This window comes from Xiphophorus couchianus, chromosome 19, assembly GCF_001444195.1.
Source record: "Xiphophorus couchianus chromosome 19, X_couchianus-1.0, whole genome shotgun sequence".
NCBI lineage: Eukaryota > Metazoa > Chordata > Actinopteri > Cyprinodontiformes > Poeciliidae > Xiphophorus > Xiphophorus couchianus.
In genome coordinates this window covers 3,878,250-4,108,900 of record NC_040246.1, presented here as the reverse complement: position 1 = coordinate 4,108,900, position 230,651 = coordinate 3,878,250, and the positions used below count along the sequence as shown (strand labels likewise).

The following is a 230,651-nucleotide window of genomic DNA, read 5'->3' as shown; positions in this document are numbered from 1 at the left end:
TATTTTTCCAAATCAGTTTCTTTCAATATAACATTTTAACAAAAACTACTGGTGTGTGTCTGTGGTGAATGTTTGGTTAAAACAAGTTGGTTCTCCATTGAGTGAAGTGTCTCAGTTTATAGAGTATCCAGAAATTTTACTCAAGTAAGAGTAGCAATAATTCAAAATAAATTACTCAAAAGTCAAAAGTACAGCATAAAAAAAACAAAATACCCCTAAAAGTACATATTTTCCAAAGAGTTACTCAAGGAATTAGTTACCACACAACAGGAAGTCATGACTCTCTCCAATAGGAGGCTAAGGCCCCGAGAGCCCGGCAGCTTTCAGAGCGCTGTATCCAAGCATTTCAATGGAAAGTGGAGGGGAAAAGTGTGATGACAAAATGTGCACAGGCAACAGGCGATTGTTAAGGACGGCCAAATTTAAGAGTTTGGAAGAGATTCACAAGGAGGTAAACTCACACTGACATGTCCAAGATATGGGCTACACCTGTCTCATTCCTGGTCAAACCAGTTCTGAACCAGAAACCTGAGCTAGAGAGAAAACTGACTGGGCTGCTGCTTAAATCCTCTTTTCAGATGAATGTACATTTTGCATGATACAGTCCTGCTCACCATTATTGGCACCCATGAAGTTTAAGTACATATAATGTAATATTTCCTGAAGGAAATTCATTAAGTGAAACAACATTTTACTGCTGATAGCTTGTGCTCGATGCAAAACAGCAAATGATAAAAAACATTTTAAAAGATAAACATTATGAGGAAAACAAAGAAAAACATAATAATTACCATGTCAATGGTATTGGCACCCTTTCCAGCAAATCAGTATGAAAACCCAATTCGGCTCACCTGTTGCAAATCACAAATAAAGATCACTTGTGATGAACTGCCTCCACACATGTGACATGAATTAACCAATGAATGATCATGTTGGTACTTTAAAAGCCACCTGTTATTCCATCTTCACATGTGACAATGGTAAAGACAAAGGAGCTGTCTGAGGACACCAGAAGTGCTATTATTTGTAAGCACAAGACCTCCAAAGGGTATAAAGCCATCTCCAAAGACCTCGGTATCCCTGTTTCAACGGTGCGTAATGTTATTAAGAAGTTTTCCAGGCATGGAACGGTCAAGAACCTCCCTGGACGTGGGGGGAAGAGAAAAATTGATGACAGAAGTCTTCGACGGTTGGTGCGAATGGTGGAAAAAACACCACGTCAAACATCTAAAGACCTAAAGACCAACCTGGAGCAGTCTGGTGTGATTGTTTCAGCAAGTACCATACGGCGCACACTAAACAAAGTGGGGCTTTATGGGCGGAGGCCAAGGAAGACCCCATTGCTGAAGAAAAGACATAAAAAAGAACGCTTACTCTTCGCAAAAGAGAACCTGGACAAACCTCAAGCCTTCTGGGACAACATTTTATGGACAGAGGAAACAAAAGTGGAGCTTTTCGGCAATTCACACAAACAGTACATTTACAGACGGCGCAATGAAGCCTGTAAAGAAAAGAACACCATACCAACAGTCAAGCATGGTGGAGGATCCATATTGCTGTGGGGCTGCTTTGCGGCATCTGGTACTGGAGGCCTTGACCGTATCACAGGCATCATGAAATCAGAAGACTATCAAGCAATTCTAGAGCGAAATGTCTTGCCCAGCGTAAGAAAACTTGGTTTGAGGCGAAGATCCTGGGTCTTCCAGCAAGATAATGACCCAAAGCACACCTCCAAAAGCACGCAGGCATGGTTGAAAGGGAAAAAATGGACTGTTTTAAAATGGCCAGCAATGAGTCCTGATCTCAATCCAATTGAAAATCTTTGGAGGGTGCTGAAATCTGCCATTGGAGAAAGGAACCCTGCAAATGTACAAGAGCATCAGCATATTGCAAAAGAATTCTGGGAGAAAATGCCACCCGAGAAGTGCAAGAAGCTTATAGATGAATATAAGAAACGTTTGGAGGCCGTCATTGCTGCCAAAGGCTGTGCAACCAAATATTAAGGAGGGGTGTCAATATTAGTGCACATGCTGGTTTTCTGTTTTGTCCTTTGCAATTAAAATATTTATGTTGAAATGGTAATTGTCTTTGTTAAATTACTTTGGACCTCAAATTGAAAGATACTGCTGATTTAAGTTTTGAACATTTCCATTTATTTCTGAAGATATTCACTCAGCTATGCAAAACATGAAGGGGTGCCAATAATGGTGAGCAGGACTGTATTTCGAAAACCCAGGTCAGAGCAGCAGAGAGGCTCAGAATCTAGATTACTTGAGGTCTATCTTGACGTTTCCACAGTTTGTGACGATTTAAGGAACAAACCTCCACTGGGCAATAGTATCAGTGTAGAAGAATTACTTCTGAACATATTAAACTTCCCATTTTCTCTTTTGGACCTCCAGAACTACTCCAAAAAAGTCAAATGATCGCAGATGTCTTGAGAGCCATTGGAGATTGGATGGAGTGCTTTTTAGCAAGGTGCGGGTACAATCACATCGTCTTAATGGTGAATTAGTCCAGAGTTGATCGTCAGCTTCAGAAGACCATGGCCTATAAACGTCAGAGTGCCTCCATGAACAACAGATCTGATGAACACAAAGCTGAAGCTGTTTACAACAGGAGGACAGAGCAGATTGTACTTGTAGAGGAAGGGTAGCTCCTTCAGTGCTTGTGGCAAGACGTTGCATAATCCTCTGTGGCGGAGAGTGTGTGTGTTTCTTCTTCAAAGCCGTCTGTTGAGGCAGCAGATTGGAGCAAAGTGAACAAAATGATAAAGAGAGCTGCCTCTTTTGTCAGGACTGCTGCAGGCCGGCAGAGGGGTTGGATGGGAAAAGACGATTGTTGCACAACATCCACCACACCTCACACTCCTTAAATAGTGTGATCAGAGATGGTCGTTTCTGTCCAATACAGCGGCCTTAAAATGAGCAAGAGGGGCTTTTCAAAGTGACTGTGATGAACATCTTTGAGTTTTAGTTATTTTACCCATTTTTAAAAATCTAAAGCAAAATGGGTTTTTTTTTATTTCTCACACTTAAAAGGACTCTCAGCGGTTTTTATGTATATTCTGAATAAACTGTAATTTCTAAACGTCAAAAGCTACGTCCCTTTATGCCACATGTGTCAAACTCGAGGCCCATGGGCCAAATCCGGCCCGCCGTAGCTTTTTATTAGGCCCTCTAGATTCTAAATATTATGTTTTCAATCAAATTAATGCAATTTTTATCTGTTTATTGCCAAATTATATCAATCAGTCCCTCCCGTTTCTTGAGAATTATTTTAATTAATTAATTATAAATCAACAAATCTCCGGACTTTTTTTGCGCAAATATTTGGGAGTTTATTGCAGATTTTTCTCAAAAATGGTCAAAAACCTTCTTACTTGTCATAAGCAGCTGCTTCAGCCTTAATTAATATCAGATTATAGTCCATGATCTACACCACGAGTAACAAAAAGTCACATTTACTGTCATAAATAGCACAAATATCACAAATATTTCCAAATTAATTCCACAAACACTTTGATTTTTATTGCAAAAAATCACAAAAAGAATCACAAAATCCTGGAAGGACTGAAAAGATGTTCAACAATATTTAACAATTTATTGATACTTCAACAGTTTGTGAAGAAGTTTTATCAATACATCCTGGCACAACCGGCCCTTTAAGAGGATTTATGAGTTTGATTTGGCCCAAAACAAAAATGAGTTTGACGCCTCTGCTTTATGCAATCTGAACAGAACTCTTAAAAATTCATATTTCTCCATACCTTGGTCTCACCAGTACAGAATCCTTCACCAGCTGCTCTTTGTCACCATGCAAGGTTCCTGAAATACCTCTGCCTCAATTAATTACGGTGTGCCTCAAGGTCTGTTTCTTGGACCCCTTTTGTTTGCTACTACCTACATGCTTCCCCACGTTCAGACCATCTGCATCAACGGTCTTGGGTTTTATTTCTGTGCTGACGATAGACATCTGTATCTCAATCACTTAACAAACCGTAACATAGATAAAATCTAACATGTAATTAATGTTTATGGTTGCCCCATCTCGCCAACCTAAGATGTTTGCAACATGGCTGCTACACGCATTACAATCTGACTTTATTCTCCACAAAAAAGAAAAACATTGCGGACTTTGAAAATCTCTGCAGAAGGGACGTCCATCCAAGCCTTTTGTTCCAAACCATCCGGATTACGTCAAAGTTATACAACAATAGCATGGCTTCAGTCAGAGGCTTCTTCAAAGTCACTGTAAGACATGCAGCTACAGGAGATCCTTCGTGTCCACATCCATCAGCATTTACGACAACTCTTTAAAGAAAATTGTCTAACATGAGCTACACGTTTAATTTCTTTCTGGGATTAATTATATTTTTGATTAATTGAATCTAGAACTCTGAGTTGTTCACACCGTCAGTGAAAAACAGTGATACTGCACTCCCACAGCATGATATTACCTCCACCATGCTTCAATGAGGAGCCCATCCTCCCACACACCACCCTCTTCTCTTGCCGGAGCTCCAGAACAAGTTACTGTTGGCTTCTTTCACACAAAAGAAGCCAATTCAGTTTGCAGAAGTTTTAAATTCTAGTGAAGTGCGGTCATGCCTCTCAGTTTCACTAAAGAATTTGATATTAAAACATGTTTCATCTTTCATGGTTTTCAGTTTTGCATCTTTAGAGATGACAACACAACACTTCACTTTAAGGAATCAACCCATGTGTTTGCACCAAACAAACGCAGCACAGGAACTTAAATTATGTAGCGTTTTCTCACTTTCACATCCCACACGCTGCAGCCTTTGTTTTCAGAAGCGCATATGCATCACTGCTAATGTTAACATGTCAAATGTCAATCAGTCGACATGTTGCCTTTGAGAAGAGGAACCATTTCCAGTAAAGCAGGTGTTTGTCTCAGTGCAGAGGATGAAACTCATGGAGGGATCTGAATGGTCAGGATATTATTTAAATAGAGATACATTTATGAGATAAATTTATAAATGGTATTAAATGGGATGGATGATGCAGATCAGGTTGCATTTGTCATAAAGCGAGATAAAAGTGATTCGTCGTGGAGTCTAGCTCTGTATTGGTAGTGGGCAGCTGCCTTGGAAAACGACTCACTGCCTCCTTCAAAGTGCAGAATAATCGTAAAGCAGAAAGGAAACGATACATAGTTTACAACTTTTAACGCATTTTGCATCCATTTTATTAATTTGAAAGCAAACTTAAAGACAAATCTATTCAGCCGCCGGCTTTTAATTGAAGGTTAAATCCATTTATAATCTCATAGTTTATTTTAATTCTCTTTTATTTTCTAACATTAGCGTTTTTATAAACTACCGTATTTTCCACACTATAAGGCGCACCTAAAAACCTTCAATTTTCTCAAAAGCCGACAGTGCGCCTTATAATCCGGTGCGCCTTATACACTGCCTGGCCAAAAAAAAAGTCACCACCAAAAAATGGTCACACTCTCTTAATATTTTGTTGACCCGCCTTTAGCTTTGATTACAGCCTGCATTCGCTGTGGCATTGTTTCAATAAGCTTCTGCAGTGTCACAAGATTTATTTCCGTCCAGTGTTGCATTAATCTTTCACCAAGATCTTGTATTGATGATGGGAGAGTCTGACCACTGCGCAAAGCCTTCTCCAGCACATCCCAACGATTCTCAATGGGGTTAAGGTCTGGACTCTGTGGTGGCCAATCCATGTGTGAAAAAGATGTCTCATGCTCCCTGAACCACTCTTTCACAATGTGAGCCCCATGAATCCTGGCATTGTCATCTTGGAATATGCCCGTTCCATTTGAGAAGACAAAATCCATTGATGGAATAACCTGGTCATTCAGTATATTCAGGTAGTCAGCTGACCTCATTCTTTGGGCACACAATGTTGCTGAACCTAGACCTGACCAACTGCAGCAACCCCAGATCATAGCACTGCCCCCACAGGCTTGTACAGTAGGCACTAGGCATGAAGGGTGCATCACTTCACCTGCCTCTCTTCTTACCCTGATGCGCCCATCACTCTGGAACAGGGTAAATCTGGACTCATCAGACCACATGACCCTCTTCCATTCCTCCAGAGTCCAATCTTTATGCTCCCTAGCAAACTGAAGCCTTTTTTTCTGGTTAGCCTTACTGATTAGAGGTTTTCTTACGGCTACACAGCTGTTCAATCCCAACCCCTTGAGTTCCCTTCGCATTGTGCGTGTGGAAATTCTTTTGCGTTCACAATTAAACATACTCCTGAGTTCTGCTGTTGTTTTTCTTCGATTTGATTTGACCAAACGTTTAAGTAATCGCCGATCACGATCGTTCAGGATTTTTTTCCGACCACATTTCTTCCTGGAAGACGATGGTTCCCCACCATCCTTCCAGTTTTTAATGATGCGTTGGACAGTTCTTAACCCAATTCTAGTAGTTTCTGCAATCTCCTTAGATGTTTTCTCTGCTTGATGCATGCCAATGATTTGACCCTTCTTAAACAGACTAACGTCTTTTCCACGACCACAGGATGTGTCTTTTGCCATGGTTGTTTAAGAAATGAGGAGTTACTCATTGCATCAGCTGTGGTTAAATAACTTGTTGCCAGCTGAAAGATAATCGCCTATGCAGTACTTATCCAATAGGAGGCTTGTACCTATTTGCTTAGTTAAATCCAGGTGGCTACTTTTTTTTTGGCCAGGCAGTGTATATGGACCAATACTGAGCCACAACAGGTCTCGCAACTACGGTAAGCAGCTGCAGACTTCATTTCCCCCGTAGAAGAAGAAGCGCGCGGTGCACACTGGGTTTTGTGTAAAGACCCCAAAATGGCTCCTATTAAGAGACACGCTTACGACGCAGAGTTTAAGCTCAAGGTGATCAGTGACGCAGTAGAACACGGGAACAGAGCAGCAGCGAGAGAATTTAACATGAACCAATCAATGGTGCGGAAGTGGATATATATTATGATTGCACTAATGTTTGATTTACCGTAACAGTATCAGACTGTTTTTTACGTGTTTATTGAATCGAGGAAAAGTTCCCCTCCACTATATGTTATACCTTGCTGCTGTTAAAAGATAAACTGTGTCACCAAAATACCACGTCACTGACTTTACCTCGGGGAAAATAATAAAACAGCTGTTTGTTCATTTTGGGAACGAACAGAGTTTTCAGAACGCTGGTTTGTAATCTATTAATAAAGTTTGACTGACCTATCTGACTGTTTTGTTGACATTCCCTTTATCACAGCTCCATCTAAAGGATGCATAACGTAACCCCAGCCTCTACTGTAGCGTCTATTCTATGCGCCTTATATATGAAAAAAGTTTTAAAATAGGCCATTCATTGAAGGTGTGCCTTATAATGTGGAAAATATGGTACTGTTAATATAAATAAAAGCTAACAATCGGATTGAGTTTCTGATTTAGTGCTAAAAATCAGAAGACAAAACTAAAACTTTTTATAAATTAAATGCTAACAATAAACAGTCGCAAATATTAGGAGCTGAAATACTTAATGGTTTTAATTGTGATTAATCAATTATTAAAGTGATTGTCAACTAATTTAGTAACTGATTAATCATTAACTGGAGTATACAGACTCAAAAGTTATTTGATAAAAGTACAACATCCTCAGAACAGTACTCAGGCAAAATGTACAAATATATATACATTTTGCATTTGAGGTAAGAAAAACTGTCTGTAAATACGTTCTGCCCAAAACTCATCAAGTGGCAGTTTTAGCTTCACCTGGTTCAAATTCAGTAAAAGAAATAATCTCACACTAAAACACATTTTCAACTCTACAGCGCATTAACGTTAAGTCAAGCACAAAGTACACAACTTTTAAAATGTTGATGTTAGAGATCATTTTCAGCTGCAGATGCATCCTTTGCTACCGCTGATCAAGCATGCTATTTAGGAAATAAAATTAATATTTTCTTATTTAAAAAGGACTTCTGTGACTCCTGACGTCAGAAGTTTTCAGCCTCTGTGACATCAGGAGTCACAGAAGTTTTCAGCCTCTGTGACTCATGACGTCAGAAGTCTTAAGCCTCTGTCACGTCAGGAGTCACTGAAGTTTTCAGCCTCTGTGAATCCGGACGTCGGAAATTTTCAGCCTCTGTGACATCAGGATTCACAGACGTTTTCAGCCTCTGTGACTCTTGACGTCAGACATTTTCAGCGTCTCTGACTCGTGACGTCAGAAGTTTTCAGCATCTGTGACTCATGACGTCAGAAGTTTTCAGCCTCTGTGACGTCAGGATTCACAGAAGTTGTCAGCCTCTGTGACTCATGACGTCAGAAGATTTTAGCCTCTGTGACTCATGACGTCAGAAGTCTTCAGCCTCTGTGAATCCGGACGTCGGAAATTTTCAGCCTCTGTGACATCAGGAGTCACAGAAGTTTTCAGCCTCTGTGACTCATGACGTCGGAAGGTTTCAGCCTCTGTGACATCAGGAGTCACAGAAATCTTCAGCCTCTGTGACTCATGACGTCAGAGGTTTTCAGCCTCTGTGACATCAGGAGTCACAGACGTTTTCAGCCTCTGTGACTCCTGACGTCGGAAGTTTTCAGCCTCTGTGACATCAGGAGTCACAGAAGTTTTCAGCCTCTGTGACGTCAGACGTTTTCAGCCTCTGTGACGTCAGAGGTCTTAAGCCTCTGTGACGTCAGGATTCACAGACGTTTTCAGCCTCTGTGACTCCTGACGTCGGAAGTTTTCAGCCTCTGTGACTCCTGACGTCGGAAAGTTTCAGCCTCTGTGACATCAGGAGTCACAGAAATCTTAAGCCTCTGTGACTCATGACGTCGGAAGTTTTCAGCCTCTGTGACGTCAGGAGTCACAGACGTTTTCAGCCTCTGTGACTCATGACGTCAGAAGTTTTCAGCCTCTGTGACGTCAGAAGTCACAGAAGCTTTCAGGCTCTGTGACTCATGACGTCGGAAGTTTTCAGCCTCTGTGACGTCAGGAGTCACAGAAGTTTTCAGCCTCTGTGACTCGTGACGTCAGAAGTTTTCAGCCTCTGTGACTCATGACGTCAGACGTTTTCAGCCTCTGTGACTCCTGACGTCACAGAAGTTTTCAGCCTCTGTGACATCAGGAGTCACAGAAATCTTCAGCCTCTGTGACTCATGACGTCAGAAGTTTTCAGCCTCTGTGACGTCAGGAGTCACAGACGTTTTCAGCCTCTGTGACTCCTGACGTCGGAAGGTTTCAGCCTCTGTGACATCAGGAGTCACAGAAATCTTCAGCCTCTGTGACTCATGACGTCAGAAGTTTTCAGCCTCTGTGACGTCAGGAGTCACAGAAGTTTTCAGCCTCTGTGACTCCTGACGTCAGAAGTTTTCAGCCTCTGTGACGTCAGGAGTCACAGAAGTTTTCAGCATCTGTGACTCCTGACGTCAGAAGTTTTCAGCCTCTGTGACATCAGGAGTCAGAAGTTTTCAGCCTCTGTGACGTCAGGATTCACAGAAGTTTTCAGCCTCTGTGAGTCATGACGTCAGAAGTTTTCAGCCTCTGTGACGTCAGGAGTCACAGAAGTTTTCAGCCTCTGTGACTCGTGACGTCAGAAGTTTTCAGCCTCTGTGACTAATGACGTCAGAAGTCTTCAGCCTCTGTGACATCAGCAGTCACAGAAGTTTTCAGCCTCTGTGACTCATGACGTCAGAAGTCTTCAGCCTCTGTGACATCAGCAGTCACAGAAGTTTTCAGCCTCTGTGACTCCTGACGTCGGAAGTTTTCAGCCTCTGTGACATCAGGAGTCACAGACGTTTTAAGCCTCTGTGACTCATGACGTCAGACGTTTTCAGCCTCTGTGACTCCTGACGTCGGAAGTTTTCAGCCTCTGTGACATCAGGAGTCACAGAAGCTTTCAGCCTCTGTGACTCTTGACGTCAGAAGTTTTCAGCCTCTGTGACTCGTTACGTCAGAAGTTTTCAGCCTCTGTGACGTCAGGATTCACAGAAGTTTTCAGCCTCTGTGACATCAGCAGTCACAGAAGTTTTCAGCCTCTGTGACTCATGACGTCAGAAGTCTTAAGCCTCTGTGACGTCAGGAGTCACAGAAGTTTTCAGCCTCTGTGAATCCGGACGTCGGAAATTTTCAGCCTCTGTGACGTCAGGATTCACAGAAGTTTTCAGCCTCTGTGACTCTTGACGTCAGACGTTTTCAGCCTCTGTGACGTCAGGAGTCACAGAAGTTTTCAGCATCTGTGACTCCTGACGTCAGAAGTTTTCAGCCTCTGTGACATCAGGAGTCAGAAGTTTTCAGCCTCTGTGACGTCAGGATTCACAGAAGTTTTCAGCCTCTGTGAGTCATGACGTCAGAAGTTTTCAGCCTCTGTGACGTCAGGAGTCACAGAAGTTTTCAGCCTCTGTGACTCGTGACGTCAGAAGTTTTCAGCCTCTGTGACTAATGACGTCAGAAGTCTTCAGCCTCTGTGACATCAGCAGTCACAGAAGTTTTCAGCCTCTGTGACTCATGACGTCAGAAGTCTTCAGCCTCTGTGACATCAGCAGTCACAGAAGTTTTCAGCCTCTGTGACTCCTGACGTCGGAAGTTTTCAGCCTCTGTGACATCAGGAGTCACAGACGTTTTAAGCCTCTGTGACTCATGACGTCAGACGTTTTCAGCCTCTGTGACTCCTGACGTCGGAAGTTTTCAGCCTCTGTGACATCAGGAGTCACAGAAGCTTTCAGCCTCTGTGACTCTTGACGTCAGAAGTTTTCAGCCTCTGTGACTCGTTACGTCAGAAGTTTTCAGCCTCTGTGACGTCAGGATTCACAGAAGTTTTCAGCCTCTGTGACATCAGCAGTCACAGAAGTTTTCAGCCTCTGTGACTCATGACGTCAGAAGTCTTAAGCCTCTGTGACGTCAGGAGTCACAGAAGTTTTCAGCCTCTGTGAATCCGGACGTCGGAAATTTTCAGCCTCTGTGACGTCAGGATTCACAGAAGTTTTCAGCCTCTGTGACTCTTGACGTCAGACGTTTTCAGCCTCTGTGACTCTTGACGTCAGACGTTTTCAGCCTCTGTGACGTCAGGAGTCACAGAAGTTTTCAGCCCCTGTGACTCATGACGTCAGACGTTTTCAGCATCTGTGACTCATGACGTCAGAAGTTTTAAGCCTCTGTCACTCATGACGTCAGATGTTTTCAGCCTCTGTGACTCATGACATCAGACGTTTTCAGCCTCTGTGACTCCTGACGTCAGAAGTCTTCAGCCTCTGTGACATCAGCAGTCACAGACGTTTTCAGCCTCTGTGACTCCTGACATCAGAAGTTTTCAGCCTCTGTGACTCCTGACGTCAGAAGTCTTCAGCCTCTGTGACATCAGCAGTCACAGATGTTTTCAGCCTCTGTGACATTAGCAGTCACAGACGTTTTCAGCCTCTGTGACGTCAGGATTCACAGAAGATTTCAGCCTCTGTGACTCATGACATCAGAAGTCTTAAACCTCTGTGACGTCAGGAGTCACAGAAGTCTTCAGCCTCTGTGACTCCTGACGTCGGAAGTTTTCAGCCTCTGTGACTCATGACGTCAGAAGTTTTCAGCGTCTGTGACGTCAGAAGTCTTAAGACTCTGTGACGTCAGGATTCACAGAAGTTTTCAGCCTCTGTGACTCATGACGTCAGAAGTCTTCAGCCTCTGTGACATCAGCAGTCACAGACGTTTTCAGCCTCTGTGACTCCTGACGTCAGAAGTTTTCAGCCTCTGTGACTCATGACGTCAGAAGTTTTAAGCCTCTGTGACATCAGGAGTCACAGAAGTTTTCAGCCTCTGTGACATCAGGAGTCACAGAAGTTTTCAGCCTCTGTGACGTCAGGATTCACAGAAGTTTTCAGCCTCTGTGACTCCTGACGTCAGAAGTTTTCAGCCTCTGTGACGTCAGGAGTCACAGAAGTTTTCAGCCTCTGTGACTCGTGACGTCAGAAGTTTTCAGCCTCTGTGACTAATGACGTCAGAAGTCTTCAGCCTCTGTGACATCAGCAGTCACAGAAGTTTTCAGCCTCTGTGACTCATGACGTCAGAAGTCTTCAGCCTCTGTGACATCAGCAGTCACTGAAGTTTTCAGCCTCTGTGACTCCTGACGTCAGAAGTTTTCAGCCTCTGTGACTCGTTACGTCAGACGTTTTCAGCCTCTGTGACATCAGCAGTCACAGAAGTTTTCAGCCTCTGTGACTCCTGACGTCAGAAGTTTTCAGCCTCTGTGACATCAGGAGTCACAGAAGTTTTCAGCCTCTGTGACTCATGACGTCAGAAGTCTTAAGCCTCTGTGACGTCAGGAGTCACTGAAGTCTTCAGCCTCTGTGAATCCGGACGTCGGAAATTTTCAGGCTCTGTTACATCAGGAGTCACAGAAGTTTTCAGCCTCTGTGACTCTTGACGTCAGAAGTTTTCAGCGTCTCTGACTCGTGACGTCAGAAGTTTTCAGCCTCTGTGACTCATGACGTCAGAAGTTTTCAGCCTCTGTGACTCCTGACGTCGGAAGTTTTCAGCCTCTGTGACATCAGGAGTCACAGACGTTTTAAGCCTCTGTGACTCATGACGTCAGACGTTTTCAGCCTCTGTGACTCCTGACGTCGGAAGTTTCAGCCTCTGTGACATCAGGAGTCACAGAAGCTTTCAGCCTCTGTGACTCTTGACGTCAGAAGTTTTCAGCCTCTGTGACTCGTTACGTCAGAAGTTTTCAGCCTCTGTGACGTCAGGATTCACAGAAGTTTTCAGCCTCTGTGACATCAGCAGTCACAGAAGTTTTCAGCCTCTGTGACTCATGACGTCAGAAGTCTTAAGCCTCTGTGACGTCAGGAGTCACAGAAGTTTTCAGCCTCTGTGAATCCGGACGTCGGAAATTTTCAGCCTCTGTGACGTCAGGATTCACAGAAGTTTTCAGCCTCTGTGACTCTTGACGTCAGACGTTTTCAGCCTCTGTGACTCTTGACGTCAGACGTTTTCAGCCTCTGTGACATCAGGAGTCACAGAAGTTTTCAGCCTCTGTGACTCTTGACGTCAGACATTTTCAGCGTCTCTGACTCATGAAGTCAGACGTTTTCAGCCTCTGTGACGTCAGGAGTCACAGAAGTTTTCAGCCCCTGTGACTCATGACGTCAGACGTTTTCAGCATCTGTGACTCATGACGTCAGAAGTTTTAAGCCTCTGTCACTCATGACGTCAGATGTTTTCAGCCTCTGTGACTCATGACATCAGACGTTTTCAGCCTCTGTGACTCCTGACGTCAGAAGTCTTCAGCCTCTGTGACATCAGCAGTCACAGACGTTTTCAGCCTCTGTGACTCCTGACATCAGAAGTTTTCAGCCTCTGTGACTCCTGACGTCAGAAGTCTTCAGCCTCTGTGACATCAGCAGTCACAGATGTTTTCAGCCTCTGTGACATTAGCAGTCACAGACGTTTTCAGCCTCTGTGACGTCAGGATTCACAGAAGATTTCAGCCTCTGTGACTCATGACATCAGAAGTCTTAAACCTCTGTGACGTCAGGAGTCACAGAAGTCTTCAGCCTCTGTGACTCCTGACGTCGGAAGTTTTCAGCCTCTGTGACTCATGACGTCAGAAGTTTTCAGCGTCTGTGACGTCAGAAGTCTTAAGACTCTGTGACGTCAGGATTCACAGAAGTTTTCAGCCTCTGTGACTCATGACGTCAGAAGTCTTCAGCCTCTGTGACATCAGCAGTCACAGACGTTTTCAGCCTCTGTGACTCCTGACGTCAGAAGTTTTCAGCCTCTGTGACTCATGACGTCAGAAGTTTTAAGCCTCTGTGACTCCTGACGTCAGAAGTTTTCAGCCTCTGTGACATCAGGAGTCACAGAAGTTTTCAGCCTCTGTGACGTCAGGATTCACAGAAGTTTTCAGCCTCTGTGACTCCTGACGTCAGAAGTTTTCAGCCTCTGTGACGTCAGGAGTCACAGAAGTTTTCAGCCTCTGTGACTCGTGACGTCAGAAGTTTTCAGCCTCTGTGACTAATGACGTCAGAAGTCTTCAGCCTCTGTGACATCAGCAGTCACAGAAGTTTTCAGCCTCTGTGACTCATGACGTCAGAAGTCTTCAGCCTCTGTGACATCAGCAGTCACTGAAGTTTTCAGCCTCTGTGACTCCTGACGTCAGAAGTTTTCAGCCTCTGTGACTCGTTACGTCAGACGTTTTCAGCCTCTGTGACATCAGCAGTCACAGAAGTTTTCAGCCTCTGTGACTCCTGACGTCAGAAGTTTTCAGCCTCTGTGACATCAGGAGTCACAGAAGTTTTCAGCCTCTGTGACTCATGACGTCAGAAGTCTTAAGCCTCTGTGACGTCAGGAGTCACTGAAGTCTTCAGCCTCTGTGAATCCGGACGTCGGAAATTTTCAGGCTCTGTTACATCAGGAGTCACAGAAGTTTTCAGCCTCTGTGACTCTTGACGTCAGAAGTTTTCAGCGTCTCTGACTCGTGACGTCAGAAGTTTTCAGCCTCTGTGACTCATGACGTCAGAAGTTTTCAGCCTCTGTGACGTCAGGAGTCACAGAAGTTTTCAGCCTCTGTGACTCGTGACGTCAGAAGTTTTCAGCCTCTGTGACTAATGACGTCAGAAGTCTTCAGCCTCTGTGACATCAGCAGTCACAGAAGTTTTCAGCCTCTGTGACTCATGACGTCAGAAGTCTTCAGCCTCTGTGACATCAGCAGTCACAGAAGTTTTCAGCCTCTGTGACTCCTGACGTCGGAAGTTTTCAGCCTCTGTGACATCAGGAGTCACAGACGTTTTAAGCCTCTGTGACTCATGACGTCAGACGTTTTCAGCCTCTGTGACTCCTGACGTCGGAAGTTTTCAGCCTCTGTGACATCAGGAGTCACAGAAGCTTTCAGCCTCTGTGACTCTTGACGTCAGAAGTTTTCAGCCTCTGTGACTCGTTACGTCAGAAGTTTTTAGCCTCTGTGACGTCAGGATTCACAGAAGTTTTCAGCCTCTGTGACATCAGCAGTCACAGAAGTTTTCAGCCTCTGTGACATTAGCAGTCACAGACGTTTTCAGCCTCTGTGACGTCAGGATTCACAGAAGTTTTCAGCCTCTGTGACTCATGACATCAGAAGTCTTAAACCTCTGTGACGTCAGGAGTCACAGAAGTCTTCAGCCTCTGTGACTCATGACGTCAGAAGTCTTAAGCCTCTGTGACGTCAGGAGTCACAGAAGTTTTCAGCCTCTGTGAATCCGGACGTCGGAAATTTTCAGCCTCTGTGACGTCAGGATTCACAGAAGTTTTCAGCCTCTGTGACTCTTGACGTCAGACGTTTTCAGCCTCTGTGACTCTTGACGTCAGACGTTTTCAGCCTCTGTGACATCAGGAGTCACAGAAGTTTTCAGCCTCTGTGACTCTTGACGTCAGACATTTTCAGCGTCTCTGACTCATGACGTCAGACGTTTTCAGCCTCTGTGACGTCAGGAGTCACAGAAGTTTTCAGCCCCTGTGACTCATGACGTCAGACGTTTTCAGCATCTGTGACTCATGACGTCAGAAGTTTTAAGCCTCTGTCACTCATGACGTCAGATGTTTTCAGCCTCTGTGACTCATGACATCAGAAGTTTTCAGCCTCTGTGACTCCTGACGTCAGAAGTCTTCAGCCTCTGTGACATCAGCAGTCACAGACGTTTTCAGCCTCTGTGACTCCTGACATCAGAAGTTTTCAGCCTCTGTGACTCCTGACGTCAGAAGTCTTCAGCCTCTGTGACATCAGCAGTCACAGACGTTTTCAGCCTCTGTGACATTAGCAGTCACAGACGTTTTCAGCCTCTGTGACGTCAGGATTCACAGAAGTTTTCAGCCTCTGTGACTCATGACATCAGAAGTCTTAAACCTCTGTGACGTCAGGAGTCACAGAAGTCTTCAGCCTCTGTGACTCCTGACGTCGGAAGTTTTCAGCCTCTGTGACTCATGACGTCAGAAGTTTTCAGCCTCTGTGACGTCAGAAGTCTTAAGACTCTGTGACGTCAGGATTCACAGAAGTTTTCAGCCTCTGTGACTCATGACGTCAGAAGTCTTCAGCCTCTGTGACATCAGCAGTCACAGACTTTTTCAGCCTCTGTGACTTCTGACGTCAGAAGTTTTCAGCCTCTGTGACTCATGACGTCAGAAGTTTTAAGCCTCTGTGACTCCTGACGTCAGAAGTTTTCAGCCTCTGTGACATCAGGAGTCACAGAAGTTTTCAGCCTCTGTGACGTCAGGATTCACAGAAGTTTTCAGCCTCTGTGACTCCTGACGTCAGAAGTTTTCAGCCTCTGTGACGTCAGGAGTCACAGAAGTTTTCAGCCTCTGTGACTCGTGACGTCAGAAGTTTTCAGCCTCTGTGACTAATGACGTCAGAAGTCTTCAGCCTCTGTGACATCAGCAGTCACAGAAGTTTTCAGCCTCTGTGACTCATGACGTCAGAAGTCTTAAGCCTCTGTGACGTCAGGAGTCACTGAAGTCTTCAGCCTCTGTGAATCCGGACGTCGGAAATTTTCAGGCTCTGTTACATCAGGAGTCACAGAAGTTTTCAGCCTCTGTGACTCTTGACGTCAGAAGTTTTCAGCGTCTCTGACTCGTGACGTCAGACGTTTTCAGCCTCTGTGACTCCTGACGTCGGAAATTTTCAGCCTCTGTGACATCAGCAGTCGCAGACGTTTTCAGCCTCTGTGACTCCTGACAGCAGAAGTCTTAAGCCTCTGTGACGTCAGGAGTCACAGAAGTTTTCAGCATCTGTGACTCATGACGTCAGAAGTTTTCAGCCTCTGTGACGTCAGGATTCACAGAAGTTGTCAGCCTCTGTGACTCATGACGTCAGAAGTTTTAAGCCTCTGTGACTCATGACGTCAGAAGATTTTAGCCTCTGTGACTCATGACGTCAGAAGTCTTCAGCCTCTGTGAATCCGGACGTTGGAAATTTTCAGCCTCTGTGACATCAGGAGTCACAGAAGGTTTCAGCCTCTGTGACTTATGACGTCGGAAGGTTTCAGCCTCTGTGACGTCAGGAGTCACAGAAGCTTTCAGCCTCTGTGACTCATGACGTCAGAAGTTTTCAGCCTCTGTGACGTCAGGAGTCACAGAAGCTTTCAGCCTCTGTGACTCATGACGTCAGAAGTTTTCAGCCTCTGTGACATCAGGATTCACAGAAGTTTTCAGCCTCTGTGACTCATGACATCAGAAGTTTTCAGCCTCTGTGACGTCAGGAGTCACAGAAGTTTTCAGCCTCTGTGACTCGTGACGTCAGAATTTTTCAGCCTCTGTGACTAATGACGTCAGAAGTCTTCAGCCTCTGTGACATCAGCAGTCACAGAAGTTTTCAGCCCCTGTGACTCCTGACGTCAGAAGTTTTCAGCCTCTGTGACATCAGGAGTCACAGAAGTTTTCAGCCTCTGTGACTCATGACGTCAGAAGTCTTAAGCCTCTGTCACGTCAGGAGTCACTGAAGTCTTCAGCCTCTGTGAATCCGGACGTCGGAAATTTTCAGCCTCTGTGACATCAGGATTCACAGACGTTTTCAGCCTCTGTGACTCTTGACGTCAGACGTTTTCAGCCTCTGTGACATCAGGAGTCAGAGAAGTTTTCAGCCTCTGTGACTCTTGACGTCAGACATTTTCAGCGTCTCTGACTCGTGACGTCAGAAGTTTTCAGCATCTGTGACTCATGACGTCAGAAGTTTTCAGCCTCTGTGACGTCAGGATTCACAGAAGTTGTCAGCCTCTGTGACTCATGACGTCAGAAGATTTTAGCCTCTGTGACTCATGACGTCAGAAGTCTTCAGCCTCTGTGAATCCGGACGTCGGAAATTTTCAGCCTCTGTGACATCAGGAGTCACAGAAGTTTTCAGCCTCTGTGACTCATGACGTCGGAAGGTTTCAGCCTCTGTGACATCAGGAGTCACAGAAATCTTCAGCCTCTGTGACTCATGACGTCAGAGGTTTTCAGCCTCTGTGACATCAGGAGTCACAGACGTTTTCAGCCTCTGTGACTCCTGACGTCGGAAGTTTTCAGCCTCTGTGACATCAGGAGTCACAGAAGTTTTCAGCCTCTGTGACGTCAGACGTTTTCAGCCTCTGTGACGTCAGAGGTCTTAAGCCTCTGTGACGTCAGGATTCACAGACGTTTTCAGCCTCTGTGACTCCTGACGTCGGAAGTTTTCAGCCTCTGTGACATCAGGAGTCACAGAAGTTTTCAGCCTCTGTGACTCATGACGTCAGAAGTTTTCAGCCTCTGTGACTCCTGACGTCAGAAAGTTTCAGCCTCTGTGACATCAGGAGTCACAGAAATCTTCAGCCTCTGTGACTCATGACGTCGGAAGTTTTCAGCCTCTGTGACGTCAGGAGTCACAGACGTTTTCAGCCTCTGTGACTCTTGACGTCAGAAGTTTTCAGCCTCTGTGACGTCAGGAGTCACAGAAGCTTTCAGGCTCTGTGACTCATGACGTCGGAAGTTTTCAGCCTCTGTGACATCAGGAGTCACAGAAGTTTTCAGCCTCTGTGACTCATGACGTCAGAAGTTTTCAGCCTCTGTGACTCCTGACGTCGGAAGGTTTCAGCCTCTGTGACATCAGGAGTCACAGAAATCTTCAGCCTCTGTGACTCATGATGTCAGAAGTTTTCAGCCTCTGTGACGTCAGGAGTCACAGAAGTTTTCAGCCTCTGTGACTCCTGACGTCAGAAGTTTTCAGCCTCTGTGACTCCTGACGTCAGAAGTTTTCAGCCTCTGTGACTCCTGACGTCAGACGTTTTCAGCCTCTGTGACATCAGGAGTCAGAAGTTTTCAGCCTCTGTGACGTCAGGATTCGCAGAAGTTTTCAGCCTCTGTGACGTCAGGATTCACAGAAGTTTTCAGCCTCTGTGAGTTATGACGTCAGAAGTTTTCAGCCTCTGTGACGTCAGGAGTCACAGAAGTTTTCAGCCTCTGTGACTCGTGACGTCAGAAGTTTTCAGCCTCTGTGACTAATGACGTCAGAAGTCTTCAGCCTCTGTGACATCAGCAGTCACAGAAGTTTTCAGCCTCTGTGACTAATGACGTCAGAAGTCTTCAGCCTCTGTGACATCAGCAGTCACAGAAGTTTTCAGCCTCTGTGACTAATGACGTCAGAAGTCTTCAGCCTCTGTGACATCAGCAGTCACAGAAGTTTTCAGCCTCTGTGACTCATGACGTCAGAAGTCTTCAGCCTCTGTGACATCAGCAGTCACTGAAGTTTTCAGCCTCTGTGACTCCTGACGTCAGAAGTTTTCAGCCTCTGTGACTCGTTACGTCAGACGTTTTCAGCCTCTGTGACATCAGCAGTCACAGAAGTTTTCAGCCTCTGTGACTCCTGACGTCAGAAGTTTTCAGCCTCTGTGACATCAGGAGTCACAGAAGTTTTCAGCCTCTGTGACTCATGACGTCAGAAGTCTTAAGCCTCTGTGACGTCAGGAGTCACTGAAGTCTTCAGCCTCTGTGAATCCGGACGTCGGAAATTTTCAGGCTCTGTTACATCAGGAGTCACAGAAGTTTTCAGCCTCTGTGACTCTTGACGTCAGAAGTTTTCAGCGTCTCTGACTCGTGACGTCAGAAGTTTTCAGCCTCTGTGACTCATGACGTCAGAAGTTTTCAGCCTCTGTGACTCCTGACGTCGGAAGTTTTCAGCCTCTGTGACATCAGGAGTCACAGACGTTTTAAGCCTCTGTGACTCATGACGTCAGACGTTTTCAGCCTCTGTGACTCCTGACGTCGGAAGTTTTCAGCCTCTGTGACATCAGGAGTCACAGAAGCTTTCAGCCTCTGTGACTCTTGACGTCAGAAGTTTTCAGCCTCTGTGACTCGTTACGTCAGAAGTTTTCAGCCTCTGTGACGTCAGGATTCACAGAAGTTTTCAGCCTCTGTGACATCAGCAGTCACAGAAGTTTTCAGCCTCTGTGACTCATGACGTCAGAAGTCTTAAGCCTCTGTGACGTCAGGAGTCACAGAAGTTTTCAGCCTCTGTGAATCCGGACGTCGGAAATTTTCAGCCTCTGTGACGTCAGGATTCACAGAAGTTTTCAGCCTCTGTGACTCTTGACGTCAGACGTTTTCAGCCTCTGTGACTCTTGACGTCAGACGTTTTCAGCCTCTGTGACATCAGGAGTCACAGAAGTTTTCAGCCTCTGTGACTCTTGACGTCAGACATTTTCAGCGTCTCTGACTCATGAAGTCAGACGTTTTCAGCCTCTGTGACGTCAGGAGTCACAGAAGTTTTCAGCCCCTGTGACTCATGACGTCAGACGTTTTCAGCATCTGTGACTCATGACGTCAGAAGTTTTAAGCCTCTGTCACTCATGACGTCAGATGTTTTCAGCCTCTGTGACTCATGACATCAGACGTTTTCAGCCTCTGTGACTCCTGACGTCAGAAGTCTTCAGCCTCTGTGACATCAGCAGTCACAGACGTTTTCAGCCTCTGTGACTCCTGACATCAGAAGTTTTCAGCCTCTGTGACTCCTGACGTCAGAAGTCTTCAGCCTCTGTGACATCAGCAGTCACAGATGTTTTCAGCCTCTGTGACATTAGCAGTCACAGACGTTTTCAGCCTCTGTGACGTCAGGATTCACAGAAGATTTCAGCCTCTGTGACTCATGACATCAGAAGTCTTAAACCTCTGTGACGTCAGGAGTCACAGAAGTCTTCAGCCTCTGTGACTCCTGACGTCGGAAGTTTTCAGCCTCTGTGACTCATGACGTCAGAAGTTTTCAGCGTCTGTGACGTCAGAAGTCTTAAGACTCTGTGACGTCAGGATTCACAGAAGTTTTCAGCCTCTGTGACTCATGACGTCAGAAGTCTTCAGCCTCTGTGACATCAGCAGTCACAGACGTTTTCAGCCTCTGTGACTCCTGACGTCAGAAGTTTTCAGCCTCTGTGACTCATGACGTCAGAAGTTTTAAGCCTCTGTGACATCAGGAGTCACAGAAGTTTTCAGCCTCTGTGACATCAGGAGTCACAGAAGTTTTCAGCCTCTGTGACGTCAGGATTCACAGAAGTTTTCAGCCTCTGTGACTCCTGACGTCAGAAGTTTTCAGCCTCTGTGACGTCAGGAGTCACAGAAGTTTTCAGCCTCTGTGACTCGTGACGTCAGAAGTTTTCAGCCTCTGTGACTAATGACGTCAGAAGTCTTCAGCCTCTGTGACATCAGCAGTCACAGAAGTTTTCAGCCTCTGTGACTCATGACGTCAGAAGTCTTCAGCCTCTGTGACATCAGCAGTCACTGAAGTTTTCAGCCTCTGTGACTCCTGACGTCAGAAGTTTTCAGCCTCTGTGATTCGTTACGTCAGACGTTTTCAGCCTCTGTGACATCAGCAGTCACAGAAGTTTTCAGCCTCTGTGACTCCTGACGTCAGAAGTTTTCAGCCTCTGTGACATCAGGAGTCACAGAAGTTTTCAGCCTCTGTGACTCATGACGTCAGAAGTCTTAAGCCTCTGTGACGTCAGGAGTCACTGAAGTCTTCAGCCTCTGTGAATCCGGACGTCGGAAATTTTCAGGCTCTGTTACATCAGGAGTCACAGAAGTTTTCAGCCTCTGTGACTCTTGACGTCAGAAGTTTTCAGCGTCTCTGACTCGTGACGTCAGAAGTTTTCAGCCTCTGTGACTCATGACGTCAGAAGTTTTCAGCCTCTGTGACTCCTGACGTCGGAAGTTTTCAGCCTCTGTGACATCAGGAGTCACAGACGTTTTAAGCCTCTGTGACTCATGACGTCAGACGTTTTCAGCCTCTGTGACTCCTGACGTCGGAAGTTTTCAGCCTCTGTGACATCAGGAGTCACAGAAGCTTTCAGCCTCTGTGACTCTTGACGTCAGAAGTTTTCAGCCTCTGTGACTCGTTACGTCAGAAGTTTTCAGCCTCTGTGACGTCAGGATTCACAGAAGTTTTCAGCCTCTGTGACATCAGCAGTCACAGAAGTTTTCAGCCTCTGTGACTCATGACGTCAGAAGTCTTAAGCCTCTGTGACGTCAGGAGTCACAGAAGTTTTCAGCCTCTGTGACTCATGACGTCAGACGTTTTCAGCATCTGTGACTCATGACGTCAGAAGTTTTAAGCCTCTGTCACTCATGACGTCAGATGTTTTCAGCCTCTGTGACTCATGACATCAGACGTTTTCAGCCTCTGTGACTCCTGACGTCAGAAGTCTTCAGCCTCTGTGACATCAGCAGTCACAGACGTTTTCAGCCTCTGTGACTCCTGACATCAGAAGTTTTCAGCCTCTGTGACTCCTGACGTCAGAAGTCTTCAGCCTCTGTGACATCAGCAGTCACAGATGTTTTCAGCCTCTGTGACATTAGCAGTCACAGACGTTTTCAGCCTCTGTGACGTCAGGATTCACAGAAGATTTCAGCCTCTGTGACTCATGACATCAGAAGTCTTAAACCTCTGTGACGTCAGGAGTCACAGAAGTCTTCAGCCTCTGTGACTCCTGACGTCGGAAGTTTTCAGCCTCTGTGACTCATGACGTCAGAAGTTTTCAGCGTCTGTGACGTCAGAAGTCTTAAGACTCTGTGACGTCAGGATTCACAGAAGTTTTCAGCCTCTGTGACTCATGACGTCAGAAGTCTTCAGCCTCTGTGACATCAGCAGTCACAGACGTTTTCAGCCTCTGTGACTCCTGACGTCAGAAGTTTTCAGCCTCTGTGACTCATGACGTCAGAAGTTTTAAGCCTCTGTGACTCCTGACGTCAGAAGTTTTCAGCCTCTGTGACATCAGGAGTCACAGAAGTTTTCAGCCTCTGTGACGTCAGGATTCACAGAAGTTTTCAGCCTCTGTGACTCCTGACGTCAGAAGTTTTCAGCCTCTGTGACGTCAGGAGTCACAGAAGTTTTCAGCCTCTGTGACTCGTGACGTCAGAAGTTTTCAGCCTCTGTGACTAATGACGTCAGAAGTCTTCAGCCTCTGTGACATCAGCAGTCACAGAAGTTTTCAGCCTCTGTGACTCATGACGTCAGAAGTCTTCAGCCTCTGTGACATCAGCAGTCACTGAAGTTTTCAGCCTCTGTGACTCCTGACGTCAGAAGTTTTCAGCCTCTGTGACTCGTTACGTCAGACGTTTTCAGCCTCTGTGACATCAGCAGTCACAGAAGTTTTCAGCCTCTGTGACTCCTGACGTCAGAAGTTTTCAGCCTCTGTGACATCAGGAGTCACAGAAGTTTTCAGCCTCTGTGACTCATGACGTCAGAAGTCTTAAGCCTCTGTGACGTCAGGAGTCACTGAAGTCTTCAGCCTCTGTGAATCCGGACGTCGGAAATTTTCAGGCTCTGTTACATCAGGAGTCACAGAAGTTTTCAGCCTCTGTGACTCTTGACGTCAGAAGTTTTCAGCGTCTCTGACTCGTGACGTCAGAAGTTTTCAGCCTCTGTGACTCATGACGTCAGAAGTTTTCAGCCTCTGTGACGTCAGGAGTCACAGAAGTTTTCAGCCTCTGTGACTCGTGACGTCAGAAGTTTTCAGCCTCTGTGACTAATGACGTCAGAAGTCTTCAGCCTCTGTGACATCAGCAGTCACAGAAGTTTTCAGCCTCTGTGACTCATGACGTCAGAAGTCTTCAGCCTCTGTGACATCAGCAGTCACAGAAGTTTTCAGCCTCTGTGACTCCTGACGTCGGAAGTTTTCAGCCTCTGTGACATCAGGAGTCACAGACGTTTTAAGCCTCTGTGACTCATGACGTCAGACGTTTTCAGCCTCTGTGACTCCTGACGTCGGAAGTTTTCAGCCTCTGTGACATCAGGAGTCACAGAAGCTTTCAGCCTCTGTGACTCTTGACGTCAGAAGTTTTCAGCCTCTGTGACTCGTTACGTCAGAAGTTTTTAGCCTCTGTGACGTCAGGATTCACAGAAGTTTTCAGCCTCTGTGACATCAGCAGTCACAGAAGTTTTCAGCCTCTGTGACTCATGACGTCAGAAGTCTTAAGCCTCTGTGACGTCAGGAGTCACAGAAGTTTTCAGCCTCTGTGAATCCGGACGTCGGAAATTTTCAGCCTCTGTGACGTCAGGATTCACAGAAGTTTTCAGCCTCTGTGACTCTTGACGTCAGACGTTTTCAGCCTCTGTGACTCTTGACGTCAGACGTTTTCAGCCTCTGTGACATCAGGAGTCACAGAAGTTTTCAGCCTCTGTGACTCTTGACGTCAGACATTTTCAGCGTCTCTGACTCATGACGTCAGACGTTTTCAGCCTCTGTGACGTCAGGAGTCACAGAAGTTTTCAGCCCCTGTGACTCATGACGTCAGACGTTTTCAGCATCTGTGACTCATGACGTCAGAAGTTTTAAGCCTCTGTCACTCATGACGTCAGATGTTTTCAGCCTCTGTGACTCCTGACGTCAGAAGTCTTCAGCCTCTGTGACATCAGCAGTCACAGACGTTTTCAGCCTCTGTGACTCCTGACATCAGAAGTTTTCAGCCTCTGTGACTCCTGACGTCAGAAGTCTTCAGCCTCTGTGACATCAGCAGTCACAGACGTTTTCAGCCTCTGTGACATTAGCAGTCACAGACGTTTTCAGCCTCTGTGACGTCAGGATTCACAGAAGTTTTCAGCCTCTGTGACTCATGACATCAGAAGTCTTAAACCTCTGTGACGTCAGGAGTCACAGAAGTCTTCAGCCTCTGTGACTCCTGACGTCGGAAGTTTTCAGCCTCTGTGACTCATGACGTCAGAAGTTTTCAGCCTCTGTGACGTCAGAAGTCTTAAGACTCTGTGACGTCAGGATTCACAGAAGTTTTCAGCCTCTGTGACTCATGACGTCAGAAGTCTTCAGCCTCTGTGACATCAGCAGTCACAGACTTTTTCAGCCTCTGTGACTTCTGACGTCAGAAGTTTTCAGCCTCTGTGACTCATGACGTCAGAAGTTTTAAGCCTCTGTGACTCCTGACGTCAGAAGTTTTCAGCCTCTGTGACATCAGGAGTCACAGAAGTTTTCAGCCTCTGTGACGTCAGGATTCACAGAAGTTTTCAGCCTCTGTGACTCCTGACGTCAGAAGTTTTCAGCCTCTGTGACGTCAGGAGTCACAGAAGTTTTCAGCCTCTGTGACTCGTGACGTCAGAAGTTTTCAGCCTCTGTGACTAATGACGTCAGAAGTCTTCAGCCTCTGTGACATCAGCAGTCACAGAAGTTTTCAGCCTCTGTGACTCATGACGTCAGAAGTCTTAAGCCTCTGTGACGTCAGGAGTCACTGAAGTCTTCAGCCTCTGTGAATCCGGACGTCGGAAATTTTCAGGCTCTGTTACATCAGGAGTCACAGAAGTTTTCAGCCTCTGTGACTCTTGACGTCAGAAGTTTTCAGCGTCTCTGACTCGTGACGTCAGACGTTTTCAGCCTCTGTGACTCCTGACGTCGGAAATTTTCAGCCTCTGTGACATCAGCAGTCGCAGACGTTTTCAGCCTCTGTGACTCCTGACAGCAGAAGTCTTAAGCCTCTGTGACGTCAGGAGTCACAGAAGTTTTCAGCATCTGTGACTCATGACGTCAGAAGTTTTCAGCCTCTGTGACGTCAGGATTCACAGAAGTTGTCAGCCTCTGTGACTCATGACGTCAGAAGTTTTAAGCCTCTGTGACTCATGACGTCAGAAGATTTTAGCCTCTGTGACTCATGACGTCAGAAGTCTTCAGCCTCTGTGAATCCGGACGTTGGAAATTTTCAGCCTCTGTGACATCAGGAGTCACAGAAGGTTTCAGCCTCTGTGACTTATGACGTCGGAAGGTTTCAGCCTCTGTGACGTCAGGAGTCACAGAAGCTTTCAGCCTCTGTGACTCATGACGTCAGAAGTTTTCAGCCTCTGTGACGTCAGGAGTCACAGAAGCTTTCAGCCTCTGTGACTCATGACGTCAGAAGTTTTCAGCCTCTGTGACATCAGGATTCACAGAAGTTTTCAGCCTCTGTGACTCATGACATCAGAAGTTTTCAGCCTCTGTGACGTCAGGAGTCACAGAAGTTTTCAGCCTCTGTGACTCGTGACGTCAGAATTTTTCAGCCTCTGTGACTAATGACGTCAGAAGTCTTCAGCCTCTGTGACATCAGCAGTCACAGAAGTTTTCAGCCCCTGTGACTCCTGACGTCAGAAGTTTTCAGCCTCTGTGACATCAGGAGTCACAGAAGTTTTCAGCCTCTGTGACTCATGACGTCAGAAGTCTTAAGCCTCTGTCACGTCAGGAGTCACTGAAGTCTTCAGCCTCTGTGAATCCGGACGTCGGAAATTTTCAGCCTCTGTGACATCAGGATTCACAGACGTTTTCAGCCTCTGTGACTCTTGACGTCAGACGTTTTCAGCCTCTGTGACATCAGGAGTCAGAGAAGTTTTCAGCCTCTGTGACTCTTGACGTCAGACATTTTCAGCGTCTCTGACTCGTGACGTCAGAAGTTTTCAGCATCTGTGACTCATGACGTCAGAAGTTTTCAGCCTCTGTGACGTCAGGATTCACAGAAGTTGTCAGCCTCTGTGACTCATGACGTCAGAAGATTTTAGCCTCTGTGACTCATGACGTCAGAAGTCTTCAGCCTCTGTGAATCCGGACGTCGGAAATTTTCAGCCTCTGTGACATCAGGAGTCACAGAAGTTTTCAGCCTCTGTGACTCATGACGTCGGAAGGTTTCAGCCTCTGTGACATCAGGAGTCACAGAAATCTTCAGCCTCTGTGACTCATGACGTCAGAGGTTTTCAGCCTCTGTGACATCAGGAGTCACAGACGTTTTCAGCCTCTGTGACTCCTGACGTCGGAAGTTTTCAGCCTCTGTGACATCAGGAGTCACAGAAGTTTTCAGCCTCTGTGACGTCAGACGTTTTCAGCCTCTGTGACGTCAGAGGTCTTAAGCCTCTGTGACGTCAGGATTCACAGACGTTTTCAGCCTCTGTGACTCCTGACGTCGGAAGTTTTCAGCCTCTGTGACATCAGGAGTCACAGAAGTTTTCAGCCTCTGTGACTCATGACGTCAGAAGTTTTCAGCCTCTGTGACTCCTGACGTCAGAAAGTTTCAGCCTCTGTGACATCAGGAGTCACAGAAATCTTCAGCCTCTGTGACTCATGACGTCGGAAGTTTTCAGCCTCTGTGACGTCAGGAGTCACAGACGTTTTCAGCCTCTGTGACTCTTGACGTCAGAAGTTTTCAGCCTCTGTGACGTCAGGAGTCACAGAAGCTTTCAGGCTCTGTGACTCATGACGTCGGAAGTTTTCAGCCTCTGTGACATCAGGAGTCACAGAAGTTTTCAGCCTCTGTGACTCATGACGTCAGAAGTTTTCAGCCTCTGTGACTCCTGACGTCGGAAGGTTTCAGCCTCTGTGACATCAGGAGTCACAGAAATCTTCAGCCTCTGTGACTCATGATGTCAGAAGTTTTCAGCCTCTGTGACGTCAGGAGTCACAGAAGTTTTCAGCCTCTGTGACTCCTGACGTCAGAAGTTTTCAGCCTCTGTGACTCCTGACGTCAGAAGTTTTCAGCCTCTGTGACTCCTGACGTCAGACGTTTTCAGCCTCTGTGACATCAGGAGTCAGAAGTTTTCAGCCTCTGTGACGTCAGGATTCGCAGAAGTTTTCAGCCTCTGTGACGTCAGGATTCACAGAAGTTTTCAGCCTCTGTGAGTTATGACGTCAGAAGTTTTCAGCCTCTGTGACGTCAGGAGTCACAGAAGTTTTCAGCCTCTGTGACTCGTGACGTCAGAAGTTTTCAGCCTCTGTGACTAATGACGTCAGAAGTCTTCAGCCTCTGTGACATCAGCAGTCACAGAAGTTTTCAGCCTCTGTGACTAATGACGTCAGAAGTCTTCAGCCTCTGTGACATCAGCAGTCACAGAAGTTTTCAGCCTCTGTGACTAATGACGTCAGAAGTCTTCAGCCTCTGTGACATCAGCAGTCACAGAAGTTTTCAGCCTCTGTGACTCATGACGTCAGAAGTCTTCAGCCTCTGTGACATCAGCAGTCACTGAAGTTTTCAGCCTCTGTGACTCCTGACGTCAGAAGTTTTCAGCCTCTGTGACTCGTTACGTCAGACGTTTTCAGCCTCTGTGACATCAGCAGTCACAGAAGTTTTCAGCCTCTGTGACTCCTGACGTCAGAAGTTTTCAGCCTCTGTGACATCAGGAGTCACAGAAGTTTTCAGCCTCTGTGACTCATGACGTCAGAAGTCTTAAGCCTCTGTGACGTCAGGAGTCACTGAAGTCTTCAGCCTCTGTGAATCCGGACGTCGGAAATTTTCAGGCTCTGTTACATCAGGAGTCACAGAAGTTTTCAGCCTCTGTGACTCTTGACGTCAGAAGTTTTCAGCGTCTCTGACTCGTGACGTCAGAAGTTTTCAGCCTCTGTGACTCATGACGTCAGAAGTTTTCAGCCTCTGTGACTCCTGACGTCGGAAGTTTTCAGCCTCTGTGACATCAGGAGTCACAGACGTTTTAAGCCTCTGTGACTCATGACGTCAGACGTTTTCAGCCTCTGTGACTCCTGACGTCGGAAGTTTTCAGCCTCTGTGACATCAGGAGTCACAGAAGCTTTCAGCCTCTGTGACTCTTGACGTCAGAAGTTTTCAGCCTCTGTGACTCGTTACGTCAGAAGTTTTCAGCCTCTGTGACGTCAGGATTCACAGAAGTTTTCAGCCTCTGTGACATCAGCAGTCACAGAAGTTTTCAGCCTCTGTGACTCATGACGTCAGAAGTCTTAAGCCTCTGTGACGTCAGGAGTCACAGAAGTTTTCAGCCTCTGTGAATCCGGACGTCGGAAATTTTCAGCCTCTGTGACGTCAGGATTCACAGAAGTTTTCAGCCTCTGTGACTCTTGACGTCAGACGTTTTCAGCCTCTGTGACTCTTGACGTCAGACGTTTTCAGCCTCTGTGACATCAGGAGTCACAGAAGTTTTCAGCCTCTGTGACTCTTGACGTCAGACATTTTCAGCGTCTCTGACTCATGAAGTCAGACGTTTTCAGCCTCTGTGACGTCAGGAGTCACAGAAGTTTTCAGCCCCTGTGACTCATGACGTCAGACGTTTTCAGCATCTGTGACTCATGACGTCAGAAGTTTTAAGCCTCTGTCACTCATGACGTCAGATGTTTTCAGCCTCTGTGACTCATGACATCAGACGTTTTCAGCCTCTGTGACTCCTGACGTCAGAAGTCTTCAGCCTCTGTGACATCAGCAGTCACAGACGTTTTCAGCCTCTGTGACTCCTGACATCAGAAGTTTTCAGCCTCTGTGACTCCTGACGTCAGAAGTCTTCAGCCTCTGTGACATCAGCAGTCACAGATGTTTTCAGCCTCTGTGACATTAGCAGTCACAGACGTTTTCAGCCTCTGTGACGTCAGGATTCACAGAAGATTTCAGCCTCTGTGACTCATGACATCAGAAGTCTTAAACCTCTGTGACGTCAGGAGTCACAGAAGTCTTCAGCCTCTGTGACTCCTGACGTCGGAAGTTTTCAGCCTCTGTGACTCATGACATCAGAAGTTTTCAGCCTCTGTGACTCCTGACGTCAGAAGTCTTCAGCCTCTGTGACATCAGCAGTCACAGACGTTTTCAGCCTCTGTGACATTAGCAGTCACAGACGTTTTCAGCCTCTGTGACGTCAGGATTCACAGAAGTTTTCAGCCTCTGTGACTCATGACATCAGAAGTCTTAAACCTCTGTGACGTCAGGAGTCACAGAAGTCTTCAGCCTCTGTGACTCCTGACGTCGGAAGTTTTCAGCCTCTGTGACTCATGACGTCAGAAGTTTTCAGCCTCTGTGACGTCAGAAGTCTTAAGACTCTGTGACGTCAGGATTCACAGAAGTTTTCAGCCTCTGTGACTCATGACGTCAGAAGTCTTCAGCCTCTGTGACATCAGCAGTCACAGACTTTTTCAGCCTCTGTGACTTCTGACGTCAGAAGTTTTCAGCCTCTGTGACTCATGACGTCAGAAGTTTTAAGCCTCTGTGACTCCTGACGTCAGAAGTTTTCAGCCTCTGTGACATCAGGAGTCACAGAAGTTTTCAGCCTCTGTGACGTCAGGATTCACAGAAGTTTTCAGCCTCTGTGACTCCTGACGTCAGAAGTTTTCAGCCTCTGTGACGTCAGGAGTCACAGAAGTTTTCAGCCTCTGTGACTCGTGACGTCAGAAGTTTTCAGCCTCTGTGACTAATGACGTCAGAAGTCTTCAGCCTCTGTGACATCAGCAGTCACAGAAGTTTTCAGCCTCTGTGACTCATGACGTCAGAAGTCTTAAGCCTCTGTGACGTCAGGAGTCACTGAAGTCTTCAGCCTCTGTGAATCCGGACGTCGGAAATTTTCAGGCTCTGTTACATCAGGAGTCACAGAAGTTTTCAGCCTCTGTGACTCTTGACGTCAGAAGTTTTCAGCGTCTCTGACTCGTGACGTCAGACGTTTTCAGCCTCTGTGACTCCTGACGTCGGAAATTTTCAGCCTCTGTGACATCAGCAGTCGCAGACGTTTTCAGCCTCTGTGACTCCTGACAGCAGAAGTCTTAAGCCTCTGTGACGTCAGGAGTCACAGAAGTTTTCAGCATCTGTGACTCATGACGTCAGAAGTTTTCAGCCTCTGTGACGTCAGGATTCACAGAAGTTGTCAGCCTCTGTGACTCATGACGTCAGAAGTTTTAAGCCTCTGTGACTCATGACGTCAGAAGATTTTAGCCTCTGTGACTCATGACGTCAGAAGTCTTCAGCCTCTGTGAATCCGGACGTTGGAAATTTTCAGCCTCTGTGACATCAGGAGTCACAGAAGGTTTCAGCCTCTGTGACTTATGACGTCGGAAGGTTTCAGCCTCTGTGACGTCAGGAGTCACAGAAGCTTTCAGCCTCTGTGACTCATGACGTCAGAAGTTTTCAGCCTCTGTGACGTCAGGAGTCACAGAAGCTTTCAGCCTCTGTGACTCATGACGTCAGAAGTTTTCAGCCTCTGTGACATCAGGATTCACAGAAGTTTTCAGCCTCTGTGACTCATGACATCAGAAGTTTTCAGCCTCTGTGACGTCAGGAGTCACAGAAGTTTTCAGCCTCTGTGACTCGTGACGTCAGAATTTTTCAGCCTCTGTGACTAATGACGTCAGAAGTCTTCAGCCTCTGTGACATCAGCAGTCACAGAAGTTTTCAGCCCCTGTGACTCCTGACGTCAGAAGTTTTCAGCCTCTGTGACATCAGGAGTCACAGAAGTTTTCAGCCTCTGTGACTCATGACGTCAGAAGTCTTAAGCCTCTGTCACGTCAGGAGTCACTGAAGTCTTCAGCCTCTGTGAATCCCGGACGTCGGAAATTTTCAGCCTCTGTGACATCAGGATTCACAGACGTTTTTCAGCCTCTGTGACTCTTGACGTCAGACGTTTTCAGCCTCTGTGACATCAGGAGTCAGAGAAGTTTTCAGCCTCTGTGACTCTTGACGTCAGACATTTTCAGCGTCTCTGACTCGTGACGTCAGAAGTTTTCAGCATCTGTGACTCATGACGTCAGAAGTTTTCAGCCTCTGTGACGTCAGGATTCACAGAAGTTGTCAGCCTCTGTGACTCATGACGTCAGAAGATTTTTAGCCTCTGTGACTCATGACGTCAGAAGTCTTCAAGCCTCTGTGAATCCGGACGTCGGAAATTTTCAGCCTCTGTGACATCAGGAGTCACAGAAGTTTTCAGCCTCTGTGACTCATGACGTCGGAAGGTTTCAGCCTCTGTGACATCAGGAGTCACAGAAATCTTCAGCCTCTGTGACTCATGACGTCAGAGGTTTTCAGCCTCTGTGACATCAGGAGTCACAGACGTTTTCAGCCTCTGTGACTCCTGACGTCGGAAGTTTTCAGCCTCTGTGACATCAGGAGTCACAGAAGTTTTCAGCCTCTGTGACGTCAGACGTTTTCAGCCTCTGTGACGTCAGAGGTCCTTAAGCCTCTGTGACGTCAGGATTCACAGACGTTTTCAGCCTCTGTGACTCCTGACGTCGGAAGTTTTCAGCCTCTGTGACATCAGGAGTCACAGAAGTTTTCAGCCTCTGTGACTCATGACGTCAGAAGTTTTCAGCCTCTGTGACTCCTGACGTCAGAAAGTTTCAGCCTCTGTGACATCAGGAGTCACAGAAATCTTCAGCCTCTGTGACTCATGACGTCGGAAGTTTTCAGCCTCTGTGACGTCAGGAGTCACAGACGTTTTCAGCCTCTGTGACTCTTGACGTCAGAAGTTTTCAGCCTCTGTGACGTCAGGAGTCACAGAAGCTTTCAGGCTCTGTGACTCATGACGTCGGAAGTTTTCAGCCTCTGTGACATCAGGAGTCACAGAAGTTTTCAGCCTCTGTGACTCATGACGTCAGAAGTTTTCAGCCTCTGTGACTCCTGACGTCGGAAGGTTTCAGCCTCTGTGACATCAGGAGTCACAGAAATCTTCAGCCTCTGTGACTCATGATGTCAGAAGTTTTCAGCCTCTGTGACGTCAGGAGTCACAGAAGTTTTCAGCCTCTGTGACTCCTGACGTCAGAAGTTTTCAGCCTCTGTGACTCCTGACGTCAGAAGTTTTCAGCCTCTGTGACTCCTGACGTCAGACGTTTTCAGCCTCTGTGACATCAGGAGTCAGAAGTTTTCAGCCTCTGTGACGTCAGGATTCGCAGAAGTTTTCAGCCTCTGTGACGTCAGGATTCACAGAAGTTTTCAGCCTCTGTGAGTTATGACGTCAGAAGTTTTCAGCCTCTGTGACGTCAGGAGTCACAGAAGTTTTCAGCCTCTGTGACTCGTGACGTCAGAAGTTTTCAGCCTCTGTGACTAATGACGTCAGAAGTCTTCAGCCTCTGTGACATCAGCAGTCACAGAAGTTTTCAGCCTCTGTGACTAATGACGTCAGAAGTCTTCAGCCTCTGTGACATCAGCAGTCACAGAAGTTTTCAGCCTCTGTGACTAATGACGTCAGAAGTCTTCAGCCTCTGTGACATCAGCAGTCACAGAAGTTTTCAGCCTCTGTGACTCATGACGTCAGAAGTCTTCAGCCTCTGTGACATCAGCAGTCACTGAAGTTTTCAGCCTCTGTGACTCCTGACGTCAGAAGTTTTCAGCCTCTGTGACTCGTTACGTCAGACGTTTTCAGCCTCTGTGACATCAGCAGTCACAGAAGTTTTCAGCCTCTGTGACTCCTGACGTCAGAAGTTTTCAGCCTCTGTGACATCAGGAGTCACAGAAGTTTTCAGCCTCTGTGACTCATGACGTCAGAAGTCTTAAGCCTCTGTGACGTCAGGAGTCACTGAAGTCTTCAGCCTCTGTGAATCCGGACGTCGGAAATTTTCAGGCTCTGTTACATCAGGAGTCACAGAAGTTTTCAGCCTCTGTGACTCTTGACGTCAGAAGTTTTTCAGCGTCTCTGACTCGTGACGTCAGAAGTTTTCAGCCTCTGTGACTCATGACGTCAGAAGTTTTCAGCCTCTGTGACTCCTGACGTCGGAAGTTTTCAGCCTCTGTGACATCAGGAGTCACAGACGTTTTAAGCCTCTGTGACTCATGACGTCAGACGTTTTCAGCCTCTGTGACTCCTGACGTCGGAAGTTTTCAGCCTCTGTGACATCAGGAGTCACAGAAGCTTTCAGCCTCTGTGACTCTTGACGTCAGAAGTTTTCAGCCTCTGTGACTCGTTACGTCAGAAGTTTTCAGCCTCTGTGACGTCAGGATTCACAGAAGTTTTCAGCCTCTGTGACATCAGCAGTCACAGAAGTTTTCAGCCTCTGTGACTCATGACGTCAGAAGTCTTAAGCCTCTGTGACGTCAGGAGTCACAGAAGTTTTCAGCCTCTGTGAATCCGGACGTCGGAAATTTTCAGCCTCTGTGACGTCAGGATTCACAGAAGTTTTCAGCCTCTGTGACTCTTGACGTCAGACGTTTTCAGCCTCTGTGACTCTTGACGTCAGACGTTTTCAGCCTCTGTGACATCAGGAGTCACAGAAGTTTTCAGCCTCTGTGACTCTTGACGTCAGACATTTTCAGCGTCTCTGACTCATGAAGTCAGACGTTTTCAGCCTCTGTGACGTCAGGAGTCACAGAAGTTTTCAGCCCCTGTGACTCATGACGTCAGACGTTTTTCAGCATCTGTGACTCATGACGTCAGAAGTTTTAAGCCTCTGTCACTCATGACGTCAGATGTTTTCAGCCTCTGTGACTCATGACATCAGACGTTTTCAGCCTCTGTGACTCCTGACGTCAGAAGTCTTCAGCCTCTGTGACATCAGCAGTCACAGACGTTTTCAGCCTCTGTGACTCCTGACATCAGAAGTTTTCAGCCTCTGTGACTCCTGACGTCAGAAGTCTTCAGCCTCTGTGACATCAGCAGTCACAGATGTTTTCAGCCTCTGTGACATTAGCAGTCACAGACGTTTTCAGCCTCTGTGACGTCAGGATTCACAGAAGATTTCAGCCTCTGTGACTCATGACATCAGAAGTCTTAAACCTCTGTGACGTCAGGAGTCACAGAAGTCTTCAGCCTCTGTGACTCCTGACGTCGGAAGTTTTCAGCCTCTGTGACTCATGACGTCAGAAGTTTTCAGCGTCTGTGACGTCAGAAGTCTTAAGACTCTGTGACGTCAGGATTCACAGAAGTTTTCAGCCTCTGTGACTCATGACGTCAGAAGTCTTCAGCCTCTGTGACATCAGCAGTCACAGACGTTTTCAGCCTCTGTGACTCCTGACGTCAGAAGTTTTCAGCCTCTGTGACTCATGACGTCAGAAGTTTTAAGCCTCTGTGACTCCTGACGTCAGAAGTTTTCAGCCTCTGTGACATCAGGAGTCACAGAAGTTTTCAGCCTCTGTGACGTCAGGATTCACAGAAGTTTTCAGCCTCTGTGACTCCTGACGTCAGAAGTTTTCAGCCTCTGTGACGTCAGGAGTCACAGAAGTTTTCAGCCTCTGTGACTCGTGACGTCAGAAGTTTTCAGCCTCTGTGACTAATGACGTCAGAAGTCTTCAGCCTCTGTGACATCAGCAGTCACAGAAGTTTTCAGCCTCTGTGACTCATGACGTCAGAAGTCTTCAGCCTCTGTGACATCAGCAGTCACTGAAGTTTTCAGCCTCTGTGACTCCTGACGTCAGAAGTTTTCAGCCTCTGTGACTCGTTACGTCAGACGTTTTCAGCCTCTGTGACATCAGCAGTCACAGAAGTTTTCAGCCTCTGTGACTCCTGACGTCAGAAGTTTTCAGCCTCTGTGACATCAGGAGTCACAGAAGTTTTCAGCCTCTGTGACTCATGACGTCAGAAGTCTTAAGCCTCTGTGACGTCAGGAGTCACTGAAGTCTTCAGCCTCTGTGAATCCGGACGTCGGAAATTTTCAGGCTCTGTTACATCAGGAGTCACAGAAGTTTTCAGCCTCTGTGACTCTTGACGTCAGAAGTTTTCAGCGTCTCTGACTCGTGACGTCAGAAGTTTTCAGCCTCTGTGACTCGTGACGTCAGAAGTTTTCAGCCTCTGTGACTAATGACGTCAGAAGTCTTCAGCCTCTGTGACATCAGCAGTCACAGAAGTTTTCAGCCTCTGTGACTCATGACGTCAGAAGTCTTCAGCCTCTGTGACATCAGCAGTCACAGAAGTTTTCAGCCTCTGTGACTCCTGACGTCGGAAGTTTTCAGCCTCTGTGACATCAGGAGTCACAGACGTTTTAAGCCTCTGTGACTCATGACGTCAGACGTTTTCAGCCTCTGTGACTCCTGACGTCGGAAGTTTTCAGCCTCTGTGACATCAGGAGTCACAGAAGCTTTCAGCCTCTGTGACTCTTGACGTCAGAAGTTTTCAGCCTCTGTGACTCGTTACGTCAGAAGTTTTTAGCCTCTGTGACGTCAGGATTCACAGAAGTTTTCAGCCTCTGTGACATCAGCAGTCACAGAAGTTTTCAGCCTCTGTGACTCATGACGTCAGAAGTCTTAAGCCTCTGTGACGTCAGGAGTCACAGAAGTTTTCAGCCTCTGTGAATCCGGACGTCGGAAATTTTCAGCCTCTGTGACGTCAGGATTCACAGAAGTTTTCAGCCTCTGTGACTCTTGACGTCAGACGTTTTCAGCCTCTGTGACTCTTGACGTCAGACGTTTTTCAGCCTCTGTGACATCAGGAGTCACAGAAGTTTTCAGCCTCTGTGACTCTTGACGTCAGACATTTTCAGCGTCTCTGACTCATGACGTCAGACGTTTTCAGCCTCTGTGACGTCAGGAGTCACAGAAGTTTTCAGCCCCTGTGACTCATGACGTCAGACGTTTTCAGCATCTGTGACTCATGACGTCAGAAGTTTTAAGCCTCTGTCACTCATGACGTCAGATGTTTTCAGCCTCTGTGACTCATGACATCAGAAGTTTTCAGCCTCTGTGACTCCTGACGTCAGAAGTCTTCAGCCTCTGTGACATCAGCAGTCACAGACGTTTTCAGCCTCTGTGACTCCTGACATCAGAAGTTTTCAGCCTCTGTGACTCCTGACGTCAGAAGTCTTCAGCCTCTGTGACATCAGCAGTCACAGACGTTTTCAGCCTCTGTGACATTAGCAGTCACAGACGTTTTCAGCCTCTGTGACGTCAGGATTCACAGAAGTTTTCAGCCTCTGTGACTCATGACATCAGAAGTCTTAAACCTCTGTGACGTCAGGAGTCACAGAAGTCTTCAGCCTCTGTGACTCCTGACGTCGGAAGTTTTCAGCCTCTGTGACTCATGACGTCAGAAGTTTTCAGCCTCTGTGACGTCAGAAGTCTTAAGACTCTGTGACGTCAGGATTCACAGAAGTTTTCAGCCTCTGTGACTCATGACGTCAGAAGTCTTCAGCCTCTGTGACATCAGCAGTCACAGACTTTTTCAGCCTCTGTGACTTCTGACGTCAGAAGTTTTCAGCCTCTGTGACTCATGACGTCAGAAGTTTTAAGCCTCTGTGACTCCTGACGTCAGAAGTTTTCAGCCTCTGTGACATCAGGAGTCACAGAAGTTTTCAGCCTCTGTGACGTCAGGATTCACAGAAGTTTTCAGCCTCTGTGACTCCTGACGTCAGAAGTTTTCAGCCTCTGTGACGTCAGGAGTCACAGAAGTTTTCAGCCTCTGTGACTCGTGACGTCAGAAGTTTTCAGCCTCTGTGACTAATGACGTCAGAAGTCTTCAGCCTCTGTGACATCAGCAGTCACAGAAGTTTTCAGCCTCTGTGACTCATGACGTCAGAAGTCTTAAGCCTCTGTGACGTCAGGAGTCACTGAAGTCTTCAGCCTCTGTGAATCCGGACGTCGGAAATTTTCAGGCTCTGTTACATCAGGAGTCACAGAAGTTTTCAGCCTCTGTGACTCTTGACGTCAGAAGTTTTCAGCGTCTCTGACTCGTGACGTCAGACGTTTTCAGCCTCTGTGACTCCTGACGTCGGAAATTTTCAGCCTCTGTGACATCAGCAGTCGCAGACGTTTTCAGCCTCTGTGACTCCTGACAGCAGAAGTCTTAAGCCTCTGTGACGTCAGGAGTCACAGAAGTTTTCAGCATCTGTGACTCATGACGTCAGAAGTTTTCAGCCTCTGTGACGTCAGGATTCACAGAAGTTGTCAGCCTCTGTGACTCATGACGTCAGAAGTTTTAAGCCTCTGTGACTCATGACGTCAGAAGATTTTAGCCTCTGTGACTCATGACGTCAGAAGTCTTCAGCCTCTGTGAATCCGGACGTTGGAAATTTTCAGCCTCTGTGACATCAGGAGTCACAGAAGGTTTCAGCCTCTGTGACTTATGACGTCGGAAGGTTTCAGCCTCTGTGACGTCAGGAGTCACAGAAGCTTTCAGCCTCTGTGACTCATGACGTCAGAAGTTTTCAGCCTCTGTGACGTCAGGAGTCACAGAAGCTTTCAGCCTCTGTGACTCATGACGTCAGAAGTTTTCAGCCTCTGTGACATCAGGATTCACAGAAGTTTTCAGCCTCTGTGACTCATGACATCAGAAGTTTTCAGCCTCTGTGACGTCAGGAGTCACAGAAGTTTTCAGCCTCTGTGACTCGTGACGTCAGAATTTTTTCAGCCTCTGTGACTAATGACGTCAGAAGTCTTCAGCCTCTGTGACATCAGCAGTCACAGAAGTTTTCAGCCCCTGTGACTCCTGACGTCAGAAGTTTTCAGCCTCTGTGACATCAGGAGTCACAGAAGTTTTCAGCCTCTGTGACTCATGACGTCAGAAGTCTTAAGCCTCTGTCACGTCAGGAGTCACTGAAGTCTTCAGCCTCTGTGAATCCGGACGTCGGAAATTTTCAGCCTCTGTGACATCAGGATTCACAGACGTTTTCAGCCTCTGTGACTCTTGACGTCAGACGTTTTCAGCCTCTGTGACATCAGGAGTCAGAGAAGTTTTCAGCCTCTGTGACTCTTGACGTCAGACATTTTCAGCGTCTCTGACTCGTGACGTCAGAAGGTTTCAGCATCTGTGACTCATGACGTCAGAAGTTTTCAGCCTCTGTGACGTCAGGATTCACAGAAGTTGTCAACCTCTGTGACTCATGACGTCAGAAGATTTTAGCCTCTGTGACTCATGACGTCAGAAGTCTTCAGCCTCTGTGAATCCGGACGTCGGAAATTTTCAGCCTCTGTGACATCAGGAGTCACAGAAGTTTTCAGCCTCTGTGACTCATGACGTCGGAAGGTTTCAGCCTCTGTGACATCAGGAGTCACAGAAATCTTCAGCCTCTGTGACTCATGACGTCAGAGGTTTTCAGCCTCTGTGACATCAGGAGTCACAGACGTTTTCAGCCTCTGTGACTCCTGACGTCGGAAGTTTTCAGCCTCTGTGACATCAGGAGTCACAGAAGTTTTCAGCCTCTGTGACGTCAGACGTTTTCAGCCTCTGTGACGTCAGAGGTCTTAAGCCTCTGTGACGTCAGGATTCACAGACGTTTTCAGCCTCTGTGACTCCTGACGTCGGAAGTTTTCAGCCTCTGTGACATCAGGAGTCACAGAAGTTTTCAGCCTCTGTGACTCATGACGTCAGAAGTTTTCAGCCTCTGTGACTCCTGACGTCAGAAAGTTTCAGCCTCTGTGACATCAGGAGTCACAGAAATCTTCAGCCTCTGTGACTCATGACGTCGGAAGTTTTCAGCCTCTGTGACGTCAGGAGTCACAGACGTTTTCAGCCTCTGTGACTCTTGACGTCAGAAGTTTTCAGCCTCTGTGACGTCAGGAGTCACAGAAGCTTTCAGGCTCTGTGACTCATGACGTCGGAAGTTTTCAGCCTCTGTGACATCAGGAGTCACAGAAGTTTTCAGCCTCTGTGACTCATGACGTCAGAAGTTTTCAGCCTCTGTGACTCCTGACGTCGGAAGGTTTCAGCCTCTGTGACATCAGGAGTCACAGAAATCTTCAGCCTCTGTGACTCATGATGTCAGAAGTTTTCAGCCTCTGTGACGTCAGGAGTCACAGAAGTTTTCAGCCTCTGTGACTCCTGACGTCAGAAGTTTTCAGCCTCTGTGACTCCTGACGTCAGAAGTTTTCAGCCTCTGTGACTCCTGACGTCAGACGTTTTCAGCCTCTGTGACATCAGGAGTCAGAAGTTTTCAGCCTCTGTGACGTCAGGATTCGCAGAAGTTTTCAGCCTCTGTGACGTCAGGATTCACAGAAGTTTTCAGCCTCTGTGAGTTATGACGTCAGAAGTTTTCAGCCTCTGTGACGTCAGGAGTCACAGAAGTTTTCAGCCTCTGTGACTCGTGACGTCAGAAGTTTTCAGCCTCTGTGACTAATGACGTCAGAAGTCTTCAGCCTCTGTGACATCAGCAGTCACAGAAGTTTTCAGCCTCTGTGACTCATGACGTCAGAAGTCTTCAGCCTCTGTGACATCAGCAGTCACAGAAGTTTTCAGCCTCTGTGACTCCTGACGTCGGAAGTTTTCAGCCTCTGTGACATCAGGAGTCACAGACGTTTTAAGCCTCTGTGACTCCTGACGTCAGACGTTTTCAGCCTCTGTGACTCCTGACGTCGGAAGTTTTCAGCCTCTGTGACATCAGGAGTCACAGAAGCTTTCAGCCTCTGTGACTCTTGACGTCAGAAGTTTTCAACCTCTGTGACTCGTTACGTCAGAAGTTTTTCAGCCTCTGTGACGTCAGGATTCACAGAAGTTTTCAGCCTCTGTGACATCAGCAGTCACAGAAGTTTTCAGCCTCTGTGACTCATGACGTCAGAAGTTTTCAGCCTCTGTGACTCGTTACGTCAGAAGTTTCCAGCCTCTGTGACGTCAGGATTCACAGAAGTTTTCAGCCTCTGTGACATCAGCAGTCACAGAAGTTTTCAGCCTGTGTGACTCATGACGTCAGAAGTCTTAAGCCTCTGTGACGTCAGGAGTCACAGAAGTTTTCAGCCTCTGTGAATCCGGACGTCGGAAATTTTCAGCCTCTGTGACGTCAGGATTCACAGGAGTTTTCAGCCTCTGTGACTCTTGACGTCAGACGTTTTCAGCCTCTGTGACTCTTGACGTCAGACGTTTTCAGCCTCTGTGACATCAGGAGTCACAGAAGTTTTCAGCCTCTGTGACTCTTGACGTCAGACATTTTCAGCGTCTCTGACTCATGAAGTCAGACGTTTTCAGCCTCTGTGACGTCAGGAGTCACAGAAGTTTTCAGCCCCTGTGACTCATGACGTCAGACGTTTTCAGCATCTGTGACTCCTGACGTCGGAAGTTTTCAGCCTCTGTGACATCAGGAGTCACAGAAGTTTTCAGCCTCTGTGACGTCAGGATTCACAGAAGTTGTCAGCCTCTGTGACTCATGACGTCAGAAGATTTTAGCCTCTGTGACTCATGACGTCAGAAGTCTTCAGCCTCTGTGAATCCGGACGTCGGAAATTTTCAGCCTCTGTGACATCAGGAGTCACAGAAGTTTTCAGCCTCTGTGACTCATGACGTCGGAAGGTTTCAGCCTCTGTGACATCAGGAGTCACAGAAATCTTCAGCCTCTGTGACTCATGACGTCAGAGGTTTTCAGCCTCTGTGACATCAGGAGTCACAGACGTTTTCAGCCTCTGTGACTCCTGACGTCGGAAGTTTTCAGCCTCTGTGACATCAGGAGTCACAGAAGTTTTCAGCCTCTGTGACGTCAGACGTTTTCAGCCTCTGTGACGTCAGAGGTCTTAAGCCTCTGTGACGTCAGGATTCACAGACGTTTTCAGCCTCTGTGACTCCTGACGTCGGAAGTTTTCAGCCTCTGTGACATCAGGAGTCACAGAAGTTTTCAGCCTCTGTGACTCATGACGTCAGAAGTTTTCAGCCTCTGTGACTCCTGACGTCAGAAAGTTTCAGCCTCTGTGACATCAGGAGTCACAGAAATCTTCAGCCTCTGTGACTCATGACGTCGGAAGTTTTCAGCCTCTGTGACGTCAGGAGTCACAGACGTTTTCAGCCTCTGTGACTCATGACGTCAGAAGTTTTCAGCCTCTGTGACGTCAGGAGTCACAGAAGCTTTCAGGCTCTGTGACTCATGACGTCGGAAGTTTTCAGCCTCTGTGACATCAGGAGTCACAGAAGTTTTCAGCCTCTGTGACTCATGACGTCAGAAGTTTTCAGCCTCTGTGACTCCTGACGTCGGAAGGTTTCAGCCTCTGTGACATCAGGAGTCACAGAAATCTTCAGCCTCTGTGACTCATGATGTCAGAAGTTTTCAGCCTCTGTGACGTCAGGAGTCACAGAAGTTTTCAGCCTCTGTGACTCCTGACGTCAGAAGTTTTCAGCCTCTGTGACTCCTGACGTCAGAAGTTTTCAGCCTCTGTGACTCCTGACGTCAGACGTTTTCAGCCTCTGTGACATCAGGAGTCAGAAGTTTTCAGCCTCTGTGACGTCAGGATTCGCAGAAGTTTTCAGCCTCTGTGACGTCAGGATTCACAGAAGTTTTCAGCCTCTGTGAGTTATGACGTCAGAAGTTTTCAGCCTCTGTGACGTCAGGAGTCACAGAAGTTTTCAGCCACTGTGACTCGTGACGTCAGAAGTTTTCAGCCTCTGTGACTAATGACGTCAGAAGTCTTCAGCCTCTGTGACATCAGCAGTCACAGAAGTTTTCAGCCTCTGTGACTCATGACGTCAGAAGTCTTCAGCCTCTGTGACATCAGCAGTCACAGAAGTTTTCAGCCTCTGTGACTCCTGACGTCGGAAGTTTTCAGCCTCTGTGACATCAGGAGTCACAGACGTTTTAAGCCTCTGTGACTGCTGACGTCAGACGTTTTCAGCCTCTGTGACTCCTGACGTCGGAAGTTTTCAGCCTCTGTGACATCAGGAGTCACAGAAGCTTTCAGCCTCTGTGACTCTTGACGTCAGAAGTTTTCAACCTCTGTGACTCGTTACGTCAGAAGTTTTCAGCCTCTGTGACGTCAGGATTCACAGAAGTTTTCAGCCTCTGTGACATCAGCAGTCACAGAAGTTTTCAGCCTTTGTGACTCATGACGTCAGAAGTTTTCAGCCTCTGTGACTCGTTACGTCAGAAGTTTCCAGCCTCTGTGACGTCAGGATTCACAGAAGTTTTCAGCCTCTGTGACGTCAGGAGTCACAGACGTTTTCAGCCTCTGTGACTCATGACGTCAGAAGTTTTCAGCCTCTGTGACGTCAGGAGTCACAGAAGCTTTCAGGCTCTGTGACTCATGACGTCAGAAGTTTTCAGCCTCTGTGACTCGTTACGTCAGAAGTTTCCAGCCTCTGTGACGTCAGGATTCACAGAAGTTTTCAGCCTCTGTGACATCAGCAGTCACAGAAGTTTTCAGCCTGTGTGACTCATGACGTCAGAAGTCTTAAGCCTCTGTGACGTCAGGAGTCACAGAAGTTTTCAGCCTCTGTGAATCCGGACGTCGGAAATTTTCAGCCTCTGTGACGTCAGGATTCACAGGAGTTTTCAGCCTCTGTGACTCTTGACGTCAGACGTTTTCAGCCTCTGTGACTCTTGACGTCAGACGTTTTCAGCCTCTGTGACATCAGGAGTCACAGAAGTTTTCAGCCTCTGTGACTCTTGACGTCAGACATTTTCAGCGTCTCTGACTCATGAAGTCAGACGTTTTCAGCCTCTGTGACGTCAGGAGTCACAGAAGTTTTCAGCCCCTGTGACTCATGACGTCAGACGTTTTCAGCATCTGTGACTCCTGACGTCGGAAGTTTTCAGCCTCTGTGACATCAGGAGTCACAGAAGTTTTCAGCCTCTGTGACGTCAGGATTCACAGAAGTTGTCAGCCTCTGTGACTCATGACGTCAGAAGATTTTAGCCTCTGTGACTCATGACGTCAGAAGTCTTCAGCCTCTGTGAATCCGGACGTCGGAAATTTTCAGCCTCTGTGACATCAGGAGTCACAGAAGTTTTCAGCCTCTGTGACTCATGACGTCGGAAGGTTTCAGCCTCTGTGACATCAGGAGTCACAGAAATCTTCAGCCTCTGTGACTCATGACGTCAGAGGTTTTCAGCCTCTGTGACATCAGGAGTCACAGACGTTTTCAGCCTCTGTGACTCCTGACGTCGGAAGTTTTCAGCCTCTGTGACATCAGGAGTCACAGAAGTTTTCAGCCTCTGTGACGTCAGACGTTTTCAGCCTCTGTGACGTCAGAGGTCTTAAGCCTCTGTGACGTCAGGATTCACAGACGTTTTCAGCCTCTGTGACTCCTGACGTCGGAAGTTTTCAGCCTCTGTGACATCAGGAGTCACAGAAGTTTTCAGCCTCTGTGACTCATGACGTCAGAAGTTTTCAGCCTCTGTGACTCCTGACGTCAGAAAGTTTCAGCCTCTGTGACATCAGGAGTCACAGAAATCTTCAGCCTCTGTGACTCATGACGTCGGAAGTTTTCAGCCTCTGTGACGTCAGGAGTCACAGACGTTTTCAGCCTCTGTGACTCATGACGTCAGAAGTTTTCAGCCTCTGTGACGTCAGGAGTCACAGAAGCTTTCAGGCTCTGTGACTCATGACGTCGGAAGTTTTCAGCCTCTGTGACATCAGGAGTCACAGAAGTTTTCAGCCTCTGTGACTCATGACGTCAGAAGTTTTCAGCCTCTGTGACTCCTGACGTCGGAAGGTTTCAGCCTCTGTGACATCAGGAGTCACAGAAATCTTCAGCCTCTGTGACTCATGATGTCAGAAGTTTTCAGCCTCTGTGACGTCAGGAGTCACAGAAGTTTTCAGCCTCTGTGACTCCTGACGTCAGAAGTTTTCAGCCTCTGTGACTCCTGACGTCAGAAGTTTTCAGCCTCTGTGACTCCTGACGTCAGACGTTTTCAGCCTCTGTGACATCAGGAGTCAGAAGTTTTCAGCCTCTGTGACGTCAGGATTCGCAGAAGTTTTCAGCCTCTGTGACGTCAGGATTCACAGAAGTTTTCAGCCTCTGTGAGTTATGACGTCAGAAGTTTTCAGTCTCTGTGACGTCAGGAGTCACAGAAGTTTTCAGCCACTGTGACTCGTGACGTCAGAAGTTTTCAGCCTCTGTGACTAATGACGTCAGAAGTCTTCAGCCTCTGTGACATCAGCAGTCACAGAAGTTTTCAGCCTCTGTGACTCATGACGTCAGAAGTCTTCAGCCTCTGTGACATCAGCAGTCACAGAAGTTTTCAGCCTCTGTGACTCCTGACGTCGGAAGTTTTCAGCCTCTGTGACATCAGGAGTCACAGACGTTTTAAGCCTCTGTGACTCCTGACGTCAGACGTTTTCAGCCTCTGTGACTCCTGACGTCGGAAGTTTTCAGCCTCTGTGACATCAGGAGTCACAGAAGCTTTCAGCCTCTGTGACTCTTGACGTCAGAAGTTTTCAACCTCTGTGACTCGTTACGTCAGAAGTTTTCAGCCTCTGTGACGTCAGGATTCACAGAAGTTTTCAGCCTCTGTGACATCAGCAGTCACAGAAGTTTTCAGCCTTTGTGACTCATGACGTCAGAAGTTTTCAGCCTCTGTGACTCGTTACGTCAGAAGTTTCCAGCCTCTGTGACGTCAGGATTCACAGAAGTTTTCAGCCTCTGTGACGTCAGGAGTCACAGACGTTTTCAGCCTCTGTGACTCATGACGTCAGAAGTTTTCAGCCTCTGTGACGTCAGGAGTCACAGAAGCTTTCAGGCTCTGTGACTCATGACGTCGGAAGTTTTCAGCCTCTGTGACATCAGGAGTCACAGAAGTTTTCAGCCTCTGTGACTCATGACGTCAGAAGTTTTCAGCCTCTGTGACTCCTGACGTCGGAAGGTTTCAGCCTCTGTGACATCAGGAGTCACAGAAATCTTCAGCCTCTGTGACTCATGATGTCAGAAGTTTTCAGCCTCTGTGACGTCAGGAGTCACAGAAGTTTTCAGCCTCTGTGACTCCTGACGTCAGAAGTTTTCAGCCTCTGTGACTCCTGACGTCAGAAGTTTTCAGCCTCTGTGACTCCTGACGTCAGACGTTTTCAGCCTCTGTGACATCAGGAGTCAGAAGTTTTCAGCCTCTGTGACGTCAGGATTCGCAGAAGTTTTCAGCCTCTGTGACGTCAGGATTCACAGAAGTTTTCAGCCTCTGTGAGTTATGACGTCAGAAGTTTTCAGCCTCTGTGACGTCAGGAGTCACAGAAGTTTTCAGCCACTGTGACTCGTGACGTCAGAAGTTTTCAGCCTCTGTGACTAATGACGTCAGAAGTCTTCAGCCTCTGTGACATCAGCAGTCACAGAAGTTTTCAGCCTCTGTGACTCATGACGTCAGAAGTCTTCAGCCTCTGTGACATCAGCAGTCACAGAAGTTTTCAGCCTCTGTGACTCCTGACGTCGGAAGTTTTCAGCCTCTGTGACATCAGGAGTCACAGACGTTTTAAGCCTCTGTGACTCCTGACGTCAGACGTTTTCAGCCTCTGTGACTCCTGACGTCGGAAGTTTTCAGCCTCTGTGACATCAGGAGTCACAGAAGCTTTCAGCCTCTGTGACTCTTGACGTCAGAAGTTTTCAACCTCTGTGACTCGTTACGTCAGAAGTTTTCAGCCTCTGTGACGTCAGGATTCACAGAAGTTTTCAGCCTCTGTGACATCAGCAGTCACAGAAGTTTTCAGCCTTTGTGACTCATGACGTCAGAAGTTTTCAGCCTCTGTGACTCGTTACGTCAGAAGTTTCCAGCCTCTGTGACGTCAGGATTCACAGAAGTTTTCAGCCTCTGTGACATCAGCAGTCACAGAAGTTTTCAGCCTGTGTGACTCATGACGTCAGAAGTCTTAAGCCTCTGTGACGTCAGGAGTCACAGAAGTTTTCAGCCTCTGTGAATCCGGACGTCGGAAATTTTCAGCCTCTGTGACGTCAGGATTCACAGGAGTTTTCAGCCTCTGTGACTCTTGACGTCAGACGTTTTCAGCCTCTGTGACTCTTGACGTCAGACGTTTTCAGCCTCTGTGACATCAGGAGTCACAGAAGTTTTCAGCCTCTGTGACTCTTGACGTCAGACATTTTCAGCGTCTCTGACTCATGACGTCAGACGTTTTCAGCCTCTGTGACGTCAGGAGTCACAGAAGTTTTCAGCCCCTGTGACTCATGACGTGAGACGTTTTCAGCATCTGTGACTCATGACGTCAGAAGTTTTAAGCCTCTGTCACTCATGACGTCAGATGTTTTCAGCCTCTGTGACATCAGCAGTCACTGAAGTTTTCAGCCTCTGTGACTCCTGACGTCAGAAGTCTTCAGCCTCTGTGACATCAGCAGTCACAGACGTTTTCAGCCTCTGTGACATCAGCAGTCACAGACGTTTTCAGCCTCTGTGACATCAGCAGTCACAGACGTTTTCAGCCTCTGTGACGTCAGGATTCACAGAAGTTTTCAGCCTCTGTGACTCATGACATCAGAAGTCTTAAACCTCTGTGACGTCAGCAGTCACAGACGTTTTCAGCCTCTGTGACTCCTGACGTCAGAAGTTTTCAGCCTCTGTGACTCATGACGTCAGAAGTTTTAAGCCTCTGTGACTCCTGACGTCAGAAGTTTTCAGCCTCTGTGACATCAGGAGTCACAGAAGTTTTCAGCCTCTGTGACGTCAGGATTCACAGAAGTTTTCAGCCTCTGTGACTCCTGACGTCAGAAGTTTTCAGCCTCTGTGACGTCAGGAGTCACAGAAGTTTTCAGCCTCTGTGACTCGTGACGTCAGAAGTTTTCAGCCTCTGTGACTAATGACGTCAGAAGTCTTCAGCCTCTGTGACATCAGCAGTCACAGAAGTTTTCAGCCTCTGTGACTCATGACGTCAGAAGTCTTCAGCCTCTGTGACATCAGCAGTCACTGAAGTTTTCAGCCTCTGTGACTCCTGACGTCGGAAGTTTTCAGCCTCTGTGACATCAGGAGTCACAGAAGCTTTCAGCCTCTGTGACTCCTGACGTCGGAAGTTTTCAGCCTCTGTGACATCAGCAGTCACAGAAGTTTTCAGCCTCTGTGACTCCTGACGTCGGAAGTTTTCAGCCTCTGTGACATCAGGAGTCACAGACGTTTTAAGCCTCTGTGACTCATGACGTCAGACGTTTTCAGCCTCTGTGACACCTGACGTCGGAAGTTTTCAGCCTCTGTGACATCAGGAGTCACAGAAGCTTTCAGCCTCTGTGACTCTTGACGTCAGAAGTTTTCAGCCTCTGTGACTCGTTACGTCAGAAGTTTTCAGCCTCTGTGACGTCAGGATTCACAGAATTTTTCAGCCTCTGTGACATCAGCAGTCACAGAAGTTTTCAGCCTCTGTGACTCATGACGTCAGAAGTCTTAAGCCTCTGTGACGTCAGGAGTCACATAAGTTTTCAGCCTCTGTGAATCCGGACGTCGGAAATTTTCAGCCTCTGTGACGTCAGGATTCACAGGAGTTTTCAGCCTCTGTGACTCTTGACGTCAGACGTTTTCAGCCTCTGTGACTCTTGACGTCAGACGTTTTCAGCCTCTGTGACATCAGGAGTCACAGAAGTTTTCAGCCTCTGTGACTCTTGACGTCAGACATTTTCAGCGTCTCTGACTCATGACGTCAGACGTTTTCAGCCTCTGTGACGTCAGGACTCACAGAAGTTTTCAGCCCCTGTGACTCATGACGTCAGACGTTTTCAGCCTCTGTGACGTCAGGACTCACAGAAGTTTTAAGCCTCTGTCACTCATGACGTCAGATGTTTTCAGCCTCTGTGACTCATGACATCAGAAGTTTTCAGCCTCTGTGACTCCTGACGTCAGAAGTCTTCAGCCTCTGTGACATCAGCAGTCACAGACGTTTTCAGCCTCTGTGACTCCTGACGTCAGAAGTCTTCAGCCTCTGTGACATCAGCAGTCACAGACGTTTTCAGCCTCTGTGACATCAGCAGTCACAGACGTTTTCAGCCTCTGTGACGTCAGGATTCACAGAAGTTTTCAGCCTCTGTGACTCATGACATCAGAAGTCTTAAACCTCTGTGACGTCAGGAGTCACAGAAATTGTCAGCCTCTGTGACTCCTGACGTCGGAAGTTTTCAGCCTCTGTGACTCATGACGTCAGAAGTCTTCAGCCTCTGTGACGTCAGGATTCACAGACGTTTTCAGCCACTGTGACTAATGACGTCAGAAGTTTTCAGCCTCTGTGACGTCAGAAGTCTTAAGCCTCTGTGACGTCAGGATTCACAGACGTTTTCAGCCTCTGTGACTCATGACGTCAGAAGTTTTCAGCCTCTGTGACGTCAGGAGTCACAGAAGTTTTCAGCCACTGTGACTAATGACGTCAGAAGTTTTCAGCCTCTGTGACATCAGGAGTCACAGAAGTTTTCAGCCTCTGTGACTTGTGACGTCAGAAGTCTTCAGCCTCTGTGACATCAGCAGTCACAGAAGTTTTCAGCCTCTGTGACTCATGACGTCAGAAGTCTTCAGCCTCTGTGACATCAGCAGTCACTGAAGTTTTCAGCCTCTGTGACTCCTGACGTCGGAAGTTTTCAGCCTCTGTGACATCAGGAGTCACAGACGTTTTAAGCCTCTGTGACTCATGACGTCAGACGTTTTCAGCCTCTGTGACTCCTGACGTCGGAAGTTTTCAGCATCTGTGACATCAGGAGTCACAGAAGCTTTCAGCCTCTGTGACTCTTGACGTCAGAAGTTTTCAGCCTCTGTGACTCGTTACGTCAGAAGTTTTCAGCCTCTGTGACGTCAGGATTCACAGAAGTTTTCAGCCTCTGTGACATCAGCAGTCACAGAAGTTTTCAGCCTGTGTGACTCATGACGTCAGAAGTCTTAAGCCTCTGTGACATCAGCAGTCACAGAAGCTTTCAGCCTCTGTGACTCTTGACGTCAGAAGTTTTCAGCCTCTGTGACTCGTTACGTCAGAAGTTTTCAGCCTCTGTGACGTCAGGAGTCACAGAAGTTTTCAGCCTCTGTGACGTCAGGATTCACAGGAGTTTTCAGCCTCTGTGACTCTTGACGTCAGACGTTTTCAGCCTCTGTGACTCTTGACGTCAGACGTTTTCAGCCTCTGTGACATCAGGAGTCACAGAAGTTTTCAGCCTCTGTGACTCTTGACGTCAGACGTTTTCAGCCTCTGTGACTCTTGACGTCAGACGTTTTCAGCCTCTGTGACATTAGCAGTCACAGACGTTTTCAGCCTCTGTGATGTCAGGATTCACAGAAGTTTTCAGCCTCTGTGACTCATGACGTCAGAAGTCTTCAGCCTCTGTGACATCAGCAGTCACAGACATTTTCAGCGTCTCTGACTCATGACGTCAGACGTTTTCAGCCTCTGTGACGTCAGGAGTCACAGACGTTTTCAGCCCCTGTGACTCATGACGTCAGACGTTTTCAGCATCTGTGACTCATGACGTCAGAAGTTTTAAGCCTCTGTCACTCATGACGTCAGAAGTTTTCAGCCTCTGTGACTCATGACGTCAGATGTTTTCAGCCTCTGTGACTCATGACGTCAGACGTTTTCAGCATCTGTGACTCATGACGTCAGAAGTTTTAAGCCTCTGTCACTCATGACGTCAGATGTTTTCAGCCTCTGTGACTCATGACATCAGAAGTTTTCAGCCTCTGTGACTCCTGACGTCAGAAGTCTTCAGCCTCTGTGACATCAGCAGTCACAGACGTTTTCAGCCTCTGTGACATCAGCAGTCACAGACGTTTTCAGCCTCTGTGACGTCAGGATTCACAGACGTTTTCAGCCTCTGTGACTCCTGACGTCAGAAGTCTTCAGCCTCTGTGACATCAGCAGTCACAGACGTTTTCAGCCTCTGTGACATCAGCAGTCACAGACGTTTTCAGCCTCTGTGACGTCAGGATTCACAGAAGTTTTCAGCCTCTGTGACTCATGACATCAGAAGTCTTAAACCTCTGTGACGTCAGGAGTCACAGACGTTTTCAGCCTCTGTGACTCCTGACGTCGGAAGTTTTCAGCCTCTGTGACTCATGACGTCAGAAGTTTTCAGCCTCTGTGACGTCAGAAGTCTTAAGCCTCTGTGACGTCAGGATTCACAGAAGTTTTCAGCCTCTGTGACTCATGACGTCAGAAGTCTTCAGCCTCTGTGACATCAGCAGTCACAGAAGTTTTCAGCCTCTGTGACTCATGACGTCAGAAGTTTTCAGCATCTGTGACATCAGGAGTCACAGAAGCTTTCAGCCTCTGTGACTCATGACGTCAGAAGTCTTCAGCCTCTGTGACGTCAGGATTCACAGACGTTTTCAGCCACTGTGACTAATGACGTCAGAAGTTTTCAGCCTCTGTGACGTCAGAAGTCTTAAGCCTCTGTGACGTCAGGATTCACAGACGTTTTCAGCCTCTGTGACTCATGACGTCAGAAGTTTTCAGCCTCTGTGACGTCAGGAGTCACAGAAGTTTTCAGCCACTGTGACTAATGACGTCAGAAGTTTTCAGCCTCTGTGACATCAGGAGTCACAGAAGTTTTCAGCCTCTGTGACTTGTGACGTCAGAAGTCTTCAGCCTCTGTGACATCAGGAGTCACAGAAGTTTTCAGCCACTGTGACTAATGACGTCAGAAGTTTTCAGCCTCTGTGACATCAGGAGTCACAGAAGTTTTCAGCCTCTGTGACTCATGACGTCAGAAGTCTTCAGCCTCTGTGACATCAGCAGTCACTGAAGTTTTCAGCCTCTGTGACTCCTGACGTCGGAAGTTTTCAGCCTCTGTGACATCAGGAGTCACAGACGTTTTAAGCCTCTGTGACTCATGACGTCAGACGTTTTCAGCCTCTGTGACTCCTGACGTCGGAAGTTTTCAGCATCTGTGACATCAGGAGTCACAGAAGCTTTCAGCCTCTGTGACTCTTGACGTCAGAAGTTTTCAGCCTCTGTGACTCGTTACGTCAGAAGTTTTCAGCCTCTGTGACATCAGCAGTCACAGAAGTTTTCAGCCTGTGTGACTCATGACGTCAGAAGTCTTAAGCCTCTGTGACGTCAGGAGTCACAGAAGTTTTCAGCCTCTGTGACGTCAGGATTCACAGGAGTTTTCAGCCTCTGTGACTCTTGACGTCAGACGTTTTCAGCCTCTGTGACTCTTGACGTCAGACGTTTTCAGCCTCTGTGACATTAGCAGTCACAGACGTTTTCAGCCTCTGTGATGTCAGGATTCACAGAAGTTTTCAGCCTCTGTGACATCAGGAGTCACAGAAGTTTTCAGCCTCTGTGACTCTTGACGTCAGACGTTTTCAGCCTCTGTGACTCTTGACGTCAGACGTTTTCAGCCTCTGTGACATTAGCAGTCACAGACGTTTTCAGCCTCTGTGATGTCAGGATTCACAGAAGTTTTCAGCCTCTGTGACTCATGACGTCAGAAGTCTTCAGCCTCTGTGACATCAGCAGTCACAGACATTTTCAGCGTCTCTGACTCATGACGTCAGACGTTTTCAGCCTCTGTGACGTCAGGAGTCACAGACGTTTTCAGCCCCTGTGACTCATGACGTCAGACGTTTTCAGCATCTGTGACTCATGACGTCAGAAGTTTTAAGCCTCTGTCACTCATGACGTCAGAAGTTTTCAGCCTCTGTGACTCATGACGTCAGATGTTTTCAGCCTCTGTGACTCATGACGTCAGACGTTTTCAGCATCTGTGACTCATGACGTCAGAAGTTTTAAGCCTCTGTCACTCATGACGTCAGATGTTTTCAGCCTCTGTGACTCATGACATCAGAAGTTTTCAGCCTCTGTGACTCCTGACGTCAGAAGTCTTCAGCCTCTGTGACATCAGCAGTCACAGACGTTTTCAGCCTCTGTGACATCAGCAGTCACAGACGTTTTCAGCCTCTGTGACGTCAGGATTCACAGACGTTTTCAGCCTCTGTGACTCCTGACGTCAGAAGTCTTCAGCCTCTGTGACATCAGCAGTCACAGACGTTTTCAGCCTCTGTGACATCAGGATTCACAGAAGTTTTCAGCCTCTGTGACTCATGACATCAGAAGTCTTAAACCTCTGTGACGTCAGGAGTCACAGAAGTTGTCAGCCTCTGTGACTCCTGACGTCGGAAGTTTTCAGCCTCTGTGACTCATGACGTCAGTAGTTTTCAGCCTCTGTGACGTCAGAAGTCTTAAGCCTCTGTGACGTCAGGATTCACAGAAGTTTTCAGCCTCTGTGACTCATGACGTCAGAAGTCTTCAGCCTCTGTGACATCAGCAGTCACAGAAGTTTTCAGCCTCTGTGACTCATGACGTCAGAAGTTTTCAGCCTCTGTGACGTCAGGAGTCACAGAAGTTTTCAGCCTCTGTGACTAATGACGTCAGAAGTCTTCAGCCTCTGTGACATCAGCAGTCACAGAAGTTTTCAGCCTCTGTGACTCATGACGTCAGAAGTTTTCAGCCTCTGTGACATCAGCAGTCACAGAAGTTTTCAGCCTCTGTGACTCCTGACGTCGGAAGTTTTCAGCCTCTGTGACATCAGGAGTCACAGACGTTTTAAGCCTCTGTGACTCATGACGTCGGAAGTTTTCAGCCTCTGTGACGTCAGAAGTCTTAAGACTCTGTGACGTCAGGATTCACAGAAGTTTTCAGCCTCTGTGACTAATGACGTCAGAAGTCTTCAGCCTCTGTGACTCATGACGTCAGAAGTTTTAAGCCTCTGTGACTCATGACGTCAGAAGTTTTCAGCCTCTGTGACGTCAGGATTCACAGAAGTTTTCAGCCTCTGTGACTCATGACGTCAGAAGTTTTCAGCCTCTGTGACGTCAGGAGTCACAGAAGTTTTCAGCCTCTGTGACTAATGACGTCAGAAGTCCTCAGCCTCTGTGACATCAGGAGTCACAGAAGTTTTCAGCCTCTGTGACGTCAGGATTCACAGAAGTTTTCAGCCTCTGTGACTCATGACGTCAGAAGTTTTCAGCCTCTGTGACGTCAGCAGTCACAGAAGTTTTCAGCCTCTGTGACTCCTGACGTCAGAAGTCTTCAGCCTCTGTGACATCAGCAGTCACAGACGTTTTCAGCCTCTGTGACTCATGACGTCAGAAGTCTTCAGCCTCTGTGACATCAGCAGTCACAGACGTCTTCAGCCTCTGTGACATCAGCAGTCACAGACGTTTTCAGCCTCTGTGACGTCAGGATTCACAGAAGTTTTCAGCCTCTGTGACTCATGACATCAGAAGTCTTAAACCTCTGTGACGTCAGGAGTCACAGAAGTCTTCAGCCTCTGTGACTCCTGACGTCGGAAGTTTTCAGCCTCTGTGACTCATGACGTCAGAAGTTTTCAGCCTCTGTGACGTCAGAAGTCTTAAGCCTCTGTGACGTCAGGATTCACAGAAGTTTTCAGCCTTTGTGACTCGTGACGTCAGAAGTTTTCAGCCTCTGTGACTCCTGATGTCAGAGGTTTTCAGCCTCTGTGACTCGTGACGTCAGAAGTTTTCAGCCTCTGTGACGTCAGGAGTCACAGAAGTTTTCAGCCTCTGTGACTCATGAAATCGTGTTCTGCAGTCTGAACAGGCAAACGACCTAAAAGTGTCCCACATGCGCAGTAGAGGGCGCAGTATCGTCAGCCGTCTCAGTTTTCTCCCAACCATAAAAAGAAGAAGTGCTCAGTGTTCAGACTGTCATGAAAAGATCAGATACAGGTCGAATTACGTAAAAAAAAAAAGAAATCAGAATTGGGTCACTTCAGGCTGCAGTGTGAACGCAGCTTGATATGTATTCATTAACATCAGAGTGATATCAGTCTGTTCCTATCATTAGTTCATGTTTTACATGGGAGAAATGATGAGGTGTGGTTAGCCGCCAAGACGACGTCTATTCGTGTTTGGCACCACAAACAACGTGTGACTCAATTTCAGCTGACAGATAGAGATTGAAAATAATGAAAAATTTACACAAAAATCAAAAATGGGTTTCTGTCAAAAAAAAGGGCGATTACCGTATTTTCCGCACTATAAGGCGCACCTAAAAACCTTCAATTTTCTCAAAAGCCGACAGTGCGCCTTATAATCCCGTGTGCCTTATATATGGACCAATACTGAGCCACAACAGGTCTCACAACTACGGTAAGCAGCCGCCGACTTCATTTCCCCCGTAGAAGAAGAAGCGCGTGGTGCACGCTGGGTTTTGTGTAAAGACCCCAAAATGGCTCCTATTAAGAGACAAGCTTACGACGCAGAGTTTAAGCTCAAGGCGATCAGTCAATCAGTAGAACACGGGAATAGAGCAGCAGCGAGAGAATTTAACATGAACCAATCAATGGTGCGGAAGTGGATATATATTATGATTGCACTAACGTTTGATTTACCGTAACAGTACCAGACTGTTTTTTACGTGTTTATTGAATTGAGGAAAAGTTCCCCTCCACTATATGTTATACCTTGCTGTTGTTAAAAGATAAACTGTGTCACGAAAATACCACGTCACTGACTTTACCTCGGGGAAAATAATAAAACAGCTGTTTGTTCATTTTGGGAATGAACAGAGTTTTCAGAACGCTGGTTTGTAATCTATTAATAAAGTTTGACTGACCTATCTGACTATTTTGTTGACATTCCCTTTATCACAGCTCCATCTAATGGATGCATAACGTAACCCCAGCCTCTACTGTAGCGTCTATTCTATGCGCCTTATAATGCGGAACATACGGTATATCTTATCTAGTTTACATATCAAGTGTTTTCTGAATAATCTAAGTGCTTTTCCACAGTTCCTCTGATTGAGCTCTCACACTTTTAATTCCTCATTGTTTTATCACCAATAATTATTACTGTTTCATCTAGTTTCCTTTGATTTGATCATTTCATTGTGTTTGTCTGCTCCTAACCTTTGTAATGCACTTTGAGTTGGATTTGAATATATGAATCGTGTTCAACAGACAAAACTCGATTGGTTGGTTTAATAACAAAGAAAACAAAAGCAGACTGGAGGCTCATTGTGTCTCTGGAGGAGCTGCAGAGATCCACAGTATCTGTGGTAAGACTTGAAAATGTTCTGGTGGCCCGTGTAGCGATTTCCTTCCATTTATTTAAAATGAGTTTTTAGATTGGTTTTTGCTTTTATTGTCATTTTGTAGCACTTTGAGATTTACATGTAAAGTGCACTATAAATAAAATATTATTATTCCAGTCTATACATATGTGGTACTTATTGTTGGTCTAATCACAAAATCCCCTTTAAATACATGGGAGTCTGGTTGACTAAATGCCAGAAAGGGGGATAAATAATTCATGTTAGTCCACTGAAATTTTGGAAATAAATAAAAATAAAAGTATCTCTTTGCAGATAAGAAACCAAGATTTAAAGTGGTCATATTTATATTATCATTTCTTCAGAAGCAGCTAACCATTGCTTTCAGACTGGACTGATCCATTCAGACTTATTGATTAAGATAAAACACAACTCAGTAAGAAATCATTTTATTGAAATACTTAAAACAAAACAGACTCATAAACTTCCATATCTCTATCAACTGTCCATGTTGTGTTTTTATATCTTTCCCCCCAAACAACAGAGAAGTTAAAAAACTTGAGTTATTATACGACACTGGATCAAAAGCGACATGCCTTCCCAAAAATCCACCTTAAAATGACGCTTAAAGTGCAAATTTGCATGTAAATGATAAAATTATTTTAGATACTAATAAATATTGTAAGTACATTTGCACAGATACTGTTAAGCAGTCCCCTGGTGCTCTGTGCAAAGGGGAGATGGAGTAGTGTAGTATTTGTTTTGGCATATATGAGAGTAGTTCATAAAGTATCCTGCATTCTTATTTTCCAGAAGCTTTTAAGCTTCTGTCCCCGTCCAGCCAGTAATCTTCAGTCTGCATCTCTGTGAGTCGAGAAACGGTTCTCTGGAAGGCAAACTTCTCCTCCTCCCCGCTGAAGATGGACAGACTGCTGGCTTCGTCCTGTTACGGAGAGAAAAGTTTACTGAGTGGAAACAGGCGACGCTTTAGAGAAATATAAGAATATTAGTGGAGAAATGTGAGTTTTCAGTGAAGTTTGGGGCACTCAATTTTGATTTTGGCCACATAATAATAATGAAAAAAAGTAAGTAGAGGAGTAGATTTAATGCTGGTCCAATCAGAAATGCAAAATGTTATTTTCAACTTTCAGAACATTGTAGACAGACGGAAAATGACAGAGTTACTCAATTTTTACAGAATCACCAGTAAAATCTATCATTTGATTCAGATATAAAACTACAATTTTAAAAATGCTAAAAATGTGACAAATAGAACGTCTTACAAAAACATATTTTTAAAAAACTTTCAAGAAATGTTCAGATCTGAATGCCTAATTAGTTTGGAAAAGGAAGAGATTTGGTTGCACTTAAACCATGAAAACTAACTTTTACTCATCACACAGAAGTAAGAAACAAAACAGAATTTTCAAGCTGAAAAAGGTTAGGACACTGGGTCTCTATCGCTTTAAAAAATCCTGCTCTTTTTGAAACTGCCTTCAGGAAGTCATCACAAGCTCAATAGAGTTGATTTTACATACTACTTTAAGAAATTATTTACTTAAAACAAACCCCTATTTCCTGCTGAAACACTATTAGTGAGTTAGTTTGGTTTTATTTCAAGTTCATTAATATATTTCCACTAGAAACTCGACTCTTTGGATCTGCACTTCTGTCTCCTGACGTTTTTCTAAGCCCGTCTGAGTGACAGGATCTTTAATTGCTGATGTTTTTCTGTCCCGACAGCACAGACTGTTCATGGAAAACAGGCTCAACGGTAAAACCGATTCTCACCCTTTTCAGCCCCAGGTCATCCATCAGAATGTGGCTCTCGTCGTGACTATGATCCCCGTCTTGAACAAAAATGTCCTCCAGCGGGCGTTCGGCGAGTATCACCACCCGTACCTGAGCCGAGAGAAGACTCCACTTTTGCGTCTCGCTCGACGGGCCGGGAGAGCGAACGAGCGACGGCGGCGTACCTTGTGGTCGTACAGCGCGTCCACGAGCGTTATGAGCCGCCTGGCCTGAGTTTTCTTGTTGAGCGTCAGCAGAGGAATGTGTCGGATGAAGACTGTGTCAAACAGTCTGGATATTTCCAGGTAGTCGCTGGCCCCTAAAGGCTGAAAGAGTGATTTCTGGGTTTCAAAATAATGCAGCAAAAAAAAAACCTTGTTTCATGTTAGATTCAAGTAGAGCATGAAACAAATGTTTAATGTTTAATTTTCATAAGATAGTCACTTAAAACTGTGTTTTTCAAAGTCCACTGCAAAAACACAAAATCTTACCAAGCAGTTTTTGTCTAGTTTCTAGTGCAAATATCTTGAAATAAGACAAAACTAACTTAAAAGCAACTTTTCAGCAATAAATAGAAGCTTGTTTTAAGTCAATAACTCCTTAACATTGATGAAAAAGTTCTTGTTCCATTGGCAGATTATTTCACTTATAACAAGATTTTTTCCCCAGGTTTTTAGTGAAATAATCTGACAAATGTAACCACTACTTTTTCATCAATATTAAGAAAGTATTGATTTAAAACAAGCTCTTCTATGTTGCTGAGAAATGACTTGTTAATTAGTTTTCTCTTACTTCAACTGTATCAAGATATTTGCACTTGAAACTCGACCGAATACTTGGTAATATTAAGTATTTTTGCAGTGTGGGGTTCTCTGTGTTTATGGACACATGCTGAATGCATGACCCCTGTCAGGTCAAACAATATCAACCCTAAAAATGCGAAACAAACAGACTCACTCTGTCGCACAGCTCCTCAAACGTACAGTCTGCGATCGTCCCGCAGGCTTTGTTCAGACGGACCTTCCGGTTGTGAACGTTTAAAACTCGCGGCCGGGTAACTAAACATTTAAGAAAAGACAAACGTCAGCCATGCGCCACAGTAGCAGACGTTGGCAGGTGTGGAGTTGGGCACTCACTGTCGTTCTGTTTAAAAGCCAACTCGTCGAACATTTTGTCCAGCGTTGCCTCGGCGTCAGGTTCACCGGAGCTACAGAGAATGAAAGAATTGCTAAAGGAAAGAAAAGCAGCGTTCCTGCTATGTTTTCGCCAAGCCGAGCGTGACTTACAGGAAGTAAAGTTTCCCCGCAGAAGGTCTGTTCCGTTTGCGGTAGTCGATGCCTGAATCGAGGCGAAGAGTTTGGCAATATTTCTGCAGGTGGCCAAAGAGACGTTTCACCTTTAAAGGGCCGTCTGCTGGAAGGCGGGTTCAGTATGTTTTAACTTACCTGCAACACTGCGATGAAAGGCACAAAGTTGACTCTCTGCAGGCCGTTTTTATACAAATCTGATGGAACATAACGGGTTTTGAAATGTTAGCTGCAGCTTTTGTGAAATATTACCTAAATGAATCCGTTTTAAACAGAAACAGACCCAAATCCTGTTCTTATCACCAAGAACAGCCTGAATATTTTCCTTCATTTTTTCCCATCCGAGTCCAAAAGTGTTTGCAAACTTGGTGTGTTTCTTTTAATAATGTCAAAAACTCTTATAGTTTTGGGTCTACAATGATTTGAACTTCCCTTTCTTACGAATTATAATAATTTTTTAAAAAATCACTCCTTTACTGGTTTCAATTATTGGCTGGGTAAACGTGCCAAGTTACAATTTTACCTGTAGAATAATATTAGAGTGACACAAAACCTATGATCTTTAATTTTGGTTGTTTTGGGGAGGAAAAACTTCCAATAACTTTTTTATTTATTTAATTGATTAGTTTCTTCCTATCCAGACAAAAACTACAAAAAATATGCAGTTTTGAGCAAATGTGCTAAAAACCTCACTAATGACCTTCAGGTGGACGGTTGGACGTCGCCACGACAACAACGCCGTTCAGAAACAGATTTTCAAAAAGCTGCTTTAGGATCATGGCATCGGCGATATCTGTGACCTGAAATGGAAGTTAGCAATAAGAGTAATTTTAACAGCGTGAATAAACACGTGGGGGTTCTGTTTCTTTAAGAAGGTCATTTAAAGCACCTGGAACTCATCGAAGCAAAGCAGACGGGCCTCCTCGCTGATCTCCTCGGCGACCGGAGCGATGGGGTCGTAAGATTTGGCCATTTTCCCTGCTTTCCTTTTGGGCATGCTCTGCTTCAACCGATGGATTCCTGAAACCAAGCAGCGAAAATTAGGAGCAAAACAAACACAAAAAAAAAGTTGGAGAAGTATTAACATCCCTGTGTGACTTTTTCCAAAATGTACGTCTGTCTCTCGATGGAGGAGGAGCATGTCGTTTTTGTCGATGCATTCAGAGCTAATTTCTTCATCCATTATTCTGCGCCGAACCAAAGCGCTGTTACCTCAGAACCAGACAAACCACTCACTTTTATGCACGTCCAACATAAAACCGTGGAAGTGGACCCTCTTTTTCCTCTCCGTTTCCACATGTGAATAAAACATGTCCATCACCATCGTCTTCCCTGTGCCTGAAACAAAAACAACATAACAGGATCGTATGAATAAATAAAACACATTAAAGCCAGATGATCAGGCTTCATGCTTCAGTTCTCTTACCGACGTCGCCGTAGATGTAGCAGCCTTGAGGGGGCTTTGGTTTGGAGAAAAACTGGAGAACACACACACACACACACACGTAAATCAGTAACAAGATTCTGACCAGTTTGAGTTAGGAAGATTTTTCATCATGTAAAAAAGTAATTGAAAGCAGTTTTATGAACAAGCAGAGGCTGCTTTCTTCTCTTTTTACCATTAGTGAAGCATTTGAAATATTTTTGTTCAATTCACATTCAAAAATATTTTATTGATCCCAAAAGGAAATTTAAGAAGTTCAATAAATTCCAAAGTTAAAAGCAAAGTTTAAATAAACTCAATAATGACGGAGGAGAAAAACAAAAAAATCCTTAAACAGATCAGACATAAAAAAAATTAATAAAAATACTGAAGCACGGTATTTTTCAAGACCTTGAATGGGAGGAAGAAAAAAGGCAATAAATTTGAGAAAATTTTGCATATATATATTCAGTGGGAGGAAAAAAATCCAACATTAATTTTTTTTTTTTTTTTCCCCAGCAAAATCTCTGGCGGCACAATTGTTGGCCAAGTTGATCAAACTTTGCCCAGTCCGTTTGCGGTAGTCGATCCCTGAATTCTGTCCTTTGTCCAGTAGGACAGAACTCAGTTTTCTCCTGTGATGTTTCACAAGGTTGCATCTTACAGAGAGACAGATCTTTGACTAAATCTGTCCACAGTCCTCAGTCTTCTCTTCTGCTGTTTTCTCTTCAGGTCGTCTTATATGTTTTCTGTAGGATTTAAGGCCTGATAGCCATGGAAAAAAAGAATCATAAATTTTGTTTCTGGTTAAAGATTTCTGTGTTTATATGGTCATATTTTTAGGATAACTATTCTGCTCAAACACACAATTATGGCCTATATTTATGGGTACAATTTGATCAATTTTGACATAAAATCTAATATATCAGACTTTAAGAGGACATTTGATTAACTATTAGTTTATGATGATGCATACTTAAATATTTTAAAGGATTAAAAAATTTTTTTTTGTTCTTTTACCAGTTTCCAAATTACGTAAAAATAAATAATAATAACAATAATAATAATTCAGATTCTAATCTCTGAATTTTGAGAGGAAAATAAAGTCAGATTTCTTTTTTTTTAGTGGCTCTAATCCTATTTTGTATGATAGACAATATGACAACAAACAGAAAGAGGGTGAAATCACACAATGATAGGTAAAAACCGTGAACCAGAATAACACTTCAACAAATGGCACAAAAACACATTGCATGTACTCAAAAAGTGAACAATATAATCAAATAGCAGCACATCTGTACAGACACCAATACAACCAATAATATTAAATGTTTTATCTAATTATGTCTTTCCAAAGACAATGCAACAATCACCTGCTGCTCTGTGTACAGTGACACAGAAAAGTATGAACACGCACAAACATTTTTGGCACATTTGGCAACCCATACTTTTAACCGTTACACTTACGTACAATGTTTTTTCTGGGTTAAGTCATAAGAATACGCGGCTCTTTAGTGGTCACACAAAAAATGAGGACATGTATGTTAATGTTTACCCTCGACAGGATGGATGTGGGTCTATTGGTGTATCCTCTCAGCGTTTTGTGCAGCTCGTCCAGCTTCTGCAGTACCGCTCTCTGGTGCTCGTCCTCCCGCAGGCTCCCGGCTCGGATCAGCCCGCTGTAGTGATCCAAAGGACCGCTGAACCCGGCGGCGGTCACACCGCTCTCCACCTCCACCGCCGTCGCCGCCTGGCCAGCCGTCACCGAGTAACCTGACAGACGTCACACCGAAAACAAAAAAAGGTACGTCACTTCATTGTTTCCCGCTTCAAAAGTCAGAGCTGTGATTATAAAGGCGAGCAAATTTTAGAAGGTAACTAATTTGATAGCTGAGAAAGTGTAAAAATTCACTATTTCTTTGTACAAAACAACAATAACCGTACAATTAACAAGACAAATGACACATTTATAGATATTTTTAAATAAAAGAAACACTAATTAATATAAAACACGCAACTAATTCGTCTCACCTCGCCTGTAGAGCTCTGTTAAGCATTTTAAAATCTTTCTAGAACAAAGCTGCTCTTTAAAAACGCACTTTATTCCCACCAAGGCTGACGGTGACATCTTCACAGAGAGCGGCATGTAGGCTGACATCTTGGTGTCACAGGTCATCTGCGAAACTTTATTAGCACAGCAACACCGAACAGAAGAACAGTGAGGAAGTTTCTGCTGGATCCTGCAGGGGGCGACAGATCTCTAACTTTGAGTTTTCACATTTTATCACTTTACGACGAAAAACGTTCGACGTTTTCTGTTGCTGTTTTTATGCGACAAAATATTTGAATGTATTTATTTTTATTTAGCGGTATCAGACGTTAAAAAAGAAAAAGACAGGATTTTATTTGTGAAAAAAAGTTTTGAAAATAAAATGGGTTAATAAAATGGATAAAACTTTGCTTTGAAGGTGACGAACTTTGAAACATTTTTCACCCTTGTACAATGGGACAATTTTTATGCAATTTGTCACATTGTACGGGCTTTACAAACGTACAAATACATTTGTAAGGCCCTGTACATAAAAGTTATGCTAGGAAAAACATGGATAACAGTTATTTTTGGAATGTATATTGATACAACAAATAATCTTTCAGAAGTTTTTTATAGTTGTTATTTTACTGGTCTTTTAAATATATATTTTAGTTAAATTGAAATAATCACTGAAAGGCTTTCCAATTGTTTTTTTCTTTCTCAAACTGCAGTTAATCAGATGGTTTTGATAGATGTTTTTGGAGGTTTCCCCACAACTTCCATCATTGCACATTCATTGTTTTATAATGCAGTGAAGAAAAACCCTAACTGATACCATTTAGATAGCTAAAACCACTATGTATTTCAAGCATTTTCATCTTTTGTTCCTCATAAAACATCTATAAAATTGATAATAACATAAACATGCTAGTGATTACCCAATAAACCTGTGCAGCCTTAAATCCAAAACAACATTGTAACTAAAAGGAACAAAAAGGAGAAACTATCATCTCTGCACTGAGCCAGAGTCGCTGATAAAACATGGCAGACAACCGGCAGGGCTTACAGGCTTGTTGTCATGACAACAGAGGCCCCCCTCCTCCTGTCCCTCCATGTCTCTTTAATGCACACACACACACACACACACACACACACACACACACACACACACATATTGTCACTCGCTCACTGTCTGTCAGTGTCTGCTGTACACACACACACGTACAGTATTACAGTGGAATCCGCCTTGCTTTCATATAGGCGCTCTGCTATTGGAGGCAGGGAGGAGAGCCAGCAGCAGCAGCAGCAGCCTGGAGCGCGGGGATACTCCACATCTCCACATCTGCTTCGGATGGTGAGTGCAGCCGACGGATCGATTCCTCGTTTGTTTACATGCCTCGTCGTTCACGCCGATCTCCTCACTTTAAGATGTTTTGAGCATGAGAGCAGCCGGCTTATTGTTTCTTTTTGTATGCGCTGCTGCAGGGGGGAGAAGATGAACCACAGTCCTTATCTGTTTATTTTGTTGTTTGTTTTTTGTTGGAGTTTTTTTTGTTTCCTTCCCTCTGTTTCGTCTTCTTTTAACAACAGGGTAGACGCTGTCATCTTAATGGTAATTCATAGCTGGGTAGCCATGGTGAAGTCAATTTCACCCCCCCCCCCTTCCTCTTCCTCTTGCTCTCTCTCTCCCTCCCTCCCTCCCTCCCTCTCTCTCTCTGGCAGTGCTGAATGCATTAGTCTAATGAGATGTCTGCAGCCTGTGTGCCGAGCAGCAGCAGCAGCAGCAGCAGCAGTGTGTTCACCAAAAGGGGAGACGAGGAGAAAGCCGCATGCAGAAAACCCCCCAAAAACAACCTAGATGGCTTTTCCTGCATTGTGAGGGATTTAGCTGTTTGTCACCTTTAGGCCTGTTGGATATAAAACAAACGCTCTCTGCTGCTGGGCTTTCACAATAGAGGACAGCAGGTAATAGTGACTCCCCGTCTTCGCCTCCCCTTCCCCTATCAGGTTTATTTATGTGTTATCAGTGCAGGACGGAGGTGGTGTTCCCTTACAGGTCGTCCACGGCTTCTCTTTGTGTTGTTTAATTACGGCAGAGCTAAGTGCTTCTCCTGAGAGTGTTTTTACTGGTCAGATGTTGCTGCAATCCACGCTTCCTTTAGCAACCCAGCCTGCTTCTAATGGATACTAATGCTGCGACTTATAGTATCCAGGATCAATGTGCAAGCAAAGTGCAGGTCTGAAAGGTCCCCCCCCCCCTTCTTCTTCTTTTTTTGTCTGCAGCTCCAGATGAGTGTACTTGCTGCAGCGGCACAGAAGTCAGACAGCAGCAGCAGCAACGGTGACATGCAGTCGGCCGCAGTGGCTCCCTCCTTCATCCCCAGCCAGCCGGGAAAGATACCGGGCAGGAAGAGGGGCAGGCCCCCTCTCCGCAGCGTGGCCAAGATGGATTTCCCCAACCGGTACCCCGAGTCGCTGCCGCCGCTCAAAGTGCCGAAGAAGAGGGGGAGAAAGCCGGGCTTCAAGGTCAGCCAGATGGGGATGGATGGGACTGTGCTGGGCGGGCGATTAAAAATGGATGTGAGCACAAGGAGCTGGAAACACAGACTGAAGCGCATTTCTGATTTGGCTGATAGGTTTCATTTTTCTTGTTGGTTTTTGTTTATTTTTAACTATGAATTAAAAGGGGAAAAAACACAGATATCAACATTGGCAAAATGTTGTTTTGATGAGTTCTGATTGGGCTATCAGCTGGTCAAATGCTGAAAAATCTGAACTGTTCTTCCCGTTAATTGATTCAGGATATTTTATTGTCATTTTTTAAACATATGACAAAAAAACAAAACACTCCAGTCATATGATGCTTCCTATATCCAGAAACCCACAGTCCTTACACCAGCCTGAAGGATCTTATTACAAAAACAACACATTTAACAGCAAAAACTGGGTTTTTTTGGCATTTATTTTGAATATGTAAATGATAGATGGCTTCCGACTTGTTACAAAATAACATAAATGTCATAATATCAAGTAAAACTTAAGGAAATACAAAATCTATAGAACAACTTGAGAAAATATTCAGAAGGAGGGAGAAGAAGCATAGCTTACTGTTGGCTTAATTACTTAAATACAAGATTTACTTTAAAAAATTTCAACATAGGATTTTATGGGTTAGTGTTTTTTTGTTTTTGTTTTAAGAAAAGTGAATCAATAAATCACTCCTGAAAATAAATGAAAAGTTATACACATTTTATTTCCCAACTCTGCGTTAAAGTCGAAGTAAATCTCTGATTTATGAAAATGCGTCTCTGTTGAGTTGGACAGAAATTCATCAAAACTGCGTAAAACTATAAAGTGGGAAACAAAAAGCATCTAACAAAAACGAGTTGTAAAATTTCTTAATATTTTGTTTTATTTATTCCACTTATTTATGAGTAGCCTTGTTGAGATCCACAATTTCATCTTCAACAGTGGCCTGGTTGTACAAAACAATAGGATGCAATATAATATAGTAGCAGATTTAAAAATGAACAAAAAACAGATTTAGAAATACAAACACAGCGTAATGTCCAGTGGTTGCTGTGTTGAAAACCACAGAGTTCAAGTGAGTCCGTCACCTGAACTTTGAACGTTTTAAAGCTCAGTTCATGTTGACTGCAGGAAGTTGTTTCACAGAACTGGAGAAGGATATTCAGCCACTTTTTAAACTTATTTTACCGTATTTCCCGGACTGTAGAGCGCACCATACTATAAGCTGCACCTACATTTTTATTTTTATTTTTTTAAACTAGAAATGTACATCTATAAGCCCCTGATATCTCCACCGTTCTCGGTTTTCTGCAGCAAAGGGCCTTAATAAATCTGCTGGATTTATTAAGGCGTCTCCAACGCCGAACCTTGGTTTCGTTCACGCCAAGTTTACGTGCAGTGGCTCTATTTCCCTCCTGTACTACCAGATCAACAGCCCTCAACTTAAAAGCTGCATCATATGAACTTCTTCATGTTGTTTCCATGATGAGGGGCTTTGAGTTTGAAAACATTTCTCCAACGTGCCTGCTGCTAGCAGGTGCTTGTTCTAAATGAAAATGATCACTTTCTTTGATTTCCAATTTTGACTTCCAATGATTCACTTCCTGCTAAAGAGCCCCCTGGTGGTTGAAGAAAAATCCACAGAAAAGCCGCACCGGGCTAAAAGCCGCATGGTTCAAAGCGTGGGAAAAAGGTAGCGGCTTATAGTCCAAAAAATACGGTAATTCTTGGAACGTTTGAAAATATTTGACCTTTTGACCTCTTTGTTCGGTAAGGAACCTTACCAGAGCCAGACCAAACGAGCGCAAAAAACCAACAATAAAATCTGATGATGAATGTTTAGCTGACAGGAAGTCAGCGGCGTTTTGCTCATAGCCAGCTGCTGATCTTTGCCGAGACGGACACTGAGGCATTACTCCACGCTGTGGAGAGTGTCTTCCTCTTGCTACTCAAATTTAAATGACTTGAAAGCACAGAAATTATTTGACAAGAAATTTTAGTTAAACTTGTGAAATCCCAGCATACCTTGTTAGTGTTACCACTGTGTAAAACATAGCATCTGGGAGATTTTATTTTTATTTTTTTGCTGCAGACACGTTATTGTTCCAACTTTAGAGGAACAACTCTTAAAAAAGTACTCTGATAATTAACCTCCTGCTGCGTGATTAAAATGCATTCTGAAACTTTTTCTTCTACAGCTCAAACCACGGATGGTGATGACCCCTCTGGCTATTTCTCCACCCAGCAGCACGCCCGAGCCTGATATGAGCTCCATCCCTCAGGACGCTGCCACCATCCCCCATTCTGCCACAGCCCAGGTGCTAACAGGTAAAAAAAAGAAAAGATAGCGCCTCATGGAAGTTTACATATAATTGGAAGTTTTTCCTGTTTTAAAACCTGATAACCACAAATCTTAGCGTTTTAAGTTGGATTTTATCTGGCTGACCAGATAAAATCTGGAATATCTAAAGTGAAATAAGTAAAAAGGGTCTTTTAAGGATGCAAACAAGTGAATGACTTACGATTAATTGTCGATTAATGGTTTATTGGATTAAAATTAGTTCCAATCGATTATCTAATAAAGTCCACTTATGCCTTCTTTTAGACTTGTAATTTGGTTACAATCCAGAAAAGGGTGCTGCTGGTCATCCTTAAACAGAGCCAGTTGATACAGAAACAAAGATGGCGGGGCCATACCAGAAATGGCAAAGAGAAAACAGAGTCCAGTGTGGGATGCAAAATGAACTTTATGTGGTTCTGTTCTGAAATATAAACACTCAACAAGCTCTTTAAGTTTCATAATATACATATTTTTAAAATCTACCTTTATGACTGTCTTTACATAAGAGAAATCTTTGGTTTTGAAGAAATAGCCGCTTCTCAGTCATTCGTTAGTCAAATTTAGATCAACTCATGAATTGATAACTTGCATCCCTAATGCCTTTTCCAGGGTTCCCTTCATACCCGACCTCAAGAGATTAAACAAAAAACCAAACAAACAGCCAAACTTGACAGAAAAACCCAATCCAAGGTGCCATCTCTCCTTTGCTTCAGTTTGCATCTACATCAACAAGCAGGCCAGCACGGGCCCCAACCTGGATAGGAAGAAGATCCAGCAGCTTCCAGATCACTTCGGACCCGACCGGCCGTCCGTAGTGCTGCAGCAGGCCGTCCAGGGCTGCATCGACAGCGCCTTCCAGCAAAAAACCGTGTTCACTCTCCTCACGCAAGGCTACGGAGGAGAAAAAATATCAGGTGCTGTACCAAGACCTCGACCAGGTGTTGTTCTCTGCTTGTTTACTTAACTTTTTTTTAATCTTTTTGCACTTAAATTGAGATTGGGTTGAGAGGAGAGAAACCCCCCCGGCCCCTCGGTAGAGGTTTAATAATCCGATTTGTGAGAAATAAAGTGTAAACTGGTGTCGTTTTGCGCTTCCAGCCACATTTGATGGGAAGCAGCATCTTTTGAGCCTCCCTGTGGTGAACAGCATCGACTATGTGCTTCGTTTCCTCAAGAAGCTCTGTCGCAGCCTGCACTGTGAAAACCTCTTCAGCGATCAGCCCATTAGCCAGCGCAGCGGTGGATCCTATCACTCAGATGGTATTGCTTTAGCATCCAAGAGTCACACACACCAAACTTGCTCTGATTCTGTCTTGACGTGGCTCTATCTTGGCACTAGCTGAGACGTCTGTGGCCGACGACTATCATGGAGACCAGTCAGAAGGCAAGCGCTACTCCGTCGACCACGGCGATTCCGCCTTCGGCTCCATCAACTCGTCCTACTCCTCCAAGTCCTCCTACGGGTTTCGCTCTTCGCAGCAGTTCTCCGGCGGCTTGGGCTCCGTGAGCATGTGCAGGCAGCCGGCCTCCAGCCCCAACATGTTCCCGGACGGCAACAGGACGGGTGAGAGACCGCCCCAACACAAACCTGTCCTGGTGTTGACCTTTGTTCCGCCGAGAGGAGTAAAAACTCCTCACTCTGTTCTCTCAGGAGGATATAATGTGTCTCCAGAATCCCAGGAATCCAAAGCTCCGGCCAATAAGGACCCGACCACGTGGTCTGTGGAGGACGTGGTTTGGTTCATCAGAGATGCAGATCCCCAGGCTCTGGGCCCACATGCAGACATCTTCAGGAAGCACGTGAGTCGGATGTGTGTGCAGCGATATGAACTCTTAGGTGTGTGACTCTCACAGCTCTGACGAGAACTTTGAAGAAGACCTTTAGATTGAGCTGAAATGATGGTTTCATCCCACAGATGAGGTTTCTGAGACTGTCAAATAATCCCATGTTTAAGACCCATAAGTCATAATGTTAAAATAATATATTTATGTATTTTCTGGGCCAGAGTACCATTTTATAGCACAAATAACAAGAAGCTGTCACCTTCAGGTGATATAAAAATTTTCTGTACTTAAAATATAACCTTAAAGAGATTTGACTTCTAAATTAGATGCCTTGAAATTGGGCCTCTGTCCCTTTAAGAAGCTGCTGCTCTTTCCAACACCCCGCCTTCAGGAAGTGATCAAAACACTGCATTATGCTGTTTACAACCGTTCTCCTGAAAAGTACAAATTTAAACGTGTCAAAATGGTTGCCATGGGAGATTCAAGGATTTCTCAAAAATGCATAAAAGAATCAAGGCAAAACTCCAGGTATGTTTTCAGTGAGGGAAAAGATCCAAGCCTGATCGCCATAATTAATTGTTTGGTTCACCATTTAGTTTTTAAAGATCCAACACACTCTGTTTTGATTTGCCTTCAAGCACCTGCAGTAGAGATGAAACCCAACTTTTATAGCAAGATTACTGTTTTCACGGTCAGCAGTTTGAAATGCTAATGGAAGAATCCATTTACAGGAGAGTGATTTACAACTAATCAGATGCTGACCTTTCCAATAGTACCACTGGTTCGCTGCTTCAGTTAAACTCCCCACAATCCTTTGCTGCATCAAAACTGTCATTGTCACATGACAAAACAAAGACCTCCCTTTTCTCCTGCACCTCCCGAAACAAATGGCAAGAACAAGGAACTCAATATTGGTTGTTAAAATAGGCCCACTTTTATTTATCGGACCGATAAATAAAACTTTTTCTTTTACCAAAATGTAAAAGGAAAAGACGAATATTGGCCGATACCGATGTCAGTGCCGATATTTCATGCATTCAATTGTGATATATTTTGTTTTTCCAAATTTATTTTTTGTAAAGTTGCAAAAATAGCTCCCCGATTAAGGAAATCCGTTTACTCAGTTAATTTTGATACATTTATGCCTGACTGGACGTTTGATTCATAACTATTAAGTATCCATCATTAATTCCTTACAGTTGTTTTTGTGAGTCCAGAAGGAAAACCTCACTGATTTCCACATATGCACCAACTCGATGCCAAGGCTCTCTGGAAGTGCAACGTCAAGGCCAGGCTGAGGCCGGAGTTTTGCTCCCACAGAGCCACTGGGAATATAAAAAATTCCCTGCAGCTATGGGGTTTCAATGGGATTTTGTGAAATCTCATTAGGGAAAACTGATATTTAACAAGCACCTTATTTAATTATTTTTAAGCTTGTCCTGATGTGATATCTTGTGTTTTTAATTGTATTTTGTGCACTTCATTATTGTAAATAAATGTTTTGTTATAAATAAAAAATAAATCTTCTTCTTCCAGGAGATTGACGGAAACGCCTTGCTGCTCCTGAAGAGTGACATGATCATGAAGTACCTCGGACTGAAGCTCGGGCCGGCCTTGAAGCTGTGCTACCACATCGACAAACTAAAGCAGACCAAGTTCTGAAAACTGTGCCAAACCCGGTGTCCGGTAGAACATTCTAGAGGGGTTCGGTTCTCTGGGCAGCCGGTCTGTGATCCGATGGGAGAGAAAAAGTCTCCGTTTGAATTAGGATCCTTCTTATGCTTTACATTTTCAGCCTTTTAGAAACATTTTAGCATAAGTTTTACCTCCGTTTTAGCATTAAATGGTCCTAATGGGATCGTAAAAGGGCATTTCAGCGGATGAAAACCTACAGAAAGTAATTCATTTATGTTCCGAGAGGCTAAAAATTAAAAACGTCTGCTGTTGGGCGGGGGAAATTTGACTTGAGTTTTATTTAACCAACAGAGCAAATCAAAGCAGACGGACAGCCAAAGAATCTGATCTGACACTTGTAGACTGAGATTCCCAGAGGCTCACAGACCAGAAGACTCTTTCTGAACCAGTTTGCCAATAATTTCATGATGTCACACGCAATTATCACAAATTCGCCTATTGTTCTCTCTCTACCTGATCTACGTTCACAGATCTCGACGTACAGTTCCAGTCAGAAGTCACTCATCCTTATCATGGATGCCATGATAAAATGTCTCTGTTATGATATATTTAACTAGACTAGTGAGGGTGTGTGTATGTAAATATTTGAATATTATTAGAGAAAATCCACAACAAATCCAAAGTTGTGGACCTAATTTCTGTTTTATGTTGTTCCATTCTTGTCTATTATGGAAACAAATTGGAAAAAAAAGAAAAGAAATTAAATGATAATAAAATCATTAAATGCTCAAAATTATGATAATATCATACTAATGTCATGTTCATGGGTGGAGGTAAATTTCTGACCAGAACTGTACAATCTTGACTCTGAAAAACATCTTTCACACACGTAGCCCAATAAGTTAAAAAAAAAGATGTTTTTTTTCCACAACAATCATAAATCACCAACCAAACATTTTGTCATCTTGTCTACTTAGCAGGCTCAATACATAACTGTACCAGTACTGAACAACGGCGCATTTAAAGCAGCGTCGCATTCGATTCACAAGTTTAGAAAATCCCTTTGATACTATTTTTTCACATTACCGTATTAGTAATGGATTTGTCATTCTTTGTTTTTGTATAACTTGAATATTTAAACAGTATAGCAAAGCAAAATAACGCAGAATATAAAGAAAAGAAAATGACGGCACAGTCGGTGTGATATATTTACGTCTTAGAATGCAAGATTGTTATGTGCCGGTTATCTCCGCTTCATATACTCTCAGAAGACGCTTTTTTGTTTTTCTATTTTTTTATTATTTAAACATTAGTGTCGATACAGAAAGTTGCCAAAACACCTGAAACCCCTGACGCTTATGTAAATGCATTTATTATTTAATATTGCTTTTGTATGCCACTTTTGGTGGTACGGTATGCGTCCTTTTCTAAATGATTAACCTTTGTAAGTGAACGCTGCTGTGAGATACTGCAGGTGAACCGTGTCCAGTGACATTCAGACGGAGGCGTTTTACTTTGAAAATCACAGCGAGTAAGAGTTTTTAGGAGAGTCCGCTGAGGCTCTGCTGGTGCTACACTTTATCTACGTATTTAACTGTTTGCTTTTGTGTTTGTGAGATCTCCAGAGGATCTTCTGACTGTGCTGTACTGTATGTGAGCATTAAAACTCAACCAAGAGTCCCAAAGCTCTTGTGTGAAGTCACTTCTTCTCGTCGTTTTGAAGGGAGAACTTCATTTCTTTAATGCTGCAACTAACAATTATTTAGGTTTTTTTGTTTTGTTTGACGATTAATCTTTTTTTTTTTTAAATTTACACATTCTGTAAATGTTTTTTTTAGTTAACCACTTAAGCTTGTTTTATACAACAGTAGAAATACATGAAAAATACAAATAGTTCAATTTCTTTTTTAAATGAGAGAATAAACATTTTATTGCCTGCAATGCAGCAGCAGAGCAACCCTTCAGTGAAGGCTCGATCATTAGTCGATCAATTGCATTAATAATAATCGGATAGCAAAAGAGGTTTTCACAGAATTTGCACCAGGTGAAGCTAAAACTATGTAACTTTAGGAGTTCTGCGTAGAACAAAGATTTTTTATTTTGATCTTAAATACAAAATGTACATATTCTACGTACAGCTTTGGCTTACTGCTCTGAATGTGACGTTCTTTCAGCAAATGAATTTTTTGCGTCTGCATTCTCCAGCTAACCATTAATCGATTACTAAACTAATTGACAATTATTTCAATAAACGATTAATCACAATTAATCGTTCCAGTCCCACTGCATGGAGTCAGGTTTGTGTTTGGGTCTGAGAGCAGGTTTAGCCTCATCTGTTCTTCATACACACTCAGGGATTGACGAAGGTGACCTATTTTTCTGGCGCTCTGAAGGTCGTCCAGGGACCGTCTGCGGTTCCTCGTGGGGTTTTCAAGGGTCCCGATTAATCAGGAACAGGTTCACCTGTCAGCTACACCTACAGCACAGTAACATATTTAAAAAAGACCGCAGCAAAGCTGCACCACTCTGTCCAATCATGTAGGAACATCACAGGCAGACGGTTTACTAAGGAGCTCATTTCAAAAAGCAGTTGTTTGCACTGTTTTCTTTAAGGGTAACATAGTAAAAGGGGAGGTGAAGACACAAAATTCAGATTTATATCTCTAAAAAGAACTTTGAAAACTAAAACCACATTGGTGTAGGTCTCTCCAATCTCAACAGAACACACAAACGAATAAAATAAAACATTACTTTTGACCTGCATCTGCCAGAGTTGTGAATGTTTTCCTATTAACTGTTTCTTGGACATGGCCGTGTCAGCGTCTTTCAGCCAGCGGCAGCAACAGGTGGGGGCGGGGGAGTACTGCAGTACCCCATACATCAACAAAAGGACTTTATGTCCTAAAAAAAGAGTAATTAAGTGCAAAACTCACAGCTGTTTAAAAACGTTTAAAGCGTGATGTGAGAATTCGGCCTGTGTCCAATTATTATTATTATTATTATTATTATTATCCTAGTTTAGTTGCATAAGAAATGTTCCACCAAAACAGAACAATGTCATGCTGTTTTTGCCATACAACTAAAGAGGAGATGCACAAATAATCTTAATAATCTAATCATGTTTATAGAAAAAAACACACTGGCTCACAAACCTGCACCAAGAAAAGAGTCAAACCGAAAATAAAAAAAAACGTTAATGTTTACATCACGGCCAGGATCAGGAGAGTAAAATCTAATATTAAGGCGTTTTCCTGAATCCACTTTTATACATTGGCGAATTAAGTGAGCAGAATTCAGTTTTGGAAACTGCAGCATCAATTTTGTCGAAGTGAAACCTTTCAGACACACGGTCAACTCTTCTTCGTGACACAAACTGCACATATGTTCACCGACAACATGGACCTCCGACCTGCGCGAAAGTCTGGATTTCCATTTACACTCGCCTCTCTGAGTATGGATGGAAAAGTGAGCAGCCAAGTCTGCAGAAAGCCAGAACTAGTGAACAGAACACCGCTGACAGTTTTTAAAAAGACTTGCCCATTGTTCAGATTTGAGACTCTAGAAGAGAAACGAATCATAAGAAGTGAAGCCCGACATGTTGCAGTTGAGTGTCTCTGTGTTGGCCGATTACATAAAATTCCACCGAAATACACAGAAGTTTTTCTACTATAAATGCAAAAAAAAAAAAAAAAAACATAAAGAATGTAAATGCAATTATTTTTGCCATTTTTATTGAAAAAAACAAGAATACATAAACATACTGTATGTACATATATTTAGACAGAAATTTTTTTTGCAACATAAGAATTAATCATTTTAGCTGTTCTACAAGGAGAAGTTTACACTTTTAAAAAATAAAATTCCCAACCCTTTTTGTCTTTCTTCAATATATCCTGATGTACATGCAATACATAGTATGTTAAATCAATGTTACATAGAAAACAATTTAGTATTTTTAAGATATGAATTAGGGGTGGGAATGTATCGCATCAGTCATTTATCATGATAAATTTCTTAAAATAATAAAAAAATGTGATTTATTACAGTCGTAATAAATTCCAGTTAATGTTTTAAAACCGTCCATATTGTGGAGATTGAGTATTTTCTTCACTGTTTGTTCAATAAGAGTATCATTACATATTCATTCATTAAAAAAATATGATTAAATGCAGTTACTGTGAGCCATTTAGTGACACTAATCATTCTTTATGTGAAAAGTATAAACAGTTCTTATCGTCATTTTTATCGTAGTCACAAAATATCGTGATAAAACGATATCACCTCTGTTCATATCGCCAAACCCTCTGAATACTGAAGGAGTATGCAGTATTGTTTTGTTTCTGAATATCCTTCATCTTCCACCAAGAAATATTTTTGTACCTTTTATTAAATAAATTTATACTTATGCTTTTCAATGTTGTTCCTATGTTTTTAAATTTTCTTTTTTCTCCCCCTGCATCCCTTTCTCTAAAACATTTCTTCTCTGCTCCAAACTCCCCGCTGAGTCGCAACCAAAATAAAACATCAACTTCACGGACAGATGAACCGAATTAAGTCTAAATTGATTCGGTAGATGCTTTATTAATGAGCGGTCTTTGCAGCAGCGGCGCTCACCTGGCCCTCTCTCTACCACAACCTGCTTAATGATTCCCCCTCCATCCACAGCGGGGCAAAGGCTGCGGCTGTAACGCGACAGCAGCCAGCTGGAGCCACACGGAGCGGCAGCGCACAGCCGAACTCCTCATCCCACCAGGCTGTGATGCGCACGGGTGACGCCGCGCTCCTCTAGTCCGCACACAGACAGGCGAAGAGCTCGGCGCGGGATCGGACCCTGCTGCGCCTCATCTGGACGAACTGCGTCGGGGAAAATCCCGCAAAAACCGCGACTCTCTCCGTGCCCGTGTGCGAGTGAGGGGGTGCGTGCGCGCGGGTGTGTGTGTGTGTGCGCGCGCGCGCTCTCGGGATTTTTTTTCTTTTTCTTTTTTTAATTTTTTTTTTTTTTTAATAGGCGATCGTTGTTGAGAATAATCCGTTTTTTAGGTGAACGTTTCCATCGGACGAAGAGAGAGGGGAGTTTCTGGACTTTGCAGAGGAGACGAGCTGCTCAATTCCGACAGATAACCAGCGGATACAGGCGCTAATCAGGTAAGAGCGCGGATGTCTGCATGCGTGCATGTCGTGTTGGGGTTTTTAATTCTTCTTACATACAGCCGTCAGGTTGTGTGTGTGTGTGTGTGTGTGTGTGTCGTTTCTGTGTGAGCGCATGATGTTACATGGGGATGAATGGGGATGGAGGAGAAGGCTGGCTCTGAGGCACCTGCGCATCCATGAAAAATAAAGCCTCTGCGCTCCGCCTGCGGTCAGCGATTCGACCGAAAACGAGACGGAGGCGATTTACTGCGCGAAACAATGAAATGTCGGGCGGCTGAAGATACGCTAATTGGCCTTTAAACGCCTCCGGAGGCTGCGAGGGAGTTGTGTTCGCATACGTCAAATATTTATTAGATTATTACCCCCCCCAAAAAAAGAAAAAAAAAAGGTGTGTCAGATTGTGGCATTTTTCATGTCTGTCGCTTGGATGAGCTGAAAACATGTGATGGAGGGGATCTGGTGGGGAGAACGCTCTCACTGCGTCGTTTCCATCGGAATGCAGCAGCGTCTCCCCTCCTCCACCTCCCTCCTCTCCGCTCACACAGGAGCTCTAACACCATTAACTCATTTGTTATGGCCCAAAGCGCCATAGGGGGAATACGGCATCTCCTGGCACCCAGTCTGGCAGAAAACACGCCGTTTCCCAGCTGAGGCGTGATCAGTCATGATTTGATTTTTTTTTTTTTTTTTTTGCTTTGTTTTTATATTCTGATGATGTAAAGAGGGAACCAAAACGCCGCAGTATGCAGACCTCCTTTGTCCAAAATGTTCCTGTCCTCCTGATGCAAACTGTTTGTCCTCAAGGTCATTCTCAGCAGCCCGTCATGCGGTTCAAACAGAACATCCGCGGAGCTGCAAGTGGCCAATAATGCGCGTTGGGACTGTGAGGCGCAGCGGAGGCTGAGCGTCAAAGCGCGGGGCTTTGCTCTGATTTTTTTTTTTTTTTTTTTTTTTTGGGCTGCGGCGCACATTAGTGCTGCTGCTGCTTGTTGTGGAAGGCCCGAGTCAACGCAGTGCAGAGTGTGGTGGAGCTGTCCGGAATGCTGCTGCTGCTGCTGCTGCTGCTGCTGCTGCTGCTGCTGCAGAGATGTGGACCAACACATCGGCTTGCAACATTAATTCATACTCCTCCAACTTTTGTGTCTTAGTTTAATGTCTACATCAAACAAAAAGTGAGGGAAGAAAACAGCAGACAAAGTGGCAGGAGATGGAAGTATGGTTCCAAGATATTTACAAGCAAAAATCTGAGTAGTGTGGCATGCATTTGTAGTTGGGGTTTTTTAAGAACATAATAGACATATAGTAATATCATAGTTCAGTATGAATATGCAGACCTTTAAAGACCAGGGGCTGTTCTGAAGACTTTGGGAAGAAGCAGAATTAGCTTTAAACCAATGATAATTTTTAAAATCTTTATTCAATTAATAAAGATTAGCTTGATTAAGAGCAATTGAGCTGTGCTCAAGGAAAAGTTCGAACAGTATCTTGACAGCAGAAGTTAAGATGAAAAATTGTATTTTGAGAAAGCAAAGTTTTGTTAAATAACTGGCTGAATTAGAAATTAATAACCTTTTGGAAAATTGATTCTTAAATGACCAGTCACAGCCATGACAGATTTGACTTAGACTTCCATCTCACACAAGGTGGCACCTTAAAACTGAAGAAGCCACCATTCGGGCGCCATTTTGGAAATCTCTTTAAGTCCTACAAAATGTATAAGCACCAGTAATAGTAGTAGCGCTCTGCCACGACGGATTACAAAACAGCTTTCTCTGTTTGTGTTGCAAAGTGCAGAATCAATATCAGCAGAGCGTTTAGTGCATGTTTGTTCTGGACAATTTTATAAGTTAGCGTGAAGAAATGAAAGGAAAACTTTAATATGACAGAGTAAGCTAACGCAGGCTAACATGGCATGAATAAAATGACTATCACTGCGTTCTGGGATGAATAGTTTTTATTCCAGTCGCTTTGTTCCCTGTATGTCTGTTCAGTCCTTCATGTCTGGGTCCCAACACTTTTATGTCTTGTGCCCAATTCCTAATGGCTTTCTTTCAGCAAACACTTTTTCTTGCCACTCTATCACAACGGCTAGATTTGTGGGAGTGGTCAACAAACAGAAATACTGCCAAAACGTTTTCCTACCTGAATCGTAAAAATCTGCAGCTCCTCCACAGTAACCAGGCCGCTTGGCTGCTTCACTGGTTAATGTTCTGCTTGTTTGGGTTGTGAGTTTAGATCAGTCCTTGACGACCCGTGTCCCTGTCCCAACGATCAGAACAAAATGGCCGAATTACAACCAAAAGATGCTGCCATGTTATAATAAGTTCAGCTTATGACTTCATGGCTTGATTTGGATGTTTTGACGCAGAGATGCATCTAAAAGCTCGCATCGTTAAAAAGAGTGTGCATTTATCGGATCATTTATCATTTATCGTGATAAATTCCTTCTAACGATAAGAAATTTGATTTATTGTAAATAAAAAATAAATTCCAATTAATGATGTTCAAAGCCCTGTCTTTATTGTCAGGATTGATAGTTTTATTATTTTCTCCAGCATCAACAAACACCGATACATTTGAAAATACAGTGACTGTGTGCAGGTTAGTGACACAAATCACACTCCTTTATGTGGTGACTGGTGTCTTAAAAAAAAAAAAAACGCATTACAATTAAATCTTTTTTAATTGTGTTTGTGGGACTATACATGCTGTGACATATGGTTACAGTCAAACACTTACCTAAAAAAGATGTAATAAATAGTTCTTATTGTTACTTTTATTGTAAACACTATGGTTGCGGAAAATATTGTGATAAAACCTTAAGTCCATATTGCCCTGCCATACCTTTAAACAATATTTTAAGTTGGTTTAATATATAAAAATCCCAGTGAAAGACATTGGGATTTGAAATTGTGTCATGACACAAAGCAAATGCATACATTTGCTGGACGTTCCCCCCTCTGACCCCTGCATCCCCACATCTAAATAATATCCGGCTGTCTCATTAGTTTAATTATGCATCTGCCTATTCTTGGCCGTCTTATGTCATTTGCCACATCATGAGTCAATAATTCATGAATTCGGGGCTTCAGAGAGGCAGCTGGAGTTGTCGTAGCTGCTGCTGAGTGCCTTCATCATGTGGTTAACAAACTAATCCGAAGCGGATGGCACGCCGGACTGTCCGCAGCTGGTTTTAAGCACAGCGGTACTCACAGACCACTCAGTTATAAGCCATATTCCCCGCTGATCCAGATTAGAGCTGGCCCTGCTGCGCGCTCCTGCGTGCCCCCACCGCCGTCCCCGCGCTGCGTGGACTCACTGCAGCTGTGTCTCTCTTACATGTAAAGCGGAGGCTTTGTTATGATTGTCATCGGCGTGGGGACGGTGTTTGCAGTGGAAACTTGATAGCGGCGATCGAACGTTTTGGTGAACTGGATCTGCTTTGACAGTGATGATCCAGGTCACAGCTTACTGGGGGCCCGAAGCCTGGCACCGGCAGGGGCCACGGAAATAGAGCACGAGCATCATGGAACTATCCGCGCTTCCGTCCAAGAAGAGGATCAAATCAATGTATAGTTTGTATGACTAAAAGCTAAACAAGAGCTTTTCTTTTAGAGCTCACTGAAATATTAGACATAGATACGTAAACGAGTACCACCGCTTTCACCTTGTGCCGCATTACTCACAAACTGCAATGGATTTTATTTTATTTTATTACTCTAGACCAAAAAGATGTAATATTTTAAGCTTTCCACAAGCCATGTAGGGAACACAGCAAACACATGGAAGAAGGCGCTCTGAAATGCCTTGCCCAAGAGCACTGGGTCAAGGCAATGAAGTTTATTTGTGTGGCATGTCTCAGCAACGGGACAGTTCAAAGGGCTTTAAACCATAAAAACATAACAGAGAAACTAAGAAACAAGCGATAAACATTACATTCTGTCAAAAGAAATAATCAAAATCATCAAGCGAAAGCACACCAAAGATGTCGATCACTGTTCCAGTGACTAGGAATCAAAGGCAACTCTAAACTGGTGGGGTTTTAGCCTTGATTTAACAGAACTCCGTGTTTCAGCTGTTTCGAAGTTTTCTGGAAGTTTGTTCCACGTTAGTGGAACACAAAAAACTGAATTCTGCTTCTCCATGTTTGGTTCTGGAGATGCGGAGCAGACTAGAACCAGAAGATCTGAGTGGTCTGGAAGGTTGATAGAATGAAAAAAACAATCTTGCTGGGGGAGGAAGTCAACATTTTCTAAATGCAAGACAACCAAACCCCAGCTGTCCGATGAACCGGATGAGACCAGGACTTAACATCGCCCTCAGGACACCGTCTCAGGCAGTGCTAGCATGGGAAGATGGATGTGGCTAGATACAAGGCAGTCCTGTTAGAGCAGGTATCTTAAACTCCAGTCAACGACAGCCCTGCAACCTTTACATACCAATATTCTTCAACACATGTTACTCAAATATATAAGCCACTAACAGAAATCAGCACTTTGGACCAGAGATGGATCTGAAAGTTGTAGGATTGTTACGTCCAACAAGGGCACAACATATTTGAGGACAGGTAGGCAAAACTGAGGGTTCAAAAAATTATTTTATTTCAAAACTCTCTTGAACTTTTCTTTTGGGTCAGCTACTGTAATTTTCTGTGGAGAAAAAAAGAGAGTTAAATATCTTCAGTTTCCCGTGTCCCAAAAAAAAAGGAAAACAAAAATCCCAAAAGTATCAACAGAAAGGTGGACCTGGTGAGCCGATCAAAAAGAACAAAACGGTACAGCAGGGGGCCAACCCTATACAGGGCCGTCGAAGCCCCTTATGTTTGCAGATGCTCTGAGTTTGAGGTATTTTCCTTTGAATAATGTGCAACATTTTCAGTCTCTAGATGTGCAAATCTGGTAGAGACACACCCTAAGAAACAGGTAATGAGTCCATCTGCATAAGATACACTACTTTGTGTTAGTCCATAAAAATGTCGATATAACACATTGAAGTTTATGATTCAAGTTCAAGCGGTGTGGCTACTTTTGCAAAGCGCCATAGTGCATGACTTTAACTGCAGTTCAGTATTTTAACAGCAGGTTTTTTTGTGTTTGATGTTCTGTTGCTGTTTGTCTGACGGAGTATCTGTCAAGGTTCAGAGTTCTGTTCCCCTCACTGTCCTCTGCAGGGCGTTCTTGTCTGCCTTGTTGCAGCAGGAGTACCACTCCAAAAACAACAGAAATGCAAAAACAACACTCAACTCGCATTAACAGCAAGTTCTTTTACCACAGGAATCATGGGAAAGCAAAACAGCAAGCTGACTCCTGAGGTGATGGAGGATCTGGTGAAGAACACAGAGTTTAATGAACACGAGCTGAAACAGTGGTACAAAGGCTTCCTGAAAGACTGCCCCACCGGTCGGCTGAATCTGGAGGAGTTCCAGCAGCTCTACGTCAAGGTTTGTGTGACCCGCATCGCTCTCTCACTTTCTCTCACCAAAATCCGCGCTGGTCAACTCATGATACACCTCTTGTTTTCAAACGTGCGCAAGTTCTTCCCATACGGAGACGCGTCAAAATTTGCACAACACGCCTTCAGGACCTTCGACAAAAACGGAGACGGCACCATCGATTTCCGAGAGTTCATCTGCGCCCTGTCCATCACCTCCCGCGGCAGCTTCGAGCAGAAACTCAACTGGGCCTTCAACATGTACGACCTGGACGGCGACGGCAAAATCACCAGAGTGGAGATGCTGGAGATAATCGAGGTGAGGGATTATCGAGTCATTAAGCCTTTACCCGTCAGGAGACTGGGTGCGTTTTGCACATCCGACAGCCGCACACCTGCAGAGCAGCAACATCACACACACTCACTCGTACACACAGAGTCTCATTGTGGCAAAGCTTCAGCTGTATAGGATATCTTGATGCTATTTCAGGGAAAACAATCTATAAGATGAATCTGATCTGTGTTGGTGATATTGGAGAGTATTGACAAATCCAGCTGGGATAAATATAGTGTTTTATTCCAGTCATAGCAGATGCACCGTGTGTTTTCGCAAACTAAATTTAGCATTTAGCCTGCTGTTTTTATCCAGTTGTTCATATTTCTGCAAGTCTGTTTTGTCATCAGCTTGGCACTTACATTTTTTTATGTTAGGCAGAACGTCACAAATTATTTGCGGATGCAAACATGTGAACCAGTATTTAGCGGTTTGAAGAAAGCCGGGCAGCAGAACCAGAACGGTACCAGAACGCAGTGATTTAGAAAACACATTTTGATTGAAGTATAAATACAAAGATAGTATCGGAAAGAGGAAAAGGAAAGAACAAATAAGGACAAAAGCTTTGATTTTATAGAAATTATAACAAAATTTGGAAGTTAGATTTACCAGGTAATTATGAAAAAAACCAGCAAAGTGGAGTCTCTTCTGACCAAACTCTACATATTTGTGTTTGTGATGGTGGGACAGAAAACGATTTTGTCAAGGCTTCACTCCTAGGTCAGTTGAAAACACCAAAACAAATCCCCGTGTTGGGAAAATAACACTCATAAAATCATAAGTGTTCGGTGTAGCTCTCTGGCATAAATGTCAAGTTAATTTCAAACTATGTAACTTGAGCAAAAACCCATCCTGCTCTTACTTCCTTTTCATCTCTTCCCGTCGTCGTTGTGAAGTGTGTTCAAGACGTACCGTCGTCAAATTGAGACATGACGTCATCGTTGCTTTGAAAGTTGCTGCGCCGGATTTTCATGTCAAACTATTTTTGCTCCAAAACTACTGAAGACATAAACTCCTCCCGCTGTGTGTCGCGGATGGCGGCTGGACAGACTCTTCATGCCACAGCCCGTGGAGGAACTGTATGGTTCGCTCCTGTCACCATGGAAACACAGATTTGATGAGTGTGCAACTACGAAACAAGTCCGGGTTGTTGTAAGAGTCAAATACTTTACTCTAGTTCCACTTGCAATAAAAAGACAGGACGGTTTTTGCGATTGCCTGTTTTGACAGTTAGCACATTGTTAGCATCCAATGCTAATCATCAAGTCTTTTGTCCAGCGGGTAAACTTTATAAGTATAACTTTTTATTCTCCAGGGAAGCAGGAAGTTATGTGTAACAATTTAGAAGGTCCTAGAAATTCTGATTAACTTTTAAAAGTCAAGCATAAATTTCAAAAAGCTTATGTTACATTTAAATTGTAGGGGTTGTGCTAACAATGAGTGTTAACTAATATTTTTATACTGTTATGATAAAAGCATATTTTATTTCAAGGCTTTTCATCCATGGTTCACAGAAGAGACGACAGAGATCAGCGAATGACGCGTGAAATTCAAGTCGAGTGACATCTTCATCAACAGACTGAGCTGTTTAAGGATTTAAGGAACAAAATTAAAAAAATATATTTTTTTTTCTCTGGTCCCACAGTTACATCACTTGACAAACTCTGCACACGTTTTATTTAAGCACGTAGGCCTCCGCCGCGTTAGATAACAAAAGCACACTCCTCGGCTAATTTTCGCACTCCCTCTCACCCGCAGGCGATCTACAAAATGGTGGGCACCGTGATCATGATGAAGATGAACGAGGACGGCCTGACACCGCAGCAGAGGGTAGACAAGATCTTCAGCAAAATGGATAAGAACAACGACGACCAGATCTCGCTGGAGGAGTTCAAGGAGGCGGCGAAGAGCGACCCGTCCATCGTTCTCCTGCTGCAGTGTGACATGCAGAAGTGAAGCCGCCATCCTCACCCCCACCTGACCCTCCACCCCCACATCCCACTTCCTGCTTGCGCCTCTTTCTCTCTAACCCCTCCGGCCTCCCCACACCCAGTCTGTATCCACACACTCTGGACAGCCGCACACGTTTTAATGTCTCATTAGGTTCTCTGCCATTTCCACAGGGGGGAGAAAAAAGAAGAAGAGATAAAAGAAAAACCACCCATAATAGCATAAGAGAAAACAAACAAAATGCTTGAACTATTTTTCAATGGACTCGCTTCTTGTGGTCGTATGCATGAGAATGTCAAAATGCAGAATAATTTTGAGAAATAGCTATAAGATATCACAGATTTCTATTTCTAAACATGCCAACGTGATTCGTGCACAGTAACCCTGTACATTCTCACCTCTAGCTTGTATATCAGTGGAGCACTGCATTCAGTTTTGTTTCTGCAGTATTTAGGAACCCACCCTTCCCCTCCCCGTCCCCCAGTGTTCACTGCTGCGACTACTGTATGCTCTACATGATAGTAACAAAAACAATAATTCCTATGATAATTGTAACTGTCTCTACTATCCAGACTTGTTGAGCTCTCGGAGAACAGAAAACGGCTCCTGTCTGCTCCAGATGTTCTCACTCAGTGGAACCGAGAAGAGTAGGTTCTTTGCATGCATATATTACGTGTCGAGAAAAAGAAAAAAAAAAAAAAACAACAACTATATAATCTCTTACCTTTTTTGCATCTATAGGTGGCTATAAAAAGACATAAAATCGGAACTTCATTTAGTATTGTTGCATGGGCTGTACAGTATGTGACGCATTCTGTCATTAGTTCACCCACTGCCCTCCTCCCAGTAATGTGGGAGCATCCCCACTCCTCCTCCCCTCCCACTCGATTAAGCATTAGTATGTGATACTTGAGTTGTTGGAAAGGTGTTCAGGCCAGTGGCGCCCCAAAGAGGGGGTACAGGGGAGCCGTGGCCCCCTCTTAAAAAATCCTGGCCTCCCCAGAGAATTATATTCATTTTATAGAAAGGTGTAAAGTATCATCTTTTTTAATGAAAACATAAATGTAAAACCCAATAAATAAACAAATATAAAATATATACGTAGCTATATAATATATAGCAAATATCATATATAGTTAGATTTTCTTTTCTTTTTTTCTTTTTTTTAGCTGTACTCCCTCCTAAAATATTTTATTGGCCTGGTCTGGCCACCCCTATAAAAATAATCTGGGGGGCGCCACTGGTTCAGGCTGCAGCTGTGGATTGAAGAGCTTTAACGTCGACACGCTGCACCGTGTTTTGGCTTCGGTGGCTTGTATGATGAGCAGAAATCTACTCGTGTGTGTGGACACGATTTTTTTTGTTGCTCCTTTTCTTTTGATCACGTCGCACTGCTGCCCTTTTAGAGGAAAGGTCAGAATCCCTGCCATCATCAGGTGCAGTACTCCAATAATTGGCTTCTTTTTTTTTTCAGGCCGCTTGTTTTGATCTAAACTTGAAGTAATAATAATAATACTAATAATAGTGATGAAAAAAGGGTAACTTTAACTTACATATCAACATGTTTACAGAAACAAAGAGCACTGCGAAACGAGTACGTTCTTGGCTTTTGGATCCGCTGCTTGGGGCTCGCTCTCAAGGCTTAGGGAGCTTGTGACGGCGACTCCACTTCCAATGCAGCTAAAACAACAACAATAATAATAATAAAGAAAAGCCTCACCTATGTTTACTGGACACACTGCATTCCTTTGTGTAAAACTTTTTTGTAAGGAGAAACTTTTACTGAAAGGTGTCATCTTCTTATTTACCTGTTTGCAGCGATCATTAAAGATGCGAGAACCTCAAAGAGGCGTTTGATGGAGTTTCTTACACTGTGAGACGGTCGCGTTTGGTTACTGCCGAAATGTTTCTCTTTCCGATAGTTTGCACCTCCTCCCCTCCTCCACCCCTCTCCTCTCCTCTCATGTTAGGCTATGCAAGCATGGACTGGGAGTCTGCTTGTTGTCCACTTGCACAAGTGGAAGTTGCAGAAGAAGCTGTTCATTGTTTTTTTTAATTTTGTCTGGAACATAAATGAAGCCAACCCCCACATCTTCAGTGACTGAATTATTTCTACATTTTAGTCCAGATTTATCCCCCACTTCCACCCTCTTATTTTTGTCGAGTAAATGTCTCTATCAAATATGAAAACTCATTATAACAACTGACTGTATTCTTTTATACATGTGGCATGTGTTGCACCCAAACTCAGTTCTGTAGTGTTTGAAATGAATAAACCATCGACAGGCTTTTTGGAAAGACACAGGCTGGTAGGTGGAGTTACTGGTTCTGCACTGAAAATCCAAAATAAAGAAAAAAACAACACTAAGGCTGTGGATTGTTTTAGCCCACCAACTGCAAGGAGAACCTCTTTTACCTTCCTTAAGTTACCTTCAGAGCACAGCAGTCTGAAAATGCTACACTGAGATAGGCTAGTTGTGAAGGCTATATCTATGAATTTATAGTGACTTGCAGAAATATTCCTAACCCCTGAATCTATGGCAAGCCGTTTTAACATAAATTCGGTTTCGTCTGACTATCTGTAATTACATTCTAGTTATCTGAAAATGCATTTTGACTGGACAAAACAAAATTTGTACTATCCCGAATGGTAATTTAAGATATCTGCATTTACATTCTGACTAGTAAGAATAATAATTCAAGATATATATCTCACAATTGTTCCCAATTTGTAACGAGTAATCATTTTTGCTCTTTGTGTTTAATCCAGAATGGTCTGAGAGGTTTAGCTAGTGGGGAAGAAAATCTGAATGGTATATACCGTATCTTGGTGTTTTATTAATAAAATGATGAGGCTTTTACGTGAACGTAGTAAAGAAAATATATAATTTAGCCGTACAATTTGTTATAGACTTTGGTCATTAGGTTTAAACTGGACAATTAAGCAATTTAAGGATAGATGCTAAAATTTAGAATTTAAAAACTTTTATATGAAAAGCAAGAAAAGGGACTACAGTAACCAGTTTTACCAGGAAGTTCTACTAATTAGCTAGCTAAAATAAGCAGGTTATACCTGATTTTAGGTAACTAATTAGCAAAAATCAATGTACTGTTGAACCACAAAAAACCCAACAACAAAAAATACTATTTTCTACAACAGTCACTTGAAAACTACATAATTTAATGGGTGTTTAAGTCAGCAGCAGTAGGAACAATTGTTGCTCTTCTATATGCAGTTAAACCAATTAGTTCATGTTATACATTCATTATTGTGTAAAAAAGACAACAACGTGGGAATGCAGTATTTATGCTAGGTTATGGTATCGTGAGAGTCTCATGCCGGCCCATCCTGAGTCAAGACCACCTGCTTTTCCTCACACAGCACCAGCACAAGCGAGAAATCCAACATGTGGACAGAGAAAAGAAAAAAACAAGTGAATAGCAAATGCAGAAGGTAAGTAAAATCCATCATTTTTAGTCAACAGTGAGTAGACTCAGCTAGAACACAGCAGAGGAGTATGAGGCACATCTATAGAAAATGAGGTGGGACATAATACATAAAGACAGACTTTAAAATATACAGAAGAAAAGACAACAAACCAAACACAATAATGTCTTCCAAGTACATTATCCCCATATGATTGTTCATAAAGCTTTCACAATGCAAAATTCTGCAAAACTTGTACACAAACTGCAACACTAAGGTCACTTAAGTTCTTTGCTTTTCTTAGAAATAAAACATAATTCACAGCAAAATAAGGTTTCATAAATAAACATTTAAACACACAGGTTGAAACCTTACTCCTTAGGTAAACAACTCCTTAAAAACACTTTTCTCAAACACATACGGGTAAACATCATCAAGTAAAACAATAGAAATACAGTACTGCCAGTGAGAGTTATGAGTCTACAGTAGGTTTCCATCTAAATCTTCATCTATATACAAAGAATAGAAAAATAAATCACACACAGATATTTATATTTAAGTTTCATAAAAAGTTTCATAAAAACGATACTTTTCAGCAAACACCAGAAGATGTAAGGACAAGGTTTAAAAGTTTTAGCACCTCCCCGGTACACAAACCGGCAGTGGTTTACGTATGAAAAGCACGGCTGGTGTATGTTACAGATCTTTGTCTCTTGATTGGCCGTCTTCTCGCTCAGGATCCCGCAGATGATGGATTTTGATGAGAGCCGTTTTGGGGAGGTTGCTGAAAGAGAATCAACAGTTTTAACTGGTTGCCAAACATTACTGTGACAGCATTGATGTCACACCAGTAAAGCTAGATGGTGTAAACAAGGGAAAATTTGCAGGGAAAAAACTGTTTAAACTACGTTGCTGCTGGAAACAAATCATTATTTCCTCTCCGGATATGTAAATGGCGTAGTTCAAGTAGCCAATCTTTATTTTTTAACTTTTACATCTGATTTACAATGACAGAAAAAAAGAAGCTCTCAACATAAAAATCCACCCCCAGGGTATGACTTTTCAAATTTTTAACATCTGTGCTTTTTAAAATATCTCACTCGTTAAAATACCATTTAAATGAATGGTGGACGGCTTCAAATGCTTCTGCAACTTAGTGATGGTTGAAACCAGATAGAAACACCATATAAAGTTCAGAGGGTTGACGAGGCTTAAGGCTATTACGCAGGTTTGCAATGTCTTCTGCCGGTTTCATACAATGACTGTTGCAAAAATTGGGATTTTTGGGTTCAGACACAAACCTAAACTGGTCACACACCCCCACTCTCATTGAGCCACTCTAAAGGGAGATAAAATACATTTAACAGGATTTACAGTAAGTTTTTTTTCACTAGCTCTCAGGGCTTTTTTGGAGCAATTGAAAGTGAATTTCTATGAACCTCAAAAACAAATTATTCAGCAACTGGTTCTGCAGGTTTTACCAACTCAAATTTAAGACTTTTTAAGACCATGATGAGTGGAATTTAAGATCTATATCTCAAAAGAAATGTATAAACTCCACACAGCCAATTTGCAATAAATTTACTCTTACCCATAATAGACGCAAACCAGCTGGCTAGCTAGCAAGGGTATGTTAGCAGAGGAAGCAATGTCACAGGAAGCAATGAACATGTCTGAGTGTGACTCAAACGTTTCTAGGCCTTTCGCAATAAACGATAAATCAATTAATCGTACGATAAATTTAAACTACCGACTTCATTTTAATTATCGGTATTATCGTCTCTTCTGACCTTTTTCTCTTTCTGTTAATGACACTGAATGAAAAAAGGCTCAACTCTGGTGCTCTCCACTGACTCCTCCCTTCCTCATTTCCTTAGTGTAAAGCCCAGCGCACACTGCACAATCTTAAAGCTGTCAGCCGATTGTCGGCCCATTTTTAAAACCTGACAGATCACACATTAGCCGACAGAAATCCTAGATATAACGGTTCCACCGGGTTCGGTCCTGCAGTGTGGTGTCCAACAATGGGCACAAAATAATGGCTACAAGTCCAGTGAACTAATTTTAAAACCAGGCATTAATCAACGCTTTACTACAGTCTACCTGCGATGCATGTGGCTAGTGTCAGCGTAAAGTCCTGACTGAATGAAAATCATTATAACCTATTTATGTCACCTTAATGAAGAACAGCTGAAAAGTTACCGGGATTATCAACTGCGGTAGCAATTTCGCTCCAACTCCTCCTCTTGTCATTTCTATATTCTTTGCATGTTGAATAAACATTAATGTTGTTTCCACATATCATCTCCAATGTCCGCTGGACTTTGGGTTGCGCCGTATCAGCTGTTTGGGATTCCCCTCCGTAATTTCCCCTCAGAAAACACAGAGGAGAATCCACGCTTTCTGATTGGCTACCTGTCACATTCAACAGGCTGCGTTAAGATCCCAGTCGGGGAAAAAACCCCTGATTTGGATCAGAGCGCCACGACGATCTACCGTAACACACCACACAATCTTAGAAAGACCAATGTTTTAAGATTGTTGTAAGGGGAAAAATAGGAGCAAAAATCATGTAATGTGAACTATTGCATCAGGTAGTCGATGTGCCCATCTTCTCTATTTAAATCTAATTATTACTGAAGGGCAACATAGTATACAGACTTCATAATCTGCACTCTTTTGGTTGAATGCAGTATTTATTTCCACTTTGGCTTTATGTTGTTTAATTTTTTTTCAAGTGAGTTTATTGTTAATGGAGACTGAGAATTCATTTTATTTTTGTTTTTGGTTGTTTTGTTTATTTTGTTTATCAGCTCAAGTGTTATATGTTCTTTTGAAAATAAAGTGTATTTATCTTTGGCAAGAAATCACATGCATTATTACGTCATTTCCATTAAATCAGTGTAAAAAGATCTTCAAACAATATTATCGTTTATCGCAATAATTTTTTGAGACAATTAATCGCTGAGCAAAATTTGCTATCGTGACAGGCCTAAACGTTTCCCTGACAGAAAAAATCCCGCAAGAAAAAAAAATGCATAGGAGACACGCAATTAAACAGTCCTGCCAAGACAAAATTTAAGACTTGTGATTAATGTATTTAAGGCCAACTTACTTTTTTTAAAGCTATTTTAAGATATTCTAAGACCTTAATTTTAGATACATGAATTTAGGACTTTTTAAGAACGCATGGACACCCTGGTATATATGAAATAAGGCGTCACCTGGTGTTCAAGGGAGTAATGAAGATGAACTGCCTTAGGTGCTGCCGCTCTGAAAGCTCCAGGAGGAGGTCCAGACAAATCCTCCTGTTGTGCATGTCCTGCAGAAAACAGTTTTCAATTCAGCCGAGTGTTCATGCCTTTTTTCCCCTTCCTTTCCAAAGACATACACACGAGTCAGTGTTGTTTAAATGCTTTTTATGCGCTCACCATGTAGACGTCGAACTCGTCGAGACATCTGAACGGTGATTCTGTGATCTCCCAAAGGGAGAGCATGAAGGAAACAGTGGAGAAGGAGCGCTCCCCACCAGACAGAGACCTCATGTCGCTCGCACCGTCTTTGTCCCTGCCTGGAGGCTTTACCTTTGGAGCAAAACAGAATTAGCTATTACTCAGATTGTACTTACTCTTTATATATGTATATATTTCAGACACCTAAAGGTAACAGATTCCTTGTCTTGGAAGTGTGAATTACCCTTGAACATAAGTTTGTTACTTTAATACAATAATGAAAGCAGGCATCTTTATTTTGTATAACTTGGTTTTTTATGTAATTGTGCATTTCAATTTAAATACAAAAAATCAAAATCACAAAGTCTCACAAAGCTTCTACTGCAAATGTCTTTGTACACTTGAAGTAAGACAAAACTAACATACAAGTAACTTTTCAGCAAGAAATAGGAATTTGTTTTAGGTCAACAATTCCTTAATATTGATGAAAAAGAACCACCTCCACTGGCAGATTATTTCACTCATGATATGGGGGAAAATGTCTTGTTATAAGTGAAATAATCTGGATGTGGAACAAGTACTATGTTGGATCACTGCATGTGCAAAACCGAGCCATAGCAGCACTATATACGATGAGTAGCACAGATAAAGACGTACCGAAATTGAAAGCGTCTCGTTGTTGTGATCAAAGATCATGGCGCCGCAACAGTTCATCTTGATTAAGAAGTTATTGAAGTACAGCTTACACCTCACTGAGAGGGATCTTAGGAAGGAGAGGAAAGGAGGAAATTGTTGTTCTGTCATATAAAACCCCAACAGAATACAGTAGTGTCATACGATGTTAGCCCCGTTTCTGATTTCCTGTGGTTTTGCATGTTTGTCATACAGAACATTAAACCAATTTAAATATTAGTCAAAGCCAACACAAGTAAACACAAGATGCAGTTTTCAAATTTAGGGAGGAAAAAATAAAGATTGGCCCCTCAGTTAAAACATAACTGTGGTTTATTACACCTCAGGTCACTGTTTCTAGCCACACCCAGGCCAGATTACTGCCATTCCTGTTCTCAATCAAGACATCACTTCAACTGAATCTGCCTGACAAAGTGAAGTATGCCAAAAGATCCTCGAAAGCTAAACGCCATTCTGAGAGCCAAAGAAATGTAGCAACAAAAGTAATTGAGATATATCAGTATCTAAAGTGTTACAAAGCTATTTCTTTTTTTTCTCCGAAGAGTTTTTGAGGCACTAGTGGCTCGTATTTTTTTGTACTGTAGGCAGACAGGAAGGAGGGCGAGGAGAGGGAGGAAGACATGCGGTAAAGGTCATCGGGACCGGGAGTCGAACCCGTGACGTCCGCGTCGAGGACTAAGGCCTCCAAACGTGGGGCGTGCTAACCCCCTGCGCCACCACAGCACGCCCTGCGAAGCTATTTCTAAAGCATCGGGACTCCAGCCAACCACAGAGAGTCGGTATCCACACATGGTGAAAACATGGAGCAATGATAAAGCTTCGTATGAGAGGCCCGCCGACCAAAATTACCTCCACAGTGGAGTGACGACTCATCCAGCTCACAAAAGACCCCACAACATCTGAAGAACTTCAGGCCTCATTGGTCAAGACTAAATCACTGCTGAACAAAAATAAAACTCGTCTCAGTTTTCCCTTTTAGACTTTTAGGAAAACATTCTGCGGATTGACGAGACCAAAAGTTGAACTCTTGAGAGGGTGTTTGCTCCGTTGCATCTGGTGTGAAAGCATCACAGCGTCTCCGAAAAAGAACATCACACCATCAGTGAAACATGGTGGTGGTACTGTGATGGGTCTGTTTTGGTGCTTCAGGACCCAGAGGACTTGCTGAGATAAACGGAGCGGTGAATTCTGCATCCTGAAGAAGAACGTCCGGCCATCTGTCTGTGACCGCAAGCTGAAACAAACTTGGGTTCTGCAGCAGGACCATGATCCAAAACACTCCAGCAAGTCCACCTCTGAATGACTGAAGAATGAAGTCAAAGTGCTGACTTCTTTCTTCACTTGATACCAGTTGTTGCTTCTGAGGGTGACCCAAGCAGTTACTGGATTTAGGGGCGATCACTTTTTCACACAGGGCCATGTATGTTTAGATGTTTTTTAAACACCTTTACATAAAAAGTGTTTTCTGTGTTTACTTGTGTTGGCCTTGACTCCTATGTAAATTGGTTTGATGTTCTGAAACACTTTAAAACAGGAAATCGTGAAGGGGGCAAACACTTTTTCACACCACAGTAAAATGGCAGTTGTAAGTGTAAGATAAACAGTGAAAACACATCTGAAATGGTGATGGCTGCTTCTCTACCTGCGCATTATTTTGTATCTGTTCTGCCTGTCTGACATGATGTTGTTGAGCCGGTCGATGAACTTGCGCAGATCCCTCACTTGGTTGGTTTTCTCTTTGTAGAGCGAGAGGGCCTCGGCGTACTCCCTAATGAGGTCAGAGGGAAGAAGTTGGCATGGCGTAAATATTTCTGACTTAAACTGCATGAAACCAGGGCACAAGATGAGTTAGGAATAGCCAAGAGGCAGATCTGATTGAGGTACAAAGGAGGCTCAGCAGAGGTTCGGCCGATCCAATGAGACTGCTGCTTCTATTAATTCTCCCTCTTAGTTTGGCTTTTTTTTTTTTCCTCCCGCGCATCCCAGTTTCACTGTCTTTGTTTTTTGTCAATGTGTGCATTACAGCTGCTTCCTTTTCCTCTTTTTTTCCTCTTTACGCTGGTGATCTCTTTCTGGGGCTTCTCTCGTTTCTCTCTTTCCTTACTGCATGTGACCCAGAAATGGGTCAGAGCCCAAAATCCTGAAGCAAGGCCTATTTCCTAAAATGTAACTGGAGGCGAGAGGAAGGAGGCAAATAAAGACCTGGTGGGGAAGCTATGAGTTGGTATCGCTACCATTATGAACACAAATGTTCTGCCACTGAAATAAAAGAGGGTGTGTTAATTGTTCTGAACATACAGTAGCTGTCAATCACTAAAAGAAACCTGTTGCTCCCTGTCTTCCTTTATGACATCTTCTGATTTCCTGTCTTGGTCTGACCTATTTCGAATAACCCAGCTGTGCATACATTTGTTTTCGTTCACCTTGGACCTTATGCAATAACACTTCTGTGGATTCTCCACAGAAACATGGCAAATCTGTAACTGGGAAAGCTGAAGACACAAACATCCAAACGTATGAAAGCATCTGTACTCAGCACATCTTCCTATGCGTAGTTTGCCATCGATGTGGGAGCAGAGAGATGTTTTCTGATTGATCCGCGCTGTCTCTCACCTGATCACCAGTTCCTGCTCGCCGTGGTTTCCCTCATAGACCTTGAGCTTCTTCTTGAGCCGTGTGATTTCTGTGTCGATGCTCTTGGTGGGGGAAGTGACGTGCTGCCGCTCGGGGCTAATCTGCGTGGCTTTCTTCACGTTTTCCTGTCAATACGTCAATCGTGTCTGGTCAGAGTCTGGTCTTTATAGGCGAATACGCTATCGATTAGGGCTGGAACGATTAATCGGGTATTGAAATAATCTTCAATAAACGATTTAGTAATCGATTAATCGTTAACTGGAGTATACAGACTCGAAAAAAAGCACAACATATTCCGAGCAGTAATTAAGCCAAAACTGCACAAAATACATTTTGAATTTAAGATCAGAACATCTTCTGTCTGTAAATACGTTTTAGCCAAAACTCCTCAAGCTGTAGCTTCACCCGATTCAAATTCACGTTATAAGGAACGTTATGTTATCGGCAACAAAATGTTCATTTTCTTATGTAACAAAGGACTTTAATTATTTGCACATTTTAGGATATGTCAAATTTTTTGTTCAGCAGGATTTTTGATTGGAAAATCTGCAGAATGTGTAAAAAAAAATTTATCAGATTAATCGTCACAATAATCGATTACTAAAATAATCCTTAGTTGCAGCTCTACCATCTGTCCCTAATTGCTGAAGTGCAGAAACTAGGTTTACTTGAAACAGATTGGAAAAGTAAAAAAAAACAAGCAGAGTTCTCTTTACCTGCAAGTCTTGCTCTTTGCCTGAAAGTACGCTTCTCATTGCTTGGATGTTGCCCTCGTACCCTTTCAGTTTCTTCTCTAGTAGTTTAAGGTTACGTTCATGTTTTAAACACTCAGTCTCCAGTTTCAGCTGCTCGTCCTGGATGGCAAGAACAAAAAAAATTATCTTTTTCACCATCAGGAGATCCTTGTGTTTAAATACTAGATGATAAAAGCAGAGAACAAACTCTTGCACTACTACCACTGAGGGGGTCAAAATGTCAAAAATATCAGCAATTCCTTTTCACCTTCAGTGGCTCGATTTCCTCTAGCAGCTGATCGATTTTCTCTCTGACAGAAGAGTACTTGGAGTCTGCCTCTTCTGATGTTTTCCGCTGCTTGTCAAGTTCTGCCTTCGCCCCCTGAACGGCTCGTTTTTCCGCCTCAATTTTCTGTTGGTTCTCCTGGGCAACTTCCTCCTGTGCATTGAGATTTCAGGCGTTAATCTGGCACAGCTCATGAACGTTGTGTCTGATTCTGACAGTGATAAAACTGAGAAAAGCTGAGGGTCACCAAGGAGGAGATGTCATCACTTTGCTCCTCATTAGCGGTCTCCAGCTCACTTATTGCTGCCTTGACCTGGTTCTCAGAGGCCTGCGATGCAGCCAAAACAGAAAAATTATAAGAAAACAAAGGATTTAAAGAGCGGGTAGGTAATGACACGGTAAAATTAGATTTAAGAGGTGATGTTGCCTCACGCTGACCTGAGTCTTCTTCAGGGTCTTGATGGTGTTGTTCAGGCTGCTCTCCATGTTAACTATGTCTTCGCTGACGGAGTTCACCTGAAGCTGAAACCTGGACAGCTGAGCTTCGAGATTCTCCAGTTCCGACTCCAGCACACTGCGACACACATCAGAGATTTTCTCTCAGTCAGCGACTCCCAACAGTTCAGACTGGACTCAAAACGAGTTCACGTCAACATCTCTAAAGCCAGACTTAATGTGAATTTGGGATCAGTGTCCGGCCAGAGGCGATGTTGAAGAACCGGGAGTTTGTCCTTTTCCTTCATGCCACCGTCCAGCCATCCATCGAAATGCACCAGTACAACTGGCAGGTTAGGGTTTTTCCACCAATGCGGTTCAGTGTGTGTTCCTGTTCTGAATGCGTCTATGAACTGATGTTGCGTGTTTCCACAGAAAACAAAAATGTTCCACAGCATAAACTGTGATTTTTCTGCGCAAACCCCAACGTCACCTATAGACCAAAAGCAATAATGATGAAGCATGGCACCAAAGACTGTGCAGCGGTCTGTTAACCTGTCATAATGAGCAATACATCAATTAATTGCACAACAAATATAATTTCCATCTGGAGAACAATCGTCAAAGAGACGCTCCTCTTTAAAGTCGTAAAGAAAAGCCGGCATGTTGAGAAATGCCGCAAACATTTGACAACAAGTACGATGTTTGCACTACCTGCCACTTCTGCCTGTTTTTTCCTGCCTGAGCTTAATGATTACTGTTTTTTTGAAATGCAATTTTGGTTACTGAGACTTCATAATATATAATTTTAGTGTTCATAATTTTAACTATTGTTGTTTCTGTTGTTTCATTTGTTTATTTGGGACATTTAAAATGTTTTCCAGTTCCAGTGTTGAATATTCTTCCGTTGTTTTGATACTTGCTTAGCTAGAATTTGAGGCGATGGAACGGCGTCAGTTCTGATGATCTTTGTGTGAAGCTGCACAGCAGAAAGAAGCTCCAGAGTTTTTGTGATGTTCTGCAGCTTATTTTACTTTCTGAGCAATCCCAGGTAATTTCGGATCAGTTTACAGTTCCTTCGGCTGATGATTTTAAACTAGGATTATGGCAACACGATAGCTGTAAAAGCTACTTAAGGGTTTGTGCTTTCAAAAAGGTCAGCTGAGATATCCAATTGTGTAAAAACCTTTTACAGCAGTTTGTTTAATTATTTCATTTTACTGCCTTTTTTTAACGCTGCTGGAACCATTTCAGGAAAACTATTTGCACTAAGGGAAGCCAGAGACAGATAAAAAAAATAAAGTGTGTAGAAATCTACCCTGGTGCTGAGCTGACAGACATTTAAATCCATTTTTAATATTTATTGAAAGGAAGAAAAGACTTTCATGGACTCATAGATAGCATAACACTCTAATCACAGCCTATATTAGGAGATTTTAATAAGTAAATTTATTGTTTTTTTAACAGTTTAAGTTATAAAATACAGATTAAAGCGATCACCACCGCTTAGGATTGCTGATTTTAGGTTTGAATGGAGCAGACACACTGCTGCTGCTGTGTGTGTATGTGGTTGTTCTTACAAAAAGTTACATCTCACATGCTTTAAATACTGTATTAATGACCTGTTGATTATTGCAAACTACCACTGTGCGAATAGCAGTTTTAATTAACTTCTTGAGCTTAACCGCTACGGCACGTCATAAATTATGTCTTTCGGCAGCAGAGTGTAACTCAGATTAAAAAATCCATTCTGCAAACATATTTCCATACAGTTTGTAAGTGGAAGCAGGCGGCTTTTAAACTACAGCCGCTATGAAGCAACCTCAGGTTAATCGTATGTTAGTCTGATTTAATCATGCTGAATCTCACTGCTGTGTTGGGTGGGGATCTGTGTCCCGAGATTGCAGCAGCATTCCAGCAGCAGGAGGAGGAGTCGCTCTGACCCAGAGAACGTAATCTACATAAATGACCCAGTTCTCTGACCACAATGGCACAAAAGCAGCCCAGGTGAAGAAACAATTCCAGGATATTGAGCTCCAGACAAAAAAAATAAAAAATGCTTTGTCACATTTAAGGCCTGTGAAACAACTGTGTACGACCGGCATTTCAAATATCTACAGTATGTGTAGATATACTGTAGATATGTAATGTAACCAACCTGACTGTTGGTTACATTCTGCTCATGTTAATTACACTACAAACCCCATCATACACCACATCAGTGTGAATCGGTTCCAAACTTCCTGCACTTTCTGTGTTAAGGACCGACAAACCGAACCAGTCCTGCTGTCTTCCCAACTGTATTTTTATCTGCTAACCAGTGAGGCAGCCGTTACTGAAGCAGAAAAAAACAAACCACTGCTCTGTAATCGACTGACATAAAAAACTGAGAAAATAAAATATCTACTTGCTTAAATGGAAACTACTATGCAAAATTCACTTTTTACACGTTTGTGTGCTTCCATTTGGGTTTCTAGTGCTTCTAAAAAAAATCAGCCCAAGCTGATTTTTGGCAATAAGATAAAAAACTTTTGGTGTCTGAGAAAATGAGCTGTGTCAAAACCCTCCCGATTGTTATGTTACACCTGACGGGCACTGCGGCGTTACCTAGCAACGAAAGCAAAACCCAGCCACCCAAGTAGTAACCCAAGTGGAGCTCCAGCCCACTTAGTCAGCAGGTTTTACAGCTGTATGCACTGTACAACTTCAACTGGAAAAGACAAGTTTTGTTGTTGACTTACCATCCAGAAACCCTTTGCTGCATTCTTATTGTTTGTGCAGGAGGCTCCACTTCTGCTTTTCAAAGATGTATGGTTGTATAATTTCATATCTGTTTGAAGCCATTTTCATGTGCAAGTGTAAACATTGAGTCTGAGGGCGTGGCCAGCAGCAATTTATTTAAATTTAAAGTGAAAACAGCTCATTCTGAAATTATGTCAAAATAAGCTGAACTGAGCAGACTAAAATCTCATTATCTTAGAATGATTTTGTGAAAAAATATAATGTTTTGTATAGCCTACATACCTGTCCTAAACCGTTCCAGGAAGAACAGGAGGTCACCTTTAAATTTTATTATTGGTGTCTTTTTCCATTTCCTCTGGAGTAACAACACAAAGTTTGAGTTTTGTAGTTTTATTCATTAACATTTATCCTGTTCAGCCCATAAAACATAGCCGGTTTCAGGTTACAGTCCTTTCTATGACAGATTTTCAGGGCCAACTGTACATCTTATGCGTATTCTATCATGAATAAACCCCAAAGTACTTACTGTATTTCCGTCTCAATATCTCCACTGAGGTACTTGGCCATGCTGAACTCAGAGGTGTAGTAGCGATTCGGGAACACCTGATCTCCCTCAGCCGTGAAGGCTTCACGGCAGTTCCTTGGAGGCCGGCCTTTCTGCATCATCCTCCTCGCCTTGTCTTTTTCCTGAAACCACACATTGATGCACATAGTGAGCAAGAAGGTGCAAAAAACCCCAGAAACTAACATCTACATCAGTCCAGGCAGACACTAACTTTGATTATGAGAATGGTTTCTATCCCCCTCATATCAATCAGACAATTGACGATGACAGGAGTTGCCGATGTGATCGTGTCCAGCACGGATGGGTAATCTGGATGACATGCTTTTCTGGTCAACAAAAAAAACAAGAAGAAAAAATGTAATTCAATAGTTCTCATGAAATGCAAGTGAAGTAGAAACAGCAGCAGGTTCTTACCGCGCATGAACGTTGTAGAGTTTATCGGTGAAGGGGCTAACGATGATCTGCGGTCTGTTGCCTTTCGGATAGAAGCGAGACATGAGCCGCTGAAGGACTAACTCATCTTTGTAGTTGTCGCAGCAGAACGCCTTCATGAAGCTCCGCAAACAGCACTCCACCGCCACGGCCAGGGTGGGATCCTTCAAACTGATGCAAGCCCCTGAGATCAAACAAGAAATGTTATGCAACACATCAACAGAGTAGTCAATAGCTGTGGAGTGGACGGGAAAAAATAAGTGCTTTTCAATATTTACTATAAATAAAAATACTGGGGTTTTCATTTGCAAGCAGACCCTTTAACTGAATGGCCCAGTCAAAGTCCAGACCTAGATAGAGTTAAGAATCTGTAGCAAGACTTGAACATTTCTGCTCGCAGTCTCCCTCCATCCAGTCGTACTGAGCTTGGGCTATTTAGCAAATAAGAAGGCTCAAAATTAGCTATAGTTGCAAGGAGAAGTGATTCTACAAGATCTGACTCAAAGCTGCCAAGTATAAATGCACTCCACACTTTTCAGATTTTTCTGCATACACATTTAAAACATGAATCACTTTCTTCTGCATCACAATTATGCACTACTTTGTGTTAGTCTTTCACGTCAAATCCTAATTTAAAAACACTCCAGTTTGTGTTTGAAAACATTGCAGGGCTACGACAACTTTTGCAAACTAATCTAAGAGGCAACTAAGGTGCTTTCTGACGGCTTTGGAACTATATCACACGTTCACAATCAGCACGAAAGCACTGATAGTCACCAGGTATCTAAACACGGCATCAGAACAGGAAATGGCGTCAAAACAAACTCGTACTAGTTGATTAGTTGCCTGCTAACTGATTATGTTGCCATGTTTACTTTACAGGCATGAACATTACTTCATCAAAATACAACATAAGCTGAAATATTATATTAAGATTTAACTTCTTTTTTTTTTTTTATCGCCGTGTAGTAAAACACTTTGAAGAGCAAACTGATTTATTAAGATTTAAAGTGTCAGACCAACACAAAATAGCACATTTTGTGAAGTGGGAGGAAAATGCTAGATAACTTTCAATATATTTTAAAATAACAAATGTATTAAACCTTTCTAATAAATCAACAGCGTCCAAGAATATACATTGTCATTGACTACAACAGAAATATTAATATATTAATATTGATACTGGCCCAAAATGTTCATATTGTTGTGTCTCTAATGATAATTTATTAAGATGCTTTGATCTGCGACAGCGAGCCTCCATCTTTCTTCCTTCCTTTTTTTCGCGATTCTTTCTTTCGTTCTTTCAGTTTTTTGGGGTTTTTTTTATATTAATCCCAGACGACAAATATAAAACCAGAACAACGTGAAAACGGTTAGTTACCTATTGGCCCGACGGGTTTCTTGATGAAGCTTCCTGCAGCAAACGCATCATTAATGGCAGCAATCAGGTCAGGAACATCGTCTCCAAACCGCTTGAGCTTGTTGGATCGACTGGCCAGCAGCTGGTTTTTTCTCTTCTGCTTGGACTCGTAAGCAAACCGCACACTCTTTGCTTCGACTCTAGTATAAAAGAAGGGTTTTTATTTATTATTTTTAAAGCGATGAATCCTCACTAGCCACAAATAAAAAATAAAAAAGACCTACCCAGGGAGTTAGCTTGCATGAGAAGCAGGAAGTATTTCTCGTACCTTAGCTTGTCCCGTTCTTCTTTTCCTTTCAGGAGTGCCTGATGTTTCTTCTTGATGTCTTCATTCAGGTGCGAACACGTCCTCTCCAGCTCCGCCAGCTGCTCCTTCAGCTCGCCCAACGTCGCCTGTTGTCTTGAGCGTCTGGTTTCTCCGCTGTTGTTCAGTCTCTCGCTGATGGCAGAGGAAACATTTCAAGTTGTTGTGTGGTTTTCTAGAAAACTAAGCCAATAAATGCACTGCAAAAACACATCGTCTCACAAAGAGACTTTTTGGTCTGGTTTCTAATGCAAATATTAGTGCATGTGAAATGCGGCAAAACTGATTTGCAAGCAACTTTTCAGCAAGAAATAGGAGATTTTTTAAATTCAATAATTCCTTAATATTGATGAAAAAGTGCTAGCTGTAAGTGAAATAATCTGTCTGTGGAAAAATAAATTTTTCCCATTTTATAAGGTAAAATGTCTTGTTCCAGATTATTTCACTTATAACAAGCACTTTTTCATCAATATTAAGGAATTATTGGCTTCAAACAACCTCCAACATCTTGCAGAAAAGTTACATATAATTTAACTCTATCTTGTTCCAAGTGTGCTAAGATATTTGCACTAGAAACTGAACCAAAAATACTTGGTAAGATTGAGTGTTTTTGCAGTGTAAGATGTCTGAACACCTCCACACCTCGCTTTAGCCTTGTTAATTTTCTCCTGGAGAAGGTTCTGCTCGCGTTCTGTTTGCTTGAGTTTGTTCAAAGCCCGGAAATAAACAAGCTGTAAAAGAAAAAATAATAATTAAATTAAAAAAAACACACACACATATCCCATCTATTTAAGAGAATCATTTAGAAAGTTGTAAAGAATACCTCCTGCTCCTTGTGAGCTTTGTTAACGATCTTTGCTTGCTGTTTAAAGTTGAGATTATCCTCTCTGAGGGACTTGTGCTCCTCTCTCAGACTGTCAGCTCTCTTTTTTATCACCTGCAGCCTTTTCTCCGTTTGTGCGAGCTTTGACTGCAAGAAAGAAAAATAAATAAATAAGCAAAAGCTGCCCGGTATAGACAAGGTACATATATAAAAAGACTTGGACATTCCAAATGAAAGGGAATAACTTGTTTCATACCTGACAGAGCTGCAGGTTATCTTCATGTTTCTTGTCTTTCTCTTCTTTCTGAATTTCCTCCTTCAGCTGCTGTATGGACTGCTCCTTGTCCCTGACCTAAGGGTGATAAAACATACATGTTTATCATGTTTAGGTGCAACAGCTTGTTAAACACTAGATACCCCAGTAAGAACGACAGGCGATGACATCCTGTTTTATCTAGTTCTTGTTTTCTTTCAACAGAGTTATAGTCAGAAAAATAAACATAAATTAGTTCCAGTCAAGATTTTTATTTGTTTATTTACAGGATAGAAAGGTTTGCCAGGTAATTTACTTTTTAGACATAAAAAAAAAGTCTTTGGAGCCACAAAGTTTTAAAGCAGAACTGGAATGCCATAACTAGATTTGATATGGCATCTGGAAACACAAAGTATGGCTATTTGTTGTTTTTTCTTTAAGGAAAGAAAAATAAATCTCAAGTGGCTGTTTGGCCAATTAACAGAACACAGAAAGTGGGTGGCGTGAGTTCTACAATTATTTCCAAACATCTTTACGCAGGAAAAGAGGCAGACCTTTCTTCTTTAAAAAGGTGGAAATGATGGACTTTTTCTAAAAGAAACAAAACAACGGTCTCTCTGTTCAAAATACACCAAGACACATCGAAATGTATCAAGGTTATAAACCGCTAATCTCTTATCTTCAAGGTGAGGAAAAACCTAGGACTGAGGAACCAGGACGAAGCAGGCTAGGTGGCTACGATGGATAGCTGTAGCACTGAATCAGCAGGTACATTATTGAGGCCATTACAGGTGTTGTTTGTGAGCATAAAGTTTGCCAACTAAGAAAATGTGCTGGAGAGCGGGGCTTTCTTTAAGTACAGACACTGGAACCTTCATGGAGAAAGTTATGAAATTAAATCAACAACCGCTCGCTCCAATTGTTCCTCCTGCATATTTACCTATGATCAAGACCTACAGAAGCAAGCCATTGTTTTCTTAATCTCCGAGCCAAACCAGCGTTTGACTGCAGCTGCCATGCATGTGTTTGTATAACAGTATTTATTTTAACTTCCCTTGTTTTTACCACAAATAAAGAACTGGGTTGAAGAGACTTTTCTGACTGAAGGTGGGTTTTAAGAGTTTAAGTGATCGGATGGTGTCCATGAGAGAAACACAGCCTGATATTGTGCAGCAAACAGACACTTTCAGCTGCTTCCATTCACTGCTGCTGTTTCATGCAAGATGCTTTGCTTGTGCTTTCTTTTAAACCGTTTTAACACACTCTTGACTTCGGATGAATATAAGTGATTATAACTAATCCCGGTAAGAGTCCCAAAAACAACCAAAAGGAACATTGTCTGCTGAACACATCGACGTCAGACAGCATCTTACCAAACACCACGCCATTTGTTTCTTCAGGCTCTCCAAGTTCTCCTTCAAATCACTGAAAGACGACAAGCTTTCATATCGCTCTTTCTTCTGCAGGAACTCGTGCTTTAAGTCCTTGAGACACTGAACACAAAACAAAGATGAACACATTTTCCTTTTTTTTAAAGAAATATGTCACAGACATGCTAAAGTATCAGCAGCAATTTTGTCTCTTAGTTGCCTCTTAAAACAGAGCTTAGAAAGTGTATATAAATTAAGCCTCAAAAATAAGAGACTGGAGAAGAAAGGAAAAAAATAAACAAATGAAGAGATATTTTTATTGTACTCATATAATATATAGAAATCTATGACATTACTAAGCAGTGCTTCTTTTAACAGGTGTGAATTTTGCAGATAGAAGCTTATAAATAAACAAAAGGTGAACAGAGAAAGAGGATACCACATACAGTACAGACCAAAAGTTTGGACACACCTTTCTAATTCAATGGGTTTTCTTTATCTTCATGACTATTTATAAGGCAAGAAATCCCACTTATTAACCTGACAGGGCAGGTTGACCTATGAAGTGAAAACCATTTCAGGTGACGACCTCTTGAAGCTCATCAAGAAAATGCAGAGTGTGTGCAAAGCAGTAATCACAGCAAAAGGTTGTTACTTTGAAGAAACTAGAATATAAGGGGTATTTTCAGTTGTTTTACACTTTTTTGTTTAGTGCATATTTCCACATGTGTTATTCATAGTTTTGATGCCTTCAGTGTGAATCTACAATGTCAATAGTCATGAAAATAAAGGAAACTCATTGAATTAAAAGGTGTCCAAACTTCTGGTCTGTACTGTATATAAAAGATTACAGTACGCTATAATCTATCAAGCGTCTTGAATTTATATCTTTTTAATACAGATATAAAAACGATATAATGGAAATAGACTGGAATTAACTGGATTGAAATGAAATTAATTTGAACCAAACAGGATTTCATGGATAATTGGATATAAGCTGAACTTGTTTGAACTGTAGATTGTACCGTCACACCATGCATTTTACCGAATTAAGTTAAATGTATGGCAGTGTATTAAACCACCCTAAACTACAAGATTTAAATGTTTTACCATAATTTTGAACTACAGAATAACTTCATAATTCAGGGACATGAAGTCATTGATAAATATGTGGATTGGAAATCAGAACATCCATCAAACATCTGGCAGATTTATCAACTCCAGAGTAAAAGAGCTTGAGGCGATAAACGCAGGTCTGTACCTCCTCTTGCCTCTCAACCTGTTGCCGTGTGATTGTTTCCGTGTGCTTGATGTGGATGTAGTCTCTCTTCATCTGCTCGAGTAAAGTTGCTTTCATGAAGAACTAGGGATGGTAAAACACCACAACTTCAGCTTGAAAGACAAAGCAATGGAAAACTGGAATGAGTGATCTCATAGCGAATGGGACCTTGTATTTGTCCGACTCATTTTTCGAATGCAGGAACTGTTTGCTCATTTCTTGGCTGAGAATGGATACTGGATTATCCAGCTGAAACACACACACACACACACACAAAATAACACACGCTCCCTTTCAGAACCAGAACCACTGATTTTCCTTAAAATCCCTTCAAATTTAAGGAAACATATAATTGTTACCTGGATGTTAAAGTGGTCCAGAATTGCTACTAATTCTTCTTTCTTGTTTGAGACAAGTTGACCTAAATATGAAAGAACAAATAATAACCCTTTTAACATAATTCAAATCAATTAGAAATTGTTTATATTAGATACAGTAATCCACTGAAGGAAATTGTTACAAAGATATTCAGAACAGACCAGAATCATGCTTCACCTACACACAGTACAGTGTATATAATGACATCTAGAGCTGAAGGAATGAGTGAATGGAATATCCAGTCCAGTTTATTTATATATACACCAACTCAACAGTAATATTCAGATTAAATTCAGTCTAAATTCAGATGCCGTCATATTAAATTTATTATATGACCAAAGTAATTTCTGTTGATTGTTTCAAATCGTTGACTTTACAGGAGGCATCATAACAATAGAATATTAGGCAGGTCTGGATGTGACTATGGAGCAAAAGAATTACCGTACTTTCCGGACTATAGAGTGCACCTGGAAATAAGCCGCACCAATAATTTAGAAAATGTGCAAATATATAGGCCGCAGTTATCTCTAAGCCGTACGCATGTTTATCAAAAGCCATCCAGTGTATATGTGACCTCTAACACGTAGACAAGACTTTTGATAACAAAAGACAGACGGAGGAAGTGTGTGACGAAGTGATTCTGGGGCTGAGTGCTGATAATCCACAAGAGAAACATGAAGATCACCATCAATGACGTTTCCTGGTAGGCTACTGTAAAATGCTCTGAACAAAGCACAAATAATATACGCATTTGTGTATATTATTTGTCCATATTTAATTAGAAGCTTAAAATAAAAAATCTGTATAGCACCATTATGTGTAAATATCTCCTGTCACAACACAATATCAATGTCAATTTCGTCTCGAGGATAAATTCGCCCTTGAGCTTGTGCTGGCTTCTTCATCACACTGCAGTCCAGCATTTCAAAATCCATTGGTAAAAATCCATATACTAGCTGCTTCATTGCTTTAGATGCAGCGATCACAGCGCGTAAAAAAAAAAAAGTAAGTAGTGGCTTTCGTCTGGAAATTACAGTATGTCTCACACACCCTTAATCCAGGCATGTTATTTTAACATGAAGAACACAACTAGTGCTTGTTGGAAGCTCTTTTTGTTGATAAAACCAAAACTCAGAGGATAAAAGAAATTTAACTACGATGTAAAAACTGTCTATGTATGTGGAAAAATCACCTGATTTGCTTTTGAGTTTGTATCCCCGAGATCCATCGCTGGAGATGCGTTGTTCAACGGTGATGTAGTCACCATACAGATCCTTTTTGTAGGCATCTGCTCCTCTGTTTCTCAGCTTTACAATAACATCTGCAGTGCTAAGCAGACAAAGAGACCCCATCCCCATGACCTTCTGGATGTAAAAAAACTACAGCAGCCAATCAGAACCATCATCAATTTACCTTTCTCCTGTTTTCACGAAATCCTTCAGCGACACTCCCCTGTTTGTCATGGTGGCCTTCCCACCGAGGCCAACAATCAAGCCGGTCAGAATGGCACTTTTTCCACCTGGGAATGAAAACACCACCAACAGAGAAAGGGTTAATAAATCAGTGTAGGGCTGAAACAATTCCTCGAATGACTCGAGTACGTCGATTATTAAAATTCCTCAAGGAAAATGTATCTGCCTCGAAGCTTCGTTAACTTGTTTTATTATGTAGTGCACCGAGTTCTGCCTGGATCATTATTTGTGGAGGGCAGCGCTCTCACTTCCGCCTATGAGTTGTTGTGAAGTGCTAGCAGCATGGTGTTGAATTGTGCGGCGTTTTGCCAGGGTTTGGGGGACAAATACGGATTGTTGAACTTTGCAGTGTGATGGTTGCTTTTGTGGCGTCGTCACGGTTTTGGAGCGAACGGTGGGAGGAGTGAGGGGACAAGAGAGAGAGAGCGCGAGAAAGAGATCCGATTCCTCTGATAATCCTAAAAATATCCTATAGAGTACTCGATTACTAAAATATTCTTTTACCACAGCCCTGAGTCAGTGCATGTAAAGCATGTCAAACATATGCACAGAACTGCAAGTTGAACTAGAACGCAGTATGCAAAGTGCACCCAGCACTGAGTGTGATCATTGTTTACAGTAAACTAAAGCTTTCACCTCTTAGAAACAGTTTTTTTTTTAATTGATATAATTTATAACCAACAGCAGTGCAACTAATACGAGTTTCTGTACAAAGAAATGCTATTACTGTATATTGTAATTCAATTATGCAGTAAAGAAAGAGCCTTTGTTGTACCATTTAGCTGTGTTACTTTTATTGCTAAATTAAGCATGTTGTTCTTCAAACATAGACCTTCCTGATACTAAAATACGCCTACACGTGTAAAACACACCAGTTATAATTAGCAACATATTAAAGGGCACTAAGCATGAACTTACTCCCATTGTTGCCCACAATAAAATTGACATGGGGCCCAAACTGGACTGGTCCAAAGGAGTGGTGGCACATGAAATTTTTTAAAGTGATGCTTTCAATGAGTCCAATGTCCCCCTACAGCCAGAAGAAAAGACAAAATAGTCAACAGATAATGATAGTGTAAAGGCACAAAACATGACTTAAGGTTTAAAAAAATATATACATATCCTACCGAAGGGGAAGTAGTGAAGATGTGTGAAGATAATCCCTGGTGATTTGTGTCCGTTGCATTTTCAGCACCAGCAGCTGTCACTAGCCTGTTCTTCACAGTCGATGCATCAATAATCAGACTGGCTTTTCGCTTACTCATTTTGAAAGAGTCACTGAAAATACAACCAACCACATCAGGTTCAGTTTAAGAGCATGCACAGTTTATACCGATTTATACATGGCGTGGATTAATGTAAAGCTGTGAACGTTAAAAAATAATGCCCAGTTTTGAATGTGAATATATAGCCTGCTTACATTATGCTCAGGAGTGAATATGTGTAACTGGAACTAACTCTGAGGAAATGTGAAGAAGCTTATTGCAGCAGGAAAACAAAGAAAATGTGACCAAGAAAGGAAAGAGGTGACAGCAAAGTTTAAACTAAACTGTATAGAAAAGTTCACACACGTACATCAGCTTTGCTGCATGTTAATATGCAAGAATACGAAGCTACTACAAACTTTCGGCTATAATTAGTAACACAAGCCAGGCTACCAAACAGTGAATCTGTGAGACAAGCTAAAACAAGCGATGTGTTATGAAGCAGGAAGCCACGGCTTCGTAAAGATTCACGCAAATGATGAATACAGCACATGTGCCTTGAAAACAGTGACCAACTAAGGCAGTTACATGTTATTCAGAGCAGATGAAGCTGTTTTTCCACCACACACGAAATCTGTCCAAACACAAAAACAGTCAGCATGGCAGCCGTAAACCGAAACAAAACATAATCACAGGACTATTACCGTGTTTCAGCCTGTCTTCGAGTCCTAAACAAACAGCAGAAACACACTTACCATCATTCAGTAGCCTGCAGCCGTCCACAATAACACGGGGCCATGGGGGGCTGTTTCGCACTTCCTGCTCGGACTGCGCGAAGGAAACCACAGCAACACGGAACTCAGAGCGCGTCCTCTGATTGGCTGGCGGTACACCTGCGCGAGCGCGCGCGCGTCTGAAAACAAGTAGTTTCTTTGTTTGTTTGTTTTTAACTTGTAAACCATAAGCATTTTTAGAAGCTCAGGATGCATTCAGTGTATGTAAAAAGTGACTTCTAAAGCAGCCTGATGATGACGTACTATCCAGCTGTCAACCGAAGCCTTTAAAAAGCCACGTGAGCACAACGCACGTCCTTCCGACGAATTCCAGCCCAGTCCAACCAGAGGAGCGGGATGAAACGAACAGTCAACAATGGGCATGGTAAGGCAAAGATGGCCAAACATTTCGCTACGTGAGCTGAAATTGTCAAGTTGAAAAGTAGTACTTGAAGCCCCCAAGTACCAGTTTTTCTGTTCATTAAAAATGTAAAAGTAAAATTAGTTTACATTTTAATAAGCTACGAATGCAATATATGAATGAAAGTAGCAAAGTAGTCCCATTCCTGAAAAACTGGTTTCTCTAAATCATATCAAATCAATCCAAAAAATGACTTGAAAGAAAGTTTGTCTCATTTTTGTCCAGAAAGACAATCTTGTAGTGCTAGAACTGGACATGGATCATTTCGTCTTTAGAAAAGCTTGATGGATGGGTGTGTCCAAGTTTGCGCTTGACTAAAAGCTGATCAGTGTTTGTGGGCCTACTTGCATTTATTTAAGTGGAAGCAAAAATATGATTAAATAATGGAAATTGCTTATTTGAAGAAGATTTTAATATGTCCTATTAAAAATATTAGCTATTCTACAATTGCAATTAAAATGTTTCCAAACATGTTACTCTTTCTAAACTACCTCATCCCAAAGAAATATTTAACTTTTTACTATTTAAAAGCCTGTGTGCTTGCATAGCTCCCATCTATAAGGAGACAAAATACAGACAATTTGGGTTGATAAGCAATGGCTCAACAACTGAATTTTCAATGGGACATATTTCTGTAAAATGTTTGCATAGCTTGGTTATTTTAAGCTAATTTAAGGAACTAAAATGAAAATATGAAATTTCAGAAAATGTCACAGGAATTTGTTAAATAAATTCGAAAATTCAAAATTTGAGCCGATCTAGATTTTAAAAAATACAAAACAAATGACATAAATATCAGTGCAGGTGTTGTTTTTGGTATCTGGCAGTTTTAATCAGAAATCAGTTGTGGGAAAAACTAAACTTTTGTTTCCCAAATTTAGTTTGTTTTAAAATGAAACATTTATATCTGAGCAGTGTTTTTTGAGTTTACAAGTGCAGTCTTTTTAAAATTATACCTAAAGACAGAGAAATGTCTTTTTCACACCGAGACAGTCTCTCTTGTGCACTGTTAAATTAAATCAAATTTGACTGATATTACTATATGCTGGTAGTGCTACATGCTCTAATGTATATTTTTTGTATCAACAGGATTCAGTCCATCGTCAAAGCCTGAAGATCCAGCGTTCTTGCAACTGAATGCACAAGCTTTTCAGTATTGCCTATTTAACGTGCAAAAACCCACCAGTCCCAAATGGACCATTGCTGCAAAAAGAGACTTACAGAACTTTATGAACTTGGACTCTGTGTCTGCCATTGAATTAAAACATGTTAGGAAGGCTGTAACATCTGAAGATGATCTGGAACTGAATGTGGTAGATATTGAATCCGGATCCGAGAGTCTGCCTAAGCACCTGGCTCAGTCTTGTGATCTTTCTCATACTGGGAGTCAAAGTCCCCCAGAAGTCCCAGTGGATGAATATCACTACTTCACACACAATATTAAAGTGGGTGGAGAAGAGAAGATTCTGGTGACATTTTCTGAATCGGTCCATCACTTCTACTGCCAATTGGACAGAAATTTGACCATGTTGGAAAAACTCCGGAAAATTGTTGCACTACTACCTGCCAATCATCAGAGCTCAGATTGTCCACTTGGACTTAATAGCATTTGCTTAGCCAAGTATACTGATGATCAGTGGTACAGAGGTCTAATAGTAGAAAGATCCCCAAATCTCAAGGTGCACTTTGTTGACTATGGGGACACCCTTGCTGTTCTTGACACTGATATTTGCCCCTTGCCTCCTGAAGCAAGTATCGCCAGGTCTGTTCCTGTTCAAGCTGTTCCACTCGGGCTGTTCAATGTTCCTGCAGATGTATCACTGGAAATCAACAAATGGTTTGCCAACCATGCTGTGGGGAACAATTTCACCATTTCAGTAGCAGCAAAAGGGAAGAAGGGGAAGCTGTTGGTTGAACTGTTTGATGGATCACTAAATGTAAATGCCTTGGTCAAGGAGAAGGTGACAAAAATGAGACGACCAAAGATGACTGTTGTGTTTCCTGACGATGAAGTCTCTGTCTCAAAAAAGACTACTTTGCCAAATGAGGATCATTCCCTACCTGAACTCACCAGATCATCAATATTAAAGAACAACACTGGCCCAGAAATGCAGGAAAACAAGGAAATGTGTCCCACATATGCCTCATCACCAAAGGCGGAGCAAGTGAAGGATTTGGACATCATTCTTAAGAACAATAAAAGCAGGACGGAGACTTTAAATCATAGCTTCTACAGCAACTTAGAAATTACTCAGTTTTCATCCCACAATCACCCAGAGCAAAATGCAGAGGGTTACATGTACAACTGGTCAAATACTTCCCCAAACATGGCTGTGGATGCATATGCTTCTTGTATTTCAGGCCCACATTACTTCTGGTGTCAGCAGGCCAACACAGAAGACCTTGACAAACTGTCATGTCTTGCTAATGAGGTTGCAAAGGCACAAGACGTAATTTCGCCTGAGCATCTTAAACCTGGTGTTCCCTGCCTTGCTCTGTTTTCAGAAGACAACAAATGGCACAGAGCTCAAGTAACTGAGAACTCAGACAAAACAGTCCATGTCTTGTTTGTTGATTATGGCAATGAATGTGATGTTGAGAAAAAAGATGTAAGATTGCTGTCTCAAAACCTGCTAGAGATGGCTCCTCAGGCTTTTCTGTGTCGTTTGGATGGTTTTATGGAGTCCAGTGGCTTTTGGGATAATGAGGTCTACGATGACTTCTACAATCTCATAGTTGACAAACCACTTAAAGTGACAGTTGTGGCCGGAGGAGATTATTCAGAGAATGGTGTTCCCCAACACACAGTAACCACAGAATGTGACAAGATTGTAGTTAACAAGGTCATTCAGAAATACTGGAGGTCATTTTCTGGAGAACATTCTGGAAATATTGTGGCAAAAGATTTTCAAGCCAGCAACAGCAAGGATCATCTTGGGCCCTCCAAAGAAAAAACAAGTACTTTCACGTACAAGCAGCCAGAAGTGTTCAAAACTAAAACCGAAATGGTGTACGCGTCCTGCATTGCAGAGCCAAAATTCTTCTGGTGTCAGTTTGCCAACACAGAGGATTTATGTGAAGTGTCCCAGCTAGCCCAGGAAGCTGGTAAGGCACAGCAGGATGTGACATTCCTTCAAAGTCTTGGACCAGGGAGCCATTGTCTTGCTTTGTTTCCTGATGACAAGCTGTGGTACAGAGCGATAGTAGTCCAGAAAGACAACAGAACAGTACATGTCCTGTTTGTGGACTATGGAAACGAGTCAGACGTTGACATCCAAGACACAAGACCTTTGCCTCAGAATCTTCTGGAGAAGGTACCCCAGGCCTTTCTTTGTCGTTTGATTGGATTTGATGAGTCTAAAGGCTCCTGGGATGACCAAGCTTATGACTTCTTCTACAAGCTTTTGGTTGATAAACCCCTTAAACTGACTGTGTTCAGTGCAGAGAGCCATTCAGAGATGCCAGTTCCTCAGTATGCAGTGGAAGTTGAATGCGAGTTGGTATCCATAAATGCATCACTGCAACATTACTGGAAACCATTTACAGAAGAATGTGCTGTGACAGAGTACCTTTAGACAATCAGCTGCTCACAAGGCAGTCCAACTCAAACATTCCTCCACTTTGTGTCTTACCAGTCTTAGCGGAATGAAGCATATCCAGAAGTATGATGGTTTTGTATTAATCTTTTGATGACCCTAGTTTCCTTAGGTGTCAGTGTGTCTGCCCAGAAGATCTGAAAGAGTTGTGACTTGCAGTCACATCGTCGTCCAATAAGAGACTTGTATATGCCTCTGAGGATTCGTCATTCCTATTTCTTCTTGTCTGTTAAAATTTGTACAAAACCAAATAAAGACGTTCATGAGCAAATCAATTGAAAAGCCTATGATTGCAATTTTTTTTCTGTTGACAGACCTCGGATTTCATTCTGTAATTGGTCTCAATAGATTTATTTGCTTTCTGTAGAAAATTATTGAAAGCTATAAGATATAGTTCTGACAATTTGAAAGGTAAAAAAAAAGTTTCTTTAGTTATTTAATTAAGCAAAGTGGTCTACGGATTGAAAATGTTGCTATATACATATATATATATATATATATATATATATACATACATACATACAGAGAGAGAGAGAATTAATGTAGAAGAAGGTGCTTTGATCATTTGAAATTTCTGACCTGCAATTTCTGACTAATGTTCTCTAACTTCCTAAACCTTCACTGGATGATTATATTTACATAGACATTGAAGTACCCACAAGTGGGCTTCATTTATGTGGCTTCTAGAGTACATTTTTTGCGTTATAGTGGGTGTCAGAGTAAAGGAAGCTAAATACGTTTTTCTTTTTGCAAGGTTATCTTTTTTTCTATCCCTTTGTCTCACTTTTATTGGTCCATCATAAAACCAAATGTATAAAAACTAAGAAACGAACTTATTTTTGCTACTTTCTCACAGCAATATGTGACAAAAATATTAACACACTGATAAGCAGCACAAAGGCTGAACCTTTCTCCACAAGTAAAAATGTCTAAACCTATAAATGTTCTCCCAATTTCACATGTTTTAATGTAGGCAGTCCTATACTATAAATCACTTAAAAGCTTCTGTCTTCATTTCAGGCGCTTGACGCGTTTCAAATGCGCCGTGTTTCCTCTGGTCTGTCCAGCAGGTGGCACTATCCCCTTTCTCATGCTCAGGTGAAGACTCCGCCATTTTGAATTCAGAATCCGTTGCTGGGCAACTCCAGAAAAATGACAGAGCTGCACCAAATCGTAGCAGCGGGAGATTATGAGAAGGTGAAGGAGATGCTGAAGAATCCGAAATGTAATCCCAATAACAAGGACGTCGACTGGAGCTACAAAACCCCTCTGCACTGGGCAGCAGCTAATGGTGGGCGCTTTAGAAGGAACTCCACCTTCTACCTCCATGTCTTTTCTTCCTGCTGTCTCAAGTTACATTTGTCCTTGTTCTCTCTAGACGTACAACGGAAGAATGGACTCTTCTAGTTCTTTTCTCTTTTTCATGAAATGTATATAAAGATATCTTTTGTAGTCTAAAGCTTGTCTTTTGTCTTGTCAACTTTAGTTGCATGGTAAACCCCTATTGTTTTGCTTTAAGATCTCAACCTATTAAAAGAGAAACTATGCCTAGCACCTCAAGATGAAGACTGCCCAGGCATAACAATATGACCACTAACAGGTGAAGTGAAATGTTAGAGATGCAGTATACATTAGATTTTTTTAGTATGTTAGCAGTATACTATTGAACATTTTATAGATATATAAGTATATTTAACTGGGGAACGTTTTTGTTTGTCCTTCACAAGCATTAAATATCACAGTGCATCCAAAAAGGTATTCAGACACATCCTGATGTTGTTTTAAGAGTAAAAGAAAATATGAGTTGCTGTGAATACTCTGAATCAACTGTAGGACGGACCATCAAGCGGGTAAATTATGTATTTGATTGCAGATAAATCAATATTAGAGATGCAGGAATGTTAAAGACTCTTATTTTACTGACTGGCAGCAAGACAACCCAAAGTTTTCCTTTGTTTCCCTTGGATATTAGAGTTTAAACATAATTTATTATGTTGCATAATAATAGTTTCACCTAACATGTCAGACGTTGAGTTTAACTTTGCCACAGTAAATGTGCATCTTGGAGTAGTCTTTCATGCAATCGCTGTTAATGCTTTTTGCTACTTGGTGGTTCTGCTTGAAAACAAGTTCAAATATATTTGAAGCTCTCAAGATAGTTTTAATTCCAACTACAACCTTCAAACTGGCTTGCCTACAACTAAGCAACTGTTTACAACTGTAGTACAGTACCTTTTTCTCTGTTTTTTATTCACATATTAGAAAAAAAGTGCAGCAGGAATGACTAAATGAAAAACAAAACTACAGTATTAGATTAATCACTGCACTCAAAATAACACCCAAAATAGTTACTGAAAAGGGTCTCATATTTTGTGCTACTGCTAGTTATATAGGAACTGAATTTGGTTATTAATGTGGACAATAGTATCCGTCACTTTCGTGTTGCATTTATGTCCTTCACAAACAGGTCATCATTTTATGCTACAATGGTTTTGATTTCAAGGGTAATTTTAATGCTAAGATAACTTTATTCTTTATTTACACTGACAAAAAATGGTTCTTAGTGCAGAATTTTGCCCTTTATTTAAATTAAAAATGATATGGAATTACTTTAATCTATTTAAATTGTACTCTAAAACCTGTCCAAATGAGGCAGTCCAGTGTATTAAATACAGAAAGGTTTAAGAAAAGGATAACAATATCAGCCTGTAAGGTTATCCTGCGTTCTAGCTTTGTCCACATAAAGGATAAAGTGTGGTTTAATGTTTTCTAATTCCTACAAATGTCTTGCTTCCATTTTATTTACCCAATATCGCTTCTCCAGCGGCTTGTGGAGTCATGAGATTCACCATAAAAATGTATCAGTTTGTGTTTACTAGACCAGATTTAAACCTGTGCGACAGACTGGCGACCTGTCCAGGTGTACCTCGCCTCTCGCCTGGAACGTTAGAGATAGACACCAGCACCCTTCCTGACCCCACTAGGGACAAGGGTGTTAGAAAATGGATGGATGGATTTAAACCTGTTTTTTTTTTTATTCTATGTTTTAGAAAACTCTGTATTGCATTTTTTTTCTCAGGAGATACAGAAATTGTCAAGATGCTGTTAGAGAACGGAGCCAATCCTTGTTTGAAGACAGCGCACGGATGGACCCCTGCCCACTATGCTGCAGAGTCCGGTCATCTGTCCACGCTGCGGATCCTGCACACCTTCCATGCACCAATGGACAAAGAGGACTGCTGTGGAGACAAACCAATAAGATTAGCTGAAATATACGGAAAAGAAGACTGTGTTCGATTCCTTCAAAAGTACGAAACAAAGCCCAATTTTCACCTATTTTTCCTTTATTATGAACAACCTTTACAAAAGTTTCTGATTTAAGGTTGCAAATCTTTTTAATATGTTGCAGAGCAGAGCTTGAGTGCCGAGACTTCCGTGAGAAAATAGCTGAAGAAGATATTGCAAACGACTCAGATGAGGAGTGGTTACAGCAAAGCAAAGATTACGAAGAAGACATTGCTTTTAGAACCAGGAGGAAAACTAAGACTAGACTCAAGTCTAAAACATCATTTTGGCATACAGGTTGAGTCTTTTGCTCCATTTCTCTTCAAATATACCAACTAAAACTTGAATAATTCAATGTGACTCTGATCACAGCTGGTATTTGTGTAAGCTGAGTTAACTCATTAAATCCTAAAGGTGCATACAGAACAAGTTCATGCAAAAGGTAACACAAAGAGGCTAAAAATAATTAACTATACACTTATAATTTTACTAATAATATTAATAAACAATCACATTAAAAAGATATGGAAGTCGAGAGTGAACGTTTTCAGCATGTGCTTTCTCCCAGTGGTTTTCTCGAGAAAACCATTTCTGATCCAATCATCTCATGATCTCGAGATGATCACAAGATGACTGGTGTGTGTTAAACCTGATTCCATCCTTCAAATACATGCCACATGTATTTGCACAACGGCACAAGCAAAGTTTGTTTTATTGAGATTAACTTGTTATCCCATGAAAACCATCAGGAAATGAATTCGTCTTGAGAGAACCATTGATGAAATGAACTGGTTTCAAGAAAATCATCAGGAAATTAACTCTATCTCCAGAAAACCAATGGGAAATTACAGTATATTGTTATTTCCAGGAAATGGAACATTAACTGGTTATCTCGAGAAAACGTTTGGGAAAAAAGTACACGCGGAAAACATCCACTCTTGGCTTCAGTAAAAAGTGAATGCACACTGTACATTTATTTTCAATGGCACATAAATGTGATAGTAGTGATACTAGTTTTACATGTTGATGAAAATGGTTTCATTTCTTCCATGTTGACTCTGACTTTGAGGTGCTTTCACTGACACTAGATGCTGGAGCCTGGAGGTCAGAGGGAAGAACAAATGGCAATAAGACATACAAGAGAAATAGCCATGGTATCATGTAATTGTAGTTGCGGTGCACCTACTTTCTTCTTAATGTGTTTCAGTAGAGCCTCACGAGTCTGTAGAAATTATGGTGAGAAAATCATTAAATCGGTTATCTGGCAGAAATGATAAATTATGATAAAAGATGGCAGCTATCAGTACTGGCTTTTAACCGTGTACACACCCCTGTAAGAATTTCCTGTTTTTGAGCAGCAACTTTAGTGGGCACACCATTGGAAAATACTGAATTAATTGAAGCAGTTAATTTAAGTAGGTCAGCATCCCACCGCTTGATTGGCAAGGTCCACCCACTTTACCTTGGTAACGTTAGATTTCCCTCTTGAGGTGACCTCAAAGATTTAAAGTCGAATTTATTAGGTCTCAAATGTGGCTAGGGACATTCAAACACTTAAGATTTTCTTCTTCTGTTTATTTTGAGACATCCTCTAACTCACATAAAATCCCATATCTTTTGCTTTGAAGCAGACTTGGGGGTTTGGGTCTAAGATATCAGTTTGAGGTCAAAACTGAACTATTGCTAAATAATATTCCTTATCAAAACTACCAGTACAGCGAATTAACCCATATCTAGCATGATGTACAGTACCATCATGTTTTACCATGGGTACAGTTCTTGTTTTGCTGTGTTTGTGTGTTAAACTTACTTTTTAGACTGGTGGTCAAAAGCTCCACATGTTATGGATATTTTAATCTGGTTAGGAGGGGATTTACATTGACTTTCTGTCTTGCATCCAGCATAGAGGACATTGTAGTCAAATGTAGAACTCAACCAGGGCACACCTGAAATGTTTGCAGCTTCTTCAGTGTTACTGTTAAGGTTTACATATAATACTCTGGGTCTATTGCACTCTCCTCCAACTGATCGTTTTGTGAGATCATCGTTTTTTTGTTTACTAAAGGACGCATTACGCAAAAGAGTAAATGCCTTCCGATGATACCTAGACATTATGTAGATTAATTAATTTCAGGGTGTGTCCACCAAGGCAATCAAAGAGTCATTTTTTCAGTTGAATAAACCACAATATGTGTCGCATTAAAGGTGGAAAATTTTGTTTTTTCCTCTAACATCTGGGATTTTAACAGGGGTGTGTACACTGTAGTCATATTAGGTCTTAACATTGCCGTAAACAACAGCTTAGAAACATTTGTAGATCACACTGTGTAGCATCATTGAGCTGTATCATTATCTGGTTAGTTTCTCATTGCCTTACCATTCTGTCTAAGAAGCATGTGGTCAACAAAATGAAGAAGCCCTGGAATTGAAAGAGAGTACTTGTATGGTAAATACTTCAGTTTGTTTATGTGTTACATTGAATAAAATATTTTGACTGTACCTGGAATCCATTGAGTACGGTGAAGATGTATTCGAATGCATATGCTGCGGGTCCGCTTGTGAGATCAAAAATCAAAATGGCAAATCCAAAGATCCACGTCACACCAAAAATCGGGGTCAGTAGGATAATGGATCTCACAACAGTTTTGGCTGCTGCTTTCTCCTTTTCTGGTGAGATGTCAGTTTTTTGGTGTATTTCTGAGTGGTGGCTTATGAGCTTCATGATGACCACAAGCATTGAGAACACATTAATGAAAACAATTGCTCCAACTGGAATGATAAACGTATAAAAAGTGCCTTTAAACAGTCCGCCATAAACCAGCCAGCAGGTCTTCTCCAAGTAATATACCCCCTCAGCTCCACCGTTGCAGGTAAGAAATGTGACAAAGACTATGATCAAGGGGATGGCGTAGCCTACAACCAACGAGAACCTCAGATAGTTTGCCTTGCTCACTTTGTGGAACAAAAACACTGCCTGATGAAGAAGTGTGGCGCTCAAACAAAACGTCCAAAAGAACATAGCCAGATAGCAGAAATGCTTCAGCACCGCAGAGGTTCGACACCAGAGGTCTGAAATATTCTCTGGGTTGGAAGAAGATGCCAAAAAGCAGAGGTTACCGATCAGCAAGCACAGACAAATGTTCACATGGGCAGTGTGACGTAAATATAGTGTACTCGTCTTGACTACATCGCTCCAGACTATCAGTTCTATTACAAGAGTGACAATGAGTGACAACACTGATAATGACAGAGCTGCATAAGTTAGATAAGTCAAACCAGGGACGTCCAGGGGCTCCTTGGACAGTAGCAATGCAAACGAGGAAAGATGATCACATGTGCAGCGGCCCTCCTTAGAGGGACCCGCCCATTTACATCCGTCTGATGAAAACACATGTTTTTTATTGTCCCAAAACACACATTTTAGCTCAACATTACGAGGTCTTGGCTTGATCATTTCAAAGTCTAGGGTAATGTCACTATAGCTATCTGCAGTTGTGGATACAATGATACTGTTGACCTCTGATTTATTGTCAAGATTGGGCAAATATTTATCCAGTTGTTTGAATGCAGCTGTTTTCACATTCACTCCACCTGGAAGAAAAACTGAAACATTGAAAACGGTGATGTTGCAGTTGGTGCTATTGCACACATCCACTTGCAGATTTTCTTTGCTAGTCCCCACTGTCATATTTGATATTTTAATTAAATTCTCAACAGAAAGCATGAATTTCTCAGCCATTGAAGTGTTGTCAGTGTTATCTTTATTCCACGAGTCTTCAAGACTTTTATTCAGCAAATGACTGGATGAGAATAGAAAATTCTGAAAAATAAAAGCAGAATCACAGGTCATTTTCTGGAAGATGGTTGTGACGTGTAAAAAGTATTACATACCAACCTACAGTATATTGATGTCATTTTTTGGCATTAGGAATTTGAAGTTTAGTGAAAAAATCTTTAATTTAATAAAGATGCATAAATTATCTGCATTACTACCTTGAAAAAGGCTATTTTTTTAGAACAAACAATTATTTTGTGACATTTAACATTTTTGCAAAAAGCTTTGAGTTGGCTGAAAGCTCTTAGATGGAAACTGCTTTGTTAGACATCATGGTTTCGTTTAACCTTAACACTGTTTAGTATATCAGTGAAGTTGTAATGAAATAAACCTTTTAATGAAGTCATGAAAGAACACTGATTATGTCTTAATTCATAAAGATCAAAATGCTTTGATACTCACTTCTATTGCTGTCTCATTTGTAAAAACACTGCCATTTAACTTTCTATCCATGGTGCTAAGTACTGCGACCGATGTATTTATGTTAGCATAACCAGGTAATTTTGATGTCTTTGTGACATTCACAAAGCGTTCAAATACTATTGCAGCATTTGTAGCCAGTATACCAAGTCCAATGTCACTAATCTGAAAGAACAATAAATATGAAGGTTATTATTGTGTATTCTACAGCAACTTCTTAAATCAGCAAGCTGAAGTATATTATTATACCTCAAGTGGAATACTTCTTATAGTAATAATTCCTATGTACTGTAATTCCATAAAAATAAAAAAGTTGAAAGCATATTTAAATACAACTGTACAACAAAAAGCAGTTTAGTTACTGTACATTACATACATTTACGTGCAATGATAGAAAGTTAAGATGATAGTAAAATTCACATACTGTAGCACTTTCCAGCACATTAGCGAGGTCCTGTTCAACACATTTTGAAACCTCGTCACCCCATATCCCTTCCCGGCCTTTTACCCTGAAAGTATTAAATGAACATTAATGAAACTATTCAGGACAAAAATTAAATGTTATTGAAATGTTTCATTAGTTAAATAAACCATTTTGTGTTTTTCAAAGTTAGAGGAAACAAATGTTATCTGATAGTGAAGAGTTCAAATCTCACCCAGGTGAACACTTTCGCTCTCTTGTTCCAGCTTTATCCTGGCATTTTATTTCTGCAGTAAAGTTGGCCTTGGTGTTTCCCCATTCACCTTCTGCTGAACAATATTGATCCTGAGCTGTTTAGTACAAATAAAAAAAATCATTTAGTACAAAAACTATGCAGAGCAAAACTCCCAAGTTTAAAAATGTTATTGTGAGGAATGCAAAAAAGTATCGCATTAACTTTTAAACAGTTGTCTCTTTTGAATTATAAGATTGAGGGTGATTTTGTATAAATTCTCTAAGCTGTATCAAGGTTGATTTAATGTGGGACTGCAGCTCATCTACAATGCTGCTTCTTGTTGCTTAAGTAGATTTTGGTACTCTTATGGGTGAGTCCCAAGTTGCTAATGGAAACATTGACATCTACATATTCATAAAGCTTGTGAGCCCTTTAAAAGTTCCAGACAGACAGCAGCACAAGCTGTGGAGTTGATAAACCACATAGGACCAACACCAGCAGATGACATGACACCTCAAATCATCACATAATGTTGAATCTTCACTCTGGACCTCCAGCAACTTGGATTGTATATCACTTCACTCTTCCTCCAAATTCCAAAATTTTGTATTTCAAATTAAATGTAAAATTTACTTCGATTTGAAAGGAGGACTTTGGACCACTGAAAAACAGTCCAGTTTATTTCCTGCTTTGTCTCAGGTTCAGCATTTGCTGAAATCCTGACATGCGACAGCTATAGCATTGGGTGTGTGCTGTGGCTCTTAAAGCTTCGACTTCAGCTGCCGTGCATGCCTTAGCTCTTTACCAGAATCTCTTGAATGGGCTAACAACATATAGATATTAATGTGGTCTTTTTCCCTCTGCTGAACTTTAACATAGTATGTGTGGAGACAACATGCTATGGACAGTTAGCTTCTTTAGCAATGATCTTTTTCAGCTTAATCTCCTTGTGCACGGTGTCGCTGACTGCTGGACATCTGCCGCCCAGCAGTCTTCTTGAATGTCCAGACTGTGATGCGTTTCAAACATTTTTTTGATTAAACTTGTATAATATTGTTATTTCCAGAAGACCAGATATCTTGAGCTTCATTCTCTGAGACATAATCATCAAAATTAAGGATGATAAACACCTGAAATATATCAAGCTAATGTTCACATTTTTTAGATTAAAGTACAGAAATAAACTACATTTTTTTTTATATTTATTTTCTCTCAAAGTACTTCTCTATCAGATACATGACTGGTCAGAATTGATTATATTGAATTGAATGTGCCCAAACGTTTGAGTCCACTTGCATTTCCACTTGCATTTCAGAAGTTAAATGGTCTGTACTTGTGTAGCACTTTATCAAGTCTAAAGAACCTCAAGGTGCTTCACACTACATTCAGTCATTCACCCATTGACATGCTGATGGTGGCAAGTTACTGGATGGAAGCATCACCGGCCTGCTAGTGGCCACACCCTCCGGTGAGGAGGGTAAAGTGTCCTGGCCAAGGACACAACGACAGAAGCAGAACTGAACCGGCAAACCACTGATTGAGAGATGAACTTCTACCTCTGTCTCCACCAAATTCAAACGCTTTTTCAGTGCAGTAAAAAAACACACAATTCATTGTGTCAAAGAAAAAAAGCATCATTATCTTAAACTGATACGTACAATAAATGACTTCGACCGTCAAAGGTTCCTTTTTGACTTGGTTGCACTCATTAGTAAAGTCGCAATATGCCTTTGGAGAACCTGAAGAAGAATTCCCCTGGTCTTTCTTACAGTTAACTATTATTTTAGCTGAATAAATCAGTTTGTCTTTGTCTGTGAAAGTGACATAAACAGGACAAGTATTACAAGAACAAAGGCATTCAGAAGATGGTTCAAAGAGCGAACATGAATAACACTAGAGACATTTTCCTACCTGTAGTCATGGGTAATACAATGGCACCTTCTTGCCAGCTCACATTGTATTTTTCGGTGGTATTCTTTATCTCACATTTCACGATCACATAAAGAACACTATCTTCTGTCTTACACAAGGGAAATGCCGGATCTGCGGAAATGTCGATCTTTGGTTTGAGGCATACATCCATTGTATCATTGGCTTTATGGTTTATGGTTATTTGACCTTCTTTTTCAACAAAAAGACATACGTACTCTCCTGAGGAAGGAACAACATGGAGGGTTCAAACAGAGGCAAAAGGTGTAAAATATATTTCAAGGGATTAGACAACCATTATGTGATAAATGCTCAGTCAACAGACTAATTTTCTTTTCCTGTAGTTTTACAAGTACAATTCTAAAAACTAACACTGTGGTGGTTCCCGGGGAAGTAGTTGTGCTACATACTGCTGCTCTAAAAATGGTGAACACACCCCATTTTTCTTAACACTGAGGAGTTGAATCTTTGCCCCACCACACACAAGCAAAAATGATGAGGATTATGACATAAACTGATAGAATTGTGAACATTCTCATTTAAGAAGTATATTATTGAAATGTACACATGTATTTTTTATGTATTATTACTTTAGATAATCCTGCTTATGGCAATAACAACATATATTGTGTTGGACTTAGTCCAGTACTTCCCAAAGCTGGGGTCTGAGTTGTGATCCAACAAGTATTGGCTCTGGAGATCCTCTACAAAAATGTTACTAAATTGAAAAAATAATAATTGATTAAACTAATTTGTGTTGTCACTGAAGTACTATTTGCACACTCATAAAATATCCTGACTCAGAAGTTAAAATAGTTCAAAACCACTGTATTAGTCTATAAAACTGCACGATGTTTTTTACATGTTGCTTCTGTTCTCTGAGGACAAAATACAGTGGCTTGCAAAAGAGGGCTGAATACCTTTGCACACTGCAATCAAATATATTTATGTTTGTGGTTGTAATGTGAAAAATATGGAAAACTTTAAGGGGTTTGAATACTTTTGCAAGCCACTGTAGAAGTGCGCTTTGGGGGTTTGTACTTCAGACAGGGGAGAGGCTGGTCCTAATTCTCATTTAATTCTGGAGGAGCTGCAGAAATCCACTGCTCAGATTAGATTTCTGACAGTACACTCCTCAAATCTGGAGTGTATGAAGGAAAAATAGAATACATTTATTGTCCTTTTGGCAGTTTGCCACAAGTCAGGCAAGAGGACCAAACAAGCTTGAAGAAGCATTGTCAGGCGTTTATGCTAAAAAGGACAGATGGACAGACTTAATTATACAGCAATAATGGGAGGAACTAGAATGGAACTGAAATGTTTTACATCAAAGCATATTCATCTGTTAGAGTTAGGGATGCACGATAGTTATCAGACCGATAACAAGAAATTTAATTCTTATTTGTCCAATATAACAAATGATAACATGTTTTGTTGCGTAGATGGGTTTTTTCTTGTTGTTTGTGTTGTTTTTTGAGCACTTATGCTCCTGCATGGGACCTGCACGGAGTTCAAGAGGCGTCAGTATAATTGGAGAAAACATTTTTCTGACTGCAAATAAATAATTTTAAAATTCCCTCTTGTCAGAAAACAATAGTTAAAAAAAAAAAAATCTATCATCCCAGAGTGTTACACGCAAACAACAGAAATATAAACATAAAAGGTCCGCATGACTCCCAAGTTGGAACTTCCAACACCATGTGAATGCAGCCCAGGTAAACAGACAACATAACAGCCGTTAGTTTGGAGGCTCTTTTAAGGTTTTGGAAGAAAAAAATACGCTGATTCTGTTTAACAAATGTTAAGAGACGGTTCAGCGAGGACAAAAACAACACGACCTTTATCACGTCAAATTTGATCAGTCAACTTAAACACAAACCATTGCTTTGGTGGAGAATTCAAAGTATTCGCGAAGCCCAGGATGCTAAAGACTTTAACAATAAGCCGGTCTTCAGTAAGCCACCAGGACTCAAATCCATTGGTGAAGCTTTTGACAAAACAAGTCATTTGGAATGAGAAAACTATTGGTTATTTGTATTGTGTTTTTTTTTTTTCAAAAAGTTATTACATCTGTTTCTGTATTTTGAATAGTGTAGTCGAAGTCCAAAGCTAAACACAATTAAAAGACTTAAAGAATTATGTTTACAGATGCTACCAATCCAGTCTGACTAAGCTTGAATTGTTTTGAAAGGATGACTGAGCAAAATGACATGACAAAATGGGTTGTGAACATTTTACAAGGTATTGAGGGCCAAACGATCTACAATGTTGTGGTTGTAACAAACTTACCTTGCCAGAGTTCGTTAACATGTTGAATCGTGACTGAACTTTCTTTTTCTTTAATTTGTACTGTTGAGATGCTGCCATTAGTTATGAGAAACGATCCATCTTTTCTATTCAGGTTCCACTGTGGTTGGGCTTTAAGCTCTCTCTCAGTTTTACAAGTAACAACAGTTTCGTTGTCATACGGCACTGATGCCTTTGATACTTCCAAATTGACAATGCCTGTGAATTGAAAAAGTTTACAACTTTAGAAAGTTTACACAGGAGTTTATGATCTTAAAAAATGAGGTTGCACTATAAATGAAAAACTTTTTTTTACTCTAAAACGCAACTGAAAAAAAAACCCCAAACTAGTCTGTTAAATGAAATTCTTAAAATGTTCTTTTAAAGCTGTAATAAGGAGGTAGCATTAGGATCATCCTGTAAAGTGATAGCTTATTAGATCACCTTTGCATTTATTTCAGAATTACTGTCAATTTTAGAGAACCTTATTAGCCTGATATAAAGTTCAGGAGGCTTAGCAGGAAGGAAACTGGTCAAGGTGTCAAAAAAATAGATGCAATAAAGTAATAATAATAATACTTATGCTAGCTTTATTTTGCGGAATCTACTTTTAAAATGTATTTAGCACAATTAATATTGTATGAAAAGTTGAAGAGGTTTCTTAAATAACTGCTACCTTATTTTTCCACCATAGTAAAATTACATTTTAACTTTGGTGTGAAAATCTTTTAAAAAAAAACAAAAAAACAAGCAAGTCATTGAAGAAACAAAACAAGATGTAAAGTTATTGTGAAATGTAACTCTAGTATGAATCCAACTGGTGAAAAATATAGTAGTTACCTTTTGTCTCCAAAGTCATACTGCCTCTTAGAGTTTCTGTCAGGTTTGTAGATTTACTAAACAGTTCTCCCGAACTAACGTCAGAGACGATCTTCATTGTAAAATCAACAATAATGCTCCCGAGACTTTAGTGACAAACGAAATCAAATAATTATTTTAAACATTTAAAAAAATGGATGTGTGCATATTTTTTTTAATTATTTTTAATATTTATAAAAGAAAGTACCTGAATTGTATTATTGCCAGACTGTCAAATCCTCTTATTTTACTGTATAAGGTTTTCATCTAAAAAGACATTACCTGCATTATTCATCTATTTCCAAATGTATCAAATAATTATATTTGATCATTATTTTCATTACGGAAATGATTTTACCTGTTTTAACAGAAGTGCATGACAGGTAATATATTTGGATGAGGCCTTATCTGTCAGACAATCAGTATAGTTATTTCCGTCCAGTTTGAATCTCCCCGTGATATCAACTGTTGAGAACAAAATGTAGAAGGTTAATGAGCATCAACCCTTTCTCCAAAGAGCACACATAGTTTAAAATGTTTGGTTAAACAAACAGTAAACGTCCACATGCCTGTAGTGTTTAAAGTGCACATTGAATTAGAGTCAGCCTTGAGGGTACAGTTATTCCCATCACAACCCTCTTTGAGAAGAACTTCATCACTCCATTTGTGGCCATGTTCGCATCTACATGTTTTACTACCGTTGTTTTTGTCACATTCTGATTGGGGGTGAAAGAAACACACAATCAGAAAACAAACAAAAAAACCCCAGAAGAACCAAAGTTTTATTGATTTGGTTTTCTGGAACTGACAAATCTAAAAGTGCAGTACTTGGAATCTTCCTTTGTTTCTTTCTTACTTGTTGTCATTCTAACGTTGTCGATGCTCACGTTGTTGTCTTTCACATAAAAGCTCAGGTTCGAACTGATTATTTCAATTGCACTTCTGTCTATTATCAGTTTAGCGTAATATATCTGCGTTGAGTTCTCTGAAACATTCAAAGAGAAACTGAAACATTAATTGATGCTTAAAGGTGCAGTATGTAACTTTTATAAAGAATATGTTTTTTACATATTTGTTAAAACAGTCACTATGTCCTGATAGTATAATATGAGACAGATAATCTGTGAAAAGATCAATCTCCTCCACCTCCTCCATGAGCTACGATTGACCTCTAAAGAAATGCAACACTCTTGACCAAAAAAATCAACCAATCAGAACCAGGAGGAGGGTCTTAGCGCTGTCACTCAACTTCATGTACACGTGATTGACAGCGCTCCTGGCTCTGGTTATTTCTAGTTAGCACTGGGAGCACTGGTGGAAGTCATCCATCCATCTTCTGTTCACCCTTTGTCCCTAATGGGGTCGGGAGGGTTGCTGGTGCCCATCTCCAGCTACGTTCCAGGCGGGAGGCGGGGTACACCCTGGACAGGTCGCCAGTCTGTCGCAGGGCAACACAAAGACATACAGGACAAACAACCATTCACACACCCCTAGGGAGAATTTAGATATACCAATTAACCTAACAGTCATGTTTTTGGACTGTGGGAGGAAGCCGGAGTACCCGGAGAGAACCCACGCATGCACAGGGAGAACATGCAAACTCCATGCAGAAAGACCCCGGCCGGGAATCGAACCCAGGACCTTCTTGCTGCAAGGCAACAGTGCTACCAACCGCGCCACTGTGCAGCCCTGGTGGAAGTCAGAGGAGCTTTATTTTGTCACAGATTATCTGCATCATACAACATGGTGATACTTTCAGCAAATATGTACAAAATATTTTTTACACAAGTTTCATACTGCAGCCTTAAAGCAAAGAGCACCAGCAGATGGTAACCTGTGAAGCCTTTACCAACATCATCAACAACCAGTGAGACAGGAGCTTTAAAGAAATGCTCTTTACTTGTTGCAGAGGCCTGCAAAGGAAAAAAAAAACATGCAATTTTAATAATCTGGTGTTTTCATTGTAAATTTTAGTATCTTTTTGTGGAATATGACAAACCTGACTGTTTAGACTCAGTATGTAGAGAAATATGAAGACCCACATCTTGACCCTGCAAAAAAAAAGATATATTACCAAAGTCCATCCATCCATTTTCTAACACCCTTGTCCCTAGTGGAGGTGCTGCTGCCTACCTCCAGCTAACGTTCTGGACGAGAGGCGGGGTCACCCTGGACAGGTCGCCAGTCTGTCGCAGGGCAAACAGAACTTACTGGAGGGACTTATGTGAAAGTTCTGACTTGGAAACAACTCAGGTTTTCCCAGGATGGGCTGGGACAGGGATGTCTGCCTAACACTTGTGGATCTGTAATCTTGTGTCCCAATTTTATTTGTAATCCTTCCTACTTACACGGATAAATGCCTCATTCAAAAAAACACAAAAAAACCAACTAATTAAATATTGTAGAAAGTTGCATAGGTATGGCTGAACTGATCTAGATTTAAAATAATTGACCACAGTTTTATGTTAATAGGACGACTGGGTGGGACGCACAGGAACACTGCGGGGAATGAATAATGACGTATAAAACTAAAACCCACTTTTTATATCTAATTTCAAATAAGTTTCACAGTATTTTCTGTATTTAAAGAGTTCAACCGATAAAGTTAAAAAAATTGTAAATGTTATATTATTTTTCTCATTTTTATAAAAATTTTAAAACCACAACGCTATTACAAAAATTTTGTACAAAGGATTGTGGTCCTTAAATGTCCCTATTTAGCAAAAACACACAAACCTACAATATTTAACAACTATAATTACTTATTATTACAAGTCACAGGCTTCTTATAGACATCCATCCATTTTCTTACTCCCTTGTGGGGTCAGGAGGAGTGCTGGTGCCTATCTCCAGCCAGACATTTCAGGCAAAATACCCCGGGCTGGGAATCAAACCCAGGACCTTCTTGCTGCAAGGCAGCAATGCTACCAACTGTGCAGCCCTTCTTATAGACGTTTTATAGATTTGAATCAGTTTTTTATGGCTCTTAAGGCACTTTGCTTATTTACATAAAAACACATGTCGTCAGGATAAAAAACTGTGATAAAAATCTATGACACGGGCGTGCCATGGTGGCATAGTGGTTAGTGCGACCCGTATTTGGAGGCCTTGAGTCCTCGACGCGGATGTCGCGGGTTCGACTCCCGGACCCGACGACATTTGCTGCATGTCTTTCCCCCTCTCCTTTCCTGTCAGCCTACTATCACATAAGGGACACTAGAGCCCACAAAAGATCCCCTGGAAGGGTAAAAAAATCTATGACACTCGTCAGACACATACTGTACTTGAATCACTGTGTCCGCGTTGCGCAAATTGTGTACTTTTTAAAATTTAAAGTGCACAAATGAAAAGGCTTTTTTTTTTATTGCTGAAATTATATTAAAGATTCCAACAATAAAGACATGCTGATGTTTATGGCGTTAGGCAAGAGGCTTTGTGTTATGTTTAAAAAATTGCAAATATGCAGCGCACTGAGTGCATCATCAAAACTACATTAACTTATGTGTTAATTGCTTTCATCATTAAAAACATAAAAACCTGTGACAGTCAATGGCAAAATAATTGCATTAATAGTTACTATGAGAAAAGAAAATACAAAGACGAGCTCACCTGTGTTTTCTTCATGCACATCAGTGAACCTTCACAGCAGCAAAATGGCCAAAAACAACAGCCGTCCAGTGAGAAAGCCAGTTTTCACACCAGGGTTTATAGCGGACATGCAAACAAAAATGGCTCCAGCGATACTTTAATTTGACTGTCAAATCAGATTACAGTCCGTTCTTTGTTTTATCATGCCATCTCGATGGATCTCTAGCTGTTATGAAATAAAGTATTATATTTCACGTATTTTCCCCTCCTTTGAAAAAAATAAAAGACAGCACAAAGTTATTTTATTAGTTTAAAGAGTAAGCTATAGCAGATATGTAGTTGGTATTAAATACTCTAAAATGTAAGCAGCTTTGTTTGTACCATAACACATGTAAATTTTGCAATTAAGACTCTTTTGTGTTTCCTACACCTACAGTCCTCTCTATGTCAAATCTAGACTTTAATACAGGTATTTAAATTGTGCAGAGGAAGGGTTGAAAAACCAATAGTAATTTTATATACACTTATCAAAATGCATTAAAACCGAATAAAACATGAGAATGATTATATAGGCAGAGCAATTAAATAGCACATTTTATAAACAATGAACATTTCAAACGCCTTACATACGCCCTTAAAAGTATTTACATCCAATTATCTCCATTTGCAACACAACATTAGGACTATTTTAATTTATTTTTCACAGAACTATGAATCTGGGTTTAGGTTGAATGAATCCCAAGCATAGAAAATTCTATTTCTTAATATGAAATTCTCTACATCCTAATATTTTACAGCAGACAAACAAATGGAGTTAATATTCCTTGAAAACAATGGGAAAGCCATTTAATTTACCTCTAAATAAGAATTTAAAAATCAGCTTCAGCCTTTGCGTGGCCATACTTTCTCGCACTGCAGTTAGCCTGACATAAGACGAAGAAATGGGAGTTCATTTTTAGTCACATTTTCCACTTTGTTACTCATTTAAAATGTCAGAGTGTCAAACTATATATTTAGTTAGCAAGATAAATATTTAGGTTACAAACTATCTAGCTCCAAACTAAATAGTTAGCTAGCTAGCTATATATTTAGCCTCAAACCAAATATTTAGTTAGCTTATTAAATAGCTAAGTAATAGTTTAGTTAACTAGCTTGTTAATAAAACTATTAATTTAATTTAATTAACAGCCTCAGAATAAATATTTACTTAGTATGCTAAATATTTAGTTTACAAACTATCTAGCTCCAAACTAAATAGTTAGCTAGCTAGCTATATATTTAGCCTCAAACCAAATATTTAGTTAGCTTATTAACTAGCTAAGTAATAGTTTAGTTAACTAGCTTGTTAATAAAACTATTAATTTAATTTAATTAACAGTCTCAGAATAAATATTTACTTACTATGCTAAATATTTAGTTTGAAGCTAAATATTTAGTTTACAAACTATCTAGCTCCAAACTAAATAGTTAGCTAGCTAGCTATATATTTAGCTTCAAACCAAATATTTAGTTAGCTTATTAACTAGCTAAGTAATAGTTTAGTCAACTAGCTTGTTAATAAAACTATTAATTTAATTAAATTAACAGCTTCAAAATAAATATTTACTTACTATGCTAAATATTTAGTTTGAAGCTAAATATTTAGCTTAGAAAGTGAACATTTAGTTTCGGTATGCAAATTCAGTTACCCATAACCTTGCGAAGTCTTGTGAACCTTTAAATAAATTCCTACCGGCGTGACTGGCTAACAATAAACTCCTCTATTGTTTTTCATGTCATCTCCTCATCGTCGTTTCTTTCCCCAAACGTTTACGCAGGTTTTATTTTGATAGTCCACTTCCGGGCTTCGCCGCGTGAATTTGCACATTAGCTAACTATTTAGCTTTGAGCTAAATATTTAGCTTCCTTGTGAAATGTTTAGTTTGAAATTGTGACATTTATAAATGAGCTAATATGGAGTGAAAATACTTTGGAAAAATTAACCCAATTTTTCCATTAAAATGGGGTTCGTTTTAATGGAAAAAAGTAAATAAATTACTTTAGGTTTGTTTAGATTGTCAATGCTAATAGCACACAGAAAACGGAAACACATTATTTTGGTCCAGCTTGCTAAGGGGTTCACGTTGACCTCACAAGCTTAAAAATCAAACAATATCAGAAAAAAATGTACAACTATTAATTCTGAATTAATTAGTCGCCTTTAAAAATTCTCATGAGAATGTTCCAGCAAAAACTTTGAATACACAGGCTAATTTGAGTAAAAGGATTTATTTCAACCACACCCATGATATGGATCAGTGTGCCAATTTGGAGAGAATCTGAAAGTTGAATTGCAAAAATTATCTCCAAAGAAATCCAAAAACAGCGCTTCTGTGAAGGTGTACAAACAGCAAACACCCAGTTTCCTGTTTATTGCAACTATACCTCATATACCAGGTATGGATTACACAGTCTTCTCTTAAACATTTCATAATGTTTAAGTCCCTGTTCTAAACTGAACTCTGCTGTTCTTCTGTAGTTTGTTTCCATAAGACCCGGTCCACATCTAAAGAACTGTAGTCAGGTATCTCTCTATGCTAAAGTTCAAAACATTTAGTTATAAGGACACACTTTTTCCAATGACATCATCAGATATCAGTTGCCAGACTCAGAAAGGTGGTAAAGGGTTATTCAAGTAGCACTTACTTTATTAAAATATTTAAATTCTAACATTTTAGTGTCGCACGTTAACCTTGAAGGTGAAACAGATTACTCAGAAATTTGCACCATCAGTGACCTTATCAAGTTTAACCAAATGTCTGAGGGATCTTTATATTGAATCCTGTCACTGGATCGTTTCCAGTTTGTACAACATCCAACAATGTTTTCATTTGGCATTGATCAAAGTTAGTCAGTTTATCTATTATCTCACTTTAAACTGAAAAGAGCAAAAAATATATTTTTCATTCATCAATTTTAACATGCCTTCTATTTTAATGGAGTTTATTTTGGTTTTAAATAATGATGGCAATGCAGCTTTGTACAATTTTGCAGTAGTACAAAGTTTATGGTTTCTTGTCATCTTTTACTGTTTATTTGCATTTCTAGATAGTCTTTACAGTGCCTTGTGCAAACTGTTGCAGAACAGCAAATATAGTGGTTTTGTATATTAGTCCTGTTTTTTGTACCATCAACACACAGCAAACATGTTTGACAAAAACACAGTTCATTTTACACAAAGTAACATTTAAGCTAAATTAATATAAGGGACATTTGTCAGTTAAGTGATGCAAAAAACCTGACCACACACACACACACAGCATCAGTAATTACATGTACACTGAAACATTTCTGGTTCATGACATGTGTGAAAAAGTGTTCATAAGATTTTAGATTTATGATAAATTCCTATGAATGATGTTTGAAAACCCTAAAAACTGTCTCTATGGTCGGAATGATTATTTGAACTATTTCTTCCACTGCTGGTATCTGCAGATTTTAGCAAGTTAAGACTTAACATAATTTTTAATGTCAGCTTGAGTTAAATTCAAGACTTAAAAAAATATAAATATAGGGGATCCTGCTGGTTCCTATAAGTTGACAACAGAAGTGAGCTGATGGAAACTGGTGACGCATTTGCACTTTAATGACAGACTCAAAAAAGCTAGCAAGCAAAAACAGCTACAGCTACCAACCGCCTCGAGTCACAGAATGAGCGCGACTCAAAAATGCGAAGAGAAACCCTGAGCTCTGATAAACAGCCACAGAGATGCCTAAAAAAAGAATTAAAATAAGTTGTAAATTATTTTTTTCGTATTCACAACAAAAACGACAACGTCTTGTTCTAAAATCTTAAGGTTACATTGCCCACCTTTGCTCCGCAGTGTGGGTGAAGAGCCACAGATTGCACACCCACGTTGTATGCAAACTAAAATTTGAACACGTTTTGACAAAAATGTCAGTCATTCTGCTTGTGGGTTATTGGGACTGTTCCCTGAACATAAAGAAACCTTTTACTGATTTATCTGACTGCAGCGGGATACATTTGACTATTCTTTATGCTTTGAAACATTACTTCAAAGAATTTCATTGTGCATATTTGCATTACCGATGTGAGGAAACATAAGTCCCTTTTGTGGAGTTGCAGTGCAGTTGTGTATAAAGTTCAAGCGGCGTAAATCAAAATGTTGAAGTCCCTCGTACTGAATGGACGCCCATCCATCCATTTTCTGTACACCCTTGTCCCTCAGAGGGGTCAGGAGGTGCTGGTGCCTATGTCCAGCTAATGTTCCAGACGAGAGGCAGGGTTCACTCTGGAAAGGTCGCCAGTCTGTCTGGCAACACAGAGACAGACAGGACAAACAACCATGCAAAAATCTTTTTGCAAACTCCATGCAGAAAGACCCCGGGCCCGGAATCAAACCCAGGACCTTCTTGCTGCAAGGCAACAGTGCTACCAACTGCGCCACTGTGCAGCCCCTCTGAATGGACGTAAAAACTCTTAAGTCTTGTTGTCGGTGCTCCACAGAATGTAGATTACAAAGAGTATTTTATAAGTAATAAAATATATAATTAAAAAACGAGACACTTTTTATTACAAATCTTTAATCTTGTAGAAAAGAGGTTTTACAGTCTTAATTCCAGGACACAGTCTTAGAAGTAATTGGGGTGGCAAGTCTCACAGCTTTTGTAGTAGAGATGCGACAAATAATCGGCAAAAGACTTGAATCAGCGAGTTTGTCGTGGATCGTCTCTGATCAATCACATATCCGAAATTAGTTGAACATTTTTGGTCTATAAACACATCAACTTATTTTGAATTAATAGAAAAATCTGCCGAAGATTAGGCATATATGCAACAATGGATAAATGGAGACAACCTTGTACAGTAATTCATTTTCTGTTGCATTGAAAACTAGCACCTTGATAAAAAGAGACTCCAGCACAATGTTTTGGCTCTTGTGTTACAGTCGATTGTAAAGAGAATAAAAATTGTGATCAGCAGGTCAGCTTTCAAATAAAACCTGAAATCCGATCTATGGTGTAGTAGCGATTCTCAAATATTCAGTTTTGGTTTTTTTTATGGTTAAAAAGGATCAACTTGCTCATTCGCTCATTAATCTTTAATTTTTAGATAACATCACAGTGCACTTTCACAAGTATAAAGACAATCTATTAAAACATTCAAGCAGCTGACTGGAACGGAAACATACTGTAGCGTTCTACAAAACCGTCTCCACTGTGAATCACTCAGACACACACAAAAAAAATAAAAAAGCAGTCTGGAGCTGCTGCTGAGGCTCATAGTGCAAACCTGACAAAAATCTCTCACCCCGAAGGAAAGGCATCAGCTCCGCTCCAAGTGCTTTATGTTCCCAGAGATTTCCGTCCTCGTGCGTGGACGACGTCACACCGCTGTTTCGTGCTCGATAACACGAGAGTCGGCGTCAGGCAGCAAAATCTGCTGCTGCGATGGCGTGTGTTGCCCACGGGCGGCTCCGTTGCTTTCTTTGTCTGAACCTGGCCCTTGTGGGGATGGGATCTTAGGACAACAAGGAAAAAAATGATATTAAAGCAGAGACACAGATAGAATTGATTTGGATGGGTTAAGTTTCAGAACCATGTGAGTGACTTTATTCAGTCAACACTGTACCTGTGAAATGACCTCACTTTTGACTACAAAAGAACGTGGTGCGCAGAAGAGTTGACGGTTGAAAAGGTCTTGTTGGTATGAGGAGTCTCTGCTGAAACGATGCGTTTGCTTTTTGTCTGACGTTGTGGAGCCCAATATGGTAAACCGTCTAAACTTACCTGAGGAGTTTCAGCTGCAGCTCTACTGCTCTTTTGTAAGTTCTCTGACGAGTATCATCATGCAGCAAATTCATTTCTACATCTGAGCTTGGAGAAAACTTGCGTGGATTTCAATCCCTGGAAGGACAGGAACCCGTTCTACATGCAGGGCTGGAACTAACGATAATTTTTAGAAATGATCTGTTCCATCGATTATTCTGACAATTAATCGATTAATTGGATAAATAAAATTTGCCACATTCCTACAATATTTGAAATACATTAAAGAATGCAAATAAACAGCTAGTTCAATTCATTTTTTTAATATATATATATATATATATATATATATATATACACATATATTTTCCCCAAGATGAAATAAGATAGTATTCCTTTACGATTAATCATTTATAGCCCTTTCTGCTTGACTTAATATCAGTATAGTGTAGAATTATTAAATGGATTAATAAATGGATAACCAAAGGTGACAATAGGACATATTTTTAACAGAATTTTAACAGTATGAAGCTAAAACTATGCTACTTGAGTTCCGGGTAGAGCATATTTATAGACAAAGAACATTTTTACATCTCAAATGCAAAATGTATACATTTTTCTGTACAGCTTTAGCTTATTTAAAATCTGAGGGTGTTGTTCTTTAAGCAAATTAAAGTAACAATTAATGGATTATTAAATTAGCTGAGGATTATTTCAATAATCGATTAATCACGATTAATAGTTTCAGCTCTATTTACACATTTTCCCTCTATGAAATGACAGACCTGTAATTGTTTTTTAAATTTTCCTACAATCTTTATCCAGGTTGATGGAAGGCATCAGTTGCTCTAGTCATTGCTGATCTCTTTCCATCTTGATGTTGTTTTAACACAAAAGGTCACACTGATTGACAAAGGTCAAATAATCAATTGTATTTAGCAACTGGTTGCTACCTGACTTCTTAAATCCAAGAGAAGCGCCAAGGGTGTACTTACTTTCCATCATTAATAGTCGTTGAAAAGTTTATGCCTGACTTGGTGTTTGTTTTTGTGGGAAACTTTAATCTATACTTACAGCCGGTCTCAGAGGAGTCACGCAGCAGACCTTCTTCTTCATGTGTTCGGGCAGAAAAAAAAGCAGTTTTCCTAATAACGGGTAGACTGTTCCAGGCGTCGCCTCCCCTTCTTTCATTGGGCCTTGGCAAAAACACAAACGTTTCAAAGTTTAACGTGAAGAAACGTTTCACATTAAAGTGAGGCGGCACGAGTAAATGTCACAGTTCTGCATACCTGTGAGAAAGCTGACGGTCAGCCCGATGAGGATGACTATGAGGCAGCTGAAGCCGGCGTACCACATGTAGGACAGAGAATAAAACCTGTGCAGCCCCGTGGGCCGGCTGAAGAGCAAAGAGTTGATTTAGTCGCGAGATAAAAAGTCACCGGTAACACTCGGCGTTAACGGCGGCAGTCCGACCTCGTTGCGTTGCCGATCGCCGTCTGGAAGACGGCGGTTGTGTTGACGTGGCAGCGGGGCGGCAGCCGCTTAGCGCCAGAGCTGCGGGTGACGATGCTGCCGATGCCGACCCAGAAAGCCCCGACCAGACCTGCGCCCAGACCGGCCACCGCACCCTGGAAACAAAGGACAGAAACTGTATGTGAACGACTGAATGAACTTCTTCTATTTGTGTTTGCCTGGAATAATTACTGACGGGAGTAAAGTCATTTAATAAATTAAATATAATTTTACATGGATGTGCCACCATTCAAATAAAAACTGATTTGTTCTGACTTTCAGAATAAGATTTAAGCAAACAACTGTGATGCTAAAGTTGTGCTCATGTGGCCACATAAAGAGCAACGCTATAGGCCGAATTTGGCCTTGGGTTTGACACATGTAGTACAGGGGGACATGGGAAACATGTAGAAGACGGAACACATCATCCACAGTAAACCGATGTGGTGCTGCTAAATGATTGAATAAATACACATAAAAGCTCAAAAACAAAGATATTTATTGTTTTTAAACTTGTTATTCAGGTTATTCAACCATCAGGCAGGCAAAGAGCTACTATTATGAAATATTGTTTTGCTTCTGCACGACAACAATAAAGGTATTCTGATTCTGATATCCATTCAGCCTCTAAGTGTTTCAGGAACATCTGATCATTCATGGAGCTTCTCAGAGAAAAATCTTTCTTTAAAAATGTGAAGTGTGGACACTAACTTTAGTGCTGTGGACGTCTGTGCTGCTCCAACACGTTTAGCATCGAGATGCTATCTTAAAATAGCTTTGCCGACAGGCCAACTCCTTTTAGCACAACTTGAAAACGACAACAGTGTTTTCCAGCGTCCGAACACATCGTTTTCTGAGGCAAAAATTACCCCTCTGTGTGCCAAGAAAAGCGGCTTCGTCTGTCGCTTGTTGTTTGCGGATGTCGCATGTGCGTCAGATTTACAGGCGTACCAGAAACTCAATACTTAGGTCCCGGCTCAGGACTTTTCTATGCAAAGAAAAGAAAAATGCAATTATCTGCGTTAAGGTTTTATGTAATTAATTCATTAATTAGTTGATTAATTATTTAATCACATATTAAAGTTATGATGCAGGTTTAGATTAACCCTCTAAACGGAGTGCCGGCGATCCAGACAAATTTGTGGTACCGTAATCCCGCCACACTTTGCGCTATATGTATACATATAAAAATTCCAACGGTTTCTGAAAGGAGAGACGTTGCGCTTTCTAGACAATATCAGGTTGTTACGGTAATTTCATCCCCGCTGTAGCAAGGAGTGAAATTAATCTGAGGGGAGCTCTTTTAATAGACGGTAAATTGTGAAAATAACTTGCTAGATTTTGAAAGTTCCAGTTGTTGTGGATAAATGTGGAGATATATATTTACTCACAGAACATTTAAAGAGCAGTGTACAATTAAAACAAGCAAAAAATATCCAAGCAGAGATTTTAAATTTAGGAAATAAAGGATTAAAGCATAATCAAGTGTTAGAATGGCCCAGTCAAAGTCCAGACTGAAATTAATGTGAGAAAGTTTAAGGTGTTCTCATATTCATATTGTTTACAAGCTCACGACTAAACATGCAAAACCAGGTCAAATGAATGTCGGCTTACGATGGAGTTGGCCCATGGGAAGAACATCCCGAGGCAAAACAGGCCGAGAATGGGTCCGCCAACCACCCCGAAGATTTTTAAAGCTACCTGCAACACAAAACATGAGCGCTAATCCACACAAAGTTACTAAGGAATAATCAGATCAAACGCTGAGCTCACCAGTAGGACTGAGTCGCCCAGGAGATGAGTCAGGTAGGCCATGGCCAAGCAGAGCAGCCCGTAGGACGCCGCTTAAGGTAGAGCCACATCATGAACCGTGAATGAAAGTAAAGCTAAAACTTCACCTTGGCGAGGTTTACAGCCGAAAGGGGCTCACCTAAAGCTTTGGACAGGAGCGTCGCTCTCTCCTCTGACATAGAAGGGAAATGCGGCTTGATGAGATCTTCCATCGTCACGGTGGCCAGAGAGTTGAAGGCGGACGAGATGGTGCTGAATGGTGGAAGCAAAACATAAACCCATGAACGTCTTTTCTGTTTTTTGCGATGTTAAAAGTTGTGCAAATCCACAACAGCTGAACAGGTTTTCAGGTTTAATTTTTGTGTGTGTGAAGCAACGTGATCACCTGATATGGTTTTCATTGTGAAGACCGTATCGGGTTATCGCTAAACGGTTTCCACTCTGGCACTACACACACTTCTGTTGTTAACATGATGAATACAGGACAAACTCGGCGTCTGTGTTGTCTCCTATTACAAAAGCGACAATGTTTCGGTTTCCAATGGAAAACTTTGTAATAAAAGAGGGTTGTTAACAGACCCATTCATGTAAATTTCTTGTAAATCAATGGGAAATCAAACTTTTACTTCAGCGTGTGAATGCCACGCAATTCTGCCTTCACACAAAAGATCCCTTTTAGCTTCATGTTCCTCATTTTCTTTCATCATCCTTGATGATGATCCCCCAGGTTGTTCAGTTTTAGTTGTAGGACTTTATTACTATTAAATAATTTTTTTCTTATATAAATCCACATTTCAGATTGAAGCAAAACTCTTTTTGAACTTCTTTGTTAAAAGTGAAGGATCTGGTCCCTTACATGATGAAAGTGATTTTAAAACTTGACATGCAGCAACATGGTGGCTGTCAGTCCACTTGTATAAAAAAGTCAGATGTATGTCTTCTTAAAGGTGCAGTACGTAACTTTTATTTAAACTTTTTTTTTTTTTTTACATATTTGTTGAAAATGTCACTATCTCGTGACAGGATATTATGAGTCAGATAATATGCAGGAAAAAAAATCAAGCTCCTCTGCCTTTTCCCAGTGCAAACTGGAAACAACCAATCAGAGCCAAGCAGAGGGTTTTAGAGCTGTCAATCACTCTCCATGTGGTGCTACTCATCCTCCCCTCGAATCTTGATTAAAGTCATAATTATTTTTTTTCAGTCACCCTAACCCTCTTCCCTACTTCTCTAATATATATTTTTTATTTATTTTTGCACCTCCACCCATACAAATTGCTACAGATCTAAATGCTTTCTATTAATTTGGACAATAAAATCTTATTTTTTAGCTTTGTCCAGAATAACTGATCCAATTACCAGTGACAAACATAAAAGAAAGCCTAACAGCATGCTAACTTTCTGTTCCAGAAAACGCCTCCTCCTTAACTGGATAACTGAAAACATTTCCTCTGAGAATTCTTGTACTATAGTACTTTATATATTGGCGTATATTACTTTGCATTGTACAGATAATCCACAATCTAAGTGCTATCTCCTTTTGGTGTAGTTCTTTTCACATGGAACTAACTGTGACTGTAACTAGCTAAATTAAATCACAGTTCCTTTGTTTTACAATGAAACAATTTCTATGTTTTATATATTTGTGTCTTGGTTTGATTTGTTTTAGTACTGTGCAGCACTTTGGTGAAACACATTACTTTCTTATGTGCTTTAGAAATAAAATAGGATTGGTAGAAATTTTAGGGTTTATTTTTCTCCAAAGGGTAAAAGTAAAGTAGGTTTTGCAGCTCTTAATAAATTTGACTTAATTGTGGGCTGCGTTAGTTGTTTTTTTTTTTACCACACATAGTTTATTGCATTTTGGTTTCACCAAAGTTACCATGAGCCTCCAGGCTGCTTCTCTGATTAACACTCTCAGTCAAATTATGTTGGTTGCAAATTTTTACCACATTCACCTCTGCAATGGCTAAAACGTTCAACTCTATGCGGACGATAATGTGAAAATACAGATATTTTCTAAATGTATTCTTTGTGTGGGTGTGTGCGTGTGCGTGTGTGTTTTCAAAACTCATCCAGACCTGGAAAAACAAATGCAAAAAAAAAAAAATTGTAAACTTTTCAAAAGCATGCAAAGAAAAACAACTCGGCATTTGCAAAAGTAAACACACGGCTGCCGATAAGGAGGGCTGATTAGAAAAATCTGATACGGCGGAAAGTCCCGTACCTGAGCGCCGCGCTAAAAAGACAAGCGACAAACAGTCCGGGCAGTCCAGGCAGGCCTTGCAGCATGTCCATCACGAAGTATATCACCATCTGTTTGAGGCAAAGCTGACGTCAATGCTTCCTGGAAGCTTCGGGGTTTTTGCATATGATGTATTTAGTCAATAGAAACCACAAAACAAATGTGACATGACCCCTGTCAGCAAACAGACTCCATATTTAAGTCACATGAAAAATGCGATGTGACCGTTACTGTTGCACATGCAAATACCCAGGCTGTAGTATTTGCATTTTTTTGAAGTTTAAGAACTGTCAGGTCACATTTTTTTACAATTTTAGTTGAAAGTCGGGTTCTTTCTATACTACATTCGTGTATTCTAAAGAAAAAATAAATTTAAAAAAATGTCTGGAGGACATATGATGGAAAGAGGGGGGACTCACTGCGTCTCTGGAAGAGCTGCCCAGCTTCTCAGAAAAGTCCTCTCCACAGTAACGTGCAAACATGACAAGGCCCATGATGCAGCTCAGACCCAGAGCCAGCTGAAGGGAAGGAAACACCATGTAGCACGACCTGCTCACACACACACACACACACACACACACACACACACACACACGCACACACACACACACACACACACACACACATACAGCAAAGATGGAAAAGGTGAAACATTTTTACTAAAAGATCCCCCATTAAAGTTGTCTAGAATCCTTCTTTGACAGAAAAACACTTTCATTCCATCTAGGATTATTGTAAAATGCTTCCATTTCAAAGTTTTGCTGCAACTGATGACAGTGAAAGAGGAAGAGTGGAAATTTTGTTCTTATTTTTTTAAAGGACAAAAAGAAAAGGAAATTAAAGGAGAGAAGAAAAAAAAAAGAAAGGAGCTGTTTTTTATTTGCAATCTGATGAGAGCTCATGGATGAAAACTTAAGTGATCATCAGTTTTACTGGAAATAAATCTGCTAAAAGCAAACCAGTGTTTGGTCCTGAACTGTAAACAAATACTGCAAACCCACGTGTTGGGAAATCGGAAACCGGAACCGTAAAATTCATTCAGATAAACCCTGATTACAGCTTAATCTGCCCATCTACTCAAGACGTTATCTGTGTGGTAAGTCCATCAGCGCCCCCTGGTGTACAAACTATTAAACCCCTAATGCTTCTTGCCTCACACACTTTCTGGGAAAATCTACAGTGCAAAATGTTCTAGAACGTAAACATTTCTGAATTTTTTTCTAGAAAGTTTTCGACCTTGCAAACTCAAATTTTTTTTTTTCTAAAACATTTCCGAGATTGATTTGAAAATTTCTGAGTTCACAATCATGCACTACTTTGTGTTTCATTAAAGAACATTCTGATAAAATACTTTCAGGTTTGTGGTTGTAATGGGCCAACATGTGAAAAACCTCCACGGGAAGCTGGAAATTGATGTAAAGCTCTTTAGTCTGAGACCATGGAAAACTATTCAGATTAATTTGTACACAAATAACTGATGATAATAATAATAAAAACAAAAATACCTCACAGCTTCTTTTTCTGTCCGCGCGCTGAGATATCTTTGGACCTGAGCCTGGTTGACTCCGTACAGGGACAGCATGAGGAAAACCCCGCCGACCCCCAGAGTCCAGAAGGTGTGTCTCTCTGTGGGATCCGGGTTCAAGCTCAAACAGAGAAAAACGTTTTTAAATTAGGGTTTCGTTTAGGCCTGCAACTAACAACTATTTTAGTTCATCTGACATTTAATCTGATTTTAAAGTTTTTTTTGGCACATTCTGTAGATTTTTCATTTAACCACTTAACCTTATTTTATACAGCATTAGAAATACATTTTTAAAATATACACAAACAATTCACTTTGCTCAACAATACTTCTAGCATCAACACGTGAAAAGCTCGGCCCTTTCTGATCTGTTGATTAATTTGGATAACCAATTATTAACTGCAAAAAAAAAAAGATGCTTATTAGGTGAATTATTTTTTTTTTTTTTATTTGAACCAGGTGAAGCTAAAACTATGCCACATGAGGAGTATGGGTAGAAATAATTTACAGACAAAAGTGTTTTTTTTTGTCTTAAATGCAAAATGTGTATATTTCTTTTATGGTTTCGTCTTAATTACCGCCATGTGTTGTGTTGTTTGTTCAGCAAACGGCCTCTTTTTTGAATCTGCATGCACCAGTTAACAATAAATCAATTACTAAATTAGCTGACGTTTATTTTAACAATGCTCAAGGCCTTAGCATTCACTGAACTCACTCCAGTCCAGAGAGGCGGTTTCCCTCCTTCACTTTCCTCCAGACCTCCGACATTCCTCCGGTCCGCTCCACTCCCACAATGATGACGGCGATCTGGCCCGCGAACATCACGAGGGTCTGAAAGACGTCTGTCCAGATCACCGCCTTCAGGCCGCCCTGCGAGGAGCAGAGCGGAAACATCCGGTCAAACCTAACGGCCAGATCCAAACGGCAACGCAACAGTCTCAGGAAATGAGAACGGAAGACTTGGAAAAGTATTCAAACTGTTTCCAGGACTTTTCTGCAAAAGCCTGGCGCAATAAGCAATTAATCGCATGATAGATTAAAATTTCCATTCTCAAGATTACAATTTTTAGAAGGGCAATTTTGTTTACAGAGACTTCGTTGTCCTTTTTATTTACGTCTATGTTGCGTGTGTGTGTGTATTTTCCCATTTTATTTATTGTTTTTGGTTGTTGTGTTTAATTTTGAATGTTTAAAATATCTTCCAGGTCCAGTGTGGACTGTTGTGTACAAAATTAAAGGCTATCAGTCTGTGGGAGGACGAACATGCATTGTTATGCCATTGTCAATATATTACCTGACAATTGTATCAAAACGACAATATTGTCATTTATCGCAATAAGTGCTGGGACAATTTATCATCTAGCAGCATTTATCGTGACAGGCCTAGTCATGCATTTATACATTTAAGACTCGTGATTAATATATTTCAGGACAACTTAATTATTTTGGGTTTTTTTTTAATGGATGCAAACACCCTGCTGGTTATTCTGCTTATGAGTGGAAATCATTTAAATCGCTCTTCCCTGAGGTACATCTCTCCTGGAATTGGTGGCATATTGAATTCATGTTGTTATAAAATGAGAAGCGATATTACACAAAGTGCCTTAGGAGCACGTTATTATCCAGTGAGAGAGACTCTGGCACCGCGCCTGAGAGATCAAACTAGACTGAGTAGAGGTTACGCTTTCCCTCTTTCGCTGCCCCAGAAGAGGCATTTAGCTGTCAATCTGAAATGTTTTCAGATCTTTGAAACCTTAAACAAGAGTAATTTGTTAGTATTCTGCAATCATTTCCACACAAAGTCTTCCAAGAATGAAGGGTGTTATTTTACGGACGTGGTCACAGCATTAAATCTCAAAAACAGACACATTTCTGCTGTTTTACAAACACGGGAAATGTTTGTTGCATAATTTGGTTTATTAACTGAAAGGAACGACTACTCCACATGCTAACATCATTGCTCCGGACAGAGAGTTCTCATCAGTCAGTTCTCTCAACATTCAAGTCAACTCACCAGTGTCGTGTATAAAGTGCACACTAGTCCGGTAACCAGCACCGTTCCCCAAAGCTGAAATCCGGTAGCTGAAATTAAAACACAGCAACATCCTGAAATTCGTTTCGAACTCCAATTTAATGAATCAAATTAAAAACATAAAACTTTTCATACCTGCATTTAGTGCGAAAGCAGGCGTGTACACACAAACACCCATATAGATAACCTTAAATCAAGTTAAGAGACAAATCAGAAACTGGAGTGTTTTAAAGAAGAAAAAAAACAATAAAATACACAATACACCCTACATGCTTTTTACCCTGCACTGATTGGACAGATTTTGCCTAGAGATCCAGTAAAAACTGCTTTGAGTTCTTTGCAAATAAAAATGGACTAAAATACAGAAAATGTTGACTGCATTGCCTGTAAAGACAGTTTATTGACTCAGTGGGAGCGAATAAAAATGCATGCCACATTTTTCTGATTTTTTGGGGGGTTGCGGGTGTGTTGGGGAGGATGGTTGCAGGTCTATCAGAGGGCAACACATGACAGGAAATCCTGAACTAAATACCTACACCTCAGAGCAACCTAGAGTGGCTGTATCGGCTCTAAGAAGAGTTAAAAACTTGACCCTTAACGTTCTTAAAGTTCAAAGGATGGTTCCTGCATTTTGCATAATCACAAAAGAATTTCCATAAACCTTCACTATGTCACAGCTGGATTTCCGTTTTGGCCCATACAAGTCTCAGGTGATGTTATACAGGTTATTTTACCAAGAAAACTTTACAGGACGGCTGACTGGTATCAGAATGCACCCACCATTTGAAAGATAAACGTCAACGTTCCACATATCCGCACTACTTTGCTGAACCGTAGCTCCAGATACTGCAAAACAAGAACAACAACGCTGACTTATTGCGCACGTACGGCTGACATAAACGGACGTGGGTTTTTTTTGGAGGGGGAGGGGGGTTAACACACCTGGTAAGCGCTGGAGAGCTTCAGCCTGTATAACAATGGAATGAAAACATGAGCAGGAATCAAAAGCCCCAGAATGTAAGCGCAGCCGATGAACCAGTACTGGGTGCCGTGAGTGTAGATCTCGGCCGGGACGCCGATGATGGCCACGGCTGATTGGAAGGAGGCGATGAGCGACAGTGAAACGGGGAGACACCGCATGCTCCTGTCTGCCATCAAGAACTCCTGCGTGGTGCGCTGGCGGCCCCCGGACAGGGCGTAGTACAGCCCGATACCCACAGAGGCGGCCAGTAGAAGGGCAAACACGACGTAGTCCACGGCTAAAAAGTGCTTTTGATCGGACGGGTCCATCTTGGTTTGCTTCCTGGGCCGGAGAGTTCAAGTGGCTCTTTGTGTTGCTCCTTCGTGCGAATCAGAAACAACGCTTTTCTTCACACCCAGTCAGTCACAAGAATCCAGAAAGCCTAGAGAAAAAAAAACATGAAATATGAGAATTAAAAATGTAATGATGCCAAACAAAAAGCAAGAAAATGGTAAAGGGAGGAACCACCAACTCTTTTGGAGCGAATGGATATAATATATGAAGTCTATGCAATGGATCTACTGATTTTATACCTCAGATATTCCTCAGAAAAATGCAAACAATATCTGAATAACAGACACATTTTCTGTTGTTTTTTACAATTAGTTTGTTTGTGTCCGTCCAAAAATCTCCAGAAAAAAAATAAGAAAACTACATAACTGCAGTTTTAAAACGTTTCTTTAAATGTAGTACAAAAATGGGTTTTGTTGTGATTTAGTTAGCTTATCAACACTATATGAACATTACAATCTGTCACAGACAAGGTCATGTCACTTCCTTGAAACTGTTATCTCACCAGCTTGGAAGCAGAGAAAGCTGGAAACTTTAATTTTGTTTAACTCTAAATTAACTAGGAAGGTCAAAGGCAACTTTATGTTTTTTAACTATCTAGTATAAATATAAAATTGACAGTCAGAATGGCTCCTGATGCCCTACAAGAGAGCCAAATGACAGCTTTAAGTAAAAGAAAAAACATACATAAAATTTCTCATTTTTAAGAGACTTTGTGCGGCCCTCAAAATACAACACGTGACTAAGTGCAGCTAGTACACTGATCTTACCGCTATGCTAAAAAAGAAAAATACACTGTTGTACAATTTATCAACAAAAGAAAAAAAAACAACACCCACCAATGCTTAACTGTCTTCCAACCACAAAAATACGTACAAAGACGACATTTTTCCAAGGTACAAATCGTAAAAAGTACAGTCGTTTACTTTCACCTAAGTGCCTAAATTCTTGTTGGCAAGGTTACCGGAGAAAAATACCTCAAAGATAGTTTGCTTCCAAGAGCGCTCACTCGGTCATGTTTCTGAAAATGCAATATGACAAAAAAAAATCCTTGTAACACTCTGATCAAATTTCAAACCTCTAAAATTGTAACCACTTTTAGCATTAATTTAGTCATGCCATTAGCTGACTAAGAACCTATTTGCCAACTTATTAGTTTAACTTACTGTCACTATGAACTAATAGAGTATTTGATTGAATGGCATAACTGACTTTGTTGTCTAGTACGATGCAGATTTTGTTACATTGTCACAAAGTCTAACTTTTATTAGAGAAAAAAAAACAACCAGGCTATGCTCTTCAAAAATACCTCAAAGCTTCCTAACGGAGGCATTATTATTCTTTGCAGGGTATAATAAAAATATAATGGAAAACTGAGCCTTGTCAAATTTACTTTAATTAATTTAAGATGATTTAATAAAAAGAAAATAAAAGTTTGACTATTTTTATCACCCCACTGACTTACTATTTTTTGATTGCCAAGGAAACTGACCTGTGCACAATAAGGTTGTCTGGGTGTTAAAATATTAAAAAGTGCAAAACGTGTTTCAACTTTTATGCTTATTAATATCTGTGATAGCCTAATAAATCTCATCTAAAAAGCTCACCAACCAGCTGCAATAAGCTCATTAAAACATACACTTAAAACAAATACATCTGAACAGTAATAGTAAATCAGCAAAGTGTTTGTAAAAAACGTCCAGGAAGTAAATATAATGCAGTTGGACTCACCTTTAGTTGAAGGGAGCACTGGGTCACATTCAGTAAACACATGTTTGTGGGACATTCAGGAGCTCTAAACGTGTCAAATGCAACTTGTTTGCGCATGAGCATCAGTGCAGTGGCCACATATTGCAGAAAGTTGATCTCCCTGTTTTAATTTCTTCTACTGAAAACGTTTAACGCCGAGTTCACCTTTTACCTACACAGCCAGTCTGAGCTTCGACTCCATGTGATGAAAACTGTTGTCGTTTCTCTTCCGGCAGCTTCTGACGTCAGGGCGGGGCAGCGTGCGCACGCAACAACCGCGAAAATTAAAAATAACAACAATAAGTACTGGATATTTTTCGTTTGAGTTGCTAATTTAGACGTAGCCGAATTAACAAGGAAAAAGGTGGAGAAACATGGAGGGAGCGTCGACGAGAGGTAGAACCAGAACCTGAAAGCTAGCTTATTGTTAGCTTGAAATAACTTTGCTTCTGCGATGCTAACATATTAGCCGTCGCTGAATTCATTTCAGGGTTTACGAAAGTGTTTCTTACCTCCAGGTGTTTTGAGCCACCTGAGTCTGCTGGAAGTTCAGGCCCGCAGCCGGGGGAGTCAGGTCCCACAGCAGCCGAGTCGAGTGAAGGAGCTAAAGGCTAAAGTTGAAGCGTTGACCTCGCAGAGAGATCAGCTGAAGGCAGAGCTGCAGATACACAAGGTTCTTCTTCTTCTCTTCTTCTGAGGCTCTGAGACAATGTTGTACTCTTCAAAAACGTATTTAGACATTGCACACAATTATGCTGTAATATTTTCTTGTTGCCTCTTTGATTCTGGTTTGTAGCTGCAGAATTTTGAATATACAGAATTTTCCTTGGCCAGCAGGATAAAAGATTTTGGGCCTGAAACAAAAGCGTGGTATTTTGTTTTTTGTCTCCTTCATCCATTAGTAATCTTATTTCTTTAATTTAGAGATGGAAAATTATAAGACTTTTTCAGTGAGACTCAAAGCAAAAATCACAAGTCTCAACTCCCTCAAAGCCTGACCTCAGAGCTAAGCCACAGCATCTTTGAGTAAATCATATTTTGTCTATGTTTGCCTCCCCCTCTTACAGAAGCTCCAGAAACTGAGAGCACCTGTAGACAAACAGCGAGTAGATGGAGAAGACGAGGAAATGGACGTAGACTCGGAGAGCTCAGAGTTGTTCCACCTGATGGCCAGACACTCTGAGCTGATGGATCTTCTTCATGCTCACAACCTCATTGGTAACGATAACATATGAATTAAATTTTTTCATTTTTTCGCTACCTAATTGCTGTTATTTATTCGCCGACTTTATTTGCTGATGTCGCCAGGTGGGTATGACGCCATCACAACAAACAGAGGGAAAAGCATGTGCTTCTCTCTGGCGACCCAGTACGAGGGTGTATATTTGGACACCTACAACCTGGAGCTCAACCTGAAGCCAAACGTTAGGATCAGCCGCCACAACATCCCGCCTTTCATTCCTCTGAACAGCCTGGCTGAGCAGAGCGACTTGCAAACCGACGTCAGGGCTTTTCTGGCCACAGTCAGCCAGCATCTTAATGCGTTTGCAGGCCGCAGGCAGCAGCTGAAGCTTGTGAAGGTGCCAGATTTATTTAAAATAATAGTGTACTGAATACTTTGGCTGCATGCATACCTTTTAAGCTGTGGCATAAAGTTTTCATAACTATGTCCTCTTCAAGAAAATAGTCAGTTCATTCCACCACTATGTTTCACATTATAGTTATGTTCTTTTGGTGTTATGTATTTGTGTGTAGCTTTGACTATGAATATTGGAATGTTCCTCCAAAACACAAACCTTGCTATAGTCTGAGCCACGGGTATTCAAAGTGAGGAGTGGCAGCCATTAGAGCAAAACTACAACTTTCAATTCTAAGTCTTAGTTTTTTAAAAATTAGATATTGTTGATGATTTTGGCCCATATGAGAAAAGGTCTCACAGTCTGCCCTAATCAGACTGTAAGAATAGAATAGAAGTCTACTCACTAAGCCGATGGTCACCTTAAAGGAATCAAAGTAAAGCTACAAAATTACATGAGCAGAATAATAACAGCAGTATACTTAATTAAAAAGACACTAGAATCAACAGCAGCAAGCCAAAAGGTAAGTGGTAAGATGAAGGTTAAGAAAAATATAAAAAAATAAGACATTGTAGAGTAAGGGTAAATTTATTACATTCCAGAATAAGAGAAACATTGGAATGAATTGGATGATTTCTATTTCAGAGAAGGCCTCTTTCCTGCTTCCTCACCCAGATGTGAAGAATACAGAGAATAGTTTAATGTTGAACACAACTAGCATTTGTTAGAAATTGTTCACACTCTCTTAGTGTTGTGGTTGGCAACACTAAGTTGACCAAATGTTGGTCAAATAGACTATTTATCAGTGTGCACACGTAGGTATTTTGATCTTAACCACTAACAGATTTGTCATGGTTTTCTAACATACAAAAACCTGTTTGTTTTTTTAATAGCGGTGCGTATACCTTTAAGAGCCCATTGAAGAGTCTTAGTTACAGTAATAGAAGAGCTGAAACTTCTGGTTCTGAATGAGTATGCTGATATTTGCCTCTTGCTTATGCTACAGGAGCAACACAAGTCCGTTGAAGTGATGGAAAGCAATCTGTTGTGTTCGATACTGGTGCTGATGTTCACTGTGCCCAAGAAGACACCCTTGCTCTGCACGTTGGAGTACACTGACCACACCAGGTGTCTTCCTACTCAAGTCCACCTGAACTGCGAAGGTAAGGTTATTGCACACTGTGATGAACATCGCATTGTGTTATATATTTTTCCTTTAGTTGTGATGTAATTATTGAACCTCTGATTCTGGGGGTAGACTTGAACCAGACGATCTGAGAGGGCTGGCTGGATGGATGATATGACAACATATCTTTGATGTATTTTGGTGCTGAGTCATACAATGATTTTTATAAACTAACAGAAATATTTTCAAGCCTATTCTCTACGCTACAGGGAGCCAGTGGGAGGACTTTAGAACTATTTTCGTAGTTTTAGAGCGAACGTGAGATCTCAAGATCTCTTGTTGGAATGTTGGTCCTTTAATCCTAGAACTGTTCTTCAGTTGATAGAAGACTGACTTTGTAATTGTCTTTATGTGTCCATGAAGGTTCAGGTCTGGATTCATGGCAACACCCAGAGTTCAGGCCTGATGAGTAGTTTGTTATATGTTTTTAGATCTAAAATATCCTGGTATTTTACATTTATTACTATTGCACGTGTAACTTTTTATATTCTCTCACTTAAACTAAAGTAAATTATTTTTGTAAGCTTACTGTAAAGTCTTTTACACATGTGCTCTTTTGCAGACGAACTGCTTCCCGACTCTCCGAAGTGGAAGAAAAACTGCAGCCTACTGATGGAGGTTCCTGTGCACAGAGCTTTAACGGCCATAAAGAAAGCTAGCGATATTATTTAATTTGTTCTCCAGTATGTAAATGATTACTGTTTGATGTACGTAATACAGGAGTTTGCTCAAAAGGTCGGTTTTGTGTAAAATTGACTTTTTTTAACCTTACAGCATGTCACAATGTTTTTCCCTCATCAGAAACTCGGTCGCGCTGACCTCCGTGATCTGAATTTTACCGTTAACAATCGGTAAAATTAGTTTCTGGCGTGGAAGCGTTCTGCAGGTGCAGCTGTGCTGTTTGTGCAACGTTTATAGTTTATTCTGGAGCTGCAGCGCCCCCTTCTGGTTCTAGACTCTTATCTCAATTCTCCCTTCAGCACAAGTCAACTATATAATTGTTCCATCATCTCCAAGAACTGAAAGAGGAAAACTGTTTCCAAATTTTCCTAGTTTTACTTTTCTTAAATGTTTTCTTTCTTGATTGTGTGCAGTTTTCATAAAACAGTTTAACAAGCAAATCTGCTGCCAGATTTGCAAGCACTTTGGCGGTTCAATAGCCCATTGATAGTGGGCATGTGCTGTCCACCTCTTATAATGGTGACATTATACTGTATGTTTGGGAAGAAATTAACACATCCAGTAACTAAATACACAGAATTTTGTTTTTCCAGATTAACACATGGATTGAGCATAAATACATGAATCACATTAGTCCATGAAACGTGTATGATTATGTCAAGAACAAACAAAGCTGGGGCGCCATCCATTTATTGTTTATGCCAACTTAATCCTTGTCCCTAAAGATTGTCTAAAAGGTTTATTTGATTTCAGGTTGAAAAAATTAGCACAAGGAAATGTTTTGATTTATTGATATTGGCATGCTCTGAAAGTGAAAATAATAAATGGTACATAATATATTTTATTTGTGTATGTGGTGCCTACTATTATTGATGAAATGAAGACAAAGTTGATGAAGCCTGAACACAAAGATAAACATTTGAAATGCTAATTTTGTACTCACAGTAAATGTGACGTAAACACCCTGCATCTTATGTCAGCAAATATCAACGAAAATCACATTACATGACTGAAGTGAGAGTCGGTGAAAAATATCAAGTCGTCTTGTAGTTTTTTGATTATGGTTTATAGATAGAGAACGCCCAAGTTTTGTCTCTGAAAATGAGAATATTGTAAAAAAAAATAATGATAATAAAAACATATTCATAGAAAGTTAAGAAACAGGGATAAGTGATGAAATAGGTTACAGATAATCTTGACCAGACTTCGAAGCAAAATCCATTAAAGCACGTGTCAAACTCCAGTCCTCAAGGGCCGCTGTCCTGCAGTTTTTAGATGTGCCACAGGTACAAAACACTGGAATGAAATTACTTAATTACCTCCTCCTTGTGCAGATCAGTTCTCCAGAGCTAATTATTCAGCTGTGGTGCAGCGGAGGCTCATCTAAAAGTTGCAGGACAGCGGCTCTTGAGGATTAGAGTTTGACATCCCTGCTTTAAAGGATTTGGGTAAGCTTCACAAGGGGTGGACTGAGAACCACTATACAAAAGGTACTCCAACATATGGGCTACAAATGTCCCAACACTTCATAGGCACAAGATACAAAGGTTATAAGCCTCTGTGAAGTCACGGACCTCTGTGACCTTATAGGCCTCTGTGACTTCATAGGCCTCTGACCTCATAGATCTCTGTGACGTCAGAGGCCTCTGTGACCTCATAGATCTCTGTAACCTCATAGAGCTCTGTGACCTCATAGATCTCTGTGACGTCATAGACCTCTGTGACCTCATAGATCTCTGTGACGTCATAGACCTCTGTGACCTCATAGATCTCTGTGACCTCATAGATCTCTGTGAAGTCATAGGCCTCTGTGACCTCATAGATCTCTGTGACGTCATAGGCCTCTGTGACCTCATAGATCTCTGTGACGTCATAGGCCTCTGTGACGTCATAGATCTCTGTGACCTCATAGATCTCTGTGACGTCATAGGCCTCTGTGACCTCATAGATCTCTATGACGTCATAGGCCTCTGTGACCTCATAGATCTCTGTGACGTCATAGGCCTCTGTGACCTCATAGATCTCTGTGACGTCATAGGCCCAAATGCCTTTGTGAGATGTTGCTGAAAAACAACAATAGTTGTTTGATGTTTTTCAGCAACAGAGGTAAATCCAATTATTTTGTCATTTATTGAAACTAAATAGTGGTTTCAAAGGTAAAGTAAGAAAAATAAAAATTTTAGAAGATAAAAACATAAACTGCAAATTTTTTAGATAAAGGAGAGGATATTTTTAAGAGAAAGCGACAATAAAAATTTTAAACTTAGCCTTTTTTTCTTGTTGTTTTTATATATTTTGTGTTTGGTTTTTCAAGTAAAACATAAAATGGCGAGAAAAAAAAACGGTTTTCAAAAAGATCTGAACATCTGTGCTTTTTTTTGTTAATGTTTTGTTTTTATATATTTTTTGTACCCCGCCAGGAGGCCTTTTTGTGGGCTCTAGTGTCCCTTATTTTTTGAAAGTAGGCTGACAGGAAAGGTGGAAGGAGAGGGAGAAGACATGCGGCAAATGTTGCCGGGTCCGGGAGTCAAACCCGCGACGGCCGCGTCGAGGACTCAAGGCCTCCAAACATGGGTCGCGCTATAACGGCATGCCCTTAATTCAGTTTTTTATCTTGTTTATATTTTCAACAGAGCTCAATAATACCTTCCACAGTTTTGATTTTTCCAATGTTCTTGTTGTGCACTGAAACTTTGGAACTCAAAGAACCTGTCTGTGCCATTTCTGTTGTTAGACTGAGCTGAAAGATTTCTTCTTTCGACTTCTAATGTCCTAAAATTTTGGACAATCCTGTTTACACTTTGTCCTCCAAACCTTTGTGGACCATGAACGCTGTTGGACCCTTGGTCTCTTGACTGCAACATATTCCCTCTGGACCTTGTCTGGTTCCATGAGTGATAATGTCCTTTCTGTTCCTGCTGTGGAAATTGTCTTTGGTTCAACGGCGGCCTTTTGTAGTGGTTACTGTGGCCATTTGCAAAGTCGTTGCCAGGATTGCGTTGATAAAAGTTTGTAATTTGTAGTTGTCTGAAGTTGGGTCTACTATCCTCTGCATGGAGCGGAGCAGTGACCCTAATCTTCTCAGGATACTTTCTCTGAGTTTGTACCTGGGGGAAACTCTTTTCGCTGTTGAATCCTTCATTTCTTTGATGCCCACCACTGAATCTGGTGTTGGACCTTTTCATAGAGTTGCTTCCATAATTCTGTTGCTTTGAAGCAGCCATTCTGGACCAGTGTGGTTCCTGTCTTTTCGACAAGTCAGAAAAATCCCTGCAGGGGGTCCCAGCTTGACTTTTCTGAGACTGCAAACTTACCAGTTTTCTGTCCACTAGTGTCTCCTCAGTGCAGTCCATGGATTCGTCTTCCATCACTGACTTGGGAACCTTCCTAAAACGTGCAAGTAGTTCATCCCTGAATTTTTTACGCAAAGCCCACAAACCAGACGAATCCTTGCTGGGAATGGCAGCCGGGTCTCTGTGCCGGATTCTGACGCTTGCAATCTTATTGAACTGCTTTAATATCGCAGCCATATTTAGCTGACTTGAGACAATGTCAGCCATTTCAAACAGCTGACCTTCCTCCTCGGTAATCAACTTTGTGATTCCTCTGTATCGAGCGAGGATGTCATACCTGAGGTTTTTACGCCGTGCCCACAAATCATTGGGGTTGCTTCCTCTCATTTTCCAGTCTTTGCTCAGACTGTAGCTACTTTGCTTTACCATGTTTCCAGCGTTTATATTCTGATAATTTAAACGGTCATCTCAGCTCCTTCCAAATACTTAGACGTATTTTGGGATCACAGAAGTGAAACTTGCTCCTTGCGTAACTGAATCAGACAGAATGACATAATTCTGGGAGATACATCCAATAGCTGTGATGTCATAAACAGATGTTCCACGCATTTATGACGTCACAAGGAGGATGTGATATCTTCCTTTTAGATGTTTCTCGGCAACAGAGGGGATTTCAGCTGCCAGAAAAACCAATGAAGCTAGTTTTTACCTCAACCTCTCAGCCATTAATATTCAGCTAAATGAAGTTAACAATGCAATTCACCTAATAAACAGTGAAGTGCAAAAATATTCACAGCTCCGGAAGACTTAGAAAAAGCATAACTTTGTTCAACAACAAAAATTTGTTTCTGATCTTAAAAAAAAAAAAAAACAGGTTGGAAGTTCTCAAATGAGGATCAATCAATGTGAAAGTATCACTTTAAAAAAAAATGCTTTTAGTTACATTTTATTGAACATGGGATTAAGATATTTCTTTATACTCTTGTCAATAATCAATATAACAATCATTATCAACCCTATTTATTATCACTGACAAGCTTTTTGCATTTTAACACTGCTATTTTGATCATTTATATTTAGAGACGAGCTCCAAGTCTTTGAGGTTGGAAAGGTCCTTACTTCACAATAATATCTAACATGATAATTCACTGTATAGAATCAAAATAAAACACAGAGAAGTTTGTTGTTGCTATGGGACAAAATGTGAAAAAGTTTGAGGGTTATGAATAACTAAGAAATATTGGAAATATGGGTATGTTTGTGTTTTAAATATGTTAATTTAAAATTAACATATTTATATAACTCTTCAATTTTGTTTTTCATCTTTACCTTTAGAAACCATACAGTAGGATTATCTATTATTAGATTAGATTTTTCACCCCCCAATATCCTTCCTAAAATATGTACGAACCACCTATTCAAGGAAGAAAGCTCCATTTTGTTGAAATGTTCCTTTAACGCCTATGAGGGTAGGTTAGTTACCCTGCCGCCCTCTGGTGGAGGGTGGTCCTTCCTGCGCCGAACTGGACTCCAGCTCAAACATGGCGCTGCAAAACTTCCCGAAAGAGCCTCTTCAGGGCGAATTAACTATTTCCATCGCTGCTTGGTGAGTTCAGTATTTAGTTGTTCTTTGCCTCAACGCAGAAATAATCAGCTTCGGGTTGATTTGCATGGATTATGCCGGAATTATCTGTACGTTTCGCCGCTCACATCGCGTCGGTAACACAAGTTACTAAGCCAGAGTTGTCAGCTACATTGCTTCAATCAAAACCACTTGAAAGAAAGTGTTGATATTTCAGCGCATGCGCAATGCCTATTAACCTGTAGTGACCGTGTCATTTCAAAACTAAATTACTACAGTTTTTTTGTTGTTGTTGTTGTTTCTCTTCTGCGTTTCTACCTTTTGTTCATTCCGTTCTTGCTTCTTTCTTCTGCTTTATAGCTTCGTTATTCGCTGTCTTTGCCATCCGCACTGCTTACTTTACGCTACGGGAAGCAGAAGCGTCCGAAAAATACTCACGCATCTCCCCTTTTATTCATCAGGCTGCTAAAAGCGGCTGCCATTTCAATTCTCACTTTCAGTTGATCACTTTTCTCTTCTAAATCAAGCGTCTGTTAACGTTTTTATATAATTTGACTGCATGTCATTTTTAATGTTCATTTTATCTCTTAATATTTTTTTTTTCAACACTTTGTTATTACTTTGATCAAATTACGTTAGCCATCCCGAGATTATAAAATGCCTCACATTCTTCAAACTGGGATTTCTATGCTAAGAAAAACCTGCAACACAGTAAGTGGATGAAAATCTGTAACAATTATTATGCAAATATATACATAGATGAAGGATCTGTGTAAAAGTTAAAACCTAACTATCACGTCTAATTGAATTGCTTGTTTGCTGTATTTTGTAGAGCTGGAGTAAGAGTTGCTCGAGCTTTGCGAAGATGATGCGGGCAGTTTGTGTTGAGGACCAGAGAGTCTGGTGCTGCGCTCCATCCCCAGACCTACACCTAAAGACGGAGAGGTCCTGATTAAAGTCCACGCAGCTGCCCTCAACAGGGCCGACTTGTTACAGGTTTAGCCAAATTAGATGCACGTTCAAGAGCAGGAATCTGTGGTTTGGATCGAAGGGGATTTTAGAAACGTATCGTGTTTTTCTTTTGCAGAGAAGAGGTTTGTATCCTCCTCCTGCGGGTGAGAGCGACATAATCGGTCTGGAGGTCGCTGGAACGGTGGACGGTCTGGGTCCAAGCCTGAAGGGGAACTGGAAACCAGACGACAGGGTGATGGCTCTGCTGGCTGGAGGAGGATATGCTGAATATGTTTCTGTTCCCGAGGAACTTTTAATGCCGGCGCCCGACAACCTCACGTTCTGCCAGGCCGCTGCCATCCCGGAGGCTTGGCTCACCGCTTTTCAGCTGCTGGTTTTCATAGGTACGCTGATGATGACAGTAGAATGCTGAGGTGATATGATTAGATAACGAGGGCCGACACACGGACTGCACAGTACCTTACAAAAAATATTCATACTTCAGTTATTGAACTTTTTCACCACTTCAGTGTAAAAAACCAACACGAAGTAAGTGGCCAGGACTTTAACTAGACTATTCTAACTCATACTTTTGGATCAAAACCAATAAACAGCTCTGGGTCTACGGTTGTTCTGCTGGAAGTACATAACTTTGAATCGTGCACTATGTTGAGTTGGTCTCACACATAAAATCAGGAGAAAATATAGCTAAGTTTGAGGATTTAACATCACAAAATGAGAAAAGCTTCTGATCAGAGCTTGGGTGCCTTTACCAAATACTGTAAATACTCTGCAAAAACACAAAATCTTACCAAGTTGGTCTAGTTTCTAGTGCAAATATCATACAACTAACTTTTTTTGTGAGATTTAGGAGCGTTTTCTTAAGTCAATAAATCCTTAATATTGGTACTTTTTGCTGAAAAACGTGCTAGTTTTTTTTAATAAAAGAAACTAGATTGTTTCACTTATAACAAGACATTTTTTCCTTTGTTACAAGTGAAATAGTGTTAAGTACTAAAACACTTGCACTTGAAAGTAGACCAAAATTACTCTGTAAGATTTTGTGTTCTTGGAGTTGATATACCCAGCTTGTAATTTCATGCCTTTTGAATGAGTTACTAAAAAACAAAAAAATAAATAAATAATTTTTCATTTCCGCTCGTCCCATATTTTGTTTGCCACCGCAGCGCAGGTGAAGCAGGGTGAAGTGGTGCTGGTTCACGCCGGAGCCAGCGGTGTGGGAACGGCTGCCGTCCAGCTGGCCCGTCTGTTCGGCGCGGTTCCCGTGGTGACAGCGGGGAGCCGAGAGAAGCTGCGGCTGGCGGAGAAGCTGGGCGCAGCGGCTGGATACAACTACAAGGAGGAGAGCTTTGTTCAGGGAGTCCATGACTTCACAGGAGGTAAATGTGACGCTCTGCAAACGGCTCTTAAAGTCTGGCAGAGTTGTTTTCCAGTATAATGTACATTTCCTCATGTTTTAATTTGTCATCAATTTGATGCAAATAAATTAATCAACCTTTGATTAATTGTAAATTTAATTGTTTATTTGATTAAAATGAGTTCCAACCGATTAGCTAATAACATCCGCTTCGACTGTCTTTTAGTGTTGTAGTTTGGCCGTCATTTAGTAGAGGGCGCTGCTGGTCGTCCTTAAGCGGAGCCAGTTGATATAGAAACAAAGATGGCGGGGCCATACCAGAAAGGGGAAAGAGAAATGGTCCAGACTCTGGACCATCGCGGAGGTCCAGAGTCTGGAGTGGGATGTAAAATGCACTTTGTGCGGTTCTGTTTTGAAATATAAACTCTCAATAAGCTCCTTGAGTTATCGGCTTAACGCTCATTCAGACGAGCTGTATGACGGAGCAGCGCCAACTTCTTATTCAAAAATGTTTGATTTGTTACTACTACGAAGGGAAAGATGTACAAAGCATTAGGAATAAATTGTATTGTAGGTAGAATAAAAAGGAGGAGTAAATTTACACCAAAAAAGTTGAAGATATTCAACATTTTAAACTCAAACATTTCTAGAAAATTTCCGAGATTCATCTCAAAGTTTCAGAAATTTTTTTTTTTAGCAGAAATTTGCTCCTCTTTTTTTTCTGTCTACAATGGCCGCCCTAATACGCTGTGGCAAAGATGTGATGGAAAAAGTCACAATGCCAGTTTTGAGGGCTGTCGTGGGTTAACGCACTTCACCTCCTCAAAGACAACATATGAGCACATCTCCGGATGATGAAGCGTTGCACATATTTCTTAATGGCCGCTCCTCGATTAATCGTCAGTCGATCGATAAGATCAACCAGCATTAGATTAACTCATTAATCGGTAACTTCCATCCCTAGTAGTGTCGTATCTTGTGGTAATTTGGCAGGAAAAGGGGCGGATGTGATCCTCGACTGCATCGGTGGGAGTAACTGGGAGAAGAACGTGAGCTCCCTGGCAGTGGACGGCAGATGGGTGCTGTACGGCACCATGGGAGGCAGGGCAGTGGAGGGAGACCTGCTGGGCAGGATGCTGTCCAAGCGAGGCCGCTTACTCTGCAGCCTCCTCCGCTCTCGCAGCCTTCAGGTGAGAAACGTCTCAGCTGCTCTTTTCATTCCTTGCACTGCAACCACATCTGTTGCGCAAGGGTGAAAGTTTCGTTCTTCCTCTCTCCTCCTGGTGTCCGATGTTCCGAAATGTGCGAACTTTGGGTGTTGCACTTGAAACACTTCCTGTGCAAGTCACGATAATATAATTTATGCGTATGCTTCCTCCACAGTACAAGGCGGACCTGGTCAGAGCCTTTGCGGACAGGGCGTTGCCATGTTTCTCAGAGCAGCCTGCCACCTTGAGGCCAGTGATCGACAGCACATATAAGCTGGAGGACATCGCGGAGGCTCACAGACACATGGAAGCAAACAGAAACATGGGAAAAATTGTTGTTACTGTGACTCCACAAAGTGAGGAGACTCCTTGATTGAAACACAGCTGTGACGTGCTTGTTTGGCCAGAGTTAATTAATTATGCAGTGCTGAGATATGGTTCAATCAATAATAAAATGGTCTAAATGTGGTTTTCTGCTGGGTCATTTACTCTGCAAAGGAGGGTTACCTGACACTTACTGCTTAATATTGGTTTGTTGAAATCTGCACGTAGAATATAAAGTCTATAATAAGTTATGCAATCTAAAAACTAAAGAAAAGAAAAAAAAAGCAAAGAACAAAAACAGACTAAATATATCTGTGCCTTTGCACACCCAGTTTTAAAAACATCTTTATGTTTTACAAAATGTAAAAATGAATAAAACAAGGGCCGCATGTCCTGCAGTTTTTAGATGTGCCACAGGTACAAAACACTGGAATGAAATGACTTAATGACCTCCTCCTTGTGTAGATCAGTTCTCCAGAGCCTTAATGATCTAATTATTCTATTCAGGTGGTGCAGCAGAGGCACATCTAAAAGTTGCAGGACTGCGGCCCTCGAGGACTGGAGTTTGACACTTGTGGTTTAGAGCAATCCCTAGTTAACAAGCACAGGAAACACGTTGGAAGAGAACCATTTTACTTTCAATCCAATTTGACTTTAAAAAGAGCAAGCTTTGTCTCTGGTAATAACCTTAACAAAAGGTAAATGCCATATAAAATCAGATGGATAATGTGACAAATGCGTTGGCAACAGCTCAATTACATGATTCACCATAATGAACACAAAAATAACCTGTAAATAGCAGAAGCAGTTTTCCAATTGTAAATGTATTAGTTTAGATAAGCAACACTGTATTTACAACGTGGCTCAACTTAAATATATTATTGTCCTTTTATTTACATTACAAACTAAGTGTCATTAATCTTCATTATAAGGTTCCAACTAAAGAATAAAACATGCCATGTGTGCTTGGCATGTTGTCGTGGCTCTGTAGGGAATAAAATGTTGCTTTATGAGTTTCGCTATCATTGTATTTCACATACCAAATATATTCACCTCCTGATTAAGTCAGGTACGATCTAGATTACAGCTTTACAGCTGTTTTGAGACCACGCCGGCACGTGACGGCGTATTTCGCACTGGGCGTTTCGTGCAGGAACCTCCCTCTCCCTTTTTATGACTCTGTTTTTTTTGCCCCCACTTTTTACCCAGAGTTCATTTCTGCCTCAAATCTTCCGGGCCCTTTTCGGAGGTTCAGTCAGAAAGTTGCTAACTAGTTGCTAAAGTTTTTGTCGGACTCTATGTTTCGACGGACGTCTGGGACATTAATCACTCCAATCACGTCGGTAGGTTTCACTTTGTTCGTCCTGTGACATTTACCGGTAATGTTGTGGGGCTGAGTTGACGCTCACATGGTTTACCAAGAAGTGACATAAGCCTTTACAACACTCGAGTCAGAATAATGTTCTCCGAACTTGTTCAATCGCAGTCGGCGTGTGCAAAGGTGCCGTCAGGACTCGGAGGACTCTCGCCGTTCGTCGCGACGCAGTTTCCGTTTTCTGACTTTCCTCACCTGTGGTTTGAAATTACAGCCCGTGTTTGTTGGTAAATGTCGCATTTGTTGGCGTTTCTGTCACAGCCAGCGTTTATTAAACCATGGAGGACCCGAACGTGCCTCAGAGAAAAATGTCCAGGGCCGGAGAAAGCTTGTACGGGGCCCTGGGTTTGGAGAAAGGCGCGACCCCCGACGAGATCAAAAGGGCTTATAGGTAAGTTTACTATTCGCTAGTTATTAATGTTTGCAGATTGCCCGTAATTGACGTGGCTAATAGGGTGCTTAATAATTTGCAATTTGTTACAACTAGCTGATTCACTTACAAGTTTCATAAATGAATTGCTGCCATTGTCAGGTTGCCATGATTCATTGGTGTGAGAATAATTAAAGATGTTAAAATGTGTCATATTGTAATTAATAATATTTTTGGCTCTTAAGAAAGCACACTGTGCCTTCAAAAAATGTTGCAACGCGTTATTAATAATGGTTTTGAGTGTCAAGTTTTGTTCGTATTGTGATAATCCTAGTAAGATCATTTAGATAACATTTTAAGCTGAAATTTCAGGCTTTTTAGAAGTATATTCAAAGTTGCACTTTCTGAAAATATTTGTTAAACTTTTCTGCAATATTACAGTTTTGTTTTGGGTTTTTTTTTTAGAATAATGTGGCTTAGTAAATAACATCTACCTGCAGGATATTACTCAGTCATTTTGGTTTGATCTGTGATCATAGTTACTCATATTTCATTGGAGTCATGTGGTCCAATGGCCTGTAAAAAGAAATATTTCTCATAAAATGAGATTAGAAGTGAGATTTGAGCTATGTCATTTTAATCTTTAATGCAGGTCGTCTTGAATACGAAGCCTGTGTGTCATTAAAAGATAAAAAGTGGCATTCATCTTTTAGATTTAAGGAAAATATTTGACTGGAAAAAGACAAAGAAAGTGATGCACAGTGGATGGAGAACAAAATTATTTATTCACGTGTGTAAAAGGGAAGTAGGAAGCAAACAATGGACCACAAATGGATATGAAAGGGACTGATTGATTCACAGATGTAATTTCACTATAACAGTGGTGACATCTTACCCACAAATCTGAAAAGAAAAGACTATAACGTATGTATCTTAACACTAAGTTTAACAATGCACACTTTCTTTCTATTTTTTTTAGATCATTCTGCTAAAGCTGGCAAGACTTGCTGCAGAACTAACCAATTTTAAAAAAAATAATTAATCTATTCTTAGCAGCCGTTTGGTGAATGATTGGCAGCTGGTTAATTCACAACCTGGATTCTTTTTTTTTTTCTTTGTGTTTTGTGGCTCCACCAGCCATCCTTCATTAATTTCAGCTATTTAACTCTTTCACAGATAAATAGTGTGCTGAGTTTGTCTTTACGTTATCAAAAAGAAAGCATAGCTTCAGATGTCATGAGAGACGGACTGAACTGGTTAAAGTCCCAGTCGTCTTAATCCTTCTTGTTGGAACCGTTTGATAAGTTAGCTGCTGCTTGTGCTGCCGGTGGAAACTTTTATGGCTGCAATTCAGTTATGCTGATCCAAGGCCACTTGTGTTTCACGCCACCTAAATCATAATTCTAACGTTCCTTCAGGAAATTGGCATTGAAGTACCACCCTGACAAGAACCCGGACAACCCAGCCGCCGCGGAGAAGTTCAAGGAGATCAACAACGCCAACGCCATCCTCAACGACGAGAACAAGCGTAAAATCTACGACGAGTATGGCTCCATGGGCCTCTCCGTGGCCGAGCAGTTTGGTGAAGACGGCGTCCAATATTATTTCCTCATGTCAAAGTGCTGGTTCAAGGTGAGGCGTGGCCGCGAAGGAACAAACCAGAGGATTTTACGGAGCGGGGACGTTTCGCTGTTTTGAGTACGTCTAACGTTCATGTCTTTCAGACCCTGTTTTGCTGCTGCTCCATCTTGACCTGCTGCTGCTGCTTCTGCTGCTGCTGCTTCTGCTGCGGGAAGTGCAAAGCCGGAGAGGAGGAAGAGCATCCCATTATCGACCCGGAAGACCTGGAGGCGGAGCTTAGAGAGCAGGAAGAAGGTGAGGGACTGCCGGGTTCGTTTCTGGGGATTTGATTGACGTTGTGCTGTGAAGGATGGAAACACGCCACCTCTCACTTTGGACGTTTTAAATCAATGGAGTTTTATGGTTGGATTGTAATGCTACTTTACGATATTAAATCATGAAATATAATTTTTAACAATGAGCATGTGTTTGGGTTTGCGTTGTTAAATCGTCAAACATTAGCAAGAAAAAAAAAAAGAAATTTTCCTATTCAATGAAGGATTTTTTTTTTTTGTCTTTTTAAAAATTTGGACACTTTGTGTGTTTTTAAAATGTTTTTATAATACTAAATTGTGTTTTCCAGCACCAGGCCATGTAATAGTTATTCAGCCCAGCTCCTCTCAGACCTCAGGTAACTGTCGTTCCTCCTCAGGTAACCTTGATCTCCCATCGGCTCCCTGCTGCTTGATTCAACCGGCTGAGCTGTTTTCTGCCTGTTTTCATGTTGATTTTATGCCTTATGGGTCACAATGCTTATATAAAAAGAAAACGGTGGAAGAAGAGCACAAATTATATTCCCTGCAATAGTATTTTGACCCCGCATTGTCACGTAAATGTTATTGCCGACCAGCAGACGTGTTGTGACGTTCAGAGTAAAAGGGTCTGGACTGCTTTGTGTTGGTCAGTTGTATGAAAACCTCCCAAGATGTTTCAATACTTTGTCAAAGCTTTGTGAATGTCGCTAGTCAAAGCCAAATAAGGATTCCTGTTTTGTTTATGTTTATGGTCCACCATAAAGCAAAGGGCACCGCAGCGCCAAATGTGACGCTGCAGATCCGGTTTGTGCTGCTTCCATGTCAGATAACGAGCGACTGGTCGAGGCGCTTCAGAAAACGTCTTGATGAGCTGCCAGAGGTTTTGGTTTGGTTTTTGGTTTTCGCTGATCAAGATAAAATGTAGAATCGGCCGATGTTTAATCTGCAAATGAAAAGAACCAGAAAGATGAATTGATTCATGTCTGATTCATGCGGAAACGGATGATGAGGGGTAAACTTGAGACGTTTTTATCAAGGTCAAGCGCAGTGGGGAGTGTGTTCCCAAAAAGATGACTAAGACTTTTCACATTATTATTGTTTTTTTTTGTAATTATGGCAATAAACGCTGCAGATCGCCTTCCTCCTGTTTTTAAAGTTCAAAGTTCGACAGTTTAGACGCTTCTGCTGCTTACACTCCGTCCTCAGCTGTATTGCGTTATGCTTTGGTATCTTGGTGTTATTTTCTTTGTTTCATTTCCATTGTATTATATATGGAAACTGGAAGGTAACTTGCAGTGAAGTGACTTGCTTAGGGGCGCATCAACATGTGGCAGCAAGAAACTGGAATTGCACTCATCCAGCTTCATCCTGTATTTGCATTTTTTCCACGCAAACATTTATTAGAAGTGTTCATTTTTGCTCATTTTAATTTTATTTTACAGCTAATGAAAACCCAAAATTCAGCTTCTCTCAAAATTACATGCAATTAAAAAAAGAAGAAATTTTTTTTTTTAACTGTCAGAAAATGTGCGTGTGCTGCATAGTTCCCTCACAATGACTGGTAATCAGAAAACCGAGCTTTATGCAGCTCCATTTTTATTTTTTATTCTGATTGTGGGAACGGAGAGCATAGATCTGACTTTCGGACGAGTTTGGGAGGCTTCAGGTAAAGCCCTCATAGTTTCAATATGACAATTTGTTTTTATTTAATACGCCCAGTTATTAAAAAAAAAGGAACATTCCTTCCTCATCAGATGAGTGCAGCATGGCTGGCTTTATAGGGTCATCAATCAAAGATGTTGTTCAATTAAGAAAATCTCACCATTATCGTAATCAGTCTGTGCGTATATGCATGCAACTTTCAAGCATCTAATCACAAATCTTCAAGCTTAACTTCCTCTGGCATAAAATCACGTCTGTGGCATTCAGCGCTCCGATCTGCAGATACCTTGACTGTTGGAAACAAACAGTTTGTTTCTTTGTGTCGTTTTTTTTGCAGGTGTTGCAGGTGAGAACGCACCGATTGTGATTCAGCCTCAGGCGTCCAACGGCACCTCGAACCCCACAGAGGCCCGACATGGACCTGTCGAGGATGGAATGAGTGACTATATCCACGGATGAGTGAGTCTTTAAGAAGACGAGCTTCTCATTATTGTTATTATTACTTTTCATTGTTTTGGGACTTTGTGTGAACTTGAGGTCTCACCAGCTGCTGGTGTTCAAACCGACGCACAGGAAACGTATCGGGCCTTTTTGTTTACATGAATCATGCTTCATAATGGTATTGCCATGTTTTGTTTTTCTTTTCTTTTTTAATGACAAAGCCTTGCAGATCAAAACCACTGATCTCTCAAAAAACAGTTGTTGTTTTTTTTGTTTGTTTTTTTTTGTGCACTTTAAACTCACAGGTTAGTGTAAAAGTTGCCATATTGGTCTGAAAACGTCTCCGCTCAGGATTCCTATATGTGGACTGTTTTATTTTTATACATATATATATATACATATATTTAATAGGCTAATTCAGATTATTCATACTATTTGAGGCCAACCACTTGTCTTCCTGTAAATATTAACATAGGAATAAGTGACCTGATGACTTTTGGGTTGACACATCCGGTGTTTTTCTGTTCATGTTGGGTTATCTGTACTTCAAACGTCTTTTCTAATCAACTTCATGTGAGAGTTGGATGGTTTTTAAGCTTTTTTTTTCTTTCTTCACTCAATCTGGTGATTTATATAACTTGCACAGAAAGCCACAATGCCTGCAGCTAGCTACTTCCACCTTTTTATTAGGTAAACTTTAATTAGCCGGCTTAAAAGGCGTTTACACTATTTATTCTGCCCAGCTGTGGCTTGGTGAGGTCATCAGTGTTACTCATGGGCCCGTATGAGATTATCACGATATGATGACCTTGAGAGGAAATACTACAGTTTCACAGAAATAAAGCGGTATCGATAACATGTATTTATTTTCATTTTGATGTGTAGTCTTAAGTAAAAATGGACAATAAAGGTATAAAATTTAGGGGCTGGTTACCAGCTAGCCACGCTGCCAGCTCATCCTGCCAATGAGCAATCATGCATGCTACTCATAGCTGGCTTTTGTGACCAGAAATGTTCCCAAACATCCAAATTCTTCTTCTGTTTTCTTTTTCTTTTTTTGAAGATGAAAGATAAAATTGCTGGAGTTGTCCTTTAGCCTCCTGGCCACCAGGGTGCAGCACCAGCTGGGTTGAAAGGTTGGGCTGCTCTACAAATTAAAACTGCGCTCACCCGGCTAGAAAGACGTGATGAAAAATGTTCGTGGTTCTGAAATTGTAACTCGTTTAAAAACGTTTATCCGTCACCGTTCTGTGTCTCTTCATTATTTAGCAGCAACGCCGTAGTTTGCGCTGAAAGGCCGTAGTTTGGAGAGAAGCAGTTGGGAAGTTTTTATCTGGTCTCAGGGAGACACTTCGAAAACTGGCCTGCAGGGGGAGCCAGAGGCACACTTTCTCTTTAGTATTTTTAATTAAGTAAAGGAAACTGCCTCATGGCTCCTTCTGATTCTCTAAACTAGTAATCTGCAAAGTTTATTATCGGGCACTTGTAGTTAATCATGTAACCAAAAGGTAACTGCTTTATTGGAAATGTGACTTTATTATTCAAACTCAAATAAGAAGCTCCTGGAGGTGTTGAAGGTAATTTGCTGCAGCAGCGCCATTTTGAAGTGAGCCATCACCACAACAGGAATGTTATGTGTCCAAATGCAGTCAGGTGAATACGTTACCATTTTCACAAAATATCTGCACTTTGAACCTTACACACTGTTTTGTTTTTGGTTTGTTTAAACCATAAATCTTCTCTGTCTTGAATCTGGTGATGGGATCAAAACGTTTTTGTTTTTTTTTCTTTTGAGGTGTATATGGTAAATTGTTCTGTGAATTCAAAACTGCATTTTTGATTCTAGGTTGGGTTTTTTTGGCTGTGTGCTGATGTTAAATTATATTTCTGACAAGGTTCATATTGTATTTTTATATATATGATTATTTTTGGCCTCATGTCTGGATTTGCCAGTGGTCTGTACTCTCTTTCTTCTACTACATGCATGAAATTATAAAAAAAAAAAGTTGGTATAATTCCTGGGAACGACTCTGAAATGCCTGAATATATTCTTATCCTGTTGTCTCTTTCATTTTTATTAGAATATTAAATGTTTTTTTGTTTTTTTTGCTTCAATATTCCAAATATTTTTCTACTTTTTAGCGTTTTTGTAAAATGAAAGCAACATAAATGTATGATGAAATAAATTTTTGGGCCAACATGAAAATATTTGAGTGTTTTTTCTTTATTTGTGTCACTCCCCTTGTTGGCTACTGTGGCGCTCCACCCTTGCCAGATAACGTGTGTTAGAACAGGTGGCAGGTTTCCAAGCTCTAAGGCAAAAACACCCGAAAGGATGGACTTGCCGTCTGACTCGGAAACACAGCTCCTCGTTGAGACTTCCCTGGAGCCTCTCACAAGGTGCCTGTAACCGTCTCGTCTCGACATTTCAGAACGGTTCGCTTCTCTAGTGTCGACTGAAATATCTGAAATGTTGTGTTACCTGGCAGGTCGAGTCCTACGGGGATTAGGAATTCAGATTCGGAGCTCAGTGAAGATGACTGCAGCGCGGGGCAGGAGTTGAGCGACGTGTCAAAGTCTGAAAACAAGACAAGACGTGTGGCCAGAAGGAAGCTCCTTGCCGCTTGCGCCGTCAGCCTCGTCTTTATGACCGGAGAGGTGATCGGTGAGACGCAAGTAATTTCCTGTGCCTCTTTATTTTTACTTTTTATGAATTTTGTTGAAAGAACATGCCGGATTTATCTTTAGGATTTTCTCGTGTTTAAAGAAAAAGGTGGAAAAAAATGCCAGGACTAATAAGGTTTGAGCTGAAATAAAAACGATAAGATGCTTTTATTTATTTTCTTCTTTTGTCCTCCAGGCGGATACGCGGCTCACAGTTTGGCCATCATGACGGACGCGGCTCACCTTCTGACGGACTTCGGCAGCATCGTGATCAGCATCTTCTCCCTGGAGGTTTCGTCCAGGCCTCAAACTCAAACCATGACTTTCGGCTGGCACCGAGCAGGTGGGACTGAGCGAGAGCTGCCAGCTTTCTATGGCAGAATGACACATTTTCCATCAAGCCGTGTGAAAACGTACACAATTTGTGTTTTTTCAACTGTAATTTGAAGACTGAAAATGTAGATATTCTCAACAAGCCAAGATAAAAGTTAATGCTTTGTGCCTGCCTGATGAGGATGTGCTTTTGAACGTATCCATTTAATGGCGGTAACAAAAGTCAACCAAAAAAGATTTCGCTTGTACTCCCCGTTTCTGTCGGTGCCCTGCTGCGTTACTCGCTGATTGCCCATTCACAGTTTACTCATGACTCCTTACAATTTACTTCAAATCTGCTGATTCTTGTTGGATGCGACACAAACTCCCAGCATCACAAATCCTCCACCATGCGCTCCCTCTTATTCAAGCAGTCTCATCTGACCTAGTTAAGTCTGGTTTACTAGTGGCTAACAGAACGAGGCAAATCTCCGTCAGGTCAAGTTTATACACCGAGAGAACAGGAAGTGACGGGCTACTATTCTCACCAAAGCAACTATTGATACATTTTAAAAGACAATAAAGCAAAAATAATTAGTAGAAAATAACTTGCTCGAAAAGGATTTTCTATGAGCATTTCAGATGTTCAGTAACATCGGAGCTTTCGCACATTTAAAGACTCGGCTGTTTGGCTGTGCAGAGATTCTGGGGATGTTCCTCTCCATCGTGTCGGTCTGGGCCGTGACGGCGGTTCTGGTCTTCTCAGCCGTGCAGAGGATCGCTGAGGGAGAGTACGACATCGACGGCCAGATCATGCTCGTGACCTCGGCCTGCGCCGTGGTTGTCAACGTCCTGTGAGTGAGCCGCGATTATTTCAGCCAAACGAACCCTGTTCTTAAACTCAGGGTTCCCACAGGTGCTTGAAATCCTTGAAGGTGCTGGATATTCATTCTGCACAGTTTTGTAATGAAGTGCAACCTACCGTTTGACTAAAAAGCCTAGATTTGTAAAACGTTACCTACAGTTGGAAACCAGATATTTTCATGCGCCTAATAAAAAGTCTGACGTTAAATCAGACTAAACTTTCAGTCAGTTTGAATTACCAAGATAATTCCTGTTTGCTGACTGAAAGAAAAAATTAGTGACTTTTTTTTTTTCTTGTAACTATCTTTGCATCTTGTGCTTTAGCATTTTATTTGAGCAGGAACATCATTTCTTTTAACCTGATTGGTTAGGATTGTTTCTTTGTAATATTTATTTTCCTAACAGCTTAATAACTTATTGATCTGTGTACGTCAGGTGTGTAGGATGTGAGAGACATTTCCAAACATAAATGTTATATTTTAGTTTTCTTGGTGGTTGCTGTAGACATTATTAATAACAGTAATAGATTGTCATATGACAATGAATTGAAACAGTCTTTTTATCATTATTTTTTAGTTCATTTGGATTGTTTTTATCTCTGTGGTGCTGGAAAAGTTTGATAACTTACCTTGAAAATGCTTGAATCAACAGGGAAAACTGTGCGAACCCTGTAACTAACGTGGCCCTTTAACTCATGCAGGATGGTTCTGATTCTTCATCAGTCCGGTGCCTCACACGGCCACAACCACAAGGTCCCCGTAGCGCAGAGGGACAAACGGACTCGGGGTCGTCACCACGGCAGCGCGAGTGTGAAGGCGGCCTTCGTCCACGTGTTGGGCGACCTGCTGCAGAGTGTCGGTGTCCTCCTGGCTGCTAGCATCATTCACTTCTGGGCGAGTTTCAGTAAAATCCCGGAGCAGAGTAACATGTCCAGACGTATCCTCTCAGCTCCCAGCTTCTGATTCATAACTTCACTTTGACTGAAGATCTGCTGTGTCTTTTACACTGGTTTGGAAATGGTATTTCTACCCCTTGAAGTTTTCTACATTTTGCCACCATAAACGCCAACGTATTTCATTGAATTTGAAAAACAGACGTTTAACTTTTATACATTATTTTTGCCATAGACTGGTAAATAGAAGTGGGCGGGCCTATATAAAATATCGATAAAGTCAATATCAAGTCCGTATCGGATATATACTTAAGTTTTAGATTCCCTCTTGAAATTTTAGTTCAGTTTTGTATTGTAATATCTCTGATCTACCTCAAACCAGTTTTGATTTTCTATCAAAGGACAATATTTTGCACTTTATTTAGGAAAGAAATTTGCACACAAGTTATGGTAACAAGGTGTTAACGTATTCTGTAGAAATGTGTAAAACCAGCCCAAATTATGTCCTTGGATAGAATAAAATAAATAGAACGAAATACTACAAAATCGCCTAAATGTCAGAAGTTTGCCAATACAGTATCAATATCGGTAAAACTGGCACTGTATCGACTTTGTATTGGCTCAAACCCAAAAAACCTCAATATCAAATACCTGTGTTGTCCAAAGTCTACCGGACTTCTGTATAGTAAATAATAGTATTTTGTATTCTTTAAGATTTAAGCTTTTGAGACGCTAATTAGCTGCTCCTGGTTGTAAAAACAATTACTTGTTGCCAGGGTTACAGAAAGGGGGGGCGGGGGGGAATCTTTGAAGGTGTACACCATCCAAAACCGAAGGGAATAATTATCTAAACATGCAAGCAAAAAACATTATCATAAAGAACAAATCAGAATTAACGTAGCTAACATGCTACCACGGCGAATTGCATAACTCAAGTTTGTGGTTATGTGAATAAAAAATGTTACACAGTACTTCATACATACGTTAGCAGCCTTTTAGTGCTTTATTGTTGGCCTCAGCTAATATACTTTCTCGCCGACAGCCTGAGTATAAAGTGGCAGATCCTCTTTGCACCTTCCTGTTCTCCGTCGTCGTCGTCGGAACGACACTTCCCGTCTCGAAGGACGTGTTCAGGATACTGATGGAAGGTAAACGCTTTGCTCCGCATGTGTTGCTGCTGGCTGGAGCTTATTGACAGCAGGCGCCGCGCCGTCTTTCTGCCCGTGTGTTGATCTTGTTTAGGCGCTCCTCAGGGCGTCGGCTCCGTTAGAGAGCAGCTACTGTCCGTGGGAAAAGTCAAAGCCGTTAACGGTTTGCACACATGGAGCCTCAACATGGACCACTCTCTGCTTTCCGCACACATCGCTATAGGTGGATAGACATAAAACACGCCACAAAGGTGTTCAAGGACCCGCTTCATCATAGTCAACAAAATGTCTGTCTTCACAGATGAAGGTGCGGATTCACAGATCGTCCTCAGGAAGGCAACAAAGCTCCTTCGTTCCAAGTTTGGTTTCTCCAGCATCACAATCCAAGTGGAGCGATGCAAGGCTTCATCCAAAAGATGATTCTGATTGGCTGCTCCCTCTGTGGCAACCAGCTGCAGCTGGTCTTTAAAAGCTGTGTCCATTATTTGGAGTATGCATAAAGTTTTCACCCAAACACCATGGAAATGAATGTCAATCTTACTATTCCAGGATGAAATAAAAAAATTTTTTTTGAGTTTATTGTTTGCTCAAATGACAGTAAGTGAATAAATAAACATTTGGTTAATTTGTTTTAAATCAATCTTATTTGTAGAGTTAGTAAAGCTTACTTAAATTGGTTGGTTACCTGGACAACACTTTTGTAAGCATTGGGTATAAGCTTTCAATTGGTTTAGCATTTTATTTATTTGTAGAGACAATGAATTTTAATAAGCGCAGTGTAAATATGAGGTTGTAGCCAACGTTAACTAAATTTGTACAATAACCAGATGGGTTTTCTCAAAGGAGAGGCCATAACTCTAAAATATAGATATTAATATATCAAACCATTGTATTTACATGAATGTAAAGAACCTAAGCAAGATTATATTGTACTGTATTCCACTTTTTGTACATACAATTTCCCTTCTGAAGCAAATTTCTGAATAACTGGTTGAAGTCAGGGTTGGTTTTGGCAACATTCTTCTCCATAAATAACACAGCCAACGCATGGAGACGATCCAGTTAATGATGCCAATTCACATTGGAGCTATAAAAACGTAGACAATTATATTATGTAGGGCCTTTTTTAAGTTGTGCTCCCCAGTTTTTAATTATCCATGCTTGGTCAGATCCTGCTGTTTGGATAAAGGAGGCAAGGAAAGCAGAGTGAAGCATTAGCTAGCAAAACTTAACGTAGCGAAGCTTTGCTAGCTTTGGCTTAGCTTTCACCTCCAATGTTCTCTTTAAGTTCATACGCAGTTTTTCTTTCTTCCCCTCTCTGCAATAGATTTAAATAATTCAATACTCGAAAACAAATGGAAACATTTTGTGTATTTATTGAAAATGAAAAAAAATTACAAAAGTATTCACGCTTTTCACTGAGATCTTGCGGGAGGTAACGGCTGTATTCGTGGCAAAACTTGTCAGGAAAAAAAGCAGGAATGTGACAAAGAGCTGAACATGTCTGCTGGACTCAGAAGGGTTAATAAAACATCTGTGAGATGTTAAAACGACATTCAGACAGAAGTAGCACTTCCTTTTTTTTTGTTCTGCAAGTGAGTCAGAGGCAGGGCTCAGAAAGAGGAAGGCAGAGGGGAAAATGTGAGAGAAACAAAGCGTTATTCACCAACTGTTCAGGAGCGTTTATGTTAAAGAACGAGATTATTTCCACCATCATGGCGGCCGTAAACAAACCCACTTTGAGTAGGGAGCAGCTGAGAAAACCCTCAGGATTAAAAAAACTAAAACATAGCAGTGGGTTCCACTCACTCAACAATAAGGCACCGCAGAAATCAACTTTTTATTCTTACTTTGGGGCTAAGGAGAGTTTTTTTGTTTGTTTAATTTACATAAAGATTTGTTTGAGATTTACACATCTCTGCTGCTTTTCTTCAGATAAAGCAGACAAATTCAAATTGTGGCTGGGTTTGCCACAATAAATGGCTAAAGATTTTAACCGATCAGGTGTCGCTGTGCATATTTTTTTGGTATACTTGGGGGGTTTTGTGTCTTGCTTTAGCGTCATCATGATTAGTTTATTTTCTAACGGTTCAGATCAGGTGGAGTGTAGTCCCTCACCACACACAATAGGGAGGTTATACAGTACAAACAACAGATTGGCTTAAAGGATATGTACAAACTATTCGACCCTTATGGAGATTAAAGATGGTGTTATCAAAACAAACACTCGATTAAGACAACCATAGCTGCTATTGGAATACATTTTGTTCCGTCTTTTCCCCATCATGTAACAGCTGTAAAAGAATAAAAAGGAACCTCCCCCATTGACATGACGCCGGCTCCGCCCCCATGCGGAAGTAGAGCAGTTCTCCGACAACCACACAGTTATTAAGGCAGACTAACGGACCTCAATGTGTTACCCTAGACATCATTTTTACCTTATAAACCGGTTACGTCATAGCGTGGCGACAAGGCCTGTCCGAATTCCAAGACTACTTCAAATGAGTCCTCCTTTTCTCCAAATCTGAAGTTTGGGTCCGGTGTGACCTTCACGGCCCACCATATCCCATAATTCATTGCGGGTCCCAACCGGGCGTTCAGGCAGAGCGTCAATGGCGGTGAAGAGCGACAAATTATTTTTGCTATATTACACTTTAAATGACAACGTGATTTGGTACAACGTTTTTAGGCGAGAATGTAAGTGTGTAAGTCTCAAATATCTGCTCGGTTCATCAATACGTCACCTAATTGCAATATTGCTCTGACATTTTCGGACATGTCTGCTCTCGCTGCGTTAGCAGCTAGCTCCCCTCGCCAGCTGTTAGCTGGCCGGGCGGTCCAGGTTCGGTATACCGGGGGAGAACGCCTAACTCCCGGCACATTGTTATAAAAACTCCCGCTAGCTTTCCCCAATGAGTGGAAGTTAAACACCGATATTATTCAGGCGGGTAATATCTGGTAGAAAAATGTTTAGTTTACTAACGTATTTCAAAGCAGAGCAAATCGGTTTGATTGATTAAAAGTTAAGCCTTCAAACATAATAGGTTTATTTAACTGTAATGTCTTATCTGAGATCTGGAGAGCATTATATTTGTAAATGAATAATTTGCTTATATGTATTCCTTGTCGAAAAGTGCAATACACGTTTGAACATTTTAGAATCAAACTAACAGATTTCCTTTTTTACTATGCAACACCCTTTACTATAAAAGGTGAAGAATAATATAGGAATTAGTAATACATGACCGAAAAACTTCACGCTGTCACGGTTGCTAGGCAACATGAGTTACGCTGAGGTGAGGGCGGGGACAGTTGGTGAAGGCTAGACCTGTCCGAATTCACAGCTTTCCCCTTCCGGTCGACGTTTGAATAAACTGTGAATAAACAGACCGCATAGGATATACAGTACAGACCAAAAGTTTGGACACATCTTCTAATTCAATGGGTTTTCTTTATTTTCATGACTATCTATTAACATGACAGGGCTCACCTATGAAGTGAAAACCATTTCAGGTGACGACCTCTTGAAGCTCATCAAGAAAATGCAGAGTGTGTGCAAAGCAGTAATCACAGCAAAAGGTTGCTACTTTGAAGAAACTAGAATATAAGGGGTATTTTCAGTTGTTTTACACTTTTTTGTTTAGTGCATATTTCCACATGTGTTATTCATAGTTTTGATGCCTTCAGTGTGAATCTACAATGTCAATAGTCATGAGAATAAAGGAAACTCATTGAATTAAAAGGTGTGTCCAAACTTTTGGTCTGTACTGTATGTTCTACATACATCCTATGTAGGACTGATCCTACATAGGATGTAGACCCTGAATTCGGACACAGCTGGTAAGTCCTAGCATGGAGCCTGAGCCCTTAGGAGCCCTGAATCGATAGCACGGAGCCATCAGTAAGTATCGTTATGACAAAAACTGGGATGTTTACTACCAGTTACCTTCGTGGTGCTGACTAACGTGGTAGTTTCCGTTCATCAGTTTCATTCAGCTGGACGTGAGGTGGGCTACAGTTCATGATTCATTTCTTGCGTTATTCCAGACTCCTTTTTGATTTTGTAAATGTAATAAATTGTATTCCGCCCTCCGTATGTTCTGGGTGACGGCTGTCGGGACTGCATATTACCCACTGACAACTTGGACAGTGATTATTATTTTCCTCAAAATCTCTCTGACTGCAGCGTATTTTCCATGATAGATGGTGTCAATATTGTCGGAGTACTGTACTTGGTACGCTGATTGGTCAGTTGCTGACAAGTGCCCTGGAATGACTGGGGGAGGATTGCTCTACGTCAGCATGGGGGCAGAGCCGACGTCATGTCAATTGTTCCAACATGATACAAAAAATAAATTCAAGATAATCCCGACGTAACACAAGTCTTCACTGTTCAGAGTCGGGGCGTCGGTCCTTCCAGTAGTTCCTGTACGCCTCGTGGAACATGTTCTTGCAGGAGATTCTGGCTTTCAGCTTGGAGCAGATGAGGAAGGAGCCGCCCATCTTCCTGTGGAGGGAGTAGGTCTCCTCCGGCGGCGGCGTCAGGCGCTCCCGCAGCATCACGGGGATGAGCCTGTGGATTCGCTCCGTGGTGCTCTGCTCGCCGAAGTCGAACGGCTCCTGGGAGTTGAAGGCCTCGCCGAGGATCATCACGGCGTCCACGTGGGCGTTCTCCATCGACTGCGAGAGAGGAAGAGCAGAGGCCGCGTTAATGTTCGGGAGGGAACAACATCGGCGGGGAGGGGAGGGGGGGCAGCAGCTACAAAGCAACATGTTAAGGAGACGTGTAAAGCAGGGAGGCCTATGATTGGTCGCTCTCTTTGAGCTGAGGCTTAAGCGTACACAGAGAGGTGTAAAACAATCAATACAAGAGGAACAGATGGGGCCCCCAAAACAACCCCCCCAGGCCAAAACCAGACTTGAGAAGCTCATGAACTGAAAGACGACGGGTGAGAAAACCAAGAAGATTCTCAGAGGAAGATAAAGAAAAGGTTTAATGAGGATGGAGAACTGGCTTAACAAGGAATGAAAATATTCAGTAAATAGGAAATAGTGTCTAGCAGCTGTTTACGTGGCGTTAGCTGGTCACGTTTGTGTCTTTTAGAATCCGACTCGGTTTCCACAAGACTGACGGACTGGTGCCAGACGAACTGCTTCACTCTGCTGAAGGGCACGCTCTGACTCACTGTGGTCCAGTTTCCAGAAACATGGCTACACCAAGTCATCTGATTAGTTTTTACGTTAGCCGGGAAAATGAGCACAAACCTGGTGATTTAACAGCAGGAGCCGCGATCGGAAGCTTGGGAAATCTGGCGACAAATTGGTTTGCGCAGCTGAGTTGTTTTATACAGAGCGAGTCGCGTTTTCAGGTTCAATATGGCGGAGTAAAAAAAAATTCATTCATTCATTCATTCATTCACGACAAAAGTCGACTCGGCCAGAAATCGTCGACACGTTCAGTTTCAAGATGTCAAAATTATTGATGCTCCAAAACTTCAGAAGGTAAAAATAAAAGATATATATATACATTTTCATGAGTCAAATAAACCTTTTATTTGGAGTCTTATTCATTTCTAAATATATAGGTCACACTGAGTGAAAGTATTTCAAGCCTTCTACTATCTTGTAATCTTGATGATTATGGTTTACAGATGATGAAAATCCCAAAATTCACAAAATTAGAATATTACATAAGATCAATTTAAACAAATTGTGTTCATTTCCATGGAGTCGCTGCTTGGTCAGACTGAGAGACCTGGGTTAGAGGCTCAGGAAACTTTTGCAGGTGTTTTGAGTTTATTAGCTGATTAGGGTGTGACACCAGGAGAAGAAAAGCTCTCTGTCAGCGTGATAACTCACCAGAAACACAAACGACAGGGCAACATCGACACAAATAAACATCAGGACCGAGAGGGGGGACAGCGGGACGCCCCCAATATTGGGCCACTGATTACTATTACAATGAAACAATTGTACTAAAATAAATCTCAAAATTATTTCAAATCCAAATTCGAAATGCTTAAAAAAATAAACCCAAAATCCAGACAGCAGGAATTTCAGCTGATTGTTGGTGAAAAACAACCAGAGCTTCTTAAAGCAGCTTCCTGCTTCTGATTGGACGTTCGATACGCCGACGCTTTTCCTGTCTTTGCGACAAAGAGACGCGGTCCAAAACAACTTAATCACAGCCTCTTGTAGTTAAATAAGAGTTTCTCACCTTTGTCTCGTATCCTGTGAGGAACTTCATGTCTCTGGATTGGAGCAGGACGCCTTCTCGGTTCTGATCCGCCGCTGCCTTAATGATCTGAAGGCACAAAATGATCCAAACATAAAGGTTGGGTTAATGGAAATTAAAAAAAATAAATAAATAAATAAAGATTCTAACTGCACAACTTTCAACAAACTGGAACTTTATTATCAACCGACTCTGGAACTGCATCTAATGTGACTCTTGTGGTGTGACTGAACTGTATCAGGATGAATTGGGTAAACTAAAAGTCCAGCACATGAGCTTGAAGCTGAATATTTATGTGAGTTTAAGTAAACCTTTTAACTAAGCTGTTCCATTGATAACATTCCTTAAAACATCAAGTTGCAAACTGATATATGTATATATAATTGCTTAAGTTATTATTTCATTCTTCCTGTGGTAAAGTCATGAAACTCTACGGCTCCTTAAACAGACCCTGACTTCTGATTGGCTAACCTGAACAGCAGTAGAGCTGCGGACCAATCTCCTTGTCCATAGCCGTGTTAGTCCCACCCACTGCAGATCAATTCATTGGACTATGAAATAATCAACAAATAATTACATTTAATTCTAGTGAACAATTTACACATTTAATCATTGAACTACCGTATATTCCAGACTACAAGTTGCATTAACGATCGACCAATCAAATTTATAAATTTGATTGGTTCATACTAAAAGCAGCTTAAAGTGCTGCACAGATCAATAAAAACAATTACCCACCTCACATGGAAAAACACACAACTGTATGGAAAATGCACAAGCTACATGAAAATAATCCAATTCAGAAAACGCAGTTAAGAGCCTTGAACCTCTTAAAGACATTTTCTTTTTTAGTCAAAAATATGTCATCGTGACATGGGGAACAAAAACCATATGAGTCGCTCCTGACTCGCCAAACCATGTAAAAAATACAGCAAGTACTTTGAAATAACCAATTTATTTAAGGTAATCATAGATGACATTTATTGAAGGTTTTCCTTTTCATTATTTTTAAAACCCGTCTCTTATTGTGCAACGTTTGTCCCTCTATGATACACTGAACCTACTTCCTCACTGTAAATTTTTTGCCATATAAACTGAACTGAGTAAGTTTCAACTTCCTTGTTACAATTCAACTGATGTGACTTTTTTTTTTAAACATTATTCCAAGAAAACAGAAACTCTTCCCCTGCATTCTGTTTTTATTATGATTTTCTGACTGAGCTGAATAAATAATAAAGGGTTTGTTTTTGTTTTGGGTCTTGAGCTGTGTGCTCCTTTAAGACTAAGATGAGACCATCCTCCTCCCACAGAAGGATCGCTGCTCTTATTCCAGTGGACTCACATCCACACAAAGGGATGTGCTGTCCTCCTGATCAACAAATAAAGCCAAAAGGAAAGTTTAAACGCTCAAAGCTTTCCTGACTGCATGCCTGTATAAAGAGAATCTGTCTCACCATAACCATAAATATTGTATTTACTAGCAAAGTGTAGCGTTTTTTTTTTCTGACAAAGAAAAAGGGCCTAAGAATGAACCTGGAGCCACAAACATGGAGAAGTCTTTATAATTTATTATTTGTCAGGCAGTTCGTGGACTACTAAAACACTCTCCTGCTAGTAATCAGTGTTCAGTAAGTTTTAAAACCAAATATTGTCAAATTTTACAGATTCAGGTTTTCAGCACAACATTTTATAATACCCAGTCCATTTTTGAACATGTTATTTTACTGCAGGATAACAAACGCCTCTGGAACTAAACGTGGTTTTATTTTGTGAAAAAAAAGAAAAAAGATCTATTTTTTTTATTAATAAAAAAGTGCACAGAGGCCAGATTTCTTTTTTTTTTTTTATTTGACCACTGTACAGCAGCAGTGAAAACTAAAAGTTTGATTCCCACACTAGTTACCTCGATGTAGCTGTCTGTGAATTTCTTGTCAAATCCTCTTGTAGCTCCAAAGTCCAACAGCGCGACCTGAAAACAGGGAAAGGAGACGACCCGTCACTCACCGCCGAGACGGGAAGACATCTTACACCAGCGACACTCAGGTTTACAAACCTTATGGATCTGTGGGCTGTAGAAGAAGTTGGACCAGTTTGGATCGGTCTGCATGAATCTGAATTCAAACAGCTCCCTGAGGCATAAAATCAGGATCTGCTCACAGATCTGGGGAGTGGAAACAAGCAGCTATTAGGAGTTATATTAGTACTAATGCTACACATTATATAATAACATCTGCTACTCATAAGGACAACATCAACCAGATTGGGGATTTTCCACGTAAAAGGTTCCACGATTAATCGGACTATTGTGATGAATCATAATGGATAATCGTCAACTAATTTAGTAATTGATTAATCGTTAACTGGAGTATAAAGACAAATATCAGTAATTAAGACAAAACGTTACAAAAAAAAAAAAACACATACATTTTGGATTTAAGATTAAAAAAAATAAAATCTTTGTGAATATGTTCTACCCAAAACTTTTAAAGCGGCATAGTTTTAGCTTCACCTGGTTCAAATTCTGTGGAAAACAAATAAATAAAAATAAATCTCATATTAAGCACATTTTTCTATTCAGTTATTAATTGATTAACCCAAAAAATAATCACCAGATCAGCAATACACTGCGTTGATGTTAAGTGAAGCATAAACAGCAGAGCTTTTCACATGTTGATGTTAGAAATATTTATTTTATCTGCAGATGCATCCTTTGCTACAAATAATGAAGCTTTTTTAAATAAGAAAATGAAAGTTTTATTGCCTAAAAATGTTAATTTTCTTATTTAAAAACGTAATTGAATTATTTGTTGATTTGTATTTCAACATATTTTGAATACTGTACAAAATAAGCTTACATGGTAAAATTAACAATCTGCAGAAAGTGATTTTTTTTTTAATGATTAATCGATTAATCGTCAGAATATTCGATTACTAAATTAATCGTTGGTTGCAGCCATGTTTTTCCACAGGTCTGGTGCTACAAGAAGTCCTTGAAGGATTCTATGGAAGAACTTATGTGTCGCCGCCTTTATTCTAAAATCCAGGTGTCATTTTGCTTTTACTGAGCATTTATGAAAGTATTTTGTTTTTATGTGAAAACCTAAAAAACCTTTGCGGATCAAACCCGGTCATCTTTCACACTTCAACAAGGACCCATGCGTCGGTGTTGACTCGGCCCGGCGTGCCCCGAATCTCCGAGGCGTACCTCATTCCTGAGCTCCTGAGGAAGGTCCGTGGCCTTGTCCAGGGGGAAACCGGACACCAGCGTTGTGGTGAGGACCCGCTCCCTGCTGAGCTCGTCAATCACATCGGGCACGTAGAAAAACGGGTGATCCTTCAGCAGCTGCCTGTCACGCAGAGAGAGGCGCACAAGGTCAGATATAAAAGGACACAAAGACTGGGCTGATTTCAACGAGCTGTAAGTCTGCACCAAACTCCCCAGGGAGGTTTCTCTCTCTCTGTCCGCAGAGAAATACCTCAGTGTTGACTCTCGTCCATTGAGCAGCCGTCCTAATGTGAGACTGGAGTGCAGTCTGCTTTTGTCCAATAAAGACAGACCCTGGCATGTCAGGCTCAAAGCTATCAGTGGCACTTTTTAAATTCTAGTCTGTATTTTTGTTGTTGTTTATTTTACTTTGATAAAATTATCAGCCTTTTCCTCTGCTTAACCCCCAGCATAAATCAACTCAAGCTCTTGGGAAATTAAGCATTTGTCACTGAACGCGGCGCAGCTCTGCAGGCTGCAGCTAGGGAACCTGGAAAACACGGAGGGTAGAGAGAGAAGTGGAGGCCAGTTTCTGCAGCGCAAGGCTTCAGGAGTTTCACTTTTCAAACCTTCAGGTTAAGTTTAATAGAAGGGAAATAACAGAAACTATTGTGGCAGACAATTTCCGTTTCAAAACTACAAACTGTTTCAGACTCAGGTTTCAAAGACGGACTGAAAGTCAGCGGCGACGTTTGAACTTTCAGTTACTGTATCTGGAGGGATGTTAAGGCTTTATTATCAGAGCATCTGAAGCTTTAAAAGAGCCAAAACTTTGCACAAACTCAACATGACAAGAAAAAATAAATGCATCCTTGTATATAAGAAAAGATAGCCACCCAGTTGATTATTTTCTTATATGGGCTGTAAGACCTGCTTTTGAGTTTCTAGTTACTCCAAAATTAAAATGAAAGCAAAAACATTGCTAATAAATGAGAATCTATTTTTTTAGATCTAATTTTTTTTTTCTTTTACAAAAAGTTATCTCTAAAATCCTTCAGGGAACCACAAATGGCCCTCGAGTCACACTTTGGATACCCCTGCTTTAACTCATTTTCAGTTTTACTACCTCAAGTTTTTTTGTTGTTGTAATTTAAGATAATTACAAATCATGATTATCTGAAATCATGATTTATCATAATTATCATGATTTAAATCTAAGTTAAACAGATTTAACTCATGATTTGCTCTTTTCTGCACAACAGACAAGAAATATCTCCCAGTTATCACAATGCAAGCAAATATAAAACACAAAATGTAATACGAGAAGCTGAATCAGAAATGCTTTGACTGTCATTTGATTAACTTCTAAAATATTGACACAAACATATTATAATATCTGCCATAAAAAAAAAAAAAATAGTGAAAGACTTACTGAAACTTTCTGGCACAGTTTGCCTCCCTTATGTAATCACACTCCCAAGCTAGCTCACGACTCATGACCTCAATAAGATGTTCTGGAAACAAACCTGTGAAATTGAGGTGAAAAACAGGGGATAGGGAGTGTTGTACATGACAAGGTGTTCTTGGTTGGCACACAGGTATTATCAGGCTTGACCGCCTGCACACAATAGCAGCTGTTATCTTACAGGCGATAAAATAATTTAAAAAAAAACTCCAACAATGTTACCTTCAGGCAGAGCGTTGCTTAAACTCAGTGCAGTCATGATGTTATTCACGTCGCTCTTTATGCTCTTGGCGATTCCCGGGTACTGGCGGAACATTTGGGGCATCAGTTTGCAGAACGCGGGCACGATGTACTCGGATAATCCGCCGCTGCGTAAACACTGCACCCACCTGAATCTTCATGGCCACCTCTCTGCCGTCCTTCAGCCTCCCGAAGTGAACCTGACCGATGGAGGCGGCCGCAAACGGCTTCTCTTCGAAGTACTCCAGGCTGTCCCTCCAGTTCGGGCCCAGATCGCTACTGATGATTTTCTGGAGGTAGATGAGGAAAGAAAAAAAAACAAAGCTCTAGTGAAGAGACTGGAAGCTAAATCATTTTTTCTGTACTGCTAATTGAGATAATTGTACCATCATCTGTTTAGTGGGCATGAAGTCTGCGCTCTGCCGGACCCGCTCGAAGATCTTAGCCAGCTGAGGGTTGATAAAGGCGTCGTCTGATGGAGGAAAAGGAGGAAACAAATGTAAGCTTAATATTAAGGTTAATATTGATTGATGACCTGATGGGTCATCAATATTGACCCATCAGTAATGCTGATTGATGGGTCGTCAATCAGCATTTAAATTTTTTTTATAACATAGAAGTCTACAGAATCCTAAGAGTAAATCTGATCCGTTGCAAGTCTTTGAGCTGGAAACAGAACAATCAGCATGCTAAGGTCAGGTTAACAGACACGGTCCGCAGCCTCAGCAGTTCAAAGGTCGCATGACGGCATACTTTAAAATCCATAAAACAAGTCAAGACAGTCTCCCGAAAAATGAAACGCGAGTTGACCAAAATGTACATTCGCAATTAAAAACATAAAGAGAAGCTTCAGAAGTAGAAATATAATAAAAACGCATGCTTAACATGATTTTATTTTCTCCTTACATCTTTCTTACTTAAATGGTTGTTTCCCAACCACAGCAAAGGCAACAAGTTGAAACCTGACAGCGAGAAAATGGCCGTTTCAGGAGTCGCCGTCAAAACAAACGCCGGCGACTGTCCATGCGGGATTTCGAACGGCTGCAGGAGGAGTTTATCTTTCAGAAAACAGGGGATTTATGTTACAGACAACAAACGCTTCAGTCATTGAGCTCACATGACAAACAATTGACAGCGGCACAGGCGACGCGTGGGAACTAAAACAGCAGCCTAATGTAATGCATGCGGTGTGAACACAGCCGACCTCGGAGTCGGCTTAAGCCGCTGCCTACAGCAGCTAACAGCTCAGCTGGAATGGCGCTCTGTGGGTTCAGCCGGCCTGCGGGTTATTTTCAGCGCTGATGAGGGAATCCAGCTTGTCGGTTAAAGAAACTGAAACCCCGACAGACGTTAACAGAGGCTTCGTTTACACACATCCTCATATGGATTCATACTGTGCAGCAGCCTGACTCGACCAACAGCTCAAGGAGCATCAATAAAACAGTCGTTTTGAGAGTTTACAGGAAATTTAGCTTAGGGGAAACTATTCAGCCTCACCTTGAATGCTGAGCATTTGGCCCATTTTCAAAGCCGCTCCTCGAACTTTGCAAAGTGTCCGAACGATTCTCTCAGCGTTCGCCTCAGAGAGGAAGCGATTCGAGTCCAGGACGGCCTTTGTGTTCCCTTTGAAAAAAACATTAAAACATATATACATAAAAATACAAAAATGAGCACGTTTCAGAACACATCCGCTGTCTGATTATCTCTGCCTGGTGCTTCAAAGAACATCCTGTTGTCGGGTTTTGTCGAGTGGCTCATTGACCCTCAGTAAAGATGAGGTCAAGTGCCAGACTCTGGTCTCCGTAGCAACCCCTTTGTGGTAATCTGACAGACTGTAAGCTTCGGTAGCAGAGGTTCCCCATTTCCACGATGCTTTTTTTCCAGAAGTTTCACATTAAAAATATGACAGACGTTCAAATAAGATGAAACAGAAACATCTCTGATACTTTTAGAAGATTTCTGACTTTTACACACCATTACTTCTCATGTTATTGGTTATTTTCCCGGCCTTAGAAATCCTAATCGCGGTAAGCGTTATAAAGTCTTACGATAAATACTGACACCTGTTGAACTTTTCCACATTTTGGCACAAATTTTAGAGTATTTTATTTATATGGTGTGTGTGTTATAACTTCACATTTAGCTGGCCCCATCTTGATGGAGTCAAATAAAATCAAGTGCAGCCAACATGTAAACAGAGTCCACCTGTATATCACAGCTGTTCTGAAACGATTAATTTAAGAACTTAAGTGAAAAAATCATGGCCCCTATTGCACAAAGTGGTGGCAGCAGTATGCTGTGGGGATGCTTTGCTCCAGGTTGAAGGCTGGAGCCTAAATACACGGCAATTCTGGAAGAAAATCTGTTAGATGGGGGCAAAAAAAAGTTCAGAGTTCAGGGTGGAGGTTCAACTTTTACAGCTTTCAGCAGGGAGACGACCTTAAAGGTGCACTCAGGAGTACGATGCGATACTTCTTGAGGTAAAATGCCCCTGTTAGACGGAAATCTGAAGAGAATCTGTGGCAAAACGTGTTAGCGGATGTTTTACATGCAATCTGACTGAGCTTGAGCTCAAAGAGGAATGGGCAAAAATAGTTGTCTGTAGCTGTGCTATATCAACAGTGATATACAATCGAAAACAGAAGCTTACACGCAAATAAAGACACTGTTTATCGTCTGTTTAGCTCATTCAGATTTAAGATTTTAAGCAAAACAACAAGAAATACAGGAGCAGGACTTCCCAACACGTCTATCGTCGACACAAACCAAAGTCCAATTGTCAACCCAGAGCTCATCTTAGTGCTTATCTAGCCTGGTGCTGCTCACTGATAAGTTGACTCAAACTAAACTCCTGCTGTGTCAGATCAGCAGCAGATCCACCCTGCCGACTGACCGACAAACTAAACATCACTTCACTTCCTGTTACCTGGTTGTTTCAGCTTCAGACTCTTCTTAGCCATGTCCGCGATCGCTCCGATGCCGAGTCCGACCGCCAGACCTGCGGAGACAAACCACGAGGATAAAACGGAGGCGATGCTCGCCGAGAACGGAGGTCGAGATCAGCAGCCTGGAAGCCCCACAGGAGCGAGCTGGACTTTGACGACGGAGGCGATAACGGGGTTTCTTAAACCGGGGAGGTGACACTGAGGCCAAGAGAAAGGTTTTTAAACTAGCCAGATTGTCGGCATGTCCCGGAAACTTTTCCCTCAGCTGCTGGTAGCCTGAACTTCCATTCTTGTGAGGGAGCGAGTCAGCAAAAAGAAAAATCTGCTGACTAAGACAACGAGTTCACCCTCTCCGTACTAAATCTATAATAAAATTTTTTTCTGTTCACACTTCACTGAAACAAAACTAAAACGCTCTGGCTTTCTGGTAGCTGAGGTTTGTACTTTCATAACACATTTACTCTTGGTGATCTCCTGCAAACCAACTTGTTATTCTCCCATGAGCCTTTGCAGCTACGGAGGAAGATTGCACAATCTGCTTGCTCAATTTTTTTTTTGTCTCCCCAGAAATGATTGTGTTACCTAATAAAATGTGAGAGTCGCTAAGGATTATTACAGCACTTTTAAGAACATTTCTGAGTCACTGAACTTGTTTGGGAAATGCAAACGTAAATAAATAAAAGCACAAAAGGAGAGAGAATAATTTGCAGGGTCAAAGAAGAAAACGTGAGAACGGGGATTAACCGTCCTGCGCCGTGAAACCCAGTCAGAGAGCTGAGCTCTGGTCTCTGCACCTGCCCGGTGATCTTACACCGGCTGGACAGCACATTCTCGGGGACAAATGTGGCTCAAAGATACGGATGGACGGCCAAGCCGGCGGTACGGTTTTACGCCCTGCCAGTCACTTTCTGTACCAACGTGTCGGTGCAGGAGGAAGAAAAGTGAGGATGCACCGAGACGTAAAGCGGTGAGCTGAATTGGAAGATTTTCAGCTGGACCGGCAGCTCTGAAATCCTGTTTCTCCCCCCCCCCCACACATACAGGCGTTCCCGACATTTACAGTAACTTAATGTCATCATTTGAAACAGCCACAGAATTTCCTAATTTAAACTACAGTGAGTTAACTTTTAAAATAAGCTTGTTACATATAACTTTACCAACTTAAAGTGGCTTTCTTTTCTTTTTTCCAGCTCTGGAAAGCGAGTTAATCACTTTTCAAAGTATGTCACCTCCCTTCAATGTTTACACTTCCGCTACATATGGAAATATTAATTAAAGCTCCTGTTTTCAAACTTAACCTGGTTAGACATGATTTATACGTTTTTTTTTATGATAAACGAGATGGTAGGTAATAAGAGCGTTTTCATTTAATTTCCCAGCACAAACGGCAACAAGGTTCAGGGTCCGGCAGTAAATTGGTTCCCACCAGAACGTTTGCTCTTCTGGGGGTTTCATCGCCCAGGTTTCTAACCCAAAATACATCGGACAAAACAAATAAAGGTTAAGATTCATTTAAAAAACTTACAAGATTAAAGCAATTTTTGATGGAAGAAGCAACAAATTTAAAAGATTTATAAATGTTATTTTGGTGGATCCTATATTAAAAAATCTGGATGTACAAGTCTTTTTAAGACCTAAATTTGAGGATTTGAACGATGTTGGTCATCTTGTTGGTCAAGTAATGTGACTTCAGTTTGGTCCGTCTTGGTCAAATTTTCAAAATAATCCAGAGACAATCACAGTAGATAGCAGGAAGGCTGAGTGAAGTACTGCAAAGTTGCTCAGTTTGTCTTTTCTCAGTTTGTTTTAGTTTATCTCTCTAATGGAACATTCTGGATATGGAAGCATTTCTGGAAATGTGATTAAGGTAGATATCTATCATTTTCTAGGAAACACCCACTGTTCACAGTGAGTGGAACTAGGTGCACTAACTTTTTTTTAAAATTGCAGACATAAGATGCTAAAAAGTCAAATCCGATTATTTTATGTCTATGTTTGACTCATATAAACCCTGTCTTATGGTCAGTGTGTGACGTCGTCTCTACCCCCTACATAAAAAAAACCTAAAGGCAGATCAAAGATTTTAAAAACAAAAATATTGGAAATCAGCCACAAATTTCTTACATAAAAAGAAAACTTAAAAACCCTTACTTCCAAAATTCACCAGCCTTCCTATCCGTGTGACCGGCACTTTCCTCTCCCGAGCATTTTCACTCAGCTAAACAAAAGGAGGACAAAACTTCAACAACAAAATAACTTTTTTTTACTTCTTGTATTCATGAGCCCTTCCATTCTAAAAACCCGGCATTATTTACTGTCTTTTAAAGGCACAGTACCGCTTGTTGATACTGCTTTGCTTCGGTTTTCTTGGCGCTTCTTGCTTTTTCGATGTCCTCCGCCGTCAGCCGCCCCACTGTGGAGTTGTCCTGGTTAAAGAGCCGCGTGTGTCCAGAGTACAGCTGACCCGACCAGTTCCTGCGATACCTCGCGTGTCCAGCACCGGGTCTTTGTCCGCCGCACGCCCCGTGAGCGTTGCTCACCCCTCCGGTCAAGCAGGAGCCGAGGTACGACCCCACGGTGGAGTATCTGAGGAACTGAGCTGGCGAGGCTCTGAGGACGCCGCAGTCCATCTGCGTGTTGAAAGTCTGTCCAATAAAAACAGGAGAGAGGACACTGTTTCATAAATTTTAATGACATTTTTCGTGAAAAACACTGGTGCTCATGCCAGGGTTGGACAACAGGGTTTAGAAATAAAATTTCTTTTTTTAAAAAAAATTCCAGATCCGATTTTGATCAGTTTTTTCCCCCACTTGCTTTCTTCTATCTTCTAGACTATAAATGGTTTTTGTTTCAATCATCCCTTCTGTGAGCTGTACGACGGAGCACTGGGGTTGAGATTTTTTGTTTAATTACGAGAATACGGTCAGAATATTCGCAAAATAAACACATTTTTACCAGAAGAACGTCCTAGAGAAATGTATTTTAATGAGGAAAAAAAGCTTCTGGACCTCGGTGTGTGTGGTGTTCTTTGAAATACACTCAATCGTTGCTCAATCATCTCAAAGTCCTGCTGGTGATAATAATTTGATACTTTTGTGTTAAAAAAATTAACTACTATGTGTAAAACTGAAACCAAAGCATAACTTCACAGGATGCTCAACAATCTTCATTTTATTTTCTTGTTGGATTTCTCATGAAATTACTACTTCATTCTTTTGATATTACAACTTTATTCTTGTTATGAAAAAAAAAAAAAAGCCTGACGCCAATATTCCACCGTACAGTTGACCTGAATTGAAAACCTAAACAAAAGAAGCCGTAAAACACGCTAGTCAGGCAAGATGAGGACAGCGGGCGTGCCGAAATCAATCATAACAGCGGAGACATTGGTGGGAAAAAAATATATCCAGATTTTTCAAAAATGTAATCTTCAAAAAAAAGAAAAAAAGATTTTTGTTTCATTTAAAGTCTAGGTATCAAAATGAAAACAGTAACTAAAAAAAAAACTCAGCTATCTATGGCACAGACAGCTAACGTTAATACTCAATATGTTATTTCAGCATTAGTAGGAATTGCTGTTGCTTTTCTAGTTCGAAATAAAAACAATTAGATCATCTTCTGCATTTTTTTTAGTTACAAGTGTCAGAAACTGTGATATTTTTACTCAAGGTCATCGAAACATAAGTATCTCGTAGCAACCGAAACAAAACTGAAGTGTTTGTTTCGCCGCACATGACCCACTGCAGCGCGAACCACGTGAAGCTATTCTGGCCAAACCTGAGGTGGACATGAAGACTGAAGAATGGAAACAAAACAGGATACAAAATGTCTGTAACAAAGAGACGTTTACAAAAAAAAGTTCACTGCAGACCAGTGGTTAGTGCTGCTGGGTTCAAATCTCATCTCGTTGTGTATGTCTGGGTTTTCTCCAGGTACGTGTTGATTTAGGTTAACTGGAAATTCTTAATTATGTGTGTGTGTGTGGGTGTGGGTGTGTGTGTGAATGGTTGGATGTTGGTCTTGTGACAAACCAGTGACCTGTCCAGTGAGGGGAGTTAAAATTTAACACTTTAGGAATCCAGGGTTCATATGTGTCAAAATTAAACGACCAAACAAACAAAAAGCGCGTTGGTTTTACAGTAAAACACGGTGGAGGTGTTATCATACTGTGGGGTTGCTTTGCTCTCTCTGGTACTAAAATGAAGTACTTATGACATGTCACAACAAAAACTCGCCTTTTATTTTGTTTTGGTTAGATAATAACTTCATCCATACAATCCAAATTGTTTTTATTTATGGCCAAATGAAAAATAGGATCTTTTGAGTCATCAAAAATACACTTCATTGAATGCTTTACAGATAAAACAAACAAACAAAAAGAAAACCTGGTCATTTTAGGCACAAAAACACAACTCCGGCAAAAACTGAAATCAAAATCAGTTTTTGAAGGCCTGGGGGAAACGCAGTGGGGTCAATACAATGAATTTCCAACCCGAGCCCCCGATCAGGTTAGAAAGTAGAGCAACTACAAAAGCTGCTGCACAGAATAACAGACAATGGTAGCTGTTCAACGTCAACTAAGGCAACGCACCGTCTCTGCAGGCTTACATGCAGCTGCATGTGAAACATAAACACGAAACGCGCTTGAAGAATATCTGTAACAGTTATTTAACTTTACGACGCGAGACGCACCAATCAGGTTTCTCCCAGCGAGTTTCTGTTATCGTCAAGGTCAGACTCCGACACACAGAAGGAGGAAACCCGAGCTGCAGGTTCTTGGATGGAATAGTTTTAGAGCAAACAGAAAATGAACAGGTAGGAATGCACGATCCACTTTTTTCACTTCCGATATCTGAGATCTAGTATCGACTGATATCGATCCGATACAGAAAAAAGGAGCAAAATCGACTTAATCACCTACTTTTTCTTTTAAACACAAATTTATCTGATAACTTTGCAGTGTGTGACACCAAAAACTACACAAGCTTGGTCAAACATGTTAAAACAACACAACTTTAACTTGTTCAGTCAGCGTAAAATAAGTACTAAAGACACTGACAAGAACAAAAGGTTGTTTTGCCAAAAATGTAAAAACATAAACTGCAAATTCTTCCAAATCGTTCAGAAACTCCATTCAACATAATGCAAAAATAAATAATGAAACACTCAGAAAACAACGCATAGAATTAAACCGAATGGATCAGGCACAACGCCACCGATTTTTTTTCAATATCAAAACCGATACAGATATTAATATCGGACCCACCCTTGGCGATCCGATGCTTACCAGCCTGTGGTTGTTGGGGCTGCTCAGGCTGCCTCTGCTAGCTGCCTGTTTTATCCAGCTCAGGCCCCTCAAAACCACTGCGTCCCCTGTCATGATGTTACCCTGCAGTGACCTGCACAGAAGAAGAAAAAACAAACTATCTAAAGAGAAGGTTTGGTGAGCAAACCATCAATGTTTTTAAGCAGCCATCCTGTAAGTACACCACAACCACCGACACCACGCTTTAGCTAAACAATGTAAACACAAACAGGAATAAGGGAAGAAGGTTTAAAAATAAATTAAATTTAAAAATTCTGTGTAAGCTCAAAAAGAAAACCAGAGACGATAGAAATGGAGAATATGGATTTCAGAGCCGATTGGACAAACAAAAGAGCCACAACTTCCACTCACCACCAGCAGCTTTTCTTAACACGTCGCCTCAGCTCAGAGCGCATGCAGAGCAGCGAGCATTGCGCAACTGCAGTGGCACAACACAAGCCCCCTCTCACCTTGGTTTGACTTGACAATTCCTTACAGGAAAAGAAAAAGAAAAGAAAAGCTACTGCGGGACAACGCGGCGGGACGACACGCCGCGGGACATGCAAATGGATTTCCAGAGGGAGATTCAGCACACACCGTCCAGCGAGGCAAAGTTCAGCGACCTCGACCATCAACAAACCGCTACCCTGGTCGCGCAATCTGTCAGCCGCTGCTGCTGCTGCTCGCTGCTCGCTGCCTGCGTGGGCCTGCGTGGGCCCGCTGACGTGTCGGCTCAGGGCGGGTCGCGAGCTGCTGCAAGCACCAGGCGTCCACGAGCTTCCCGCCCATTTCTTTATTCTTTTTTTAGTATCACGTGATTACTGGAGTCGTACGTTTCTTTACGTGCAGAATATAGCAAAGCATAGTTCAACAGGACAAATAAATGGCTAACATAAAACAATAAAAACACAACTGAGTAAAGATGAATGTATTTATGTCACCAAATGTATAGATTTCACGTCAGAGCTGAAGAAAGCAAAGCTACTTCCAAAATTATTATTTTTTCATAATTTGGCCAGTGACATCACAAGAGGTACTCCTAAACACGGCAGACCAGCAGTTTTTTTTTTTATGGCGTTCCTTTACTGCCAAAAATGTGTGTTTGTCTAGTGTGGGTATGTAATTGTGATAGTAGTTTTGTTTACTGTAGTTTAGTTCATGACAAATTTTAATAAAAAAAACCGTTTATACTTGGTTTTTCTTTAATCAAAGTGATAAACGTTTGGTAGGTACTGCTTTGACTATTTCACTGGGATATAGGGATTCAGTTTGAGTTGAACCGAGCTGTGTTGCACCGCACAAAGAATCAAACAAAAATGTTTCCAGCGGCATAAACATGAATAGATTTCTTTGAACTGAAAAAAAAAAGTTTAAAGCATGAGTTTTCATCTAGAATTGCTATAGGTTAGCATAACGCATTAGGTGCGGCATATCGACACAACACATTACAACAGCGGTTTGATTTAATACTCCATGCCACTAAAGGGTTAGGGGTTAAGTTTGCACATTACTTTACATAAGCACACTACATACTTTATGTAAGAGTTGCATTAAAATGTCAAGACTTCACATATTTGAGTGAGAGTTTGATTCAGATTACTCCCAAGCCATAATGAATATACTGTGGAAGCAAATCTTAACAATAAAACTGATCAAAATCTGTTTGTGAGGCTCACATTTTTCCATCTAACTGGTTTACATACTTATTTCCCACTTGTAAAATGTCTAAAATGTTCTGCTTGCACCACCTTAAAGAGTTACTTGATGATCGAGTTTAGTGGTATGGATTATAAAATCAAAGTTCTGTAGCTGACCTGAGTAACTCCTCTCATTCTGACTACTTACCTCTTGTGTTGACTGGAATGATGTCAATGTATAGACTGTATGTAATAAATATGTATTAATGGTGGGGCTAAGTGGTAAGTTTGGGCTTGTGGTTGGTGATGCATCAGTTCTGCCAGAAATATTACTGAAACTTTAAAATCATCTTAATGCAACATGTACACCAGAAATGACTTATTTTTGTTGTTGTTTACAAAATCTGTTCGTTCCTGGTTCTTTTTCAAAAATCACTTTCATGTGTTTTTATTGTTGACAAAATTGGCTGAAATCCATGCAGTGTTCTCATTTAAACAAGTAAATAAAATTCCACAAATGGCTGATCAGATCCTGATCAGACGCCTTGTAGGAGCAAAACTGTGTCTAAAACCAATTTTCTTAAAAGTAAACTAGTTTGTGCACTTCAGATTAGGAGGTTATTTCTTGGTCCACACCGTCTGTCGAGAATATGTGCTAGCAAGTTGTACTTTAACATTTTTTCTAGCTATCAGCAAGCTTTTGGACTATTTATGTTTGTAGATTTGAATTTTTGGAGTTTATTCAAACTGATTGGTTTGCCAGACTCCTGAACAACACTTTAGCAGGGTTGATGTCGAAGTCTTGGTAAAGAAATCCCAGAAGAATGCTTTATCCACTCTATCCTGACCAGGAATCTGAACGTCAATAGTGACTTCCTGATTAAATAACGGTTTAGTAAATAAATGAGTTAAAAGTAGAAAACCACTCCTTTGTTCCAACAGGCTGTTGTCTTGCTGGAACATAGAACAAATAAAGCTTCTCACAGGAACAGGACATCAAACATCAAGTGGACATCAGTTGTTTATCAGAATTAAATTAAATTAATTACAGCCTGTTTCAATTAGTTAAGGTCTTCAGGTTTACAGAATGACACGTTGCTTGCTCAGCACCTTTGAGACAACAGGAAATTCAAAGTGAGTCGGTTGTTTGACCTTTACAGATCAGCAGCCCGCCAATCAAAGTCAATTGTCTGGGTGGTTTATATGAAGATCAGCATTATGGACCAGGTACAACTTTTTAACATGTCCTGCCTAACTAACTTTTGAGTTAATTATATACCCCAGATTTCTGGTCAGTTCGACACATTTCTGGATCAGCTGGATAAAGTGGGCTTGAATAAAGTCCATTGCGGTGGGCCAATCTACAACAGATAGGCTCAAGAAGTTGCCTCGTCGGATTGCACGTCAGCATCGACTTAATCTCATCAGCCGCCCCAAACGTAAACACAAAGGCAGCAGCAATTACTGGGATTGTCAGCAGATCAATACACTGATTTCATATGTCTTCAACACAGTTTCCCCAAAAGATTGTAGCTTAAAAGTGACATTTAGGAAGAACAGCAGAATGTTCAATTTTTAATCACTTTGAGCTTGATGGTAGGACATTCATTCATCCATCGTCAATTCCTGAATATTTTTACTCCTTACACAACGGCTGACTGATTGATCTTCAACCCTTAGGTTGTGATAGTTTATTAGAGATCTGTTACACATGGCATGTAACATCTTCAGGTCAAGTCTGCCATAAGAGATTCACACATAATTACTTTTGAATGTTCCAGTCGGCAACCTGGTTTGTTCAGAGGTGATCCTTCCTATTCCAGCTGTGCCTCGCCAAACCACATTCTGGTTGAGTTTTAGCAGCGTGCCTTAGAGGTACTAATCCGTGTTGGGTTAAATCTGCCCGCCTGCAGTTTTGCTTTTAAGCAAAATACACAAAGGAGGCCCGAAAAGTGCTGTGCAAGTGAAATCCCACACCAAGCAAGAAAAGGAAAACGTTTTATTTTCAAAACTCGACCGACTCTTTCTTTCCAATCACAGCAAATTTAAAATTTTTTAATTTCCTTTATTTAACCAGGTAAACCCCGTTGAGATCTGGGTCTCATTTTCACGAGGGACCTGGGCAGAAAGTCTGCAATACGCAGCAACCTGGTTGCAAAATAAAACTAATTAGTACATATGCACGAGTGTAAAACAATAGAAAACAATTTAAAAGCAGTGACACTGTTTAATAGAATCTCGTTGCCTGTTTTTAAGAACCGCTCGAAATAAAACCAATGAAATCAATTCTGACATCTTGAGTTCAGACTGGAGCTGATTCCAGGCAGCTAGGAGCCATCGCACTGAATGCTTGCTTCCCCTTTTCTATTAAAGACGTTTAAATTCTAACAATAACTAATGACATTGGAACCAATCTTAAATGTTGCATAACTTTGATGTAATGTCCATAAATGTTCCCAACAGTGAGCTCTGTTTATTTTACCTTAGCATCTTTGCCCAGTTTGTCAGTTTCAGTTGTTTTAAAGCCCAGCTGTAGCTCTAAAGGTAGAAACTGGTGAAGCTTTATTTGTTGTAGCCATTTTTACACTCATGAAAATCATTAAACATTTGACTCACTTGAGTGTCAGCTTTTCTTGCCTTTCCCATTATGAAGAGTGGTCAAAGGAAATAAGACTCTTTGTCAGGTCATAGTTATATCACCAGGAAAGCAGAGAAGTCATGGATTGGAAACACAAAATTCCTCGACAATCTGGTGAAATAGAGACAGTTTGGGTCCGCTAGCGACACAGAGATTACGTCAACTTCAACGTCTTTTAGGGGTGCGTTCACATAAAGCAGGAAATTCTGAGATGATTTGTTCTTTATAAAAAGCTACGCCGCCATCAGAAAACACCAAAAACAAATAAGGTGTGAAGCAAACGCCTAAATCTGGCTGTCATCGTCTTCAAATTGTTGACGATTGGTCAACAACATAAAAAGAAAAAAAACCAGTTAAAACAAATGACATTAATATGGGCCATAAAATACAGGATACTTTGGAAGTATCCCCACCAGTTCTGTAAATAAAATGTCCCTCCATCGCTGCAATAAATTTGCGAGATAAACAAGTCTGAAGAACTATTAACAGAAAATTTGAATATTTAAATTAGTAAGACAATTCAGTAGATTGTTTTTCTTACAAAGTACGAAAAAAAAAATCCCTCAATAGTCGTGATTTTAAAAGCTTTTAATCACATAGTGATGTACACATTCTTACGAGAAGTTATCTTACGAGAAAATATTCTGGATCGCTGACGTGACCGTCAGGGTCGGATGGCAGACTTGAGCTTGGGGAAGAGCCGCAGGGCATTCTGGGTCGTCACCTCCATCACTGTCTCCAGCGACACGCCTTTGACCTTACTGATGTACTCGGCAGAGACGCAGATGTTTCGGGGCTCGTTTCTTACCTGTTAACGCGGAGAGTTATAAACACACATTATGCTAAGCTAAGCAACAGCTTTAAGGGGAAAAAAAACATTGAGGATTTAGAGTTGACTGTAGCACAGAGGTGTGTGGGTCAGTTCCTGTCCTTTACCTGCTTCTCTGGGCCGAGAGCAGGCGAATCGGTTTCCAAACAGATGTTCTCCAGAGGCAGCTGTTTTACGAGTTTCTGCTTCTTGGTGGGAAATGCAGCAAACATTCCAGTGTAGACATAATTTCTGTTAAATACCATGTAAAATATGAGCTCATCATCTGTACCTGCTCGCTCCGTATTATGGATGGGGGGATAGAGAAGAAATATCCAGCCTTCACTCCCTCCATTGCAACAGAAGGCTTCCCATCAAACGCGTGAAGAAGGGCTTTATCGACACCTAGTGGCAAAGTAGAGGAACTGCAGCTGCCTCGTCAAACCAGTAAATGCCTCTTCCACACTAACACACACGCCAGGGTTATCTGCTCACCTTGCTCCTTCAGGAGGTGGATGGTGGGTCGTCCTGCAGACCTTGAATGAACATTTCTAAAAAAAAAAAGAAAAAAATCCTTTATTAAAATTAGCACTGAAATAATTGATCGCGATGAATCAGTTATTGAAATAATTCTCAACTAATTTAGTAATTGACTAATATTGATGTTAGAAGTCATTTTTTATATACTAAAGAAATCATGTTATTGCTTTTATTTTGCAATAAAAAATTTGATTTTCTTATTTAAAAAAAGAAAGAATTTAATCATTTGTTTATTTTCATATTAGAAGTATTGTATTTATACAATACTTCTAATATTGTATAAAAAACGCCTTAAGTGAAATTTCTGCAGAATTTGCCAATTTTATTTAATTTTTTAAAATCCGACTTTATATATGAAGAACAATATTATAACGCAAACCGTCTCCACAGGGGGAAAACTCACAGAGGGAGATCCAGCTCCTTGGCAACCTGTGCTTGACGTATGAGAACCAGCTTTTGACTCTCCTTATCAGACTCGCCGCTGACGAACCTGGGAGTAAAATCCAAGCCAACCTACGAAGAAACAACTAATGGAAAATCCAGTTTGCATTGCATCAGAGACGCCTCACCAACACAGCACAGTGATATTTGAGAGCTTTGCTATTTGCAATGTCTGTGAATGATCTGGAGATGCTTTTGTCTGTTAGGTCTAATCCACGGATTTACGACCTTTACAATCCAAAGAGACATTTTTGTCCGTCTAACAACTTTAACTGATTTCAGGTCTCCAAACACAACAATGACTGAATACTCATGCGAATCTTTACCTCTCCAACTCCAACAAGCCGATCTTTGTATTTCTCTATGACGGGTAGAGCTGCATCAAGGTCCTGTAATCCAAACGCTCTTTAGACTTAGACTGACTTTATTGTCATTTTGCATGCACAGGGTGTATACAGAACGAAATTTCGTTGCATATGGCTCAGGACAGTGTTTTGAGCTTCCAATGTTGTGAGGAATAGAATTTAATAGAAACAGCAGAGCTACTAATGCGTATTTAAATTCAGATGTTGACATGTTGCTTTGTAACCTGAAGAGAAGCACTCCTCTGTTGCTCTGGGGAATCGTCCTGAACAGGATGGACTCCCAAACAGGGGAAAATAAAACCTGGAAATCTGAGAAGAAGAAAAAAATACAATTAGCAACATAGTAAACATAAAAATTTTTTTTCACTGTATTAGATTTTGTTTTACCTCTGAGACAGCTCAATGATTTTGGTAAATTCCCCAGCATGCTCAGCCACAGCCAAAAGTGCCAGCAAGCCAGCCTGGGTAATAAAACTACATTAATTCACAGTACCGGTAGTTTGCTTTTCAGACCCCTTTTCCTTCCTTTCATATTTTGTCACAATACAACTCAGCCTATCACAATAAGCAACCAATAAGCAATAATCGGACAATGAATTAAAATTAATTCACTAATTTCCATTTACCTGATTTATTGCTTTCTCTTTTCTCTCTTTCTGAATGACCAAACGTTTCCAGTTTTCATTGGTCTCAACTGGCCCCTTTTTTGAAGGACACTTTTGTGTAGTTCGCTTTATTTGTTGTTTTATTTATTTTGTATATTTAAAATACCTTCCAGTTCCAGTGTTAAATGTTCATTAGACCTTTGAGAATGTGTTCTTGCATTATTTATATTGCCGTTGAAAATGGTCTCTAAACAATATTATCGTTTATCGCAATACCCTGTAGGACAATTTATCGTCCAGCAAGAATCTGTTGATTTTGTGACAGGCACAAATACAACCACACTATTTATATAGATTTTATGTAATAGACCGACACAAAGTTTTGAAGTAAAAGAAAAAGAATACATTGCTCTCAACCATTTCTGCATCTAACAATCTATTGGAGTGTTTATATGTTAGTTCCCTCTACCATGGTAAAATAAAATCTAGTCACATACTGGGTAAAAAGAGTCTGACTGTGTAAAATGCAGGTATCTGCAACAATGTTGCCTCGGCAATTAGCTTTAGCTAAAATAACGCAGAGCCTTCCTCCCAGGAGCTGCTAGACTTTATGATCCTAATAAACTCAAGCGTTTGTTGTAATTTGAACAGTTTTTCTCATTTCAGAAATAAGAATCCAGCTGAGGTTTGCAGCCTTTTGTTAAAAAAAAAGTTCTGTAAATAGCCTGTTGCTGCTTTACATGCACAAATAGACGCATACTGTACATTTAAAGAAACACTTTGACTTTGTTCATCATATAAAAATCCTCTTTAAAATGCTCGTTTTTATTTGTCGCATGGGAAAACGTGGATAAGGTTCACGCATTTTAGCTCTGAAAACTCACCTCCTTTGAATTCTCGATCACCTCTTCCACGTCCTGTCGAGAAGAAAACGGTTAAAACTTCATTCATTGTTTCAAAGGGTTAAAAACCAATCATTTAGTTTGGTTCGCACCTTGTCAAAATCCCCAGCAGAGATATGACAGTGGCAGTCAATGAAGCCACGCATGTGGGATGTTTTTTTTTTCGTCTGTTCAGCTCTCAAAACCCAAACATTCCCTACTTCCTGCATAAAATGCAGTTTTGCGCATGCGTGCAACCTGGACCGCTCAAAATCTAATCCCGCCCATCCCGGGAGGGCGGTGTTCTCTTGTGAGCACACGAGAACACCGTTGCATCGTAGCGGCAAGTTCCTTTTTTAAAATCAAACGCATCCCAGTAGTTTAAGGAAGAAGTGGTTTTATTTTGACCGTAGTTTCTAAGTACTTCGAGCATCATGTGATAGTTCCCGTGGTTTCCCAGCTTCATATTGCCACCCAACCTGCCCGACCGGGTCATTTTTGCCAGACCTCTCTTTAAAATGGGAGCTTTAACAGTGGTTTGCCTCCTGGTTTGGACCATGACGATTGACTTCACCACGGCCAAATACGAACCGACCTGGGAGTCCATCGACTCCAGACCGCTGCCAGAGTGGTTCGACCAGGCTAAGTTCGGCATCTTCATACACTGGGGGGTGTTTTCTGTGCCCAGCTTCGGCAGCGAGTGGTTCTGGTGAGCTCTTCCTCTTGTTCAAGCACAGTTGTGACCTTACAGAGAGCCAGGATGTCCTGTTGATGTTGGTACTCAGGCTGAGCATGAGTAGGTGTGTCTGCATGGGCGTAGAGGAGACCCTCAGGGCGTGGTGCCCTGGCCCACAGGAGATAAAGCCTGAAATGATAAATGAAAGTGAAAATGGCTATCTTCTAGAGTACTTTAATTGTCTAAAACTTCATCACAGCAAAGCAGGAAAAATGTCTTTACTTGACCGTTCTTTGTCGCTTTATTTGTGATTGCAATACTTTAATTTATAATAATCTCTACATCGATAGAAATTATTTTCAGCAGCTTTCTGCGTTTGCAGAAATAAACTGTTGTTTGTAAAAGTGTTGAAAATGGCCTCAAACCCCAAAGCGACCCTCTTCTAGTGTCGAACCAAGACAAACGTCCAACTTGTAACTCTACATTCTCGTCATTGATCAGGGCTAAGCTGACTTGATTTCTACACGCATCTCCAGAGAAGAACTATAAAGTCAGAAAACCTGGTTTGAGATGACAGAAAACATCACAAGACGTTGTGTTGGAGGGTCTAAAACCTGCATTATACTAACCCATGATCTCAACCTTTTTCAGTGCCTCTTGCTCATTAATGCTCCATAGCTGTTTCTTTTGTGTAATTCTTTAATTCGTAAGGCTATCAGGACTTTCTTGTTTCTGACCTCCTCTGATTTGTCAGATGTGTGTTTGTTTTCCAGGTATTACTGGCAGAAAAAAATCCCGGAGTATGTCGATTTCATGAAGAAAAACTATCCTCCGGACTTCAAGTACCAAGACTTTGCACCACAGTTTACAGCTGAGTTCTTCGATGCCAAAGAGTGGATGGACATCTTTGCTGCATCGGGGGCAAAGTACATTGTGCTGACCACGAAACACCATGAAGGTAAACAAGCGAAATCTACCACTAGGATGTGAAAGTTGCTTTTCTGTTCAAGGGATTTCAAACTTGTATGTTGTAGAGTTTGAGAAAATGAACTTCCTGACCTTTGCCGATTGTGTTGATGTCACGAGCTGTGCTGTTTTTTGCTGGTGAATTTTTCTCTTCTCAGGATTTACGCTTTGGGGCTCCAAAAACTCCTGGAACTGGAACGCCGTGGACGTGGGACCAAAGCGAGACCTGGTGGATGAAGTGGCGAGTGCCGTGCGCGCCCAGGGTGGCCTTCGTTTGGGGCTGTACCATTCTCTGTTCGAGTGGTTCAACCCGCTCTTTGACCAAGATGCCGCCAACGTCTTCACTACAAACTACTTCCCTACCACTAAAACTCTCCCCGAGCTTTACGACCTTGTTTTGAAGTACAAACCAGAGGTGCTGTGGTCCGACGGCGACGGAAATGCTCCCGACAAGTACTGGAACAGCACGGGCTTCCTGGCCTGGCTCTACAACGACAGGTAGGCTTGCAAACGAGGAAACTTTCAGCTGTTTTCATCGATGGACGTAATGTGATGTGTTTGTTTGACAGTCCGGTAAAAGACACCATTGTGACGAACGATCGCTGGGGCTCCGGTTCCATCTGCAAACACGGTGGGTATTACACCTGTAATGACCGCTACCAGCCAGGACATCTGCTCAAGCACAAATGGGAAAACTGCATGACCATCGACTCCAAGTCCTGGGGCTACAGACGCAACGCTCCGCTCAGCGACTACATCACCATCGAGGAGCTTGTGGCGGTGAGAAACCCAAAACTTTCTTTACCTGGGGCGAGCAGACCCGAGTTCCTTCACTAAACAATGAACTTCTGTTGCTGCAATCTTTCACTTATACATCCTAAATCCAGTGTTTATGTTTCAGTTAGCTGGTAGCACTGTCTAGCTATGTTAGCCTATATTGAAGTTATAAAACAACAAGTATCACAACATAAAGGGGGAACCTGATCAGATCATTTAGAGAAAACCTGGATTAATGTTTATTTAGGATCAGCACTCATACCTGTACATACAGCTGGTAAATGTTTTAATCTTTGAGAGAAGCAGAAAACAGCAGAAGAGAATTGGAAGGTTTTCGTCTCAGTTTTCTTTGCGGTCACTTATGAAACTGGAACGAGCGTCTTACTTTGGGTCGGACAGCTTTTTATTGCAGTACAGAACAGACACCTTTTTCTCTCTGTTGGCTGGATGGGTATTTGGCGTTTTTTTGTCTGCACCTTGGAAACTCGCCCAGGTTGCTGGATGTGTTGGTGGTTTAGAAGGACATTCAGCGCAGCAAAGGAGTGGAGGAAAAAAAAAAAAAAAAAACGTTTTCTGGAACTTCTTCTGGAAAAATGTGAAAAACCCACCTTGAAAATGCTTAAACAGTGTTTTAAATTTTACTGCGTGAAAAGTGTGGGAACCCCGAGCCTCTTCATCGTACAATAATTAGAATAAATGATTCCCTCCAACCGTTTTAAGTTGTGATATTTCTTCACTCTTGCTTTTTTTTTTCCCATTTCCCATCTCTGGTCACATTTCTTACTCCCATTGCTTCCTGTGCGTGTGCCGTCAGACCCTGGCGGAGACCGTGTCCTGTGGAGGGAACCTGCTGATGAACGTGGGCCCGACGCACGACGGCAGAATCGCCCCGATCTTCGAGGAGCGCCTCAGGCAGATGGGCCAGTGGCTGAAGGTGAACGGCGAGGCCATCTACAACACGACGGCGTGGCGGGCTCAGAAGGAGAACGTCACCAAAAACGTCTGGTGGGCGTCTGAACCTCGTGAACTAAAGCCGCCACTAACATTTACTATAGTCGTCGAGTATTCTGTTGATCGCTCTGACGATGAATCAAGTAATCGGATAAAAGAAAATTGACACCATCGACAGATTTTTTTTGTTTAACCACCTGCCTGTTTTATCCGGTATTAGACGTACAGAAGAAAATTCAAATAAGCAAATAATTAAGTTCCTTTTTAAATAAGAAAAGAAACATTTATTGCCTGGAATGCAATAACAGTGCATTCCTTTGACATACCATTTGTAGCAAGAGAGCTGGAAAAAATACTAACATTTCTGCTGTTGTGTTTTTTGAGTAATAATATGATAGCAAAGACAGATTGAAGGGAGTTTTTTTTGTAGTTTTTTTCCCACAGAATTGTAACTGGGTGAAGCTAAAACTAATCCACTTGAGGAGTTTTGGGTAGTTGAGCAAATATCTTAAAAGCAAAATGAATAAACATTCAGCTTTGACCTAATTACTGCTCTGAGGTTGTTGTTCTTTCAGCAAATGCCATGTTTTAGAGCGTGTTGCGGTTAATCAATCACTAAATGATCATGCCAGTAATCCATTAATCACAATTAATCTGATGAATTGTTTCAGCCCTAATGTGAACAGAGCGCCTCTTCTGCCCGGGAAGCCTCTCAGACAGAGACAAAAGCTTCATAGTGATTGGATCGTGGCTCATTTCGGACTTTAATTGATTGAATTCAAAGAAAGAATTGATTTGAGAAAACTTGAATACACGTGTTTTAAAAGCAGAACTCCCTCTTCCGCAGGTACACGTCCAAACCTCAGGAAAAGGCGATCTTCGCCATTTTACTGGACTGGCCGGATGATGGATCGGTGATCCTGAATGAACCCGTGGTTACCCAGAAACAGACGCAGGTAAAAAAAAATTTTTTTAAATCTGTTGCCGGGTAGAACTACAAATGCGTTGAAATATATATATAAAAAAAAAAAAAAAACGTAGTTACTGAAAAATTTGAGGTTACTTGTAAATGATTTAGAACCTGCACAGAACCCATTAACGCTCCTTGTTAATGTGGACGGTGGTTTATCAATTTTCTCTGGCCTTAAAAAGGTGGAGCTGGTGGGTCACGGCCCTCTGCAGTGGACGCCTGTGCAGCCCGGCGGACTGCAGGTGTTTCTGCCTCCGCTGTCCTTCAGGAAGATGCCGTGCCAGTGGGCCTGGACTCTGAAGCTGACAGGAGCCTCCTGAAGGAAAACCACTTCACTCCAACAGGAAGTGGCAACGCTGCTGGCTAGAAGAGACTCTCTTCTCTCCTGCTTCAATGACTTACCTTAAATCTGTTTTTCTTGTTTTATACGTACTGTATATTAAAAAAAAAATCAGCTCTGAAGATCAGCCATGCTGGATTATTTTGTGATTTGCACTTTTAAATTTGGATATATATACAGTATATATATATATGTATATTTTTTTATCTCATGCAGAAAGTCGAGTTTTATCAGCACTGATTGCTGCAGATTTTTGCACTTAAGAAATTTCCGAACTATTTAATAAAATCTTCTATTATATCTTTTACTGGGTGATGTTCTGGTCGTTCCCTCTTTTTCTATGTGAGTCAATAAATACATTAATTGAATCTGATAGAAAAAGGTCTCTGCAGTTTTTTGTTTATTGTGTCAAGTTAGTCAACAGCTTCTTTGCTGTAATTATGGGATACACATACTGTATATGCCTTGGTCAAAGTTTAGGTTTAGAATCTGATCATTTAAGTTTAAAAGTCAAAATTATGACTTTGCATCATTTAATAGCTTTAAATATGATGGAAAGTTAACGTTATGAATTTTTAACAGAATTGTGATTTTATATTTTATTATTGGCTTTAAAAGTCAAAATTCTGCATTTAAGGTTCAGCCTTAGGACTTCAGTCCTATAATAAATTTGATTTTATTTTGTAATTGGCTTTCAAATTTAACAGCATTTTAAAAGTAACTCATCTGTAAAGTAACAATTATAATTTTGAGTGTCATTGTTATGACATTTGTATAATTAAATAACATTATCTCATAACTTTTGACTGTTAAAGTCAATGTGATTTTGGATCTCAAAATTAAGATTTAGTCATGCTTATTATTTTGCTTGTATTATGAGTCTGTTACTTTGACTTTAAAATTACAAAATATTACTCTGTCTTTGTAACTAGAACTTTAAAGTCAAACATGATTTGAAAAATATTTTATTGCTACCAATAATATTTTTCTCTCTCTTCTTTCCTTTTTTCTATGTTTTTAATCTCTACTATGGACCAGGAATCCAGGACACTGTCTTTAATAATGTTTGAATTTAATTGAATTGAAATGAACTAATCATGAGTCTAAAAGTCAAAGGAAAAAATAGTCAAAAAAGTCACAATTATTATTTTGAATGCCATAATTACTGTAGATCAGTACATCTCAATATTTAATTTACAATCTTGTAAAAGTTACTTTATAATTCATTATTTTGACTTCGAATGTCATAATTATGACTACATGTAATAATTACGACCATGTGTCCCAGTTTTGTTTTGTTTTTCATCCTCGTGGCAGTAATGGCCTTCCGTATTCCTCCAAGTGCCCGCGATGCTATGAATGTTATCGCCTCCTTTGTCGCCCCCTACTGGCCACTCGTTCAACAGCAGCAGGACGTTTTGACAGCGGCCAGCTCCGATGGCTCCAAACGGAGCTCTGCGCCCTCGGCTGCCCGCAGATGACCCAGCCGAAACACCAGTCGCCCCGTCGCCCCTGTGAACGGCCCCTGTATCCATGTCTCCGTGCGGTAAGTCTGCTCGGCCCGGCAGCTTCCTCTCTCTCAGCGGGGCCGCATTTCGCGGAAAGCCGTCGCTGCTTTCTTGTTGCTCCGCTAAGGCCACGGCGGCTCCGGGCTCGTCACCCGAGATGCCAGCGCCCGGCGGAGGGCAGATCCGACGTACTGTTGTGTCTGCTCTCTGTTGCACGCCTTTAAGGTGGGAGGTCCCTGTTCTGCAAATGTTCCATGACGCGCAGATGGGGGGTTTGCAAGGGGTTCTCACGTCCATGCAGAGACCCCCTCCTCCTCCCCAGGCTTTCCCACAGCACATGACTGCTGCTGATCCCCAAAACAAACAAGCGAGCTGTCAGGATGCTGTGCCGAGAGAGCTGCTGCAGGATGTCAGAGCTGGTCTGCATGCAGGGAGGGTAAAAAAAAAAAAAAAAAGGCATGTGAGCTCAGGATGTTTGATTCTAGGATGTTTTATACAAAAACTCTGACATTAAATTGTTGGAGGATTAAATGCGATGTTATATCATGGAGCAAGTTTGGGTTTGTTAGCTTAATAAAGTCACATTAAGCCTTAGTTGAGCTAATCACTGAAAGAGCCCTATGTGCAGGGAATAATAAACACTGATTCCAAAAGACTGATGTCAAATTAAAATCTGTGTTTTACTTTTAGAAACTCGGTTACGTTCATTTTAGCACAACAAAAAACAAACAAGTAGGAAAGAACTCCTGTTGTGTTTCTTACTTGTTTTATTGGGATTTTATCCGATGGACCAACACAACAAAGTAGCACATAAGCGTGAAGTTGCCGGCTATTTTCAGCATTTTGGCCAGATAATAATCTGAAAAGTGTGGTGTGCTTTTATTTTGAGATTCTTACTTTGTAGGACTGCCATTTGTTGCAGTTAGAGCTGAAAAGCTATTTGCTGTATGTCCCTACCAGTGTTGTATATTTCTAGCTTACAGGTTTTGACTATTATCTTCAGCCAAATAAGTATGGATATTAATCTCACAGTCAGATCTAGTTCTGGGCTTTTAATTAGCCATTCCAGGACATGGACAAGCTTTGATCCCTCCACCCCCCAATGCTTTTCCCCATATTTTCAATCCACCTTTCTATTCTTTCTGACCAGCATGACACTGCCACCACTACGTTTTTGTTGTTTTGGGATATGAGCCAAAAAGTGTAATTTTCTGGTCTCATCTGACCAAACTAGCTTTTTTCCATAAAGGTGCACAATTTATTTGTATCCTGTTTACAGATTCTTTCATCTGAGCTGTGTATCTCAGCAGCTCCCCCAGAGTAACTGAATAACGTACAAAAACAAAAATGTGTGAAAGAGCTTCAGGAGTAAGACATTTGAAATATATATTTAAATAAAACGCTTTTTGTTGTTGAAAAGGCTGGTTTTTTTCTGCTTGAAGGGATTGGCATGTTTCTTTTTCCAGACTCGTCACAAACTGATTAACGTTTTTCCTTGAAGCCACACTGAAATGAAATCAGATCAATAATATTCAAATGAGTTTATTAAGCATCGATTCCTCCATATATCTCAGTATGATTAACACTCAGTAGAACAGGCGAGCAAATTTCCAGCATCTCAGTCACGACAGCGTTTAAAGCCCTGCTTAATTTTGTCCCTTTTTTATTCTTATTATATTTTTTTACCCTCCTTTGATTTTATGCCAGAGGTGACTTTCTGAGTGGCACAAATGGGACGTCTATCAGAGCTGTAATTAAGCGTTATTACACAGCCAAAGTCCTTTTTCTTTTGTGGCCGCTCATCTCTTCTGTCTTTGTGCTGCAGTCTGTGGCAGTAATTATACATGTAGACAGGAACGAGGGGAAACTGTTTCAGATGTTGGCGCGGTTGTCATGGAAACACACAATCGTGCGAGATTATTTTCAGGTACAGCCGTTAACGACTGCGTGCACGGAGAGCGTACGTGCTCCTTCGAGGACAGCGGGTGATGATGATGATGATGATGATGATGATTTCTGAATTAACAGGGACAAAAAAACAACAAAAAAATAAACAAGAGCTGGTTTGTAGGTGTCATGGTTCTCCTTGTTATCTCTCTCCGGCGGCATATGTCCACCTACTACCAGCGAGCCGGGGAGGAAAACCTCATTCCTTCCATTCATAAATTTTCCCTCCATCTCTTCCTCCTTCTCCTCCTCCCATCCATTTTGGCACTATGATCATGTCAGGCCCGCTCGTAGTCAGGTGGCATTCGATCACATGCAGATCTCTGGTAGATCTGAGCCAGTCGGCGCTGAGCAGAGCAGCAGATAGTGGAAAAACGCCAAGCGGTGTGTGCGTGTGTGTGTGTGTGTGTGTGTGTGTGTGGAACATCCTGGGGGACAGACCATTATATTTATAGAGACGAGCGACTTGACCTTCACTGCACATTTGAGTATCAGCCATTTTAGTGCCGCTCCTGTAGACACTGAATACGGCATAATGGATCTGAGCTGCAGTGCAGTTCGTCAGCTTCCGTCTCATCGTTTGGCTTGTTTTAGCTAATAATAGCTCACCGCAACTCCACACTGTGCGGGGACTGTCGATACCCAAGTTTACGGATTCGCTTTTCTCTTTTGTACTGCTGTGTGCAGCAATGCTATGACGGAGGAAACGGCAGATAAAAGCTTGCAGTCTGAGTGGAACCTGTGAGATTATGTTCAGCTAAGTCATTACACACATATGGAAACCCGGGGGTGTTGTTCTGTTGTGTTAAAAAAAGGGGGGGAAAAAAGTCTGAAATAGTGATCCACAGAGGTGGCCAGTTGTTCTCACCTACTAATAGATGAGAGGGAAACTAAGGAAGGTCCTCTATAATTTGTCGTTGAATGCCAAACCTTGATTTAGCCCCAAATGGAAACAGGTGGCGCTTTCTAACAAGCTAAGGAGAGCAGGGGAAGTCTTATTTCCATTATGCAAATTAGACTTTTTTAAAGTTTATGTTGTGCTATGATGTTATTCCTCTCATCGAAAACATACCTGGAGTTTTGCTTTAATTCTTCTACGCGTAGTTTGAGAAATGTGTTCATTCGGCGGTGCCTAAACTCTTGCTCATACAAAGCTCCGCCCATTTGCTCAAAGCTCCGCCTTGGAGTTTCAGTCTCCAGCTGAGCTCAGCTCCTCCAGACTAGCGGCCGCAAACACCTAGTGAAACCGCGCGTCCGCTGAGCCGGTCGTATGAACTACCTTTCAGTCCGACGCTCCGTGATGCTGATGGTAAACGGCATCATGGAGCAGCACTGTCGTGAACAGGTGAGATTAGCAAACAGTCACTGTCCGACACTCAGTTGGACATTACTCCCCAATTAAGTGAATGATTTCAGTAATGGGCTGAATACAACAAATCCATTCTGGATTTATTTATTTTTTATCTGCAATGAGTTTTGAAAAATTTTTTTTCCCCAGTTCACATTGATGCACCAGCTTCTATTGGTAAATTGCTTCAACAAAGTAGGTTGTAATTTTGTGTTTATGACGTGAAAAAATGTGAAAGTTAAGAGATTAAACAATGTCTTAAGGACTTATGTTCCTTTATGTGAACAGCATTTTAAAGTAAAAGCCGGTCAGGTAGTTTTAATGATGATTTGTTTTGCAAACTGAAGAGGAAATACTTCAATTATGTGAAAAATATTGAATTTATATTTATTTATATTTCAGATGTGGTTTGTACTTCTTTGTGGATCACCAAATTACCTAATCAGGAAGCAGCACAATCTTTTCAGTGACTAAACTAACTAACTAACTAACCAACAAACTAACTAACTAACTAAATAGTTTAGATTGTTATTTAGTCACTAACTAATAGTAACTATTAGTAATAGGGGTTTAACTATTACTAACAGTTAGCTAGCTAATAGGGGTTTAACTGGACTTTTTATTTTATTTCAATTTTGACAAAAACAGAATTAATCAGTATCATTTGTACATTGGGAACATGTGGCAACCCACTCCTAATTCAGGCTTATATAATGTAATGTACAGGTCGCGCCTGGAGGAAGCCTTCATTAATGCATAGCCTGTGTCACATTGAACCCACAGATCATATTCGCCGGATCGGGCTTCGCAGCTGCACATAATCGACAGCATTGTCCCGGTGAGTTAATGACGCCCTCATCACAACTCTCTCCATTCACAAAGCGAATCCTGTCGTGACGGGAGGAACTGGCTCTGAGCAGGCCGTGGGTGTCGGAGCGCGCAGAGCGAGCGTCGGTTCCTGCAGCAGCCTGACATCCAGCCGCGCGCTGCCTTTTCATTCAGCGCCTGAATAGACTCACGGTGTAGGAAGTGTACATTCAGAGGCATGTGATTAGAGCTTTTCAGAGGCACTTCTGCCTTTCTCCCGTCTCCCCGGCATGAGCTGATGTGTTCCAGGGGGAGACGGGATGACAGGAGTGTGCGAATGCGTGTGTACCTGAACGACCTGAATGCAAGAAACTTCAGGATAAGACAATAATCTGAATGAGCAGAAGAGATTGATCAGGCTTTTCTTTACCAATGTAATTTTTTAAAAATGAAATCTGATCTGCCGACCATCATTTTTTCTCCCCCAATTTGCTTAGTATATGCTTATTTAAAGAAATTACAAGCCTACCCTGATTCATGCATCACAACACACAGCTGTAGTCAGATATTTACACATATACTGAGAAAAAAAAGACATGCTCCTATTTTCTTTCTTCCCATCAGACATTAGGTGAGTCTTAATCTATTCCATTTTAGGTCAAAATAATTTCTGTCTGCTAATTTCCAGAATAATGAGAGATATTCTTTTAGCACGTTCTTCACATTCAGAATTTTTCATATATAAAGATTACCATGCCTATTATTCATTTTGAGAAAGCCCAGATGACGATGTCATGGCACCGTAAGCTTCTGACGATCTAGTCTGAGTTAAAAGAAGACACACCTGAGGATGCATTTCAAGGCAACGCCTCAAACGTGCTGCTTCCTTCAGTAACATCAGGGAAAAATGACAAATAAATCAACCCCAGAAAAAAAAGCGTTTTGTAAACTGGCAGGAGAGTGCCACTGTGTATACACAGTGAAAATACGTCCTGAGCTGAAATACCGCTCAGCGAGGAAGAACCCATATCTCCGAAAGTAAAATGAACACAATCACCTCGCAAGTTTGAACGCGCCATCATAAGTGGGGTGTCAGCTCCATGGCGAGTGTTTTGCTGCAGGAGGCGACTGGGGCACTTCACAAAACAGGAGGCGTCTCGAAGAAAGAATCATAAGCAACTCTAAAGACAGGTGGATTTTTAGCCTCGATTTAAATCAACTCAATGCTATTCGGCTGGTTTGCAGTTTCCTAGAAGTTTCAGGTTTTCCCCCAGTGTATTATAAGCCTGGCGGGCCACCAGACCTTACTTGTGCCCCCACCAGGCTTAGCATCGCTTATTTAAATATTTGTTTTTAAAATGTTTGCATTTTTTAAAAAGACTATAGTTGGTGTTCAGGTATTAATCTTCCAATCTTCCAAGAAAACATGATTATCAAGTGATATTTTCAAATTTCCTGTCAGCTTTAAGCATTTAACTCAAAAACACGACGGGCCGCTGGATGAATGACTTGCACTCAACCACCGGGCTTAGCAAGTTTTTGTGGGGAAACCTTGAGTTTGTTCCAAATAGTTTGAAACGCAATTGTACCAAAAACTATTGAAATGTACGTGAGCTTATGAATTGGAACAATGTTGATAAAAACGTTTCCCTCTTGCCTAAAACTGGAACGGTTTAGTCTGATGTCTTGATGTGAGAGTGGGTTATGCATGTTGTATCCAGTGTATGCGAACATTAAGTTTCAAGTGTAGATTTCGAATTTAACCTTAACTCTCTTTTGGTTTAAATGCATTAAAAGGATGGAAAAAGCCGGGTGGGTTTTCAGTTTTGATGCAATTGACAAACTGCCGTTTCAGCCGCCAATAATCGATCAGAGCTTATCGTAGGGAAATTGGTGCATCTCTGTTGAGTAGAGGAAGTTGATGTTTGGCTCTTCGGATCATGACAGCCAGCTCCTCGCTTTGTGTGTGGAATGAGGCAGCTGCAGCTCTGCTTTTCTAATGCACAGAGAAAGAGAGATGGAGAGACAGAGGAGAGGGGAGGGCAGCGGAGGGAGGAAAACGTCCTTAAACGTGGGCTGTTGTGCAATCCCTCCCAGGGCCCCTTTGCTATTTTTGTGCCTGGGTCCGCACGTCACGGTTGGGTATTTTCTCTGGTGACTTGCTCGCATCAATAGATCTTCTAATGTACACCCAGTCGGCCAGCGGCTTCCCAGCTGATGGGACTATTCCTCGCTAATTTCTTTTGTTGTTATTCCCACCCGGACATGAGCAGGACAGGGGGACGGACCGGGCAGCATGAGGAATGTCACATATGACTGTCGACATGGGACGGGGGACTGTTCAAATGTCAGGTTTGTATAAGGATTATATTTGATCTGTGAATGTCAGCTGCTGTAGGAGCCAAGTCTTCCCCCCGCCCCCTTACCAACCACCACCACCACAACACTGTGTGCTTTATGTCATTGTCATCGTAAAGGGAAAGAGAGAGAGAGCTGTTGATTCATTCTTCATGCTTTGCTGCCGCGGGTTACACCGCAGAGGTCTTTTTTTTTTATTACCGTCCAGCTTGTTTTCATCTCCTTATGATATTTATGGATTGGTTGTCAGCGTGGGTCCTCACGCCCGTTCCCTTTAATGGGCAACTTAGCCTCTAATGATGTAATGCGGCGGCATAACGATGCTCTCCGCGAGCCAGCGTTTGGTCGCTTGTTGTTCTGTCTCCCTTGCGTGGAAGGAAGTCGGGAGATGTGCCCCCACCTTCTTAAACCCTCCCCAAAGGATCCGTAGAGATCACATCTCCATCCATGTGAACATACTGTACCGCCATCGGCCCACGTTCATCCTGAAACACACCTACGGCCACCCACCTGCCTCCTGTCGTTCCACGTCATTGCTGCTGTGTCACATATTTCAGGATAGGTGCGCGCTCGTTGTCCGGACTGTGAGGAATTTTGAAAGAGGGGGCGGGGGGGAGACAAAAAAAGTCAGACTTTCTCAGTGAGAGTTTGGATGTGTCGGCCCCCCTCATCCTTGCTTTCAAAGGTATGCATTGTTTGTGAGGGTCTTATCTTGTTGTCACTCTGCACCCATATTTCCCTTCCCTCATCTCCTGGCTCACAGGGGATGGAAACAAACCAATGAGGTCACCTTGAAAGGGAGCTCCCTACCAGGCCTCTGAGTGTTGTTCTCCCCCCCACCCTCCACTACCCCCTTTAGTTTACCTTATCTGTAAACCTCCCTACTGAATCACAGACCATTCTGTTAAGCCTCCGGCTCCATCTTTTCCTGTTCTTCACTGTAGTCTGCAGAAGCCGGCAGTTTATTTGAAAGCAGGAGCTACCGAACCACAAAGTAGATGCTTTTTAAACAAAAAAAATCTTTGTCAGGTAGCAAGGTCCTCCTCACGACCGCTTTCAAGCGTCTCGGGGCATCTCGAGAGTCACCTTGGATTCCCATCCTCTGGCTCGTGCTTGAGCAGTGCACGTTGAGCTAACAAAGAGAAAGAGGAGAGCCAGAGCAAGAGAGCGAGAGAGTCGGAGGATGTCCTAATTAAGGGGAACTCAGAGGGTTTGAACCAGATAATCTTACATAACCTCATTAGGGAGGACACTGCGTTTGATACCGAGAAGATGGAAATGACACGTCCTCAGATACCCGTCCTCTCGGCGTGAGGCGAAGACGTGGCGGAGGAGGCGGCTCGGTTAAACCATGGAGTCGGGAGTCAGGCGTGTTTGCATGCAGTTCAGCATGTGGTCCTGTGCACCCCGGCGTGTAGGTGATGACTCTGTCGGCTCAGACAGGTGCATGGATTTCAGTCCAGTAGGAAGAAACAGAAATACCTTTGCACGTGTATCTCAATGTAGAGCATCAAAAAGATATTTTAGTAAAGGCATTTAAATTAAAAACTGAAACATATATTTATACACAGGTTTTTTTGTGATGATGATGATGGCTTGCAAATTAAATTAAATTCCTTGGAAAGTTTTTATTTTACTCAAGATCTTTTGAAATGCATAATTGTTGGCCTATTGAAAAGTATGTCCATGTACCAAATACTTGGCTGGGGCTCATCTTGCATAAATTCCTGCGTCAATGTGGTGTGGGATAAAAAGCCTGGGTTGGCTTATGAGAGGTCTTCAACTCATGTTGACGTTTCTCTTGCTCTTGACAATAATCTGTAGATTCTCTCAGTGTTTAGGTCAAGCTACTTTCCTAGCTAATCCAGCGCAATGATAGCATCATTAAAGTAGGTACTTGGGGAAGTGTGGGCAGTTACCAAGTCCTTATGGATAATGAAATCAGCATCTTCGGATTCTGATCTTCATAAAGTTTTTCAGCGGATGAAAACACAAAGTGTACTCCAAAGTTTCCAGATAGATGACTGCACTGACTCTAGACTTGAAAAAACACAGTGGGACAATAGCAGCAAATTGTGTGGCTCCCCAAAACGTCACTTGACTGTGGAAACTTCTCTCTGGACTTCAGGCAAAGTGGATTATGTGCCTCTCCACTCTTCCTGCAGACTGTGGGACCTTGGTTTCCAAATAAAATGCAAACTTCATTTTCATTTAAAGAGAGGACTTTGGAGACTAACCAGTTCTTTTTTCTCACTAGACCATGTAAGATATTTCTGATGTTGTCTCTGGTTCAGAAATATCTTAGTACCAGGAAAGCTACTGTTGTAGTGCGCGGTGTCTCTTGAAGCACCGATTTAAAGCTACTGTTCACACTTTGTGAATGGGATTTACTTCATCGTCCTCTCCAGGCTTTTTTTTTTCCTGTATCACCTTGACCTTTTTTTAACCAAACTCTTTTTTTTTTCTCACTCAACTTTCCATTAAAATGCTTGAATCAGCACTTTGTGAGGAGCCAGCCTTTTTGGCTACCTTTTGTGGCTTAAACTTTTAGTAGACTGGCAGCAAACTTAAATGACTAAACTAAATCCTTCATTGATATCGTCTTTGCTGGAATGTATTGGCAAACGTTTCTCATTCATCACATCACATGGACATTTTTCCCACTGCTAAGGTAACGCCTTGTGGTTTTGGCCTTGCCGAACAATTAGACATAAGATTTACAGAAATTTTCTCCTATCAAAATTGTGTTTCGCTAAAATAGAACTGCCATGCTAAATGTATCTAGGCCCACTAGTACAGGAGGCACTGTGCATTGTTTCTTGAGATCTTCAACATATTAGTGCAAAAAGTCAACAAGCTAAATAAAATACAAAACACAAAATATATATAGGATAAGTGCTATGATGAAAGTGTAACTTCAGCTCCTCACCTCATTGGCTGGAGAACGAGTCCCGTTAGAAAAATCCTATGCAAGTAAAGTAACTTACAACAAAGCCTCTCAATGAGATTAATGAAAAATATTAGATAATCAGCACTAAACCCTCAAAAAAGACCAGCTGCTTCCAGCTATTTTATTATAAAAATGCATATTAGCTTTATTTTAAGATGTCAAATTTTGGAAACAAGTCAGTGAAAAGCTTTGCAGCCTGTTGTGAATATTGTCTATCCTAAAATAAATGCGACAATTGAAAGAATGTATCTCAGTATAAAATAAATTCATATATTGTACTTTTTGTCCAGCACTCATGTATCGCATGATGTTTTCATGCTTTGAGATAAAGACGTTAATTTTTAAATGGGCTCACTCAGAAACACACACACACACATTCTCCGAACATAAATGTTAATTTAGTGATGCTTCTACGTTTATGGTTCTTAACACATAGCTGATATCCATTATTTATGGTTTTAGGACATTTGGGCTGTCTTCCAGGACTTACACAAGGAGCTTCTGGAAAGAAATGAATTTTTTCCATTCCTCCACACTCTGAGGTTGCTTTACACTTAACACTCCAGTTTTATGTAGGAAACTTTTGACATCCTTAAATAACTCTCTGTTTATTGAAAAGACTTGATCTCTTTTTCTATTTCCAACATTTTATCAGCTTTATTTGCTACATGCTTGAATTGTGATTTGTTGTGGTTTGGGTTTTTAATCCTGTTTACTTTCTTTGTTCTTTCAGGTGACTCCTCCCTGCCTCTCACATATAAGTTAATATCACTAAGGTCACACAACACACACCGTCCTTGAAAATTGATCACAAGTGAACTCATTGGATTCATGGAGTCACTCGACGCTACTGCAGGGGTGAAGGGAGCCGCCGAGGGTCAGGAAAAAAAGATTGGACGGAAAAAAGGCACATCAGAAGCTGTCCTGAGACCGTCTGTCAAATCGGAAAGCAAAGGGTGGCATCAAGACTTCGAAGAAGTTCAGAGCAGAGGCACGTGTGGTTTTAGTGAAATGTCTGACTCAGGGAAATCTCCGAAATTTGAAGATCAGTTCTCACAAGCTCAGTCCACAAGCCATCCAGACTATGATGTGTCTTCATATCCGCTACAGTCCACAAAGCCCTTCTCTGTTGGGAGACAAAAAGCTTCAGGACAGTCGCCAGGACCTGGGAGTCAAAGGAAGTCGCCTGCTTCAGCCGAAGTTCAGCAACAGTGTTCCCATTCAGGGATGGACCAGCTGTCAGAAGTGACGGCTAAGGTGGAGCAGAAACCACAAAAACCAGGAAAGTATGTCTGCGACTACTGTGGCAGGGCATGTGCCAAACCCAGCGTTCTTAAGAAACATATTCGCTCACACACCGGCGAACGGCCCTACCCATGTATTCCCTGCGGGTTCTCCTTCAAAACCAAGAGTAACCTGTACAAACACAGAAAGTCCCATGCTCACTCAGTCAAAGCTGGAACGGCGCCATTATCAGAGTTTGGGCCTTACAATGCCAATATGGAGCAGGGGTCTGTTGAAGGGGAAGGAGAGTTATTCTCTGATGCTGAGCAAAGCACAGACACGGACGAGGACATTCTTAATGACCCACTGCTGCTGCTGGACTCTCCAATGGAGGGATCAGATAACACTGCTGTAAAAGTGCTAAATCTCATTGCTCAGAAAAAGGGAGCCACGTCAATGTCAGGTCAGGATGGTTCCTCCCAACCCCAAGAAATCAATGCCTCTCCTGTCACAGCCGAGGCCAGCCGTGCAATCCAATCTTCCACTATCAAGCAGAGGCTCGCGCTTCGGCTGTCAGAAAAGAGAAGTGGCGACTCGGAGCAAAATCTGTCCCTTCCAAGTCAATCCAGCAAGGGCAGCACGGACTCAGGCTACTTCTCGCGCTCTGAGAGTTCGGAGCATCAGACCGGTCCTCCGAACACTAACGCAAAGTCCTACCAAGAAATCATGTTTGGGAAGTGTTATCGGCCAAGCCCTAAGCAGACATCGTCTTATGAGTCTGGGGAACTTTCTGAGAAAGGCTCTGAGAAAGGTGTGTCCCGTGTTTTCACTCAAGAAAAAGATGCAGTTGAGTCAATCAAAATAAACACCAAACTGTTTCTAAAGGAGGAGCTAAAAGAGTCGCAGTTAGATGCCGGCTGTGACATGGGGCCTCTGATCCGAAGCAACTCAATGCCAACATCCTCAGCCGTGAGTCTGACTATGCCACAAGCCCTTCGAGGCAGCCACTCGTTTGATGAAAGGGCAAGCACAGGGGGCATGAGGAGACTAAAACGTCAAGGTGCCATTGAGCTACCTGGGCACGATGGTCACACCGAAGCTGACAGTCATGGAAAAATTTGTGAGGCTTCTCCATTTGTGTTGGACATGGAAAGCTACACCACTTTGGGACTTGGTACAACTCAGCAGAAGCATGCAATGGAACTGGCGACTCGAAAGCGCCGCAAGGAGAAGAGGGAGGAAGAGGACTTGCTAGGGCAATATGAGAGCCATCATAAGCAGTGTGAGGAAATGTTTGATTCAAGCAAAGACTACGATATAAAACAAGCTGCAATGGGAATAATGGCTTTAGGTAGAGGACATTTGGACAGGTGTGACATGGACATATCAATAAACCCTGACATATCAGGCCGAAAAAACCTGGGGAATGTAATTTCAGTTATCCAACACACAAACTCAATAAACAGGCCTCAAACTGACCTGTCAGAGCCATTCAAATATTACAGTCAACGACTGGAAACTATGTCGTCATTACAAGCAGTGGAGGCCATTGAATCGTTTGAAATGGAGCATGACAACAGATTAAGCCAATCAGTTCAGCTGGGGCCCAAACTCGTGCGACAGACAAATATACAAGTCCCAGAAATCAGGGTCACAGTGGAGCCTGACAGTCCAGAAAAAGCTTCGGAAGTGCCAGTGAAGGAGCCAGAGAAGCACGTGGAGGAGTTTCAGTGGCCTCAAAGAAGTGAAACTTTAGCACAATTCCCTCCAGAAAAGCTCCCTCCAAAGAAGAAACGGCTTCGCCTGGCTGAAATTGAGCACTCCTCCGGTGAATCAAGCTTTGAGTCCGCTTGCACTAGTCTGTCGCGCAGCCCGAGCCAGGACAGCAACTTATCCTATAGCTCCACATTTTCCTTTGACAGAGAAGAGAGCTTAAAATCGGCCTCTCCAGCCAGGCAAGATGAATTTGGCAAATCTCTGGAGCTTTTAGCTGTGCCAGGGTGTGGGCACTCCCTCTCTGTGCTCAGCCAGCGTCAGCAGCATGAAATGAGACGCTCCTCCTCAGAGCAGGCGCCATGCAACTTGCACAAGGAGTTCCCAGAGGTTCGCAGCATATCATTTGACTATGGCAGCCTCTCTCCAACCTCCAAAGTTAGACACGTGGACATCAGCGTTGTAAAGGAGAGAAGGAGGGGAAACTTGGTGCGACAGGAGTCGCTGAATATGGATACTGAAGTTACACAAGTCCCTTCACAGGTGTTTCCAAAGTACCTCGGCAGCACCTCCCGTCCATTTGTGGCAGGCACTGTCCTGCCACAGACTTTGCCAATATTTTCTGTTGGGAACACATTTCCCCAGCTGCCCAATCCCAGCCTAGTTGTTCCTGTTAGAATTCAGACACATGTGCCGTCCTTCGGCAGTATCACATACACGTCTTTATCACAGATCTTTGACAATCAGTATGACAGTATTAGCTCCACAACGTCCAGCCGCCAACTGCAGAGTCAAACTGCACGCTTACATGGAAATCTCGATTCTCACAATGTGTACTCAAAGCAGCCCACAGCCGACACCCTCAGTGTTGAGGCCCTGGATTTGTCATCGGCTAAGCTAAAGACAGGCATCCCTCTGTCTCTGACCTCCAGAACTATATCAACTACTAATGCCTCGAGTGGGGGAGCAAACAAGCGGATGCTTTCCCCTGCCAGCAGCTTGGACCTATTCATGGAGGTGAAGCAGCAAAAAAGAGTCAAGGAGGAGAGGATGTTTGGGCAAATCGTTGAGGAGCTGAGTGCTGTGGAGTTGGGGAAATGCCATATGAGTGAAGAGACGGGGCGCAGGTCAGAGATGCAGGTCGCATCGACACATGTTACAGGTGATGCAAGCAGGACTTCATTTATTGCACATCAAACAGTGACTGAGCCCACTGAGTCTGAGAGCGCTATGGAGAGTAGCTCCCTGGAAACAAGCTCGCCCCCTTACGCTGTCGTATCAGGCAGCAAAGCAAAGGAACGCATGCAGATGGATGTTGTGGCACATCTGGGTGCCAGTCAAGACACCCTGATCTCGGGCACAGAGCATTCAAGACTCTTATCTCAATTTCCGAGCCTTCGCACGACAACAGGTGTGAGCTGGTGTTACCTCAACTACACAAAGCCGAGTCTCTCGCAGGGCGATGCCCCCCTCACCTCCGTGTACGCCACATGGTGTGTGAGCTCCCACAATCCAAACCCCCTGGAAGTGAGTACCAGCATTGCTCTGGCTCTGCTACGGTCCAGACAGAGAGGAGACAAGGTTATATACTCCGTAGCTGCAATGTGCCAGCCTGGCACGGGGAAACTAGTTTCATCCCTCATCCTCTGGAGACAGACCTTGGAACAGGTGAGTAAATGATCCCATCTGTTTGAAGACTGAAAGAGAGAGAGAAAAAAAACTAAATTATGGGTTACCTGGGGGAAAATGTGCTTTTTATAGAGTATGTAATTGGTTTTGCTGATTTCTTCTGTTTGTATAATGATTAGATAAATTAGCACCTCAGACTGTGCTGATAGCTTTTCATCTCTGCAAGAGATAACAGTTTGAAATGCATGAGGTTTGAAGGACAATTTTATCCAGAAACTCATGATGTACGCTTGCATCATTTGGCATAATGATGCCAAACAAATCTCTCTCATAACTGGAGAGATTTGTTCAGATGAATCTCTTGCTCTTCATTAATATTTGGAAGACGTACATTTATATTTTGTAAAATGATGAGATATTAACTCCTAAGCTGTAAAACAAGGTGCTCATCTATCTTCCCTGTAGTTGAGTTTATTTTTAAGGGGTAAGTCAGTATTTTTATTGAAAATGTTTAAAACAGTTCATATCTGACCTGCGGTAGATATCTCTTATAGGGACTTCACTCTGGATATGTCCAGATCCTTTTACACCTGGAGGCTGAAGCTAAGAAGTCAAATCATAATCATAGCGGTTTATACAAATTGTATTTTCTGTCTGACATATAATAGTGGTTTAACTGAAAGCTGTCTTATTGATTTTTACACTCTATTGCTTATATTTGGTAGTTACTGCAACTGAAAATACTGGAAGATGATTGCTGGTACAATGCTCCTCCTCGCTCTCTTTCCCGTGTAATTAGCCCTAGATGTCGAATACAAACATAATTGTTTCAAGCATCATAAAATAGTATTTGCATAGATTACTCTGACGTTTTTGAGATAGAAGTTTGCATTAGTCGGTTATTTTCCCTCGTGAGGTGATGAGGGTAATTATCCTCATAACTAATATTAAGAATAGATTTTTTCAATTGATTAACTTCGGGTGCATTCACACCAGCCCTGTTTATTCCGCGTTAGTCAAACTCTGCCTCATTTGTGTAGGAAGTTTGGTTTGTTTGGGGAGGTGTGAATGCACATTCCAACTCTGATGCAGACCATAAAAGCGACCTCTGGTCCGACCACAAACCAAAGTCTTGGTTCGGTTGACGTGAACTTTGGTACAATTCAAATTAACGTGTGAAGGCCAAGCAGACCAGAGACTGTTCCAAAAGCAAAAGACTGTAGCACAGGGCATTCTGGGTAAATACAACCAAAACAAAAATTCAAGTCAAGAGCTAGTGGGAGAAATTTTACAATGGCAAAAATCTGACGCCGCTCCATTTTTGTCTACATTTAGTGAAGAAGGAAGTTGCGCTCAGTGTCTTCTTCAGAGATTTTTGTGTCGCTTCTTACATTAGTTCTTGGTGCAGTGCCACCAAGAGTGACAGGGGGTGGCAAGTTTTTCAAAGAGCTTGTGTTATTTGACACAGTGCATTTCAAAAGCACACCATTTGAAAATGTAAAAAAATGTTTACAATTTGAAAACACACGTAAACTAGTGACTTAGCTTTTTCAAATTGTAAAACGCAACATGTTTCATTCTCTGTTGAACACAGAAGAATAATTGCTGTTGCTCTGCCTGCAGCCTGCATTAGATAACATCTGTTTCAGAGTAAATTGTACAACGTAAGCATCAGCGTTCGTAAAATATATATATTTTTTGGATAAACGAATATGATGTGGTAGAGATAGGAGTACCTGAAAGATGATATAAGTCGGTTTTGGTTTGAACTTTGAACTTGAACTGCCGCTTAGCTTCAGCTTTCAAGCCCACAACCCAACACAGGAACAAGCAATTTCAGCTTACCTGTTTATGCTAACTGAATCCGTTCATGGAGTCTTGTTTCTGCCTGCATATCAAAATGGTAGGAAAAGTCACATAATTTAAAGAAGTGTTGCCCTTTTTAATATTGTACACACCTCTTTGATGGCGTCTCGAGGCGTGCACCGCTATCACCGGCTGCTTTGTGAGCAAGGCACAGAAAAAAGCTAGTAAAGCAACACAGGAGGGGAGCATACAGTATACTTGTACAACAAAACCAGGGTCGAGAGAGGTGGGAAGTAATCTTTGCACTCTAGTTTGAATGCTTGCTAACAACATTCATATTTGGGAAACAATTCAGAATTGGAGAACTCATTCTCTGTTTGTATTCGGAGAAATTGTGCCGGACGCAAACTTTTGCCATATCAGCTTTTTTCTTTATTTGCTAAACGAAGACCTCAAGCGAGTGGTCTAATGCATATAAGATATTGACTGCTTACTCATTTTACCAGAACCTCACTTTAAAAATCCTTGACAATCCCTTCAAAGAACTTTGATGGCGGAAAACCATAGGTTGCCTGCAGTGTTTTTTTCCCCCCAAGCTACAGCATAATACATGTTTGCAAAACATGCCGTGTAACACTATGTGTGACACTTAATATCGGCCGCGTCAGATTACAGTCGATTCTTTGGCCTCATTCAATGGGTGTTAACGCGATGTGTGTTCATCTGATTCAGCTGCAGAGGAAACCGGAGTCCAAAGAGGTGGACATCACCTACGGGAAGAAGGCGAAAGACATCAGCTGCAGAGCCAAAACAGCCAAGGAGGAGTGGAAAGAGAGGGAGGCCTCCGCAAACCAGGCAGTGCCAACACGAATTAAGATCTTCGAGGGAGGGTCAGTCAGCACACAAGTCAAGTTCTTGTAACACTTGTCAATGTCATTTGTGCTACAGTTATTTTTAGGTATACTAACTTCATGCACCGGCAACCTATACTGTCTTTCCCCATCAAAACTAAATAAACCAATGCTATGTTTCATGTCTGTTTAAGGTACAAGTCCAATGAGGACTACGTGTATGTCAGAGGTCGAGGTCGGGGGAAATACATTTGTGAGGAGTGTGGCATTCGCTGTAAGAAGCCAAGCATGCTTAAGAAGCACATCCGGACCCATACGGATGTGCGACCCTACATCTGCAGGGTTTGCAACTTTGCCTTCAAAACCAAAGGTGGGTTCTTCTAATTATGGAGGAGGGAATTGTAAGACCTACAGCGGCAGTCGGAGAAGAATCCTCTATTTTTGAAATGAAAGAAACTTGCTAAATATAACTACACAAGATGAAACAGTTTGCAACACTGGCAAGCATTCTGTAGTTTGTGTTGTTGCTAGAGATATGACTGCATTGTTGAAAATCAACAGGTGAATACGTTTAGTTATGTGACAAACCAACATGATTTTAAAACAATGTGGATAAACATCTGAAAAGTGTGACTAGGACTTGCAATCAGTCCCCTAAATAATATCCAGTCCAACAAAATGGCTTTAGAAGTAATTTAACTGGTAACTAAACTGGATTATGAGGACCGAGGATCCTATCAGACAGCGCAGGCATAAACCTGGAGAGAAATTTAAAGCAAAGTGAGGCCATAGAATGATCTCACAGAGCTTGGTTCAATCCACAACTGCAAACCTGCCAAGACAGCTTGTCCACCTAAATGGACAGGCCGGTCCAGGAGAGCATTAATAGAAAAGGAACAAGCTACCACATTGTATCTCTGGACTAACTGTGGAGATTATATCTCAGGTGGGAGAATAGTTTCCATCAACCACTCCACATATCTGGCTTTTGTGAAGTGGCAATATGAAAGCAATTGTTGAAATAAAACCATAGGAAAGTCCAGCTCACAGTTCACCAGAAAACACTTCGAGGATATAGTAAAAATGTGGAAGAAGGTGCTCAGGACAGATGATATCAAATCTGAAATTTTTGCCGTTATGGATAAGCAACATGTGGTAGAAAAAATATATCTGTGGATATGCATATCTTCTTGAAAGCATCAGGTGTGGAACATGCTAGTGTCTGCAGAATACAGCTTTACCTCAGACAGAACAGGGAAGCTGGTTAGAGACTCACATTGTCCATCAGGACAATTGTTTATACCAATTCATGTTGGAATGACTTAAAGTTCAGACCTACATCCAGTATAAAACTTGAATATTTCCACTCAGAGATGCCGTCTATTCAGTCAGACTGAGCTTGAGATATTTTACAAATGTTGGTGTTGATGTGCAACGTTAGTAGACTGAGGATTTGTAGCTGTAACTGCAGCAGAAGGCGGCTCTACAAAGTAACGGAGGGCTGAATACAAATGAACGTCACACAATAAGACTGTTGAAAGCTCCGCCCTACTGTGCTACTGTAAGATCTCAGTAAAAATGTTGAAGTTTGTCATTGTAACACAACTAAATATTAGAAAAAGTTCTCTTAGTTTGAATTAGACATTTTAATCGTTTCATCACTCTGTATTGTAGTTAGCATTTTCTCTCAGAAAGCATAACTCAAATGTTTGCCTTGTGTAACAGGAAACCTGACTAAACATATGAAGTCAAAGGCGCACACGAAGAAATGTCTTGAACTGGGAGTTTCAGTGACAATGGATGACACAGACATACAAGAACATGGTAAGATCCTAAGTTGTAACACTGCTGGATTTGTTTTGCTTTTTTTTTCGTGGTGAGATGCAATAAATGCTGCTAAACTAATAAATGCGTCTTTTAACAATATTTTGACAATATCCAACTAGAATCCAAAACAGATGTGGCAGCAACCATCAAGCATCAGTTCTCAGATGCTGAGGACTCCGAAGGAATGGACGAGGAGGCCGATGAAATAGATGAAGATGATGAAGAGGACGATGAGTATGAGGGGGACTCCACCCCAAAGCTGCTTTCAAGAAGTACGAGTCCTCAGTCATGCGGAGTGACCTCGGTGTCCGTTACCGTCAGCTCTGCCATCCATGGTTGCTCGCTAGCTGCTCTGCCCGGCGCGGACGTTCATCAGCAATCCTCTGGCAAGCGCTCGAGCACGGAAAACCGTTTCACCCTGCCAACAGAACCGAGGGAGAAGTCTGTGGATGAAGACTCTCTGAGCATGCTGCCACTGGACCAGACCAGTCTCCTTTTCGACCCGTACTCTTCTTATCTGCTGTCTCCTGGCTGGGAATCGCCCATCAGGGAACCTTCTCCCTCACGGCTGCGGTATCCGTCCCCAAGGCGGGAGCTGTCCCCACGAGGGCGGTCTTCACCGAGGTGGGACTCCTCTCCACTCAGGCCTGGGTCACCCATCTTCAAATCCATCCAACACCCCTGCCCAGTCTCGTTGGAGCGACCAATGTCTCCTGGGACAGACATACCTGGGAAGCGAGAATCATCCGTGAGGGGCAGGCAGAGGGTTGTGCTGAGGGCGGTGTCACCACGCAGAGGTTCGCACCAACATAAAGGTGGCTGTGATAAAACCAGACACCAGGCAAAGATGGAGATGGCTCAGCAACAACAGGCTGTTGAAATGGTAATACTTTGTTTATCTGTTACCGTCCCCTACATTCACATTTTATTACAACCACAAACTTTCATACATCTTTTCTGGGGGTATTATACTGTAGACCAAGGTAGTTAGATTTATGGTGGAAGGGAAATGACACCTGGGACGGGAAGATAGTGCAACAGCACTTCTGCCCTGCCACAAGAGGGTCCTGAGTTTCTCATGTATGGGTTCTCTGGATTACTCCATAAAAACATGATTCCTAGGTTGTAGCAATGGTGGTAGGAGTTTATCCCGTAATTGGTGGGCTGCCAGTTTGATCCTGTACCATCTGTCTCTGCTGTTGTGTCCTTCGACAAGATACTTCACCTGCTTTGCCTGCTGGTGGTAGGCAGAGGGCCACCAGGCAATATGACAGCCTTGCTTCTGTGAAACTGCCCCAGGGCAACTGTGGCTACTGTAACTTCCACAACTATGTGAAAGCTACGTCCAGCTCTATCTGCAGATGAGCTATGTCTATCTCTATCTGCAAAACTGGTAGAGTCAGACCCTGAACGACTACCCCTCTGATTGCTGGAGACACTCGCCAGCAGATGGGCAACTCGCTACCATCAGCGTGTGAATGTGTACTTGAATAGTGTGTGAAGTACTTTGGGATCCTCTGAACATGATAAAGTGCTATACAAGTACAGGCCATTTACCGTTTTACCGTCTGTGTGTTGGTTCGTGGTTGTTGCTCTGTGATGGACTGGCGACCTTTCCATGGTGTTCCCCATCTGCCGTATAATGCCTGCTGGTGAGTGTCTCCAGCGGTGACTGGGAGAGAGTCTTTCAGGGTCTGACTACCAGTTTTGTAGATAGATATATACGTTTCTTCCTATTCTTTGCAAATAGCTAAAGATCAGACATATTGCATGTTGAATGAAGTGTGTCTATGAATATCAATTTTCACATCGTGGTGAGGATTCTCAGTTGAGTTTATGTCGCGACAGTCTAACATTTGAACATGGTTTAATCTAAACCCTGGTTTAAGCTTCTCCACAAATTTCTCCTCAACCTGTCTGCTGTGTTATTGGTCTTTATGATGCTGTTTGTTCACTAATGTTGCCTAACCTCTGAGGCCTTCACAGCACAGCTGGATTTATTTGTCTACTTTGTGTTGGTCTATTCCACAAAATATCAACAAGAAACGTTGATGTTTTCTAGTGTGATAAAATGTGAAAAACTTGGATTGTGAATGCCTTGTAAGCTACGATATAATTCATTTTGAATTGATCCTGAAGTATTTGCATAAAAAAACCCAATGAATGTTCTCTAAATACTTTGTTACGATGGCCCTTCATGATGTTGTGGCAACATTTCAGTCCTGATCCAAACGGTGCCCAGACAATCCATCATGACTGCTTCATTTGAAACGTTTTTTTTCCTCAGCTAAATAACTCACATTCCTTCATGTTTCCTAACTAATATATGTTCGCATGGTTGCGATGGAACTGCCGCTGACTCTTGCCAATAATATCGTTCCAGGATCAAAGGAGCTTGGCTCCCGGCCCGGCGCCCGGCGCTGCCAGTTCTTCTCACCAGAACGTCCTCAGCCACCTCCCTCTTCACTCCCAGCAGCAGGCACGCTCTCTGCTCCCCGTCGTTCCTGTCGGAGGGCTCCAGATGTTGCACTCCCCGGCTTCGCCCAGCGCCGACGCCGTCGGCCCCTCCTCCCCGGCGTCCAGCCCTCGGAGCTGCGGCGGCAGCGGGGAGGGATCCCTGCACGGGCCTGAGACGGGAGGAGACGACGTCGACGGCCGCCAGGAGAAACGTCCCGAGAGCAGACAGGAAGAGAGCGTCCAGACCTGCTTGAAAGCCATTGCCTCGCTGAAGATTACTATAGAAGACCCTCATTAAAACCTTCGACTTATTCCCGCCCCTGTTACACCTGCAACCATCCTCATCCCTTTAACCACCTTGTCTTTATCCTGTTAGAGGCAATTTAATGACAATTCCTCTGGTCTCGCATGATCAAACTCCACAGAGATTCTCTGCGGGATGTTTTGCAAAAAGGGGGGAAGAATCATTACTGGGTGCAGTTGCAATATGGAAAGATATTATGCTAATATGCCTTTTTTTTTGTCCGAGATCGTAGTTTGCGCACAATTGCACAACAATTACATTTATGGGTCCTTTACAAATGTCCTTAACATATACTATTACTTAGATGCATATAAGCAGTGTATCTTGCAGTGTGTACTTTGAACATAGACTGTCGTTTCTGTTAATCATATCAAGGTGTGATGCAGTAGTGCTGTAACTAAAGACTATTTAAAAGGGGAAACGTATGTGTACTATGAAACAGTCTGACCAAATTTTAAATAGACGCTTCTCGTGCAGTTGGGTGCTTCTGGGCAAGCAGCAAGGGGGTATGTGCCTTTTCTTTCTTTTCCCGCTTTTCTTTCTTTTTCCCGCTTTTCTTCGTTTCCGGAACTGAGAAAAGACGACGTCTACGGACTCTCTCCGAGAAGAAGCTGCACTTTCTGGCAAAGGCTTTGTGGGTGTGTGTGTCTTTTTCGACAGATGGATTTATGTGACACAATCTTAAACAAATGTTACTTATGTTGCATTTTTCTTAATGTCGTGGTTTTTATCTTGGTACAACAACAAAAAAAATGCATGGGATTTGCTATTGCACAACCATAGAGGAATTAATTATGTAATTATCAATACTGTAAGATGTATTTATATATTAGAACGTAAGCACTTATTGATACTGGTAAACATTTGACTACTATTTATATGGTATATCTGTATTTATGCAGCAGTTATGCAGTGAGCCACTCCGACGTTGCTTTTGATCTCATGACGTTGCTTTGACTGACCTTGTTTTCTTCGCTTATGCAGATGATCATGAGTGTTTAATGGGTTTTAAAGATGCACTTTCATCCTTTTTTTGTTTGTTTGTTTGTTTTTGGTTCGATGATGAAGCTGCTGTTGAGTCAGGCGGAGGGAAGAAGAGAGTAAAAATGTCCCGTTTCCTGGTGGTTGTTGAAACATTCCTCGTTTTTTTCCCCTCGTCTCTCATCGTGCGACGCGTTTTGCACACAAATCCAAGGGGCTGCGGTGGTCAGTCGACGCTTTCACGTTTTCATGTCACACCCGGATAAGTCCGCACCATTTGCTGCAGGTTAATACTAAAGTAACAATACCGACGCCCTGACTATTAGCGCTTCAACTGAAGTCCGCAAGTAGCCACTCATTCTAAAGCATTACTACTTCTTTGTATATGTACATATGTGTATTTTTATGATTTAAACTATTTTTGCAGTGTTGTATTCCGATAACTTTTTATGTGGATCTCTATCTCTTTCAGAGGTAAAACATCTGCAGAGGTTTCATGAGGGAGATTAAAAAAAAAAAAAAAAAAGCACAGTGTTTCATCTTTTTAAAGGAATGCATTTAGCGTTTCTTGAAGCGTGGCCATCGGGTTTGAGACTGGATTCAAACATTTTGAAGCTGAAAAGCAACCTTCGTTCACTCATGTTTACATAGAAAATTTAAAAGGTGCACTGCTTTAAATGTGTGTTCTCCTCCGTGGGGACGGATGGCGCTTTCCTTTTTTTTGTGTGTGTGTGTGTGTGTGTGTCCTTTTATTTGTGGTGGTGGAGCCTGGAAATGCTTTAATACGTGATGGGAAAGTGAGGTCTGCTTTGGCATACCCTATGTATTCAGATTCTGTTGTTTTCTCGATGTGCATTCATATTCACCGACCTGCATTGTGCCTCTCATGTCAATGGCAATTCCCTGTAAAACATATAGAGGATGAATCATTTGTACCTCTAAGCTGAGATGTTTTTTTATTTTCTTTCTTTCTTTGAGGGGAGAGCCTCAGTAGCCAATCTGTTATTTAGCTATTCGCGTCGAAAATCTGGTTAGTCTTGGACGGAGTGCCTCTTTTGTGCTATGATGAATTTATTGTTTGGTGCTCTACTTTTTCAGATTAAATTCAAAACTGTTTTAAAAGGACAACCTTTTAATCACGACTCTGTGTTGTGGCTCATTTCTTTCTGATTATTCTCAACGGCCTCCATCCCTCTGCTCTCCTATAGCTTCGACGTGGATTAAGTGAGATTCCACTGGAGGAAGGCTTTCACAAGCAATCGCTCAGATTTTACCTTCAGGGTTGGGAAAGACTGAGAGCATCAGGCCGAACCCTTTGTGCTGACATCTTCTGGCGAAAATGCGCTACTGCAGTCAGAGAGTGCGGCAGGACCGAGAAATGAGCGCGTCCAAAAATAGTTCTCACCTTGTCGACTGAGATTCAACCACATTCAAGGTTTATATCAGTCGGCATGGAGTCGATCGGATCGGCATTGTCGTCCCTGCTGCTCTACTGAAGCATTTCGGAGAAAATATGGCGCATGGTTTGTCTGTGAGAAGAGGTTTAAAATGATCAGACACCAAGTTATGATTAGAAAATGGAGAGTCCTTTCAGGAAAGTTGTTTAAATTGCAAAATCAAATTTCTTTTATGTCATGTTTGATACATACAGCATTTTTGTAACAGCTGAAGTGAACATATATACTTAATTATGTTATAAGATGGCACAATGCATAATACCGCCGCTCATGATTATAAAACAGGCACGAGTTTCAAAGTCAGAAGTATGAGCTTTAAAGTAAAAATATAAGATTTAGAATTTGAAGTAAAATGTCAAATTGTAAAATATAAAGTCAAACTTGAGAAAATCACAATACTGATAAGAATAATTTTGAATTTTAAAGAAAATCTGTTAGGAATTTCAGAGGCAAAACATTCAAAAATATGATTTCATTCAAAGTCGAAATCAGGATTTAAAAAATAGAAATCTGATAATCATGACACAAAGTGCCTGTGTGTGTTCTGTCATGTCTTCTCTTATCTATCACAACAGGCAACAAGTTTAAGAAAGGATAAAAGCTGATTTGGGTTCAGCAAAGTTGGCTTCTCTCTGGATGAATTTGGTTTTACCTTCTGCTAAAACTTGTTTTAAAAAAAACCCATACATTTTCCTTTGTAAGAAAATTATATTCGTAACAATTTTTACCCTGATTACAAATTCTTCATCTGCATGAACGGGCCAAATTTGCACCATTTCTGAATTGCTGTTGGGGGCCACAAAAAAATCAGTCCAAGGGCCACAATTGGCCACCGGGCCGCACTTTGGACATCCCTGGCCTACATGACGTCAGGAGACCTATATACATTTTTAACATTCACACTGTGGAGGACTTTTTTCTCCAAAACCAGCCAATCAGAGATGGGTGGTCTTTTATTCCACCTCTCTGCTGTTCTGTCACTCCTCTCTTAAGGCCCATTTGTCAAAATGATTACACTGCAAGTAACAGCAGGCTGTCGTATATTAAATGCGGAACAAAAAACAGCAAAAAGTGATATATTAATAGCAGAACATGCAGATTGCAGACATGCTGCAGAGAGTCTCCATCCTCCCTCTCCCTGCTCAGAGTGAGCGGCTCTCTCCTGGTTTATTTTGAGGCGGTCTTATCACAGCTGTCGTATCGCTGGTGGCCGCCTGTCCGAAACCCCTCGCCACTCTTTTCCTTTTCCCTTCTGGACCTTTGTCCCGGTAAGACCCCATTTGCTTGCGACCCTTCCTCTTAGTGGATTGCCTAACATGAAGATATGAGCCAAAGCCATTTGCTGGAGCCGCTTTCCGACTCTCCCGTCGTTCTCTTAACTTACTAATGTGTGTTTCGCTGCATGTGGTGACAAGCTGACCGAGTTTGTTGGGAGATGAGGAGCCGGTCGGCGCAGCGAGACCTGCCCGCGTCATTTGTTTACAACAAATTCCCTTGTCGGAGGAAACATTTAAATACCTCACTGAGAACTTTGTTCTACAAAAACTCAGCTACAAGATTCTCCAATACTTTCTCTTGTAATATTTGTTGTTTTTTAACCTCCTTTTAAAATATCGAAGCGAGTCTCTCACATAACCCTTTTATGTGAATATAAATAGCCGAAGAACTCTTGTTTTCACTGACCCCGACATCAGCAAGAGTGGATTAGAAACGACAACAAAAAAATAAATAAATAAATAACGTGCCCATATTAAGAAGTTCCAAAAATAGCTTGTGGGTCTGGAACAGGTGCCATGTGCTCTGCTTGTGAAAGCGCAGGCTGCGTGAAGGCAGGACTAATTTTATGCGCCTCAGACAGGCTCTGACTGTGAGTGTGCACAACACAAGCAGGCCATGTCACTTCTCATCACACTATTTGCTCTCTCCTGATTGGTTGGACAAAAGAGCTGTTGCCAGAAAAGGACGATGTTTCTCATAATCTGTGTTTAAGCAATCCAACACCCTGACCAGCATCTGGTGTTTTGTGCAAAATCTCGTTTGTCGTACATTTACGTACATTCTTGTATCCTACGAAAAGTTGGGATGCTGTGTAAAAATAAAAACAAACTGTTATACTTTTTTTCCCCCCCAATATAATTAAGTGAAACCAGGCAATATATCAAAAGTTGGCGGATTTGTTTTCAACTTTTGCAGTATCAAATTCAATTTGAATTAATTTAAAATTGCATTTTTCTATTTTTAATGTTTAGCCGTTTTTTCCTCGTAGTTTTGGGGTTTGAAGAGAAGATATGGTTTAAGACGGAGGTGTGACTGGAGAAAAAAGTCCAGTCCTTACTGTGGTTGGCTAGCATGACATTGTAAATGCTACACTGCGTGTTTTTTCATTCACAATTTTACCTATTCGATATTTTAAAGCCCTACTATTATCTTGTGACACTATTAAAACACACACACACACACACTAGCCCTGTTTATTTAACACAAGCAGGGTTAGGTTATTGATTCATGTGGTAGATCTCAGCCGGCTGGTGAGAGAAAAAGTACATATTGGTCTCAAAACGTTTGGGCACCCCTGGGCTAAAGTGATTAATGTGATTTTAAGGCTACTAAAGAAGGGATTGACAACAATAAACAACATTACACAACACTCAACATTTGGTTAAAATGGATGACTTGTCCATTCTATGTGCCTGCATGGCCACAAAGCTAACATACTAACAAGGCTGTTTTAAATGGAAAGCCTTGAATTAGTTTATTTTTTAGTGTAATAACAAGGTAAAAATTCATCCACTGGATTTTAAATTTTTTACATCAACTAAGGCGGTGAATTGATGACTTTAAGTAAGTGGGCTCAAACTCCTCTCCTCAAGGACCACAGTCCAGCAACTTTTAGATATCTCTCGGCTTCAGCCCGCATGGCTTCAATATTTGCACATTAGCAGAGCTAAACATTGACTGGATGCTAGAGATGCAGTTTTACCATTTAATTCAACTGCGTAGGACAAGGGACACATCTAAAAGTTGTAGTACTCTGGTCCTCAAGGACTGCAGTTTGAGACTACAGCCTAAAGGCGTAGTACAAGTAGTTCTGTTAGTACTTGGCACTGTGTTTAGTGGCAACTAAATTATATTTTTGTTTCAACTACTTACAAGGTAAATTAAGCAAATGAATGATTAGCAAAGTTGAGCCAGAAAGGTAGAAAATTTAGTTCATGTTCTTCTTTTCTCTGCTTCAATCTACATTATAGAATATTTGAAGAATCAGAAATCTAAAAGTTTTTACTTCATCTTTATTTTTCCAAATGTTGAATCAGGAAATTGCAGAGCAAGTGAATAACAACATT

At 41.7% G+C, this 230,651-nt stretch overlaps 16 protein-coding genes across 36 annotated transcripts; 10 read left to right on the top strand and 6 right to left on the bottom strand.

The window, feature by feature from the left end:
* Positions 1-55,607: 55,607 nt before the first annotated feature.
* On the bottom strand, positions 55,608-61,871 carry afg1la (AFG1 like ATPase a). Its single transcript, XM_028000469.1, has 13 exons — positions 61,727-61,871; positions 61,251-61,468; positions 59,699-59,750; positions 59,509-59,610; positions 59,162-59,292; positions 58,973-59,072; positions 58,411-58,469; positions 58,252-58,334; positions 58,102-58,172; positions 57,923-58,023; positions 57,151-57,291; positions 56,966-57,076; positions 55,608-56,117 (listed from the first exon to the last, which is right to left on the bottom strand). Exons 1-13 carry the CDS (start codon positions 61,869-61,871, stop codon positions 55,977-55,979), a joined length of 1,455 nt encoding a protein of 484 aa, XP_027856270.1. The 3' UTR covers positions 55,608-55,976.
* Positions 61,872-62,896: 1,025 nt separating this feature from the next.
* LOC114134132 (sex comb on midleg-like protein 4) lies at positions 62,897-71,719 on the top strand. 3 transcript variants are annotated; one of them, XM_028000466.1, is made up of 8 exons: positions 62,897-63,081; positions 64,011-64,253; positions 66,455-66,584; positions 67,311-67,535; positions 67,696-67,857; positions 67,937-68,161; positions 68,249-68,397; positions 69,919-71,719. In XM_028000466.1, exons 1-8 carry the CDS (start codon positions 63,079-63,081, stop codon positions 70,042-70,044), a joined length of 1,263 nt encoding a protein of 420 aa, XP_027856267.1. In that variant the 5' UTR covers positions 62,897-63,078; the 3' UTR covers positions 70,045-71,719. The 3 variants fall into 3 exon arrangements, with proteins under 3 accessions (XP_027856267.1, XP_027856268.1, XP_027856269.1); XM_028000467.1 differs by having other exon boundaries at positions 62,901-63,081; positions 67,311-67,511; XM_028000468.1 differs by lacking the exon at positions 62,897-63,081 and adding an exon at positions 63,486-63,692.
* Positions 71,720-74,685: 2,966 nt separating this feature from the next.
* vsnl1b (visinin-like 1b) lies at positions 74,686-85,250 on the top strand. 3 transcript variants are annotated; one of them, XM_028000473.1, is made up of 5 exons: positions 74,686-74,933; positions 75,058-75,162; positions 80,442-80,608; positions 80,702-80,917; positions 82,691-85,250. In XM_028000473.1, exons 3-5 carry the CDS (start codon positions 80,447-80,449, stop codon positions 82,886-82,888), a joined length of 576 nt encoding a protein of 191 aa, XP_027856274.1. In that variant the 5' UTR covers positions 74,686-74,933; positions 75,058-75,162; positions 80,442-80,446; the 3' UTR covers positions 82,889-85,250. The 3 variants fall into 3 exon arrangements, with proteins under 3 accessions (XP_027856274.1, XP_027856273.1, XP_027856272.1); XM_028000472.1 differs by having other exon boundaries at positions 75,026-75,162; XM_028000471.1 differs by lacking the exon at positions 74,686-74,933 and having other exon boundaries at positions 74,976-75,162.
* Positions 85,251-86,042: 792 nt separating this feature from the next.
* Positions 86,043-107,678, bottom strand: smc6 (structural maintenance of chromosomes 6). Its single transcript, XM_028001120.1, has 27 exons — positions 107,542-107,678; positions 106,709-106,859; positions 106,500-106,611; positions 105,523-105,628; positions 105,302-105,438; positions 104,091-104,152; positions 103,900-103,980; positions 103,714-103,815; positions 102,456-102,575; positions 101,086-101,181; positions 100,830-100,976; positions 100,649-100,737; positions 99,971-100,141; positions 99,664-99,842; positions 98,265-98,466; positions 98,062-98,176; positions 97,812-97,972; positions 94,547-94,682; positions 94,356-94,436; positions 94,091-94,261; positions 93,805-93,942; positions 93,068-93,213; positions 92,097-92,222; positions 90,419-90,524; positions 89,741-89,893; positions 89,534-89,631; positions 86,043-87,093 (listed from the first exon to the last, which is right to left on the bottom strand). Exons 2-27 carry the CDS (start codon positions 106,844-106,846, stop codon positions 87,006-87,008), a joined length of 3,261 nt encoding a protein of 1,086 aa, XP_027856921.1. The 5' UTR covers positions 106,847-106,859; positions 107,542-107,678; the 3' UTR covers positions 86,043-87,005.
* Positions 107,679-107,784: 106 nt separating this feature from the next.
* Positions 107,785-111,848, top strand: tdrd6b (tudor domain containing 6b). Its single transcript, XM_028001121.1, has 2 exons — positions 107,785-107,944; positions 109,070-111,848. The coding sequence occupies exons 1-2, from the start codon at positions 107,917-107,919 to the stop codon at positions 111,553-111,555; spliced, it is 2,514 nt and encodes an 837-aa protein (XP_027856922.1). The 5' UTR covers positions 107,785-107,916; the 3' UTR covers positions 111,556-111,848.
* An 819-nt stretch (positions 111,849-112,667) lies between these two features.
* ankrd66 (ankyrin repeat domain 66) lies at positions 112,668-115,216 on the top strand. The gene is made up of 3 exons (XM_028000425.1): positions 112,668-112,867; positions 114,656-114,884; positions 114,986-115,216. The coding sequence occupies exons 1-3, from the start codon at positions 112,729-112,731 to the stop codon at positions 115,161-115,163; spliced, it is 546 nt and encodes a 181-aa protein (XP_027856226.1). The 5' UTR covers positions 112,668-112,728; the 3' UTR covers positions 115,164-115,216.
* On the bottom strand, positions 115,186-130,213 carry adgrf3a (adhesion G protein-coupled receptor F3a). The gene is made up of 19 exons (XM_028000418.1): positions 130,166-130,213; positions 128,455-128,701; positions 126,845-126,896; positions 126,746-126,758; positions 125,702-125,830; positions 125,415-125,561; positions 125,204-125,310; positions 125,054-125,112; positions 124,828-124,952; positions 123,991-124,206; positions 121,684-121,923; positions 121,431-121,583; positions 119,773-119,887; positions 119,541-119,625; positions 119,099-119,281; positions 117,362-118,681; positions 117,239-117,280; positions 116,048-116,083; positions 115,186-115,959 (listed from the first exon to the last, which is right to left on the bottom strand). Exons 3-19 carry the CDS (start codon positions 126,887-126,889, stop codon positions 115,900-115,902), a joined length of 3,075 nt encoding a protein of 1,024 aa, XP_027856219.1. The 5' UTR covers positions 126,890-126,896; positions 128,455-128,701; positions 130,166-130,213; the 3' UTR covers positions 115,186-115,899.
* A 2,787-nt stretch (positions 130,214-133,000) lies between these two features.
* On the bottom strand, positions 133,001-147,017 carry slc5a6b (solute carrier family 5 member 6). Of its 4 annotated transcripts, none has more exons than XM_028000422.1 (16): positions 146,881-147,017; positions 144,250-144,710; positions 144,088-144,153; positions 143,443-143,494; positions 143,290-143,357; positions 141,991-142,145; positions 141,256-141,396; positions 140,170-140,299; positions 139,733-139,821; positions 137,645-137,757; positions 137,488-137,558; positions 137,329-137,415; positions 135,676-135,830; positions 135,492-135,598; positions 135,277-135,398; positions 133,001-133,954 (listed from the first exon to the last, which is right to left on the bottom strand). In XM_028000422.1, the coding sequence occupies exons 2-16, from the start codon at positions 144,595-144,597 to the stop codon at positions 133,820-133,822; spliced, it is 1,839 nt and encodes a 612-aa protein (XP_027856223.1). In that variant the 5' UTR covers positions 144,598-144,710; positions 146,881-147,017; the 3' UTR covers positions 133,001-133,819. The 4 variants fall into 4 exon arrangements, with proteins under 4 accessions (XP_027856223.1, XP_027856221.1, XP_027856224.1 ...); XM_028000420.1 differs by lacking the exon at positions 146,881-147,017 and adding an exon at positions 146,351-146,573; XM_028000423.1 differs by lacking the exon at positions 146,881-147,017 and adding an exon at positions 145,597-145,617.
* cenpo (centromere protein O) lies at positions 146,600-150,651 on the top strand. Its single transcript, XM_028000424.1, has 6 exons — positions 146,600-146,764; positions 146,887-147,041; positions 147,436-147,586; positions 147,677-147,948; positions 148,952-149,108; positions 149,694-150,651. Exons 1-6 carry the CDS (start codon positions 146,743-146,745, stop codon positions 149,801-149,803), a joined length of 867 nt encoding a protein of 288 aa, XP_027856225.1. The 5' UTR covers positions 146,600-146,742; the 3' UTR covers positions 149,804-150,651.
* Positions 150,652-154,977: 4,326 nt separating this feature from the next.
* Positions 154,978-158,693, top strand: tp53i3 (tumor protein p53 inducible protein 3). Its single transcript, XM_028001531.1, is given in 7 exon segments — positions 154,978-155,398; positions 155,520-155,571; positions 155,574-155,683; positions 155,775-156,042; positions 156,826-157,038; positions 158,010-158,206; positions 158,400-158,693. Coding segments are annotated over 7 exon segments (1,092 nt in total). The 5' UTR covers positions 154,978-155,344; the 3' UTR covers positions 158,598-158,693.
* Positions 158,694-159,745: 1,052 nt separating this feature from the next.
* Positions 159,746-166,264, top strand: dnajc5gb (DnaJ (Hsp40) homolog, subfamily C, member 5 gamma b). Of its 6 annotated transcripts, none has more exons than XM_027999972.1 (6): positions 159,746-159,891; positions 160,185-160,314; positions 161,712-161,925; positions 162,018-162,168; positions 162,497-162,565; positions 164,176-166,264. In XM_027999972.1, exons 2-6 carry the CDS (start codon positions 160,202-160,204, stop codon positions 164,286-164,288), a joined length of 660 nt encoding a protein of 219 aa, XP_027855773.1. In that variant the 5' UTR covers positions 159,746-159,891; positions 160,185-160,201; the 3' UTR covers positions 164,289-166,264. The 6 variants fall into 6 exon arrangements, with proteins under 6 accessions (XP_027855773.1, XP_027855772.1, XP_027855774.1 ...); XM_027999973.1 differs by having other exon boundaries at positions 159,747-159,891; positions 162,497-162,544; positions 164,167-166,264; XM_027999974.1 differs by having other exon boundaries at positions 159,748-159,891; positions 162,497-162,544.
* A 207-nt stretch (positions 166,265-166,471) lies between these two features.
* On the top strand, positions 166,472-171,685 carry LOC114133859 (zinc transporter 2-like). The gene is made up of 8 exons (XM_027999969.1): positions 166,472-166,670; positions 166,760-166,935; positions 167,131-167,277; positions 167,947-168,100; positions 168,811-169,003; positions 170,045-170,150; positions 170,245-170,373; positions 170,452-171,685. The coding sequence occupies exons 1-8, from the start codon at positions 166,606-166,608 to the stop codon at positions 170,568-170,570; spliced, it is 1,089 nt and encodes a 362-aa protein (XP_027855770.1). The 5' UTR covers positions 166,472-166,605; the 3' UTR covers positions 170,571-171,685.
* A 2,244-nt stretch (positions 171,686-173,929) lies between these two features.
* On the bottom strand, positions 173,930-190,291 carry coq8ab (coenzyme Q8A, genome duplicate b). Of its 6 annotated transcripts, XR_003593295.1 has the most exons (16): positions 189,918-190,291; positions 189,507-189,639; positions 186,577-186,885; positions 186,392-186,458; positions 184,222-184,293; positions 182,793-182,918; positions 181,682-181,767; positions 181,445-181,585; positions 181,278-181,359; positions 181,023-181,116; positions 179,591-179,732; positions 178,439-178,546; positions 178,289-178,354; positions 176,857-176,936; positions 176,368-176,454; positions 174,813-174,830 (listed from the first exon to the last, which is right to left on the bottom strand). XR_003593295.1 is itself a non-coding variant. In XM_027999964.1 (15 exons), the coding sequence occupies exons 1-15, from the start codon at positions 190,175-190,177 to the stop codon at positions 174,537-174,539; spliced, it is 2,067 nt and encodes a 688-aa protein (XP_027855765.1). In that variant the 5' UTR covers positions 190,178-190,289; the 3' UTR covers positions 173,930-174,536. The 6 variants fall into 6 exon arrangements, 5 of the variants coding, with proteins under 5 accessions (XP_027855765.1, XP_027855767.1, XP_027855766.1 ...); XM_027999964.1 differs by lacking the exon at positions 176,857-176,936 and having other exon boundaries at positions 173,930-174,830; positions 189,918-190,289; XM_027999966.1 differs by lacking the exon at positions 176,857-176,936 and having other exon boundaries at positions 173,930-174,830; positions 190,143-190,288.
* A 4,102-nt stretch (positions 190,292-194,393) lies between these two features.
* LOC114134054 (putative deoxyribonuclease TATDN3) lies at positions 194,394-197,723 on the bottom strand. Of its 2 annotated transcripts, none has more exons than XM_028000287.1 (10): positions 197,574-197,723; positions 197,464-197,496; positions 196,362-196,435; positions 196,199-196,283; positions 195,936-195,998; positions 195,572-195,681; positions 195,124-195,179; positions 194,921-195,033; positions 194,757-194,837; positions 194,394-194,628 (listed from the first exon to the last, which is right to left on the bottom strand). In XM_028000287.1, exons 1-10 carry the CDS (start codon positions 197,688-197,690, stop codon positions 194,485-194,487), a joined length of 876 nt encoding a protein of 291 aa, XP_027856088.1. In that variant the 5' UTR covers positions 197,691-197,723; the 3' UTR covers positions 194,394-194,484. The 2 variants fall into 2 exon arrangements, with proteins under 2 accessions (XP_027856088.1, XP_027856090.1); XM_028000289.1 differs by having other exon boundaries at positions 194,757-194,834.
* Positions 197,724-197,844: 121 nt separating this feature from the next.
* fuca2 (alpha-L-fucosidase 2) lies at positions 197,845-202,513 on the top strand. Its single transcript, XM_028000286.1, has 7 exons — positions 197,845-198,169; positions 198,910-199,094; positions 199,261-199,600; positions 199,672-199,882; positions 200,694-200,884; positions 201,678-201,786; positions 201,983-202,513. Exons 1-7 carry the CDS (start codon positions 197,979-197,981, stop codon positions 202,118-202,120), a joined length of 1,365 nt encoding a protein of 454 aa, XP_027856087.1. The 5' UTR covers positions 197,845-197,978; the 3' UTR covers positions 202,121-202,513.
* Positions 202,514-203,585: 1,072 nt separating this feature from the next.
* On the top strand, positions 203,586-226,989 carry hivep2b (HIVEP zinc finger 2b). 3 transcript variants are annotated; one of them, XM_028000285.1, is made up of 8 exons: positions 203,598-203,686; positions 207,727-207,781; positions 213,792-217,663; positions 220,163-220,320; positions 220,476-220,651; positions 222,007-222,105; positions 222,228-222,991; positions 224,492-226,989. In XM_028000285.1, the coding sequence occupies exons 3-8, from the start codon at positions 213,890-213,892 to the stop codon at positions 224,861-224,863; spliced, it is 5,343 nt and encodes a 1,780-aa protein (XP_027856086.1). In that variant the 5' UTR covers positions 203,598-203,686; positions 207,727-207,781; positions 213,792-213,889; the 3' UTR covers positions 224,864-226,989. The 3 variants fall into 3 exon arrangements, with proteins under 3 accessions (XP_027856085.1, XP_027856086.1, XP_027856084.1); XM_028000284.1 differs by lacking the exon at positions 207,727-207,781 and having other exon boundaries at positions 203,586-203,686; XM_028000283.1 differs by lacking the exons at positions 203,598-203,686; positions 207,727-207,781 and adding an exon at positions 209,263-210,102.
* Positions 226,990-230,651: the final 3,662 nt, after the last annotated feature.

Excerpts from the sequence above, each read along its gene's own strand:
- tdrd6b (XM_028001121.1), top strand. The coding sequence starts at position 107,917 with ATGAAACGAACAGTCAACAATGGGCATG. Across the intron at positions 107,945-109,069 it reads AACAGTCAACAATGGGCATG|GATTCAGTCCATCGTCAAAG; the intron begins GTAAGGCAAAGA and ends TTGTATCAACAG.
- LOC114133859 (XM_027999969.1), top strand. The coding sequence starts at position 166,606 with ATGGACTTGCCGTCTGACTCGGAAACACAGCTCCTCGTTGAGACTTCC. Across the intron at positions 168,101-168,810 it reads GCCGTGGTTGTCAACGTCCT|GATGGTTCTGATTCTTCATC; the intron begins GTGAGTGAGCCG and ends TAACTCATGCAG. Across the intron at positions 170,374-170,451 it reads TTCCGCACACATCGCTATAG|ATGAAGGTGCGGATTCACAG; the intron begins GTGGATAGACAT and ends CTGTCTTCACAG.
- LOC114134054 (XM_028000287.1), bottom strand. The coding sequence starts at position 197,690 with ATGCAGGAAGTAGGGAATGTTTGGGTTTTGAGAGCTGAACAGACGAAA. Across the intron at positions 197,497-197,573 it reads CTGCTGGGGATTTTGACAAG|GACGTGGAAGAGGTGATCGA; the intron begins GTGCGAACCAAA and ends TCTTCTCGACAG. Across the intron at positions 195,180-195,571 it reads AAGGAGCTGGATCTCCCTCT|AAATGTTCATTCAAGGTCTG; the intron begins GTGAGTTTTCCC and ends TTTTTTTTTTAG.
- afg1la (XM_028000469.1), bottom strand. The coding sequence starts at position 61,871 with ATGACCTGTGACACCAAGATGTCAGCCTACATGCCGCTCTCTGTGAAG. Across the intron at positions 61,469-61,726 it reads AACAGAGCTCTACAGGCGAG|GTTACTCGGTGACGGCTGGC; the intron begins GTGAGACGAATT and ends GACGTCTGTCAG. Across the intron at positions 58,173-58,251 it reads GCGGGGAAACTTTACTTCCT|CTCCGGTGAACCTGACGCCG; the intron begins GTAAGTCACGCT and ends CATTCTCTGTAG.
- coq8ab (XM_027999964.1), bottom strand. The coding sequence starts at position 190,177 with ATGGTCGAGGTCGCTGAACTTTGCCTCGCTGGACGGTGTGTGCTGAAT. Across the intron at positions 181,586-181,681 it reads TGCCCACTAAACAGATGATG|AAAATCATCAGTAGCGATCT; the intron begins GTACAATTATCT and ends ATCTACCTCCAG. Across the intron at positions 178,547-179,590 it reads CTCAGGAGCTCAGGAATGAG|ATCTGTGAGCAGATCCTGAT; the intron begins GTACGCCTCGGA and ends TCCACTCCCCAG.
- vsnl1b (XM_028000473.1), top strand. The coding sequence starts at position 80,447 with ATGGGAAAGCAAAACAGCAAGCTGACTCCTGAGGTGATGGAGGATCTG. Across the intron at positions 80,609-80,701 it reads TCCAGCAGCTCTACGTCAAG|TTCTTCCCATACGGAGACGC; the intron begins GTTTGTGTGACC and ends AACGTGCGCAAG. Across the intron at positions 80,918-82,690 it reads AGATGCTGGAGATAATCGAG|GCGATCTACAAAATGGTGGG; the intron begins GTGAGGGATTAT and ends TCTCACCCGCAG.
- dnajc5gb (XM_027999971.1), top strand. The coding sequence starts at position 160,202 with ATGGAGGACCCGAACGTGCCTCAGAGAAAAATGTCCAGGGCCGGAGAA. Across the intron at positions 160,315-161,711 it reads GAGATCAAAAGGGCTTATAG|GAAATTGGCATTGAAGTACC; the intron begins GTAAGTTTACTA and ends ACGTTCCTTCAG. Across the intron at positions 162,169-162,496 it reads GCTTAGAGAGCAGGAAGAAG|CACCAGGCCATGTAATAGTT; the intron begins GTGAGGGACTGC and ends TGTGTTTTCCAG.
- LOC114134132 (XM_028000466.1), top strand. Across the intron at positions 66,585-67,310 it reads CACAGCCCAGGTGCTAACAG|TTTGCATCTACATCAACAAG; the intron begins GTAAAAAAAAGA and ends CCTTTGCTTCAG. Across the intron at positions 68,398-69,918 it reads CAGACATCTTCAGGAAGCAC|GAGATTGACGGAAACGCCTT; the intron begins GTGAGTCGGATG and ends TTCTTCTTCCAG.
- adgrf3a (XM_028000418.1), bottom strand. The coding sequence starts at position 126,889 with ATGTGGGTCTTCATATTTCTCTACATACTGAGTCTAAACAGTCAG. Across the intron at positions 125,311-125,414 it reads GTGCACTTTAAACACTACAG|TTGATATCACGGGGAGATTC; the intron begins GCATGTGGACGT and ends TGTTCTCAACAG. Across the intron at positions 119,888-121,430 it reads GACGGTCGAAGTCATTTATT|CTCAGGATCAATATTGTTCA; the intron begins GTACGTATCAGT and ends TGTACTAAACAG.
- slc5a6b (XM_028000422.1), bottom strand. The coding sequence starts at position 144,597 with ATGGACCCGTCCGATCAAAAGCACTTTTTAGCCGTGGACTACGTCGTG. Across the intron at positions 143,358-143,442 it reads TGCTTTCGCACTAAATGCAG|CTACCGGATTTCAGCTTTGG; the intron begins GTATGAAAAGTT and ends TTTTAATTTCAG. Across the intron at positions 133,955-135,276 it reads TGACTCCTCTGAGACCGGCT|ATCCCATCCCCACAAGGGCC; the intron begins GTAAGTATAGAT and ends TGTTGTCCTAAG.
- fuca2 (XM_028000286.1), top strand. The coding sequence starts at position 197,979 with ATGGGAGCTTTAACAGTGGTTTGCCTCCTGGTTTGGACCATGACGATT. Across the intron at positions 199,601-199,671 it reads GCCTGGCTCTACAACGACAG|TCCGGTAAAAGACACCATTG; the intron begins GTAGGCTTGCAA and ends TTTGTTTGACAG. Across the intron at positions 200,885-201,677 it reads AACGTCACCAAAAACGTCTG|GTACACGTCCAAACCTCAGG; the intron begins GTGGGCGTCTGA and ends CCTCTTCCGCAG.
- cenpo (XM_028000424.1), top strand. The coding sequence starts at position 146,743 with ATGGAGGGAGCGTCGACGAGAG. Across the intron at positions 147,042-147,435 it reads CAGAGCTGCAGATACACAAG|AAGCTCCAGAAACTGAGAGC; the intron begins GTTCTTCTTCTT and ends CCCCTCTTACAG. Across the intron at positions 147,587-147,676 it reads TCATGCTCACAACCTCATTG|GTGGGTATGACGCCATCACA; the intron begins GTAACGATAACA and ends TGATGTCGCCAG.
- smc6 (XM_028001120.1), bottom strand. The coding sequence starts at position 106,846 with ATGAGTAAGCGAAAAGCCAGTCTGATTATTGATGCATCGACTGTGAAG. Across the intron at positions 94,262-94,355 it reads GTGATGACATCTCCTCCTTG|GAGGAAGTTGCCCAGGAGAA; the intron begins GTGACCCTCAGC and ends CTCAATGCACAG. Across the intron at positions 87,094-89,533 it reads ATTACTCCCTTGAACACCAG|CAACCTCCCCAAAACGGCTC; the intron begins GTGACGCCTTAT and ends ATTCTCTTTCAG.
- hivep2b (XM_028000284.1), top strand. The coding sequence starts at position 213,890 with ATGGAGTCACTCGACGCTACTGCAGGGGTGAAGGGAGCCGCCGAGGGT. Across the intron at positions 217,664-220,162 it reads GGAGACAGACCTTGGAACAG|CTGCAGAGGAAACCGGAGTC; the intron begins GTGAGTAAATGA and ends CATCTGATTCAG. Across the intron at positions 222,992-224,491 it reads AACAACAGGCTGTTGAAATG|GATCAAAGGAGCTTGGCTCC; the intron begins GTAATACTTTGT and ends ATATCGTTCCAG.
- ankrd66 (XM_028000425.1), top strand. The coding sequence starts at position 112,729 with ATGACAGAGCTGCACCAAATCGTAGCAGCGGGAGATTATGAGAAGGTG. Across the intron at positions 112,868-114,655 it reads GCACTGGGCAGCAGCTAATG|GAGATACAGAAATTGTCAAG; the intron begins GTGGGCGCTTTA and ends TTTTTTTCTCAG. Across the intron at positions 114,885-114,985 it reads TGTGTTCGATTCCTTCAAAA|AGCAGAGCTTGAGTGCCGAG; the intron begins GTACGAAACAAA and ends AATATGTTGCAG.